Source organism: Spermophilus citellus, assembly GCF_964194105.1.
Source record: "Spermophilus citellus genome assembly, chromosome: 12".
Lineage (NCBI taxonomy): Eukaryota > Metazoa > Chordata > Mammalia > Rodentia > Sciuridae > Spermophilus > Spermophilus citellus.
In genome coordinates, this window is record NC_138198.1 from 94,438,763 (window position 1) to 94,727,120 (window position 288,358).

A 288,358-nucleotide genomic window follows, 5' to 3' on the forward strand; every position below is an offset into this window, starting at 1 on the left:
GGGCTTCGGTGCAAAATACAAAACTATTTTCCCCCTGCTGGTGTCTTTCTGGAACTGCACGTAACGGAACAGACCCAATAAGTTTCCCTTCCCCTAGATGCTCAGGTTGGGGTCCCCCCTCCCAGCATCAAAGATTTTGAAAACTTTTTTCTTAATGCATTTTAATTTAAGTGCCATATTAAGAAAGGAAAACTCATTTTTAGGCTTTAGACTCTTGAGAATTAAAGTTAAGACCTCCCACGCCACCGCTTTTTTCTTATTTCTTATCTCAGGGAAAATTGCAAACGTTTAGTAGGCAAAAGAGTACAAAGAGCATCCAGCATTTGGCAGTGATGGACTAATCCTTCTGCAAATAACAAGTCTAAAATATGATTAAAACCCATTCACAAATTATTTGAAGACATTAGGAATTAACCAAAAGAAAGTGGAAACTGGAGGGGACACTACTCTTAAACAATGGGCCAAAATTGTTGAGATTCGTGTGCTGTCTTTTACCGAAGAACAATGCCCAATCCATGAGCAGCTCCAGCTTCAGGGAGCCACAGCCTGAACGTGTAGAAGGGAACAAAACTGTGTCTGAGACTGGTAGAAGAATCAGAAAGCTGGGGCGGGGGGGGGGGTGGTATGAGGTAATTCTAGCAGGGAGGAATCTGGAGATTCTCAAAATATGTGTTGTATTAGTTTTCTGTTACAGCTTAACAAGTTAGCACAAACTTAGTGGCTTAAAACAATGTAAATATATCTTACAGTTCTGGAGTTCAGGAGTCCTGCATAGGTCTTACTGGTATTAACTGGCAGTATGGGCTTGTGTTTTGTTTATTTGTCTGTTTTGTTTTATTTTTCTGGAAAAAGGACCTGCAGGCCAAATCCTACAGATAAAGTTCCATTGGAAAACAGCCATCCCTGTTCATTTGTGTATTGTCTATGATCATCTGCTTTTGCAAAATTGAGTAGATGCAACAGAGTTCATATGAACTGAGCAGTCTAAAATTATTTACTGCCTGGCCCCTCACAGAAAAAAATGTGCTAATTCCTACTTCAGATCATTTTAACCTAATAGATATTTATAGAACACTACACTCAACAATTGCAGGATGCACACTCTCTTCAACTAACATAGAAAATTCACCATAATAGACCATATGATTGGCCATAAAATCTCTCTCAACACACAAATGCTCCTTGACTTAGGATGGGGTTACGTCCTGATGAATCCATTATAAGTTGAAAATATTAAAAGTAAAAAAATGCATTTATTATACTTAACCTACTAAATATCATAGCCTAGCAACACAGTATACTGTAGAGTGTTGACTATTTAAGCTGGTGTTCAAGTGGCTAACTGGGAGTTACAGCTCACTGCCACGGCCCTGCATCACAAAAGAATAGAATACCACTTATTAATAGGCCAAGAAAGTATTAAAATTCAAATTTTAGATAAATTGGGAAACATCTATACTTCAAAAGATTGAAACTTACATACAGTACAGTATATGTTATCTGACCATAATGGAATTAAATTAGAAATCAATAACTATATCCAGAAAAGTCCAAAATACTTGGAAATTAAATGACATATTTCTAAAGCGATATATGTGCCTGAGAAAACATTACATGGAAAATTAGAAAAGATTTCAAAGTGAATGATAATGAAAAGTAACATATTGTGATTTGTGTGTTGAAGCAATTGCAGTGTTTAGAGGGAAATTCACAGCCTTTAAAAAGTACATTGGAGGGCTGGGGTTGTGGCTCAGTGGTAGAGCCACAACCTAGCATAAGCAAGGCCCTGGGTTTTATCCTCAGCACCACATAAAAATAAATAAATAAAATAATGTCCAACTAAAAAATAAATATATATATTTTTTAAAGTACACTAGATGGCTGGGGATATAACCCAGTTGGTAGGGTGCTTGACTAGCATGCACAAGTCTCTGGGTTCAATCCCCAGTACCATAAAAAAAGTACATTAGAAAGGAAGAGAGGCTCACAACCAATAATTTAAATTTCACCTTAGGTGCCTAGCATGTGCAATGGTAAATGCCTATAATCCCAGTGACTTGGGAGGCTCAGGAAGGAGCCTGATGGAGCCTTGTCTTTATATTATCCAGCTTCAATATATAGACAAGTCTCCATCATACTATTGTTTTCATTGTGTACATGTTTGAAATTTCCATAATGGTTTTTTTTAAATGAAAAAGGATAAGTATAACAAACTCATTGCCAACAATTGCTTAGTTGTGGTCAATCTGGTTTATTCAAACCCCCTTTTTTTATTAGTTGTTGATGGACCTTTATTCACCTATTTGTTTATATGTGGTGCTGAGAATCGAGCCCAGTGCCTCACACATGCTAGGCAAGTGCTCTACCACTGAGCCACAACCCCAGCCCACAACCCCCCTTTTTTCCCTAAACTACATCTTCAGCCCCTCAGCTTTCTTTCTTTCCAATCTGATTTTTCAACAATGCCCAGGAATTTCTCATTTCAACTGTAAACATTCACTGTATATTTCTAATATATGTTTTTTAAATGACCATGATAATCCAAAAGTTAATAATAATTCTTCAATATTATCAAATATCCAGATGTCTCATAAATATCATGAAGGAGTAGGGGTTTTGATAGTTTGCATCAGAATCCAAGTGAGGTCCACACATTGCAAATGGGTAGACCTATTACGTCCCTTTTTATTAAGTTACTTCTCCATCTCTCTCACATTGTGATTTTTTTAATATTTATTTTTTGTTGTAGTTAGACACAATACCTTTATTTTATTTATTTATTTTTATGTGGTGCTGAAGATCAAACCCAGTCCTCGAGCGTGCTAGGCCAGCACTCTACAGCTGAGCCACAACCCCAACCCCTCACTTTGTGATTTTTGTAGTAAAGAAAATTAGTTACTGTTATGAGTTTCCCATGGTCTGGATTTTCCTAAATGATAGCCCTGTGGTGTATTTTAACAGATTTCTCTGTCCTCTGTATTTTCTGTCATTTTGCAGTGGGATACAGAGATTTTACCAGATTTGGGTTTGATTTTATTGAAAAGACTACCTCATAGATGGTGGTGTGCTCCTTCATCAGAGGACACAGGCTTGCCTGCTTGCCTCATTTGGTGATGTCAGCAACTGTTGATGCTTACTGCCCAATCACTCATTCACTCAGAAATGCAGAGAGGCAATATTTTAATTCTGTGATTCCTTCTTCATTTGTTATTGAAATGAGTAATAGTATTCTGTTTTATGAATACTTCTACAAAAACAAATGTCTCTTCATTTTCTGTGCACATGTCCCATTACAGTATAAGAAACACAGGATGAATGACTAATTATTTTCCTTCATTTTCAAATTTCAAAATAATGACTATCTTCCAATGGCAATGAGGTAGCTTTTGAGATATCATTATTAGTTCATGGATTTAAATCAATTCATTATAAAATGAAGAGAAGGAAGGTCATAAAATACACACTATTACTCTAACACAGGCACTTACCATTTATGCCCAGCTCACAGCACACACACAGAGCATCATAGGAAGAGCCAGGGCCATGTTCCAAAGACTCTAGGACAACGTCCCAGAGGAGTATGGCAACTGTGTCACCTAAGGAAAATGTGAAGAACTTGGAGGTGACAAGCCCACTGAGAAAAGTATCCAGGGGAAATATGACATGGGTCTTCATGATATTGGCCAAGAGATGATGAAGAGAGAGGAGAATGGTTCTGTCTCACCAGGATCAGGATAATGGAGATGTAGAAGTCAAGGTACGGGGAGGCATATTTGGGTTCTGCAGGAGAAGATTCTTGGGTGAGTCAGAGCTGTCCTATGGGGAAGCAGTCTGTCCCATGAAAGAGTGTATGTGCTGGAACTGCACAAACTCTGTAGGTCCCAGCATGGCCTCTATAGCTCTCCTGGATGCTACATCACCCTCGGTTTGATACTTTTATATATATATATGCGCCAGGGATTGAACTCAGGGGCACTCACCCACCCCTGGGCCACATTCCCAGCCCTTTTTTTGTATTTTACTTGGAGACAGGGTCTCACTGAGTTGCTTAAGGCCTCACTTTTGCTGAGAATGGCTGTGAACCAGATCCTCCTGCCTCATCCTCCTGAGCACTGGGATTATGGGCATGCACCATGGTGCCTGGCTTTGATACTTATCTTGTATTAATAGGCTCATTATATGCTGATTGTCTGATAATACATTTAAAAATATACCTCTGGTAAGATAGCCAGCTTGTTGAGTCCAAAAGGGCAGCAGAGGAAAACAGAAAGAAGCCAGACTAGATAGGAAGGTATATAAAGACATAGAGACAGGGCTGAGGAGAAAAGTAGCTCAGCAGTAGAGCACTTGCCTAGCATGCAGGAGGCACTGGGTTCGGTCCTCAGCCACCACATAAAAATAAATAAATAAAATAAAGATATTGTGTCCATCTACAACTAAAAATAATAAATAAATAAAAGACATAGAGACGTGCAAATGATGACCAGTCAGAGATTTGTACAGAGATTAGGAGAAAACTAGAGACAGAGGGGCACAGAGAGAAGCAGAGATTGATGGAAGGAGGGATGATATTGACCAGGGTCAAGAACAGATGGTCCGTGACTCTCAAAAATTTGACTTACAACATTTCAACTTTATGATGATGCAAAAGTTATATGCACTCAGTAGAAACCATATTTTGATTTATGACACTTTCCTGAGCAAATGATATGTGGTTCTAGAGCTCTTGTGGTGCTGGGCAGTGGCAGTGAGTCACAGCTCCCAGTCATCCCTGCAGTCAGGAGAGTAAACAATCCATACTCTGAAGTGTGCCGTGTGGCTAAGCTATGATGTTTTTGTAGGTGAAATGTGGGGGGCCACTCCTGAGCTATCTGAATAGCCTCTACTAGGCCTTGGAGCCAAGGAGATTTTTGGTCTGGTTTGCAAGTCATTTTGTGGTTTATTTCGCAAAGCACGTGGTCTTTAATCAGCTAGAGAGGCTGCTCTGTAGCTCTAGATTTGGGTGTTACCCATTGGGCTTGGACAGCCCTCCCTCTTACTTGGCAAAAGAACATTCCATTGAAATCTTTTGAAGCCCTCTTGTATAAATAAAGCAAACACAGGCTTTCTCTCTCTCTCTCTCTCTCTCTCTCTCTCTCTCTCTCGCCCTCCCTCCCTCCCTCCCTCCCTCTCTCACCTTCCAGTGTGCAGTGTGGAAGCAGGATCCCTAAGATCACAGAGCCAACCAGCCCTCACTTTCCAAAATTATTTCTTTGTCATGTGACATTTCGTTGTGTTTCTCACCAGCACATTTCACACAAGGGAAACCCAAATTTCATATCCCGAATGGGAAGCCAGACAGAAGTATAAGAATCAAGAAGTCTAAGAATAGAGTGAAATATAGACAATGCACTTTTGACTTATGATATTTTCGGGATGTAATCCCATCATAAATGGAGGACCATGGGTGATACAGAGGAGGAGGTGATACAAAATTGTTTGGTGACACAAGAATAGGACAGTGATGGGGCTGGAAGCAGAACTTCAGGAAGTAGAGGAGTGGACAGGAAGGGACAAGGAAGGCACTGAGTATGGACAGGTAGTTTGAGAAGCCAGGTGGTGGAGCAGATGAGACAGAACATCAAGAGGCAACTAGAGCCAGAAGCATACCTGTGATCCCAGCAGCTAGGAGGCTGAGGCAGGAAATCGCCAGTTCAAAGCCAGCCTCAGCAAAAGTGAGGGACTAAGAAACTCAGTGAGACCCTATCTCTAAATAAAATTTAAAAAATAGGGCAGGGGATGTGGCTCAGAGGTCAAGTACCCTGAGTTCAATCCCTGCTGCCAAAAACAAAAGAGACAACTACATGGCTGCTGTGTGTGTGCACTTATAAGCTGAGGAGAAAAGCAAGGGGAGAGAGAGAGAAAATATATGTATGGAGACAGAGACGGCAACTGAAGAATAAGGTTCCTGGGGATGCCAGAGAGGACACTGGAGCAACTTTGGCAGAGAGAACCCCCCCAAACACAGAGAGAGGAAAAAGGGATGATGATGGAGGGAGGGGCAGGACACTAAGGGAACCCCTTCATCCTACGTTCTTTGTTAACGGTTATCCCAAGTTCATCCCCAACTTTATTACAGAGGCTAACAAAGCAAAAACACTGTCTTTCATGGAGCCCCTTGAAGCTATGTAATTCAGATTTGGTTAAGGAATCAGAGGTTTTATTGTCTGAATTTAAAAACAAAAAGGTTTTTGGACTTCTCTATTTTATTTTATTTGTTGTTTTTAGATATACATGACTGTAGAGTTTATTTTGACATATTATGCACACATGGAGTACAAACCATTCCAGTCAGGATCTCTATCTTCTTCTTGTACATAATGTGAAGTTACATTGGTTATATTTTCATATATGAGCAAAGGAAAGCTATGTCTGATTCATTGCCCTCTATTTCCTATTCTCATTCCCCCTCCCTTCCCTTCATCCCCCTTTGTCTAATCCAATGAACTTCTATTCTTCCCCTCCCTCCCTTTGCCGTGAGTTAGCATCCATGTATCAGAGAGAACATTTGGCCTTTGGTTTTTTGGACTTTCTTCTTTCTGTCTGGAAAAAGGCACCATACCCAGAGGTGCAGCAGCCATCTTACAATCATGAGGATGAAGCCACGTGCTAAGGATGTTGGAGCAGGAAGACAGAGCAAGCCAGTGTCCCTGGTGATCTCCCTCAGTCTAGATCTCTATTGCCTCCCCACAGATTTCTCACTGATCCCTTCTGGTAGTTTGCTGATTCTTCCTAAATGACATATACATGGTGGACTCTAGTTTTCTGCAAAGCAAGAGGTGAGGCAGAAGATGATAAGGGCATGGGGAAGGACTGAAATGGCTTCAGGTGGATATTTAAAATTGGCAACCTGTATATTAACTGTGGGTTTTTTTTTCCAGCTGCACTCTGGTTGTCTGTACAAATCATTCAGCTCCTGCCATCCTGAAACCCCTACAGACATTTGCTTCAAAGCAATCTATCCAGTGGGAGAGAAAAGGGGTGGAGGAGCAGAGGGAATACAAACAAAATAAGATCAACCATTTATTGATACTTATTGAAGCTAGGTTGAAGTGGCACCCCCTTTCTCCACTAAAAAGTCTTAACTGGGCCTCTCCAGAAATCTTCACCCAGACTGATTTTAGGACTGCCAGCAAAAAAATCTCTGCAAAAGAGTTCAATGTAGATAAACTTCCTATTTTTGTGTTGCCCTGTTTTACTTGGCCACTGGCCGAGAAGATACCAGCACTCCAGGTTTTTTGGACTTCCTTCCTTCTGTCTGGAAAAAGGCACCATACCCAGAAATGCAGCAGCCATCTTGCAATCATGAGATGAAGCCACATCTCATGTGGCTTTACTAGTTTTTCACAAACATATCCAGTATAGTACTTTGAAGAAATGTGCAAACAAGTCCTCTGGCCTTGAGCTGGGACTTCACAGAAATGTCTACATTTTTAAGATAAGTTACAAACGGGCTCCATGGTAACAGCTGGCAGGGGAGCAAAGAAAGAGAAGATGCTCTCCCCTTCTCAGTTATTGTCCTTGAAGGGTTAACTTGCCCAAAAAAAAAAGTGAAAGAAAAAAAGCTGCTTTTATGTGAACTTCTGCAGACTGTGAACTTCTGAGCCCCTCCCCTTACATGCTGGGTATAAAACTCTGAAACTCCCTGAACTCAGGGTTCAAGGGGTTAATTGATTACAGCAAAACCTGTGCCCTCTGAACCTGGCTGCAGCCAAATAAAACTGTTTCCTGCTACCTTTGGTGCCTTGCCTCGTTCGTCCCTACAGCAGGGTGATGGGCTCATTTCATGTTCGCATTACTTTTGCACTTGAAAATTTCCAAGATAAAAATGTGTTTTTAAGGGGCAAAATGAATGAAATTGAAAAACAAAACTACTAACTACTATGGGTAGAACATGATTCATACATGTATTCTCACAAAGGAAAACCTTCCAGAAGCTGAAACAGGCAGTGAATAGAAGGTGAGTCTACACTGCTGGGTTGCCTATGTAGGCACTCACCCCACTCCTGAGTGTGAACTGAATCCCTGGCTCTGTTCAGGATCCTGAGCATCCTGAGCATCTCCCACTTCACCTCCCTCTGAGTCCACTGGACTGCTGGACAAGGCTTGAACTTGGGCCTGACAGAGTTGCTCTCCTTTGACTGGCTTTCACAAATTGAAGTTGCTAAATGTCATGTGAAACTGAAAGACTCAGCTAACTCGTGCATCAGACAAAGACAGGCTTAAGTCAATGTTACCACAAAATAATTCAACCATGTAGATCAAGAGCTCTGATTTCTCTGGGGTGTTAGAATGGACACTCAAAAAAGTACTGGCATCTTTCCAAATCATAAAATTATTGATGAGTAATTATTTTCTACTTTTCTCCAGGCCTTTCTTTTTTCCCAATCAACATCAATATTTGCTACAGTAATTCCCAACTAAATAATGAGTTCATGGTTTTGCATTTGTGCCTGTAATTATCTAAAGAGAGCCTCAAAGTTTTTTAAATCAAATTAGTAAAAAAAAAAAAATATATATATGTTTGTGGCAATGGTTCTGAGACATTTTTCTTACCTCTTGAGAGAAGTGGGGTGGTAAAGGCTGCTGGTGATGAGTGTGGGGGACTGGGTGGACATGTAGGGGACAGCCCTGGTCCTTGGGTCACTAGCCCTTCACTAGATTCGGGGGGCCTAAAGTTGAAAGGCAAGCTCCCATCCCTTTTGTACTCTGACCTTTACGTTCCAGGCACATGGTGAGTGAGTGCACAAATAATACTTAACTAGAGCCACATTTAGTTATAGTTTTAGCCTCTTCTTTTTCAAATAGCTAAACTGAGGTACAGTCAAGCTGAGGAAAATTGTTCACCATTACAAAGCCACTTAGTAACAGACCAGAGTCCAAATGTGCCAGCTGATCTTTACACTCATTCTGCCTTCTTATTGAAATGGAAAAATAATTTCTGGGCAGGAGATATTAGAGAAAGGAGACATGGCGCTGGTGAGTTATAAACAGAAAGCTTGATGTTTAGACTATGTTTAGTTAGATTCATATTTTTTTGGAAGCAGGGAAATGATGCAGAAGAGATTAATATGGTTGAAGCAACCTGGATTCAGAAAACACACCCTTCTATTAATGATTTGTGATGTGTTAGGAGATCAATAACGGGTGAATCAGGCAAGAAAAGATCCAACATGAAGATCGGGGACTTCAGAGTCAAAGAAGCTGGCTCAAGTGTAACATCAGTTGTGCAATTGAGTTACTTCTCTCTGAGCCTCAGTCTTACCAGTGGAGTAGGAATAACAACAGTGGCTGTAAGAACCTACTCATTTAGCAAATCTTTATTGAGTCCCTTCTCTGTGCCAGGCAACAGACAATATCCAGAACAGCAAATAGGACACACCAAGTTCTACTGCCCTTAGTTCACTCTGGAGAAGTACAGGTAAACAATGAATGAATAAGGTGATTTCAGATACTAAGGTTACTATGTGTTAAAAGAACTTTAGACAATATAAATTTAACAGGATTTAATCAAGCAAAGAATGACTCACAAACTAAGCATCCCTCAAAACCAGAACAGGTTCAGAGAGATTTGATTTGGAACGTGGGCAGGCAGCATTTATGGGCAGAAAATGCAAGTGAGGTACAGAGACAGCTTGACTAGTAACAGCTCCGGATTTTCCTCATCTGAACTTGGTTGATCAGTTGGCCACCTGTGATTTTTATGAGGCTCAGCTACCATGATTGGCTGAGATTCAGCTATTTATTAGAAAAGTATATCCATCTGTTAGATATTTAGTTAGCTTACATACTCATTAGGTTATAGCTCATTACATAAGGACTCAAGTACAAAGGCAACCTCAGGCCAGATTTAATTTCATTTAACATATGACACAAGTAAAAACAAGTAATGGAAGAAAATTACTTGATGGGAAGGGAGAAACTCTTTTATTCAGAGAGTCAAGGAAGGCCTTTGAAAAGGACAAGAAGCCATGAGAAGGATTCTCATTCAAAGCAGAGAACAGCAAAGACCTTGGAGGAGGTCTCAACAGGGTGTGTTTGAGAGACAAAAGAGAAGGCCATTGTGGCAAGAGCAGTGAGCAGATGAGACAAGATGAGGTCTGAGATGGAGGCAGTCACCTGCCCAGAGAGGGCCCTAGAAAGCATGACCAGGTGCTGGTGTTCCCAGTGTACTAAGGAGCCTTGAGAAGTCTCTGAGCAGGAACATTTTATATCCACAAAAATCATTTACTGTACATTTTAAGAAGGCTGTCTAGTCTGCTTTGTTGAGAATGAACTGGGGGAATAGGAAAGGAATCAGGAAAAGAATGGAGGGGACTGTGTTAGAGGCACAGGCAAGAGAACAGGATGGACATGATGGTGCAGAGAAGTGGACAGCGTAGTGGTTTGCTGTTGGTGGAGAGCCAACAGGACATGTACGCAGACCAACTGCAAGTCAGGAAAGAGGAAATGCAGTGAGGTTGGGTGTGCTAAGATGGAAGAAGACTGAGCAGCCAGGCAGGATGGTGGAAGAGACCAAAAGTGCTCTTTGGCCACATCTCGACTGAGAAAAGAAGTTACAATTTCAGTAGAGATGCTGAGGGGCATTTATGTATAGGAGTGTGATGCTCAGAGGAGAGAAGAGAGGACTGGCTGAAGGAAAGTGTGCTGGGCACCAGGCACAGTGTGTGCTTGTTTCCTCTTTTCTGCTTCATTGGTCAGTGAACAGAATAAAGAGTTTAGAAATAGATTCCACCACGTTGAAAAGGTTTTTCTACATGATGAAGTGAATTTCACCTGTGCTATGAGGTTGTCCTGAGGACTACATGAATTAATACTTATTAAGATGCTTTTAAGAAGTTCCTGGCACACCTTCAGTCCTCATTGCATTTTATTTCAATGCAGATGGAGAAGTCGTATGGGGTCTTTGCATAACCTGGTATCCACCTTGAAAAACACGTCAGCTGCTCAACTTTACGCGTAAGTGAAGATGCACTTGATGTCAATAAAAAATGTACAAGAATAAAAATCGAACTAGAAACGTGTGAGGAAAAAAAATGTGGATGACTAGCTAGTTGACTAATCTCATCATAAACCCTGCCTTTTCCCGCTACCCAGAAAAACTTGACCCTGACGGGATAACACAGCTGTCAAGGAACAAGCGAGCGGAAGAGGAAGACACTAAGTTCCAGACCTTGCCGCCCTTTCCTGGTCAAGAACCTCGCGGAGGGTTCAAGCGGACCAGGCAGAACAGAGGACGCTGATCCAGGACAGTGGTGAAGGCGAGCTCCCGGCTGGGCACGCCTGCGCGCCAAGCGGGACGCGAAGGAACCCGGAACCTTTAGCTGCGGGTGCCCGTTTCCGACAGGAACTTGAATCCTGAGGCCAACGCTGATGACGCTAGAAAGCCGACATCCGGCGTCTCTTTTTTTCGCTTGGTGTCGGCGTCTAGTGGTAGTGAAGATGAGGCAGAAGCACTATTTGGAGGCTGCGGCGCGAAAGCTAGTCGAGAGCTGCCCGGGCCAGGCCCGCTATCTCCTGTAGGAGAGGGACGGAGGGGAGCGGGAGCGGGCGGGGGGTGTTCCTTTGCTCCTAATGTGTCTCTTTCTCTTTTACAGCTGGGCCTACAGTTCGTCACACGGTAGGGAGGACCCCTGTCTGTTGGGGGGTTAGGTCCGGTTGTCTTGCTGTGCCCATTCCGCACAGCGCTCCGAGTGATCTAAAAGAGAAGGCTGATCGACTCACTTGTCTCGTTTTAAAAGCAAAACAAAGCGGAAGTTTCCCAGTTTTATGAGAAATCCACATTCCTGAGTGTGCCTTATCATGCTTGACATTGGACACATTTTTCAGTGTTTTCGAAATAGTTTCCATTTGGCCCCCAGGTCATCACATTTCATCTTTGACCTTTTCCAGCACTTGTTGATCTGCTTTGCTGATTCCTCCCAGTTCCTCAACTTCTAAATATTACAGTGGATCCAGACTCAGCCCTTGGACCATTTTTCGAGCTACACTCACTTGTCTGCTGATCGTTTTTCATCCAGTCTCATAGTATTTAAATACCAGGCCTACCAAGTTCTAGCCCCAACCCCCTCCGAATTGGAGACCCACGTCAGATGCCTTCTTGACAACCTCTTTTGAATGTCTAATATGCATTTCAAACTTAACTGTCTAAAACCTGAGCATAACCGCCAACAAATGCCTTGGTTGTTCCCGTCTCAGTAAGTGCTGACCCTGAGAGTTATTCAGCCCAAACTCTTGGAGCCACTCTTGACCCCCTAAAAACCCTCTTCTCCCCCATCAATATGCTTGCAAATTCTGTTTGCTTTAAGATTTCCCAATTGTAGCCAGCACAGTGGTGCACACCTGTAATCCTACTGGCTCGGATGCTGAGACAAGAGAAATACAAGTTCAAAGCTAGCCTCAGCAACTTAGTGGATCCTTAGCAATTTAGAGATTCCCTCTCTCGAAATAAAAAGTAAAAGGGCTGAGGGTGTGGCTCAGTGGTAAAGGGCCTCTGGGTTCAATCCCCTCTACAAAAACAAAACAAACATGAAAAACACCAAGTCTAGCCAATTTTTACCGCATCCACTGCCTTTCCTGGATTACTGCCAGCAGCTACCATGCCTTCATACAGTCTGTTCTCAAACCAGCAGCCAGAGTGACTGAGATTAAAAAACAAAACTAGATCATGACCCTTTCCTGCCATAAAAGGCTTCCCATGTCAGAGTAAAAGTCCTTTAGAAAGATTATTCAACCCTATAGGATAGGCCCACATAACTTCTCTGACCTGTTCTCATTTGTTCATTTGACTTCAGCCTTGTAGGTTGGCTTCCTTACTGTTTTTTTGTTTGTTTGTTTCAGAGCCTTTGGAGCTGCCCTGTCCCCTACCTAGAACTCTTGGCTCACAAACCTGCTTTGATTCCTACCTGTAAATGTCACTTAATGAAGCCTTCCCTAGACATCCTATTTAAAATTACAACACACTCTCTTCTTTCCTGTCTTACATTTTTTTTTTCCTGGCAGTACCTAAAAGGTGCCTCCTTAGATTGTGGTCCTTTGTTTAGGGCTGTATCTCTAACACCCACAACAATATCTAGCACTCAATAGTCACTCAGTAAATATAAATGAATCTTTTACATTTGGCAGAGGTAAGTTATAGACATGTCTGTCCTTTGATCATTTATAGTACTCTTGTTCTTGCATCTCTAGAACAATGCTCAACAATAGGTACTCAATAAGCATTGCTTGTGCTAATTGTTTATAAAAAGAAAATCATACTGTAATTTGTTTTTTAAAAAGTAGTGACAAGTAATGAGCCAGGTAGCAAATATTGGAGACCTAGCCTATCTGTTGAAAGGAGTGAATGGATGGAATTGTAGAATTTTGCAAAATAAATTGTTGCTAGTTCTGTGTTTTTGAAATTTTTGTATTTTAAATTTGCTTAAAGAATACATATTATCTGCTCATGCCAGTACCTTTTCTTCTTAATATTTTTAATGTCAACTGTTTGAGATAATAGAATAGTTCAGTTTACTGAATCGTTTCATTTGCATAATTTTAGATGACAAGAGCACTTTTGAAGAAACATGTCCATACTGTTTCCAGCTGTTGGTTCTGGATAACTCTAGAGTGCGTCTCAAACCCAAGGCCAAATTGACACCCAGAATACAGAAACTTCTTAATCGAGAAGGAAGGAATAATACGCTCAGTTTTAAAGAAGCAAAAATAGTCAAAAAGTATAAAGACTCCAAAAGTGTATTGGTAAGATTTCAGTTCCAGTATATATTAATAAGTTGTAATTCCTTTCTGTCACTTAGAATAATGTTAAGAATCAGCCTATAACTCAGAAATTTGTAGTAGTATATCTGGATTATTATATACATAAAATTTTTTTCTAGTGATTAATGTTTCATCAAGAGTACATTTGTTTAATTTCATAATTACCTCAAAACTAAACATTGTATGTTGTTAATTGTTCTCAGATCTCATTGGTGAACAGTTAAAATCACAGTTAAAATGTCAGGATTTCTTGGACACATCAGAATGACTCCATTTGAACTGTAATTACCAACCACTACACTGTTTTTTCAGTTAACGGTTCTTTTCTTCACACTGCTGTATTTTATGTATGTAGGTATTAGTGTCCTTTGTTCATTCATTTCCCCCATGTTAGTGTGTAAGTACTTGTTTGCCCGACAACAGGTGAGTGTCTTGCATTCATTCAGTATTCTGTTATATGCCACTCAGTGCTTAGTACTAAGGATATAAAATGTAATAAAACAAAATCAAATTACTTATGGTTTACTATGTGGAGGCCAAAGTCAGATGTATTTTGTATCCTTCATATTTCAAGTATCCAGATTCAAGTGGAAGACACTGCTGGATATTGGACATTATAACAGCTTAGGTTTGGCCCAAGACTATGATTAGTAATAACTTGAATTGAAAATTGCCATATTTAGGAGTTTACCAGTATTGGACAAGTAAGTGCATTTTGTTTTGTCATAAAATCAAATGTTCAAAGGGTAAGAGAGAAAATACTGGAGTAAGTAGAATTTACTCTTTCTCTTTGGAGAATTATATTTTTCAAAAAGTATCACTGCCACATATTTGTTAAATGTTACTAAATGGGAAGATAATAAGTGCTTCCTTGTTGTCTTCCAGTGTTTTAACTTCATGAAACTTAAATTCTGATGTATTTTAATTAAAGGTCAGCTAAAGGATGCTAGGGGTGTTCATTTTGCGGATTTATTTTGACCTCTTTTAAAGCCTCTTTTGGAAAAATATAAAGCCAAACAGTTCTGAAGATATCTCACCTAAACCAGTTTATATTGTGTTGAAGCATGGGCTGAATTCTGTGCATTTTGAGTGAGAGGTGTAGAAGAAAGGCATTAGCTAGACAATGGACCATTTCTTTAAAGATTAATCTTTTTAAAAATTTTTTATTAGTTATTGATGGGCCTTTATTTATTGATTAGTTTATATGTGGTGCTGAGAATCAAACCCAGTGCCTTACACATGCTAGGCAAGCACTCTACCACTGAGCCACAACCCCAGCCCTAAAAATTAATCTTGAAGAGAAAGTCAACCTCTAAAGCTAATGACAGGAATGAAGAGGTGTGAGAATATTGATAATTCATTTGTTTTTATAAATTATTGTATAACTATTTACAGAATTGCTAAGGATTTACAGGGGGCACTTAAATTTTCAGTGATATTCTACTGTGTTTTATTGGGAAAAGACTTGAAGTTCATCTGCAAAAAATATTAAATGCCTATTGATTTTACAAAGAACATTCAAATGTTAGAATGTTGTTCCTAGTCTCCTTCCTAATTCCCCCCAAACATGGTTTGTGTTGAGAAACTAGTGAGCTCATTATCTGTAAGGAAAAAAAAAACAAAAACAAAAAACTCTTTTAAAACCAATATGTTTAACCATTAATTTTTTGTTGAAAATTTTCTAATGTTAAATTTGTCTTTGTCTTATTCCTACTGCTAAATTGCCGTCTCCCAGAGGGCAGCCTATGTGTTATTTATTTCTGTAGCAACCAGATGTAAGAATCCAGGGAACATGTGGTTTATTGGATAAAATATAACCCATGTTTCTTCTTTTTTTGGTAGTTGATTACTTGTAAAACATGCAACAGAACGGTTAAACATCATGGTAAAAGCAGAAGCTTTCTATCCACATTGAAGAGCAGTCATACCACTCCTATAAGCAAACTCAGCAGTAAGAGACCAGAGAGACAGTCTCCAGGTTTTGCAAACTTGACTCCTAATATGCCTGGCTCCAAAGGCAAGAGCCCAGCATTGATTTTCAGGTATCCTAATTCATCTTTTATTTGAATTGTCAGTGTGAACTCAAGAATTTCTTCTGATTTCCTCTGTTTATACTTGTGAATATTATATGCAGATCAGGCCTTGGCCCCATTTCATCTCCATACCCTTTTCTTCTCTGATGTCACACATTTCTATATCTTCAACTCTCATTTTAGTACATATGAATTCTAAGTACAGTACTCTTTCAGTCTCTCCCTGGGTGTATTTTCAACTGCCTGTTAAATATATTCACTCTTATATGTCCAAAACAGCTTACCACTCAGAACTGCCCATCCTCATAGTTCCTTATTCTGTGAATGAACATGTCGTCTCCGATAGTCCTACCTTAAAAAAAGGCAGAATAACCGACAACTCCTGTTCCCGTGGTCCTTGTAATAAATTCTATCTATTCTCATTCCATACTATTTACATCTATTTTCCTTTTCCCCTCAACTACTGGTGTTCCTATTCACTTTTTATTAGGACTATTACTGTGATTTCCTAATGGGTCTTCTAGCTTCTAGTTTCAAGCCCTTCTAGTCTGATCATCTTCCTGAAGTACAGCTTTGATTAGCAGCCTCTAATACCTAATTGCAACATATGAATCAAATACTCCAGCATGGCTTTCCAGCCCTTATTATCCAGCACCAACTGACTGTCCATCTTACTTTGCCTTAGTTCATGTTATGTGCCAGGAAAACTGAATCACTCACAGTATACTTTCCTGCTTAAGCCTTTACTTTTGTTCTTTCCTCTATCAGAAATCCTATGGAAATTTGACTAAATAGGGATTTTTCAAATAAGTCTGAATACATGTTTTTATTTTAGTAATTCTTGATTCTTTAATCACTAAGTTTAAATTTAATTCCATAGAAACTATAAAAGGAATCTTGGGACATTTTGCTGCAACAGAGAAACTGAGTCTTGAATATTAATAATGAAATCTAGCAAGGACTGAATTATCTCTGTTTTTGTATTGAATTTTTTATATTGGGCTTGACGTTTATAAAATTAGGTTAAAAATTAAAATAAAATTTCAAGTCAATTTTCCCTACTTTTGATTTAATTATTTTGATATTTAGTGTAGTAAGAACTTAATAGCAATTTTCACTTTATTGCATAAATGTGGATGAGAGAAAGTTTGGCTTATTTAAAAGAATTAAGTTGCATTTACACAAGACTATAGTTGGCCTTCTGTATCTACTGTTCTGCATCTGTAGATTCAGCCAGTAGTAGATTGCATACTGGATTTTATTCAGAAAAATAAAATTATGTCTGTACTGAATATGTACAAACTCTTTGTTTTGTCACTATTCCCTAAATAATACAGTATAAAAACTCTCTAAAGCATTTACCTTGTATTAGGTATTATAAGTACTCTAGAGATGACTTAAACTCTTTAGGAAGGTATGCATAGGTTATATGCAAATACTGAGCCATTTTATGTAAGGGACCTGAGTATCTATGGATTTGGGTATCCATGGTGAGTCCTGGAATCAAGTACCCTGTTAGTACCAAGGAACCACTGTTCTTCTTAGATGAATAAATGCAAGAATGGTAGGTACTGTACATATACTGTATAGATAGGGAATCAAGAGAGAGAACTCAGACCCCAGGTAAGGATTCAAGGGGACAGAACACAGTTGGAGGAAATGAAATTAACTCATCCTAGATGGGGAATTATTTATTTAATGGACATTTCTAGATGCTTTCTATGTGCCTGACACTGTCAAAAAGTACTATAATGCGAAATTAGTAATATAATGTCTGCCCTACAGAGCTGACAATCTGGTGGGGAAGATACCGTGGAAAGGTACCTTTGTGTGTTGGTTGAGATCCTTCACTTTGGAGATCCTTCACGTTTGAGCTATGAAAAATGAATATGTTTTAAAGTCCTTGCTTAGAATTTTATGAATGTATAACTTCAGGCTCAAAGAGAACTCAGATCTGATAACACTGTACCTATAGGCCAACTGCCCTATATACCTCCTAAATGTTGTCCATAGCCTGATATTTCACGAGGAGATGTTTTAAAATAGGAATGACTTCTGAGTACAGCCACTGCCCATATATAGCCATAATACAAAAGACTAAGAAATTATTGTAGTAGCACTTATCTGAACAGGAAGACTATTTTGTCACTTGTCATTATAACTTAGTTTTTTAAATTTTTTTATCTTTTTTTTTTTTTTTTTCAGAACACCTACATCTGGACAATCAACACCCATTTGCTCCTCAAGGAGTGTGAAAAAAGGAAAGAAACACTTCTCTCAACTAAAAATGTTGCTTAGTCAAAATGAATCCCAAAAAAATTCAAAGGTAGACTTCAGAAATTTCTTATCCTCTCTATGAAGTCTTTTGGACTTTGAAAATAAGAAATTTTTCTAGTACAATTTCTAATTAATAATATGAAAATTTTTTTTTAATTTATTTATTCTTTGAATACATGGAAATTAGGCAGACTTTTCTTGGCATTCTTCAGTGTAATAGGGAAAACATCTCATTAGAGTGAATAACTAAAACATCACAGGTGGCCATTGAGAATCAAAAAATACATGAAAGTTCTTGTAAATAGTAAGGATATATGTGGACATTGAATGATAGTATTTTTTTCCTCCTTTAAACAGTTTTCATTATGTTATTTTCTTTCAAAATAAAATTGAGAACTTAATGAGAGGATCTGTCATTCATGCGGATTTCTTCTGCACCTGTGTAGCCTTATCAGAAAACGAATCCAGTGTGTACTATTTTCTCATTCATATACATAATTATATGAGTAAAATCTTAGCATTATTCGTATTTTGAATGCAAAAGTAAGTACCTTGTACATTCTTTTTTTTTTTTTTTTTTTTTTTTTTTAGCTCTTTTATTTATTTTTTAGGTGTAGATAGACACAACACAATGCCTTTATTTTTATGTGGTGCTGAGGATTGAACCCGGGTCCTGGCCGTGCTAGGCAAGCGCTGTACCACTGAGCCACAATCCCAGCCTCTCGAACATTCTTTTTTTAGTGGTGTTGGGGATTGAACCCAGGTCCTCATGCATGCTAGGCATGCTCACTAGCACTGAGCCATACTACCAGCCCAACACTTTTTTTTTTTTAATTTTTTTTTTTTTTTTAAGAGAGAGTGAGGGGGGGGGAGAGAGAGAGAATTTTTAATATTTATTTTTTAGTTCTCGGCGGACACAACATCTTGATATGTGGTGCTGAGGATCGAACCCGGGCCGCATGCATGCCAGGCGAGCGCGCTACCGCTTGAGCCACATCCCCAGCCCCCCAACACTCTTGATTTAGGTGATTTACAAGGTACAGAAATTTCCCTTTTGTAACTTTATATTGTTTCTATAGTAATATTTTAAATTTGCTCTAGAGATTACTCATTTCTAGGTCTCAGAACATAAACAGTAACAGTTTTGCTACCTTAAATCTTTCTGAAATTTATAAATGTATACACACATATTTTATTAAAATATAAATTAATTTTAATAAAAATTTATCAAAATTTTATTTTTTAATGATAAACTAAGATTGTACTCCACCTGTCTTAAGCTTTTCAGAAAAGGGAACCTTTACCTGGGCATGGCAGCATATGCTATAATCTCAGCTACTTGTGAGGCTGAGGCAGAAGGATTCTAAGTTCAAGTCCAGCCTCAGCAACTTAGTGAGACCCTATCTCCAAGTGAAAAATAAAAAGGACTGGGAATATAGCTCATTGGTAAAGCACCCCTGGGTTCAAGTCCAAGTACCACAAAAAGAAAACAAAGAGAACTATTATACACTACCAGTGGTAAGGGAAGTTGGTACAGCCATTTGGAAAAGACTGGGAATGTGGCTTAGTGGTAGACTGCTTGCTTAGGTTCAGTACCCAGCATTCAATCCCACTCTGGGTATATATCCAAAGGAACTGAAATCTATATGTTGCAGAGATGTCAGCTCTCCCATGTTTGTCGCAAGTGTTATTCACAGTAGTCAAAATATGGAAATGACCCAAGAGTCATCAGTGGACAAATGAATTTTTAAAAGATACCTTTATTTTATTATCTATCTATTTATTTATTTATTTATTTATTTTGGTACCAGGGATTGAACTCGGGCACTTGACCACTGAGCCACATCCTAGCCCTATTATTAGACAGGGTCTCACCTAGTTGCTTAGTGCCTTGCAGTTGCTGAGGCTGGCTTTGAACTCTCAATTCTCCTGTCTCAGCCTCCCAAGCCGCTGTGGTTACAGGCGTGTGCCACTGTGCCTGGCTATTTTTATGTGGTGCTGAGGATTGAACCCAGGGTCTCACACATATTACACAAGTACTCTACCACTGAGTTATATCCCCAGTCCAACAAATGGAGTTTTTGGGGGGTTGGGAGGTACTGGGGATTGAACTCAGGGGCACTCGACCACTGAGCCACATTCCCAGCCCTACTTTTATTTTATTTAGAGACAAGGTCTCTGAGTTGCTTAGCACCTCACCATTGCTGAGATTGGCTTTGAATTTGCCATCCTCCTGTCTCAGCCTCCCAAGCCGATGGGATAACTGCACCACCATGACCTAACAACAAATTGATTTTTAAAATATGAAATACATAGTGGAATACTATTCAGCCTTTTAAAAGCAGGAAATTCTATCATTTGCTACAACATGCATGAACTTGCAGGACATCCTGCTAAGCAAAATAAGCAGGGCACAGAGAGACAAATCTTGTATTTTCTCATGTGGATCCAAAGCAGTTGAACACAGAAGTAGAGAATAGAATGGTGGTTACCAGAGGCTGAGAGAGAGATTGTTCAAAGGATACAAGGTTTCAGTTAGGATTAAGTTAATGTGTACTTCAAAATAACTAAAAGATTTTAAATATAGTCACCACAAAGAAATGATAAATATTTGATATGATGCATGTCCATCAGCTTGATTTAATCCACAATGTACACATGTAATGAAACATCACATTGTACCCTGTGACCATATATAATTACTTGTAAGAATAAAATAATAAAATGGATGCACAAGAACGCCATGTTTGGTGAATCTCATAAGTTGTACTGAAAAAGAAAAGTAAAAAATACTTTGAATATTAATCTGGTTCCTCTCTGCTGCTTGAAAGTTTGAAACTTAAATTTTCATGTATTAGGGCCTGACAAACTGAAAGGCTAAGATTAACCAGTTGGAAATTATGCTAACAAGAACAAGCACCACAACAGTGGCAAACTGGGACAGGCTTTCCCTTTGTATCCACAAACATCTACCACTACCATTCTTAATTGGGCTTCTGACCACCTTAGGCTCATAAAACACTGAAAAGCTGAGGAAGGATTCTGCAATGGATAATCTTAGGAAACATGTGCCTCTTACTGGTCACTACTGACCAGTTGGCACTATTTTCAAAGCTGTGAGCAACCCATCAAACTCTTCATTAAGTCAGATAGCAGAGGCTGGAGTTGTTCAGTGGTACATGAGCACTTGCCTAGCATGTGTTAGTCACTGAGTTCGATTCTTGGCACCACATAAAAATAAATAAAATAAAGGTATTGTGTCCATCTACAACTAAAAAAAAAAAAGCAATGTTTTTCAATTCGTCTTCCAAGGGTCAAATAGTGATGACTTCCTGAAGTTCTTATTTTATTCATAAAAGATAGAAAAACATTCAGAAGGCATGTTTAAGGATATGGCATGAGTTGAGACATAATGAATACTCAAAGAGTTCTTTCCCCCACCCCCAGACAGGGTCTCACTAAATTGCCCAAGCTGTCCTCAGCCTCCAAGTCACAGGCATTATAGGTGTGTGTGTAAGCAACTTAGCAAGACCCTGTCTCAAAAAATACAAAGGGTGAGGGATATGGTTCAGTGGCTAAGCACCCCTTGGTTCAATTCCCAGCATTGGAAAAAGAAAAAAAATTATAACTTTAAAAATACCTATCTAACTATTTTTAGATGTATCTGAACAAGCCAATGGCTCTGAGTCACATCCCTTTATATTTTTTGAGACAGAGTCTCACTAAGTCGCTTAGGGCCTCGCTAAATTGCCAAGTCTGGCCTTGAATTTGCAATCCTCTTGTCTTAGCCAAATTGTTTTTTGAGTTAAGATATACATGGTGTATAGTATACATTTGGTAACTTTTAACTATAATCTGACAATTAAATACATTGACATTGTTGTGCATACATTGCCACCAATCATCTCTAGAACGTTTTTTAACTCCTGAAGGCTGGGGTTGGGGCTCAGCAGTGGAGCGCTTGTCTAGCATGTGCAAGGCACTGGATTCGATCCTCAGCACCACCTCAGCTCAATCCCTGAAACGAGGTGGGGGCGGGGGGAAACACCACAACAAAATACTTCGCATAACATCCTTCCACAAGCACCCATCTTTCAATGGTGCTTTTAGTTGTTTTTTTTAATTTGAATACTTGCATAATTTTAATTTCTTTAACCTGTTATGCAAAACGTAGACTTGGTGATAGTGGGGCTGCTACCCCATATATCAATATAAAAAGCAGCATCATGGTTACAGAGTATAGGATTGGAACTACACTCAGAACTGGGTTTGAATCTTTGTTCAACATTTGGCTTGTCATGAGTCCTGCTGAACTTACACTGTCTTAGTTACCCATATGTAAAATGGCATAATCAGTCTATCACAGAGCATATCACAGTACTTAGAACAGTTCCTGGTGCATAGAAAGCATTCTTACTTGTGTGAGCTGCTTTCTCAGTCAAGCTTTTTTGCCACTATGACCAAAAGACCGTGGAGAAGAACAATTTTAGGGGAGGAAACACTTATTTGGGGGCTCATTGTTTCAGAGGTCTAAGTCCATATAAGTCTGGCTCCATTCCTTGGGGTTTGAGGTGAGGCAGAACATCATGGTGAAAGAGTGTGGTGGAGGGAAACAGCTGGGAGCATGGCACAAAGAGAGACTCCACTTACCAGATACAAAATAGACACCCCAATGATCCACCTCTTCCAACCATACCCTATCTGCCTTCAGTTACCACTCAATCAATCCCTACCAGGGGATTAATTCACTGATTGGGTTAAGGCTCTCATAACCCAATTATTTCAACTCTTAAGTCTTCTTGCATTTTGGTGGGGGACACCTCACATCCAAACTATAAAAGCTGCCATTATTATATCAAGTATGCTTTGTAGGGCATTGTCTCTCAAAATACTGTCCATTAATTACATGTGTCAAAAGATTTGTATGACTTGTTTTAAAATCCAGATTTTTTTGATCTATTTCTAATCTTCAAAACATAATCTCTGAATAAAAACCTACTATTGCAGACAGGGAGAAATGGATAGGAATGAAAAGCACCTGAATTCAAGTAAAGTGACCAGATGTCATCTCAGAAAGGATTACCAGGGATATTATCCAGAGGACTACATCTCCAAACTTTCTAAAGTTAGAAGAATCAGAAAGTTTTGACTCTATAGATATAATCTTCCTTTTGCAAATTCCCCAAAGTTTAATAAAAGAAGTTTGGCAAACACTGCTCTAGAGAGTCCCATAGGTTGGTTTTTAGTATTCTCCAAATTTGCTTTGAATTCAAGATGTGACAAGAGAGCATGTGCACTAGGCAATTAAAGGTACCAAGTCAATCTGTTTACTTGAAAGCATGTAATAAGCACTAGTAAGCACCAGGTCACAAAAGGTCTTGTTCTCTGTCCCAAAGGAACCTGCTACAGTGAACTGTAAACCCATATTTTATTACCTGGAATTATTTAAATATTTTAAATCATGAAGCAAGTTGCAGATTTCAAACTTGGTTCAGAGCAGCAGTTATTCACATGTGGTCCCTAAACCCAACAGCATCAGCATGAAGTTGTTAGAAGTTGTTAGAAAAGTGAACTATTGGGGCTGGGGATGTGGCTCAAGCGGTAGCGCGCTCGCCTGGCATGCGTGCAGCCCGGGTTCGATCCTCAGCACCACATACCAACAAAGGTGTTGTGTCCGCCGAGAACTAAAAATAAATATTAAAAATTCTCTCTCTCTCCCCTCTCTCACTCTCTCTTAAAAAAAAAAAAAAAAAAAAAAAAAAGAAAAGTGAACTATTAGGTCTCACTCCAACTTACTGAATCAAAGCTGTGTATAGCTCCCAGCCTTCAACAGTTTTAATGCTCCAGGTGATTCTGATGTTTCCTCAAGTTTAGGACCACTGGCCAAGTCCAGCAATCTCCTCAGCATTTCTTTGCCATTATATTACTGAACACTTCCAGGACTTTGCTTCCCTCCTAGTCCATTATTTCCCTCCACCCCCACATCCAATAATTCAGATTCACAAAAACAACCTACACAATAAACCTTTGAAAAGAACATAAAACTTTATTAAGAACATCTTATACTGTAATCAGATACAGCCAAAGAAAAGGGGTAAACAAACAGGGAGAGTTCATCTTCCCATGTGCTACTGCCACCTCAGAACAGACTCATGTGGATGGCTGGAATTATAGTTGGCAACAAATGCTCTGTATAAATAAACTCATCAAGTAACACAATGTTCCCTTTCTATACAGAGAAGAACTGGGTTTACACTTTAAAAAGCTTTGATATAGTGCAACAGCTATGAAACAAGACTACATCTTTAGGAGCTATTTCTTAATAGAATACAAAGCAGTTTAGTAACTTTATGTTATTTCATATTATGTAAATTTTTAGAATGGAAAATTCAGAAAGGACCTTCTATCTTTCCCTAAAATAAGTTAATTTGTACTTTTGAGGTTTTTTTTTTTTCTTTCTCTCTAAAGAGTTCTCAGAACCAGTTCAGTAACTATACTGCAAAAGATGAGTTGCTCATCTACAGTGACAACTGACAACCTAAGTTTGTTCTTTTAATTTTGCAAATCAAGATGACTGGGTCACCCCAGCTTTTGCTGATTCTGAAGGATTTCTTATAGAAAACCCCTGATTCGGAGTGCATTTGAAAGAGGTACCAAAAAAGTTGCATTTGGAATGGTTTTCCTTAAGGGAGGGTGGCTGTTGAGCACAACTGACTTTCTCAGACTCCAGGTTCTCCCCTTATGGACTTTTACTTACTGTAGTGATGGAAGGAGCAGAGGGAGTGCCAGGGAATCTGTTCAGACTGCCACTCCAGCAACTCTCTGCACTGTTTGTGGAGAAAAGAGTGATGGTATCCATTCAAACCACAGTACCCCTACTGCAAGTATGGTGACATGCTTTTCTCTTGAGGGGCCAGGCCAAACTGCACTCAGATGCATGATTTGCCTCAGGTACACAGTGAAGAAAATGCTCATGATTTAGAATTTGGTATTACAGTATCCCACCTAACCCCATTTCTTGAAAAAATTTAGCCTTCTTTTTAGGAAGGAAGACTATTCACTGCTAAGGCTTACCACGTTAACTATGATAAGACGGAAAACATGACTAAAGCAGACTATTGTATGTGTTCAGTTAGTGGACTAACCAACAACTGAGGTTTGTGGAGGACTGGTCAAGGGGTGGGATTCAGGTTCTTGAGTACTATCACTTATCACAAATCTCATCAAGCTCTTTAAAAAAATAATGCATTTTTATCATAAATATTTAGAGCAGATACTGGCATCAAAATCAGTATCTAAGTTAGAAGTCTGTCTTAAATGGTGAAAATATTCCAACAAACTTCTAAAAGATTTCAAATCTTTCCAGGAGTACACAGTTTATAAATTAGTTTTAAATGGAAAAAATATATATTCTGAATGGATAAATCACCACTTTAGCAGATCATAAATAAGGTCAAGATATTGAAAATAAGTTAACATACAAGTTCTTGCTTTCACATTAACAACAACAAAAAATCTAACTTACTTGGTATACTTTCACAGCAGGTATAACCAGGTTTTGTAATTGTGCATTTGCTACCTCTCCCCCTTTGCTCTTTCCTTCTATTTCCTATACCTAGGGACAGAGGTACATAGCACAGGCAGATACCCCAATGTGCGGTTCTGGCTGCCGCACACCATTTCCTTGCTTAGAGTGATGTTATTACAAATGCTGGTCAGGACCTATGATTAGTAATTTATCAACCATATTACAAGTTAAGTACATTCATGGTTAAGTGGATTAGGTTCCCAGATGAGCTTTCAATAGTAATGTGCAAGGGAACCTAACTACTACTGTTTATGTGAGAAAATGTGTCCTGACTACCAAAGTTGTCTAAAACACTTTGGAATGTAAGACATTTATGGATGGGACTATTTTATATGCATCTGTTTTAGAAATAGGTCAAATTGTAAAAATCACTGTTTCCAGAACTACAGTCTATCAAAACTAAATTTTGCTTTCTCTTTCACATGTGAACTAATTTTAACTATAATCTCTAATACTGAGAAACAAAGTGAAGCCATTTAGAATAGTGAGACATAATTGGCTTGTGGGATTTAAAAGATGTTTTATTGACTATCTACTTTGAATTTGCCTACAATGAGAAATGTCTAATGTAAAGCAATGGATGAGAAAAATGTTTATCCTAAGTCATTATTGAATACAAATCCACAGCTTAACAATATGATTTAAAAAGAAAGCTGGAGAGCATGCAAATGCTCTTAACACACAGGGTTAGAAATAAAAGGTAAAAGTACATTTGTTTTGTATTTACATCTGTAAATATACAAATATAAAATTTACCAGATCTACCCTGTAGTGTAGCACTCTTAATTTCCAAATATACAGTCATTCAAAAACTTGAAGGGAACATTAAAAATGTCCCAGGCTACTTTACTGAACATTAATGAATATCGAGTTCTTGTACTATTAGAGCTAAAAATACTACTGTGTTTTAAGTTATACAGCTGAGGGAATAATAAAAGTATCATTTCATTTAATCCCATAGATAGCTTTTTTTATCAAAGGGATCAATTATGTTAAAAGGAGACTGATTTGACAAATAGAAATCAGTTCCAGAACCAAAGTTGTTCTCTTGGTAGAGTCTCAAAATTCATAGCATTTTCATATTAATCTATTCAAAAAATTCTAAACAGTATAATCAAAGGAGTCCCTATTTCACAATCTTTTTAGTCTATGATGGCAGTTGAAATGGAACTCCTACAATGCTATCTGAAAAGTTCTCTAGACTTCGATCTGACCCTACAAGTGGCATCCATGTTTAGTGTTAAATTACTGACCTCTAGAGAGTAAGGAATCAAAAGTAGGGAGAGGCACAGAACCGATATTTGGGTTGGGGAGAAGGATGAAGATTAAGTTGGAACATTTAGTCCCTTCTATAATCAAGTCCTAACTATACCATAATAAAGTCTCAACCAACTCCTGATTAGTTCTTCCCCTTTAGGAATTAGATAGTATACAGTGATTAGATACTGAAAAAAGAAAATAATGAAAAACAATTGAAAATACATGAAGAAATAGAAACATGGACTTTCTCACAAGGCCCTGGATCAAAGAAATTTACAAAAAGATTGTTTGAAAATAATCACTATGTGAGCTTATTAATACACAGAGATCATCACTTTGTTTAAACTAAGTCATGTTAACTTACTAATAAAATAGTAAACAAATCAACATTTTAAACAATTTTATAAATTACTTGTCACTTCTTTTGTTAGTATCACTCTCTCAACAATATACAAAAATAACACTACAGGACTATCCACCTAACCCGTCTCCATGTCTTGCAAAGTCCTGGGCCCTGGAAAGAAAAATGGTCGTCAATCTTCACTGTAGATGTCCCCCGCAAAGGGCAGGTGCATGTGGCTGCCAGTGACATTGGGCAATCGAGATAAGTCTGGCAGGCTCTGGATCCGGGACCTGAGTTCTTTGCGCACCAGGGAAACTCTGGCTAACTTGCGCTTGTATTCCTGTAACAGCAAATCATTTTTGTTAGTATTCAGGGACTCAAAGAGCTATCTAGCATATGCTCTGCATAAAATCTGATACTGTGCCAAATTTTAAAAAGACTACTCTTTGAGTTTTAGTATCCAAAGAGGGATACTACAATCTTTAACTGCTGTTTCACACATGTACAAAGAAAACTAACATTGACATGCTTAACATTAGCATATAAGATTCTCAGGTATTCTTGAGTTTGGACAAGAAAAATTACAGCTAGGCGTGGTGATGCACACCTGTAATCCCAGCAGCTCGGGAAGCTGAGGCAGGATTGCAAGTTCAAAGCCTGCCTCAGCAAAAGCGAGGTACTAAGCAACTCAATGAGACCCTGTTTCTAAAAAAAAAATAAAAATAGGGCTGGGGATGTGGCTCAGTGGTTAAGCACCCCTGGGTTCAATCCCTGGTACCAAAAAAACAAATAAAAATGAAAAAATACATGTTCATTTTCACAAACACAAGCTGAAATTTAGCACTGTTTTCAATTGTGAACATTGGCAACAAACTACAGTAGTTATTATCATACCAGTGACTTTGTCTCTAACAGAAACCAGTTGCTTCATATTACATTACAGCTACAGCTATCTTGAATTACTGTTTACATCTACCACTGAATGTTATTAATAAGAAAGCATATATTATTGGACAAATTTTATGTGTGATAGCTTTAATTCAATAACTTGTTTCCCTTATAATGCTCTGAATTTTATTTTATGCATTTATAAACGTTAACTTGAGAAGGTATTCTGGCTTCACCAGAATGGAAAACTAAAGGCCCAAAAACAGGTAAGGAGACTTCTGGTTCAGCAGCAGCCCACCTATCCCCTCCTTGATTTATACTCAAAGGAATTAAAATCAGCATAATACAGTGACACAGCCACACCAATGTTTATAGCAGCTAAATTCACCACAGCTAGACTATGGAACCAACCTAGGTGTCCCTCAATAGATGAATGAATCAAGAAAATGTGGTATATATACTCAATGGAATATTACTCAGCTTTAAAAAAGAGTAAAATTATGTCATTTTCCAGTAAATGGTTGGAGAATATCATGCTAAGCAAAATAAGCCAATCCCACAAAACCAAAGGCCAAATGTTTTCTGTAATATGTGGATGCACAATAAGGTGGGGGCACTAGGGAAGAATAGTGTTACCTAAGATTAGGTAGAAGGAAGTGATGAGAGGGGAAAGAAGGGATGGAATAGGAAAGATAGTAGAATGAAATAGACATTATTACTTTATGTATATGTGACTACATTACCAATATGATTCTGCAACATGTACACTCAGAAAAATGAGTAATTATATCCCATCTATGTATGATATATGAAAGTGCATAAATGCATTCTATTGTCATGGATAACAAATTTTTAAAAATTAAATTTAAAAAATAGGTAAGTACAGGAAAGCCTACAAACAAAACAGCCCAAGGAAGCAGAAGTCTATTGGTCCAGTTACGTCCACATGTCCCTACATTTCCAATTTATCCTGAAGGTCAAGATGCAGTAAAAGTTAATTTAACATCAATCTATAATCTCAAGGTATGATTTGTTTTCCTCTTGCTTTCTCCCCCTAACCAGTGATATACCCTGGAATACCAGGTAGGTATCAGTATGGTAGCTCAGAGTGACATACAAAAGATAAGCACCCAGGGTCAGTTCTGGTTGCATACTTCTCAATAGAACCTCCTGTTACATACCTACATGTCTGGTACATTTTTTGCTCACGGCAAGCTGCTACAGTGTAGCCATCTCTCTGAATCACATTAGTGAGCCTATATATATTATATACGACTTCAAATATAAAAGCATCCAGGTAGGCTACTCTTCAAAGTCTATCTTAAAAAGTCAAGTACAGTGGCATGTGCCCAGTAGTTCCAGCTATTTGGGAAGCTGAGGTAAGAAGATCCCTTGAGGCCAGGATCCAAGACCAACCTGGGCAACACAGCAAGACCCTGTCTCAAGAGAAAACATATATATTTTAATTCTTTGATTCAAATGATATGTGGCAATTAAAAGTCTTCAGTCAAATGGCTACACTACAGAAAAATTAGTAAAAATAAACAAAAGCTTCCATTTATTCCAAGTCCATTATATACCTAGCATTAAAATCTGAACACGTATCAGCATCCTTTCAATAATCTCATGAGAAATTATCCTTCATAAGCGTATGAAATAATCAACAAAATATGAATAAAAGTTGTAGTCAAAAGCTTTCTATCACTCTAACAAGCAAGATTTAAATACCTGCAGTAAACTTTTGGATATTAGCTTGAAGGACAAATGAAACTTTAAAAAAAATGTTTTATATTTTTAGTTGTAGATGGACATAATACCTTTATTTATTTGTGTGTTGTTGAGGATTGATCCCAAGGCTTCACACATGCTGGGCGAGCATTCAACCACTAAGCTACAGCCCCAGTCCCTCAGATAAAACCTAACAATTACCTGACTGTATTAATCAGGCAATAGTCCTGAAAGTTTTAAACTGATTCAGTGGTGGTCTAAAAAAAGATTCAGAGAGTTCAGCCTCGTTTCTCTAGCAATGATTCTTACAATAATATATATGTATTACTTTGGTTCTGATGTACACTTTATAATACTCCTCTTAGACCAGAACCATCACAAAACCATGCAGGTGTTGTTTTAGAACGCAAGGTGTTTCATGGCAGTCTGACAAGTAACAGGTGCATTTTTAAGCAGTGAAGATACACTGTTGAACAAAACAGGTGAAGTCTCCTGTCTTCATAAAACTAACACTTCAAGGGGAGGGGACATAAATATTATTTCAGATATAAACATGATGTCAAAATAAATAAATAAAACTAAGGCCAGGCACAGTGGCACATGGCTAGAATTCCACTGACTCAAGAGGCTGAAGCAGGAGGATCCCAAGTTCAGGGCCAGCCTCAGCAACTTAGTGAGGCCCCAAGCAATTCAGTGAGACACTGTCTCAAAATAAAAGGGGGGTGGGCTGAGGCTGTGGCTCAGTGGCAGAGCGCTTGCCTAGCATGTGTGAGGCAATGGGTTTGATCCTTAGCACCACATTAAAATAAATAAAGGCATTCTGTCCATCTTCTACAAAAAAAATAATAATAAATAAATAAAAATAAAAGGGGGGGGTGAGAATGTGTGCTGGGGATGTGGCTCAGTGGTTAAGCATCCCTACTTCAATACCTGGTACCATGAAGTATGTATTATTAAGTATATACTTCAACAAGTGTGTGTGTGTGTGTGTCCCAGTGTAGCTGACATCTAGAACATGATACAGACGTTTTAGAACCCCAGAAGTCTTTGTCATACTACTTTTCCCAACTTTTTCTTTTTTTTTTTCCAGTATTGGGGACTGAACCAAGGGCCTCGTGTTTGTTAGGCAACTGCTCTACCACTGAGCTACATCCCTAGCCCTTTTGTTTTGAGACAGTGTCTAAGTTGTTGAGGGTGTCCTTGAACTTTCGATCCTCCTGTCTCAGTCTCCCAATTTGCTCAGATTATAAGCATGTGTCACTGTACCAAGTTTACTTTTCCCAACTTTTAATCACTATTTTCCAAACTTAAATTGGGTTAAGGGCCATCCTTGATAATGTCTGTATAAGTCACCTGCACTCTTATTTAAGATTTTGTATCTAAGTCAACTCACTTTTCAAAAAAAAATTTTTTTTCTTTTTTAACATCTATGCAATCACAGTTTGTCCATCTTGGTTTTGACCCACATATTAAACATTGGCATTAAATGTTCTCAGGCAACACTACAGCATGGGAAACACTGCCAAACCCCATTCTTCTCAACTCTGACTGCTAACAAGTCACTCCACTTCTCCCTGCAATCTTCCTCAGTCAATAAGGCCTACATCTATCCTTCATTTACCAATTCACCCTATACTTGCCCATGTCATCACTACTACCCTAAAGCATGTGGTCTCTCACAATCCTCAAGTCCATGTTTTCAGTTTCACACCAAGGCTCACCTCCATTGGTAAAAACCCAAGTCTCTTCATTCTTCAATTTTTTACTCACATATTATAATTCTGGTATACTTTTCCACTTTGTCTAAAAGTCCTTCCCGTCTCTGCCACCTTCACTTCAGGCTCCCAAATAAAACTACCTCTGCATTGCCAAATGTTTGTCTGCTGTCCTTATCTTCTCAAAGGCAGGAGCCTTATTTATATTGACATCATACTTCAACACTAGTAAATTAGAAGGTGTTGATCTGCCTTGCTGGCACTGCAAGTGAGTCAGAGGTAGCTTGCAATCTGAACCATTAGAAAAACTTCTATACAGCTAATACTTAGTATATACCAAGTACACAAACCTTACATATTTTCTAAGACCTACATGAAGACTAAACACTGCCACAGAAACTTTTTCCACTCTAGCCTCAAACTATGATGTGCTATTACTTGATGTTTTTGTTTCTGTTGTTTTTCAGCCCAAGTTATTTCTGAACTTAACTGCTACCATTTTATAGTTTCATTTCATATCCATTAGAGGAAAATGTACTTTATATAAATCTGTTTCCTTCAGCATCCAGGAAAGAACTGAGGGTTAACAGCCCCTCCACCCACATCAATACTCCATCAAGTCAGGAGATCTGAATGAAGTACTGCCTCCTCAGTGTACTACCAAAGAAACTTGGGCAAGGACTACCTATAATCATCTTAGATGCACTTTTTTCCCCCTTTAGTTGTAGATGGACATAATACCTTTATTTTATTTATTTATTTTCATGTGGTGCTGAGGATCGAACCCAGTGCCTCATACTCACGAGGCAAGTGCTCTGCCACTGAGCCACAATCCCAGCCCTTACATGCTTTCTTTATACAAATAGGGGTATATTTTACAGAGTTGAGACTTAAATAAATTAATATGAAAGTTTTAAAATTATAAGGTGCTATACAATTGTGGTGCTATATAATTCTGGGATGGCATCAACAGGTATATACCCAGCTATGCTGCCATTTTCTTAAAGATGCTAATAATTTTGCTCTTCTCTTTCACATATAATTGTTTTAAAAGACATGGAGAATTTCAACTGCATCCACATGGGGATCTTTAGGACCCAATTAAAGGCTGTGACTAATTCCAAGCTACATGCTTACTGTATTTTAAACCTACTACTGCAGATCATTTGTTGCAGCACAAAGAGAAATGCACGAAATCAGAAAGCTGAATCCTGATTCTAGTGAGCTAGCTATGTGTATTTCACCGAGATTTCAGGAAACTGTAAAAAACAAGTTAGGTAAAGGTCAGAGTCTTTCCCTGTCTTCTCTTTCTCTCACTTCTTATTTGTAAAATCCACCCTATCCAACTATAACAACATGATTATGCTGGGCAATACCCAGTGTAAAAAAAAATTATATATATATATATATATATATATATATATATATATATATATATCCTAGAACTTTTTTTTCAGCAAACAGTTGACATCCTATCATGATCATTAAAGATTTTCCATCCCAAGGGTGGCACACACATGTAATCCCAGGTACTTAGGAAGCTGAGACAGGAGGATTGCAAATTCAAGGCCAGACTCAGCAACCTAGCAAAACACGGTCTCAAGAGGAGAAAGTAGGGGGAAAGCTAGGGAGGTAGTTCAGTGTTAGACTGCATTGGGGTTAAGTTCCCATTGCTGGGACAGAGGACATGACTGGGGACCAGACACTTTTTGCCCAACAGTATTTCTTAAAAATGGTGACAGTTATATATTTATCTCCACATAACACTTATTTCCACAGAATTCTGTAAGTTGCATCTATATAAACATCCAATCAATGTAACTTCTCCTGCAAATCTCAATAGATATCCTTACTTTTAAACCTAATCCCTCCAGTTCTGGCTACTTAAAATTTATTTCATCATTCTTCTGTTTCTGATTTAACTAAATATTTGGAGAATTAAAATAAGTGGGTTCTTGGATTTAAGAACAACAAATTGATGTTAAAGGTAAAACTAATCATCTTCCACTCAGACATAATCTTCAGAATGCATTATACATTATGGTAATCTTCACAATCCGGATTCCTTCTATCTGTTCTGTTGACCCCTTCATGGTTTTGTTCATATATTTCATCATGTCCTTTGCCTCTCTTAAAGAAGTTAAAATACAAGTCTTCCTTAAGCCAGTGCCTTTGACATAACTATTAAAAAGCTTTCTCATTTTTTTAAATCCACCAAACCTTACTTTTGCTTCATTTTGCTTGCCTTGGGATTGATTTTCCTTGCTGGGTTAGACAGGAAAAGTTAATTGGGGTATTGATCAAGACATACATACACACACACACACACACACACACACACACACACACACACACCACTTTTCAAAACAAGGCTAAGAGAGTTTCCAAGACTGTAAAGATTAGTCAATTCTGTTACCATCCCTAGGGGACAGAGTGCAAAGCACATGAAGATCTCAATGGTTTGCTCTTTACGAAACATGGCCAAACTTTGCATCTAATATTGGAATTCATGATTTTTAAAAATATAATCTAGCAAATACATTCTCATTTCTTTCATGTTACCCAGAACTTCCTGGATGAAATTTTCCTTTTCTTCCTGGATTGTGAGGAAAATATTACCTCTTATTAAAATTATTTGGTGCAAATGAGTGTCATCTACAAAACTGTACTGCTTCCTTTATTTCAGGACTTACTATCATTCTCTCAACAATTCATACACTGCAAGATTTCATTAACCTTCTAGATTGTTAACAAAAATGTTGAAAAAACATAATGTATCAGGTTTTCTGCAAGAAACTCAATGCCTCAATGGCTATTGACTGAGTTTTGAAAACCAATACACTATAGCTACTACATTCCCATGTGCTTTCTAAATGCCAACCATTGTTCTACACTCTCCATTTAATCCTCACTGGTAGAAATTACACTAACCATGTGTTACAGATGCCAAAGTGGAATCACAATAAACCACTGGTATCTTCACCCAAAGTCAATATTAAGAAAAAGGGCTCAAAATTATAGACAGGCTGGCTTCAGGATCCTCCTACTTTATACTATCCTGCTTCTCATATTCTGGAATTATTTTGGGAATGGGTAAATCTGTCATTATAACATCTCTGGCATTAATAATGAAGGAGAGTTGTAATTGTCTCACAAATAACAGCATATGGGCCTTGAGATTTTTTAAAAATGAGTATACTAGCAACAACAAACAGGGGAAAAGATGAGGGCCTAGGGCTAACCCAAACAGCAGTGGTGCACATTCCAGGAAAAATGAACCCACTGACAAAAAAATTTTTTGGAGGGGTGGCTACTGGGAATGGGTTCCAGAGGCACTTCACCACTGAGTTACATTCCCAGGCTTTTTTATTTTTTAAAAAGGATCTAAGTTGCTGAGACTGGCATTGAACTTGAGATCCTCCTGTCTCAGCCTCACCTGCTGCTAGGTTTACAGGGGTGCACACCACCATACCTTGCAACAATTACCATTTCTGATCTTGAGAGTAGTGGCAGTGGAGACGTGGATAAGCCAGGAGCTGACAGGCAGCATAAAAAGTTGGCTGTTTCTCTATTACCTAGGAAACTTTAAAATCAAGAGATGCAACTTTACGAAGTGGCATATAACATTTCCTCATTACTGAGACTTAAAGGAGGAAGCTGACTTAATTGTTACCTTTAGGTCTCCCTGTCTTAATCTATATTGCAGAGTTACTAAAGAATCACGCTGATCTCAGGGTTATGACATCTAAGCTGATGTTTCTCAAAATTGGATGTCCCGTGGAACAGTGTCCCACATGGTCTTAAAAGCAGGCCAAAATTCAGAGGTGGGGCTCTTGTTTGGGAGCAAAAATAAGAAACAGCTATCCTTGCTACTGTCCTGCTCAGATCCTCAATATGCTAATATCCAGAGTGAAGCTCCAAGAGTGGAATCTGGTTTGCAACATTACTCAAAATCACTGAAATGTTTTTGCTGCACACTATCACCATCTTCCAGAGCTAACAGTTAAACATCGAATGGGAAAGGATGGACCTCATTTTTTCTTCTAGTCATTCAACCACTTCTTCATCACCACTAGCAATAGCAAACTAACTACTTTATTCCTAACTTTCAAAGAATAATTACATTAGATACAGAACTCAGGTTGGTGGATTCTTCAAACCACTTTCAACGCTCTTCTTCCTTGCACGGCTTGCTGAGAAGTCTACTGTAATTTTATTTGTTCCTCTTAGATATATGTTTGGCCCTTGGTTCTTATATTTTTTTAAGTTTTAGGTTTCTGTACTTTGAATGTGACTTGCCTAAATGTAGTCTTAATAGGTTCTGAGTTTCCAGGATGAGTGGTTTGGTGTCTATCATTAATTTTGGAAATTCTTTTATATATATATACTTTATTTATTCATCTTATGTGGTGCTGAGGATCCAACCCAGTGCCTCACACATGTGAAGCAAGTGCTCTACCACTGGGCTACAACCCCAGCCCCTGAAGATTCTTAAGTCATTGATACTTCAAATGCTTCTGCTCCATTCTCTCCTTCTGGCATTTTAAGCACGTTTTTCACTCCTTTCTAAACTGACCCTCAATTCTTGCATGTTCTGTCGTGGACTTTGTATTTTCATATTCTTTTTCCACTTTGCATTTCAATTTGGCAAGTTTCCACTTATCTATGCTCAGCTTATCAACTGTTTTCCCTTAACAGAGTCCATCCAGTCCACTGTCACAGGCCCTTTTCATCTGTTAGTGATTTGTTTCCAGTATTTGCCTTTTATTTTTTCTGAGCATTTCCACTTTTCTACTTACATAACTATCTGTTTTCATGTCTGCTTTTTCCATCAGAACCTTTAACATTAAATCAATTATTTTAAATTCATGACCTCAGAATTCCAAAATTTTGCCACACAGATCTGGTTCTCATGCTCATTTTGTCCCTTCAGACTGTTTTTTGCCTTTTAGTATATCTTGTTAGCTTTTATCGAAACTCAAACATGTACTATCGGGTAACAGGGAGGTGAACCAAGTCTATGGTGTCAGGCTTTTGATAATCTGGCTAGGAGTGGAGCTGTTTAAGGTTTGCTGTAGATGTAGATACTAAAGATGGAAATTCACTACTTTATTAAATAGTTCTTTCACATTGGTGTCAAGTGGCAGAACAGTCTTGTCACTTGTAACAAATCCACTGAAACCAGTACATTCAATTCCTCTTTTCAGATAGCTTTTGAAGTATCTGAAGACAGATATTCACATAAATTTTAACTGGCCCTAACTCTGATCTTCCTAGATCTCTCAACTTTCTCCAAGGTATTTTATTTGCATTTCCTTGGCCACCCTGGCCCTGCCTCAGTATTAACTGTGGCAAGTTAACTTATTTTGTTAATGTAGAATCCAGGTTGAATAATGACATATGGTTGTGATTTAATCTGCTTCCAAAGCAAGAGAACTCTCCACATTCTAAACATTTAGTTTATTAGTGTAAGTTAACACTATACTAGCTGCATCACAATGCTAACACCTACATATCACCAGAGCTTTCTCTGATGAAGAGATGCTAAGCAGGGTCCTATTCTGACAGTTAACTTGGGAGAATCTAAATGTAGGAATTTATAATGAAAATATTCAGGCAAGGAACAGAAATGATGAGAAAATGCAGTGTTTGGCAGTGATTCTCGTTGAATTTACAATGGTTAAGGGCCAATGGTTGGACCTACCAAGAACATTAACCAATAAATACACCTTAGTGCTAGTTGTAGTGACACACGCTTTTAACCCCAGAAACTCAGGAGGTTGAGGCAGAAGAATCCCAGTCTCAGCAACTTAGCAAGACCCTATCTCAAATAAAAAGGCTGGGGATATTGCTCAGTGGTAGACAGACTAAGACCCAAGGTTCAATCCCTAGTACTGCTAGACTAATAATTATAACGATAATAATGCATCTTAATTGTAGGTAGTCAGTCAGTCATGGATGAGTTTCAGAGGCAACCCTAATCAACTTAAAATGTAAGAAAATTTGTGCCCTTTCCAAAGCTGCTGACAACTCACTTCCATGTTCTCTTATTCTATAATCTGCCTTTCTAATGTTTCCCCAGTAATTATTTAAATTTAAAAAATAATCCTCTATTTTAGGCAATTAAGCCTGACAAGAATTCGAAGAAATGTTAGTCTGAATGACAAAAGGCTCTCCTTAAATTTTTGATAAAACTGCTTAAGATATTCACATTTGGGTCTGGGGCGGTAGCTCAGTGGTAGAGTGCCTGCCTTGCACATATAAGGGCTGGGGATGTGGCTCAAGCGGTATCGTGCTCGCCTGGCGTGCGTGGGGCACTGGGTTCAATCCTCAGCACCACATAAAAATAAAGATGTTGTGTCCACCGAAAACTAAAAAATAAATTTTTTAAAAATGATGTTCACATTTCAATTAACAAATTTGATGTAAGCAATAATATCAAAAGACCAGCCAAGATAGATATCCAAATAGGATACAAATTTGTGCATAGAAGATGGCTACAACTGATGCTTTTTTAAAAATGTATTTATAATGATTTATTACTTTATTTATTTCAGTAATCAAACCCAGGGTCTTGTGCATGCTAGGAAAGCTCCTCTACCATGGAGCCACATCCCCAACATGGTTTTTGTTTTCATAAGACTAAAGGAAATACATCAAAATATTATAAGGAACTTAGTATATTCAAGGGAAATTTGAAAAATACTAACAATTTTGTGCTTCAGTGTTCTCATCATAAATAATTCATAAATCCTACCTCCTTTCCTATTTTATTGCAATATCAATAAAAATAGGAAAAGCACTTAGATCAGTTCCTTGGCACACAGTTAATTTTGAGTATTATTAAGATTAAATTGTAAAAAAAAAAAAAAAAAAAAAAAAAGATTAAATTGTAAAGAATTATCTCCTCTACAGTAGCATTTAAGTGCAACAGCAGAGTTTCAGACTAGGTATACAGACACTGGTGATTTTTCACCCACATAGTGTACAGAGGATCTCGTTTATGGAACATTATAGGAATTGTGTGAATCTTAATTCTAATAAGCTACTGGAAGCTTCAAGTGCAACTGCAATTCCTGATGAAAAGCAGCGGTTTTCATTTGTCAGTATGAGAACACATGCTAAAATGAAGGGAAAAGGCAATGATTAGTCAGAAAAAGGCAACAACGTTGGAGTACAGACCAAAGTAAATATAGCAGTCTAGTTCCCTAGTACTAGACACCTTGATGCTGCACTCCTTCCTGGAGATGTCAAATTCTAAGTGATCATCTGGCATATGTGAGACCAGCTGCTGGACAGGGAACACAATACCAGGCATGAAGAAAGCACATATAGTCATATCCACATTCTTTCCTCTTCCCAGTTTTCCTCTTGTCCTTGCTTCATCTTTCTATTTTCGGTTTTTGTCCCCTTGCCTCACCCTGTATTTACTATTAAAGGGAACTCTTTTAACAATTTTCATCATTTACAAAAGTATTGTGATATTTTCAGCAGTTCTGAATTACCTCCAATGCATCTCTAACTTTCAAAGTTCACTTTACTACAGTATATGCCAATAATCCTAAATGGCTTTAGTGATATCAAATTCAAGTTTTCACTAGCAAACATGTCAAAATTAACCCAAGATGAATCCATAGGCAGCATTTCAATTTTATACAGCTGAGTCTACAGATTAATGTGAGTGCTGATACTTGTGTTGAGAAACAAGAACAGAAATCAAACATGCTGAGTGACAAATACTTGGTCCACTCAGATGATCACTGGATTTCAGCTAATTGACTCTGACATTCTAAAGGAAAATAAGAATTTTATGCTTCAGAATTGGGACTCATCATCAAAAATTCAGTTATCCAGATGCAAAGAGAATTTCATAGATTCAAATTTCATGGGATCTTTAACACCTCATAAAAAATGAGATGACAATTGTCACACATCTTTTGACAGATTTAAAGATTACAAGATAACAATTAAAATCAGCATCAAAATCTCCAGTTCAATCCATTAAAAACAAAGCCTTTTGATTCTCAGTTTCTCCTGACTACTACATCTTATTATTATTTAGCTCAAAGGGCACATTATTTTAAAACTGCATTGTCTATATTTTACAACTTACCTATGATATTCCTAATTTTATACCTTCAATACTTGGGACTTATAACACCAATAACTATAGTAAGGAATTCTGTAATTAAAAGAACTCTCTGGGGAGTGGAGGTTGTGGCTCAGTGGTAAAGCACTCTCCTAGCACATGTGAGGCACTGGGTATGATCCTCAATGCAATAAATAAATGAATAAAGGTATTATGACCATCTATAACTAAAAAAAAAAATCTTGGGGAAGGAAAAAAATTAGCTCTCACAGTATTTCACTGATTTTGATATATTGAAATTTATAGAATTTATTTATATACATTTTTGAGGCAGCAGTATTTACCCAGGTAGAGAATCACCTTACTATATTAAGTTCAAATTTCATCAGCATTAAAGAGTTTTTTCCCTTAAGTTTGCTCTTTTATGTTTCCAAAACTGCTTGGTTAGTTTGTCTACAAGACTGCATGGTCTACCCCAACAACTAGTTTTCCATATACAAATGACTCCCACTGTTCTTGGCCCTCAACAACCTGGAGGGAACACTATTCCTTCTGTTCCAGGTCCAATACAGTTTCCTCACCACTGCTAGTTGACTAGAAAAGGACTGCATGAGGTTAACTCTTCTGAATATTTACAATACAGTGTCCTCAGTGACTCCGCTCTTCTGACCTCCTGGTTCCAGGTACCTCACTTGTGGCATGAAGAATCTTTATGAATGCTCTCATCTTTACAACAGTACACGCAAAGATGTGAATTATTCCTTCAATTCAATCCTGTCAGTGTTCCATCTTCTAGGAGATACTGCCTCCTCTGGGGTGCCCATAGCATTCCTTCTCTTTCTTATAGCAGAGACATTATACATTTCATATACTGTAAACTTAATATCATTTCCTATATATCTAATTCTTTATCTATACTTATATTAAATAAGGATGACGATCTTCATCAATGATTTGAATAGAATTTATAACAATGGAAATGTTCTTCTGTATCAGCACTACCCAAACTAGTAGTCAAAAGCCATAAGTAGCTATTGAGTATCACCTGAAATGTGGCTGCTTCTACTGAGAAACTGAATTTTATATCATATTTAATATTTTTTAAAAAAAATTTTTAGTTATTGATGGACCTTTATTTATATGTGGTGTTGAGAATTAAACCCAGTGCCTCTCGTGTGCTAGGCAAGCGCTCTATCACTGAACTACAACCCAGCCCCATATTTAATATTAATTAACTTAAATAGATTGTGGCTAGTGGCTACCTTTTGAGCACCACAGCCCTTTAACTCTATTAAATTCTTTATATTGCACCACTCCTATCCCTCCATCTCATCTGACTCTCTTTAATTTTATTTCTCTTCATTACACCTATCTTTACATTTTATACAATAGATATGTAACATAATGCACAAGATATATTTACATACATCTTTACTATTTACTTAATACAATAAAGAATATCCTAGGTCTTATGTTTATTATATTCTTACATTTTATTTTCTATTTGTTGTAGGAGAAAAAAAGCTGCTACTCAGTCTAATATCTTAAAAAGTCAAGAATATCTGCTTTTGTTTACAAAAGACAGTGAACATCTGAATCAGAAAAGGAAGTTAAGGTGAACACCATACTTTAATTGAATCCAGACCTGCTGCCCTAATCAATCACATTCTTAAACACTGGAGGAGAAGAACAGAAAACACTTTACCAACTGGACATATTAAACAACTACTTCCAAGAAATCACAACTACCACAAAATTGATTAACAGCAAATACTATACCTAATTTTGAAAAGAGGTAGATTCCACAATCAGCAGACAAGCAGGCTTGACTCAGATAAGACAGTATCTCAGAAAATGATTGGACGTGTTTAAAGGTACTCAGAAACCCAGTTGCAACCACTGAGATACTAAGACAGTAAACAGCAAAATAAATAATTTCTCTTTGAGGCAAAAGAAAAATATTACAGACATCTGACATTGAGAGAATTCCAGCTGTGTGCAGGTAGTCCCAGCTACTCAGAAAGCACAGGAAGGAGGATCACTTCAACAATTTTATTGATTAAATGATAAATATATACTAGCTAAAAAAAAATTTAAAACTCCCAAGGGTTTTTGTTTGTAGCTAGAACTTCTGAGATACTTACTCTATATGGGAACAAATTTAAGCACCTAACTTGTTCAAATTCTATAGTAACCACTTAAAGTAGATATGATTTTATGATTTTTATCCCTACTTTACAGACAAGGTAACTGATGTACAAAAAGATCAAATGCTTTGCCCAATGCCACAGGGTTAGTAAGCAGATAAACAGAATTACAACGGACAACCCTATTCCAGAGTCCCCACTCTTCATCACAAAGATGAACGGTTTACGGCTTCTCCAAGTGTTTACTGATTTAAGAAAGTCTAAAGTCAACCAAGGCAACTTTCAAACCACAGGCCCCTGTTCCTGGCCTTATCTCTTCATCATGTAAAATATGATTTTCGTTTTTATAAGTTAGAATATATCCACAAGAAATCTGTAGAAGAAACAAAGTGAGAGCACCAAAAAAAAAAAAAAATTGATAGATGTCAAGTTTAAAAAAAAAAAATTCGGGGCTGGAGCTCAGTGGTAGATTGTTTGCCTAGCACATAAAAGGCACTGGGTTTGAGCCTTGGCACCACATAAAAATAAAGATATTGTGCCCACCTATAACTAATAAATAAATATTTAAAAATGTACAGGCTGAAATACTGGCTCAACATGTTTTTTTTAAAGATACATATTTTAAAAGTTAATCACATAAGATGCTAATTAGAAATTCTAAGTTAACAATGGCAGATGCTTAAAAATGTTTAGAGATAGTTCCAAAAGTTACAAGCAAAAAAATGTCAATGTTACACTGACACAAAAATCTCACGCCTAAAAGTAAAAAGTTGTTTCTATGCAGAAAAAACAAATGCCATAAACCATCACAGTATAAAATTTATTTTCTGAAACTTATCTGAATATTCTTTAAAGAATAAAAATGTAAAGATTCATTATATATTTGACTATGATTGATTTACTTGGCTTACTGAAATTATCCTTAAACCTTTATTCAGAGGATACTGCTTCTATCAAATATATTTCTGAATATTCTTTAATTCTTAAACTGAGCTCACTGGTAGGAAATCAAAAGCACAAGAAACACCCCAACAAAGAAGCATACAATCATGTTTACAGAAAATAGATAGTAGCTACTTAAATAGTATTTTACAATTACATTAAAAAAGTCTGAATACTTCAGTGGACTTTGCCAAGCCCTGAAGGCACAAATATTTTACAATCATTACAAACATTAATTATACTTGCTGACTGTTCTCCACCTAAATTTTTTTTTTTTTTGGGGGGGGTGACTTTACTACTGAGCTAGATTCCTAGACCTTTTTACGATGGGGTCTCAAAAGTTGCTGAGGCTGTCTTTGAACTTGAAGTTCTTCTGTCCTTCCCAAATCGCTGGAATTACATGCATGAGACACTTTGCCCAGCTCTCTGAGTCATTTTTAAAAGGAAATCTTTGAAAGGCATGGTGGTGCATGCCTGTAATCCTGTAATAGAAGGTTCAGGAAGGAAGATCATAAGTGTCAGCAATTTAGTGAGCCTCTTAAAAAAAAAAAAAAAAAAAGCCATCTGGACCCTCTGTGGCTCCCAGAACCATGGGAAAGAGCCAGTGACTATGACTGAAGAGGCATTTGACAGTTTTGGCTGGTGTACTGGCAAGAATAAAAGCATGGTTCCAGTCAAGTGTGGGCAGTTTCCATAAACTTACCAAACACTGGCACTAAGATTTCCTGACTTTTGATACCTTTTCTACTAGTCCTGAGTAGATACTGTGAACTAGGTTAAGTAAATGTGAAAATAAATCACTTTCTTCAACCGAGACCTACAAAAATCTGACAAAATAATCTCTATTCCTAACCCTACTAACAATATTAGACAAGCAGAGACTTCATGCTATAATGAAAAATAAGAACAAAAATAGCATTAATAATGACAAATAAAATATTGAGGAAGTAAACGATAGTGGGGAAAAATAAAAAATTAGAAATGTGGGTAAAAACTTCAAACCATTCAATACACATACCAGGAATTTAATGAAAAATTATAAAAACAATTAAGTGGCAAAAATAAAAGGCAACTTAGGTCTAATGGAAGGGCACATCAAATATCAAGCAAAATTAATGAAAAACCAATACCCTGGATATGTGCTAGTCAAAGTTTTAAATACATAGGATAAAGAAAAAAACTATAAATAAAATAAAATTCACATAAATGTAATAATTTATGTAAACAATATGTAAGAGTTTCTATTTCCACATCCACTTGTCATTATGGAGGATGTCACTTTGGTTTCTTAATTCAGAGCCGACTCAAGCATAAAAACCATTTACCTCTTTATTGCTTTAAATTTGTTTCTTCCCCCTAGGAATTTACTTTCAAACTACCATAGATAAGCAAAAACTTAGCTAGAAAGTTATTTATAGTAGTGTTTTTCCTTTTCTTTTTTTTTTTTTTTTGGGGGGGGGGCGGGGGCAGGGGTGGGAAAGGTTGCTGGAGTTGAACTCAGGGACACTGAAACACTGAGCCACAGCCCCAGCTCTATTTTGTGTTTCATTTAGAGACAGGGACTCACTGAATTACTTAGTGCCTTGCTTTTGCTGAGGCTGGCTTTGAACTCACTATCCTCCTGCCTCAGCCTCGTAAGCCACTTAGATTACACGTGTGAGCCAGGATGCCCAGCCCAGAGCAGTGTTTTTCAATAACAAGAAACTGGAAGTAATATAAATGTCAAAATGTGATTTAAAGCAATGTTTTCAACATCAAGAAAGAGGAAGAAAAACAAATGTTATGTTAAATAACAGGTAAAAATACTATTTCTGTAAAACAGAATATAACTTGGGCATTAAAATGAGACCGATATGAGGGCTGGGATTTAGCTCAGTGGTACAGTGCTTGCCTAGCATTCACAAAGTCCTGGAGTTAATCCTCAGCATTATGAAAACAAAAAAAAAACCAGACTGATAACTGTGTGAAAATATTTACAGTAAATATGCAAAAAAAAACCCTGTAAAATAGTCATGTATATTATAATTCTATTCCTCTAAATGTTGTCAAAGATTGAGGTAGTATATGCATCCTTACCAAAGGGTAAACTTTTGATAAACACATATTATTCTTCTAGTTAAAAAAACTACAACATTTCACTGCTATTGCCTTCTATGGTTCAGGGCTTTACTGCCTGGCATATAAAGGTATTATTAAGCATTTCCATTCTATGAAAGTGAGCAGGCACAGAGGGCAATTGCAGCTTAAATTCCACTCTCTTATATACTACAATGTGAAAGAAAGAACACTGGCTTAAGGATTCAGATTTCATTTACAGCTCCAGTTCTTCCAGTGAGTGGCACTGTTTGTACAAATTCAGCACTTAAATATTGTTGAGTACTGTTCACTTATTGCTCATTTCTATATAATGTTAATGTGTTACTCTCTTTTTGAAGGGGAAAATGGGGATAAAATAGTAACATAATTTTAGCATTTCAAAATATCTATTTACTCCTTTCAAAATGCTCACCTGACATTCTAGATACTGCCTTGAACACACAGCACACTTTTTTTTTTTCCCTAAAAGTACAGTAGTTCCTTTATTCACAGCTAAATTTGTGCTTTCTGTGGTTTAGTTACCTTAGGTCACCGTGTTCCAACAATAGTATTATCACACAGTGAGGAATTAAGATTTTTATTTATTAATTTTTTGTGGTGCTGGGGATTGAACCCAACCAAGGCTTTGCGCATGAAAGCAAGCACTCTACCAACTGAGCTATATCCCCAGCTCAGGAATTAAGATATTTTGAGAGAAAAAGAAACCAATTCATATAACACTATTACTATATATTGTTATAATTATTGTTTTATTATTGTTGTTAATCCACTACTGTGCCTAATTTGTAAGTTAAACTTTATCCTAGCTATGTATGTTTAGAGGGAAAAAAAAGTATTTACAGAGGTTGGTACTATCAGCAAAATCAGACATATCTTGGTTAATATCAGCTATAGGTAAGGGGGAGACTACCGAACTGTACTATACTAAGACAACTTAAAAATCAATTAGACAGGGCTGGGATGTAGCTCAGTGATACTTTGCTTAGCATGATCAAGATCCTGAGTTTGAGCCCCAGTATTAAAAAAAAAAAAAAGGGTATGATTCTATCACAAAACCTCAAGTATTTCCAATCACTTTTACTCATTAAATTCCCAATAAACTACAAAATACGTTATAATTTAAAATATATATTTTATATATCCCTTACAGATTACATTTCTAGTATCATTCATTTATCTATCACTGGAAGGCCAAATTTTACTTATTCATTCAACATAAACTCTAAATGCCTACCAAGAAAAGGGCATTGCCCTAAGCATTGAGGATATGGGAATAAATACAAATAACAAAGAGGTTTTTCATCTCAGAGCTCATATGCTAATAACAGGTACACATGATAACCAAGTACACAAAGCTTTACATTTTCAAATAATGGTAAGTACCACAAAGAAAAAACAACGTAATTCAATGGGGGGGGGCAGAGTGGAAGCAAAAGAAAGGAACAGAAGACCCTCTGAAGAGGTTCATGTAACTGAATAAAGAAGGAATTAACTGGCTAAGAAAAAACTAAGAAAGCAAGAGCATTTCAGCCACGGTTAGAAATTAGTAAAGCAAAAACCCTGGTAAGACAACAGGCTTTACCAACTTTAAGAACAAAATATAAACCAGTAAGATGAAAATGAGGTTACAGGCTCATGACCAGTGATCTCATAGGCCATGCATGAATTCAAAACAAGATCCAAAAATGTGATGAGAAACATTGGAGAGTTTTAAACAGGTGTGCTGGGACCTAGTTTCTTCTTCTTTTTTAAACAGGTGTGCTGGGACCTAGTTTCTTCTTCTTTTTTAAAGGCGGGGGGGGAGGGAGGGAGGGAGGGAAGTTTTTTTTAATATTTATTTTTTAGTTTTCGGCAGACACAACAGCTTTGTTTGTATGTGGTGCTGAGGATCGAACCCGGGCCGCACACATGCCAGGCGAGCGCACTACCGCTTGAGCCACATTCCTAGCCCCATTTCTTCTTAAAAGATCCATCTGGCTGCAATCACACAGGGAAATTTCAGAGGGATCAGGATTATCAACTATTAACAATACAGGCAATATATGTATGACAACCACTTAGGGGTGGTGTGGCAGGAGGTATGAAATGTATATATTTGTGTTTACTAAAACATAAAAAGTTTTCCATTATATGACAGATGGAATTGTTCATCTGCTCCCTCTCAAAATGCCAACAAAATAGTAAAACAATTTATACAGGCAGAAATCACAAAGAAAGAAAGGGTACCACAGTAAATGAATGTCAAAAAAACTTTAAGACTGAAAAAAAATGCAACACAAAATAAACAAAAGTAATGCACTTCATCCAGAGGAACTCTGAACTAGCTCAGGATTTTGAACTTACGAATCCCCTAGAAATGTAATGGTGAGTTTTAAGGTTCACAATGAGGACCAACTGAAACTCTTTACGTAAATATGTTAAAACCTTTATCCCACAGAACTAAAAGATGAGAGACAAGAACCTGAGCAAAAGATCTGCATTCAGGGACTCAACTCAGAAGTTAAGAGGTAAAATACTATTCAGAAAATAGATGCCTTCTGTCATGTATCTGAGGCACTTCTCTCTAGAGAAAATGAATGGCCTAGGAAAGAAGAACTATAGATAATAAAACCAACTACAATCTTACTGAAAATCAGATTAGTAACAAATATCAAGTCTTTAACATGAATCAGTAATTTTAGAGATTTATCACAAGAAATAATCCTACATGGGCAAGCAAGTTAATTAAAGAGATGTTCCCTGAAATGCTGTTTATAATACCAAAGCAATAGAATCACAAAAAAGAAAAAGAGTAATTAAGTAAACTGTCATATATCTATACATTAAAAAGGAAACAATGACATAGTAAAAAAGCACATATTATATGAAAGGGATATAAAATAAATAGAGCCAATATCCAGGGCTGTCTTTTTGCTCATATAGCCTTTTCCCCTATAATTAAAATAGATTACTTGCCAGTCAATAAAAATGGCTAAAGATTACAGTTCCTGAAATACCTGTATAAATCCTGAAAAATTTTAGAAAGATTTCAAAAATATTTATTCAGAAATTAGTAACATTTCTTTCTTTTAAAAAATCCATAGCTCCATCTTACTTATAATATTATTTCTAAAACTACTCCATTATCAGTTCTCCATATCCTTACCACACTATTTTTGAATAACATATCATGTGATAAATAACCAAAAATGTGGTCTCTTAAAATATTAAGTATGAAGGCAAAACAGTGAATAAAGAGAAATTAGTCAAAATTATAAACATGAATATTAGAAATAAATATCAAAATCTGTGCAAGTACAAAAGGAACTATATTACTAAATGTGGGTATACATAAGAATTAAGTATGACAGTGACATTTAACAAAAATGGAAAGAAAGTTATCACTCAGTAAGATTTTGTAGGAAAAAATGCACCCATACTGTAAGTTTATACACTTATATGGCAAATTTAAAGAGACAGAACCTGGTTTTGCTCAGTGGTAGAGCACCTGCTTAGCATGCATGAGACCCTGAGTTTGATCCCTAGCACTGTGAGTGCACGCGAGCACGCGTACATGCATACACACATTCCCTTTGACCCACCTGTACAGTACTCTACTGAGAATGAGTCCTGCATATATACAGTTATATAAACCTGTATTACCAGTATGTTCTCTGCTATCCTACCTACAATACACAAAACAGTGTAATAATAAATGCAAATAACTTGGGGGCAATCTTACATCATTGGAAAAGGGGCAAGCTTAAACAATATTCGTGCAATGAGTACTGTGCAGATATTTTCTTCCATAACAAGTTAAATTATTTTATGTAACACTTTCAATGGTGAAATGATTTATATAGCAATCCATGAGGGGCAGGGGTTTTGGCTTAGTGGCAGAGCGCTTGCCTACAACGTGTGAAACACTAGGTTCAGCACCACATAAAAATGAACAAATAAAATAAATGTATGCTGTCTACTTATAATTACAAAAAAAAATATTTTTTAAGTTACCATATAGCAGTCCATGAAAAAGATCTTATAAATATAAATGAAATTTACTGGGTCCATTCTAACAGTTATCTGCTTACTTTTTATTTTTTACCAAAGTGTAAAGTTTCAAAAATCATGACTACTGATTTCCAAAAAATGTTTAAATTTCCAAATATTTTCATTCATTACAAATGCTTTAATAGTGAATTCCTTAAGAAATATTAAATAGCCAATTCATAAATGGATACTTTCAAATTTATGTACCTTTTCCAAAAAAAGAGAGAAAATGACACCCAGTCAATTGCACTTCATGTTCAAACGTGCATGAGAACTGTCAACTCTGTGGTATCACAGCTGATAGGAAAAATATAAATCTTCACCTCTGTCTCAACTTCAAAGCAATGTCAACTGCTTAGTACAAAGAATGTCTAAATTACCTCAAATCATTTTCAGGTCTCCTAACAACAGAATCCCTAATTTCTAAATAATGATTTACAAAAAGTTCTGCTGAATTAATTCCAAGTTTATGTAAGAAAGTTCATTTCTCTACTTGTAAAAACGAAGTTGAACATAATTGAGCTAGTTTCTTTATAATACAATAAAATCCAGTCATGCCAAATAACAAAAATTCCTACAACGCTTTCTTTCATGACAGTTATTACCTCTGAGGAGAATGGAATCAGAGTTAGAAAAATAGGGCTTTAGCTTTTGCTGTAGTCTTACACTGCAGCAAAATAGGAAGTAAAAAATTTCTTTTTGATTAAGTACAATGACTCCTGAGACAGATTCCCTGGATCCTAACAATTTACTTTCTGTGACAGTGAGTAAGCTACTTTATCTCCTTCTACCTCAGTTCCATGTTTATGAATTGTGGATAATATTCTATCCTGCTACATAGGAGTAAATGAGCTGACTATGTTAAATGGCTAGAACAGTATGCCTAACACATGGTAAATGTTATTGTTGTTATTATCAGTCTCACCATCTATGACTATTAACTATGCAATCTGGCTGGAATGAATTGAGCAAAGAGTGAGTTGTTGGGGGAGGTGGTATTTGCCATATTTTCTACACTTTAAGACATAAATTTCATTATTTATTTATTTGGTACCACGCATTGAGCCCAGGGATGCTTAACCACTGAACTACATATCCCAGCCCTTTTTCATATTTTATTTAGAGAAGGGTCTTTGTTAAGTTTTTAGGGCCTTGCTAAAAATTGCTGAGGCTGGCTTGAACTTATGATCCTCCTTCCTCAGCCTCCCAAGCAACTGCATAAATTCCATTTTGAAACCAGTGATAAATGGCCAACATCATAAGTGAGAAAGCAGTACAAAGGAGAACAATAACAAAGTTTTAGTCTTCCCTTCAATTTTCAAAAACATGAGACAATACAAGCTTTGGAGTTTGATATTTATTTTTAGCAGGAAGAATACGTTAATGGTGAAGACATCATTAGAAGATAACGCCCATGTCCAATATCTGCAACAGAAGCTCAATAGAAGTTAAAGAAATGTTACCAAAAGACTAAAGATAAAAACTGTATATTACTTACCCTTAATTCTGCAGACAATAAAACAAGTAACAATATATTTAAAATTGAATTTCTACCACAAATCAAAGACTGACAATTATCAAATTCATCATTTTCAAAATTCCATCTTTTCCTTTCCATGTAGAAGTGAGCAACTTTTTCAAGGGCAAATCATAGTGCTAATAATCCACTGTGTTTTATGTGAACAGAAGAGGAGCAAATTTGAAGAGACTGTGCTAAACTAAAAGCTAAGAGTTTTGGGTGGAAGCAATCAAGTAGCTTTCTCATGGGTAACAAAAGCCAGTCTAAGCACCTTTTGGGCCCAATTAGAGATTGCTGAACTAAGAAATAAATTAAAATAAGTAAAAGCAACCTAACAGAGGCAGTATCATGCCGTACCTATAAATTTACAGTAAATTACCTGCAAATAAGGGGACTCAACAAATTAGAAAATCTCTTACATATTAGCATAAGAAACTGGTACATCAGTAAACAATTTAACAACTAGTCAACTGGAGGATTTAAATTAAACTAAATCTAGCTCATCTACCCCTGACAATGCCTCAAAGGAAATATGAAAATATTTCTTTTTATCACCTTCTGCACCCCAAATCTTCTCATCAACAGTACCAATCACTACTTAAAAGAGCAATAACTTTCTAACTAACAGTGTTTGCGGGCCAGAAGAGTGTGAATATGTTAAGCATCAGAATCAGAGATGGAAAAAAGAGGTAATTTCTTTTTAAAATTTGAAATAGCTCATGTTGCCCAGTCTGGTCTTGAATTCTTGGCCTCAAAGAGATGGATTAATTTGAAGACTGTATGGTATAGCTGTATGTGCTCAGAATAGGGACTGAACAAATCTAATCCAGTTTATTGCAAATAAGGCTTCATGCCTACTGTTATTTTTCTATTGTTTTTGTGCTTGAAAATAAGGATTTAAGTTGATAAACTTCTACTACCGCAATGGAATTTCACAAAAATAATTTTTCAAGTGCAATCCTGCTAATTCTAAATTTCAAAGTTTACTTAAACAGGTTGATTTGGTTAAAGTAGAAGGAAATCCATTGATGTTGAGGAAGTTACTTGGGCCACTGCCTAAAAAGGTCTATTTCCCAAAAATGCATGGTGTGCAGGAACTGAGATATGTTAAAATTCCTACCCCAAAGTAAATGAAACAAATAAGCACTAAAAAGAAAAAAGTTACGCACTTCCAATTTATGCTCTTTCTCTGCAAGGGCTTCTTTTTGACAACGAAGAAAATCTGCTAACATTCGAGTGAGTTGCTTCCTATCATCTATTTCTGCCGCCAATCTGCCATTGTAATCTGCCAGCAACATACAAGCATCCTCTACCATTTTAGAAAGCCTTTCTCCAGATTCTTTATCTAAGAAAAGCACAGGATAATAAAATTATTATACAACAGAAACAATAACATATGTTGTTCCCAAACCCACCTCCTAAAAAAGTTCTGGATCACATCTTTTTCTTACCTGTTATTTTATCTAGCAGGGATACTTCTTGGACTTCGACAGGCAAAGAAGCTATCCTCTGATGAACTGCTGCATCACCTGAAGCTGCATTTTCTAGATCTTGTAAGGCTCTAACGAGATCTAGAGTCTAAAAAGTTGCATAACTTCAGAACCAAAATAAATAAAGCTTAATTTTGTTTTTGGTTTTTTTTTTTTTAGTTGTGGTTGGACACAATACCTTTTTTTTAAAATTTATTTTTATGTGGTACTGAGGATTGAACCCAGCATCTCACACATGCTAGGTGAGTGCTGTGCTGCTGAGCCACAACCCCAGCCCAAAGCTTAAATTAATAATGACTTGAATCTTTTTTTCATATCCCTAATCCTTATGAGTTACCTACTAACCCAAAGTTTCCAATACAAACTGCTTCCACAGACAATCCCATTTCTTTTATATACTAAGAAGCTACTGAAATGTAAATGAGATAACGCCCTAGACCTTGAGGAGCTCACACTCTAGTAGTGAAGGCAGATGGTATAAAAATATTTATGAGTATCAGACAAATGAGGTAAATGACTGATTTATATATATGGCAGATATCTATCTCACCGGTAAATGGGAAAGTAGGCTATAATTTCAGCCTAAAGAATACAAGTTTTATGTATAATATATGCATTATATTATCATTGCACATTATATTATCACTGTAAAATTACTGAATTTTAAATTACATTGGTTATTGGGGAAAGGGGGATACCAATCATCTAATACAATATAGAAGAGTTTCTCAAATTCTATTTCTAAATGCTGTAAGTAAAGCATAAAAGAAATGTAGTTTTGGTATTATGTTCAAATATGATATCTTTTTTAATATTTATTTTTTACTTATAGATGGACACATATCTTTATTTTATTTTTATGTGGTGCTGAGGATCGAACTCAGTGCCTCACGCATGCTATGTGAGCACTCTACTTCTGAGCCACAATCCCAGCCCCAAATATGATATCTTCAACTATCCTATGGTTTGTTAATCAGACTATTAAAGTATTAAAAAAAATTCCATGCATCTAATGACTAATATGTCTGTGCTGATTAGCCAGGAAACAAATGATTTTATCATCTTTAGTAATACTATTTTTATACAACTATAATCAGGAGAAAAGGACAATTAAAATATTTTCATACTAGTTAAAAATAGAAGGAAAGGGTGATTCTTTGTTATTGGAGTTACTATTCATAATATAACTTACTCCAAAGAAAAATAATTAAGTTTTATTTTTACTAGTCTCTATCCCCATCCCATCTTTTCTTATTTTTTTCTTTTTTAGTTTTTAAGACTAGATTCAGAGACACTAAGACATTACATATACTTTTAAAATACTGCCTTTACTTTTTTTTTTTGGTACTGAGGACTGAACTCAGGAGCACTCAACCACTGAGCCACATCCTCAGCTCTATTTTGTATTTTATTTAGAGACATGGTCTCACTGAGTTGCTTAGCACCTCGCTTTTGCTGAGGCTGGCTTTGAACTTGCAATCCTTCTACCTCAGCCTCCCAAGCTATTGGGATTACAGGCGTGTGCCACAGTGCCTCGCCTAATTCTGTCTTTATCAGGATCACATTTAGTCTCAGCTACTCAAAGAGACTGAGGAAGGAGGATTGCTTGAGCCTAGGAGTTCAGGATCAGTTTGAGCAACATAGAAAGACTCTTTACTTGAAAAAATAAAAATAAAAAATGACATTGACAGCAAGTTACTAATGTTTATTAGCTATTCTAATTTAAAAGCTATCACTGAGGTTTAGCACACAGAAAATAAAAATATTAAGAATGAATGGGGAGGCTGGCGCTTTGGCTCAGCAATAGCACACCTGCCTGAGATGTGTGAGGCACTGGGTTCGATTCTTAGCACCACGTATAAATAAATAAAAGATCTATCAACAACTAAAAAAAAAAAGAATGAATGTGGAGCCAGGGTTGTGGCTCAGAGGTAGAATGCTCCCCTAGCACGTGTGAGGCACTGGGTTCAATCCTCAGCACCACATAAAAATAAAGATATTGTACCCACATATAATTAAAAAATATATTTTTTTAAAAGGCATGTTAAAAAAATGATTTTCTGTCATAAATTATGAGCAAATAGGGAAAGATGCACATTTAGTGCTTGGTTGGTCCAAATGTCATGTTCTTACTACTTTTCTATTCCAATTCTGTTTCATGATTACCATGAGGAGTTCATTATTCCTCATTCCTGACTGAACCAAGAGGTAGCTTGGCTCTGATCCTGATCGAGAGCCTTGATTTTTCTTCCTCCTTAATTCCAAGACTGATATAAATCCATAGTCCTAGGCAATCATTTCTAAAAAAAAAAAAAAAAATTTGTTTTTTAGTTGTAATTGGACACAATACCTTTATTTTATTTATTTTTATGTGGTGCTGAGTAGGGAACCCAGGGCCTCACATGTGCTAGTGCTCAAGCGCTCTACCGCTGAGCCACAACCCCAGCTCCTAGGCAATCATTTTTATCTTTCTTTCAAGCTCCTTTCATGAGGGAAAAAGCCCTTCCCAGCTTCCAGTTTTCATACAGTAAGTTTGGGTTCAATCCTCTAACTTCCATAAAGTATTAACAGTTCTTGTTACCCTACAGGATACCAATTCTTGACACCTCATGTCTATCAGAGGAGAATGAAATGAGCTCAGGAGAAAACAGCCTCTGGCTCACACAATGAGTTGTACTTCTGTATTATTTCTAGCCCTTAAAGCTATTTGCCTTGGGCTGGGGTTGTGGCTCAGCGGTAGAGCGCTTGCCTAGCACAGGCAAGCCTCTGGGTTCGATCCCCAAAACCACATAAAAATAAATAAATAAAGATATTGTGTCCAACTACAATTAAAAAATAAATATTTTTTTTAAAAAGCTATTTACCTTGTTTTAAGGCTGTCTTCATTTTGTCTTTTGAAATTTTATCTGTCCTTCATACATATTTCAAACAAAAGAAGGAAATTTAAAGACTCAATGCCCACATTTAAGTTCAAAATGTCTTTCTAAAATTCATCTAATGGTTAAGAAGTGCTATGTTGTACCATCCTGGGAGGACTTAGGGTACGAAGATAATGATTTGAATTTATCTTACTTCTCCATAGACTTACATTGTGATATATAGTTTTAGTGAATGAATACATACTTACCACTCTAACACTCTTTTTTTTTTTTAATATTTACTTTTTAGTTTTCGGTGGACACAACATCTTTATTTTATTTTTATGTGGTGCTGAGGATCAAACCCAGCGCCCTGCGCATGCCAGGCGAGCATGCTACCACTTGAACCATATCCCCAGCCCCATTCTAACACTCTTATCTTTCAAAAGAGTTTTACACATTTGAAAGAAAAACACAAGAGCAGTGTCCATCTCTAAGAATGCAATTCTTAATAGTATTTAAATCCTACAACAAAATATGCTTATCACATAATGTTTTATCGTAAAATAAACTCTTTAAATGGTGGATATCTCACTGTATCTAATCATACTTAGCAACTAGAAATCCTCTTAAATTAAAAAAAATAATTTATCAGAAGAAAAAGAAATATTTCTATGCAAAATATGATTTCTATAAAAAATATACAATATACAACATCCTACAAACATAAGCAATTTGTTAAGCAGAAAATAAAAGATATTTGGGCTGGGGTTGTGGCTCAGTGGTAAAGCACTTGCCTAGCATGCGTGAGACACTGGATTCGATCCCCAGCACCACATAAATAAACAAAATAAAGGTATTGTGTCCACCTACAACTAAAAATATTAAAAAAAAAAGAAAGAAAAGATATTCGTGTAGTTTCTTTCTTGTACCCAAAAACAATGAAATAATAAGGCTTGGTAATCATGCAAAGTAAAATATAACTCTTATCGGTGAAAATTTTTTACCTGTGGTGGTTCACTTGGAGATCCTAGAGAGGAACAATTTTCATTTTCATCCACCTTTATTTGTTCATAAGTTCTCTTCCTAGGCTTCTTATCACCATCTATATTGAAAAAATATTTAAATTTTAATAAAAGAATATTTTAATGAAGAGATAATGATAAGAGATTAAGATTATAGGGCTGGGGATGTGGCTCAAGCGGTAGTGCGCTCGCCTGGCATGCGTGCGGCCCGGGTTCGATCCTCAGCACCACATACAAACAAAGATGTTGTGTCCGCCGAAAACTAAAAAATAAATATTAAAAAAATTCTCTCTCACTCTCTTTAAAAAAAAAAAAAAGGATTATATACTCACACAGAGCTTGCTTAAGTTGTTCTAATACATCATTTTCATATACAGATCTTTCTTCCCAAATAGATAACACTCTTCCAAGGTGCTTCTTACAACTTTCATCAGTTTCACTAAAGAAAAAAAAAAAATTAAAAATACGAACAATAATACATAGTGCAATGGAAAACACAATGATGATTTTAAATACAATCAAATATTCAACTCTTGAAAAAACTATCTAGATGTTTACTGAAAATCCTATGTGGCCAGCAATTCAGAATGATAAAGTCAAGACATATTGCTTAAGGAAAAAATTACAAAAACTAAACAAGTTTTAGGACTAGCTCCTATGAGTTTACAAAGAAGATGCCTGAACCTAAAGAGAGCTGAATGGGAGGCTACGGGAGATATTCAATAGGTGTCTTTAATTTACTCACCAAATAATTTTTGAGCAAGGAATTACCTTTGGCATGAAGATCAAACGGAGCTTTAGAGTAGCTATTATTTATAGGTGTTATGGAAGAGAACAAGGCACTAAAGACAGCAAAGAGATCTTGCCCAATTTAAGAGAGACAAGGAACAGTATTTGAGGAAATGAGATATGAAGACTGAATGTAGAGAGAAACGAGAAATAGATTACTTCTACCCATTTAGAAGTAATCCTTCATCACGACTATCACAGACTGAGCCCCTATTATCTCTTGCCTGAATTTCTGGAACATTCTCACTAATCTCCCAGCCTGTACTCCTTCACTCTACAAAATTTAAATCAGATAATACTGTTCTCAATCCTGTAAGTACAACCAACCATGCCAAGAATAAAATCAAAATTCTTGCACTGGGCCACAAGGCCCACATGCTCTGCTTCCTGACAACCGCATAGTCCACATTCCCCAATACTTATTTCTCCCATACAAATCTCCTTGCTGATCCTCAAACATGCCCAGCACATAGTTGTCTATTTCTGCCAAGTATTCTCTCTGCCTAGAATCCTTTCCTTCTAGACAAATGGCTTGTTTCACCCTCTTTTTAGTCTCTGTTCAAATAGCCATCTCTCCAAATTATCTTATACTATGACTGGATACCCTCATACTCTCTATTTCTTTTTTCCTGTTTTATGTCTCTTTAAAGCATTTGTCATCTGGCATTATAACAAATATTCATTTATATTCACTTATCCATGTAGCTACTACCTTTTGGGGCCTAGCACATAGTAGGCAATTAATAAAGATTTTATTAAACTCTAGGGAGAGGCAATATATACAAAAGCCTTGGAGGTAGACAGAACTTAGAAAAAGTTGAGTTAGCTAAAAGTGTACACTACAAGCTGTTTATCTGTTAGAAATAAGACATAAGTCTGAAGGTAGGAGGTGCCATGAAGGAAAATCTTAAGTGCTTAGGCTTGATCTCAAAGGCAAGAAAATGTAACACTAGCTCTACAATGCTGGCTACATGTTCCCATAGGAATTAAAAAATAATAAAGGCCATTATAAACATAGAAAAAAGACATTATAGCAACTAAAAGGAAAAGAAAGCAACTAAGGAAATGTGTATGATATGGAATATGGAGAGTGAAGGAGAAAGAAGAATTGAACATTTTAAGTTCAGTAATAAACAGTGTGAGATACTTAAGATGTACCCAAGTAGAAATGTAAAAAGACAACTGGACATACAGGTCAAGAACAGAAAAAAATTTGGACTGAAGAATAAGATTCTAAGTCATTAGGGTATAGATAATAATACACGCAATGTACAAATCACCAAGAGGCAAGTGAAGAACATGGCCCCAGAAGGCAGTGTAGGACTTAGCTCTAAGAAACACCAACATTTGAAAAGAAGGTAGAAGGCAGCATCTAAATTGGAAGGGAAATAATATCTATTTAGAAAGCAACATACAGCAGCATTTGACACTGTCATGTTTTAAAAATGTGTCTACTATGACTAAAACTGCATGGCCTGAGGTGAGCAGATTTTCACCCTTATATAAATCAACACAGACCACCACCACTCACCATTGAATTATATAATTTAGATGAAATTAATATTTATCCCAATGTTTGCCTGGTAATCTATCATACCTGCATATAATGTTCAGAAATAAGTCTTTAAAAGACTATAAGACAATATAGATTTCCTCCTTCAGAATTACCTTAGCAAAATTTTTCAACATTTTTTATTTTCCTAAATAAATATTCTTTATTTCCACAATATTTGGAAATGTTAAAACACACATCCAAATACCTAAAAAAATCTTAAAATCATTAAAAATGATATAAAGAAAAGGAGAACTAAGTGTATCCAGATCACCAGTTTATAGCACACAAATTTTCAATTCAATACCGTCAATCATTCTCAATGAAGTTCATTCCAATACAGCAGTACTTTTGGTCTATTAAAGAAAAGCTATCATTTAAGTACTCAAAATGTCTACCTTAGCAACAGTTGAAATTTCCTTCACAGTAAGCATTTAGTACATTTACAAATGCCAGTTAGAAGTCTTTCCAAATGAAAGCTTCAAAGAAATATGTTCTTCTTTATTATATGGCTTAAGACAAATCTTAGCAAAAGTAAATATTGTCCATATTTAAAACAGATCACCTAATACCCCCCAAATTGTCATACCTTGAAACATGCTTAAAAGCCTCCACTATAACTGGTGCAAAATCTTTTGTAAACTCCGGCCCCTTCCTTTTGCTGTTCTGAATGACATCATTGGCTAGGTAGAGAAAAGTAAGCTTCCTGTTGGGTTTTGCTGAAAAATTCAAAGAAAAAAAATTGATCTACTTAAAATATTCTCATTCAACTTAGACAAACTTTATCAATCCATAATTAAGCAGTTTGAGAACTACATAAGTCTACTAACCTTCAAGTATCATGTTCAACCCTAGCTTCTCATTTTACTACCAAATTTATCAAGTCACTGCTACTAACCTCACCAGGTTGACTACAGCTTCTAAAAGATAATCATTTGATGAAAAAAAAGAGAACCTAAGAAGCAAAGATAGATCAATGACAGATCTTTTCATCTCCTTGTAGTTTTACTAAGGCATCCAAACTACTTAACATATCTGATTCCTGGTCTTATCATCATTCCCAAACTAAACAGCTTTATACATTGAAATCCTTATGCCTATACATAAATGCATCTCTATAATTCCATCTTATATTTATTTAACTGTATTAAAACCATTACCAACACTGTGAAATAGAGCCGTTTAAAATAAGATGGTGACTATTCATGTTATTAAGATGGAACCCTAAATCTTACATTAAATTTAGAAGTGTTTTAATATCCATGTTGATTCAAAATCAATGTTAACTCATTGTGAAACAACAGAATACAAATGTAAAATAGGCTGAAAGAGGTACCGCTTCAATAAATTACATGTTTTTATTTATGCAATAAATATTTGCCAAGCTAACAGACTGAATGTTAGGGACACTATGCAAAGTTTAGATGTTTCCCTCTTTGGATTACATGACCTTAAATAAATGAACTTGTCTTGACAAAAATATTCCCCTACTCACTATATTACATGGCATAGTCACCTGAAGGAAACACAAAATTCAACAACTGTAGGTCATAGTACATTTTCACTAGGTACAACGTTAGTAAGAAGCAGAGTAATTCTGAAAATGACTCAAATAAGATCCATACACACATGGGCTAGGGTGTGTTTCACAGGTAAGAGCACTTGTCTAGCTTTGTGTGAGGCCCTTGGCACAATATATATATATACACACACACCAAAAAAAAAAAAAAAAAGACATATGCATAATAAGAAAAAGTCAATGCTTAATGTAAATTTATGGACTATTTTCATGTTAGAGTTTTACTAGAATTAAAGTTGAACCATTCATGGTAGTGCAATTATATTGAGAAGGAAAAGAGCTTGTGACAACCATAGTACAATGGTATAGAGAACCTATGATCAAGATCAATTATCCAGTGTTTATTCATGAGACTAGCTGATCAGGCTGCACTTACTAGATTTAAGTATTTAATTTATAAATTTAAGCCTTCAATGTATTAAAAAGTCACTTTAGAGTTTCACATCTTTCATGAGAGCAAACCAGAAGCCAAACTTTCCCACAATAAACAATACATTATAAGAGAGAACAAATCAGACTTTACAAACTCAAGTCATGCCACTGTATATATAAGTTGATCTGCCTGTCTATAAAGTTGTTGCTCACCTCTTTTCATGCTTTCAAAATTCACTGGTATGGAACAAAGGAAGAAATGGCTATAATAAAGAACAACTTCTGGTTCTTCTGGTCTCTAGTCTTGTTTATATAAACCACAAAGTCTAAATGGTTAAGAAGATATTCGGACCCTTTCCCATGAAAAGGATTATAAAGGCCAATGTCCCAGTACTCAACCCTGTCTCGTTTTTACCTACCCTAACCCTCTCAATCCCACTAAGAAAATGCTGGTATCATTCAAATCAGGTTTTCACCTTCTCAGCATCAAATCTGTTTAGAAACTCTAAATTTTCTTATTATCTAATTGAGAGACCACCTGCAGTACTTTTGAATGGGTACCTAAACCAATGGGCTCCTTTTCCTAGTAGTATAACATTTATCCAACTTCTGCTACAGGCCACAATACTCTAAGCAATTTACATGTATTATCTAATTTAATCTAAACAATGTAAGGAACCATTATTAACCCCGTTTTGCTTCAGTGCAAACAAACATGGAAAAGGTTATTTGCCAACAATAAAAGAGCCAGTAAAGAAAGAGCCAGGATTTGAATCTATAAAGTCAAACTGCAAAGGATTCCTTAATCAACTAAACTATTCCTTCTGTCATAAATGAAAGAAATTATCTCCTGAGATTATTACGTAGCAACTCAAATCAAAATGTTTTAGAATGTTAGCAGCATCACTCCCAATAGCCAAAAAAGGGAAGCAATTCAAGTTCTACAGATTAGCGAAATTTATTATATATACATTCATCAGAAATTATTCAGCCTTAAAAAGGAAATGCTGACGCATGCTACAACATGGATAAACCTTGAGGATGTTATGCCAAGTGAAATAACCTAGTCATGAAAAGATAAACACTGTCTGATTTACTTACATGAGGTACCTAGAGGAGTCAAATTCATAAGGATGGTTTCTGGGATTGGAAGGTGGAGGAAAATATTTTATTTAAATTGGGAATTTATTGTTTAATGGACAGAGCTTCAGTTTTGCAAAATGAAGAGCTCTGGAAACCCACTGCACAACGATATTAATGTGTTTCATACTAATGAACTGTTCATTTAAATTGCTAAGATGGTAAATTTATGTTATGCTATTCTACCATAAAATTTAGAATATTAAAAGATTCATGAATAATTAACCTCTCAAAAATAATTCAGAAGTGCCTCTATGATGCATACTAAAATAAAAATTTACAAGATTTCAAAATGTATTTCCCAACAAATCTCAAAGGACATTCTATACTAGAAGTATGGATTCAGTATAAGGTCCAAATAACAAGATTTTTTTTGTTTTATTCTTTGTAGAACTCAGGCTAAAAATGAGAAAACTCAAAAATTATGACCTTACTTGAATTTTCAAGGAGGGGGGGAAAAATAGAATACTTCCATTTAAAATTACACAGAGCGAATAATTAATGGAAATAATCACAATAAACAATGCTGTAAATGATAAAAAAATGATTTCTCAAACAAATTCTGGTTAATTTGTTATAAAAGAAAAGGCACAAAGTTAACAAAAAGGCAAAGATTCCTTAAAAAAACTCTCTGTTGGTAACAGAATATAAGGTCAAACAAGGGGTGTGAGCTAGTCATTTCCTGTGTTTCTGTTGTTCACAGGGTTTTTCCCAAAGATATCTATTTTGTAAATCTTCCGTTCAATTCAAATAACATTTATTCAATGTTTGTTATATGCCAGGACTATGCTAATCATAGATCAAAATTAATCTTTCCTAGTTAATCAGTAGTTTGCAAGTTCTAAACAAAGTGGCAGATGCTAGGTCTCATCACTAAAATGCTAGTTAGGGGCTGAGATACCTATAGTTCAGTAGTAGAGCACTTGCCTATCATGTGGCTTCAATTCTCAGCATCACATAAATAAGTCAAACAAAGGTCCACCAACAACTAAAAGAAAATTAGAAAATAATAAAACATTATTCCTTCTTTCTTCTTTTATTTCACCTCTCGACAAATAAATCACAACATGAAAGCAATTATAAATATTATATCCTGGGCTGGGGTTGTGGCTCAACAGTAGAATGCTTATCTAGCACGTGCGAGGCCTGGGTTGATCCTCAGCAACACAAAAAAACAAATAAATAAAAACAAAGGTATTGTGTACAACTAAAAAAATTAAATATTTTTAAAAATAAAATAAATAAATATTATGTCCCACTGCTGTATTTATATGAATAAAGTACAAGCCAAACTAGGAAGAGTGGCCCACATTTGTAATCCCAGCTACTCTGAGGTTTAGGCAGGAGGATCAAAAAATTCAAGGTCAACCTGGGCAAAACAGCAAGACCCTGTCACAAAATTAAAAAACAAAAACAAACAAAAAAACAACTAAAGTCTGAGGATGTATCTCAGTGATACAGCATGGCCCTGAGTTCAATTCCCCAAATCAGGGGGAAGTCAAATAAGTACCACTTAATATTTATATTACAAAGCACTATTTTCTTATAGCCCACCTCCCTGAACTAAATCTTAACACTTCCTCCTCTCACCCCAGGGCCTTTTATTTTTTATTTATTTTTTATTTTTTTTTAAAGAGAGAGAGAGAATTTTATTTTATTTTTTTAAGAGAGAGTGCGCGCGCGCGCGCGAGAGAGAGAGAGAGAGAGAGAATTTTTTTTAATATTTATTTTTTAGTTTTCGGCGGATACAACATCTTTGCTGGTATGTGGTGCTGAGGATCGAACCCGGGCCGCACACATGCCAGGCGAGCACGCTACTGATTGAGCCACATCTCCAGCCCACCCCAGGGCCTTTTATAACAACAGACACACAAATATACAAAATCTGTTCCACTAATATATGGTAACATAACATTACCTAAAAAGCTGACCATAGGGCTGGGGCTCAGAGGTGCGGTGCTTGCCTAGCATGTGTGAGGCACTGGGTTCGATCCTCAGCACCATGTACAAATATATAAAATAAAGATACATTGATAACAAAATATTAAAAAAAAAGCTGAGCATATTCCCCACAAGGGCCTAGTATCTTAAGTTCAGTTCATCATAAAAGTGGTTATATAATGTCTCACAAATATTTCAAATAAAAGATCAAACTATTAAGCTTTCAGAAGAAATCGGTATGCACTATTAGATAATATGAAACAAACTTGGGCAGTAAAAAAAATTAAAGAAATGTTATCTAGGTTCACTAACTCATAATCAGTTCATAATCTGATTTTATTTGGTAACACTGAGAAAGTGGGAGGAACATTACTTCTTTTTTTTTTTTTAAGAGAGAGTGAGAGAGGGGAGAGAGAGAGAGAGAGAGAGAGAGAGAGAGAGAGAGAGAGAGAGAATTTTTAATATTTATTTTTTAGTTCTCGGCGGACACAACATCTTTGTTGGTATGTGGTGCTGAGGATCGAACCCGGGCTGCACGCATGCCAGGCGAGCGCGCTACTGCTTGAGCCACATCCCCAGCCCACTTATTTTCTTAAATAGTAAAGACCACATGCCTACTCATTTTCTATGGTCTACAAGATCATAGTCTAAATTAACACCCATGCTTTTATGAAGATTAAATTTAAAACTACAGTAGGTGACAATGCTCATAAATACAAAAAATGGCTAAAAATATTACTGTTATCTATAAACAAAAGAACCACCTTTTAAAGAGAACCACCTTTTCTGTGTCTACACAGAAAACAGCAAGAAATGGAAGCAAATACACACACACACACACACACACACACACACACACACACACATAACCACTGGAAGGAATCAGTATTACTACAAGTCTTACAGAAGAAAATCAGGAGAAAAGTCATTATCTTAAAACAAAAATCCATTATGAGGTTTTACTAACAACTGTTAGGACTTGGGGGTGATAACTTGGTGGCAAAATAAGGCACTTACCTACTGTATGAACAGCCTCATTTATTTTCCTGGCACACAGAATTACTATAGACAAGAATGAAGTCACAGTAGGTACACAGTATGGCTTAGATATGAGGTATTCCCCAGAAGTTCATGTGTGAGACAATGCAAGAATGTACAGAGGTGAAAATGATTAGACTGTGAGAGGTACCTAATCAGTCCATTCTAGTGTGAATGGACTGACTGGGTGGTAACTATAGGCAGGTAGAACATGGTCGGAGGTGGTGGGTCACTGCGCACAGGTCTTGAAAAAATTGTTCTTCCTGTAGCCCCTCCACCCCACTCTGCTTCCCAAACCCACCATGAGCTAAGCATCTTTCCTCTTCTGGGCCCATCTTCAACGCCATGCTGCCTCAACCTGGGTCCAAAGCAATGGAGATGAAGGTCTAAGGACTCTGAAACTGTGAGCTCCAAGTAAACTTTTCCTCCTCTAAGCTTTTCTTGGATATTTTGATCACAGAGACAAAAAAGCTGACTAAAACAATACATATCAAATGCTCAAATGTTAAGCATAATTTAATCATATTCTCTGAGTTGGGTGGAACCATAAACACATTTAACCAAAGGATATTTATGAATGATCAAGATTTCATGCCACATATTCACTCACCAGATAATTATTTAATATATACCATATTCACCAACACTGCATCAGGTACTAAGTATAAAAGAAAGACAGGTTCACAAAAGTCTTTTTAAGCTCTAAGTGTAAAAATGCAACAGGATGTTCACAAAAGAATTATTCAAGGCAGAAGCTCTGGTACATGATCCTATCAGTACACTTGTTCATTATGTATGAGGGTAATGGAGTATGAAGCTAGGAAAAAAAAACTGAGGATTTTAAATGAAATACCAAATTAATAAGGCTAAATTTCATTTTGTAAACAAAAAGCAAAGTGCTGAAATTTTAGAAGTTTGCAGGAGGAAGGGGGGATGCAGACGGGACACCTTCAGGTACATTAGGAAAGCTCAAGAAGGTAAGTCTGAATACTGAGGAAGACCAGGAAAGAGAGAATTCAAAAGTAGAGTTGTAATAACAGAAAATTTGCCTTTTATATTCCTATATAGTCCCTCCTTGCCCATATCTAATCACTTGTTAAGGATTGCTGTGTAAGAAAGTGGAACTTATGGAAAAGAAAAGTTCTATTCACTGACAGCAAATTTCTATTCTACAAAATCTTGAATTGCAATTTCTCGTTTTTTTGCACCTCCATTCTAGTTCTCATTCAGAATGAATCAGAGATGTTACTCAATTTTAGGTGGGAAAAAAAGATTTGCATATTAGAGCTTAATGTAGAATGCTGCCACAAAAGCTGAGTGAAATTCAAGTGAGACATGAACAAAGGTTTTGTGCAAAATCTTCAATGTACTGAACAATTAATAAAAATAAATTAATTTTAAAAGCCTGTTCCAAACTCTGGATAATCTCCCACCTCTACCATTTCCATTTTTAACAATTTTTTAAAATTATTTTTTTCTTAATAATCCCCAGTTCTCTCTTTTGAGACCAAGGAAGGAGTCAGTTACACAGCCTACCTTCAATTTACTAGATTCTCTCCCAAGTAAACCCTGATTCTTTAGTTCAGGAAAACCTGGAGATAGATCTAATTCGGTCCTTTAACCCTTAAGAGATAACTTAATATTTAAGAATTCATAGAATTGTACTGTAACAAACTGAAAGTTAAAATAAATTTTCATAAATATGAAATTTTTATTTCTTGAATACTTTTTCTTTTTGGTACTAGGGATTGAACCCAGAGGAGTTTAACCACTGAGCCACATCCCCAGCAGTTGTTATTTCTTGAGAGAGGGACTTGCTAAATTGCATAGGGCCTTGCTAAGATGCTGACACTGGCTTTGAATTTGTGATCCTCTTGCCTCAGCTTCCGAAGACCTTGGTAGAAATGAGTACTTTCTGAGGCAAAAAAGAAAGGTCAGGAGACTGCAGTTGTAGTTCGGTGGTAGAGTGCTTGCCTAGCACATGTGAGGCACAGGTTCAATCCTAAGCACCATATTAAGAAAAAAAAAACCAAACGTGTAAATAAAATGAAGGTACTGTGTCCATCTACAATAAAAGAAAGAGAAAATAAATATCTCCACTGTGGAAAAGTACTTGGATCCTGAGAGTGTATTCTCTCAAACTGTTTCCAAGCCTATAAGTTCTAACAATTTCAGGACTTTTTCTTTCTGCCCTGTGGCATTATGAAGACATGTTCATCGTCATAGCTAGAGAGGTGGTTGGAAGGCAGAAACTGCTTTGACTGACTTTATTTTCTTTGCCATAGAAAGTACATAATCAACAGATGATTCCTGAATGAATTCCATCTGTACCACACAGGACAAAGGGTTCAAACAGACACAGCTGGCTGCTTTGCAATAGCTGAGCTGGGGTGAAAAATAGATAAAGCTAATGTACTCCTGTACTGCTGCCTACATTAACAAGATTTTAGGCACCCATCCCTCGGAAAAGATTATATATTAAGGACTCATTGTATCTCTTCTTGCTTAAAATCTTTCAAATTTTTTCTATTATTCTTCAGGTAACATTTTATATCCTTAACATGAGTCAAAGGTCCTACAACTTCTGTAGGATAACATTTTAAATCTTTAATGTGAGTCAACAGTCCTATGACTTCCATATTCAGAAATGTTATAATTTTATGTAGCTGAATCTATTTCCTACATAAATTCTGGCTTGTATCTTATTTAGGAAATCATTTGACAATCCGAGAAAAGAAGTAATTACATAATATTTCATGCTTTTCTTCATGCTTACACAATTGATATTTTTCAGTGTTGTATCTAATTCAACTAGAGTCAAATTTATATAAAGTATTATGTAGGAATCTAAGAATAACTTATTAATATTCTATTTCTTCTCCCATGGATTTGAAGTGCCTAATTTACCATAGAGTGATAAAGCGCATAAAACTGATAAGTAAAATTGCATTACAAAAAGGTCATAGGATTACATAAAATGAGTCTCCTCCAAAACTGTATTCTGCTCCATATATATGTGTGTATATGTGTGTGTGTATATATATATATATTCCTAATTCTGTACCAACATCATGCTATTATAATTAAAATGACTTTACAGTCTGCTTTAAACCCTAAAATGGCATACTACCTCCATTAATAGTTTTTCTTCAAAATCATCTTGACTCTTCTTCCAAGTTTACTTTTCCCAGTGATCTCTAGAATTAGCTTTACACTTCTGGCAAAAAAAAAAAAAAAAAACTGGGCGAGGTTGCTATACGCCTGTAAGGGGCTAAGGCAGAAGGATCACAAATTAGAGACCAAGCTCAGCAACTAAGCGAGACCCTAAGCAACTTACCAAGATCTTGTCTCAAATTAAAAAATAAAAAGGGTTGGGGGTATAGCTCAGTAGTTAAGCACCCCTGAGTTCAATCCCCAACATCAAAAAAAATTAATTAATTTAAAAATAAACTTATTAGGGCTGGGGATGTGGCTCAAGCGGTAGCTTGGCATGCGTGCGGCCCGGGTTCGATCCTCAGCACCACATACAAACAAAGATGTTGTGTCCGCCAAAAACTAAAAACTAAATATTAAAATTCTCATTCTCTCTCTCTCTCTCTCTCTCTCTCTCTCTCTCTCTCTCTCTCTCTCTCTCTTTAAAAAAATAAAATAAAATAAACTTATTAAAAATAGTAATACGAGCCAGGTATAGGTGGCACATGCCTATAAGTCCCAGCAACTCGGAAGGCTGAGGTGCTATAAGCAACTCAGTAAGATCCTGTCTCTAAATAAAATTAAAAAATGAGGCTGGGGATGTGGTTCAGTGCCCCTAAATAAAATCCCCAGCACTCCCCCCACCAAAAAATAGTAATATAACTTGCTAAGCAAGAATCCTACAACAGCAAAGAAAATACTAGTAAAAAGTACTAGTCTAAGAGTTCCAAATGAAGGCTCAACATAGTAAGGGTATCAATTCTCACTAAAATGATATATAGGATTAATGTAAATCTTACCAAAATCCCAGTAGAATGTTTTCTTACACATATAGACAAGATTACTCTATAATGAATATACAAAGGCAAAGGAACCAGAACATGTTTTTTTTTTACTGTTGTATTTGTTTTTGTTTGCGGGGGGGGGGGGGGGGGGAGTGTAACCAGGGATTGAACCCAGAGATGCTTAACCACTGAGCCACAACCTCCAGCCTTTTTTATTCTGTATTTTTAGATAGGGTCTCCCTATGTTGCTAAAGTTGGCCCTGAACTTGCTATCCTCCTGCCTCAGCCTCTGGAGTTGCTGGGATTACAGATGTGCACCACTGCACCCAGAAAGGAACTAGAATAGTTAAAACAAATTTTAAAAACAACACAGTGAGAGAAATCTGTCTGATTTCAGGACTTCTTATTATAGCTATAGTAATAAAGACTGTGTGATATTGGCAGGAGAGACACATAAATCAATAACAGAACAGAGAATCTAGAAAGAAAACTACACAAAAATGTTCAGGCTGTTTTTAACAAAGGTGCAAAAGCAATTCAATGAAGGGGGAAAAATAGTTTTTCAACAAACGGTGCTGGAGCAAATGAGCGTATAAAAAATAAATAAATAAACCTTAACCTAAATTTTACACTATTCAAAAAATAACTCATAATGGATCAAAGATCTGACCATTTGGAGCTAAAAGGATAAGATCCATAGGAAATATACAGAAAAAAGTTTCAAGATACTAGATCTGCTAATGACTTCTTGGCTAGGCCACCTAAAGCACAGGCAATAATAACAAAAAGATAAAAGCAGACTTTGAAAAAATCAAAAGCTTTAATATCAAAAACATTATTAAGCCGGGCATGGTGGGAGATGGTGGCGCACGCCTGTAATCCCAGCAGCTCAAGAGGCTGAGACAGGAGGATAACAAGTTCAAAGCCAGCCTCAGCAAAAGCAAGGAGCTAAGCAACTAAATGAAACCCTGTCTCTAAATAAAATACAAAATTGGGCTGGGGACATGGTTCAGTAGTTGAGTGCCCCTGAATTCGATCCCTGGTAAAGAAGGAAAGTAAGGAAAGAAAGAAAGGAAAGATAAAAAAGAAAGAAAACATTATCAACAAGTAGAAAGAAAATCCATAGAATGAGAGAAAACCATATATGATTTGCATCTGATATATCTCCTAAAAGATTAATAACCAGAATATATTTTTAAACTACAACTCAACAAAAAATTCAAAAACGGGCAAAGGACTTCTATAGACATTTCTCCAAAAAGATGTACAGATAGCCAATAAATACATGAAACAATGTTCAACATCACTAGTCATTAGGGAAATGCAAATTAAAACTAGAAACAGATACCACTTCATGTCCATTAGGATTTTTTTTTTTTTTAAGGATGGCTATTTCTATAGTTTGAATATGGTTTAAGTGTCACATGTTAAAATGTAATCCCCACTGTGAAATATCAAGAGGGTGAATATAAAGATGAGGTCTTTGAGAGGTAAGGTCATTAGGATGGAGCCCCCTTTACTGAATCTTGTAAAATGGCACAGCCACTATGGAAAACAGTATGGCAATTCCTTTTTTTTTTTTTTTTTTTTAAGAGAGAGTGAGAGAGGAGAGAGAGAGAGAGAGAAATTTTCAATATTTATTTTTAGTTCTCGGCGGACACAACATCTTTGTTGGTATGTGGTGTTGAGGATCGAACCCGGGCCGCACGCATGCGAGGCGAGCAAGCTACCGCATCCCCAGCCCCTGGCAATTCCTTTTTAAGGCTGAGTGTGCGTTTGTGTGTATGTATAAAAATTTCACTTATCACAAGTTCAAAGCTAGCCTCTGCAACTCAATATCTCAAAATAAAAAATAAAAAAGGCTAGGGATGTAGCTCAGTGGTAAAAGTGCCCCTAAGTTCAAATTCAAACCCCAGAACTTACTGCAAAAAAACAAAGAAAGAAAGAAATGACTAAAATGGTAAATCTGTTATGTATTTCTTGTAAGGAAAACAAACAAACCAAAAATAAGACATACTCAAGGGCCAGTATAAAACAAAATTAGTAATTTATGCTGCTTCAATGAGCTTAGTAAAACCTTTTTAAAAGTACAATGAAAACTACAATGACTACTTAGTACAGTTTGGCATGTTTGCCTTAACCAATGATTAGGACTACTGGGTTTTTACCTACCTTTGCTTCTGCATCATCAAGGTATGTGTCAACACAATGTATGGGGAAAAATCTCAGTAATATTATGAAAATAATTTTGACCTTGTGGACCTATTATACATCCCTAAAAGTGTCTTGTGATCCACAGGGCTCTGCTGACCACATTTTAAAGGCCATCTCTCTAAGAATGCTTATGCATGAAAAGAGTGGAATAACATGACATATTATAAAGGCTAGAAAATTTTCAGGTCTTTATCAATGAAGAAAACATTCATAACTGGATTTTACCATTTGACAGAAGAAGTCAGAAGTTCCTAAATCAAAAACTTTAAAAGGTTTTTAAATAAAAAATAAATTATTCTAAAATTTCTTTCAACTCCACAAGCCTCAGACTCCACATACTTTCCAATATTCATTCTCTTAACTCATTTAACACATATTTATTCAAATATCTATGTGTGCAAGGATCTGACAAAATAAAGTAATAGATTTAGCCCTCCAGTAATAAATTCAACACAGAACCGTTAAAAAACAATGTGATAAATTCTCTAATAACAGTAGTAAAAAGAACTAGGGAGAAGGGCATGGTAGTGCATTCCTGTATCTCAGCCACTCCGGAGGCTGAAGCAGGACAATTGCAAATTTGAGGCCAACCTCAGCAACTTACCGAGACCTTAAGAAACTTGGCAAGACCCTATCTCAAAAAAATAAAAAATAAAAATGGCCAGGGATATGGCTCAGTGGTTATGCACCCTTGGGTTCAAATCCCTAGTACCAAAAAAATAAGAAGCAGCAGAAAATATATTCTTTACTCTAAAAGAATACACAATCAAGGGGAAAGCAAAGAAAAAAGAAACAAAGTAAAAGAACTGGGAATATGAGATCTTTTTTTTTTTTTAATAAGGAAAGAAAAAAAATCATATACTGTGGTTGCTAAGATCGACAATAAGAACAAATCTTCCACACATTAAATTGTGAAGGAGGTCTGGGGATTTAGCTCAATCAGCAGAATGTTTGCCTCGCATGCACAAGGCCCTGGGTTCAATCCCCAACATCACCAAAAAGAAAAAAAAAAAAAAAGTGAAGAAGGAAAAAGAAACTCATGCAAAGTTTTGCTGTCAGACCTCAAACTGTAAATTTCCACCAGTGCATGACAAGTGCTTAGCTAAGATTAAAAAAAAAAAAAGTGTTAAATTTGTATATACTATATATAGGAAAAAATAGAATATATAGGTTTTAGCATTATCCATAGTTTCAGGCATCCATATAGGTTTTGGAAAGGACAAGAGGAGACTAATGTAATGGCTAAAAACTCCAAAACTTGAGGAAAGACATCCGTCTACAAATCTAAGATGATAAATGACTCAAAACAGGATAAACTCAAAAAGTCCCACACTGGATCACTTCCCCTATCTCTCCTATACTGGAGATTGAACCAAGGGGCACTCTACAACTGAATACATCCCCAGCCCTTTTTATTTTGTATTTTGGAATGGAGGTCTCACTAAGTTGCCTTGAACCTGGCAATCCTGCCTCAGACTCCTAAATCACTGGGATTACAGGCATACATGCACCACCAGACCCAGCTGCACAGTGAGACACACTATAATCAAACTATCAAAACAAAGACACAGAAAATCTTAAAAATAGTAAGAAAGAAGAGATTGCCAGATACAAGAGAGCATTGATAAAATTAAAAGCCATTTCTCAAAAACTACAGCACCTAAAAAACAGTGAGAGCATATTTAGAATACTGAAAGGAAAAACAAAACAAACTGTAAACAAAGAATTTCATATCTGGCAAAAACTACCCTTCAAATCTGAAATAAAATATTTCAAGAGAGACAAATATTTTAGTAAATTCATCACTAGCAGACCTGATTTACAAGAAATGCTTAAAGGTTTAGAGGCTAAGATGGAAAAAACACTAGATGGTAATTTATAGTAGTAAGAAATAATGAGTATCATATAAAAGTCAACATTATTGTGTTTCTGGTTTATAAAACCTCATTTTGTATATGATTTAAAAACCAAATGCATAAAGCAATTTACAAGTTTATTGATTAAATACAACATAAAAAGATGTAGGGGCTGGAATTGTGGCTCAGTGACAGAGTGCTTGCCTAGCATGTGTGAGGTCCTTGGTTTGGGTCTCAGCCCCGCATATAAATAAATAAATTAAAGGTCTATTGACAACTAGGGGAAAAAAAAGTAATTTGCAACAATAACGTAAAGGAGGGACAAAGCCATTCAGGAACACGAGTTTTTGTATGGTATTAAAAATAAATTGATATCAATTCAAATTAGGCTTTTATAAATTTTGGTTGTTAAGTAGAATTTTAAAAAGAACCCCTCTTCAAAAAACAGAACTAGGGACCATGGATGGGTAAACAATTCTTCCCAAGAGAGAATGCAAAATTGCAGAGGAGTTGTCACTACAGCCTGGAGACTAGGGGACAGAAAAGAAACAAGAAATCGGAGGAGTACATAAAAGCACACAGATACATTAAAGTGCAAGATTTTTTATATCATTCTTGATATTGAGTTGAAACTCACATAACATAAAATTAAACTTTAAAGTATACAATTCAGGGGCATTTAGTGGATATTTGTAAGGTTGTATAACCATCACCTCTATCTAGTTCTGGTACATGTGCAGCACCTCCAAAGATCACATGACATCCATTAACTAACTCCCCCACTTGTCTATCTATTCTAGTTATTTCATATAATGGAATCATACAACGTGATCTTTTGTGTCTACATTCTTTTGCTTTGCATGTTTTTAAGGTTCATCCACACTGCAGCATGTATCAGTACTTTGTTCCTTTTTGGGCTGAATAATATTTCACTGTATGGATATACCACCTTTGTTTATCCATTCATCTGTTTTTTAGTGGACATTCAGGTCCATAACAGAGAAAAGAATCATTAAGTCGTCAACAAACTGATGGTATAAAATAGAAATAATGACATCTAAACTTATAAACACATTTGATTTACTGACTAAATGTTAGTAAATGTTAAGAGCTCAGGTTACTTTTATTCAGATTTTACTCAGGGTTTTCCATTGAAACAGAGCCAATATGATGTCTGTACAGAGCCATAGATTTACTGAATTGGTTCATGGAACTATGGAGACTGAATTTCTGAATTGGTTCATGGAACTATGGAGACGAATCCCAAGATCTGCAGTTGACAAATTAGAGACCCAAGAGAGCCAACAGTGTAGGTCTAGTCCAACCCCAAAGACTTGAGAACCAGAAGTGTCAGCAGTATACTACCAGTCTGAAAGCTGCAATCTGGGGACCCCAGGTGAGCAGTTAATATTTCAGATCAAGTCCAAAGGCAGGAACAAAACAAAGCCCTGGCTTCAAGCCAGTTGGGCATGAGTTTTCTCTTATACATTAGAGAGTGAATCTTTGTGTTCTATTCAGGTCTTCAATTGACTGGATAAGCCCACTTACATTATGGAGGCAATCTACAATTCAAATGTGAAATTTCATCCAGAAATATCTTCAGACACATCCAAAATATCTAACCAAATGTCTGGGTACCTTGTTGCCCAGTCAAGATGCCACATATTAACCATTACAAGTTTTATAGTACTTCATAACACTCTACTAAGAAAACTACATTTCCTGCTGGTTTGGCAAAAATAGAATCCTTGGCTACCCAAACAAATGTAATTTGTTTTAAAGAATAATCTATAAAATAGAAAACAGTGTACCTTATGATTTGAGCAAATGATAAAGAGAAGCAGACAACTTTCGGGATTAAATGTCTAAGGTTTTTAAAATACATGTATGAAGATTTGAATTTGATGTCAACATATCTTATATACAAACAGATATATGATAAATTGTGGTATATATGTGTATTAAGAATTGTAATGCAAAAAAAGAGAGTACATGTATAATGGCATAATTTGGCATGAACATACTTTATATACAGAGTTACAAAAAATGCGCTGTAAATGGGTAATAAATGAGTGGAATGCATTCCACTATTGTCATGTATGTAATGAATGAATGAATGAATGAATGTCTAAGGTTTTTATAAGCCTATGCTTTGAAAAACAAATAATGTGCCTTGAATTGAACCAAAATATGCTGTCACAAATATCGACCTACTCATATTACTTTTCTAACTTACCAAAAAAAAAAATCATTTTCTTCGATTTTAAGTCTTTGGAATCCCATAACACTTTCATCTATTAGCCTGCACTACAATCAAATAAGATACTATCATGGTTTAGCTAGGAGGTGCCCCCAAAGGCTCATTAGTGAGACAATAAAGAACACTCTGAGGTAAAATGACTGGATCATGAGAGCCTTAATCTAATCAGTATATTGATTCACCAGAATGGATTAACTGGGTAGTGACTGAAGGCAGGTAGGTTGTGGTTAGGAGAAACAGATCACTAAGGGCATGCCTCTGGGGCTTATATTTTGTCCTTGCCAGTGAAGAGCTCTCTGCTTCCTGACTGTCAGTGTCCTGGGCTACTTTCCTCTGCCCCACCCCTTCACCACAATGCTCTGCCTCACCTTGGAACTAGAGCTATGGAGTTGACCATCTATGGATTAAGACCTCTGAAATCATGAGCACCAAATAAACTTTCCAGCCTCAAAATTTGTGCTTGTCAGGTTTCTTGGTCACAGTGGTGAAAAAACTAACAAAACAGATACATATAACACAAAGTTGGGCAATTATTTAAAACTTAAATGTGCATTCCATGATATTATTTACAGATCTTTATAAAAGCATCAAGAAAAGGATACCTGAACAAGTTTGAGAACCACTTCCATTTAAACAATACAATAAAGACACATTTAAAATAAGATTGCCCAGTTTCCTAAGATTTTTCATCATAAAGATGTGAATTCTCTTTAAACAATCAATCATATATATATGTTGCAAAATAACAAAATGTTTTTCTTGTAAATGACAAGTTGATTCTAGAGTTTATACAGAAAAACAAAAGAATACTCAATGAAACTCTGAAAAAGAACTATGGAGGGGGGCAATAATCTTTCACACATGAAAATAATAGAGTATACGCTGAAGCTGTAGCTCAGTGGCAGAGCTCTTGCCTAGCATGCATGAGGCACTAGGTTCGATCCTTGGTACCACATAAGAATAAACAAATTAAATAAAGGCATTGCATCCATCTACAACTACAAAACATTTTTTTAAATAAAGAAAAGAATAGAGTATTATAGTAGGACATAAGTACACATACACACAGAATAACAGTATAGAAAATACTTATATATATATGAAAAATTAATGTATGATAAGGCATTTCAAAAGGATAGAAATAAAAATGAACTTTTAAAGAATGATGTGATATTGGGCTGAGGATGTGGCCCAAGCGGTAGGGCGCTCACCTGGCATGAGTGCGGCCCAGGTTCGATCCTCAGCACCACATATAAACAAAGATGTTGTGTCCACCGAAAACTAAAAAATAAATATTATAATTCTCTCTCTCTCTCTCTTAAAAAAAAAAAAAAAAAAAAGAATGATATGATACACTAATGCCTATCATTTCTACTAAGGTCTCTTAAATCACCAGCTGAAACCATTAAGAAAACACTAGAATATTTAGTACCATATTTATAAATCATAATAGCAAAAACTGATATATCCTAAATGTGCATCAATAGAATGGTGATATGAATTTTGATGCATCCATAAGATGGAATACAATGCAATCATTTTTTAAATGAGGCAACACTTATAGGTATGCTGTAAATATGTAACAATTCAAAAGACATATTAAAGAGAAAATGCAAAGAATAAGGAAATCTGTAATACTCTACAAGAAAGAAAAACATTGAAAAAAAATTGCAACAAAATTCCCTCTCCCTCTTCCTCTCCTTCCCCTATCCCCTTCCTCTTTCTGGGGGTCAAACCCAGGGACCTCACACATGCTAGGCAGGCATTTTATCAAGGAGTTACATCCCTAGTTGCTTTCTTATTTCTAAGTTTTTGACAAGTTCTTGTTATGTTGCCCAGTTTGGTCTTGAACATGAGATCCCCCTGCCTCAGCCTCCCAAGTAGCTAGGATTATATATGATGTGCCGCCCCACCCTGTTTTGTCTTTTGAATTTCTCTATTATGTGCACATTATTACCTATCCAAACATGAGTACAGTTTAAAAACTATACCTGAAAAATCCAAGCATTTACAATATCATAATAATTTTTTTTCAATTTCTCAATTATTATAGATGGAAAGAACTAAAGAGAAGCTTTAAGAGAGAAAATAAGACTAACGGGCACCTGATAGCCCTGAATCATCCCACAACCCAAAACCCAAGGTGCAGGGGCACAAGCCTGTAATCCCAGTGGCTCAGGAGACAGAAGTTCAAAGCCAGCCCAGCAATTCAGCAAGCCCTAAACAACTTAAAAATAAAAAGAGGGGGTGGGGCTATAGCTCAGTGGCAGAGCACTTGCCTCTCACACGTGTGAAGCATTGGGTTCGATCCTCAGCACCAAATAAAGGCATGCTATCCATCTACAACTTCCAAAAAAGAAAAAAAGAAAAAGAAAAAGAACTGAGGATGATGCTCAGTGGTAGAATGCCCCTGAGTTCAACCCCCAGTACCAAAAACAAACAAAAAATGACCCCAAAAGTCTAATTCATCATTATAATCCCCTTAATACATTCTTACAAACAGATTAAAATGTATCCTAAACCATTTTAAGTCTTTCCATACATTAAAAACTAAAGGCTTATCTAAAATTCATATTACCCAACCTTGCTACAAAAAGGATTTCTGAACTGAAATGTTCTACATAAAATGTCAAATGTTCTAACTAAATCTATATTCAAATGATTAAAGCAACAGGAAACACTGCATTCTTTGTGTAGCTCCTAGCAAATTCTACTCATAGTTCAAAATTAAATAAAAGAAGCCTTCTGGGCTGGGGATGTGGCTTAAGCGGTAGCGCGCTCGCCTGGTGTGCGTGCGGCCCGGGTTCGATCCTCAGCACCACGTACCAACAAAGATGTTGTGTCCGCCGAGAACTAAAAAAAAAATAAATATTAAAAAAAAATCTCTCTCCTCTCTCACTCTCTTTATAAAAAATAAATAAATAAATAAATATTAAAAAAATTCTCTCATTCTCTCTCTCCCTCCCCTCTCTCACTCTCTCTTAAAAAAAAAAAAAAAAAAAGAAGCCTTCCGAGATTCTCTAAACTAAACTAAATGTCCAATTATATTTCTCCTTTGTATTTCTGTACTGTTAACTTATTTAATGGTCTACTTCCCTGGTTGGTATGTAAGCTCCAGGATGATAGCTATGTCTGTTTTATCTGCTGAATCATTATTAGTCCACGACAGAGGAAGGAGTTCAATAATTGTTTTCTGAATAAAGAAAAACAACAGGAGAGGTCTAGTTGTCCATTTCAACAAAAAATTTGTTTAAAAAAAAAAACCTATAAAATTAAACAGCCACATTATGTTTGTTTCATGCACAAATACACCCTTATTTTTATTAGAAATTCAAGGTAATTTGCTTAACCAATAGCAAAATAACATCAACTCATATTATTTTAAATTTATGTTATAGGAAAGAAAAGTTAAATAAAATTACTTTTTTTAGGTCAAGGAAAATTTGATAAATTCACTAAGTTTTCAGGGGAATCAATAGTTTAAAGGGAACATGGCTGCTCAAGGCAAAGCAAAATATTCTAGGTTCTTGATCTTACCACCAATTCACAGGAAATGATCTAGTTCTCAACAAATAGTCTGTGGATCTCTGAGGGTCCTCAAGACCATTTCACAATTATGCTAAGTTACCATTTGTCTTTTTTAACTCTTGTACTCTCATACACACGCAGTGGTGTTTTTCAAAGATCATGTGATGTGTGATACAGCAAGACTGAATTCAGAAACAAACTTGAGAATCCAAGTGCTTTCCATTAAGACATTATAGAGATTTGCAGGATCTAAGTATAGCTCAGTGGTAAAGTGCATGCTTACCATGCAGGAGGCCCTGGACCAACACCATAAACACAAAAAAGATTTGTAACCACTCTCTAATTTTTTTTTTTAGAAAATATAATTATTTTTCATTCATAATGTTATTTTGTTAACCTGATAAATTTAGTATTGTCATTTTTAATAAGTTAAATAATTAGTAACTATTTTAAATGTTTTAATTTCTAAAATAGCAATTACCAATAGATTTAATTCACATTAAAAAAAAAAAAAAGACGAAGTGCTCAATATTTTTTTTTCTCCCAGTGCTGGGAAATGAATCCAGGTTCTCATGCATGCTAGGCAAGCATTTTATCACTGAGCTACAGTCCTAGCCCTTCTTTATTTTGAGGCAGGATCCCCGTAAATTGCCCAGGCTCACCTTAAACTTGTGATCCTACCTCAGCCTCTCCAGTAGCTTAGATTACAAGTGTGTATCACCATGCCTAACTTCATAACAATTTTTAAAAGTAAAGGAATCCTCAAACCAGAAAGCCTCAGAAATTCCTAGTCTAGACTGGAAATTTCTATGAGATAACCAATTTGATCTTTTTTCAATGAATAAATTTAAAATGAAAAGGAGAAACCATAAATGTAAATAGATTTAAGGAATATGGAAATAAATTGCAATAAGGAAGCTATTTGGATCCTGAATCAAACAAATGGCTAAAAAAAAAAAAAGAAAAAGAATAAGATAATAAGGAAAAAAATGCTTTTTGAATATCTGATAATATTTTTAAAAACTAAATTTTTTCAGATGTTAAAGGTTAAAATCGTGAAAGCTAGGCAATGACTACAATGGGAATTTATACCTGTTTGACATCTTTTATAATAATTTGTTTTTTAATCAGCCTACTGGCTGATAATTTATACCTGCCATCAAAATGTTACAAAAATCACTTTATACTACAAATCTAATTATTGGAAGGGAATGTGAAAAACCTTTAAAAAGAAAGTAAAAAAAAAAATACAAACCAAAATATAATTTGACAATTATCTTCAAAGATGCAGAAAATATGATTAAGTTTATAAAGTCAGCTTGAAAACATAAAATCCTTTTAAGTATAAAAACTTAGAAAGAAAATATAAACATTGTCTACTTGTTCAATTCTAACTCTAAAAGAGAAAGAAGTAACAGTATCAGACAGTATAGAAGCCATGGAATTATCAATTCAGAATCTCCATTTCAATGATTTATATTGCTATATGTTTTTAAAGCAACTGACAAATATTCTTTAACTTTCTACTTTCTAAAACCAAATAAAATAAAGCAGTTAAAAATATACAGTACAGAGGTAGAGTGCTTGCCTAGCATGTGGGATGCCCTGTGTTGGATCTTTAGTACCACAGAAAAATAAATAAATAAAACAAAGGTATTGGGGCTGGGATTATGGCTCATCGGTAGAGCGCTTGCCTAGGACTTGTGAAGTCCAAGGTTCAATCCTCAGCACCACATAAAAATGAATAAATAAAATATTGTGTCCAGCTACAACTAAAAAACAAATATTTTATTAAATAAATAAATACACACACACACAGTACAGGGCTGGGTCAGTAGCTCGGTGGCAGAGCACTTGCCTCCCATGTGTGAGGCACTGGGTTCAATCCTTAGAACCACATAGAAATGAAACAAATAAAATAAAGGCATTTTGTTTATCTACAACTACAAAAAAAATTTTTTAGATATGTACAGTACATATAAATCAGCATCTAACCTATAACCTTATTAGTGAATATGAATTCAACAAATACCCAAAAACTTTCAACAAAAGTAGTCTGCTGGGGCTAAGAAAGCTAAAAATTGAAATAAGAAAACAACACAAAAAGCCCACTACCTTACTTCATAGGCAACATGACACACACCCCCAGTCTACAACATAATATAAAGTGGTAGTTTCCAAGTCCACAATCAGTATGTGATTGCCATTATCATTGTGCTACATGAGACTAGGATGTTGAAATTGAAAAACAAAACTGCAAGGAGGTGAGAGGACACAAAAAGTACCCTGCAAAGGTAGTCACTGTCAAGGAAAGGAAACTCTTGGTAGGCTAATTCAGACCAATATAAGAATTGCAGCAGCAGTATGTACACCACCACCACCACCACTACATTCACCATCATCGCTCTTCCTAAAGCATCTATTGATATGCCTTTTTTTTTCCTAATTATGAAGGATTTTTTTTAAAAAAATGGAAACATCCTTAAACTCAGTTAACAGCACATTTTATCATTTTCACATATTTGTACCTTTTTAAAACGTTCTGTGGTATTGGAATTGAATCCAGGACTTCACATATTAGGTAAGCACACTATCACTACAATGTAAATTCTTTTTCTTTTCTTTTTTTTTTTTTTTTTTTTTTTTTTGTGGTGCTGGGGATTGAACCCAGGGCTTTGTGCATGCAAGACAAGCACTCTACCAACTGAGCTATATCCCCAGTCCCAATACAATGCAAATTCTTGACTTTTCAAAGTTTACAGATACAATCCTTTTTATTTTTATTTTGAGACAGGGTCTTTAGTTGCCCAGATTAGCCTTGAACTCGTGATTCTCTTTTCTCAATCTCCCAAGTAACTGGAAGATGCAATACTGTGATGGGCTTGTTTTAAAACAAACATTAGATAGCACAAATCCCATTGCATTTCCTCTCTTCCTATGACAATTACTATCTTGGAATGTAGTGTTAAACACTGCTATTCATGATTTAACTATATCTACAGCTATATGTAAACAAAAAAGAGTATCATTCTTAAATGTTTCTAAACTTTACCAAATGGCATACTGGTCTATACCTAATGTTTTCTTAGCTCAAGATTTTGTTTGTTGTTTCTTAATTCAGTCATGTTCTTTCATGTAGCTCTAGTTCATTTATGAAAACTGTTGGACAGCATTATACTATATGAATATAAAAATATGGTTGCTCATTCTTTAATGGAATGTTCAAATTGTTTCCATTTTTGTTACAACGCTGCAATAAAACAATTCTGTAGCATGTACTCATTTCTAGGATATATTCCTAGAAGGAGAACTGCTAAGTTAAAGGGTATATACCTTCAATTTCATTAAAGGTTATTAAATTGACCTCCAGAATGATTTTACCTTTTTACATTTCCACCAAGCAGTGTTAAGCGTTACTGTTTCTCACTGGGTGCGGCGGCCCACAACTGTAATCCCAGCAACCTAAGAGGCTAAGACAGGAGGATCTGATGTTCATGTTTGGGGCCAGCCTCCACAACTAAAAGTGAGGTCCTGTCTCAAAATTAAAAGGACTGGGATGTGGCTCAATGGTAAAGCAACTCTTGGTTCAATGTCTAGTACCAAAAAAAAAAAAAAAAAAAAAGAGTTACTGTTTCTTTTCATCCTCAGCAGTTCTTGATACTGTCATTCATTTTAATTTTGCCAAACTGATGAACATAAAATGATACCTTGCTGGTTTATTTTTCCCTCATTACTAAGTATCATTTGTTGGCATTCAGATTTCCTCCTGAAAAGTTTAAAAACAGTACTGTCATTTTTCTATTAATTTTTAACAGTTCTTAAGGTAGTCTGGGTATTAATACTTTATTGGTTGTAGGTGTTTCTACATACTCTCCCCCAGCCCCCAAAAGGATAAACCAGGTGCTGATTTTGAAACCTAATAGTGCAGAAACAAAGTCAATTCCTGACTTCTCAAGTTCACAGTTACTTTGAAGACCTTTATATCAGTGTTTTGCAAACGTTTTTGTCCACTCATAGGTGAATTCCTCCTTCAAAGTCAATACACATACATGTCTACATAAACTGAAAAACAGGGCTGCAACTCAAATTTCTTCTAAGGGATGACATTTCCTTAACCACAGCAATATACAAGACAAGCACAGGCGGTCTCCATTCTACACAGTCACCACCATATTTTAGCTTTCATATGAGTCAGTTAGTAAGCATCTATTTTGATTAATGTTTGTTAAGACTCTTCACATTTTAATAATCATCATGTCCATCAGGATGTCTGAAACAATAAAGAAAAGTGCCCACTCAACCCAATGAATTAAGAATAAAGATACAAACTCAGACTAAGCAAGTGGAAAAGTGGAATTTTTTCTTTTCCGTTGGCACTAACATAAACTGTTTTTCACAAAGATGCTCTGCATAAGTGAAATGATTTTGGATATTTCAGCAAGACATCTGCTCAAAAAAGTTTACTACGTTTACAAGAACACTGTCAAATATTCTACAAAACAAAGACACTGCACTAGAAGCATATACTCATAAAGCAAAAACAGCCTTTAGATCATTAGCTCTAACTTTTTCACTTTCAGATGAATTATCTACAATAACAGAGGTTAAAATAAATTTACAACCCATATCCTCTAAAAAAATCTACAAAGTCAGGGTTCTTTTTACTGCATCACGCGTCTTCTTATTTTAGACTCCCAGTTCTAAAATTGATCTATTAATTTTACAAGACTTGGGTTCTAGAAATTATGGAACCAACTCCCAAGCTCACACCAATATTTTCCTTTCCATTTCCCTCCCCATCCTATATTATAACTTCAGGGGAGAAAAAAAAAAAAAAAGGAATACCGACTGCCTGAGTTTCTGGCCCCAGCTGGGTGCAGAGTCTCGAGCCCCTACTGCTGTACCTGCATTAAATTAGTCGAATTTTTTAAAAGTATCATTCCCTTCTTTATTCAATAAATAGGTACTAAGCGCGGACTTTGCAGGAAGCGCGATGCACGCTGCACCTACAAGCTCGCGGACCGCCGCGCGAGGGCACGAAGACAGATCTCCCGACGTCGGAGTCGGCGGGGCCCGACTAGGGGCCCTCTTGGGAGCCGGGCACCGGGGAAGGCGGATAGGGGATCCCCGGAGCGCCAGGGAAGCCAAGAGGCGCAGGAGACTCACCTTTCCGCAGCTCCCGCTCCCACACGGTGACGATGGGCCGCGAGTGCTTGCGGTGGTGGATGAGCCACAGGGACAAGGTCTGCACGCTCTGCTGCGAGTTGCTCAACTCCGACAGCTTCTTCTCCAGCGCCGCCTCAGAGAAGGCGGACATCCCTCCAAAACCGCGTTCACGCCGTCCCACGCGGTGGGGCCAAGGGGAGGAGAGTTTCGCCGCGCTCGTCGCGGCCTCGCCCCCTCACCCCACCCTTCCCCACGCCCTCACCACCGACGCCGCTACATCCAAGTCCCTCCGCAAACCAGCAAGATGGCGTCCGGCCGGCAGTGACGTCACGGCCGGCCACGCCCCTCCCGCTACTAGCCCTGGGAAAGGAGGTGCCGCCCAGAGGCGGGACCACCGGGCTGAACGGGTAGGGCCTAAGCTAGTGCCTGGGAAGTGGGCGGGGACAGGACTGGAGACATGGCTTATGTTTTGGGGCCTACAATCCTTTTGGGGAATACTGTCTCTGCAAAATAAGCAGTTATTACAGATAATTACACTGGTGAGCACATTGATTTAAATCGGTACAGCCACCTTGGAAGTCTATTTACATGATTCTTACTTTGATAACTACGCCATTATCTCAGCTATTCAGGAGGCTGAGGCAGGAGCATCGCAAACTCAAGACTAGTCTATGCTTCTTTGGGAGATCCTCTCTTAAAATAAATTTTTAAAGGCCTGATGATGTAACCCGGTGATAGATTGCTTGTCTAGCATGCCTGACACCCAGAGTTTAATCCCCACTGTTGAAAAACAAATAAACAAAAAAATAGTATAAACCACACTGGGGCAGGTGCCTATGGTCCCACTCAGGAGTTAAAGGCCAGCCTAGGAAACACAGCAAGGCCATGTGTTTAAAAGAACAAACGAAAAGAAAAAGAAAATACACCAATAAGGGGATGGGAGTGTAGCTCAGTTATACAGCATGGTTTCCTTGTGGGAGGCCCTGGAATCAATCCCCAGAAACAAAAAACAAAAATGGCCCTGGGATCAATCCCCAGAAACAAAAAATAAATAACAATCCACTTGTCTGTCTGTGGGAATTTGAGGTCTAAGCCAGATGCTGAGGACAATCTTCCCAAGGGGTCCACATGGTTTAAAACGGGTTTGGCTGGTTTTTCTTCTCCAGGCTCAGCACTTAGCCTATTCTCCTCATGTACATTATCCATCACACCTGTGATCTCTGCCTTCCATCACTACTACATTGCCCTGGGTGCCCTATCGTCAACACCAAGTTTCTTGAAATCCAGAAGCCAGGCAACATAAAGTCTGTGCCCTTGACTCTGCTCATCCCTACTTCTGGGACTACTTGCCCATCTCTACAGACTATTCCTGTTTCCAGGAGAGGCTACAAAATAACAAAGCCACTTTATACCTCCAGAAGCACATGGTCATGATTCTCCTGCCCATTTTCTTCTACTCTGAACATCTGCTGGAGTGTGTAGCCCCTGAATGTTTTAAGTTGCTGAGGCTGGCCTTGAACTTGCAGTCCTCCTGCCTCAGCTCCCAAGTCTCTGGAACTACAGGCTATATTTTCATTTTTTATGATAATAATATGTTCATGTAGGGGCTGGCTCAGTGGTAGAGTGTTTGCCTTGCACATGTGAAGCCCTGGGTTCGACCCTCAGCGCCATGTAAAGGTAAATAATAAAGATATTGTGTCCAGGGGCTGGGAATGTGGTCAAGTGGTAGTGCGCTCGCCTGGCATGCATTAGGCACTGGGTTCGATCCTCAGCCCCACATAAAAATGAAATGAAGATATTGTGTCCACCTAAAAAAACTAAAAAGATAAATACTTTTTGAAAAAAGATATTGTGTCCATCTATAACTAAAAAAATTTTTTTTAAATATGTTCATATATTACTTATATAGTTAAAAATAATTTCAGAGTGCTGGGAAGGTAACTCATGGGAGAGCAAGTGCTTTGAATGTACAAGGCCCTAAATCCAATCCCCAACAATGTAAAAAAATTAATTTTCAAAAATATCATCATTAATCCATCAAATTTTGACGTGGTATTTGCCTTAACTATGGTAATTCACAAAGGATACCAAAAAACTGAACATTATCACATTCTAAATATTAAGAAACTTCCAGAAAGATAATAAGAAACCACAGAAATTCCTAAACCAGATTGAACAGTACTTTGAGAAGTACTATTCAAGAACATTGCACCAAGTATTCATCAATATGTTTATTCATCTGTTTGGTCATAAGACAGGTTTATTCATCTGTTTCGTTATAAGTACAGTTTATCTTGCCCATTTTTCATGCAATAACTGGAGGTTCAAAGAGGAGAGATGAAGTAAGTCTCCTTTCGACTTTTCTCACTCCAATGTCCACTCCTGTGTCATCCTAAACTTTCCCCACTGAACATCCCTGTTGATCCAGTTCACTTAGCCTAGTTTTGAAAATTAACGCAGACTGAGGTTAACCTACCTATCTTCAGAGACATATAAATATATTTAACACTATTCCCTTCCATGAGCTCCGCAGCCACCAAAATTGCTACTTATCTTCTCCCAATTTGTGTCTTCACCTGTGATTTCAATTCTTCCCAATGTCTTTCTATTTCAACTGTACCTGAATTTTAAAAACCACCTTCCATTCCCACCCAATCCAATCCATGTAAGATTCTTTTCCTGTATTATCTACTGATTTGTATTCCTTCCTTTGCGATTAAACTACTAGTCTAAGTTATTTATAATTTAGTATATATTCTCCTCCCACCTCCAGCTAGATTTTACTCTCAGTGACTCAGTTGAAGCACCAACTCTTAAGTCTTCCTTGGTTTGCAATCTGACTTGGCTGTTTCTGATCGGAACTCCCACAGTATTCTGTACATGAATACCATGGCTATCTGCTTTGGCCTGTTAGAGCTATACTTACCAACATTGTTTCTGATTGCTGTGTTTTCAAAATGTCTATTATAACTGTTTTTGATACTTATGGCTAATTTTCATATCTTGTCTCCAAATTAAAACAAGACAAAATTATCTTTATTCACAGAAGACATGACCTTATTTCATATGTTTAGTATATAGAAATCTTCAGTGACTCAAGAGGCTGAGGCAGAAGGATCCCAAGTTTGAAGCCAGCCTTAGCAACTTAGGAAGACCCTGTCTCAAAATAAAATAAAAAGGACGTTGGGGGTGGGGAAGGATGTTGGATGTGACTCAATGATAAAGGTCTCTGGGTTCAAGTCCCAAAACTTCCCCCCACACACATACACAAAGATATAGAAATCTTAAACAATCCACAAAAAAATATTAGATCTAATAAACAAATCCAGCAAATTTGCATGATATAAGATCAACACACAATATACACTAGCAACAAAATTTGAAAATGTAAACACTTAAATGTACATATTTAAGTGTTCCACTTAGTATGATAGTCTCCAGATCCATCCATTTACCAGCAAATGCCATAATTTCATTCTTTTTTTTTTTAAAGAGAGAGTGAGAGAGGAGAGAGAGAGAGAAAATTTTTTAAATATTTATTTAGTTTTTTTTAGTTCTCGGCGGACACAACATCTTTGTTGGTATGTGGTGCTGAGGATCGAACCCGGGCCGCACGCATGCCAGGCGAGCGCGCTACCGCTTGAGCCACATCCCCAGCCCAATTTCATTCTTCTTTATGGCTGAGTAATAGTCCATTGTGTATATATACCACATTTTCCTTATCCATTCAGCTGTTGAAGGGCACCTAGGTTGGATCCATAGCTTAGCCAGTTTAGTTTTATCACCAATGAACCAACAGGTATGAACTGACACTGTCCTCACCAGCCACCTAATTAGGTTCTCCATGATCTTAGACAAGGAGTTTTTAAGTTCTGGAGAAAATTAAAGAATAACCTTAATGGAAAGGACTTTAGCAACTTCTGTTATAAACTTAAATGGCATAAACTTGTAGAGTGTGGATATAACATTAGTTTTTCAAGGTAGAACATACGCTGTCTTAAAAGAAAAATGTTATAATTACATCCTTACAGATTTCTCTGGGCTTTTAATACCATTAAAAAGATTCCAGGAAACAAATAAATGAGGATATTAAGTATTCATTGTTACATCTGATGATTTAATAGCTCATTTTCAACAAAAGGACTATGAAGTATTGACTTGAATTAAGCAACAGAGGGTATTCTCTCTAAACTTTCTTTTTTCTCTCTCTATTTTTTCTACATGCCCTTCTGATCAAGGAACTCTTGATAATGAAATGGAATTTCACAGAATATGTCTCACGGGCTGCTCTTTAGTAAAATGGGGAATTGCAAGTGAAAAGATAACCTAAGTTGCTGACAGCTAGGCGCTAATGTTCCTAACAAAAAATATTCTCAGGGGCTGGGGATGTGGCTCAAGCGGTAGCGCGCTCGCCTGGCATGCGTGCGGCCCGGGTTCGATCCTCAGCACCACATACCAACAAAGATGTTGTGTCCGCCGAGAACTAAAATAAATAAATAAATATTAAAAATTCTCTCTCTCTCCTCTCTCACTCTCTCTTTAAAAAAAAAAAAAATATTCTCAGAGGATAGAAAAAATAATTAGAGAAGCCTGTTCTGCAACTGCAATTGAGAAAGATAGTCAAGGCCACCCTAAAACCATAAAATTATTAATATAGTATAAATGACTGCAGTTCCTTTACCAATCACAAATCTCTAGACCCACCTTAACCCTATGGCCCTCTACATAAAAATTACCAAAGCTTTACTGAATCACCAAATTACCCTTGCTTCTGAACTGCATCAATCCAGGACTCATGCTATAATCTCCTTAGAGCCCTTCAACACAGGTTTCAATCTTATAATAAACACTTACCAATTAACTCTTTTTTTTTTTTTTTTTTGGTATCAGGGATTGAACCCAGGGGTACTTAACCTCACCCTCACATGCCCAGTCCTTGTAGATGAACACAATACCTTTATTTTATTTATTCATGTTTGTGGTGCTGAGGATCAAATGCAGGGCATGGGAGGCAAGTGCTCTGCCACTAAGCCACAACCCCAACCCCCTTCCCAGTTCTTTTATTTATTTGTTTGTTTGTTTATTTTTTGAGACAGGGTGTCACTAAATTGCTTAGGGCCTTGCTATTGTTGAGGCTGGTTTTGAACTTGAGATCCTCCTGCTTCAGCCTCCGAAGCCCCTGGGATTAGAGGTGTGTGCCACTGTGACTTTTTATTTTTTATTATGAGACAGGGTCTCACTAAATTGGGAAGGCTGGCCTTGAATTTACAAATCCTCCTGCCTTCAAAGTAGCTGAGATTATAGGGGTATGCCACCATACCCAGCTAGGTATTTCCTTTTACAAATTGGTTTAAATCAATAGATGAATGAATAAACAAAATGAAGCATATAGTATAATGAAAAATTATTCAGCCAATAGATGTTACCACATGGGTAAAAAAAAAGTGGTATTAAAAGTGAATCTTGAAAACATTATGGGAAGTGACATAAGCCAGCCTTAAAAGGACAAATATTGTAGGATTCCACTTATATAACGTACCTACAGTAGTCAAGTTCATTGGGACAGAAAGTGGATAGAGGTTACCAAGGGAAGGGAGGGAGGGAATAGTAAGTTATTTAATGGGTAGAGAGTTGCTGTTTGGGATGATGAAAAGTTCTGCAAATACATAGTGATACTGGTTGTGAATGCATTTTCTGCCACTGCATTGTACATATTTAAATAATTAAAATCACAAATTTTATGTTATTTATATTTTACTACCAAAAAAGAGAAAAACTGATTTCATTTTTTATTATAGAAAATTTCTAGAATATACAAAAGTTAAAAGTTCATGAAAGGCTGGGGGTGTAGCTCAGTGATAGAGTGTTTGCCCAGCATGCACAAGGCCGTGGGTTTGAGCCCAAGCTCTGGGGAAAAAATCAAAAAACAAAAAACAAAAATAAGCACATGCAAAAAATAAAAAATCACCAGTTCAATAATTATCAACTCCTGGCCAAACTTTCTACATGACTCTCCTACTGTGTTATTTTGCAGCAGATGTTGTATCATTCCATCTATCATTCAGAATTTCAAATCCATAATAAATTCAATTTTGTTTTGTTTTGTTTTGTTATTGGCACTAAGGGACTGAACCCAGGGGTGCTCTTCCACTGTGCTACATCCCCAGTCCCTTTTATTTTTTTATTTTGAGACAGTCTTGTTACCAGAAGCTTTGTCCTTATCCCCAATGTTAATCCAATAATGAGGACATGGTCTTGAGAAAAAGAAAAACACAAGTTTTACTGCTTTACTAGTAAAGGAGAAACACGGGGGACCCCTGTCCCAGAGTCTGTGATTCTGACCATCAGGGGGAACAGAGGCCTTCTAAAGAGGTGACTCAAAGGCTACATTCCAGGTGTCCCCTGTCAGGGGTCATAATTCACTTGTAGCCTTGAGAGAGCTATTTCTTAGGTCTTCTGGTGCCATCCCTGAAGTCTGAATTACTTCATTCCTGTGGTATGTGTGCTCAAGGACAGATAACTTGGCCTAGGACAGGAAGAAAGTAGGGTAATCTTGCTTCCCCTCAAGGTTAGGGAAGGGGAGAGGAAAAGGGGAAAGGAAAAAAAATATGTCAGATTTAAAAAGATGCGGTGGGGCTGGGGTTGTGGATCAGGGGTAGAATGCTTGCCTGGCATATATGAGGCACTGGGTTCAATTCTCAGCACCATTTATATAAATAAATAAATTAAATAAAAGTCCACCAACAGCTAAGAAAAAAGATTTAAAAAAAATAAATAAAATAAGCTGTAGTAACAAAGCAGCAAGATTAAGTCCAGAGCATGAAGTGAAGCCCTGTTACAGCCTCACTAAATTGCTCAGGGACTCACTAAATTGCCAAATCTGGCCTCAAACTTGCAATACTCCTGCCTCAGCCTCCCAAATCCCTGGGATTACACAAGTATGACACTCACTGTGCCTGGCTTTAAGCAAATTTTTACCAGGAATTTGTATTATTCATTTAAAACCCAGCTCAGATACTACCTCCTCTGTAAAACCTTTCCCCAGCTGGGCATGGCGGTACATGCCTATAATCCTAGTGGCTCAGGAGGCTAAGGCAGGAGGATCACAAATTCAGAGCCAACCTTGGCAATTTAGTGAGGCACTAAGCAACTTAGTGAGATCCTGTCTCACAATATAAATAAATAAATAAATAAATAAATAAATAAATAAATAAATAAATAAATAAAATACAAATAAAGTAAGGCTGGGAATGTGGCTCAGAGGTTAAGCACCCTTGGTTCAATCCTCTGTATCCCCCCAAAAAAAATCCCAATCACCCCCAGAGTCATCATGACCTACTCCTTCCTATGTATCTATAATTTTTCTCCTTGCTCTTAAACAGGGTCTCTCAAATATTGATTGGCATGATTGCTGTTTTGAGGAAGATATGTGATAGTTTGAGTAAGTCGTTCCCTCCCAAATGTTCTTGTGTTGGAAACTCAACCCCCAAATTCATATGTTAATGGCATTTAGAGGTGAGGCCTTTGGAAGGTAAGCAGTATTAGATGAGGTCATGAAATACCCCATCTTATTATTAGTCACTTTTTTTTTAAAGAGAGTGAGAGAGGAGAGAGAGAGAGAGAGAGAGAGAGAGAGAGAGAGAGAGAGAGAGAGAGAGAATTTTTAATATTTATTTTTTAGTTCTCGGCGGACACAACATCTTTGTTGGTATGTGGTGCTGAGGCTCGAACCCGGGCCGCACGCATGCCAGGCGAGCACACTACCGCTTGAGCCACATCCCCAGCCCATTATTAGTCACTTTTTAAGAAGAGAAAGTGAGACCTGGATATATGCTTGCTCTATTTTGCCATTGCATGCCCTCTGCCACACTATGATGCAGCAAGAAAGCCTTCCTTATATGCCAAGCAGATGGTGGCACAATGCTATTGAACTTCCCATCCTTCAGTACCTTGAGCCAAATAAACTTCTATTATTTGGGGGGTAGTGGGGATAGGTATCAGGGATTGAACTCAGGGGCACTCAAAACACTGAGCCACATCCCCAGCCCCATTTTGTATTTTATTTAGAGACAGAGTCTCACTCAGTTGCTTAGTGCCTTGCTTTTGCTGAGGTTGGCTTTGAACTTGGGATCCTCCTGTCTCAGCCTCCCAAGCTTCTGGGATTACAGGGGTGCACCATTGTGCCAGGATAACTTCTATTATTTATACAATACCAAATCTCAGGGGTTTTGTTGTAACAATGGAAAATGAATTGAATGGGAGGTTGTCCTCTGTATTACATGCTGCTTAGCACCATCCTGCCTTCTACTGACTATATGTAAGCAGCAAACTATGCGCCCTCCTTTGTGACAATCTAAAAATGTCTCCAGGCCTTGCCAAATGTTCCATGGTGGTGATGGTGGTGGGTCTATCACCCTTCATGAAAATTACTTAAAACCACCCTAACGAATTGTACTACGAGATGTTTTTTTCCACATTTCTAAGGTCTGAAAGAATTGGGATACCTATTCCTTCATCTTAGTGTAGCCAATGTCTGCTTCTTGCCGAGAACATCTTGGGAAGCAGATACAAGGCCAGTGAGCTTTGGCAGATCTTGACACAACGTCACAGAAATCTCTGACCAGCCTTTCATGCACTTAGACCCTTCTACGATATCATAACTATTATCCCTCCAACCTCTGTTAAAAAGTCAAGTCACTAAAACTCATCTCCCTACACCGGGAGCTTCCTTTTGTCACAGTTCTTTGGTGGTAAAGCTGCTCACTCTCTGAGTTTACACGATTGTCCCATCTTCACCCTCTGAATTCTTAGAAAATGAACCAGACTCCTTGGATGAGGATGTAGCTCAGTGGTAGTGTACTTACCTAGCATGCACAAGTCCCTGAGTTCAATCCCCAGGACTGCCCCTCTACCCAAATAAGGAGCCTAACTTTACTTCCCCAAAACAGCCTATAAATGTATGAAAACCACCATTATATTCAGCCATTTGGTCCTTCACCAAAGTTTTATTTGAAAAAGGGAAAAGTAACCTCTGACAAGGAGAACTGGCCGGGCTCCAACAGCTTGCCCTCTGTGACATTAGGGGGTGGTCTGGCATTCACATGTCTGGCCACAGTATTTTCCTGATGAAAATGCTTTCATAGAACACCTGCACTAGACAAGCCCACTGTGTGATCTTGAAAGTGTGTCATAAACAAAACAAAAACAAGACCACTTCCTAAGTCTTATCTAGGCACACACATACACAAAACAAGGTGGGTATGTAAATCACAGAATTACCTAAAATGGCCTTCTCCCCACTGATATGAGCGCTGCTTCTTTCTTCTTGCCTCCTTCTGAGACTGGCAAAGGACCTGTAGTCCTCCTAGATGTAGATAATAATCGATCAGGTCAGGTTTAAAAGATAAGGACTGATTATCAAAGTAAGGAAAAGGGTTTGCTAACACCTCTGGTTGTACTTTCCTGCTCAACCAGTTGCTAACGCCTCCTCAGATCCAAACTATCAACACAAGCAATTACCCCAGGGGCTGCTCCTTCCTGCCCTTAAGCACATTTTGTGGGAGGGAGGAAGGGGAAGGGGAAATCTGGGATCTACAAAAAGGCAAGACAAAGAGGGGTAAGATAAAAATAATACAAGTGAAGAAATGATTTACAGTAGAGGGGGTAGAGAGAGAAAAGGGGAGGGGAGGGGAGGGGAGGGAAAGGGGGATAATAGAGAATAAGATAAACAGCAGAATACATCAGTCACTAGAATGGCAATATGTAAATCAATGGAAGTGTAACTGATGTGATACAGCAATCGGTATACGGGGTAAAAATGGGAGTTCATAACCCACTTGAATCAAATTGTGAAATATGATATATTAAGAACTTTGTAATGTTTTGAACGACCAACAATAAAATAAAATTAAAAAAAAAGGCAAGACACACCCAGCTCTGCGCCCTGCTCTCTCCAGAGAAGTCTGCCATCTCTGTTCTCTTTTTCTTTTGTTCATTCTTGTTTTGGGGAGCATTAAAGTACTATTTTATTTAGTCTGTAAAACCTTAACTAAGATATTTTAGTCAGTTTTATATATTTTTAAAATTTTCTCTATTTAGTTATACATGACAGTAGAATACATTCTGACACTTAATACATAAATGGAGTATAACTTCTCATTCGGTTGTACATGATGTAGGATCACACTGACCATGTAGTCATATATGCGCAGAGAGTATTGATGTCCAATTCATGCTACTATTCTTCCTACCCCAATACCCCCCTCTCTTCACTTCACTCCCATCTGCTTAATCCAAAGTACCTCTATTCTTCCCTAGTCCCCCCACCCTTATTATGAATTAGCATCCACATATCAGAGAGAATATTCAGCCTTTGTTTTTTGGGGATTGGGTTATTTCACTTAGCATGATAGTCTCCAGCTCCATTTCATTTACTGGCAAATGCTCTAATTTATTTCATTCTTCTTTAAGGCTGAATAATATTCCATGGCATATATGTACCACTTTTTCTTTATCCATTTGTCTGTTGAAGGGCACCTAGTTTGGTTCTATAGTTTAGCTCTTGTGAGTTGAGCTGCTATAAACATTGATGTGGCTGCATCACAATAGTGTGCTGATTTTAAGTCTTTTGTGTATATATTGAGGAGTGGGATAGCTGGGTCAAATGATTCCATTCCAAGTTTTCTAAGAATCTCCATACTGCTTTCCAGAGTGGTTGCACCAATTTGCAGTCCCACCAGCAATGTATGAGAGTGTACCTTTCCCCCACATCCTCGCCAACACTTATTGTTACCTGTATTCTTGATAATTGCCATTCTGACTGGCATGAGATGAAATCTTAGAGTATTTTTGATTTGCTTTTCTCTAATTGCTAGAGATGTTGAACATTTTTTCATATATTTGTACATTAATTGTATTTCTTTTTCTGTGAAGTGTCTGTTTAGTTCCTTAGCCCATTTATCGATTGGGTTATATGTGTGTGTGTGTGTGTGTGTGTGTGTGTGTGTGTGTCTGTGTGTGTTAAGTTTTTTGAGCTGTTTATATTCTCTTTCTTAAGTAAAACTTGCTTTCTACACTTGCCTCAGCGTTTCTCAAGTGTTTAATCTTCAATCCGATCCTGATTTCCAGGACAGGTATCACTCCTAGATAAAATCCACTAAGAATTATCATGTTTCCTGAAAGCTTCCAATTCAGAGCAAGCCGCTTGAATCCTCCTCCAAATATCCCAAGTTAAACTCAGTACTCTTTATGCACACTTCCATTGAGATGCTCCATGATTCCCCCTGGTGTACATGCTCCTTCATTGCAACAAGCCCCAAACCCAGTGTGTTCCGCTATGAGTGTGTTTCTGGTGATCTGTGGCTGAGAGCGATGACGTACTCACATCTGAGCCAGGTACTGGGAAACAGAAATAAATAAAACAGACAACAATTTGTCAGAGCTTTCAGGGAGGCGAAGAATGAACCATGTATATGATAGAGGCTAGTGGTACGGAGAAAAGGAAAGCAGGGTAAGGAATTGAAATTTTCCAATTGGTTAGCCAAGGAAAGCTTTACTGAAGTGACACTCCAAGATCTGGAGGATGGGAGGCATGAGTCACATAGCTATTTTAGGATGTGCAAGCAAAGGAAAGTCCAATGTAGAGGTCCTAGGATGTAAGTGTGACTGGTGCTACTCGGGGACAGCAAGGAGCACTCATGCAGCTGGAGTGGGGTGGTCAGAGAAGAAAGAAACTGGGGGCAGTCAGTAAGATGGGTGGAGGGTGAGAGCAAAGTTCACACAAAGCCTCGTAAACTGCTGCAAGGATTTTGGCGTTTACACTGATCAAGGTGGGAAGTTATTGGAAAGTGTTGACCGAAAAGGGCATGGTTGGATTTATGTTTTAATTAAAAACAGAAATACTTTAGCTGGTGTATTAAAATAGTGGGAGTGTGGGGACAAAGATGGAAGAATGGAGAATTATTATTGGTAATACAGGAAGTGAGGAGCAGGCAGATTCTGGGTATACTTTGAAGATAGAACAAGTAGATGTATTGATATGGGGGCAGGGGTGAGAGAGAAAGTCAAAGACCATGCTAAAGTATTCAGCCCAAGCTAAAACTGCAAGGCTGAAACCACCATTAACTGAGACAGGGGAGACAGTGGGAAGGCATGGATTTGAGGAAAAAAAAAGAACAGGAATTTATATTAAATTTACATTAACCAGTGGATATGTTGAGTAAGCAAATTCAGAGAGTTCTGGACTGGAGTTGTAACTTTGGGGGTTTGGAGAGGACAGTAGCATCTAAAGTTATGAGACTGGATGAGATCACCAAGCAGGGACATGTAGACTGATGGAGGTCAAGGACTGCGTTCAGGGTTCTCCAGATGTTCAGAGGCTGAAGAAATGAGAAGAAATGAGCTTGTCTCCCTCCCCACCCCCCCGCCCCGCCAAAAAAAAAAAAAAAAAAAGTCAAAACAACCATTAACATGGGAAGAAACCAGTAGTGTGGAATTTTGAAACTGGCAAGAATGCATTTGATTTGCTAACAGATCAAATAAAATGAGGTCTGAGAACTGACAGTTGGATTCACAACATCTTTCTTGGACCTTTTCTTTTTGGGAGAAACATCTGGGCTCTTAATAATTTTTTAAAATAAAATTTTGCTTTCTTATATACCATGTAATTTACCTATTTATCTTATTTCCTGGATACCTATTTTTACTAGAATGAAAGCTTGATGAGAGTAGGGATTTGGGTCTATTTTACCAATTAACAGAACACTGCATAGAACAGTGTGTGGTCATAGTAGAAGCCCCATAAGGATTAGTTGAATCATGGCTTTCAGATCCATCACAATGTTGACTTCACATCTAGGAACATGTTCCTTTGGCAATGTTTCCCTAAAGTGATTAGAGCATGTTCTAGCCAAGTCTTGGAGTATTAGGATGACTCTCCTGAGTTTATAGCCTGGCATTTTATGGTGTGGTTAGCAAGCCCTGCTTGTTTGGCAGGCATATGCAGGCAGCTACCAAATACCTCCCTATCTGGAACCATACAGTTTTCCTATGAATTGAAGAAATAAAAATTCATGGCCAATCAGTTTGGGATGAGTACTACATCTCCAGTAGTGGAACCCCACTCCTCAAAGGGAATAGAGAAAAAGGACATCAGACCTCAGACTGGGACATCTCTTTTAAGATAGGGATGCCCAAAAGGGAGGGTAGGTAGGATGGGTGTATGGGGACAGGAAAGATGGTGGATTGAGATTGACATCATAACCTTGGGAACATGTATGACTGCATATGGTGTGATGCTACATCGTGTACAATTATAGAAATGTAAAGTTGTGCTGCAATTGTGTACAACAAATCAAAATGTCATATATACCTAGTTAAAATAAATTTAAAAATAATAGTACCTCATATTAAAAAAAAAAAAGATAGGGTTGCCCGGCCTGAGTTCCTTAATTTTTCAGCATTGAAGTCTGGAAAACAGGAGTTCAAGCCTTGGGCTGGGGATGCAGCTCAGTGGTAGAGTGCTTGCCTAGCATGCATGAGGCTCTGGGTTTGATCCCCAGCATCGGGGGTGGGGTGGGAGGGAAAGAAGTTCAAATCTCATATTGGCACAAAAGTCAAAAATCTCACTGAACTTTATTTTTTCATCTGTAATATCAACCTAATAAGATACATTGAGAGGCTGTTATCAGAATTAGAGAGAATTATGTTGTGGACTACAGTAGACCTTACTAAATGCCATTCATATATTTTAAATTCCATAACCCCTTCTAATTTTCCAAGTGTTTTATAATAAGATAAAGAGGGAGTAAAAAGGCTGGAATCTGCAATTATGTGTACATCTGTAATCCCAACGGTTGGGGAGGCTGAGACAGGAGGATCACGAATTCAAAGCCAGCCTCAGCAATTTATGGAGGCATTAATCAACTCAGTGAGACCCTGTCTCTAAATAAAATACAAAATGGGGCTGGGGATGTGGCTTAGTGGTTCAGTGCCTCTGAGTCCAATCCCCAGTACCAAAAAAAAAAAAAAAAAAAAAAAAAAAAAAAAAAAAAAAAAAGGAGTAAATAGTTTATTTTTAAGAAAAACTCCATAAAATAAAAAAAAGAACAACTACAATATTTGTCCTTTTATGTCTGGGTTATAACACTTAGCATAATATTTTCAAGACTCATCCATATTACAATTTTATTTTTAAATTGCATTTTTTCTCACAAGACTGAAATCCTGTGGGATTCACCATTTTATGTCACGAAAAGTTACCTGCATCTTTTTCCAAGAATAGGAAATATCTTTATATTTATTTAAACATTTGGATCCATCATTAGCACTTGAAGTTCTCGTCACATAGAGCTCCAATTAAATCTTCTTCTTGATTTGTAAAATTCAAAGTTGCATTGAAATTCCACAAGGAGGCAGGCTAGTTCCATTAAATTTGGCTTCCTGCAAGAATTTAAATCCATTCTAAATGTGATGTATACTCTTAATGGAATATTATTCAGCTTTAAAAAGGAATGGTTATTACAACATGTGCTAAAAAATGGATGAATTTCTTTCTTTTTCTTTTTTTGTACCAGGCATTGAACCCAGAGCCACATCCTTATTAACACTGAGCCACACCCTCAGACAGGTTCTCCCTGAGTGGCTTAGGGTCTTCACCAAATTGCTGAGGTTAGTTTTGAACCCCTGATCCTCCTGCCTCAGCCTCCTGAGTTGTTGGGATTACAAGCAAATGCCACCACACCTAGCAGGTGAATGTACCTTAATGAAATTACACCATTGTAATTTCATTACAATGAAATTGTAATGAGGCAGTGGCACAGGCCTGTAATACCAGAGTATTAGGAGGAATCATGAGTTCAAAGCCAGCCTCAGCAAATAGTGAGGGCCTAAGTAACTCAGCAAATCCTTGTCTCTAAATAAAAATATAAGCACCCTGGGTTCATTTTTTTTTTTTTTTACAAAATTGTAAAAAAAAAAATCACACTAAGTGAAACAACCCAGTCACAAAAAGACAGTATGTTCCATTTACCTGAGGTTTTTAAAGTAGCTAAATTCAGAGACAAATTAGAATGGTGTTTGCCAGGGTCTGTGGAAAGGGGGAATTATTGCTTAATGGGTATTGAGTTTCAATTTCAGAAGATGAAAAAGTTCTGGATATGAATATGGTGACAATTGTACAACAATGTGAATGCCACTGACTTTACTTTAAAAAATGGTTAACATAGTAAATTTTATGGTGCATATTTTGTCACAATAAAAAAGATTAAAAAATCAAAAACAAAAAGAAATTTACAAAGTCTCCCTCTTGACTGTATATCTTCCCAGAAATCTGAATACACACCACACATCCATGCATAAATTACTTGATGTGATAAATTATATACTTAAAAGAGAAAAATCTACTTGTTTTTTTTTCAGGAAATTTTTTTTTCTTTGCAGTAGAGTTCTATAAGCTTTACTTATGGATAAATTTGTGTAACCACCACTAAAATCAGGGTACGGAATGGTTCCATTACCCCATAAAGAACGCCTGTGTTACCACTTTGTAATGTTGTCCCCAACGTTAACTCTGGGAAACCACTTATCTGTTCTCCCCATCGTACTATCATTTCCAAAATCTCATACAAATGGAAATTTCCAGCATGTAACCTTTTGGGTCTGCCTTCTTTCACTTAGCAAAATGCCTGTGACAGGGACGTTGTTGCCTATACAGTAGTCCACTGTTGTTTTTTTATTTTAATTTTTATTTCTTTAGTTGTTGATGGACTTTTTATTCCTTTATTTATATGTGGTGCTGAGAATCAAACCCAGTGCCACACACATGCTAGGCAAGTGCTCTACCACTGAGCCACAACCCCAGCCCTAGTCCACTGTTTTTAATACATTGTAATGTTTCAGTATACAAACACGCTACAATATTGTTTTTCCATTCAACTGTTGAAGGACATTGGGTGCTTTCCAGCAGCTTGTGATTGTGAACAGAACTGTTGTACAGGTTTTTGTGTAAACTTAAGTTTTATTACTCTAGGGTAAATACAAGGGTCAAAACGCAGGCACGTGTTGACCTTTGTTAGAAATTTCCACATTGCTTTCCCACCAGCAATGTATGAAAGTTCAGTTGCTCCACATCCTTGCCAGAATCAGCTTGTCTATATCTAAAAAGATCCTACTAGAATTTTGATTGAAATGGAAACATTTATTATGTTGAGTTTTTTAATCAATAAATCTGATACATTACAATTTTTTAAAGTTTTCAGCATAAACATCCTGTACATATTTTGCTAAAATTACACACAAGGATCCAACCCAGAAACTTGAGCTTGCTGGGCAAACATATTATTTCCTCGCTACATCCCCAGCCCTGGAATTATTTATTTTTTAGAACTGGAAATTGAACCAGGGGTGCTTGCCAGGTTTCCAGCCCTTTTTATTTTTAATTTTGACACAGGAATCTCACTGAGTTGCTTAGAGCAAAACTAAGTTGCTGAGGCTGGTCTTGAACTTGTGATCCTCCTACCTCAGGCTCCTGAGTTGCTGGGATTAAGGTCTACGCCACCATGTCTGGCTGGAATTTTCGTTTTTAAAATTTAGTTCCTAATTGGTAATTGCTGACTTTTGTGTGTTGACTTGATATTCTGTACAATGCTAAACTCAGTAGTTTTAGGAAGGTTTTGTTTTTTTCCCCAGAATGGGGACAAAACCGGGCCTCATGTGTGCCAGGAAAGCATTTTACTAGAGTTATATCTGCAGCTCTCCTGGGGATTTTCAATATGTCATCATGAATAGCAACAACTTTATTCATTTATCCAGCTTACATGCATTTAAAAATTTTGGAGGGTGATTTATTGGGAATTGAACTTTATCACTGAGCTACATCCCCAGCCCTTTTAATTTTTTTGAGACAATGTCTCACCAAGTTGTTGAGGCTCACCTATAACTTGGGATCCTTGTATATCAGCCACCCAATTAATAATTTTTTGCCTTATTTTGATGGCTAGGATTTCCAGAACAATTATTGAAAATGATTGGTGGGGGGCTGGGGATGTGGCTCAAGTGGTAGCGCGCTCGCCTCGCATGCGTGCGGCCCGGGTTCGATCCTCAGCACCACATACCAACAAAGATGTTGTGTCTGCCGAGAACTAAAAAATAAATATTAAAAATTCTCTCTCTCTCTCCCCCCTCTCTCGCTCTCTCTTTAAAAAAAAAAAAAAGAAAAAGAAAATGATTGGTGGGAATAGACATCCTTACATCTGCTTTTAGAGGAAAAGCGGTTCTCTTTTGCTAGTCTGATGTTAGCTATAGTTTACTGAGTTTTATTTTTCTCAGTCATAATTGGTTACCTTTTATCAAATGTTTTTTCTGCATTGATACACTCATGAGTTTTTTCTTCTTAGTCTTCAGTTTTCTGGTCATTCTTGTCAGGTTTTTATATCAGGGTAATGTTGTCCTCATGAAAGGAGTTGGGAAGTGTTCTATTCTCTTTATAAAGATCTTTAATATTGGTGTCATTCTTTTTTACATATTTGGTAGAATTCAACAATGAAGTCAGAAATTTATTTTCCAGAGGCTCACTATAACTTGTTTCTTTTACTAGTTACAGTACTATTTATGTTGCTTATTCATCTTGGATGAGTTTTACTAACTTGTGGTTTTTGAAGAATTGGTACATATGATCTAAGTTGCCAAATTTATATAAAGTATGCCCTTATCCTTTTATTTTGAACTGAATAAAAATGAAAATGCAACATATCAGAATTTGTGGGATGTAGTTAAAGCATTGTTTAGAAGGAAATTTATAGTATTAAGATGCTTATTCTGCTGTCATGTACAACTAAGTAGAACAAATCAAAATTTTTAAAAAGATGCTTATATTAAATACTTCAAATCAATATTCTAAGCTTCCGGTTAAAAATGAAAAACAAATTCAAAATGTATGAAAGAAAATACAGAAATTGAAAACAGATCAGAGAAAATGAAACAGCTTATTTGAGAAAAATCACTTTGATATATTCTATAGTTGAACTAATGAAAATAAACCTATTTGTTCTTAAACATATGGCCTGCTTTTATGATTGTGACTCTATTTGTCTCATTTTTTTTTATTCAAGATATCTTTATTTGTGTCTTTCCAATCAGTTTCACAATCCCCTCTCTCCCGAAGATCAGTTTTTGGTCTGGATCCTATAGCTCCTTCATCTTCCTCTCATTTTTATTCTCCTACAGAGCTACAGGAAATACCTGCTTAAGTCTTCCACATATCCATTAATGGGTTCACACTGAAGTGGGAACCATGGTTCTATTCTTCTTGTTTTGGGGGACAGGTCCAGATACCCCCATCTTCAGAATCTCTGTGGACAACATACAAGTTTCTATGTTCTCCAAACTCCTAGATGAATATTTCCAGTTATTATAGGAACTTCCTTATCTTGCACTAATCTAGCAGTGGCACTACAGTAGGGTCTAGATGTTTCTGAAGCAGAGTAATCATTCAGCTAAAGGAGCAGATGTTTTATTTCATCCTTACAGGTACTCCCAACCAAGTAATTATTTTATTACTCATATTCCTTTTTTTAAAAGTTATAGTTGGACACAATACCTTTTTATTTTATCTATTTATTTATTTTTATATGGTGCTGAGGATTGAACCCAGGGCCTCACACGTGCTAGGCGAGCACTCTACCACTGAGCCACAATCCCTGCCCTTCCTTTACTCTTTGGGTAACAGAATGCTCGTCTCTTAGAAGGTCATAAGTAGGAGGTGGGACATTGTTCAATTGTTGTTGATTCTCATTAGAATTTAGACAAATAATACTTCTTGCCAGGTGTAGTGGTGCACACCTTTAATTGCAGTGACTTGGGAGGCTGGGGCAAAACGATCACAAGTTTCAGGTCAGGTCTGGTAATTCAGCCAGACCCTCAGCAACTTAATGAGACCCTGTCTCAAAGTAAAAAGTAAAAAAAAAAAAGGTCTGGGGACATGGCTTAGTGGTAAAGTGGCACTGGGTTCAATCCCAAGTACCGAAAAAAACCTTAAAAACCTATTTTTTCTCATCTTTTCGGGCTGGCTGTTAAAAAAAAAAAAAAAAAAAAAAGGACACCTGGGAAGAAACTGTGGACCAATAGTCTTTGAAATACCATTTATGATAAAGAATTTAGAACCAGAATAAGGTTACCCCTAAAATAATATATAAGTAATCCAGATACTATAATCTAGATTATAATTTAGAAAACCAGATTTATCAATTTTACAGAAACAGAAAGTAGAATGATAGTTACCAGGGTTGGGGTGGGAGGGTGAGGAATTATTGTTTGATGATGGGTATAGAGTATATTTTGCAAGATGAAAAAAATTCTGGAGGTCCAATGCACAACAATGTGAATAGATTCAACACTACTGAAATACACACTTAAAAATGGTTAAGATAGTAAAACAGAATAAAGAAAATGTGATATCTGATATTGAGTTGACAAGAAAAATTTATTTTGTAGGAAAGAAACATCTAGATATTGCCACAGATGGCCCTGGTATGTCCACAGTACCATATATAAAAGGACAATTGCTCACAATGACAACACTGAAGCACTGAACGATACCAAAGTACTTCTTGAAATCCAAGAAGTCAAATTACACTTAGAATGGGTTCTGATGTCCTCACATAGATCAAAGTTTAATACTCTGACATTGGGAAAACCAGATAACCAATCATTATTATAGCTTTTGGTGATATATAACTTGGTGATAAGCAAGTCTTTTGGTGATAAAATTACAATACTCATCTGGCATATCTCCACACAAATAGTTAAAAATCCAATTTATTGGTCAAGTGACATATTGCTTGAATTCATTAAATGTATTTGGACTTCATTTATACAAACCAATGTACAATAAGTTACCATATGAAAAGTGCTCACTGTTTTTACAGGATTGTTAATACTTTGGGAAAGATGTGTATGAATGAACTCTATACTACTTTTGCCTTTTAAAACTTGCTCAATATTACAACCAATTTTGTGATTTTTGTAGGAAATCAACAAGTCTTCAATTCTCAAATTCTTCTCTTTTCTTCCTCATCATAGCTTAAATTCAGTACAGATCAATAGGTATCTTAGGATTTGTGTACATTCTTACTCCTTAACACCAACAGTTCTTCAGAGGCCTGAAATCCAGTATAGGAATTACTGGTTACATTAAGTTCTACAAAAAGCATTAAAAACATTTTCCCTGAAATATACAGAACATGTCATGCCAAGTCTCTTTTTTATACACTAAACTGGAAGTATTGGTGATTTGCACACATTTCCAAAACAGAATAATTTAAACATTAAACCGTACCTTCTATTTTATTTTTATTTTTTCTTGGTACCAGGGATTGAACCCAGGGGGCTTAGCCATTGAGCCATATCCCCAGCCTTTTTTTTTTTTTTTTTTTTTTTTTTTGAGACAGGGTCTCTCTAAGTTGCTCAGGACTTTGCTAAGTTGCTGAGGCTGGCTTTGAACTTGCGATCCTCCTGCTTCAGCCTCCTGAGTTGCTAGGATTACAGGCGTGCGCCACCACGTCCAGCTAAACCATACCTTTATGTTATTAACATAACTGACCTTATAAGCATAACAAATGGCAATATTCAATACAAAAATCACAAAATCCACTAGCTTTAAATGCTGCATTTTGTAGCACAAACTCATCTTCCTATGACCTACTTAAACTATTGACAGCAATATTTTTTAAGCTACTCTAGCATTCATATCCTAATTAGAAATTTATACGAAACACAATTTTATGTTCAAATATGGAAATAAGTAACATAATTCCAAAACCCAAAAGTATCCCAGCATTCTGTAAAAAGAAATAGCCCCAACGGCTACATCCATGGTCACTAGCATCATTGTGCAGCATCTCAGGTACCTTAAAGAGAGGGGGGGAAAATAAGAGTCAACATTTAAATTTTTAGAACTACAGATTAATTTTCCAAAAATTTTTTAGGAGAGTATACCAACTTTTATTTGTAGTTGAATATACTATGGGCAATTCATGAAAATATACATACTAACTCTAGGTAATGTTAATAGCACTTCCTAGTAGTTTAATTACAATGATTATTGTGTTTTGAGCAAGTGAAAATTCTTATTAGTCCAGTTTGCTCCACTGTGAAATAGAAAACTATATTGATTGTCCTGCTTCAATTGATTGCCTACATATCTGAACTAAACACAATGCGTGGCTCACCTGAGTTCAGAGACAGGAAACCTTACACTACATAAAGTTTCAGCAATAAGATTGGCTGAGATTGTTTATTGTGAACTTTGGTGACAAAAGAATATATAACTCCTTTGACAATAAGGACACTTTCAGCATTCTGAAATACACACAGCATGCCAACAATGTGGCTTGTTCTAGGTTTCCTACAAATCTATAGACAATTCAGTGCCTAATATCAAGATTCTACTATAATAAGATATATCAGAAGGGGCGAGTATTTATATGTATCTGGATATACATTAGGTAGCATAAAAATGTGCCTGTAATTAATCAACAATCACTCAAAGGAATCTGTATTTTTATATCCCACTTTTAAAAATTTAGAATCTTTTATTACTGCTGCATTTAACATAAAACCTTTTTGTGAATGAACTTTTACTGAATATTTCTTTTATTTAAATACTCAATGTCTGACTTCTTAAAAACTTACCATATCAACCAGAGCGACATACATGAATAAGCCAGCAGTAAGTGCAAATATCCACATGGAAACATTTTCAGCATAATGACCAATGAAAATTCCTGTTGCCATCCCAAGATAGGCCAGCATGGCTGACAAAGCGTTGTAAAGCACAGCCTGCTTAACGGTCATGCCAGCCTTCAATAAAACAGCAAAGTCACCTTTAATAGAAAATAGGATGAAGTAAGTGCAAAGTCATTTTTAAGATACCTTCTCTGATTTAAGAAAATTCTCCAATTTAGAGAGAAAGAAAGAAATACCCAGCGTTAGAGCAGAGTTAATCACTAGAAATCATCCTAACAGTTCTATAAACTAAAAAAATCTTTAACCAAAGTTTTCTTGAGGCTTGTACTTTTGTCAGTGAATAAATACCATGAATCTACTGACTATTGAGCTTTTGCTCTGCTTCAGGGAGCTTAGAACTGGCAACAAAGGGGGAGGAGAGGGTGGAGAGTACACATGAAATCATCAGCAAAAGATAAAAGCACAATATAATTATGAGCTAATGAGTGTAATGTTACAATTTAAAAGGCAAAAAAGAGATGGAAATAGTTCAAAGAGGCCTCATGAGGCATGACGGATCTAGAATATGGAACACAAGTGAGATATTGAGGCTTATGAGTCGAATAGTTGAACACAGGCCAAGAAACAAAACAGAAAATGTTATCAGGGGTACGCGAATGAATGTGACCACAAGAAGAAAAACTAGAACACAAACTGGGATCCAAAATAACTATGAAGGTTTCAATTACCAATGACAAAGAATATTATTTAAAATACAACTCATTAGCCAAGCATGGTGGTGCAGGCCTATAATTCTAGCAACTTGGGAGGCTGAATTAGGAGGATCACAAGTTTAAGTCCAGTCTCAGAAACTTAGATCCTGTCTCAACACAAAACAAAACTAAAGCCCCCCACCAAATCTCATCAATTCCCTCTTTTTTCAGCTATAGTAAGATGCTCTTTCCCAACTTCCCTCGTTAATGGAAGATGATTCCTTTGTATGCTATAGTTTCATTCACAGTGTGTGTATGAAGACAGTTCACTGATGTCACCAGTACATGACATAGAAAAATATTTGGTAGAGGAAGAGGGTAATCAGGTACCTCTTTGGCATACCCACACAGGCAACTGTGTACCTGTAGGATTCAGCCTGAAAACAAACGTGGCCAAGGAAGAAAGGAAAGCTGACTGGGTTAGTAAACTTATGGGAAAGGATGGAAGTTAAGAAGAAGCCTGCTGGAAAGCTCATCAGCAAAATCCAGCAACACGAAGACATTTTACTCCTACGGCAAATAGAGTTTACATGGTCCTCTTCTTACCTAACTCATGAGGCAACTCATGACAAAACACAGCAACAGAAGTACTTAAACCACTTGACAAGCCTTCAGTGAAAGCAGCACCTGTATAAAAATCAACCAGAAGAAAATTGCCACATGGGTTTGTGTGTCTTTTAATACTGGCACCTAAAGTGGGGTAAAAGAAATAAATTATATTTTGGCTGTACAACCTTCCTACCCTACTATCTTCTTAATAAGAAATCTAAGATTACATTTCAGTGGGTCTAAAATACCCAGAGGAGCACAAACAAGTATGACAGAGAAGGGAAGGTTCAACTATGCCTTAGAAAGAGAGGATCTTTTAAACCTGAGAAGTAACTGCTACTACATAAAACACTCAGTCAGGAATATAAAATAAGCTGATCTAAAAGGTTTGGAAGAAAAACGCTATCAAGGGTGTAAATGTTTCACTGACATCACTCAGGAATTCACTATATAATTAGACTTGTTTATATTCATTATTTCATTATCTCACAAGGAGACTCAAATTGCTATCCCCCTTAACAAAGCCAACATATTATACAACTGATCAGTTATCAACCACGACTATGCATTTGGACATTAGTCCTTTGTCTGCTTACATCACATGCAACAGTTTGTTGAAGGAAGCACAACAGACTCCAGAGTATCCAGAGCCCAGGTTCCTCTTGGTCTGGCTATAAAACAGCACTGTCTCCTTGGGCAAGTGTCACCTATCCAGACTTCAGTGGTCTAATCTGTAATTACTTTTATTTTATTTTTTTTAAAGATAGAGTGAGAGAGAGAGAGGGAGAGAATTTTAATATTTATTTTTTAGTTTTTGGCGGACACAACATCTTTGTTTGTATGTGGTGCTGAGGATCAAACCCGGGCCGCACGCATGCCAGGCGAGCGCGCTACCGCTTGAGCCACATCCCCAGCCCTGTAATTACTTTTATGATTCCTTCTAGATTACGAACATTTATAAACATTTTATTATCTACCAATTGTGGTGTAACAGCTTAATACAAAAATTCTGCAATTCTTCTTTGGATATATTGGTAACTGGACTTATCAGATACATGAAGATTCCTTTAGCATAAAAGAAAAGATGGAAAAGATTTTACCTTAATAAGCATAGATTTTATTACTTATAAAGGAACTTCAATGTATGAGGGAGAAAAACATCCCACATGCTCCCTACAAGTTCTAGCCTGATGTTAAGACCTTTTTAGTGAAGAACTTTTGATGGTTCCAATTTATGCAACAGGCTAGGCACAGTTTCTAGCACTTAGTTCTGGCTAATATTTATTAAGTACTTCATTGTCAAAGTATCCAAAGGGGAGAAAATCTTTGATCATTTTGGAAACCATTAATATCCTCATCTAAACTAACCTATTTTTTTTTAAATGGCAAGATCTACTTTCTTTTAATTTTTTTTCTTAGATCTTTATTTTATTTATTTATATGTGGTGCTGAGAATCGAACCCAGTGCCTTACACATGCCAGGCAAGTGTGCTACCACTGAGCCACAGTCCCAGCCCAAAACTAAGCTATTTTTTTGTTCAATTTGTTTAATGTAACATTTTCTGAGTCAATCAACAAGGAACCAATATATAGTTGTATACCAATTGCTAGGCCATCGCTGAAGTTGTGCAGGCCATCCCCCATTATCACCATCCAAGCCAACGTGGCAATGCCAGCATCTTTCAGCTCCTCCCGAGAGTAGCGCTGACTGTGACTGTGGGGGTGATGGTTTTGGTGGTGATGGTGATGGAGAATATGATGATAGTCATGATGATGGTGAATGAGGTCATCTGACTGGCCCAGTGTATCATGGAAATGTGAATGGCATTTGTTTTTGCACCCTCTGGGTACATATTCATTGTAGACTTCCTGAGGATGAGCATGAGCTATCATGACCTCTTCTTCTTCCAAGATTGCTGGCTGCTGAGAATCAAAGTGGGAGGGCTCTTGTGAGTCCGCTCGTAAATAGCCTTCAGGTCCTAGGAATCAACACAAAGGATATTGGGACAAAGTCAGAAGATTTCATTAATGCACTTGATTACATTTCAGACATTACCACTGACAATTAAGGTCAACAAATGATCTTAAAACATGATAACTCTCCTACACCTACTGACCTAAGCATACGTATTTGTTGGTAAAAGAGATTAACAGATCTCAATGAATTTTAGAAACTGAATGATTTAACAAATTAATGTATTCAAACATTAACCTTCAACAGCTATTTCTTCATTGTCCTTTAATTTCTTCTGCCTCCCTAGAGGTTAAAAGATAAAATTTTTCTGATCATTTTGATCCGTAGCACCACATATAAATAAATAAAAGTTAAAAAAGATGAATTTTTCTGATTATAAAAGAATCACGTAATTATTTTTGAAAAATATATTGTAAGATATTTAAAATATATTTTATTTATTTATTTATTTATTTATTTATTTATTTATTTATTTATTTAAGTTTTCAGCAGACACAACATCTTTGTTTGTATATGGTGCTGAGGATCAAACCCGGGCTGCACGCATGCCAGGCGAGCGCGCTACCGCTTGAGCCACATCCCCAGCCCTTAAAATATATTTTAGAAAATTTTTTTTTAGAAAAATACTGTGAAATAAAAAAATATGCACAATCCTGTCATCTGACTTCTTTTTTAAATAATAAAATTCAAGGAAAAACAAAATAATCTGAATTATTTCACCATCACCAAGAAGCATTTATTATGTGGGCAAAGAAAAGCAAATACCAACAATAAAGTTGTTCTTTATTTATTCTAGAATCAGTTTTTCTTTATCCTATAATCAATTTTCTTGAAGGCATCCCTAACCCCTTGGTCCAATTCTTGAGTAGCTACTTCCTCCCATTATTATACATTTCACTGAACTCCATTCAAAAATTTGAGAGAATAGCTTCAGAAAGAAGAGTGAAAGCGTTTATCTTGATCTTTAGGAGAAAAAAACCCCAGCATGTTGGAAAATTTAGGGTGAACAGAAAGCCTTACAGACAGGCAGTAGTAACAACAGAAGTTTTTGATCCTGTAGTCAGTCAGTATCCACTGAGCACCTTGTCATGCTGAGCATTTTGGCCCTGGGGATAGATTGAAGATAACAGAAATACCTGCCTTCAAGAAACTTAAGTATTTGTGGGGAAAGAGCCACTTAGCTAGGAAGTACTTGTACAAACAAGTAATCTGAGGCACTGGTAAGTACAAATTAGTAAAGGGTAACATGAAAGAGAGTGATTGGAAGATCTGTATTTGAGCGATGAGGAAAGCCTTTGAGGTGGAGGCATCTGAGCTTTTAAAGGATAAGAGGAATTTATATGAAAATCTGGGAGAAGGGCATTCAAGCTGAAGGAACAGTGAGTGCAAGGCCCTGAGACAAACCTCCTGTGCTCACTGTAAGAAAAAAAGGACATGAGGCTGGAGCAGAGTTGAACAATGAGAGAGATGAAGGGCATGATAGGACTTCAAAGGAGTTTGATTTAAACTATGAATCTTGGGGCTGGGGTTATGGCTCGGTGAAGAGCGCTTGCCTAGCACATGTAAGGCACTGGGTTCGATCCTCAGCACCACATAAAAATAAATAAATAAATAAATAAAGGTATTGCGTCCAACTACAACTAAAAAATAAGTAAATAAATGAAAATAAAAAAAATTAAGGTACTATGTCCATTTACAATTTACATATGTATGAATCTTAACAGTGTCCAACAAAAATGCCAAACCAACAGTCATTACAGAAAAATAGTAACTTTACAGTAGAGAAAGATGGGAGACAGAACCTGAGCCAAGTGATCAAAATTAGCACCACCTATAAGTGACAGAGCTTCATATTGGGCAGCACATCATGTTACTAAAAAGGGTACAACACCCTTTGTGGAAGCGACAAAGCATCATATTGGGTGGCACATCATGTTACTACAAAGGGTACAACACCCTTAGTTGTACTTCCTGCCCAAACTCATCATTTAATCATTAAAAGACATTAGACAAACTCAAAATGAGAAGCAATTAAATGGAACATTTGATTCTGAATTGTATTCTGGACCATTTTTTTCCAGAAATTAAGATAACTGGAAAAAAAAAAAAAAAAAAAGAACAGAACAAGTTGTATAGACTATAGAATGACATTGCACCAACAGAAATCTACTGATTTTTTAAAAAAATATTTTCTTTTAGTTGTAGTTGGACACAATACCTTTATTTCTTATTTATTTTTATGTTGTGCTGAGGATTGAACCCAGGGCCTTGCACATGCTAGGCGTGTGCTCTACCACTGAGCCACAACCCCAACCCAGAAATCTCCTGATTTTGATAAGTGAATTGAACTGTGGTTATAAACAAAATGTCCTTTTTCATAGGAGACATACTCCGGAATATTTAGAGGCAAAGAAGTGTCACATCCACAACTTATTCTCAAAGTAGTTCAGGACAAAAAAATGTGTGTATGTGTATATAGACAGAAACAGAGTGAATGACAAATAAATTTAATAAATAAATAGGGCTGGGGATGGAGTGGCTCCTAGCATGTACTAGATTGGTCCTGGGTTCAATCCCTAGTGCAACAAACAACAAAAACCAAATATGTAATCAATAAGTAAACAAGGAATCTAAAATAGGGAAGGGGATATTAGAATTCTTTCTATTATTTTCAAATTGTTTCTTTTCTTTTTCTTTTTTTAAAGTATATATTTTTTAGTTGTTAATGGACCTTTATTTATATGTGGTGCTGAGAATCGAACCCAGTGCCTCACTCATGCTAGGCAAGTGCTCTACCACAGAGCCACAACCCTAGCCCTTAAATTGTTTCTATAAGTCTGAACTGATCTCAAAATAAAAACCTGTAGGGATTGGGGATGTAGCTAGGTGGTAAAATGTGTACTTAGCATGCATGAAGCCTTGGGTTCTATTCCCAACAAACCATCTCCCCACCAAAAAAATACAGAAAAAGAAATGTAAATATACACAGAAACAACTTACTAATTGAAAAATTTTAAAAGTATGAGATATTAAAAAAAAAAAAAAAAAAAAAAGAATATAATCACACCTCTTTCAAATAGTCTGAGTTGCCTACAAATCCCAGTGCAACCCACTCTGCCTTGTTCCTGGCCCTCAGATTCACTCATAGGGACTTACGATCATCTGTATCTACTTTCTCCTCATTTGTTGAAAGTTGAGATTCATACTTGGACAACTGCTTCTTAATCTCCACGTCATCGTCATTTTCAGGTTTTTTTTGATTCTAAAATAGTAAGGAAAAGCAATACTTTGAAATACTTGATTTGATATAGGAAAAGACAATACAATTAACACATTTCTACCAGAATGAAAGCCATCTAAGTACAGGGCCTGTAATGATTTGCATAGTACTTACTAGTGAATCTTAGGTACGGTAGCTGTCAGAAAATTAAAGAATGCCTCAGTAATATGAGATGTAGGAAAATCACACATTAATCCTCTTGAAACTAATACTGAATGCCTCCTAGATTATCTACTCTAGCTGTGGTCTTACACAAGCAGCACATCATCCCCTGGGAACGTGGCAGAAAGGCACACTCTTAGGCCACAGCCTAGAACTGATGAGTCAGAATTTGGATTCTAATTAGATCCCCAAGTGATTCATCCCCACATTAAAACAGAAACTCTACCTTAGGTTATTAATTTAGAACCAGTTAGAGGCATATCCCTCAGGTACTAGATGATCTGCTACCCAACTAGGCATGGAAACCCCATACTTCTCACAGTTTTCATAACTGAAAAACTATACTAAAATACTTTTCCTATCAAAACACCATTAACATGTTTTCTCTTTTTAAACAAGTCTTTGTCACAGCCTTGAAATTATCACTAGGCCTTTTTTTTTAACCACCCCAAATACTGTGTTTGAGAGATTGTCCTTGAGTCAAAGCAACATTTATATTATATAAAGGTCACACTGACAATGGTATCTGTGTATTACCTACTTATGCAGAATATTTAAAATGATGAAAATTATCATACAAATAGTGAATTTCTTTTTTGTACTACCTCTGAGTATGACTTAAACAATTGCCACCAAAACTGAGGTTATACTTTAGGTTTAACAGCATGTAAGATATCTATACATTCTTAGGTTACAAGAGTTTTTAAACAAACATAGACCAAACTTTATATTTATCCCTATCATGGTGCCTCAGAGAAAGTACTTAGATATTTGCGAAAATAAATGAAATCAAGATTTTTTTTTTTTTTTTTTTGGTGCTGGGGATTGAACCCAGGGCCTTATGCATGCGAGGCAAGCACTCTACTAACTAAGCTAAATCAAAGCCCAAATTCAGGATATTTGAAAAGAAATTTTTTTTTTTTTGTAGTTGTGGATGGATTTTTATTTATTTTTTTATGCATTGCTAAGGATCAAACCCAGTGTCTCACACATGCTAGGCAAGCACTCTGCTGCTGAGCTACAGCCCCAGACCAAATTCAAGACATTTTTTAAAGTTTGATTTAAAACTTTAAATCAAAGTTACTTTTTGATTGACAAATAGTAATTGCACATATTTATGGAGTGAATTAAGGGTATCTTAAATAATTTTTGTTGGTGCTTTATTTCTCATTGAACAATGACTTTAGAACTTAGAGCTTAACAAATTCTTTTATTCCTTAAGTATTAACAACTTATAAATATTTCTGTACTAAATAATGACAGCTCAACATAAAACAAGATAGTTTCTGTTGTCATGGGGCTTATCATCCATAGGGAGGGGATGTTACACAGATAATTATATAATTTTTTGCTTGCAATCTTTGTTACATTTTACAAAAGAAAAACAGGGTGTTATTAGAGGCTATCATAACAAGACCTACATAAGTTTCAGGACAAGCTTTTGAAAAAGTATGATGATTGCACTAAGACTTAGGGATAAGGAGTTTGCCAGGGAAGGGTGGAGTAGGCAGTATTCCATGCAAGGCGAAAAATGAGGAGAGGCTCTGAAGCATCAAGGGGCCAGCATCATCCTGGAACTAAAGGTACAAGGTGGCTGGGGCCTGGTAGGCCAGAGAGAGGGTGGCTAGGGACAAGGTTGAGGCAACAGAAGTAGTTCAGACGATGCAAACCATGTTAAAAGTGGTAGCCTGGGGCTGGGGTTGTGGCTCAGTGGTAGAGTGCTTGCTTAGAATGCATGAGGCCCTGGGTTTGATCCTCAGCACCACTTAAAAAAAAAAAGTAAATAAAAAAATAAAGATATTAAAAAAAAAAAAAGAAAAGAAAAAGAGTGGTGGCCTTTGTCCACAAGGAAATGGGAAGTCACAGAAGGATTTTAAATAGTGGTGTATAATCTCATCATCTTTTTTTTTTTTTGTGTGTGTGTGTGTGTGGGTACCGGGGATTGAACTCAGAGGCATTCAACCACTGAGCCACATCCCCAGCCCTATTTTGTATTTTATTTAGAGATAGGGTCTCACTGAGTTGCTTAGCACCTCGCTTTTGCCAAGGCTGGCTTTGAACTCATGATCCTCCTGTCTCAGCCTCCCAAGCCCCTTGGATTATAGGTGTGTGCCACGACACCCAGCTCTCATCATCTTTTCATTTAAACAAATCACTGCCAGCTCTGTGAAAACTGGATTGGGAGAGGAGGAAGTAAAAATCATGTGCACAGGTTAGTTAGGAGGTAATAGCTGTCACTAAGGTTAGAGATAATTAGGCCTAGATTAGAATGACTGCAAGGAAGAAGGGGAGAAATGGAAATACCATGAACTTATTTATTTAATAAAAACTGGCTGGGTATGGGGAAGAGAGGGATGTCACAAATGATTCCCTGGTAGCACGTAAGTTTAAAGATGAACTCTTATGAGGGTCCAACTATATAAATATATATCTAGTATGAGCTAGAGATTTCAGACTGACTTAAAATTATGCAATATAGAATCTCCCAGGAGCATAGCTTGGCTTTCTGAAGGAAAATTCCAAGTAAAATGCCCTATTATGGTACTGAAGAACTCTCAACATTCACCATTTAATGAGTTTTTTTTTTCTTTTTGAGGGAACAAGATTGGTATTAAGTATCAACCACTAACATTTGGATGTCCTTGACCAAAAATAAACTCAACATATTCTAACCAAGGAAGAGAATATATGTTTGTAAGACTCCCATGGAAAGACTGTGTCTAGAAATTACACTTACTTGCTGCCCCCGAATGCTTATATACTAGGAGATAGTAATTTTTGAAAAATATTTTTAGCTGTAGATAAGACACAATACCTTTCTTTCTTTATTTTTATGTGGTGCTGAGGACCAAACCCAGTGACTCTTATGAGTGAGGCAAAGGCTGAGCTACAACCCCAGCTTGGAGATAGTATATATTCAAGCCAGACTGGTAAAGAAACTGGGAAAGGGGAACATGGAAGATTACTTCCTAGATTAAAAATGAATAAATTGATGGGTATGGTGGTGCATACATGTAATCCCAGTGGTTCAGGAGGCTGAGACAGGAGGATCCCAAGTTCACGGCCAGCCTCAGCAAGTTAGCAAGGCTGTAAACAACTTGGTGAGACCCTGTCTCAAAATAAAAAACAAAAGTGCTGAGGATGTAGCTCAGTGGTAAAGTGCCCCTTGGTTAAATCCCCAGAAACAAGGTTGGGGGTGAGGGGCAGTGAGGAAGCAATTCACTTTTTTTTTTAAGTATTTTTTTTTAGTTGTATATTTCAGATGGAAACAATATCTTTATTTTATTTATTTATTTTTATGCTGTGCTAAGGATCAAACCCAGGGCCTCACTCATACAGGGCAAGTGCTCTATCACCGAGCTACCACCCCAGCCTGGAAGCTATTCTTATTAGTACTTCTTCCCTCCAAATTTAAGTCTACTAAAGAGAAGGTTTAAGGCTGGGTGCAGTGGCACACTCCTGTAATCCCAGTGGCTCAGAAGGCCAAGGCAGAAAGATTGTGATTCAAAGCCAGCCTCAGCAACTTAGTGAGGACCTAAGCAACTTAGCAAGACCCTATCTCTCAATAAAATTTAAAAAAGAGCTGGGGATGTGGCTCAGTGGTTAAGTGTCCCTGGGTTCAATACCTGGTACAAAAAGAAAAAAAAAAGTTCAAAAATTGCAATGTGAGATTTCACTAAATGCAAAATCCATAAGGGCAAATGTTCATGGGAGGGAGGAGGCTGCTCTCCTGTTCACACATGCACTTGATTCCCACAGTGAGCTCAATGCAAGAATCAACTGTGTTAGTTTTCAAACCTCTTCATGCCAGTTAAACTTGTTACTATAATTGCACAATTTAATTACATGTTGCTCAATCTATGACATGATGTGAGAATAGTTACTTCTATGAACATGTAAGTCGAATGCTTTTAAAAAACTCAAAGACAAGTTGCTAAAAACAAAACAAAACAAAAACTATTAAATCATGTAAGATAACCACTGTATAAAATATTTAAAATTTCCAAGATCTAGATTCTATATTTAGAATAGCTTTACAAGTTTGTAACCTCTTCTTCAATTTTACAGAAACTAAAATGGGAAATTGTACATGAAATGTTGCATGGTTATTTTAAAAACATATATGACATATAATACAAAACTTCAACTCAAAGAAAATCCTGATCAACATCAAATGAGTGTAGATATTTTGTTAAATTAATGTGTCTGGGATGTGCACTCATCACTTTAAGAGTCCCTTCCAATAATCTTTCAACTGACTTGCCTGACCACATCAGATAGAAAGGCAGATCACCTTAAAGGACTCAAAAGGTATTTTTGCCAGAAATAAAAAACTTAACTTGGCTTCATACTATTTCATGGTCTAATTTGCAAAGAGCAAGCCTGTGAAAGTCACATACCTTTTTAAAGAGAACAATCAGCTACTGGGTAAATAACTTAAAATTAAACACAATAGTTAATCATAAACACCTGTAAGTATTTGTAACACTTCTAGTCTTGAAAATCCAGCTTGTGCTTTGTGTTTGGTAATTTATGTGAATGCTTATCGTTGCCTTTCTTATTTTCCCATGAATTACAAGGAACAGTGAAGATAGAAAACTCCAGGATTATCAAGATACAGAACTGGGGCTAGGGTTGTGGCTCAGGGGTAGAGTTCTCGCCTAGCATGTGTGTGGCCCTCAGTACCACGTAAAAATAAAAAAATAAAGGCATTGTGTCCAACTACAACTAAAATATAAATTAAATAAAAAATACAGAACTGCTCTACAGGAATGTCCTCAGGAATAAAAAGTACCTTGAAGGTATAGAACCCCTCTTGAGCAATGATCATATACCCTTCATGAGATACTCTAACAATCTAGTTAGAGTGCTACTCTAACTGAATGTCTGATGCAGTGAGTACTCAGTATGCATTTTCTTACCTTTTTCTTCTTATCTTTAAATTGCTTAATCAATGTAAGTACGTGTTCAACAAGAAACATGAAATACAAGCCTCCTAGAGCCGTCAGACCTTTCCATGTAGAATCAAAATAGGTACTTTCTTCTATGTTTTGAGAAGACAGATGACTGAAAAGTGGACCTCTTTTCATTTCCATTGCTGGTTCTTCATGGCTATGACTATGATGGTGACTTGCATGAGACTAAAAGCAAAATGATATGTAATTTGTAAATTCATTAGTGTCATAAATGTCAGAAAAATTGGTTGGGTAGTAGGGTCAAATTTGAAATCATTTAGAATTAGGCAATTAATGGGGTACTTCATAGTTGAAGGGACAGTAAAAATGAAATGCCCAAGTATGTTATGTACCATGCATTTAATAGAGTAGTGGATCTGTTTAGTGTAAAGACAGATACATTCCCCAGAAATCCTCATAATATAGATAGGGAGTATTCTCAATGTTTGACAAGTTGCCATAAGCACAATTAACAGGGAAATGCTATATTTAATAAGTCATTGTATCTACTGCTTATACTTCCAACTGAGAGGTTCATAATGGGGTCACTAGAATGGCCTTGTAAGAATCTAGTCTGTGTGTAGTGATGGTCCTGGCAGATATCTGAGATTCAGGTTCACTGACCCAGGAGCCAAAGCTGAGTGGAGTAATAACAAGCTATTGCTACTACGTGTGAGGGAACCCGATGTGGAGCACACAACTGAGGCCACAGGGACACCCCATGCCAGGGCTACATCGTGTAGCATGTATTCCTGAACATCTGTCATCTGGTTGTCAGAGAGCCTGTCATAGCAAAATAGTTTTCTTTCACTATTGAATATAATATGAATTTTGTATGTTCTAGGAATGGAATGATTTCATTTTCCTATTTACCTGAAAAATCTCTAAGGGAAATTTAAAAAGTGAGATCCAAATATTTTTGGCCTGAAACTTATCCCAAATATTTAATGGACAAATAAACTCACTTTACCAAACTTGCTTTACTTAAGAATTCACTCATGTTATAAAGTGTGGAGTTCTAAAAATAAATAAATAAATAAATTCAATTCTGAAGAAAACCTCTAGGTTTCTTGGGAACATAAAGGTCATGTATTTTATTTGTGTGGCTATTACATAAACAGATTAATTCTCATCCATCATTACAGTCTGTCACAGTACTAATATCTGAGCAGAATTTTTTTAAAATTAAGTAGGTTCAAAAAATTAAGTCCATATTTAGCAGATTTCCTTATAAAGAAAAGAAAAAACAAGTATTAAAGTCTAGACAAAAATGTATATTTCAGTTACCAAATATATTTTAAAACTAAATTCTCTAAATCAAATTTCTAACATTTTATATGTAATGATACAAAGAATTCTAATATAAACCAAATATACACAAATATTTTCAATACTGAATAAAAACACATTGGTAGAACAAATTACTGTACTTACGTGTGGAAGAAGGTGTAATAAAGCATCGCCACTCAAAGTCCCAACGGCCAATGCCACAAGGAAACTTAGGAGAAATTTGAAAAACACTCGATTCATGAGAGGCACCAAGATAACCCCCAGCAAAGATAGGAAACTGATGATGGAAATGGCTATAAAGCCACCAACCCAGGCTGTTGTAACAGAGCAAAAGAAAAACATAGTCAATAAACTTCTAAATGGAGACCTTTGGAGAATGACATAAAGCAACACTGAAAAACAAAAGTTATAAAGATACAAAAATTCAGTGCAAAAAAGACTGTGGCAATAGCACCATAACCAAAAAAACACTGACTGCTCAAAGGAACAAGCTGGCTGGTAATTAAGAACCCTCCAGGTGAGGGGAATAAGCCTAGTGGAAACGCTTCAAGTGGGGATAGAAGGAGGAAAAAAGCATTACCAAGGATGAATGCTAGCTCAAGCTTTTGGATTCCCATTATCCATAACAGCTAAGTTAAGAAGGTTGGAGTTGGGCAGACAAAGAGAAGAAAACAGGGAACTCAGTGATTTCGCCAGTAAATAAGGCAATTATTTCTTCCCCATTATTGCTTTTGAACAATGTGAACCTACATTACAATATGGCTTATCTTAATTTTATTTACCAAGAACTAGGTTCCTAAGCAGAAGAGATAAACTGATTTCCCCCCTACATAGTAAATCATGATATTTAAAAAGCCCAAATTTGAGATGATCCTGATATCTCCTGTGGGATGATTTCCAAAAAATCATCATCTAAGTTTTCTTTCTTTCTTTTTTTTTAGAGGGAGATTAACATACTCGCTTTCTTCACATATAGGGGCAGAGAACAACTAAAATGATACAGGTAGAAATGTGTTAAAGAATGAATAGATGCAAATATAAGAACAACATAAATGTCTCTACTGGAAATTATTTTTTACATAAAAAATGCAATTCTACCTATTTGTAAAGAATAGGTCTTTGGAGGGATTTCAGCTTTCTTTTCACTTGTTGTATGAATCAGACAAGATCTAGCATCAATTTGATTGATGATGGCTGGGCAGAGATAGTTGAACTCAGTGGCATTCAGTGGAATTTGGATGCCCATGCCATGAGATGTAAGCAGCTTTGAAGCATTGAAACACTGAAAGAAACAAAGCAGTGAGTCACCAAAAGATACTACCTTTAGAGAATCTGAAAATTCATTCTGACAAAACATTACCTTTACCTTATTAAAGCTATTTCTTTATTTGTTTAAGTCAGTGCAAGTTAAAATCAACTTTTGTTTTCAGTACTTTGGAACTTGCCTCTAGGTGTGTGGAGATCCTGTGTCACATGGTGATATGCTACCCTCTTCTGCCTACTTGGGAGAAGCAGTTACATCACTAGTCACCTAGTGAGAAAGCCTCAAGTAGAACAAGCTTGGGGATAAATGGAGATTCACAAGCCTGTTAACTCATTGTATAAACCTATTAAGGAAATGAGCTTTAATTTCGAAATGGGGTTCATTAGAGATTGAGAAATATATTTTAGTACAAACGCTATCCTACTTGGTCCAAACAAGCCCAAGACATGTTGTTCTCCCAGCAATGACCCTACTTGCAAAAACTTAGCTCAGTTCTGTCTACATACCTGGCAAAATAATGCTCTACAATGAGAATATTAAATTATTCAGATTATGCTTGTGGAGGGCAATGCTGGTTAATAAATGAACTTGTACAGGCACGAAGATGTTTTGAACAATTTAACTGGATGACAAGCTCAGTTTGAAGAGAATCTCCTCTGAGCCATTTAATCTCTCCACCAAAGGAGTGGGGTGAGGTAGAGGGACTCAGAACTGGCTAAAGTACCCGTTTCTCATCTTCTATAAAGACATTTCAAACTCTCATAATTCTCGGCCAATCCTACTCAGAATGAACTTCATCACCAGCATTACTTTGGCAATAGTGAGATTCTCCCAAACACGGTAGAGTTATATGCTGGTTTGAATGAAGTACTTCTTTCTTTCTTTCTTTTTTGACATCTCTCAGCCAAGGCGAATTATGAAGAGTCTGAAAATCTATTTTAGAAAAATCATGTAAACTCAAAACCTTCTGATGAGATCTTTCACTTGCTCAGCCCAAGGACATTCTTGGTAACTACTTAATTTCATAAATCATTGTGATTCTTCTGTCAAGGAGGCACCATAGTTTCTCTCTGATGTTCTTAAACCCCTTTCAACAACACTTTTCCCTAAAACACAGATTGTAACTTGTACTTTTTCAACCCTCCATTTTCTTCTTCTTTTTTTAAATGGTGCTAGGAACTGAACCCAGGGCCTCAAACATGGTAGACACTCTATCACTAAACGACATCCCACTCCCTGCTATTTTTCATTAATAATATTCATCTTAAAAGACTCCACCCCAAAATATCTTTTTATAGATATCTGTTTTATTTTTACTTTACATTGCTTATAAATAAGACAGAATAGCAGCGACAATCAGATGAGCAGTTTTAATAATGAGTAGCATTTATCTTACCTCTTGGGTATTGTCATTTATGTTTCTAGAGTACACAGAGCCCTTTCTGGGCTCACTCACAGACTCATTGATTTTCCTACTAGCCAGCCGGCCCACCCAGGTCTTTTCTGTGATACTGGGTGGGGTGGAACTGCTTACATCTTTGGGGAGTTTTCCAGATTTCAGAGTCTCTACTGTCTCCAAAAAGTGAGTCCCTTCAGAGACAGTGTTATACACAGTTGAGGTCACTACACTGGCACTGACGCTCTCCTTGACATTTCTTCTACCATCGGTGTGTTCTGGTCGGTGAGATCCTTTTCCCTGGCTGTTTCGAGGATCTTTACTTGAAGCATCAGAGTCATGGTCTGGGCAAAGAGCTTTCCGATTATTTTTACTGGAAGCAGCATGATTCCTGTGAGAGTGACGGTCGTGGTCAGGATGATGCTCGTGGTCATGGTGTATATGGATTCTTTTAATCTTATCTATGCCTATATTCTGAAGCAATTTTCTGAACCCTTCAACTGATAAGGAATTGTTCTCCCCATAGCGGTAGAAGAGCTGTTGCACATGATGTTGCTGTGTGGTAAATGCCAAGTCAACATTAATGCCAGATTCCCAGTTTGGATTGATTTTCTCAGTGGTCTGAGAGAAAGCAGCTGCTGATTCTAGTTCTTGAAGGAGATTTGTGACGGAAAGGGCTAAGATCAGGACCAAGATCACAGATAAATTCTTTGCCATTGCACCTTCCTAGAAAAGAGAGAAAAGAAAAACTCTCTACCTCACTCCTGTAACAATTTGAAATTTCATGCTGAAAATGAATGTACAATGTATGGCCATACAACCTTAAACATGTCTGATCTCATTTGAAAATGAATGTCTAATCATATAAGGTTTACACAGAATCATTTAATATGATTAGTGTGGTGCAAGGTACTGTGAAGATATGGAGAACTAGAGTTCTAGGGTCTCCTCTTGCATTGTTAAAACACACAAAGCAAGTGGAGAACAGCTTAGTGCTAACAGGCAACTAATTCAGCAACTAATTCAGACATTCCTGTAGCCACAGCCATACTGGTAACTACTTATTGTGCTGGGAACAGTAATTCAAAACAAAACCATACTTAACTAACTCCACCAACACCACCATTTCATGAAAGACTCTTTTAACACACACACAAAGTAGAATAATCATCTCAGAATTCACATTTAAGGGCTGGGGTTGTGGATCAGTGGTAGAATGCTTGCTTAGCACATGTGAGGCACTGAGTTTGAACCCCAATACCACATTAAAAAAAAAAACTAAACTAAATAAACAAAATGAAGTTATTAAGAAAAAAAGAATTCACATTTAAAAATTTTCTTAAACTGATAATAGTCTCCTTACACATAAATTCATTTAAGGTCCCTTTCCCTATCCTACACCTCAAAGGTACTTAATTTTACCATTTTTTTGTGTGTTTTCATGATATTTTATAGCCATACTCAAATAAATGTGTACTTTAAACATACAAATGAAATCTTTCTCCCTACCACTCAACAATGAATTAGACATGTCATGTTAGTATACACAGATTACCCTGATTCTTTTAAATGACTGCATAAGAGCTCTTTAAATAAATTAAACTCCATGAAAAACTCACTATCTTATTCTTATATTGCTACAAACCAGTGAAAGTTTTATCATAAACTATTACTCATTCTCATAATAGTATTTAGAACACAAACACTATTCCCCCAAGAGGATTTAGAATGTGAGTTGGGGCTTAAAAAGCAGAGGAAGGTATCCTCAGTTCAGGACCCAGCAAATGTTCAGGACCAATGGAAAGTGGTGGCCAAACCCATGTCCCCGCAAAAGACCCAAAGAGGGAGTTTCACTAAACAAAAGCAAGGGGCAACCAGCTATTCTATTTTGGACCAACTCTCACATTCATGACCTCATCTGAAAAGCCTATGATACCTATTTTGCAAGCTGAATGAGGAAAACACAAATGAATGATGTGGCAGTACTTGTTAAACTCATGTGTTGCCCAAGTGCTGATTACCATCCTGGGAGCAGTGGTATAAGTAGGGTAGAACTATACTCCTGAAGCTTCAGGGGCAGAAATTTTGAGAATTCACCTAACAGGCAAAAGAGAACTATTAAGAAATCATTCCAACAAAACAGAGAGGGGTAGAGGGAGGCAAACCAGTGAGGGGCCAGGTGAGGGATGGGTGGGGACAAGAACAGAGGCAGCTCCAGGCAGCTTCTTGCTTTCCTCCAAGGAGAATGGGAGGGCAGCCTCAGACCCATCTCTGATCTTCTCCAGAGCAAGTTGCTTGTGTTGGAGGGAAAAAGAAAGCCAAAGGAAATGGCCTTGAAAAAAATGGTGAGTGGTGACAACAGAAAAAGAGGCACAATGCTTTGTTTCTTAGGGCTTTTATTTTTTAAAAAGTCAATACTTCTTATGGGACAGGGGTATGACAGAATAAAAAAATATATAGAAAGAAGACAAAAAAGGAAGGCTAAGAAAAATAAAATTGTAATTTAAAGTTTTGCATACCTTGCCAGGCCTATCACTCTCCCAACTCTGTCACTCCCAAATTTCTGGGAAATCTATAAATCTGAGAGTAATCATAAATTCACACGCTTATGAAAATCACTGTTAAATTAGCCTGTGCAATAAACAGGTTAATCAAAGAGGGGCATGATATTTTAAGGAACCTATAATTTGGGGGCTTTCCAACCAAATTATCTGACCAGAATAACTGATCAGATAATGGAGATCGCGACGGCCTAAGGATCCCGAAAACGACCGCACCATCGGAAGCTGGTCTTGTGATCACCAGCCTGATGTCATCCCTATATACCTTCTCAAGCTCACCCCTTACCAAGTTTCCTTTAAAAGAGGGGCAGGGAACCCCAAAACCGCGCCCCTCCCTCTCCAGACCGCCCGGCATTCTCCTTTGAATGTTTACCTGCTTTCTTAAACAAATTTGTGTCCCGGCGCGTGCTGAAATTCTTTTCCATCGAGAATGCCCAGGTCCCCAATTGTCCTGAGTCGAGGTTTCCCCCGCTCTCCGGGAGCTCCTCGAACGCACCTCCCGTGACAGAATGAAAAGTACAGACCATCTCCTCAGAAAGTCCTCCGCTGGACCCCGATGCCCATCTTCCCACCCTAAGCTGGGAAGACCCGCTCTCCAGGTGCTCCTGGCGGGCTCCCTCCAGCATCCCTTCTCTACGGTCCCGCTGCCTGGCCCCAGGACCCTGTCTTTGTTAATCCCCCGCCTGCAGGGCTCCCTTCCTGCCGCCTCACTCTAGAACTTGACGGACTCACCTCTCGGCGGCCTCGCAGTCCCACCGCCCGGGCCCTCGCGCCGGTTCGGTTCTACGCGGGCGGTTCGAAAAGATGGGAACCGACCCGTGCTTATCTCTCCCAGCACCTTTACAGGGCACAAAGAAGCGACAGTCTCATCGGCCCGGCGGCCCCTCGGTTTGCGGGTACCGCCGAGCAGCCACTGGGAAGCAGCGCCCCGCGCCCCTGCCTCCCCGGAGCAGGACAATCAGTAATTAACGCCGCGCGCAGCGCGAAGCCAGGGATCACCGCCTCCTGCGGCCAGTAGCACGGCGCACGCGCAGCGCGGCGCCGGATCCCGGTCTCCAAAGGCCGATCCGCTTTCCGCGTGTTTGCCAACGCCGCCGGGCTCTCAGGGGCAGAAGGGGCGGGGACGCGCGGGGTTGGAGGTGTTGGCGCGGTTCCCAAAGGACTGGGAGCAGTTGGCGGGTCCTTTTCTTGATCCCGTCTGCGTCCCAGCGCTTCTCTGAGGCCTGAGACTCGCTTGCCAGGGCTACCCGGGCCAGTCTCTTCTGCCGCAGGGAGCCGGACCGTAAGGGACCGCCCTGGCCCAGGAGCCCCGGTGCTTCTGGAGGGTCCCGAGGCACTCGGGTCGGACTTGGCTGGTGCACGGAGCCCAGGTCCTGGAGACGAGAGTAATAGTTCCCGGCCGCGCCAGGGTTGGGGCGTGCGCTGGAGAATCTGCCCGGCCAGACGGGGCGGGGCCTGCGGGGGCGCTGGTCGCTTTGGCGCCACCCCCGGCCGCCTCCGAAACGTGGACTGGCAGATGCCAGCGGGAGAGGCGGCCGCGCGAGTAGTTCCGCTCCCTGAGCGGAAGTGCGCGCAGCAGTCACGGCCGCTGACCAGCTGTCGTCATGGTGGCACCAGTGCTGGAGGCGTCTCACGTGTTTTGCTGCCCAAACCGGGTGCGGGGAGCCCTAAGCTGGAGCCCCGGGCCGGGAGGACTTCTGGCCTTCGGCACGTCCTGCTCTGTGGTTCTCTATGAGCCTCAGGTACGGAGGGTACTAGTCGCCCGATCGGCTGTGCTTCCAGTAGTGGAAGCCGAATTCTCTGTCGGGTCCGCCCGGGGTGGAGGCCTTGGCGAAGAGTTTCCTCTGGGTTTGCGGGACTCGCGGCTTTTTGCGCACTGTCAGTCTAGGGCCGTGGTGGCCCGTGCCCTGAAAGTGGCCTGTGAGCCCCTCCCTGAAGCCCTCCTTCCCAGGAACTATAGTACTGGTAAAAAATTCCTTTGGGTTTTACAAGAATTGAAATGTGGGTATGGGTTAAAGCCATCATTCCACAGATGCAATTTCAGTTCTGTATTTGCCTCACTATTGGTTACTAGACTTGCTGTATCAAATTTCACAGAAATATATGGATATTTTAGCTACGGAAATGCATATTTTACATAATGTGCCATTTGGGGAGAAAAGTCATAGGGAATGGGGATCCTCACCGCTGATTATAAGGCAGGACTTAATCCATTCCCTCAATTTAAAGTCATTTAATTTGTGGGGACTGGGGGAGGGGTGGGGGCTTCTTACCCTACCCAACTTTTCAAGTGAGTAGTTTTTGCATGCTACCCAGAGTTCATTGTGACCCCATTTCTTCTGGATAATTTAAGATTATACAGTGAGTGTTGCATCTGAACAGGAACCTCATAAAAGGTGCAATGCTGAACATTAAGATGTAGTGCAGGAAATGGCTGCGTGTATATCTTACCATACTGTCACTGGAAGAGGGTCCAAGGAATTCCCTGAGAGAGGGGTATAACTTGACTCAGTACAAGTGGGGCCTGGTGGGGTAAATGACCTACTCGATGGAAAAGATTTTCAGCATAGGCCAGCCAGAGACACAAATTATTTAAGCAAGAAGATGCACAATCAAGGGGGAGTGTGGGCTGTCATCTGAAGAGAGCAGACCATCTCAAGAGAGTTTTTGGGTTCTTTAAAAATATATATATACATATATATATATTTTAGTTGTAGATGGACACAATACCCATATTTAATTAATTTATTTTTATGTGATGCTGAGGATAGAACCCAGTGCTTCCTATGTGCTAGGCAAACACTCTACCACTGAGCTACAACTCCAGCCTTGAAAGAAAATTTGATGAGGGTTGGACTTAGGAAGGTATGTCCAGTCCAGGGAAGGATGACATCAGTCTAGTGATCACAAGAATGATTTCTGGTGGTGTGGTTGTTCTTAGGATCCTTAGGCTGATATAGTCTCCATTATCTGATCAGTTATTCTGATCAGTAGATAATGTTGGAAAGCCCTCAAGTTATAGTTTCTTAAAACATTGTATCTCTCTTTGTTTAGTCTATTTATTGCATGGGCGAATTGACAGTGCACAAGGTAATTTTCATGAGTGAGTGAATTTATGGTTGTTCTTAAGATTTACAGTTTTCCTGGAAATTTTTCCCGGTTGGGAGAAGAACTAAGATGGAAAATGACAGACTTGGAAAAATATGTGGAACTTTGATATTTCTTTGTCCTTCCTTTTTGTCTCCTTCTTAGCTATTTTATTTCTTCTAGCCTACCTCAGTACTCCTTACTAATTAGATTTAAAATTCTATTATCTTCATACCGTTTGTAGATTCAGATTTCTGGATGAAAGTTATTTTATTCACTTCTCAGTATCTTGAGTTTGTCCATCTCTTAGGGTTTTTGTTTCTTAGTTGCCACAAATTCTTTTTTCTTGGGGGGGGGGCGGGTACTGGGGATTGAACTCAGGGGCACTAGGCCACTGATCCACATCCTGAGCCCTATTTTTGTGTTTTATTTAGAGACAGGGTCTCACTGAGTTGCTTAGTGCTTCGCTTTTGCTGAGGCTGGTTTTGAACTCGACTTGATATCCTCCTGCCTCAGTCTCCAGAGCTTCTGGGTTACAGGTGTTCACCGCAGTGCCCAGCCTCTGCCATGCATTCTTAAGTAGCAAGAGAAAGAACATAAAACCAAAGATAACCTTTATAGTGACCATCAATCAAAGACTGACTCAGATGTGGAAGTCCATCTTCATGCAGGAGCTTAATGGATTTTTTTCCATGCATTCTGTGTTAGTCAACTTTTTGTTGCTCTGACCAAAATGCCTGACAGAAAAAACTTAAGAGGAGAAAAGATATATTTTGGCTTACAGTTTTAGTCCGTGGTAAGCTGGCTCCATTGCTTGGGGCCTGAAGTGAGGCAGAACTGCATAGTGGAAGAGTGTGGTGGAGCAAAGGTGTTCAGCTCAAGGCAGTCAGGAAGCAGAGAGGAAGGGGATAAGGACCCTTAGTGACCTATTTCTTCCAATCATGCCCCACCTGCCTACAGTTTACCTCCCAGTAATCGATTCAAATTATTAATCCATCAAATGGATTAATCCATTAATGAGATTAGAACCCTCATGATCTAAGCCCCACCTCTGGATGTTGCTGTATTGGGCACTAAGCCTTCAACACGTGAATTTTTCCAAATCATATAACACCTTCCATCACATTGTTTTTTAATATACATGTAAAATTTTGTATTTATTTACTTTTCAAATACATCAATATGTCTGATTAGAACATCCTCCATGATAGAAACTCTCACACACACATGAAATAATGCAATAATTTTATACCCCTGTACAAAGCACAAAATGTTTTCCACCATTATTGAAATAAACACTCTATAAAAGTGCTAATTAGCTCAATTCACTTTTTGCAAATTATCAGTTATGACAGTACACTGAATACATGCAAAAAAAATAAGCTGAGATATTGTACTCCTAAAATTCATGTTTTGTAACATTTGCTTTGGTTTGTGATTCAGGCTCTCAGACTTCCTTTTATTTTAAAATAAATTAATAAATTAATTAATTTTAATTAGATATATATGACAGCAGAATGCATTTTGATTCATTGTACACAATTGCAGCACAACTTTTCATTTCTTTGGTTGTACATGATGTAGTGTTGCACCATATGTGCAGTCGTACATGTACCTAGGGTAATGATGTCCATCTCATTCCACCATCTTTCCTGCTCCCATACCCCCTCCTCACTCCTCCCTCCCCTTTGCCCAATCAAAGTTCCTCCATTTTTCCCAAGCTCTCCTGTTTCCATCACATTTGTAAGGCTAACTTGTTGGCCATGTTAGGGGATTTTAATATATCAAAACAGAAGTATATTGAATTTAAGAAGTACTTGGTTTTATTAAGTATTTGCTGGTTGAATGTTTCATTAAATATGGGGGTGGAGCATGTGAAATGCTTAAATAAAGTTTTGGGAATGATGCTCAAGTAGCACTTTTTTCATATTTTTTTATTGATGCATTATAGTTGTATATATTGATGGGATTTATTGTTACATATTCACACACACATACAATATAATAATATAACTTGACCAGTATCACTCCCAGCATTTCCCGCTTCCTCCCTACCTCTCACCCCTTGATCCCTTTCCTCTGCAGATCTTTCTTTGATTTTTAGGAAATGCACCCCCACCTTTGATTTCCTTTTTCCTTTCTGGCTTCCACATATGAGAGAAAACATATGACCCTTAATTTTCTGAGTTTGACTTATTTCACGTAACATAATAGTCTCTAATTCCATCCATTTTCTTGAAAATGCCAGAATTTCATTTTTTTTTATGGCTGAATTAAAGCAGCATGTTTTTAAAATTAATTTTTTAATTTATATATGATAGTAGAATGCATTACAATTCTTATTACACATATAGAGCACAATTTTTCATATCTGGTTGTATACAAAGTATATTTACACCAATTCATGTCTTTATACATGTGCTTTGGATAATAATGTCCATCACATCCCACCATCATTTCTAACCCCATAACCCCTCCCTTCCTGTCCTACCTCTCTGCCCTATCCAGAGTTCATCTATTTCTCCCATGTTCCCCCTCCCTATCCCACTATGAATCAGCCTCCTTATATTAGAGAAAACATTTGGCATTTGGTTTTGGGGGGATTGGATAACTTCACTTAGCATTATCTTCTCTAACTCCATCCATTTACCTGCAAATGCCATGATTTTATTCTCTTTTATTGCTGAGTAGTATTCCATTGTGTATATATGCCACACTTTTTTTTTTTTATCCATTCATCTATTGAAGGACATCTAGGTTGATTCCACAGTATAGCTATTGTGAATTGTGCTGCTATAAACATTGATGTGGCTGTGTCCCTGTAGTATGCTGTTTTCAAGTCCTTTGGATATTGACTGAGGAGAGGAATAGCTGGGTCAAATGTTGGTTCCATTCCCAATTTTCCAAGAAATCTCCATACTGAAGCAGTACCTTTTTAGGGACCCTCTGGGCTAGCCTTAGGCTGGGTGGTGATTACATAGATAATGAGTAATTACTGCTTCCTTTCTTGAGGATTTTTCATTCCAGTGGGAGAGATGAAAAAACACAGTAAATTGTTTCCCAGCCTCAAACAACTCATGTTTAAGTAGATTAGTGCACATTTCCCTCTGTGTTCGTTTTTCCCAGCCATGAGATTCTGGTTGGCATACAGATAGGAAGCCTGTTCTAGATTGTTTAACCTGGAAGTCAGTGCTGTTGACAACGGAGAAAGGTGCTATAAAGAAGAAGGCACCAAAGAATTGAAAAGAAAAGAAAAAAGAGAGAAAAACTTAAAAAAAATCAAGAAGAAGAAATAGACACCGTAGTCATTTAAAATTTTCACTAGTGGATGAAGTAAGAACACTCAAGTGTGGGACCATTTGGTAAAAGCAACAGGGTGAGGATCAGCTGGGAATCTGGCAGGAGGCCTTGCAGGGATCTGATATATAAGTTCCTTAGTAGTTGTGGCCTCATGACTTTGTGTCATTGGGGTTAAAGAACCTACTTACTACCTGATCAACCATGGAATGGAGAGTGAGCCCTTAATTTTATACATTTATCATGAATTTCTCTGACAACAGATTCTGTTGTTAAGGAAACCCTGAAATTGGTGTAAGCATGGTAGAGATAGTCCCTGAGCCTGTGGTGCAAAAGAAAGAGATTGATTGTTTAACCTGGAAAGTTAGGACAGGTTCCCCAGAGGAGAAGGATACGGGCCCTATGGGAGGGTAAGCAGAACTAGGCCAATGAAAACCTGAGAGTGTAATGAAAGCACAGGACACTGGGAATGTGGAGAGTGTTGAGAAAGGCAAGAGTGATATGGAGTGAATGGATGACTTACCCATAAAGTTTATGAATTGCAGAAGGCAGCTCTGTTGCTGTAACTCTGATCTTTTTATTAGTATCAAAAACACTGAAATCTCATTTCTACTAATTTTTTAATTCCTCTGTAGGATAATTCTAATTTACTAACTGCTGTTTTCTTCTTTAAAGAAAAGGGTGGTTGTTACCAACCTGAATGGTCACACTGCTCGAGTTAATTGTGTACAATGGATTTGTAAACAGGATGGCTGTAAGTATTAATCTCATTGTTAAATCTCAGTTTAATGGTTTTCTGATGAGATATAGTTAGTCATTTTTCCTTCATTACTTCTCTTAATGTAGCATTACCTTATCTGATTAGTTCATTTGGAAAATAGAAGAAAAGTGGGATGCCCAGTGTAATATTTGACTTCTATTTTTACTTTATGGTGGTTGGAACATAGATGACACAGCAGTGATTAAGATGAGGGGCAAGACACCCCTCCTCTGTTGCCTACATCTTTTTAAAAAAATGTTTTGTAGTTGTGGATGGACAACGTTCTTTTATTTGTTTATTTTTATGTTTTAAGGATCAAAGCCAGTGCCTCACATGCTAGGCAAGCACTCACCACTGAGCGACAGCCCCAGCCCTGCCCATATCTTTGACTGAAAACCTGTAAGCAGGGCCTAGGCTGAGATTTTCATTCACATCCGGTCCCAAAGTACAGCTTTCCAGCAGCCATACATATATGATATTTCAATAGATTAAATACAGAAGTAATTGTGAAAATCCAGCTTCCCTCTAATAAAGTCAGACATTAAGAAATTTGTGGAAATGTAAAACATGCCTCTCTTATTATTTTCTTAAAAAACACTGGTATTTTCCAAACCCCATAAAATGTTATTTTTGTCAATACATAATGAGCTTCATTATCATTTTTAAGTAAACTATTAATCAAGTACCTTTCAAATTTCTCAGTCTTGATTTCATATGGCTCATATAATCAAAAGTCTTTTGGAATCCTCAAAAGTTCTAAGAGTGTGAAGGAGTCCTGAGACCAAAATATTTGAAAATTACCAGACTTCTGTGGGTTATTTTTTTTCATCCCCAAGATTCACTGGCTCCATATTCTTAGTTAACATATTGATTGCTTTTAAGTGGTACTTCCAAAATCCAGTGGAATATCTAAAAGTATCTTGAAATATATGTACTGTAATATTGTTGTAGAATCTGAATTAAGTTTATTTTTCATTCTGATCTAGGCACAAATGTAGAATTTCTTGAATTAATGAGACTTTGCTATGATTTTATCTATGACATTTAAAAATGTTTAATAAGCTACTTATTTCAATTGGTAAAACAGGATTGGTCATGTATTAGGTTAGTAAAAACCACTACATAGTACAAGGAATGGCTGTTAATGCAGATGTGAAGACCATTAAAATTATATTAGTTGCAACGATCAGGCATCAAAGACTACTTGATTCTCTGTATAGGAATTTGTTATGAAATGTTAATTTGGGCTTGTGTACTTGATCTCTTTTTAAAAGTGAGGTTACATGAAATGAATTGATTGTGTATCACTGTAATCTATAACTATTATGATTGATTTCCTCTAAGAACAGGGATCTGTCCCCAGATAATTCAGATATCCTTTCCAGCCACTGCATAGGGACATATAAAAATTTAATAATACTACTTCATATTCTTAAAATGTCTGATTTTATTATATTACTTTTGTGTACTTTATTATAATTATTTTCAAAGTCATGTAAATATATGGCTACATGACTTTGTGGTGCATGAAGAGATTGGAGTCCAAGATCCGAGTTGATCAGTAGCAGAGTTGGGACGTGAGTTTGCGACCTCTGGAGTATAAGTCTAACAGAGTTTGTTTACTTATTTATTTATTTATTAAATATTTTTTAGTTGTAGACAGACATAATATCTTTATTTTATTTACTTATTTTTATGTGGTGCTGAGATCGAACCCAGTGTCTCACATGTGCCAGGCAAGTGCTGTATCACTGAGCCCCAGCCCCAGCCCATACTTATTTATTTTTTATAGCTGAAAAGATTTTCTAATAATCTTTGGACTATCTCCCTGTTGCTTCCCTAAATATCTAGCACATAGGGCAGAGGACATAAATAAATGGAAAATGTAAACTAAGCCAAAATTATGCTATTTTCTGCTTTTCTGGAACTTCTATTTTTTTCTGTATCACCACGAAATTGTTAATGTTTAAAAGAGCTATTTTGAAGTATATGTCTAATCTAAAAAGTAAGTTGGATGTTTGATAGCAGCAGCTGATAGTAAAGTCTCATAAGTTATTCCTGCCAATAGTGTTTAGTGTGGATCAAATTATGAGGAAATAATCAGACAAATCCATATTGAGGGATACTACAAAGCGGTCAGTCTGCACTGTCATTGTCAGAAAAAAGAGGAACTGGGAGACTATTCTAGATTAAAGAAGATTATAAAAATGTTGTGATGAGATATGATCCTTAGTTAGATTCCAAATCTAAAACAAAAAGTTATGAAAAGTGTTACTGGAATAATTTGGAAAATTTTAATATGGACTGTATATTGTATTGTAATATTGTGTCAATGTTAAAATTCTCGAATGTGATAATTCTATTGTGTAAATTAGGAAAATGTTCTAGTTCTTAGGAGATACATGGAAAACTCTTTGCAGTCACAGAGTTTGCAAGTTATTTTTTCCATCTTTTTTGTTGGTGCTTTATAATTGTACATAATGATGGGATTTGCTGTTGTATATCTGTACTTATACACAGCATAACAATATAATGTAGCCAATATCACTCCCTAGCTCCCTCCCTGCCTCCCACCCCTTGATTGCTCTCCTTTTCTGATCTCCCTTTGATTTTCATGACATCCAGCCCCACCTTTGCTTTCCATTTTCTTCTCTATCTTCCGCATTTGAGAGAAAATATACAACCCTTGACCTTCTGAGTTTTGACTTGTTTTGCTTAACACAGTGGTCTCTAGTTCCATCCATTTTCCTGCAAATACCATAATTTTATTTTTATTTATGGCTGAATAAAACTCCATTATGCATATATATTTTTTCTTTATCCATTCATCCATTGATGGACATAGCCTGGTTCTATAGTTTGGCTATTACGAATTGTCTGCTATAAACATGAGTATGCATATATTGCCAGATGATGACATTGATTCTTGAGGGTAAATACCAAGAAGTGGTATAACTGGGTTATACGGTACTACCATGAGTACATGAGTCTAGCTTTTCGAGGAACTGCCACACTGATTTCTATAGTGGTTACACTAATTTACAGTCTTACCAAGAGTATAAAGGTGTTCCTTTTTCTCCACATCCTCTCCTTTATTTATTGTTATTTGTGCTCTTGATGACTGCCATTCTGACTGGTATGAGATGAAATCTCAGTGTAGTTTTAATTGCAGCTTAGTTTTTAATGGTTTGAAAAAAAATATGTACAAATTTAGAAAGTATAAGACATAAGGCAAAAGTTAATCTTGATGAATCCAGATAAGAAATGTAGGAGAGTTCTTATATGTTTTCCTTTCTTCTTTTTTTTTTTAAATTTATTTTTATTTTTTTATTTGTTCTTTTTAGATATACATGACAATAGAGTGTATTTTGACATATTATGTGTACATGGAATATAACTTATTCTAATTTGGATCTTATGTTTTGTATAACTGAATTAAAAAAATAACTGGGGTAATGAAATAAATAAAAATATTTACTAAGATATGATTTTCTTTTTTTCAGCTCCTTCTACTGAATTAGTTTCTGGAGGATCTGACAATCAAGTGATTCACTGGGAAATAGAGAATAATCAAGTGGGTAGACATTTATAAGGAAACATTTCTATTTGCAAACTTTCATTTTTCCTGTCTTTCCTTTATGAAGTTCCATCATTTTTGTTTATCTGTAATCCGGATGCTGTATTTTCTGTACTTCATAGGCCCTATATCTCTTCCCATATTCAGCTCTGTTCCTATAGTCATATGCTTGCTTTCTTTTTTTCCTCCCCATATTCATGTGCTTTCAATCATCTCTGTGAATTCCATGTCATTTTGGAATAATTTTCAAACTGTTCTTACATGGACTGTTCTGTTTTCGGTGGTAGTAAAAATTGTTACTGTGTTAACAGGGCAGGTACTACCACATGAATTTAGGCCTACGTAAATCCTGAGTGATATTATCTGTACTGCATGGTATGGGTGGTCCTCTACTGATGAACAATTAGATTGTTTAAATCTATTAGCAAAGATTAAAAGTGAAAAAAGTTGGTATATTAGATATCTGAACGTCTACCATGCAGAAGATACAGATAAGGCTGTGTCCTCCTTCTCATGAGTCATGTACATAGTTTTGAAGGCAAAATGAACTGGAATAATTACAGGTCAAGTGATTCCATGCATAGATATGCTAACTTGTTGCCCAACAACTTTAGTGCTATGGGAGTTCAGAAAATATTTAAGAGGTGGCCTTTGTGTTGAGTGTTAAAGTGCAATATGAGTTCCCTGGGGGAAATTAAAAGGGAAAGGATCCAGGTGGGGAAAAAATAGCAATTTTATTACATGTATGAATCTTTTCCCCATCTCTTAAATCTCGTAGCATCCTTTGAGGAACAGTTTTGGAAATGTTGCTAGATAATACATTGTGGACAGTAGTTTTAGTGAAATACAATAGAAGATCATGTCAGAATTTGAATACTAGCTCTAAGTGTTTGTTCTTTATTAGTATGCATTTGGAAGTCAGCAACAATTTTTAAGCCCAGGAATATGAGTATCAAAAGAAGATTAATTTGATACCAGAATGCCAAATTAGTATGGGAAAAAATATAAAGGGAAGGATATGGGATATATTTTTGAAGGAAAATGATTTTACTATTGACTGATTGGTTGTCAAAACAGTGTTGATCTGGGCCGGGGTTGTGGCTCAGTGGTAGAATGCTTGCCTAGCGTGTATGAGGCACTGGCTTCGATTCTTGGCACCACATAAAAATAAATAAAATAAGGGTATCGTGTCCACCTACAACTAAAAAAAAATTTAAAAAAAAGAGTGTTGATCTGATGGCAGGTAAATAAACAATGAAAAATGATGTGACTTCCTTTTAGGGCCCTGAGAGAAAGGTGTTTCTACAGAGAAAAATAGGGAAGTAGGAAGGACGATGTGGAATCAGTTGTAGACATGTTATTTGAACTGTAGGTTAGATAACCTGACTTATCCTCAAAAATAGAAGGCAGATATGGAGGTAGATTTTGGAGCTACCTGAACTTGAGTGGGGGAATGTAGCAAACTAGGCTCCTGTTTAGACCAATCTTGGCAGAAGAATCCAGAAAGGGGTATTTGAGCATTTGTTTTTGACACTTTGAGGGGAGACTTGGAAGACTCTTTCCTCAGTGCTGTCCCTCTTGTCTCCTGACAATAGAGGATTTCAGGTTAAGCAGTCGTATCTGATGGCCAGCAGATGTAGAAAGGGGGAGAATGTGAGGCCAAACTGGGAGGAAGAGGAGAAGAAGGGGGCTGAAAGGCATAAAAGAGGGATGAAAGAATAAGGATTCAGAGGAAGGAGCCATATACTCTAACCTCCTTATGGGCTTACATGTTCTTCCCCATATGCATTTCCTTGCACATGGGTGCTCAGTGCACTTTGACTGCTGATCAAAGGAAATCTAGAGCTGGGGATATAGCTCAGTTGGTAGAGTGCTTGCCTCACATTCACATGCACAAGGCCCTGGGTTCAATCCTCAGCACCACAAAAAAAAAAAAAAAAAAAGAAGAAGTTTAAGTTGGTGTAATAAGAGATTTGGGTCTTTGAACAGTGAGCATTGTTTCTTAACAAGCTAGTGAACTTGAGAGATTACTTCTGTTTTGTATGTGTGCACACGCATGCGTTTGCTTAAAATTTTCTGATGCTTGAACTATAACCCTGCTTAAATGTGTAAAATGAATATTTTCATTATATTTAATTTTTTAGAGGACAATGATATAGGCTCATGTAAATAAAATTTATAAATACAGAAAATTTTAAAGAAGGAAAAATACTATACAAAATCTGAGCATAGTTAACTTTCTGAATAACAACATTCCAGATCCTTAGTTCTCTGTGTGTAATTATGCATAAAACAGATTGTACTGTGTGTGAACCATTTGGAAATATTTTTTCAAAGAAGTCATAGGTTAATGATTAAAGTTAGTGTACAGATCTTAATGCATAAGTATTAGCTGCTTTGTTCAGTGGTAGATTTTTGCTTAAGTAATTGGGAAAACAACTGAGCAGACATTGAAGAAACACTTATTTCATCAGACAATTTAAAGAAAAGATCTTTCAAAGGAAGTAGTGGGATCTTACACATTTGAAAGAAACTCACAGACCTGGGCTTGGGAAGCACCTCAGTGTTAGAGCACTGTGTAGTATGCCAAGGTTCCAGGTTCAGTCCCTAGTACTCCCAAACAAACAAACAGGGAAAAAAAAAAAAAAAAAAAGCAGTGAAAAGGATACCAGAAGAAATGTTGCAGGGCAAGTAGATCTATTTGATGAGCAAATTCCCATTTCTGTGTTCCATTTTTCAGTTTTGCAGCCATACTTGGTATAAACATATTCACATATTATCACCAAAAACATTTTGACTTCACAGTGAAAAAAAACAAACAAACAAACAACTGAAAGAAACTACTAAGATAACAGGGTTAACATAACTAAAATTTTGACAAACCGATTTGTGCCTCTTGTTATGGTCCACTTGTATAGTAATGCTGTTAGAATATATATCCTGAATCTATTCAAAATGTATATTCTGAGTTTATTCATGAGGAAACATCAGATTAATCCTAAAAGAAGGACATTGCACAAAGTTGGACTATATTCTTCAAAAAATGTCAATGTCATGGACATATTTCCATGGCAGTAGGCATACAGTTATCTAAATTAGTAGGCATACATTTATCTATATTATCATTTTTATTGTATACATATAATGTATGTCTACTCTAATTTATTTCATCAGTTATCTATTGATAATTTTGGGTTGCTTGTGATTTTTTCACTATTATAAACAGCATGTGGTGAAGATCCTTGTTGTTCATTTGTCTTTTACTGTTACTTGCTATACTAGTACTATTCTTAGAGTCAATTCTTTAATGTGACATTGCTGAGTTAAAGGGTGTTTATTTTTGTGTGCTGTTAACATAGACTTCTTGAATGTATTCATTCTCTTCAACTTGGAGGACCTATTTCTGCGCCATACATTAATTGGCACCTTTAATCCTATGATCCCAGCTAAATAAAGGTGAAACTGGTAATTCCTTTTTTTTAATCATAATTCTTTTGTCTTTCATTCTGATTCAGCTTTTAAAAAAAGTTCATCTCCAAGGCCATGAAGGACCTGTTTATGCAGTGCATGCTGTTTACCAGAAGGGGTCATCAGGTGCTGCAGTACACACACTGATAGTTTCTGCTGCTTCAGATTCCACAGTTGGACTCTGGCTTAAAAAGGGTTCAGAAGGTAGGTCTGGAGGTATTATAATCCTGATGAATGAAATAGTAATTATCAAATGAAAGAAAACTAGAGGAGCATACCTACAACTTTTTCAAACATTCAGATAACTTTAAGAATGCTACAATTGTAATCTAAATGTTTTTCTTTTACAATCTTTTCAAAATTCCCCTACACCAAACTGACAATGTAAATTCCTTCTAAGCACTGAGTTATATCCCAGGCCCTTTTTATCTTATTTTTTAGTTTGAGACAGGATCTTACTAAGTTACTGAGTCTGGCTTGAACCTGCAATCCTCCTACCTTGGCTTCTTGTATTGCTGGGATTACAGATGTGCGCCATCATGTCTGGCCTTCTAAGCATTTTCATGAGTCATTTTGTTCTGTGTAACCTTGTTAGAATTTAGTCATTTAATGTCACCTGGTCAAGTAAGGGCTTAAGATTGACTTCTCTCATCTCTCAGCTGACAGCCAGGTCTGTGATGGTCAGAGATGGTTGTTTATGGTATGGTGTTTTTTAATTTTTTCTTAGTAACATGCCTTCAGACGTTGAACTTTGGAAATGGATTTGCTCTGGCTCTCTGTTTATCCTTTTTGCCTAATACTGATGGTGAGTATCCTTGTAAGTATATAATAAAAGATCAATATATTTATATATCTCCATACGACTAGAGCCTAAAAGACATGTATCTTAATTTTATATTTGTTTGTTTTGACTTTTTTGGGGGTGTTTTTTTGGTGGTACTGGTGGTCAGACCATGGGCTTCACACATTAGGCTGCATTCTGTCACTGAGCTATACCCTCAGCCTTTTTTTTTTTTAATATTTTTTTTTTTTTTAGTTGTAGATGGACACAACATCTTTATTTATTTTTATGTAGTGCTAAGGATTGAACCCATTGCCTCATGTGTGTGAGGCAAGTGCTCTACCACTGAGCCACGACCCCAGCCCCATACCCTCAGCCTTATATCTAAAAGTTTTCATGAAACAAATTGAGATGTGGATAAAACACTTTTGTTACAATATTCAAATGATCTAAGTTTAGAACATAAGGTTGCAGGAGGCTATTAGGAAATTTGTAGCTGTTGAAAATTTAAGTAACTTAATATATACTGAAGATTGATAAAGCTGCTTATGTTTTATGGTTCTAATTTGGGAAAAGTGTTTAATTCTTTAGAAGGTAAGGTCTGAGATAAGTTGAAAGTGTACAGAAGGTGAACCATGTGAGCCTTTCTCTCAAGATGACAGCCTCTTCAAATCTTGCATGGTGATAGTTTGTCGAGCCCTCTTAAAATCTCCAAATAGAAAAAATTTCCTTTTGCTATACAACTCAATTGTACCTATCTTTTCATTTTCCTCCACAAAAGTGATAGCCAACGTGAGGCAGTCATTCACTTTGCCACCTCTGTTACTAGGACAGGAATGATGAAGAAAGATAGGGCCTAGAAGTGCCAGTCTTTCTTGCACTCTGCAGCAGAAGTTGTGACTCTATAGTTTCATGTTATGTTCCCTGTTGTGCAAGGGTTCCTTGAGAGAAGGATCTGGAAGCATCTGGTTTTTAACATAGAATTTCATTTCTCTTCATTTATTGAGGCCAAGTGACTGGAGTTTTTGTTTTGATTTAAAGTGAGACGACCTTTGAAAACACATTTGGTAGCACAGTATTTCCTTAGAAATGAATCCAGGTTTTATCTTGCTCCTGAGTCATTAGGGCTGTCCTTAGATAGTGTGAATTTGTTTTTTATCTTATTAAAGATAGCTCATTTTAGTCACTCTTTTCAAAGCTTTTTAGCTGCGTATTTAATTACTTACTACTTGATCTTTTACTTTGTTTTAATATTGAATTCAGTCTTCAATAAAATGTCAAGTTCTTGAAGTTACAAACATATCTGTACATCTTTGCACTAATAGTGATGCTGTGCTCAGAGTAGCTATTTATTATTCAGTTGGACTAACAGCTTCTCATATTGGTCTTTTGGCTTAGATGGTAAAAATGTACCCTATTTGCTCTTTTTTTTTGGTATTGGGGATTTAACCCAGGGGTGCTTTACCACTGCATCACATTCCTGCTGCCGCCTCCCCCCCCCTTTTTTTTTTTTAATACAGCCAAGAATGTAGATTTTATTTATCTATTTATTTTTGGTGTTTATGTATTTATTTAATTTTTTAAATTGATTTTATTTTTTAAATACATGACAGTGGAATGCATTACAATTCTTATTTTATATATATATATATATATATATATATATATATATATATATACACACACCACAATTTTTCATATCTTTGTATATACAGTATGTTCATGCCAGTTCATTTCTTCATACATGTACTCTGTTTTTTTTTTTTTTTTGCATTACAATTCTTATTACACATATATACTACAATTTTTCATATCTCTGTTTGTATATAAAGTATGTTGACATCTAATTCGTGCCTTCATACCTGTACTTTGGATAATAATGTCCACCACATCATTCCTGCCCTTTTTATTTTTTATTTTGAGAGAGTGTCTCACTAACTTGCTTAGGGCCTTGCTAGATTGCTGAGTCTGACCTGGAACTTGTGATCCTCCTGCCTCAGCCTTCTGAGCCACTGGGAATATAGGCATACACCAGCACACCTGGCTCCCTACTTGCTCTTGGGCTTCTTTTACATTGTTCCTTCTATCATAAGTAACATAGATACTACTTGTCCGAGTTTATTGTTATTATTTGTTAAGTAACCATTGACTAATATGTTTTTGAGTATCACATTTTATTCCTGGAGATATTCATTGAACATTTTCAGTTTGTTCAGTGGTGTGGGAAATGGAAGTCAGGATACTTTACATAGAGTTTAGAATCCATGTAGGTGATCCTACTTGTGATGGGGTATTTACAGTCATGCCTTTTTTTTTCTTCTAGTACCAATATTAGCATGTGGTGATGATGACTGCAAAATTCATTTATTTGTTCAACAAAATGATCAGGTAAATAATGATATTTATTAAGAGACGAGAATTACTATCCACTTAGTCACATATCTTAATACGGACTACTTACAAATTATAATTCAGGAATGTTAAAATTCAAACCAAAATTGTCCAATAGGGGAATCTTTCCTTGACAATTCTTCTATTAGATAGTCTTTCTTTTTTTAAATTTGAACATCAAGTAACTTCAGCCTTAGCCACCAGGCCGAGTTGTTGGGGGAAACAGGTAATCAGGTAATTTGGTTCTGGAGAGAAGGAAGATGCCATGGTAGTGCTTTTTTTTTTTTTTTTTAAATTTCAAATGAGGTATAACATACCTATAGTAAAGCCAGTGTTTATTTATCCTTCTGAGTTTTACCTACACTTTGAGTGTCTAAACTAAGGGAAAGAAATTCCAGAAATTAGGTTGGTTAACTCTAGGCCCAGTTTCTGTTCTGTAGGATCCAGTGTTTTTATATACCGTATCCATAGCATGTCATTTTATCTTGTAAACATTTAAATTACTTGATATCTATAGATATTGTGTTATCAACTCAGTTAATGACTTAAGTATTACATGATGAGATTTTTTTTGTTCCCAAATGAGTACTTTATCCTGTGTTTAATCAGGTAGCATTCTTAGTAAAAGCAGTAGGACCGACTGAGATAAAATGAAGTCAATATATGTGAAAATGTTAAATTATCAAGCCCAATGATTTTCATTATCTTACTAGTTTCAGAAAGTGCTTTCTCTCAGTGGACACAAGGATTGGATCAGAGGCGTGGAGTGGGCAGCCTTTGGTCAGTATGAAATTTTGCTGATGTACAGCTGATGGGAACAAGTATGTGTAACTTCCAAAAAAGCAGTCTCCTGTGTTTTAGTTTGTTTTGTTTTGGTTATAGTTTATTTTTTAGTTACAGGTGGATGCAATATCTTTATTTTATTTTTCTGTGGTGCTGAGGATCGAACCCAGTGCCTCACACATGGTAGGCAAGCGCTCTACCTCTGAGCCACAACCCCAGCCCCTCCTGTGTTTTAATTTTAAAGTTTTCTTTATGTCTTACATATTTCTCTTGTCCCAATTAGTAAAGAGAATACGTATCTCTCTGTTAACTGTTAATTGGTGGTAGAAGATGAACCAGGTTGATGTTTCAAGATGATGCCAACTATATTGTCTACATGCAGGCATTCTTGAAAAGTTCTTGGTAGAACCATCTATGAATAACATTTATTATTGCATCTGTGTTTGTCAGTATTTATTAAAATGAATGTAGATCAAATGAATGAAGGGTTTTATATCTACATTTAAAAATTATACCATCTGTTTTTTAATTAGGTAAAGATCTTTTCCTAGCAAGCTGTTCACAAGATTGCCTGATAAGAATATGGAGGCTGTATGTAAAATCGACATCTTCAGAAACTCAGGATGATAATATAAGACTGAAGGAAAATACTTTTACTATTGAAAACGGAAGTGAGTAACTGAAAATATTTGCTGTACTTGAGTCTACTGGCTGAGTCATTTTATCTATTTCAACACACATCTATGTGAAGGTTCATTTTTTTAGAAGTGTCGGATTCCTATCTGAAACTGATATGGTTTTGGTTTTTATTCATATGTGAAATTGAGTTATTTTTCATATTTAAAAATTATTTTTCTTCTAAGCTATAATGTTTAATGTTTCCCAATAAATTAATTTGTAAAAGGTTTCTAAATTTGCAATTTTAGCATAGAAAGAAATAAGGTAATAGTGTGAATTACTCATACTTTTGTTGGAGTATATTCTTTTTGCATCAAGGATTAAACCCAAGGGCATTTAACCACTGAGCCATATCCCTCTCTCTTTTTATTTTTTATTTGAGACAGTCTCACTTGGTTGCTTTACAGCATCATTGAGGTTGCTGAGGCTGGTCTTGAACTTGTGATCCTCTTACCTCAGCCTCCCAAGCCACAGGGACACAGGTGTGTGCCACTGCACCCAGCCTGTTGGAGTGTATTTTTAAGAGACTAGCTAAATCTCTACATTGGATTAATTTTTTTTTAATATAGCCAAGAATGTAGATTTTATTTATCTATTTATTTTTGCGGTTTATGTATTTATTTAATTTTTTAAATTGATTTTATTTTGATTTTCTTACTGTCTAGCATTAGAATTTTACCCTTGCATGGTAGATACTGTTGAATTGTTGAATTTGAAAGAGATTTTTTTTTCACATGTGTATCTAGATTATAAAATTAGTTCTCAGTAAGCATTGTTCACCTAGGTATACGGTTATAAAGCCTATTAGAGTTGAAATTTGGGTATAGAGTTTTGTGAGGATAACAAATAAATGATATGACCAGAATATTATGAGTAGCTATACCCAAATGTAAAATTGTTCATTAATTATTTTGTTTTAAATTATCTTAAATTATTTTGTTTTAATTAATGTTCCTTGTTTCTGCATTTATTTTATTTTTTAAAAATGGTATTTTAGGTGGTATCTTGATAAGGAGTGTGGAAACAAGGAGGCTGGCCTTTCTTTGTTTGCTTTTAAAATATATATATGTAGGGACTGGGGTTGTGGCTCAGCAGTAGAGTGCTCGTCTACCATGTCCAAGGCCCTGAGTTCGATCCTCAGCACCACATAAAAATAAATAAAATAAAGGTATTGTTCAACCACTTCTAAAAAATAAATATTTTAAAAATATATTTGTATATGTAGATATTTAAATTTAAATTTATTTATTTTTTTGCTGTGTTGGGGATGGAACCCAGGTCCTTGCACATGCTAGGAAAGTGCTTTTAACATTGAGCTACACCCCTAACCCTGTTTTTTCATTTTGTTTTGTTTTGCTTTAGCAGTACTGGGTATTGAACCCAGCATACTCTATCACTGAACTACATACTAATCCCTTTTTTGAATATTTTTTATTTTGAGACAATGTGTTGCTAAGATTGGCCTCGAACTTGCAGTCCTCCTACTTTAGCTTCCCAAGGAGCTGGGATAACAAGCATGTACTACCGTGCCCTGCTCCCAGCCCTAATTTTTAAGTGGACACAAAAAAATCATAAAAATTGTGCATGTAATGTTTCAATACAATTATAGTGTGTATGTTTTTGCTTTATAATCACTGTATAACAGCTGTTTCAAAAAGTTTTTTTTTAGTAAAACATTCCTTAATATTTGACCAGATAGGGCCTGGGGATGTGGCTCAAGCGGTAGCGCGCTCGCCTGGCATGCGTGCGGCCCGGGTTCGATCCTCAGCACCACATACGAACAAAGATGTTGTGTCCGCCGAGAACTAAAAAATAAATATTAAAAATTCTCTCTCTCTCTCCTCTCTCACTCTCTCTTTAAAAAAAAAAAAAATATTTGACCAGATAGAGAAAAATTCATTTTTAAAACTTTATCTCTTATTATTTTGGAGAGTTGGTAAGGTTAATAAAATTTAGAATATTGGTTCTTTTTGTTGAATCTCATCTATTATGTTTTATTCTAATTTTTAAATGTAGTTGCACAACTGAATTGGTCATGCATATATTCTTTTTAGCAGATATTTGAGGGAAAAAAGACCTTCATTGCTTTTGTTGTAGGTAGTAAAATAACATTTGCAAATACTCTGGAGACTGTGTTGGCTGGTCATGAAAACTGGGTAAATGCAGTTCATTGGCAACCTTCATTTTACAAAGGTAAGAAGAAAAACATGCAGATCCCATTTCAGTTAACTCTTGCAGTATTTTAAGCTCGTCAGCTGACGTGGAGGATTTTTATGAGTGTGATTAGAAATCTTAAGATATAATACATTTTCAAGTTGGTGGAGTGTAAGACTGCATTCCTGGTGTGGTGAACACTGAGTTCCATTGACAATTGCTCTCTTAATTGGGTGAAGTATGATCTTTGTCGTGATGCTGAAACTACCACACCTCCATTAACTTTATTTCTTAAAAGTTTCTACCTAGTCATTAAGAGATTTTAAGGAAAATTGACTTTCAAGCTAATTTCACAGGAACCTTTTGCCTTGGTAATAAAGTTGATAATACTGAGATATAATACTTATGAAAAAGTAAGAACTTTTTCCCGTCTTTCTTTTGCTCATAAGTTCCATTTATGGAGTGGTGGTTTTATCATGCCCAAGCTGGTGCTGGGTATAGAGCTGAGCAAGGCCTGGCCTTATGGTTTATCCATCCCCTTCCCCAAGATAAGAATAATGGTAATTAATACTCAAGGAATCACCATTCAGCTCTTATTACATGCTATATTTCTCACTGTTTTTAAATTTTTTATTGTTCTCTCTCTTTGGGCCAACTCTGATGCATCCCATTTGGCCTTTGTTAGTGGCTTCTTTTATTTCCAGCTCATAATACCTCAATTTTTACTAGTCTAATAAGCCCCTCTATTGTCAGTTAATATAGGACTCTGCCAAGGGTTACTGCTTCACCTTTTCTGCACTATAGAACCAACTAGCTGTACTTTTAGGAACTCAAGCAAGGTTAATTTAAAAACAAAGTCCAGTCTTTTCTTTTATTAATAATTTGAAATTGCATTTTCACTGTTAAAACAAGAGTAAGCCATTATTTTGGACTCAGCTCTTATACCAGACCACAATTGACCAGACTAAAAATCAGAGTGAGTCACACATGTTAAAGTTCCACATCACCAAGCTGCAGCTAAGCTCTTTATCTTACTTTCTAAGATAATTCAGGATTAGAGAGATTTCGGCCAAATTTTCCATAGTGAAAAACAATGTTAGATATTATACATACCAATAATTCCTGTATGTTCTTTTAAACCTCCCCTTCCATCCTTCTGTAGAGGCAACTACAGTACTGAATTTAGTGCCTATCATTCCTATGCATATGTTTATTATTTTATTGCACATTTGTATACCAATAAATAATATTGTTTTTATTTATAATATATCAAAACTTGATACCTATATATTTTTATTCTTTTACAAGATATGTTTTTAATTTAAAATGTTTGGAAGTATATCCATGTTGATTCATGTGATTACTTATTTTTTTAAATTGCACTATAATATTCCATTGCTTGAATATACCATAGCTTGTTTATCTGTTCTTCTAATGGTTGGCCTTTATGCTATTTTCACATCTTTGCTATTATAAACAATGCTTCAGTGAATGTTCTTGCAGTATGCTTATTGTATTGTTTCTGATCATCTACAAGCACAGTGCTTGTTAATCACCTAAAGGAACTGGTTTTTATTCTTTAGATGGTGTTCTACAGCAGCCAGTGAGATTATTGTCTGCCTCAATGGACAAAACCATGATTCTCTGGGCTCCAGATGAAGAGTCAGGAGTTTGGCTAGAACAGGTAAAATGTGGATACTTAAGGAACAGAAATTTGGAATTTGTAAACTAAATATTTAAATCCTAAATCTGTATTGTTAGATATATAAATTTGTAGTTTTTGTATACATTAAATGAGTTAGAACTTGAAATCTGTAATCCGTTTCCATTGTAAAAAATGGTCCTATTATACTTGAGAATATATATTCTGCAGGGAATAGTAGTTCATATTTATTATGTAGATATAACTTGTTAATTGCTGTGCTCAATTCTATTTCCTTATTGATTTGTCTGATTTTCTGATGGAGCTATCAATTACACAGAGAGCATGTAAAAATAACTCATAATCCAATAGCGGATTTTACCTATTTCTCCTTATAGTTCTGTCAGTGAGGCAATGGTACTAGCTATGTCTAAATTAGAATTGTTATATTTTCTATGTGACTTGAAACTTTGATTAGTGTTATTTACTATCTTTACTTCTAAGAAAACTTTTTAATCTTAAAAAGAAATGGGACTATTAAGTGAAAATTGTTTTCTGTTATTGTGTAGGTTCGAGTAGGTGAAGTAGGTGGAAATACTCTGGGATTTTATGATTGCCAGTTCAATGAAGATGGTTCCATGATTATTGCTCATGCTTTCCACGGAGCACTGCACCTTTGGAAGCAGAATACAGTTAACCCAGTAAGAAAAGCACTTTTCAAGCAATTCTAATCACATCGAGTGAATATTCAACCTAGCTAAATAGTGTTTTACTTATAACACTGTACAGAAGCATAGAAGAGGCCTTTAAGTTGATATCACTTATTTCTGTAGACATTATACTGTGTTTATAGTAGGTAAGAAACTCATGCTTTTCTAAGAAGAGTACAGCAACATTGAAGAATTGAATGAATTCTGGGGTTGTGGCTCATTGGTAGAACATTTGCCTAGCATGTGCAAGGCCCTGTGTTCAATCCCCAGCATTGCCCCCATCAAATTTTTCTTGTTTTATAAATGAAAAATAGGGCTGCTATATATGGATACTATATAAGTATATTTTAAATTAAATAAACAAATAAGAACATTAAGCTAAATGTTACAGTGTATTCTGAATATGTATCTAATGGTTTCTTTTATAAAGTAGAAATTCATACATTTGTATAACTTTTAGTTTGTGGACTTGAAATAGTTGTGTCACCTATGAGGTTTTGATTTCTCAGTTTATAGGGAGAATCTACTCTTTTTCTTATATTCTCCTTTTGGAGTTGACCTTTAAGATTGATGAACAATTATGACACTATTAAGGTAGAAAATGTTTTTTAAGATAAATTTTATTTCCTTAACTCAGCTGGTCTTTGAGGGCTGTCAAAGAATTAAAAGCATTGGATGAGTAAGGAGAGACACAAGCCAGAAGATAGATTCTCACTGTACCTGTGCTTTACAGTTTGGCTCATCAAGTGTTAAGGGTGATTTGTTTTTCCAATGGGCTTCTTTTTTTTTTTTTTTTAATATTTTTTTTTAGGGCTGCGGATGTGGCTCAAGCGGTAGCATGCTCGCCTGGCATGTGTGCGGCCTGGGTTCGATCCTCAGCACCACATACAAATAAAGATGTTGTGTCCCCCGAAAACTAAAAAAATAAATAAATATTAAAAAATTCTCTCTCTCTCTCTTTAAAAAAAAAATTTTTTTTTTTTAGATGTTGATGGACCTTTATAATGTTCATTTCTTTATATGCAATGCTGAGAATTGAGCCCAGTACCTCACACATGCTAGGCAAATACTCTACCACTAAGCCACAACCCCACCCTGGAAATAGGCTTTGTTTTTTAGAGCAGTTTTAGGTTAGTAGCAAAATTGAACAGAAAATTCAGAGTTCTCTATATCTTCACCCCAGCACAGCTTCCCCCAATACCAATACCCCAAACCAGAGTTGTATATTTATTACAATCAAGGGTGTTTTTTATTGTTGTTTTTAGTACTAGGGATTGAATCGAGGAGTACTCTATACTGAGCTATATCCTTAACCCTTTTTATTTTTATCTTTGGCACTAGAGATTGAACCCAGGGGTGCCTAACTACTGGGCCACATCCCCACTCCCCACCCCCCCTTTTTTAATCTTTTTTTTAATTGTTAATGGACCTTTATTTTATTTTATTCATTTATTTATATATGGTGCTGAGAATTGAACCCAGTGCCTCACATACAAGGCAAGTGCTCTACCACTGAGCCACAACCCCAGCTCCACTTTTTATTTTTTGAGACAGAGTGTTGCTAGGTTGCTTAGGGCCTCATAGAATTGCTGAGACTGGCCTCAAACTTGGCAGCCCTCCTGCCACAGCCTCCTGAGTAGCTGAGATTCCAGGCATATACCTCTCTTGCTTAGGGCTTCACAAGTTGCTGAGGCTGGCCTCAAACTTGTGATCCTTTCTTAGTCCCTGGGATTACAGGCATGTGTCATCACATCCAGCTTGGTGGGTGATTTTTTTAAAAGCAAATAAATACTGCCCTTTAGGATTACTGTGGAAAACTATGCTATTAATCTAAAAGAGCTGTCCATTGCTCAGAACTTTTTTATTTTATTTTATTTTATTTTATTTTATTTAGTTGTAGATAGGCACAATATCTTTATTTATTTTCTTATTTATTTTTATGTGGTGCTGAGGATCGAACCCAGGGTCTCACACCTGAGAAGCAAGTGCTCTACCACTGAGCTACAGCCCCAGCCCCATCACTCAGAACTTTTAAACTCACATTAGTGTTAACATTAGAACCTGATTCTATGTCATAGAAGAAATTAATATTTTTTTCTTTCACTTTTTTAAATACCATATTACTGATTATATTCATCATATTTGGCTTTGAATGACCTGCCAGTTATTGATACAAATTTCATTTTCCTGTAACAGAAATTTTTTTTTGAGAGAGAGAGAGAGAGAGAGAGAGAATTTTTCATTATTTATTTATTTATTTATTTTAGTTATTGGCGGACACAACATCTTTGTTTGTATGTGGTGCTGAGGATCGAACCCGGGCCGCACGCATGCCAGGCGAGCGCGCTACCGCTTGAGCCACATCCCCAGCCCCACTAACAGAAATTTTTAACTAAACATTTTTTAGTTATAGATGGACACGATATCTTTATTTATTTATTTATTTATTTATTTTTATGTGGTCCTGAGGATCAGACCTAGTGCCTACACATGCTAGGCAAGTGCTCTACTACTGAGCTGCAACACCAGCCCCTAAAAATTTTAAATTTTTATAGTACCTTATAGTTATACGTAATAGTGGAGTTCATTTTAACATAATGATACATGTATGGAATATGATTTGCTCTATTTTAGTCCATAGTGCTTTCTCTTTCCCTTCTTTCTTTCCCTACCACTATTCCCCTTGCATCTATTCTGCTGGTCTCTTCTATTTTATTTATTATTATTATTATTATTATTTTTTAAAGAGAGAGTGAGAGAGGAGAGAGAGTGAGAGAGAGAGAGAGAGAATCTCTAATATTTATTTTTTTTTAGTTCTCGGCGGACACAACATCTCCGCTGGTATGTGGTACTGAGGATCGAACCCGGGCCGCATGCATGCCAGGCGAGCGCGCCACCGCTCGAGCCACATCCCCAGCCTTATTTATTATTATTTTAATTGATGCTTTATAGATATACCTACACGTGGAACTCAGTGTGGTATATTCATATTAGTGTGATTTTGTCACTTTCGTTCCACAACTCCTCCCTTTTCCTGTCCCCCCTCCCTCTTCCTGTCCCTCCTCCCTCTTCCTGTCCCTCCTCCCTCCCCTTCAGTCTCCTCCCTCGACGCCACTGATCTACCCTCTATGTTCATGGGATCCCCCTTATCTCTCTATACTTTGCTCTAGCTTCTACATATGAGAGAAAACATTTGACCCTTGATTTTCTGAGTCTGGCCTATTTAACTTAGCATAATGTTCTCCAGTTATGTTCATTTACCAGCAGATGCCATAATTTCATTATTTTTTTATGACTGAGTAAAATTCCATAGTGTACACATACCACATTTCCTTTATCTATTCATTGTTGATGGGCACCTGGGCTGGTTTCATAACTTAGCTGTTGTTGAATTGTCCTGCTATAAACATTGATGTGGCTATGTCACTGTAATATGCTTTTTTTTTTTTTTTTTTGTACCAGGGATTGAACCCAGGGGTAAATCATTGAGCCACATCCCCATCCTTTTTTATGTTTTATTTAAGACAGACAGGATGTTGTTGAGTTGCTTAGGTCCTCACTAAGTTGCTTAGGCTGACTTTGAACTCACGATCCTCTTGCCTCAGCCTTCTGAGTCGCTGGGATCACAGGTGTGCATTACCATGTCCTGATGTAATATGCTGGTTTTAGTTCTTTTGGGTAAATACCAAGGAGTCAGGTAGCTGGGTCATATGGTGGTTCTTTTCTTAGTCTCTTAGCAGTATTGAGTAATCTCAATACTGCTTTCCAAAGTGGTTATACTAATTTGCAGTCCCACCAACAATGTATGAATTTACCTTTTCCACATCTTTGCTTACATTTTTTATTTTTTTAAAAATTCTTGATGATTGCCATTTAATGGAATGAGGTGAAATCTTAATGTAGTTTTGATTTGCATTTCTCTGATTGCCAGAAATGTTGAACATTTTTCATACATTTGTTGGTTGTTTTGTATTTCTTATTTTGAGAAATGTTCTTTTGCCTGTTTATTAGTTGGGTTATTTGGGTTTCTTGGAGTTTCGTTTTTTGAATTCTTTATATATTCTGGATATTATTACTGTTCAAGGTTATGTAAAAAGAGACTCTGGACCATGCATATGACATTTTCTGTATTTTCCTATTGGTATTTATTACATGGTTGTTGCTCAGTAAGTGAATCAAATAGGTTTGATTCTGTCTATTTCTGTCCTTTAAATCTATAACTCCTTTTACTTTAAATCTATAACTCCTTTTACTTTATAAAGCAAGCCACACTCAGAATCTTATTTTATATAATATTTTTTCTTTCATTGTTAAGTTTAACAAAAGCAGAGTATCTGTACACGCAGCATTGTTTTGCATGGTTTACATTGTTCTACACATTTTGCTCATTTAATCAATCCTTTTTTAAAAAATTTTTTAGTTATAGATGGACACAATACCTTTATTATATTTATTTATTTTGTATGTGGTGCTAGGGATTGAACCCAGTGCCTCACGCATGCCAGGCATGCGCTCTACCACTGAGCCATAACCCCGGCCCCTTAATCAATGCCGTTGATGTTTCTATGAGATAGCTGCCATTTTTGTAATATCTTCAGGCACAGAAAGATGAAGTCAATTGTGTTGCTAGGACATTCAGTGAAAGATGAATGGAGAGAAATTTCCCAAGATAATTGCTTCAGAGGGTACAACACGTATTTGAATGTTTAATTAATATGGTTGATTAGAAAAGAGATGCTATTATTTTGTGTGGATTTTTTTTTTTTTTTTTTTTTGTGCTGGGGATTGAACCCAGGGCCTTGTGCATACCAAGCAAACACTCTACCAATGGAGCTATAGTCCCAGCCCCTGATGCTATTATTTTATGATCCTGTCTTATATATTTAGCTTTTCAATTTGTTAGGGGGTTTCCATTTTTCCTGTTGCCAGACATGAGCGCTTTACTTTGAGTGGTGGTGGCCTTTGATTATTTTGATATGTGTCATGAGTACCTTTATTGCAGAGAGAGTGGAGTCCAGAAATTGTCATTTCGGGACACTTTGATGGTGTCCAAGACCTAATGTGGGATCCAGAAGGAGAATTTATCATCACTGTTGGTACTGATCAGACAACTCGACTTTTTGCTCCATGGAAGAGAAAAGACCAATCACAGGTAAAATATCTTACTACTTGACTAACCACATTAAAAAACTTCCACAAGTAAGTGAAAAACAACATTGTTAGCTAATAGAAAAGTGCAAATTAAAACCATGATGAGATATCATTATATATTCTTAAGCTGAACTAAAAAAGAGTGACATTAACAGCTGCTTGTAAAAATGTAGAGTGACTATAACTTTCATACTTTGCTAATGGGAAAGCAAAATGATCCCGCCACTCTGGAAATTTGTTTGGCATATTCTTAAAAACTCATATTCGTCTCCTCTTTGTAATTCAAACAATAATTCAAGTGTTGGTTGTTAAAATGTTTTTTGCTTCAATTTCACATAAAAGTTCTATGTCTTATAAGTTTAACTCATTAGGAAGCATTGTTAAATCTATAGTAAAAAATAATTTCTGAAGTCATCTGGTGTTAGATAGTAGTGGTTGAGGTTGGGGGTAGCCTTTTTTTCTTTTACTTTGGCAATTCTGGGGGGATTGAATATAGGGTCTCACACATGCTAAGTAAATGCTGTACTACTGAGCTATATCCCTAGCCTGAGGGTAGCTCTTGTTCAAGAAAATTCTTCGTCTTGACCATAAGTTCAAACAGTCACAGGAAAATTTTACCACTAATAAACCCTGAACTTCTATGTGTGAAAGTTAGAATCTTCACCCTTTATTTCTTTTTTAAAAAAATTTTTATTTATTCTAATGTTTTATATATTACCTTCTGAGAAGTGTCTGTTCAGTTCCTTTGTCCATTATTGATTGGGTTATTTGTTTTTTTTTGGTTTTTAGCTTTTTGAGTTCTTTATATACCCTAGAGATTAGTGCTCTATCTGATGTGCAAGTGGTAAAAATTTGCTTTCATGCTGTAGGCTCTCTATTCACCTCACTGATTGTTTCTTTTGCTGAGAAGAAGCTTTTTTGGTTTGAATGCATTTCATTTATTTATTATTGATTTTAATTTTTGTGCTATAGGAGTCATATTAAGGAAGTTGGGACCTAATCCGACACGGTGGAGATTTGGGCCTACTTTTTCTTCTATTAGACACAAAGTCTCTGGTTTAATTCCTAGATCCTTAATCCACTTTGAGTTGAGTTTTGTGCATGTTGAGAGATAGTGGTTTAATTTCATTTTGTTTAATGGAGTTCCAGATTTCTTAGCGCCATTTGTTAAAGAAGCTGTCTTTTCTCCAATGCATGTTTTTGGCGATTTGTCTAATATAAGATAACTGAGATTATGTGGGTTAATTTCTGTGTCCTGTATTCTATACCATTGGTCTACCAGTCTATTTTGGTGCCAATATCATACTGTTTCTGTTACTATTGCTCTGTAGTATAGTTTAAGGTCTGGTATAGTGATGCCACCTGCTTCAGTCTTGTTGCTAAGGATTGCTTTAGCTATCTGGATCTCTTTACTTTTCTAAATGAATTTCATGACTGCTTTTTCTATTTCTATGAGGAATACCATTGGGATTTTGATTGGAATTCCATTAAATCTGTATAATGCTTTTGGTAGTATGGTCATTTTGACGAATATGAATTCTGCCTATCCAAGAGCAATGTAGATCTTTCCATCTTCTAAGGTCTTCTTTGATTTTCACCCTTTATTTCTGACAAAAATTCATGGTACTGAATAGGAGTCAGGTCATGAGAGCTAGTAAGGTTTGCCAGTGGTCTTGCTGCCACAGTAACACAATCGATCATTTGGAGCATCATCTGTAGTCAGTTGACAATACAAGTCAAATGATTGGGAATGCTTTACTGTGGCTCTTGTTGATGTGCTACTAGAACTGCTTAGTTGTTTATTTTTGCTTGAGTCTGCCCCATGGTCACATTTCTACAGTTTTGTATCTGATATTTTGCCTGTTGAAAAGAATAGATTTTTGAAACATATGGCCATTTTCATTTATTCTGTTTTAATACCCAGGTGACTTGGCATGAAATTGCAAGGCCTCAGATACATGGATATGACCTGAAATGTTTGGCAATGATTAATCGGTTTCAGTTTGTATCTGGAGCAGATGAAAAGGTTCTTCGAGTTTTTTCTGCACCTCGGAATTTTGTGGAAAATTTTTGTGCCATTTCAGGACATTCACTGAGTCATGTGCTTTGTGACGTGAGTATTCTTCTAAAGGTTTCGTTTAAACCTAGTCACTTAATTTTAAATTCTAAATATTTTTTGCTTTGGGCTGTAAATGGAGTATATAGAAAAGAAAAGAAGCCATATCACTTAATATTGGTTTGACATATGTTTGTGTGCACTGTGGTATAAATATTAAAACCAGAAAATTGTGTAACAAATGAGCTCAAAACCCTGTAAAGTGGCAATATGATGTTCATTTGAGACATGGATATTATGTATTGTCATGTGCTAGCTACTTATGATAAACTATACAAAATGAGAAATTATCATCTTGCTTGTAAGGTTGCAGTAAGGGGGCAGTCTAACTAACATAACATACCTGTAATTATTAGATGAGACCATTAACTGCTAAAGCTCATGGTATAAAAGTTAAGTTTCATAGAAGGAACAGGTCACTGCATTGGCGTAATGACAGCGTGTTTAATGAGACTTCATTTGGGTTTTGTAAGAATAAGTTTTTGTTTTGTTCATTTACACCCCTCTTACTAAAGATTTGATCTACTTATAAAAATACATGGGTTATAAAAATCACAAAGTAATTTTGAAGGAAGAGAAATTAAGTAGGAGATAGTTACATTACACAGAAATGTGGATCTTACAGTCCTTTTCCTAGAACTGGGTCCCAGGTTTGGTTCTGAGCTCAAAAGGGTAAGTACAGTTTTATAGGCAGAAGGAAAGAGAGAAAGAGGAGAGAGGTAGCCAGAGTTTTGGGGGTGTTTGTTGGAATGAAGAGGGAAATGCAAAAGTGGGAGAAGTCAGATCAGGGAGGATTTTGGGAGGCAGGCACACTTCAGACTGTGGAGTGCCATTGGAAGCCCCTTCACAAAGAATGTGGTGAACAAATATTTTGGAACAAGGAGAATTTTCTGGGAGCCCAGAGATTGAAGGCACAGAAACCAGCACTGAACCAGGTAAGACTGGAGAAGAAAGTGAGAATCATTTGAAATGAAATGCCCTGGAATACTCAGTGCATTGTGCCACAGCATTTCTTAATTATGTAAAGAGGTTTTATGATTTTGTTCTGCCCATTTCTAATAATAATGGTCGTCATGAATGAGATCCAAAGGGAGGCCTTGATTGTGATTCCTATGTAGTGCTAACATTTGGGGATAGAGGGATAGTTAGTTTTAGGATCTCTTTAGTTTCAGGGATTGAAACGGAGTTTCATGGAATTCCATGAAAGCCTTAGTCCTAGGTATACATTCAATTCCTAAAACTCAGGAATCCCTGACAGGCATGGTGGCAGATCTCAGCAGCCCAGGAGGCTGAGGAAGAAGGATTGCAAGTTCAAGCCAGACTCAGCAAGTTAGCAAGACCCTAAACAACTTGGAGAAACCCTGTCTCAAAATAAAAAAAGGGCTGAGGATGTGATTCAGTGGTTAAGCACCACCCCAGGGTTCAGTCCCAGATAACAAAATAAATAAATAAAATACAGGAATTGTGTAGATTGTAATGTCTCTTGATCTCTTTTAGGTTTTACTCCCATACTAAGTGTTGGGATAGGCATATGGGAAAGCTTGTTATTGTTCTTCCCATGCTATGCTATTTCTCTTGAGTTTTGAGTTAAGCATGCAGTTCCTCGTGTTCCATGTTTTTGACGGTGGTTTAAATTCATATCGCTCAAGTTTGTCTAGTTCCAGCTCCTGTATTAAAGTTTAAATTGTAAGAAACTCTTTAACATGGTCATGGGCCAGTTTTAATGATTAGTATATTTTTTCACATGTAATAACTTGATTGCTTTTAAATCGTGGAATCTAGGCAGAGTACTGCCTCGTCAAATGGCATTCTTATCAAGTTTTAAAGTAGTTTTCAATTACTTAAATATGTTTTTGAAAATACTGTGGGGGCTGGGGTTGTGGCTCAGTGGTAGAGCACTTGCCTAGCCTGTGCGAGGCCCTGGGTTCGATCCTCAGCACCACATAAAAATAAATAAATAAAACAAAAGTGTTGTGTCCAACTACAACTAAAAAATAAGTGTTAAAAGAAAGAAAGAAAATACTGTGACTGTCTCTTTCTAGGATTGGGTATCATCAAGGATGTGCCTTTGAGGCTTTCTTTGGAGGTGGAGCTCTGGCCGGCCGTCCATTTTTACCCTGCTGCATTTCTTGTCAGACCCTGAAACCCACTGAGCTGTAAGGGTTTTATGTGGAAGAGAAGAAGCTGGCTTTATGGATTGGGTTAGGGTGTGTGTTGAAGAGTTATTGCTTGAATTGCAATTCTTGGTTCAAGAAGTAGAAGAGTGGGCAGGCGTTCACACTAGCTGGTCTTGAAATGATTTCTCAGCCTTATGATCATGGTATTATTGTAATACCTGAGAAAACCAGTAGCTTTTAGTGTTTAAAACTTACATTATCCTATTTCTTATTCCAGCAAGACAGTGATCTTCCTGAAGGAGCTACTGTTCCTGCATTAGGATTATCAAATAAAGCTGTGTTCCAGGGTAAGGCTCTGGTCTCAAATTATTCAACCTCTAGTGGTACCTTAAACCTAGTTACACACTTGTGTGGAATGTACCTAATGACTGCTGCAGCTGATTTTTTTTTTTTAAATCACAGTCAACACATCTGTCTTCTCTCATCAGATTTTTGTGATAAGTGTATGAGTGAAGACCACTGAAAATAGGAATAGCTTTCGGTCTTTCACAGAGCTCTATAGTCACAAATAGGAACATAGGAAACTTGAGAATCTGTTGTGTAGTTCAAAAAGTTAACTAGGTCAAAGAAAATGGAAGGAATCTTAATGGAATCGACTAATGTTTTCAAGAGCTTATTTGGAAAAAAACTGGAGTGTACCTTTGGCTTTGGAATCACGTGGCCATAGCTTTGAAATACACCACCTTGAGGTGCCACTGCTTTCTTATGGGCAGCATTAGTATTGAGACAGTATAAGAGATATAAAGACAGTGACTCCATTCATGGTGCTGATGTATTTCTTTAACCTAGGAGACATGACTTCTCAGCCTTCTGATGAAGAGGAGCTGTTAACTAGCACTGGTTTTGAGTATCACCAGGTGGCCTTTCAACCCTCCCTACTTACTGGTAAGAAATGATGAGAAGATGATTTAATAGAGTCACTAGTACACATGTATGGTATCTGTTGCTGCTGACTTGAACAGGTGCTATAGAATTTAGTTTATTTGGTTAAAAATAGGAAAAAAAAATCATTGCAATACTACAAATTTATTGTAGAACCTCCCACTGAGGATCATCTTCTGCAGAACACTTTGTGGCCTGAAATTCAAAAACTGTAAGTTAAATTATAGTTACCTCTCTGGTTTGATTCTGTCATAATTTGGGGATTTTTTTCCCCCTACAATTTGATTTTCTCCTAACCTGCCCACATTCTCCTTCCTGCGCTACAGAACTTTCAGTAGCTCTTCAAACAAGTGAGAATCACGCTTACATTGATATTTATGATATTTAGTAGCTTTATTGGTCCTAAGTTTTAAAGTAGAGAAGCATAACTTTTTTTTCCTTTTTAAGTTTTGTTATGCTAACTGGTCTTTTTTGTTCTTGATAGTTCCCCATCATAACATTTCCTTGATTGTTTATTGTATTGTCTGAGGGCAGAAGGTGAAAACTTGAATCTTAATCTGATTATTTGAATGAGTTCTATTACTTTAGGGAGCTGTCATTTTTCTCCAGTCTTCCTGTTTTTTTCCCAAAGTATTTACCTAGACAAAAATGTAGTGTTTGTTAAAAGAAATGTGTGTTGCTTGGGAGAATGATGTTATTCTTTTAATTTTTAAAAATGTTGCAGCATGAGGTTAGGTATGTTTACTAATATAGAGGTTATTCATTTTGTCTTTAAATTTTAGATATGGACATGGTTATGAAATATTTTGTGTTGCTTGTAACAATTCAAAGACTCTGCTTGCTTCAGCTTGCAAGGTAGGAAGTTTTACTTTTGATTCGACTTGGTCACAGGTTATTTATGTCATTAGGCTTTTGCAAGTTTGGTAGAAATTTAGGCAGAACTCTACGTCAAATGCCACTGGTGCCTGCTTTTCCTGAATCTTACTTTCTCTAATTCTCTCTCCCTTCTGTCCCTTTAAAAACTTGCAGTTACCTTTTAAATCTATTTTAGCTACACATTTTTGTTCTTTAGAGTCTACCCTTGAAGAATGCAGGGACTAGGGTGCTAACTCCTGTGCACAATTGAAAATCTGCATATAATTTTGTGTATGTGCAGGGGATGGGTGTTGCCAGGGATTGAACCAAGGGCCTCATGCATGCTAGGCAGGTGCTTTACTGCTGAGCTATATCCCAGCTCCATCACATATGACTTAACTCCTTAGAGTAACAAAAGGACATGGCTATGAAGTTACTAGAGTAGTATAGTAATTATGTAATAGACGTGATATATTTTATGGTAGTAATGAATGATAAAATAATCCATTACCTACATATATTATGCATTTGTGGCATAACTTTTTTTTAACTTTAATTTTTTTTGTTCTTTTTAGTTATACATAACAGTAGAATGTATTTGACATATTATACACACATGGAGTATAACTTTCCATTCTTTTTTCTTTTAAATTGTTGATAGACCTTTATTGTATTCATATGTGGGGCTGAGAATTGAACCCAGTGCCTCACACGTGTGAGGCAAATGCTGTACCACAGAGCCACAACCCCAGCCCTAACTTCCCATTCTTGTGGTTGTACATGATGTCGTGTATTCATAAATGAACGTAGGAAAATTATGTATGATTCATTCTACTGTCTTTTTTTTGGTACCAGGGATTGAACTCGGGGCACTCAACCACTGAGCCACATCCCCAGCCCTATTTTGTATTTTATTTAGAGACAGGGTCTCACTGAGTTGCTTAGTGCCTCACCATTGCTGAGGCTGGCTTTGAACTGTTGATCCTCCTAACTCAGCTTCCCAAGCCACTGGGATTACAGGTGTGCACCACTGTGCCTGGCCTCATTCTACTGTCTTTCCCTTTCCCATTCCCTTTATTCCCCTTTGTCTAATTCATTGAACTTCTATTTCCTTGCCTTATTGTGTGCTAGCATCTGAATATCAGAGAGAATATTCGACCTTTGGTTTTAGGGGATTGGCTTATTTCACTTAGCATGGTAGTCTCCAGATCCATTCATTTTCCAACAAATGTCAGAGTCATTTTTTATGGTTGAGTGATATTCCATTGTGTAAATATATCACATTTTCTTTATTTGTTCATCTGTTCAAGGGCACCTAGGTTGGTTCCACAGCTTAGCTATTTGAATTGAGCTGCTATCAACATTGATGTGGCCATGTCACTGTAGTGTGCTGATTTTTTAAAAAAATATTTTTCTAGTTGTAGATGGACACAGTACTTTTATTTGTTTATTTTTTATTTTTTATGTGGTGCTAAGGATCAAACTCAGTGCCTCACACACACCAGGCAAGTGCTCAACCACTGAGCCACAACCCCAGCCCTAGTGTACTGATTTTAAGTCGTTTTGTGCTCTGATTTTAAGTCTTTTGAAAACATTCCAAGTTTTCTGAGAATTTCCTTACTGCTTTCCATAGTGGTTGTACCAATTTGCAGTCCCACCAGTAATGTATGAGTGTACCATTTCCCCCACATCCTTGCCAATATTTATAGTTGCTTGTATTTTTTTAATATTTATTTTTTAGTTGTAGTTGGACACAATATCTTTATTTTATTTATTTATTTTTATGTGGTGCTGAGGATCAAACCCAGGGCCTCACACGTGCTAGGCAAGTGCTCTACCGCCAAGTCACAATCTCAGTCCCATGTTACTTGTATTCTTGATAATGGCCATTCTGACTGGAGTGAGATGAAATCTTAATGTAGTTTTAATTTGCATTTCTCTAACTGCTAGAGATGTTGAACATTTTTTCATGTATTTGTTGATTGATTGTAGTTCTTCTATAAAGTGTCTAGTCAATTCCTTTGCCCATTTATTGATTTTTGATTTTTAAGACATGCCAAACCATTTTCCCAAGTGGTTTTACATTTTACAGTCCCACCAGCAGTGTATTGGCTTTCCTGTTCTTGGTACAGCCAATCCTTTTACCTTCAACCTTTCTAGTATATGTATAATAGTTCAGTGTGGCTGCAATTTGCATTTCTTTAATGACTGTTGATATTAATAATTTTTTCATGTGCTGATTTCCCATCCATATTATCTTCTTTGGCAAAATATCTCTTCATATTTTCTGCCTATTTCTTTGTTAGATTGTTTGTATTACTGAGTTTTAAAAGTTTTTTATATATGTTGGATATAACTTTATCAGATATGTACTATATTGGTAAGTTTTCCTAGTAGCTTTTCTTTTCATTTTCCTAATGGTGTCACTCAGAGAGCAGAAGAGCTTGTGTTTTCGTGAAGTCTAGTTTATCATTTTTTTTCTCTATTGGGTAATCTTTGTCATGTACTGAAAAAATCTTTGCCTAACCAAGCTCATAAAGATTTTCTGTTACATTTCGTTCTCAGAACTTTATTGTTTTTAAATTTACATTTAAATCTAATGAGACATTTTAAAATAATTCTTCAATTTGGCATGGAGCACAGATTAAAGTTGATTTTCTTTGTTGATATAATATCCAGTTGGTCCAGCATCATTTGCTAAGGAGACTGTCCCTTTGCCCCTGTACTGCTTTTTTCCCCTGTCCATTTACATATGAGGGCCTGTTTCTAGGCTTTGTTCAGTTCCATTGATCTGTGTTGTTGTGATGCCAATTCTCTCAGTGACTGTTGTTTTTTTTTATAGTACATCTTCTAACTCTTTTTGTACTCTATTTTGATTATTCTAGGGCCTTTACTTTCCATTTCAAAAACAGTTTGACAGTTTCTACAAAAAATGCAGGAATTTTGATGGGCATTGCATTGAATCTATTGGGAAGAATTTGGGGATAATTTTAACAATACTGAGTTATTTATTTATTTATTATACTGAAGATTGGATCAGGGATGCTTAATCATTGAGCCACATCCCCAGCATTTTTAATTTTTTATTTTGAGATAGGGTCTTGCTAAGTTGTTTAGGGCCTTATTAAGTTTCTGAGGCTGACTTTGAACATATGTTCCTCCTACCTTAGCCTCCTGAGCCATTGGAATTACAGGCATGCTCCACCATGCCCAGCTCAATATTTAGTATTTTAACATGTGAATGAAATAAGCCTCTTGTTTATTTAGGCCTTTATATTTCTCTTACCAAGTTTCCCCTGTTTCACCATCTTAATATCTTAAAAGGAATATTTGTAGTTTTCAGTGTTAGGTCTTGCACATATTTTGTTGATATATTCTTTTTTATATACTTTATATTATTACTGATAATATGTGGAAATATAGTTGCTTTTTGTATATTGCGCTTATGTCCTACAACTTTGTTGAACTCATTTATTTATTACTATTATTTATTACTATTTCTAGAAATTTTATTTTAGATAAGGTAGGATTTTCCACATAGATGCTTATGTTGCTTATGAATGAAAAAAGTTTTATTTCTTCCTTTTCTATATCAGTGTTTTAAAGTTTATAGAAACAGTGACCACAGAGATCATAATCTTGGTCTCCATATCAGGAACAAAACATTTAGTCTTGGTCCATTAAAAATGATGTTTGCTGTAGCTTTTTCATGGCTTTTATCTGGTTGCAGACATTCCCTGCAGTTCTGGTTTTCTGAAAGAGTTTATTAGAAATGGATGCTAGATTTTGTCAATTTTTTTTCTTCATCTATCTCTTTTTTTGTTTATCAATTACATTGAATGATTTATAAAATGATAAAATAATTTTGTATTCCTAGAATCAAACCCCACTTCCTCTTAATGTTTTGTCTTTTTATATGTTGTTGGATTAAATTTATTACAGTTGTTAAAAACTTTTAATAGTTCTTTTTTAAGTTTTTCAATATATATTTTTAGTTGTTGATGGATCTTTATTTAATTCATTTATTATTATGCAGTGCTGAGAATCGAACCCAGTGCCTCACACATGCTAGACAAGCACTCTACCATTGAGCCACAACCCCAGCCCAATAACTTTTAATAGTTCTTGAGGGGTATTGCTCTGTAGTTTTTGTTCATCATAATGGCCTCTTTAAGTTTTGGTCTTAGAGTAATGCTAGCCTCATGCAAGCGTCTCCTCTACACTTATCTTAAAATTGTTTTTGTAGAATTTCTGTTATACATTTTTTAAAAAATTTTTCATAGAATTCCCAGGTAAATCCAGCTGACTCTGGTTTTTTATGAAAAGGTTTTTAACTACATGTAATTCCTTTAATAGATATAAATAAGGCTATTTAGGTTTTCCGAGTTTTCTTGAGTTCATTTTTGTAGTATATGTCTTTCATAAAATATGTCCCTTCATCTGAGTTGTCAGATTTACTGACATGATTATTCATATTATTCCTTTATGATACATTTAATATCTGTAGTAATGTTACCTTTCTTATTTCTGCTATTGGTGATTTGTGTCTTTAAAATTCCTTTCCACACACCTCCCCCCAGCTTTTTGTGGTTGTTTTGTTTTGATTTTTTTAGTGTTCCTGCTGTCAGAAAAGTCTTGTTTCTCTTTTAGTATTCAGTGATAATAATGGTGGGTAAAGAATTCTTGGTTTACAGTTGTTTTTTTCTCTTCAATACAGTAAAGATGTTGCACCATTTTCTTTTGGCTTGTGTTGTTTCTGATGAGAAGTCTGCTTTATTTTTTCTTTGTTTTACAATGTTTTTTTCCCCTCCAGCTGTTTTTATAGTTTAATATTTGTTGCTAGTTTTAAATAATTTTATTATTGTTGGTATAATTTTCTTCATGTGTCTTATGCTTGGGTTTTATTGAACTTAATGGATCTGAAAGTTTGTTGTTTTCATCAAGTATGGGAAATTTTTAACCCTTATCTTTTCATGTGTTTTTTTGTTCTCGTACTTTTGGAAACTCCAGTTATATTTGGCTGATGTAGTTGTTGAATGATTCAATAATGCTCCTTGTTTTTTCCCCTCTCTGTGATCCATTTTCTCTCTCTGGGATAGTGTTCTTTGTTGCCAAATATTTATTATTTTAGAATGCTGTCATTTCCTGTATTTTGTCTAGCTTTTTATTTTTTTTCACCCAAGAGTAAATCTGCACTGTAATCCCAGTGGCTTAGGAGGCTGAGGCAGGAAAATCATGAGTTCAAAGCCAGCCTCAGCAACTTAGTGAGGGCCTAAGCAAGTCAGTGAGAACGTGTCTCAAAATAAGATATTATAAAAAAGGGCTGGGATGTGGCTCAGCGGTTAAGCACCCCTGTGATCACCCCTGTGATCAATTTTCAGTACAAAAAAAAAGTAAATCTAGTCCTTCTTACTCTATATTCATTAGAAGTGGAAGTCTCCAAACGGTTAATTACAAAGTTAATACATATATTTATTTTTCTTGTAACAAATTAAAACATGATTACAGCATTGGTTTAACATTTCTAATCCTAATTTTCCTCTCTTTCTAATTTCCCTCTCTTTCTAATCCTAATTTCCCTCTCTTTTCCCAGAGATTAGCCTTCATTGTTAACCTGCTAAGAGTTGTTTTTTTTTTTCCACATTTAACCAAGTACATAAAATATATTCATAAAAACAATATGTTACTTTAAAAAATGTTTTCTTTTTTGTTTATTTCTGCTTAAACAACTTCATTGTTTCATCTCTTTATAGGCAGCCAAGAAAGAACATGCAGCTATCATTCTTTGGAACACTACCTCTTGGAAGCAGGTTCAGAATTTAGTTTTCCACAGTTTGACTGTCACGCAGATGGCCTTCTCACCAAATGACAAGTTCTTATTAGCTGTTTCCAGAGATCGAACCTGGTCATTGTGGAAAAGACAGGATACAATCTCACCTGAGTTTGGTAAAACATGTTTTGATTGGGAATGTTACTAGTAAAACAGTTATGTCTATTTTATCCATGGTAAGCAGCTATTGGGTTAAGACAAGTAGATAACAGGGCAAAGACAGAGTCTAATGAATGTGAGTTCTCAGATGACTGAGGAAGACCTGGTCTTGCATGTCATATCTAAATTCTTACTTCTTTGGGACTTTGTAGTCAGATGGCAGGGTTCAGACATTGCAGTTAAAGAAACAAAATCTGTATGGAGAAAGTTAATTTTTGTAAGTGGTCATAGATTACTGCCACAAAACCAGGTAGATGACATTCTGAGCTTAGATTTTATTGAAATGAAATAATGAAGGTACTTCTAAGAAACTTGGAATTGAGTGGTTTCTGTTTTCTTTATGAACTGTCTTATGAATATAATAATATTTTAAATTATGAAACTTAGAGATACCATTATCTTTGGCCTTTTCCTGCCCTTCCCTGCCACTTTGATCATTAGGAGGGGTTTGGTAGGCATCTGTGAATTACATGACTCTGGGCAATGTCTTAACCCACCCACCCACAATTACTGTTAAGATTTGCATAGATTTTAAAAAGAAAAGGAATAATAATAATAATTAAAAAAAGCTTTGTGTCATTGCATCAGTGTCCTATAACTATTCCCTATTTTCTTTGGGGGGTTAATTTTAGAGGGTGTTTAAAGTATATTTGTATTTTTAATCGTATTATTTTCCATGGATATATGACTTGCATACAACTTGATTTTGTGATACTTCTAGTCTCTTAGTTTCTTATATCTCAGAGAATATCCAAGACATATAAGACATGCTTAAAGGATGGGTTAAAACAGCTAATTGGTACTTGACTTACCATGGTTCGATGTAGGGTTTTTTGATTTTACAATAGTGCACAAATGATTTATGTGATTTTTTTTTTACATTATGTGATTTCTACATTTTTTTTTAAAGAGAGAGTGAGAGAGGAGAGAGAGAGAGAGAATTTTTAATATTTATTTTTTAGTTCTCGAGGGACACAACATCTTTGTTGGTATGTGGTGCTGAGGATCGAACCCGGGCCGCACGCATGCCAGGCGAGCGCACTACCGCTTGAGCCACATCCCCAGCCCCTGATTTCTACATTTGATAGAACCCATACTTTTAATTTTGAGTTTTGATCTTTTCCTGTGCTAGCCATATGGAGTGTGATGCCAGGCAGTGGCAGCAAGCTGCAGCTCCCAGATAGCTGCATGATTACAAAGATGAACAGCTCACATTCTACACCATATTGTGTTGCTAAGATATAATGTTTGGTAGGTTGGGTGTATTAAATGCATTTTCAACTCAATCTTTTCAGTTTAAGGTAGCTTCATCAGGACATAATACATTTGTAAGTTGAGAAGCGTATATATTTTCTTTTGCCTCACTAGTGATTTATTTCCTCACATGCAGCATGTGTTTTTTTCTTAAAGTTAAAATGTTATTAATAATACACGTATTAATTTGTTGTATCTTTGTGGATTATGGATTAATAGAGCTACTCTCCTTCCCTCCTCCTGAGCAGTTACATGTTTTAGGTCTAGTCCATATAAGGGCTAATTTCATTAACATTTAAATGTTACATAGAAAGTGTTTTCTGTAGCTCTTCCTTTTTTAAGAACATTAATTCTTTTTTTTTTTTTTTTTTTTATTGCTGGGGTTCAACCCAGCCCCTTATGCATGTGAGGCAAGCACTCTACCAACTGAGCTATATCCCCAGCCAAGAACGTTAATCTTTTTTTTGCAAATCTGGCTACTTGCAGAGTAAGGATGCATTGCTTCTGGCTTCTTCCATGGGCATACATTGAACTTTTAGTTATTGTTTGGAAGAAGTTTGTTGTTAGTCACTAGAATACTAGTCAGTATAAAAGCATCTCCTGCTCGAAAAATAGCAGTATGCCACAGCCTTCTGCTGAGCTCTCAGTTGTCTGGCCTTAGTCTATTACAAAAGTGAGAATATGTAGATAGATTACTGAATTGCATGATATATTTGGTACGTAAACATGAACTTTCTAAAAGTTAAAAAAAAAAAAACAACAAAAACTGCTTTCTGTGTTTTGTGAGTGATGGTTACATATTTTTTTCAGACCCAATTTTCAGTCTCTTTGCATTCACCAACAAAATCACTTCTGTGCACAGTAGAATTATTTGGTCTTGTGACTGGAGTCCTGATAGCAAGTATTTCTTCACTGGGAGTCGGGACAAAAAGGTAATTTTTAAAAAATCTAATATTCTTTGAAGTGTAAAATAACATTTTTATAAGTATGTTTGAATTTTTAAAAAATCACATAATCTTGCCTTTCTGATACAACTTTTAAAAATCAGATTATTTTGTGTTTTTTATATACATACATGATAAAAGCTTTTTTTAAAAAAAACTTGTTGCATTCTGTAAATACTTGCTCTGAAATATCAAAAATAGGAAAAGAAGACCTTTCAGACAAATGACCTTCATCAAATATCTCCAGTGGGAGAAAAATAATAAATTGAACGGTTCAAGTCTAAGAAACTAGGAGCACAGGAGAGGGAAGGAGGGAACATAGGTGGAAAAAAGTTTTTAGTTTTTCTGATTCATACTTCCATGAACTTAAACATTTTTCTATAATGAATTATTATGGTCCTTTTATTCAGTGATAAAAGAGGGGCAGAATGTGACCCAAACTTGGAAAAATAACAAAAAACAAGCTATATGTTCTTTTTTTTTAATAATTTATTTTTTGGTTATAGGTGGACACAGTGTCTTTATTTTATTTTTATGTGTGCTGAGGATTGAACCCAGTGCTCACGCATGCTAGGCGAGCGCTCTACCTCTGAGCCACAATCCCAGCCCTGCTATATGTTCTTGAATGTGACCTTTACCTTTGTCTTCTGGAAAATGTCCACCTGGTCTCCATTCTTTCCCTTTTTTTTACTTTTTAAATTGTCCTCTCCTTTTTCTGCACTCCTACAGACTGGAAGTGGTGAAGCAGCTTAGTGCTTTCTTTCCTCTCCTGCCCTCTACAGTCATAGACATGAAACAAATTACTGAAGCAGAGAATTGGCACGGGCATGGTGTCACTGAGGTTAAACACTTCAGCATCATTCTCCAGATCACTACTTCTGTTCCTCTCTTCCCTGGTGTTTATTTGCTTGTGCTATGCTGGATGCTGAGGAAGCAGGGCTGCTTCTACCCTCCACAGACACACTTAGTAGATGATCCAGCCATGGCTCTCACATGTATCAGAGCTGGAAACAACCAAGCAGCATTCATGCACCTTCTCAGAAACATACTTCTGCTTTTGGTCAGAGCTTACTGCTCAGAATCTTGCTTTGGACCTGCAATTTGCAACTATTGTTCATTTCACTCCCCTTTCCTTTCTTCATGACTGTTCATATACCCTTAGGCATGAGCTTCCAGGGAGTCCCCATTTCTTGTAAGGGGTACCATTAAGGCTAAGTCCTCCTGATCTCTGAGTTCATTCTCAGATGCAGAATGAAGAGCTAGAGACTTGATAAGTCTTCATAAATTTTGTGGTTACTTCTCGAGGAAGCGTTTATGCCCCCTCAGTAACGACATGACTGGTGGAATTTCACTGGATCAGAACTGGTTTGTGAGTATAAAGACATATTAGACACCTCCATGATCCCTGGGCAGGACAGTCCATCTGTAGACTTAGTTGAAGTCTCAAAGACTGGGGTCTGCTGCACTGTGTCTGTGATTCTGGAAATGCTCTGAAGTTCTGGAATATCAAGCACAAATATAAATGCTGAGTTTTTTAAACACTAGAGGAAATGTGTTTCACTATTCATACCATCAGAATTCCAATACATTGCTAGAAGGCTTGCAAAAAGAAAGCTTTAACTAATGTGACCTGTCTGTTAGGTGGTTGTCTGGGGTGAATGTGACTGTGGTGATGACTGCATTGAACACAGCATTGGCCCCTGCTCCTCTGTCCTGGACGTGGGTGGGTCTGTGACAGCTGTCAGTGTCTGCCCTGTGCTTGACTCTTCTGGAAGGTTAGTCTCTGTGGTGGAGGGGCTTGGTTTTATATTTGCTTGAAGGGGATTTTTTTTCAATATCATTTCAATTCATGGGTTCTCTTTGCTTCTGAGTTGCTGTTATTTTTAAGATGCTTATGTTTCTCATAAAATTTTTAAATTGATAGAACTCAGTGATTGGTAAAATACACATTAGGACTGTGACTCTAAGGGTTTTTATTTCACTGATAACAGGACTGTAGTGCCTTCTCTGTAACAAGCATCTTCAGTAGAACATGGGTTCCTACACCCAGTTTGGGAAACACTGGCTCATGGGCTTTGCCATCTTGAAGCAGAGTTAAACCTGTGTGCTCTTTCTGTAGAAAAGGGCTCCTTGAGGACACAGTACAGCAACACATTGTATCTTGAGTGGGCACCTTTAAACAGAGTCCTTTATAAGCCAGGGACAGTTTGGGATACTGTGAAGAGCTGCTTTAGAGTGATGGTGGAGATAACAGGAATGGAATTCATGCCGAATTAAATCACTGTCATCCTCCTCCCTTAACAACAGATACGTGGTTGCAGTTGGATTAGAGTGTGGAAAGATTTGCTTATACACCTGGAAAAAGACTAATCAAGTTCCAGAAATAAATGACTGGATTCGTTGTATTGAAACAAGTCAAAGGTATTGTCTCATATTTGCTTCCATAAGATTTAGTAGAAATTACAGGGTTTTTAGTGGCAAATTTTATGCCACATTTCCATGGAGAGGAATAAAAACCTCTGTGGTGTTTACCACTGAGTGGTACCTCTGGAAATTAATGTTTGTTATTATATTGGACTTTTTTTTTTTTAAGTTTCCTTGATCAGATTGCCTGTTTACATGATATTGTGTTAACAAATAGCAACCATTTGAGATGAAAGTGGATTTAAAAAATTTTGTTTTGTTTTGTTTTTGGTGGTGCTAGGAGTAGAATCCAGGGTTTTGCACATGCTGGGCAAGTGGTTTACTGCTGAGCCACATACCTAGACCCCCAAATAGTTTTCCTAATAATGTCTTTTAGAATTTCACTATACAGATTTTTTAGTAAAATTTGATACAAAATGTTTGTGATGTTTAGAAATATTACAGATTGTGCTTTGGTAGTCATATATTTATAATTGAAACTATATTGCCTATTCCATAATGGAGCAACTGCAGGTGACCCACAGAATCCCATGACTTGCTTTCAACCACTGCAAGGGCTTCCTGAGCACAGGCCTTTACCAGCTGAGCACATGTAAACACCTGCTGTTTATAGCCACCTTCCTACACCCAGTCACCTAGATAGCAGAGAAAAATTTTAACTATTTAAACCCATATTAGCCCTTAAAAATGTCTATACTTTCAATAAGTTACTGTCATTTTGTATCACATTTTGGTAGGATTCTTCAACCTTCATATATTCATACTGTCCTAAATATAATATCAAATACAACTTCAAATGACAGTATTGTGTTGAGGGTAGATGGCTTAATGGAGAGAAATTGTGAGCCTGTCTTTTACAAGATATTATATCTGGTGGAGCTTGTCTCCATGTCAGCCAAACATGTTAGTGCTCCTTCTCAATTGTATTTGTTAAAATGAGATTATGCCTTTTTTATCATATTCCCTGGGCCTTCTCTCCCATCTCTCACGCTGACGTTAGCAGTTGACACAGTTCATGCTATTGGTTTGCTCAAGAGAGAAGAAATGCAGTGAAATTTGAAATTTTGAAATTTTCTCTTTTCCTAGGCTGCCCTCCCATCCCTTTTTCTTCTTTCGCCTTGCCTGTCCACTGCCTCTGACCTGGTATCCAGACCACTTCCAGGGCCCCAAGGTGGGACACTGGCAGGAAACTCCTTAGAAAGCATAGAAAGGGGATGTGTGTAGAATGTGGGTTTTTTTCCCCCCAAGATTTTTTTATTTATCAGTACAGTGACTTAAATTTGCAAGGTAGACTAATTCTTGACTTAATAGTCGTATTATTTGGATTGATATTCCAGTTACTAAATTTCAAGTTTTTGCTGGTAATGAGATTCAAAGTAATATAAGCAACATTATCTTTTTGTTTGATACTGGGAATTGAACCCAGGGGTGTTTAACTACTGAACCACATCCCCAGCCCTTTTTTGTCTCTTATTTAGAGACACGGTCTCACTGAGTTGCTTAGAGCCTTGCTAAGTTGCTGGAGCTGGCTTTGAACTTGCTGCCTCAGCCTCCCAATCCACTGGGATTATAGGCATGTGCCACCATACCTAGCAAGCCACATTGTCTGGTTTGGCTCTCCAGACTCCTTATCTTTTATTTTAAATTTTTTTTTTTTTGCGGTGCTTAGAATTAAACACAGGGCCTTAAGCATGTTGGGCAAGTGCTGTACCACTGAGCTTCTGCATCCCCAGCCTTCTATATCTTTTAAATGTGATATGTTAACATGTTAGGTTTAAAGGAAAATACCAAAAGAAAAAAGAAGTACATCATCTTATATATCCAAATAAGTATAGTCCATCAAAATAATTCTCCTGAGAAGAAATATGTATGTTTCTTTCAGTGATGACATTTTTTTCATTCTTTTAATGAAATGAGATTACTTTAATTGATCAATAATAAATGAGATTCCATTGATGTTGCTGTCACTTAAAATGGTTTTGAAATTGTATTCAGAACAAGAGAATCTGTGATACAAGTAAATCACTTATAACATTATACCTTATATATTTTTTTTACTATTAAATTTTTATAACTTTATTTCATTTATTAATTTTTATGTGGTGCCAAGAATCGAACCCAGGGCCTTACACGTGCAAGGCGAGTACTCTACCACTGAGCCATAATCCTAGCCTCTATACCTTTTATATTGTTACTTATTTAAATCTTTTACTTCTTTTTTAAGCTTGCCATTCATATTTATAAAGCTTGGTATTTGTATTTAAGCCTTCCATTCAGATTTATTTGTAAAACTCACCTCCCAGTGACTTAGCTGCTTTCAGTAATCAAATTCATCCTCAAAGGAAAATGAGCTTTCAGTGAGTACGCAGGTCAGTCTCCATATTATGAAGCATTTCTTCTAGAAGATCTCAGAAAGCACTGAGGTACAGTGGCATTATTAGACTAACCACTTGCAGAGCTCACAGTCATTTGGTTGCCTAAGTTCTGGTGGGCTTATATGAAAAAATGTCTTTCATTACTTTGAAGTTGTACTTCATTTTTACAGCATCTGAATGTGAATTTGTGTGCTCTTGTATTGTTTTCAATATTCACTGCCTTAAAACCTATTTAGGTTTTTCACTTTATTTCTTTTTGGTTTTAGGTTCTACTTTGTAGGTTAAATTTATCAAGGATATTTCATTTTCACAGTGATTTATTGCTAATCTATGTTTGATAACATTCTAGATCTGCCTTTTGAGGGACCCATATGGGATGGGTAGGGAGCATTAATATGATCATGACCAACTTCATGCAATTGGAGGGCATGTTGAAAACCATTTTATTATTATTTATTATTATGCAGGTCATTGTCTTTCTTTACCCAATAATAAAAATATGAGTAAAAGTCCCTCCATTTGTCAGGGATGTCAAAAGGATAATCTAGAATATATTGCAAAGTTGAAATTTAAAAAAAAATTACTTGTGGTAATGTTATTTGAAAGACTGACTTTAATAGTCCTTTCATGAATTTTACTAATCATTAAAACATTTGACAGAAATTCATTGTCTGCTTCTTATTCTTTTTGGTGATATCATTGGCCAGTAAGTAAGACTATGTTTTAATAATTTTAGTCTGACTGATTATTTATTTTTATGTGTTGCTGAGGATTGAACCCAGTGCCTCACACTTGCTGGGCAAGCACTCTGCCACTGAGCTACAGCCCTGGCCCTAGTCTGACTGATTTTTAATAATTTTTATTGGAAAACTATAACCATATATAATAACGGATTTGTTGTCACATATTTGTATGTGCACACAATATAATTTGGTCAATTTAATGTGACATGGTGGTTGAGTACTTATCTAGCATGTGCAAAGCTCTGGGTTTGATCCCCAGCACTGCAAAAAAAAGAGTAAGCAGATTAAGATATTTTTTAAGTTAAAAATAAAATTGCTAAAGTATTAGTGAGGATATTTAAAAACCTGTACATTTAATTTTCAAATTTTATTTTCATTTATGTAAGAGTATGCTAATTAAATTAACATGTGGGTGAGTACTCAGTTGTTTTAGTCAGCTGTTTTGCTGCTGTGACTAAAAGAGGAAAAGTTTAAGGGCTCACAGACAGAGGTCTTAATCCACAGAAGGCCGGCTCCATTCTTTGGGACTCCAAATGAGACAGACATCATGGTGGAAGAATCTGGCAGAGGGAAACAGGTCACATGTTGATCAGGAAGCAGAGAGAGAGATAGTCTCCACTTTCCAGATAAAACATATATACCCCAAAGCCACTCCCCCAAGTCCCACCTCCTCCATCCACAGCCTACCACTTCAGTTATCAGGCAGTTAATCTCTAACAGGGGATTAATTCACTGGTTGGGTTGAGATGTTTGTAATCCAATCTTTTCTCCTCTGAATCTTCTTGCATTGTCTCACATGTGAGCTTTGGGGGGATACTTCACATTCAAACCATAGCACCAGTAAAATATTTTGTAGTCATGGCATACATTAATTTTATGATTTCTTTATCTTGGTTTTAGCCAAAGTCATACCCTTGCTATCAGAAAACTGTGCTGGAAGAATTGCAATGGAAAAGCCCAGCAGAGTGAAGGAGAAGGTGCTGACTGGTTACACTTTGCGAGCTGTGGTGAAGACCACACTGTGAAGATATACAGAGTTAACAAATGTGCACTGTAATGGGCTTCATTATCACATGCTTACAGTCATTGGTGTCTTAAAATGTTTATCATGTAAATAGATCACCTTTCACCTTCACAACTGAATCAAGTTTCATTTTTAAGTCTGAAAGCAGTCCTTATTTAGGTCCTAGATCCTTTGAAATTGATGAAAGCTGTACATCCCTTTCCTTGTTATAGAATTTATATGTATATTTACACGTACCCAAGACCTTTATTCATACTTTCAGAGATTCTTGGATCTACTTTCCATAAGTCCCAGATTAAGAGCATCTAGGGCCTGAAGTTGTGGCTCAATGGTAGCGCGCTTGCCTAGCATGTGTGAGGAACTGGGTTCGATCCTAAACACATCCAAATAAGTAAAATAAAGATCCATCAACAACTAAAAAAAATATATTAAAAAAAAAAAAAGAACAACAGCTATACTTGATCACATTTGCCTGGTTTTGTGTTATTTTGGGGCCTTTTCATTTACCCCTCTGAATCTGTTTTGTGTTGCTGTAACAAAATGCCTGGTGCTGGGTACTTTAAAAGAGGCTTATTTAAATCAGAGTTCTGGGGTTCCAAGAACATGGTCCTGAGATCTGCTTGGCTCTGGTGAAAGCTTCATGGCAGATGGAATAATAATGGTGGGAGTGTATGTGGAAGAAAGAGGTCATTTGTTGAGGCAGACAGAAAGGGAGATTCAAGGAAGGTGCCAGACTTGCTTGTGCAACAACCCAATCTCATGAGAATACACTCCAGTGAGAATGTGCTCCTGTTAGAAAAGTATTATTCTCACCTGCCACTTGGCCCCACCTCATAAAGGTTTCAGCACCTCTCAACACCACCACCCTGGGGACCAAGCCCCCAGCACGTGAACCTGTGAGGAACACATTGGAATCATATCTAAACCATGCATCCTCTTTGGGATACATCATATTTATTACCTTCTTCAGAAGGTAGACATAGAAAATAAAAACAGAATAAATCCAGATTATTCAATTTTTAACATTTTTTTTGTAAATAAACATACCACACCCAGTGTGCTAACTTGGACTTGACCCTTTCTTCCTAGTATACACCAGTTATTCTAGGAATTTGGCAAGCAGTCATAAGTTTGAACTACAGCCAATCCTTTATTCTTTAAAGGTACGTAAGTTCTGCTTTTGTGGGTTTACTTAAAGTAGAATATTTGGACATTTAAACTTACAGATTTAGGTTTTGAAAAATAGAGTTCTGAATCATCTGAATGTATACAGTAGCTGAAGCCACGAGAGGGTAGAATATTTGTGCCCTGGGGAGGATGCTGAGGGAGGACAAGGGTGCCAGAAATGATCTTGGAGTGCCAGCTGAAGGTTAGAGGCAGGCCAGGACTGTGAGATATGAGGATGGGGGCTTGAGTCTAGCCCTGTTGGAACATAGAGTCATCAGGCAAATTCAGTATGTTGAAAAAAGGAAGGTGAGAATTTTGTGCCATTGTTTAATATGATATTTTGCTTTCAAAGGTGTTCAGTTGTGTTTTCTAGATGGAGATTTTTAGGCCTGTGCTATACAATATTTCTAGTTCAATAGTGAGCTACATATATAATTTTAAACACATATAGCCACATAATAAATGGAAACAGGTGAAGTTTATTTTAATATTAAATTTACTGTAATACAATATATACAAAACATACTGTTGACCCTCTGTATCCATGGGTTCCACATAACATGGATTCAACCAGCCATGGATTGAAAATAGTAGGAAAAATTGCATCTCTTCTATGCTTGTGCAGACTTGTCTTGTAGTTATTCCTTAAAAAATAAAGTGTAACAACTATTTACATAGCATTTGGTTGTGTTAGGCATTGTAGGTAATCTTCAAGTAATTTACAGTATGCAGGAGGTTATATTCAAATATAGTACCATTGTATATAAGGGACTTGAGCATCTTTGAATTTTGGTATCTGCTGAGGTTCTGGAACCAGTCCTCCACATATACTGAAGGGCAATTTTATTATCACATAAAAATTATTTATGAACTATTTTATACTAGGGGTCTGTCTCAGTGCAAACTAGCCACATTTCAGGTGCTCCATAGCCACATGTAACTAGAGGCCATCCATTCTTGGACAATGCAGTTCTAGTCTGTTTTCATCTCTACAAACTTGCCTTATATCCTCAGCTCTGAGTGTGTGTGTGTGTGTGTGTGTGTGTGTGTGTGAGAGAGAGAGAGAGAGAGAGAGAGAGAGAGAGAGAGACCAGAATGAGAGAGAGAGAGAGAGAGAGAGAGAGAGAGAGAGACCAGAATACCCTGCCCTGCAAGATGCCATTTCTGTTCTTGTTCACTGAAGAATTTTTATCTGCATTATCTCATAGGGTTTTGTTCTGACCTAAGTGCACACAGAATTCCAGAGCAGATTCAGTGAACTAACTTATGCTTTTAGAACCTTTAACAGCCCAGAACTCAACACCTTAAGGTTACCTGAAAGTAGGCCTTGCCTTCCAGAGACTTGAGTTTCAAAGCTGACAATTTTCCAAAGTTGTACTGAAGCATCTTCCTCAGTATTCACCTGTGTAATTCTAGTTAGTAAGCATTCAGAGGACTTGCTATGCACTGGGGCAGTCTGCATGATAATTCATGTGAATTCTACACACTCATGTCAATCTACTAATGACCACCTTTTGAATCATATTGCAGTAATTTGTAATATCTAAAGCAAAAAGTTTGGAAACTTCACTCTGGAGGAACTGAGGTGTATTCTAGAATCCCCAGCCTGTCCTTCCTCTTGTCTCTCTTTCCTTTCTTAGCTTAATTTACAGCATCAAATTTCAGATTAATGCCAAGCACCAGACTAAGCATTGCTGTTTTCTGACCTATGCAACTTTCCTAGATAGAGGAGAGGTGTTTGGATTGTTTTGAGTATCTGTTTGCTTTGGACAGCCAGCAACCAAATCACTTCTCAGTAATTTCAGAGGAAAGTAGAATTGATTATTAAGTCCAAATGGAGAATGTGGGAATTGGAAAAGGAAAAGCACAGAATCATTTTCACGTTAGAAATTGTGGCAGCATGAGCAAATCCTGGGTTGTCTGTAATAAGACCCTATTGCTAACCTGCTCTCAGTCCCTGCTGAGCTGTATTTTAAAGGTAGAAAGGGAGAGAGCTTCTGAATGAAATTTTCTTGGACAGCTCTTAAGCTTGATGCATAGAGTTACCTGGCAGGTCGGTTCAAAACTGATTGCAGCCAGTCTTGGTGGTGCATGCCTGTAATCCCAGCAACTCTCAGGAGGCTGAGGCAGGAGGAGGATCACAAGTTTGAGGCCAACTTCAGCAATTTAGTGAGGCCCTAAGCAATTTAGGAAGACTCTGACTCAAAATAAAAAAAATAAAAAGGGCTAGCCATATAGCTAAGTGATAAAGCACTCCTGGGTTCAATCCTCAGTACCAAAAAGCAACAAACAAAAAAAAAAAAAAAAAAGAAAAAGAATAAACTGATGGCTGGGCCCCAGCCCCAGGGTTCTGCATTCACTGTCAAAGAGAGGGCTTGAAGATTTCTATTTCTCTCTAGTTGCAAGTGTCAGCAGACTGGCAACTGGAATGTCAGGACAACCCCATAATTCTCAGGCCTCAAGCCAAACCTAGTAAATATTGATCTCCAGGGGTAGTGTCCAAGAATCTTTTTCAACAGACTTTCAGGCAACTGGATACACCCAAAAGCATGAGAAGCACAACTTGTAATCTGCTAGAACACACTACAACATCATGTTTTGACCACTGCCTCTCATCACTCCTCTGGATGGGGTCACTATCCTGGAATCTTTTCTGTTTGAGGCTCTTATTATTTTGGTATATACACATAACTGTGGCCCCAGAATCTACATGGCAGCCTCAAGGACATTTGCAGGTGAGTTGGAGCAGGGTGCTTTGTGCCTCTGTTGCTGGTGGTGCCCTGACTTCATGTGGTCCTTATTAATTGCTCAGGTTTTCTGTCTTAACAATGATGGAACACCTCAAGCTGCCAGCAAACTGAGGTGAATTTAGAGTTCTCCAGTCCCTGAAAAGCCTGTCTTCTTAGATGTGGTCCTTTCTACATAGACATCCATGTGCTATGTCTATGTAGAAAGGACCACATCTAAGAAGACAGGCTTTTCAGGGACAGGCTGGTTTTCTGGGAAGAGAAACTTGGTAGATGTGGGAACAGCTTCCAGGCTACTCCTGGAATTATTGAGTGAAGTATTCATATTAGTTGCAGGATTTCAACTCAACATTAAAACCAAAACAACAGAAAAGCAACTAGCAGACAAAAATGGGTTCCTTTAGGGTTAAGCTCAGTGAGGTGATTACAGGAAATCTAGGACCATGGTCAGTGGTTTCCAACAGAGGATTGCTGAAGACTCCAACCACCAGATCCTGGGTAGGCCTGGGCCTGCTGTGGGTAGAGTGACAAAACTAAATGTCTATTATGCAGCCCTTGTTAAACCAGGCTACTAAACGGTGATGGAGGTTGCCCTAACCAAAATAACATGACTAACAATGGGCCCTTTACTATCTATCTTTCAGAAACATTTTCTGTAGTGAACACATGTCCTGTGTATGGCTTTGTGGCCACATTTCTCATTTCTATGGCAGTTCAAAAATACCTTTGAAAAACCAAATATTGAACTTTAGTCATTGATGTGTTTACTGAAGTTCCTACAGCAATTTTACCAAGAGGTCTGCAACTTTGAAATATACGCAAAAAATCAGAATGATGGCTGGACAGAAAGACACATGGACATTTATGCAATGAAGCAAGTACCATAAAATATTAGAGGTAGTTTTTGTACATGCATATTCGTAGCAATATTATTCACAACAGCCAAGAGATGGAAGCAGCGTAAGTCTCCATCAGTGGATGAATGGATCAACAATATGTGGTATATATGTACTATGTTTGCATATCATCCTTTAAAAGGAGGGAAATTCTGACATGATGATGGATAAACCTTGAGGATGTTAAGTGAAATAAATCAGTCATGAAAGATAAATACTGTATGATTTCATTTATATGGTGCATCTAGGGTAATCAATGCATAAAAATAAAGTAGAACGGTAGTAGCCAGGGGCAAGGATGTGGCAGAGGAACCGGGGAGTTGACTGTAGTGTTTCATTTTTGCAAGATAAAAAAGTTGTAGAGAGTTCATCCATCGTCCTCCCTCAGTGAGCCTTCTGGGTCCTGCAGTGTGGCAGAGCCTGCAGAAACCGGAGCCTGGATCTGCGAGTTTCTGGAAACCTTCAGGAACACTTCAAATCTACAGAGTAGAAATTATCCTGCCTCAGATCCACATGGCTAGATGGGAAGACACACAAACAAAATGAAAAAACAAGGAAATAAAGGGCTCCAAACAAACCAAGCTGCTCCCATAAGAGAATCCATTGAAGAAATGTCAGAGAAGGAGTTCAGGATGTATTTAGTAAAACTGTTCTACAACTTAAAGAATTGTATAAGAGAGCAGCTACAGGAGTTAAGCAGTAAAATAACAGATTCACTTCAGGAGATGAAAGATCACTTCTGTAAAGATACATTAGAGGTCCTGAAAAGAAATAAAGAAGAAATTCTTGAAGTGAAGGAATCACTAAACCAACTTAAAAGTTCAATGGAAAGTATCACCAACAGACAAGACCATTTGGAAGACAGAACCTCAGGCAATGAAGACAAAATATATAATCTTGAAAATAAAGTTGACCCCACAGAGAAGATGATAAATTGCGTGACATTCCCTCACCCAGCAACTGCTAAAGCCAACCGAGTGGAGCTACTGTGACTACTTCTGGGCTGATAAGAAGGATCCCCAAGGCAATGGCACGGTGGCTGGGTTTGAATTGCTGCTCCAAAAGCAACTGAAAGGCAAACAAATGCAGAAAGAAATGTCTGAATTCTTCTGAGAGAGGATAAAGATTGAAGAAGAATGTGCCAAGAACTTGGCTAAGCTCTCTCAGAACTCCTTGGCTGCACAGGAGGAAGGCTCCTTGGGAGAAACCTGGGCCCAGGTGAAGAAGAGTCTGGCAGATGAAGCAGAGGTTCATCTCAAGTTCTCCCCCAAGCTTCACAGCGAGGTAGAGAAGCCCCTAATGAACTTTCGTGAGAACTTCAAGAAAGACATGAAAAAGTGTGACCATCATATCGCTGACTTCCGCAAGCAGCTCGCCAGCTGCTACGCATCGGTGGAGAAGGCTCGGAAAGCCCTCACAGAGCTGCAGAGAGACCTGGAGATGAAGACCCAGCAGCTGGAGATCAAGCTGAGCAACAAGACAGGGGAGGACATCAAGAAGGCACGGAGAAAGTCCACACAGGCTGGTGATGACCTCATGCGTTGTGTGGACCTCTACAACCAGGCGCAGTCCAAGTGGTTTGAAGAGATGGTGACCACCACTTTGGAGCTGGAGCGGCTGGAGGTGGAGAGGGTGGAGATGATTCGGCAACATCTGTGTCAGTACACACAGCTGCGGCATGAGACAGACATGTTCAACCAAAGCACAGTCGAGCCTGTGGACCAACTGCTTCAAAAAGTGGACCTGGCCAAAGACAGAGAGCTGTGGGTCAGAGAGCACAAAACGGGCAACATTTGCCCCGTGGACATGGAGATCTAGACACGCCTGTGCGGCCCCGGGGGTCCTGCCCAGGAGAGGGGCTGGGGGTCCCGTGGAGAGGGGGTGGTAGCTCCCGCTGGGTGAAGCTGCCCTCCTCCCCACTCTCCTGTCCACTGAGGAGAGAGGAGAGAGCTGGCAATTCCAGAAAGGGTGATCTGGATGGTTCAGCTGGGGAATCCCAAATATTCCCAGGCCAAGAAGACAGACCTGCAACCCTGCCCTTGTCTCCAAGACTGAAGCCCCCCCCCCAAACCCCGTGCCGTGCTCGTTGCTCTGAGAACAAACTGAGGCTGGAACTTTGTGGTCCCTGCTGAGTTCCATAGGGGTGGCCATCAAACACTTGTGCCCTTGGATGTCCCAAAGCCCATCCTCCAGCTGGTCCCTTTATCTCTGGGGCTTTGGAAGATCTGGGAAGGGCTGTCTCTGCCTCCAAGCCAATGAATGTCAGGATCAGAATCATGGATAGAAAGCACCGTCAGCTCAGCCTGCACCTAGAATCTTTTACGGCCTCTCTCTATTTTTCTCATTGCGTTCTGGGAGCCCAAATCTGGCTTTTCTTGGCCACTTTTCATCCCCATGGATCTTGGGAAGGCCTGTTTTCTGTCTTCCCTGACCAACCCTGCCCAGAGAGGTCAGGATGGAACTACCTCATTCGGCAAATTAGCCCCAAGTCAGAGCATTGATTCACGGTTCCTATCAGACCAGGCATCATCTCTGAAGTCTCTGGAAAATCCCGATCCCTCCATTCCTCAGCTGTTTTCTCAAGGCAGTCCCCACCCCCACCCTGCCACCCCTGCCCAGCCTCACTAGAGGGAGCTTTCCAAAGTTCTCCTCCAGGGAGACCTCCTTCAGCTGTGTGCATGTCCAAAAGCTTTGAGAGATGGAGATGAGCCAGAAACCACATGGGGTCTGTCTCCCATGGTGTCCTGTCCAATACTGGGCTACCCTGACCCGCGCTCTCCCAAGCTGCCCACCAAAGGCTTGATAGGGCTAGGTCAGTCCCACATGGGAGACAGGTTAGGGCAAGTCTTTGTCAACTCCATCTGCTTATGCATGATAGGGTTTGGACTGCTGTCCCTTGTATGGGCATTGCAGACTCTCTCTCATTTGCTATCCAGGTGTGTCCTGCCACCTGGGCCTCCAGCTCCTCTGAACTTTCCAGAGCCCTGCACCGAGCCCTCGCTTGGTGCCAGCACCTTCTTTCCCTCTGTCCATCTTCCCTGTAGAAGCCTGAGCCAAGCGTGACTCGGGAAGCTTTTCAGCACTACCCCTGGGTTCAGCCTGCCACTTTCTTTCTCGACTACAGCAAACACCATCTACCCCATCTTTCTCCTAAGAGTTCAGAGGAATGCAAACAGTCCCTGAGATTACATATTTTTTTGCATATAACCTTTAAACATCATGTCCCTAACTTTCCTCTGACTGGACTATCCCTATACCAATGACAGTGCAGGAGAAAGCCACACATTGAGTGTCTGGGGCCTGCATGTTGGATGTAATGAAACATGAGATGACCTATCCTGGAGCTGGAGGCATAGTCTGACCACATGGCTGCTGTGTTTGGGTGGCTTTCTAAAGCAAAACCAGGGGCAGTGGGTACTGGATGGGCAACCAATGCAAGCTCATTATAGAAGCCTACCAAAGTCTAAACATTGGGGCATTAGATGGTTTTCTTTTTGTCCACAGCATCTAGCACAGTGTATTATCACATCTTTGCTGAATCCACGGTAAACTTGAGTTAACTTGACCACACAGATAGTTGGGAGAGAAAGCATTTGCAAATATAAATAGAATACCTGGTATCCAATCCTTTCCTTGTCTTGGTGGCATAAAGAAGAGGCAAAGAGTAGGAGGTAGGTAAGGTATCAGCACAGAGTGGACTAAGAAGGGGCTGGCTGGTCCTGGCCCATGGACTTGCTCCTGAATGAACACAGGGAGAAGCCAAGCTCCCAGGGAAGCAACTTCAGGAAGATATTCTGGGTGTTCCTGCCCTCTCAGTCCTGTGGTCTGCCTAGTACTGGTGGGTTTTTGTTGTTTTGAACATTTTGAGTGTAGATATAATGGAGCCTTGTTCCCGACCATGCCATGATTTCAAGCTGCCCTTTTAGCTTCTATTCACAGCAAAGGTCTCATTTCACTCCAGGGGAGGGAGCTTCCTGGGGTTTCTGGTCCCTCTTTCCACTGCTCTCAAGTTGCTTCAACCAGGGCACACTGCCAGGCTTTAGCAGAAACCTGTCCCTCTGCTGTGCCAGCCTTCTTGTTTCCTAGCTACCTTAATATCTAGCTCTGCAGGATCTCTTCCTTAGGGAGGTGTATATTTCACTCTAACAGGAAATACTAAATTAATTTCATTATCCAAACCAAACTTGGCCTTCTTGGAAATACCCACCCCCACATCTTGACAAATTGGTAGAGGTTTGATCCATCCTAATTGTAGCCACACTACCATCTCCGTCCTTGCCACCAACTTCCTCCAAGACTGAGAGGCAAAGGTCTTCCAGGGCTGGCTTGTGAGACAACCTCTAAATCCTTCTCCTAATCGGCCTCTCAGCCTCAGAGATGTCCATGGCATTCGGCTCTGGTTCTCTCCCTCGACTCAACCATCTATGGCATGAGGCAAGCAACACTTAAGTGCCACTGATCCCATAGCTCCACCAGCTTCCTGAGCTTCTGGGGTGCTCTCTTCACAAGTCCTCCATATGACTATAGACACTGCATCCATCTTGAGCTCTGCACCTGAATTTCCACTTATAAGTCCTGATTGAAGCTCCAAATTGTCTCCCTGTGCCTGAGCCCCATCCTCCCTGCATTCACTTGATCTCCCCACGCCACAGCACCACATACTCCCAGCCCAGTCCTACTTAGGCTTCCTTTGTTTCTGAATTCAAAACTTCTATACCATCCGGGCCTCAGATCAGCACTCACTGCTCCTCACCAGGAGAAACACTCAGATCAGCACTCACTGCTCAACCTCTGACAGTCCTGTCTACAGCCTCCCTGAAATCAACCCCTCCTCAGTGCCACCAAAGATCCAGTCACTGTACTACAGTGAGACTCCCTAACATCTTCCTGTCTCTACCTGACCAAGGCCAGGTCCCTGCTCCACATTGCAATCTGACTCCACTCATTTCTCTTGCTCTCCATCCCACCCTTTATCCCCACCGAGCTCCAGAATGTCCCAGCCTCATTGAATGTCCTGCTTCTGGAATCTGCTGAGCCATTTGCTATCTCTAGGCTCTTGCACATGGAATATTGCCTTTCCTCCCCCTGCTTCCTCTTCTGGGACCCTCTGGGAAGGTATCTCTGCATTCTCCTAGTAGGGAAACTCTCTTCCAGTCGGCCTTGGCTTTCAGCAGAGAAGTCCTCTGCTCTCAGCCTTACTGACTATTGTCTTTCCAATGTCTACCATGTTCCTTGTAGGAAGCAGCTGTCCAAGAAGACCAAAGGAATGAATGCTCCTTTCCAAAGCCTCAGGCTTCATCTTCAGGGACTGGAGCCAGAACAGTTGCAAGAAGTTACAGCTGGTTTCCCTGTCCCCAGTTTTCACAGCTTCATCTAGTCTGGCCATGGTCATTAGACTGGTCTACTTAAATCACTTCTAGGGGCACTTTTGCTCCAAAGCCTTAAAAATGAAATTCTAGCTCCTCAGCATGAGCTTTCTTCCTCTACCACCACAGAGCCTAATTCTGAGAAGCACTCATTCACATTTGGCCAAGTGAATGAATGAAAGAAATTGTGAATGAAGGTCTTATATATAGAGGACATTCTTGCAAATGGATCCTATTGATAGGGGACCCTGTAAGTAGGGTCTGTTAACCTGAAATCAAGGGCATTTGGGGAGACATCATCATGAGGCAGGGAAGGGGGCCGTGGGAGCTAGATCAGTGACAAAACCTCGAGCAATGGGAGAGAGTGCATAATTGAGCCCTTCTCTCCTGTCTGCCCAAATGGGTAGGCAGAAAATTTTCAGGTTCTTGGTGAGAGAGGTCTCTAGGAGTGGAAAGAACTGTTTCTGCAGAACTGGCCTTCTGGGACCTCAGCATGAAACAGCTCAGATTCCTCTTAGGCTACAGGACCGACAGCGGACCAGTGAGGAGTTGGTGGCAGGCCTGCAGCATGACTGTAGGCACAGTACCTTCACACTTCCTTACCATTCGCCTCACTTGGATTCGAAGTCCTGGTCTCCTGATCTTTGGGTAGCCCACCACGTACTTGGGATCGCAGAAGTACCCCATACTCCTGGGGCCTACCTGGCCCACGATTCTGACACCTTCAGATCCCCAGCCTCACACTTCCCGCTCCTGGTTTTCCGGCCCCTCCCTGCTTGACAGACTAATGCCCCGGGACACTCTGCCGGGGCTCTCCGGGTGCGGCCCGAGGGCGGAGCAGAGGAGGCGCTCCCGTCCGGGTCGCACCCAAGCTTCCCGGTTCCAACCTTGCGCAGCCGCAGAGAGCTTTATCAACCAGCTTGTGGATTGCGTAGTGATTTTCCTATTCTACCCTTTGCTTAGCCACATTCTCAGAATCGCGGAGCACAAGTCCCACCGGGGAGCAACAACTGGAGAAATCCAAATCTCTTCGTAAACGCCCGCTGCGCAGAGGCCGGCTCACACTACGGTGGGTGAAGGTCCCCGGGGTCGCCGTGCGGAATAGAATCACGGTTTTCAGGATGGCCAGCAGGGAAAACCCTAGGTTGCTTCGTGCACCTGCATTTCCACGACAGACAGCTAAACAAGGATTTTGCATTCCAGGGTTCTGGGGAGCTCCGCGGGCTACACCGGAAATTCGTTCAAAGAGGCAGCAGAGCGGGCTCTCGCTCTCTCGGCTCCAGGTGTAAAAAAGGCGGACCGAAGTGAAACCCCTGAGTCAGCGCGTCCGGAGAGAGCGGGACAGTCCCTCGAGGCGCCGCCCCCGGGTCAAGGACCGGCGCTGCCCCAGAGACGCGGCCGGGGCGGAGTCACCGTGGATCGGTCTTATGTACCTCCCAGACCCTGCCGGCTTTGACAGCTTGGGCCATGGCTAGCGAAGCGACAGAATCCGGGGCCGAGCTGCTGGCTTTCACGCGGTTCCGCGACTCGAGCGCGGCGCGCCTCGCTTACGGGTACGGTCCGCGCAGCCTGCTCGACATGCGGGAGAGCGAGTTCGGCCGCCTGGCAGGTGAGGCGGGCGGGCGTGCGGGGCACGCGGCTCCTGTAACCCACAGGAAAGGCGCTCCAGCTCCAAGTGGTGGCGGCGCTGTCATTTAGGGCGCGTTTTGAATTGAAAAGAGTAGGAAGGATGTGTCCACGCGTCGGTTTCATGGGAAGTGGCTCCCTAGTCTATCGCTCCAGTGGGGCAGGACCAACCTAGATCCTTCCCACCTTTCCCCAGCCCTGGCGAAACCGGCTTAGGATTCTTCTTGCCCTCCCGTCCCCCGTATTCTAAAGGTCCAACTACACCACGGGCGTTGCAAAATGCAAGAGGTCCAGCGGCCTTGACTTCTCTGATGCACGCCCTGAGACAGGAGCGGTGCGTGGGCGGCCAGCCAGTGGAGTTGGGAGAGTGGCTCTGAGGGATCGCGAGCTGGGGACCCAGAGGCTGAGGTCGTGGGGCAGGGGTCTCCCAAAGCGGCGCCCCAGACTTCGCTGGCAGGGGTCAGGAGTGGCTTTTATTTCCCAAACCTCATTTTTCTCATTCCCGCAGTTAGAGCAATGCCTCCCAGGTCATCCTAGCTCTAGCTCTCTGGGGGATTAGAAAAATTAGCGAACCCTGCAATTTGAATTTTCAAGAACAGGACAAGCCAGTAAATTGGACACGAAGATCGGGATCGTGGCGTGCTTTTGTGGAACCTGCTGATTGAATTGGAAATCAAGATCGAGCTGGCGATGACTGACCCCAGCCCCACTGCTGTGGGTTCGGGACTCGCCCTTGTGCCAGGACCCTTAAGGGTAGGGGATTAGTCAAGCCTCAGAACCCTGTGCCCAAGGGTGGAAGGGGGCAGATGAAGTGGACAGGTCAGGGGCCAGGACACCTTGGTTTATTTGTTTCATGGTGATAAACTGGTGACTGCTCCTGTTTGTGGCAGGATAGCAATGATTTGAGTTGTTTTCTTTTCTTTCTTTCTTTCTTTCTTTTTCTTTTTCTTTCTCTCTCTCTCTTTTTTTTTTTTTTTGCAGTTGTAGATGGACTACATATCTTTATTTTATTTATTTTTATGTGGTGCTGAGGATGGAACCCAGCGCCTCACACATGCAAAACAAGTGCTCTGCCACTGAGCTACAGTCCCAGTCCTCCTTATGTTTTATAATGATAACTTTTCCCCCCTTTTGGTAGGCTTTGAGGACCCTGGCCTCCTCCTTGTGTTGTCCCCTCTATACTTAAGTAGAGAGAGTCAGGAGGGACAGGGTGTTCTTTGCCAACCTCTCAACTCCCTTCCTATTCTTCCATGTCACACTGTCACTTGCTGGACATATCCCTCCTCCCTCTTTCTCCTTCTATTACAAAAATTTCCTACCACACAGAAATAAAGTCTTATACTAAGAATACCCACAGGTGCAGAGGGAGGGAGGCCCTCTATTCTTTTGAAGCAAATCCCAGTCTGTGTCATTCAGTCCATAATGCTTCCAGGACTACACCTCCTTAATCTCTTAAATCTCCTCTAAACTTGGATCCCTGAATTGGCTGACCTCTCCCAACACTATCCTGAAAAGTAGAGGTATGTTCTGAGTTCCTCCTGGTTTCACTCTGGTTCCTCAGAGAATAGCACTCCCCCACCCCCAGAGACTTTTTAACATCAATTGTATTTGTGACAGTGTTGTGTGTGTTCTCTATTTACCTAGTGTTTGCAATTCCCAGTATTTCCCCTACATTTTGGTTGTGTGGGAGTCTCAGAACTGGTTCACCTTTTTCCCCCTTATGGAAATAAATTAACTGGAGAGAGGGCAGGAAAGATCTAACCATCCAAACAAACCAAACTAACATAACCTTCACCTTCTCTCCTTTCCTCTCCCTCCTTGAAGATTTTCTGTGGGTTTGAACATTTATCTGTCTAAGTGTAGGTCTGTATAATTAAATGCTGAACCTTTACAGCTGAAATGTTTTACCCAACCCGTTGGTTGGGAATTTCCTTGTCTTAGCGAAGGGAGCATATTGAATACATAGATTTAGTTCAAGTAGTTCATGAAGACTTAGGGAGCTGATTGATAACAACTCACTGAATACAACAGAGAATGGCAGAGGCATGGCTTGGAATAGACCTGGAATTCTTTTTCTTGGCTTTGAGTCATTTGCCTGCTTTTAATGTCAGCTAAAACTGTGGGGTGTTTACTCTGTCCCAGGCACTGGACTGGGTGTTGTCATATATCAACTCATTTAGTCCCATCTGCAGATGTAGAAACAGGATCCCAGAGTGGTTAGTGATGGAGCCAAAATTTAATCCAGATTGGTTCACTTGGGTTCTGCCCTGTTAACCACTCTGCTGCTCTACCTCCCCAAATCAGACCTTGGCTGATCTAACACAGTTGCTCCCCCCCACCCCAAATTAACTGTTGGACCAAAGGTCAGAGAAAGCTTTTTTAAAATGGTCCTGCAGAAGACTCTTATCAAGGGTCATGGAGCTTCACAGGAGTCACCTGGGCCTCAACTGTGTATTGGGGCTTCATGTGTGCACTGTTGGGTCTTGAAGCCTGGGTGAACAAAAACATTTCTTTTAATTTTAAAGTTATGTTTCTGAAGCTTTAATAAAAGAGAGCCTTATTTAAACAGTTTAGACTATGTAATACATTTTAATGGTATCAGATTCAAAAGGTGCCAAATGAAATTGAAGAATGGCCAAAGAACCTCCCCGTCGTCATTCTAGCTGCAGCCATTGTAACCACCCCAGAGTCAGTTGCTGTCAGTTGTGTCTTGTGTGCCTTTCTGGTGGTTGTCTATATTTGTATGTGTGTGCACTTTAAAGAAAATGTTTCTTAAGTGAGCCATAACATTTCTCACTACCTGCCATAGTTTGCATTTAGTTGTTTATGGTAATTCTCTGCCACTATCAGGCTAGCTTCTGTTTTGTTCATTGTTGTGTCTTCAGCTCTTATACAGTGCCTGGTATAAAGTAAGTGCTAAATAAATATTTGTTGAATGGAAACACCCTCAATAGACTAGAAATAAAAGAAAATTTAATGAACTTGATAAAGGTCATCATGAAAACCTCCACAGATAACATCATACTTAATGGAAAAAGCCTGAAAGCCTTCGTCCTGAGATAAGGAACAAGACGTTTGTTCTTACCACTTTTATTCAACATTGTACTAAAGGTTCTAGTTGGGGCAATTAGGCAAGAAAGTGGAATACAAGGCATCCAGATTAGAAAAGAAGAAATAAAAAAATGTATCTATTTGCTGATAACATAATCTTGGATGTAGAAAATCCTAAGGAATGCACACACCAAAGTAAGACAATTAAAAATCTAGTTCAGCAAGCTTGCAGGATACAAGATTAATGTGCAAAGATCAAGCCAATTTCTATACCCTAGCAATGGATATTATAAAAGTGAAACTAGGAAAATAATTCTTTATTCAACAAGAATAAAACATACAGGAAAAATTATCAAAATAAATAGAAGATAGGTGGGTTCCATATTACCTACCTTTAATCCCAGTGACTCGGGAGGCTAAGGCAGGAGGATTGCAAGTTAAAGGCTAGTCTCAGCAACTTAGTGAGATCCTGTCTCAAAATAAAAAATAAAAAGGACTGAGGATGTAACTTAGTGGGTCAATCAATGTAACCCCTGGGTCAATCCCCAGCACCAATAAAATAAGTAAATAAATAAGTGCAAGACATACAATGAAAACTGCAAAACATCATTGAAAGAAATTAAAGACCTAAATAAATGGAAAAACAACCTGTATTTGTGGATTGAAAGACTTAATGTTGTTAAGATGGCAATAATCCCTACACTGATGTACAGATTCAATTCAAATCTTATAAGAATACCAGCTTCCCTTCCCATTGGAACAGCTTTGATAAATTTATTTAAGTGTGTTTATCTAAGTACTTAAATGGAAAAATAATGTTAGTGCAAGAGGGAAAAAAAGTATTCATGAAACAGTGTGCTTCTTATGTTTTGTCTAACATAATATGATATTCTTATGATTTACATTAATACTCTATTTTTAAAATAAAGATTTTGCCAAATTTCACAGTTAATAAGAAAAGGAGTTAATGTTAAAATCTTTCTTTACCCAACACAGTATGTAGGCCAAATTTGCTCTACCTACTTCAGAATCATTCTAGCTAGCTGCATTTTTGCAGAAATTGATAAACAGATCGTAAGATTCATATAGAAATGTGAAGGACTCAGTAGAGCCAAAACAATCTTGAAAACAAAGTTAGAAGATCCACACTTCCTGGTTTCAGAACTTACTGCAAAGTTATAGTAATCAAGACAGTGAGGTATTGGCATATGGATAGACATAGAGACCAACAGAATAGATGGCATACGGATAGACCAACAGAACAGAATAGAATTGTAGGTCTAGAAACACATGCATCTGTGGCCAGTTGGTTTTCATCAGGGATGCTCAACTGTTTAATGGGGGAAAGAATGTGGTCTCTTCAACAAATGATGTTGGAACAACTGGATATCCACATGCCCTCTCCCTCACACTTTATTCAAAAATTAGTTCAAAATCAATAAAGACCTAACTGTAAGAGCAAAAAGTATAAAATTGTTAGAAGAAAGCACAAACATAGATCTTCAGGACATTGGATTAGGTAATGACTTATGACAACAAAAACTTAAGCAAAACATGACATCAAATAAAAGAGGTCAGATACAAAAGACCTCACATTGAATGGTTCCATTTATGTGAAATGTTCAGAATAGGCAAATCTTTGGAAACAGAAGATTAGACTAGTGACTGCCGGGGTGAGGCTGGGGGGGCTGGTATATGAATGATAATGGTTATGGGACTTCTTTTGGGGTGAATAAAAATGTTCTAAAATTAGTAGTGACAGTTGCGTAACAGTGTTAATATACCAAAAGCCACTAATTTCACAGCTTGTGGATTATATATCAATAAAGTTGTTGTAAAATAAAAATTCACCCTACCTGAATAAAAAAATATTGTTAAGTGAACAAAGGAACAAATGGATCTATTTACTTTGTAGGCTGTGGAAAGTGCATCTCAGAGTTTGTTCCATAACAGTGCTTATAATGTACTAGGGTATTCAATAATTGGGTTAGGTAATGACTTATGACAACAAAAACTTAAGCAACAATAATAACAAAAAGAGACAATTGGATACTAAAATTTATTTATTTAAACATTTATTTTTTAGTTGTAGTTGGACACAATACATTTATTTGATTTACTTGTTTTTGCGTGGTGCTGAGGATCGAACGTAGTGCCTCATGTAGGGTATTCAATAATTCTTTCTTTGAAGTACATGTTGATAGACGTTTGTCCTTATTCTTTTGCTATTACAGTAAATATTGCACTGAATACCCTCATATACAGTTCATTTCACAAAAGCTTGGGTCTTCATAAGATAAAATACCTAGAGGAGGAATTGCTGTGTCAAAGAGTATTTGCATTTTAAAGTGCTACTTATGCTGCCAAATGACTGATCCATTAAGCTGTACTGAAGAAAGAGAAAGAGAAATCACTGGAAAATTTGATTGCTCAAATTGTTATGTACGTGTACAAATATGGCATCGTGAATCCCACTAGTGTGTATGATTATAACACATTAATAAGAATTATAAAAAAAAAGAGTTGTACCAATTTCTAGCCAGTAGGGTGCTGCCTAGTCTTTGCCCCCATAGTTAGATATCCAACCTTTTGATCTCTGCCAAGCTAGTAGATAAACCATGGTATCTTATGTTCATTAAATTTGAATTTCTTTCTTCAGGAGAGAGACTAGAAGATTTGTTTCTTTCTCTCAAATTCTCTGCAGTTCTCATAGCTATTCTGGGTTTGAGGGTGAACCCAGGCTCACCTATCAGGGGAATGCACGGAACCTCCAGGGCAGCGCCTGAGTCACAGCTGTATTCATCCCCAGTGTCTTCGGGCACCTCCACTCTGTGGGACACTGGTCCAGCTTCATAAGAAAGCTGGTTAGTCAGGAAGGCTCTCTGAGGGTCTTAAATGTCACTCAACATTAGAAGGGCATTTTCTGCCATTGTTCATGCCTACACTTGGATTAAGAAGCTCTTATCAAGAGGTGCAGGGGGCATCAGTGTCCTGGTGTTAAAACATTGAAGTGCATTGAAGGGGCACTGGTCACACAAACCAGATGTAGATGACTGGAAGGTCTATGAGCAACAAACTGCAATATTTTTTTTCTTTCTTTTCAGGAACTGTCTACCTTGACCATGCAGGAGCCACCTTGTTCCCCCAGAGCCAGCTTACAAGCTTCACGAATGATCTCATGAAAAATATTTATGGTAAAGAAAAACACCCCCAAATTGACTTTAGCTAATTATATATGCAGATGATTAATCTATGTTTAATAATGTTGGATTAATAGATGGAGAACATGTTGTGCACACAAAGCTGACTAAGCCCCGTATCAGATGGGAAGTCAGACAAGCACCCAGGATGATTCTGTACCAAACACATGCTTGGGATGGAAGGTTCTCGATCAGGGATAAATAGGTTACATCCAGAAGAAGGGGTCCGTGTCTGGAAGGCACAGAAGTTCAAAGGTGCTGTGTTTGGTGTTGTGAGTGACTCTACAGTGTAGAGGGTGGAACAGCAGGAGGGACACACTTCATTCATTCATTCATTCATTCCATACTTATTAAACCACCATGGTACATGGGCTTGGTGCTATAGTGGGAGAAAAATAAACACAGACCCTTTCTCCATGGAGACTATCATCTAGTCTTGGTAGACAAGACTATAATTAAGTAATCTCCAAATAAATGCAATTAACAAGTGCGTGAAGGGCTTTGAAAAGGTGGCTGGCGCCATGGGAGTCTACATCTGCTGAGAGACAGTGGGGTTAGCAGCGTGTACGCCAAGGAAAGCTTTCTTGGGAGTGGAGTGGATGCTGAAGGATGAGCTGAATTTCACTTGGACAAGAGGAGGAGAAAGCCTGCAGGTAGTGGACACAGCAAGAACCAAGATCTGGTAGGGGATTCAGGAAGTAGCCCAGGAACACAGAGGGTAGGAGAGTGGTAGAGGTCTATGTAGAGAAGGAGGTGAGGGCAGGGCATTGGAGATGCTCTGAAGAGCTTGATGGTTCCTCTAAGAACAACGGGCAGTCACTGAGGGTATTAATCAGCAGCACAACATGATCAGAAGATAACCTTGGATGGAAAGGAAATTTGTAATACTAGCCACAGTAGCAGTTATAATATTTGTAATGATAAAAGTGATCATTACACCCACCTAGGGCTCAGGTATTTCTCAAATGCTTACATGTGTTAACTTTTGTTCATCCTCACAATAACTAAAGAGCTATAGGTTCTGTTATTACCCTTGAGTTATCTGTGAGCAAATAGGGGCCCAGAGAGGGTTAGTAACTAACTTGAGGCTACACAGTCAGGAAGTATTGGAGCTGAGAGAGCTGAGTTCTGAATCCTGGCATTTTAACTCCAGAACCCAACCCCACACTCCCACAGCTGTCTCAGTTCATGACAGTCCTGTTATGCCATGGTAAGGGCTTTGAATCATGGCTCTGAGAAGACAGCAGATCTTTAAATCTGGTGAAGCCTTCAGGGAAGGTGCCAGTGAGTGACTTTATCTTGGTGCTATAATGGGAGAAAAATAAACACAGACCCTTTCTCCATGGAGACTATCATCTATGATTTTCAAAGAGACCCACAGTGTTTCTGCTGTAACCTTTACAAGAGCCACCACTATGGGAAACATGTTAAGCCTACGAGATGGCTGCAGAGAGATTCAGGGTGTCCTAATGATGCAGGGCTAAAACCAAGGTGAGTCTGATTGCTTCAGTAGCCATAAATCCAGTGTGACCCTTCAATGTGGTCTAGGGGAAAAACAAACGAAACACAAACTAAGGCTGTGCACACACTGTCCTGCACCTTCTGAGTTGCTGGTCCCCAACCCCTATTTGTCAGGCCTTTCAGACATCTGGATTCATGTCTGAGAACCAAGATTTGAGGGAGATTCCAATACTCTGGGACACACAAGGAGGATACAAAGAGGGGGGAAAAGACTAGAATCCATCAAAGAGAAGGGTGAATTTGGGAGAGCCTTAAGTTTTGGGAGTGGGAGGATGAGGGGACATGTGCTGGCCCTTTTATGTATCCAGGGTGGTGCACTTATGCAAGGACAGTACCAGCAGCAGGGGTGGGAATGGCAGGGCACCAGATGGGGACTAATAAATGGTGTCATGGTGTGATCATGCTTGGAGGAGAGGGCAGGCTCCTGAGGTTGTGCCTCTGGCCACCTCTCGTGGAACCCGGCCAGCTACCTCTGAGCTGACTGCTAGCTCCCAAACCCTCTTCCTGGGTCCCAACTTATTTTACAAGTAAGAGGAAGGTTTTGTTTTATTTGTTTAAATGACTTTATTGAGTAATATTTTACATAACCCAAACTTCATCTATTTCATCCATACAAGTCAACGAATTTTAGCATTTTGATTGAGTGATTGCAACCATTGCGCATCAGCTGGAACATTTTCTTCCCACCCCACCCTGAGATTCTCCATACCCATTTACAGTTAATCTTTGTTGCCACTCCTAGCCCAGGCAACCCATAATCTAAATACTTTTAGTATCTCTATACAGTTGTTTTGCTAGATCTTTCATGTGCTCTGTGGAATCATGGTCCATGGAATCATACAACAAGTGGGCTCTCATGTCTGGAACCTTTCACTTAGCATGCTTTTGAAGTTCATTCATGACATAGTAGTTTGTTCCTTTTTATTGCCAAAGAATTGTCCTTTGTGGGGAGGTAATGTATTTTGTCTGTCTGTTCATTCGTTATTGAACATTTATGTTATTTCCAGAACTTGGCCTTATGCCTAGAGCTGCTATGAACATCCATGTGCAAGTCTGTGTGTGAACATAAGTTTTTATTTCTTTTGGGTAGATTCCTAGGAGTGGAATTGCTGGGTCATATGGCTCTTTTATGCTTAGACCTTTAAGAAGTAGAGGGTCAGGGTTTTGAAGGGACATAAAAGGAGAGATCATGGTAGTAACTCTAAGGCTTTGTCTTTGTAACCTGCCAGGTAATCCTCACAGCCAGAATACCATCAGCAAGCTCACCCATGACACTGTGGAGCATGTGCGCTACAGGTGAGCAACAGGGACACCAGCCTGAGCTGACCACCTTGGTGGACACACTTCCTTCCTAGCACCTGCCTTAATCCCAAAAAAGCTCTGAATGGGTTTCAGGAAGATCACACTTAGCTAAGAAGCAATGCAATCATGACAATATACTCCGGGGTCAGAGGACAGGAAAGCGAGAATGTATTAAATGTAGAATGGGGCAGACGAAACACAGGTATGTGGCTCTGAGGTCACATAGCTGTTTGATGTGCCTCTGAGCATGTGTCAGAGTGCCAAGGAGTGAACCGGGTTCTGAGGTCTTGTTCTCAGAAAGAAGAAAAGCACTTCTCCACTTTTCATGTTTTATTAGGCATCTGTTTTATTCCTATGGTACCCCACCATAGGAATAGTATTAGCATATTAAACAGCTAATTGTACTAGTATTTGCATATTAAACAGCGCATTGTACTTTTCCACATAATTGGTTTCTGGAAAATAATTTCCAGGTGGTCCCTCAAGTTACTTGGATTGACACAATTTCTTGTTATTTCAAATTTGAAACTGATACAGTTTTGCAATCAGGTTGTCAGTATTAAAAGCTATGTGAAATAAGCTGATGACTTAAAACTTGTGACAGAACTAGGGAGGAAGTGTCAAGTAGAAGGTCTTTTCAACCAACATTTAGGTCATTGTTGATTTTTATCATTCAGGTTGAAGATGGGATTTGTGATTGTGGATTTGAGCCTGATCTCTCCCATGGCTTTCTCAGCCCCAACCCTAATTTCACAATGTGGCTAAACCTATCGGGATTTTTTTCTCTAGCTTTTCAAGTAGAGATGTCCTTTCAGCAGAAAGAAAACAACATAGTCAGGTCTGGTGGTACGCCCCTGTAATCTTAGCAGCTCGGGAGCCTGAGGCAGGAGGATCAGGAGTTCAAAGCCAGCCTCAGCAACTCAGCGAGGCCTTGTCTCTAAATAAAACACATATACACACATACACACACAGAGGGGTGGGGAGTGTGACTCAGTGGTTGAGTGCCCCTGGGTTCAATCCCCTGGTGCCAAAAAAGAAAGAAAACAACCTTCAATCATTCAGTGCTGGAGCTGAGACCAAGGCTCTGCATGATGCTCTTTCTCGCAGGATCCTGGCCCACTTCCACACCACGCCAGAGGAGTACAGCGTGATCTTCACTGCTGGCAGCACAGCTGCTCTCAAACTGGTGGCCGAGGCCTTTCCATGGGTGTCTCAGAGCCCAAACAGCAGCGGAAGTCAGTTCTGTTACCTCACCGACAGTCACACCTCCGTAGTAGGAATAAGGAATGTGGTCATGGCCATGAATGCCACATCCACTGCGGTCAGTCCAGAGGATATGTGGTCAGCCAAGGAACAGGGTGCTGTGGCCTGTGATCCAAACTGCCAGCTTTTGCATCTCTTTTGTTACCCAGCTCAGAGTAACTATTCAGGAACCAGATACCCGCTGTCCTGGATAGGAGAGGTCAAGTCTGGGCGGATGAGCCCCGTGAGCGTGCCTGGGAAGTGGTTTGTGCTGCTGGATGCAGCCTCCTATGTGACCACCTCGCCTTTGGACCTGTCGGCTCATCAGGCCGACTTTGTCCCCATCTCCTTTTATAAGATCTTTGGATTCCCCACTGGTCTGGGTGCTCTGCTGGTCAATAATCGTGTGGCTCCTCTCCTGAGGAAGAACTACTTTGGAGGAGGGACTGCCGCTGCCTACCTTGCAGGAGAGGACTTCTACATCCCAAGGCAGTCGGTGACTGAAAGGTAACTTTGCCATGGGGGTGGCTGGTGGAGTCTCCAAGGCAGGTCTGGCATATGCAGCCTTAGGATTGTTCAAGCTACAGGGTCAGAGGAATTAGACATTGCTGGAAGGGATCCGCTGGTGGCAAGGCTCAGATCTGGGAGGCAGAGGTCACTGGAGTGTGCCACAGGCTTCATGGTGACCTCTGCCCCTGTGTGTAGGCTTCTTCATAGTACTAACCATAGTACTAACCTTTCATAGAGGTGAACAGGCCCACAGGGAAGTGAAGAGGTCATGGGCCAGATTGTGATTCTGTAGCACCCACAAAGGGTGGCAGCAAATTGCAACAATGATCTTGACAGAAAACACCCTAAGGAACAAGAGTGCACCCAGTCAACAGCAGCTTGGGTCAGATCTGGTTAGCAGGAAAAATGAACTGAGCCAGAGGTCCCCAGGCCTGCACTGCAGTGGTTGGGGCCTCCATGAGCCCCACAAAGAGTGAGTCACTGAGAGAGTTTGAGGGCTGGCTGTCACTGATCCTCAGAGGACAAGGCCTTGCCTAGCTTTGTTGGTTTGTGCTTCTTCTTCAGGCGTCAAGGCAGGAGGTATGGGTCATAGCCAGGATTCTCCCAGATGGTGATGGCCAAATGTGTAAGAGGTGAAAATGTCCCCTGACCCAAGGTTCTGCTGGTCTAGCAGCAGGGGACACCATGGAGTTGGGATAGGGAACTAACCACCCTGCTAGTTGAGGTTGCCACTAGATGCTAACAAAACCTTCTGTCTGCTGGGCATGGTGGCTCACTCCTGTAAGTCAGTGGCTTGGGAGGATGAGGCAGGAGGATCTCAAATTGAAAGCCAGCCTCAGCAACTTAGTAGGATCCTAAGCAACCTAGTGAGACCTTGTCTCTAAATAAAATATAAAAAAGGGCTGGGAATGTAGCTCAGTAGTTGAGCATCCCGGGTTCAGTCCCCCATATAAAACACAATAAAGACAAACAAACAAAAACCAAAATTGAGTTCTTTCCCTTGCTCCTGACTTCACTTGGTCTCTGATTAAATGAGCTTCCTCAGATAGGACTTACCTGGAGACCTGGATGAAAGTAGCCACCAGCCCTTCTGCTTATGCATCTTCATGGCACTTACCACCCCCTGCCATGTTCTGTGTGTATTTGCTGGGTTTTATTCCTTGTTTCATAGAATGTGAGGCTGGAATGGCAGGGATCTCACCTACATTGTTCACTGCTGTATCCTTAGCAGCTAGAACAGGGCCTAATACACAGTAGGAGACTATAAAGATTCAATGAAAATTCTGATGAAATTAATAATTATGAAATTCAAACATAACAAATAATTTGGTTACCAGGTGAATTATGAATATACTGTATAAATAAAAGCTTTGCAATTTTTAACCCAAACCTGTGGTTCATATGCTTTGGAACCATAGGCTCCTAAAGAATCTCTCAGCTGCTTCGCTGATCATTCTGAATTGGCATCTTGTCAGTGGTGCCCTCTTGTGGTCAGATGGCATTATTTCAAGATATTTCAAGGGCAGTATTTCAAATTCAAAGTCAAGTCCAAATTCTTCTTGGGGGCAGCAAAGCATCTTTTGTCTCCTTAGCATCTCAAGATGGTGAATATCTTTTAGGGACTTTTATCACCACTGCCAGCCTGCCCTAGGAAGTTTGAAGTAGTTGGAGAAAGCTGAAGAGCCAATCAGGGCTAGAGACAGCTTGGCTCTTGGTGAGCAAAGCCCCTCTTCAGATGGGAAAAGTAGTGTCAAAGGCAGCAGAGGGAAGCTATTAATAGATATCACTCTGGCCAAAGTCAAACCCTGGCTACATACCTCCCAATACACATGGAGTGTGTTGGCCACAGCTGGATCTTCTCCCCCTCACCCCATTGTTGTAGGTTTGAAGATGGCACCATCTCATACCTTGACATCATAGCACTAAATCATGGATTTGATGCCCTGGGGCGCCTCACAGGTCAGTGAACATTTTATCTGTATGGAATTGCCTGTGGTCTTGAGGGAGCCCTGGCATGGGTGTGGTTCCAACAAAGGAGACAATATCAGTTGGAAGTAAGTAATACATAGTAGCTGGACATTGAATGCAGTTAAATCTGACTCTAAATAACTTCAAAGCAACTTCTGAAAGAAAGGGAATGAGAAGGGTTTTGGGGGGGGGTTGTTTTGCTTTGCCAGCTAAAAGAACATTTTAGCAGGTGGGAGACATTTCAAATCAGAAGATTAATAGCTGCACAGAAATGGAGGTACTGTCCTCATTCTCTGAACTGGAAATGGTTATAGATCCTGAGGTTTCATTCAGTTGTTGTCCTGCTGGATCCTCTCCATAGCCACCCCCTCCCCACCCCAGGAGCTGATGACAAAGCTGTCTCGTCCACAGAAGAGTGGAGGGTCAGAAAGGTTAACCGTCTTCCCAGGCTGGGGAGCTGGGAACTGGGAGGATAGGATTTAAACGCAGGTCTTACATAACTCCAAATCCCAATCACTGTCTGTGTCACCAGCTTTTGTACAATGTACATCTTGTTTCCTGACAAGTACTCAGGGGTGTGGACAGGTGAGGCTGCTCACCAGAGGCTGATACACAGACAGATGTCTTTTTCCATCTCACAGGGATGACACAAAGGTCCACGCCCGGAAGAAGCCTTGTCAGCATGGCTCACTCATGGTGCTGTGCTCCTGGCCACTCCTTGAGAGGCTGAGCATCCAGAATTGGACGTACTGCCTGTACCGTCCATTCAGAGTGGGACTGTGACTTAGCAGTTAGGCAGCCCTTCCTCCCTCTGTCCTGTCACACTACTAGGACTCTCCAGGTCCTCAGCCTCAGCCCAACCCTGGGGCAGGTGGGATTCTTGGAAGGGAGGGCTGCCCTGATGGAGGTGTAAGGAGTAAGTGGGCCTCATCCAGGACCAAGAGAGGAGCTGGTAAAGACGGGCTTTAGAAAAACCACTTTCCAAGGAAAGGTATCAACAGGACACTGAAATCACAGGTGGCAGGGGTGCCTTTAAATTCAAAAGTTTGATAATATCAGTCCCTAATATGGCAAACTTTGCTTTTTTATTTTCCTACTCAATTGCTTTTTCAAACAATGGTGGTGAAATATACATAAAATAAAAATTTCCATTTAGGCCATTTTAAGCATGTAACTCAGCAGTTTTAAGGACCTTCACATTGCTGTACATTAATTGCCACTACCCACATCCAGAATCTTTTCACTACCCCAGACTGAAACTACCCCTGAATCAATAGCTGCTCATCCCTTTCTCTTCCCAGCCCCTGGTGACCCCTGATGGCCTTTCTGTCTTGCCTTGTGTCTAGCTTATTCCACTTAGCATGTTTTCAAGGTCTGTTCGTGTTGAAGCATGTACTCTTCATTGCTTTGCATAATTAAAATGATTTAAACATTAGCAGGCACAAACAACAAAAAATGATATTTAAAGAAAACATACATTTTCCCAATCTGTTACCAAAGAATATAAATTATCTACATGTTGAAGTTCCATTAAGTATGCATATATATGTATACATGTGTGTATATGTACACGTACATACATATTTAAAATACATATGTATTTAAATAAGAGTACAGCAGAATTCCTGTGGAAAAATTCTACAGAAACAGCAATGTCAAACTAATTTTTAGTCCCAAAGACCTAAAACTTTGTTATAAAGGCAATACCCTACCATACTTACAAGTACTTAAAATCATTACTATGAGGACCAGGTTGATCAGTTGTAAGGATCTTGTTTTCCTAAAAATGAGAGGGCCTTTCACGTAGAATTCCTGACACTCGGCATTTCACCTTTGTTTTGAGGTGGCATGGAGAACATCAGGCAGCACACCTTCACGTTGGCTCAGTACACCTATACGGCCCTGTCCTCTCTCCACTACCCCAATGGAGCCCCTGTGGTGTGGATTTACAGAGACTCGGATTTCAGCAGCCCTGACGTTCAGGGTCCCATCATCAATTTTAATGTACTGGATGACAATGGGAACGTCATTGGTTACTCCCAGGTGAGTTCTCTTTTCATCCTGCTGACCCTCTTCCAACAGAATTGCTCTTCCTGGAACTTGGGAGCCTTTCTGAGCCCTGGAATTTGCAGTCAAAACCTCTGTGCCCTGGAAGCACGGTGACAAAATTCAGGTGCTGTTGCAAGGGCCACCTGGCTCTCATTCAGAGGCTTCTTAATGCTCACTTACACTCAGAACAAGCTTGGCTATGTATTTTTTCAGCCCTCTTTACTCAGGCATGGTTGAAAGTTTCAAATTGGAAAGAGAGAGGCTGATTATTCTGATAGCAATGGCAGGGTACAGGTGACAGCTTGGCAGCAAGGGAAGCCACCCTAAAGTAATCTAGACAGAAAAGTACTAGGAACAAATTACCCCAGCTGAGGTTATTTCATGCACAGACTGATTGGTACTCCATGATACATGAGACCCAACAGCATTTATTGGTGTGTTATTTGAAATTCAGAGTTTTTTTTTATGAGACATAAAAATGATTCACTTTTTTTTTAAACTCACAAAAGCCCTTATTTCTGTCTATTTTTTTCATATGATGAGTTCAAAGGTTTGGTGATTTGGCTTAAGATTTTCTGCATATATATATATATACTCTGCATGTATGTTTTCATTAAAAAAATGGAAACTGTGCTTAGCAGGTTGGGAAGTACTTGAGTTGGGGTCCATTTGATCATAAGTTTAGAAGGAGGTATTTTTCTTTCCCTGAAAGCCACAATCCCTAGGCAACCTTGATAAATTTCAAATATCCATTTCCCAGCCAACCAGTGTGGTGCATGCCTGTATTCCCAGCTACTCAAGAGGCTGAGGCAGGAGAATCCCTTGAACTCAGGAGTTTGGGATCTGCCTAGCTAATATAAGGAGGCCCTGTCTCAGAAACAAAAACATAAAAGTCCATTTCCAAAGGAACCTCTGCCCCTGCTCTTCTAAAGAGCCACAAACTTTGTAAAGAACACATAGGGAACGATTCTTCTGGGGGATGCTGCTCTCCATTGGCATTTAGAGAAGACACTCTACAACCCCAGGTGTCTCTTGAGTAAGTTGACAGTGCAAACTCCCCACTCCCATGGCCCTCTGCTCTCTCACCTGCCACAAAACCAGCCCAGCACCGCCGTGAAGCATGCAATTTTAAATGCTTTGCCTGTGTATGTTGGGGTAGAATATGCATCAAGAAAATGCATATTTTAAATATGTTATTCTAGGTAATTGGTAAAATAAATTTTACTCTTGAATCTAAAGTAAATTTGTTTCCTGAGGGAGTGAGAGAGGGCAATGGGTGACCATGAAGTGTCCCATGGCAGGTGTCACTGGAGGAGAAGATTCAAAGAGGAGGAGTCACCAGACTGAGTGAGGACTATGGTGCTCCTTCCCTGAGGTTGGGCGCAGGGCCAGTCTTTTCCTTTGAGCATTGATAGGGGAAAGCACCCCGTGAACTTCACCACTGGGGTGTAGCCAGCTGCAGTGGTTCAGGAAACTCCAGTTATGGTTACCCTGGGCTAAGAAAGCTTCACAGTATGGGAATTCCACAGGGATTTTGATAGCCTTCAGAAAGATCAGATGGCATCATGGTTGGGTTTGGTTATCTCTTTTTCTGGGGCTAAGTAAAAGAATTTAACCTTCTATGTGAAGTCTCTGAGTTCTTGTTTTCAATTTCCAGGTCTCCTAATTTTGTTCTCCCCACTGTTGGGGGTCCTTACTGTGTATGGTTACTAAGACATGGGATCAGATTCTGACCACTTCTTGCTAGCTCTGTGATCTTGGGTAAATTGTCTTAAGCTTTCTAAGACTCTAAGAAACGAGGATGACAATATGCCTTGCTCATATTGTGGTTATGAGGGTGAAATGAGATGTAATATACACATCACTTACTACAGGATCTGGGATAAAGTAAGGGCTCAGTGAACATTGAACACCAAGCCTCCTGGCTGGGATGCTTCTGTGCATTGCACTTGGGCTTATTCCCACCCCTCCCTATACTCATCCTGTCTCTGTGATCAGCCTCCTACACCTGGCTGGGCCTGGGTGAAATTCCCTAGGGATGAAGGCAGGAGGAGACTGACTCATAAGTGGGAAATTGGGACATGGTTCACATTTCTCAAGCATGGTTGCAGTAATGTCTTCCCCCCACATCCTTCTGCCAGGTGACCTTGACACTCCTTCCATGGAAGGCTGGGGCCAATATTTCTTCTCTTGTATCTGAGCCAGTTTGTGAATCACTTGTAACTAATAGAATATGACTCAGGGGACCCTGTGTGGCTTTTAAGGCTAGGTCAGAAAAGGTGATGGCATGTTTTGTTGCCTGGAACACTCAGTTATGGAGCTCTGAGTTACCATGTAAGCTGCCATCTTGTCCCCTGAGGTTGCCATGCTGGAGGGAGGTAAACCAAATGGAGAGGCCACGCCCAGCCACTATGGTTGTCCACCCTAAATTTTGATCCCTCCCAGCATTGTAATCAGACACCCAAATGAGTAAATAAATGGGTCTTCAGATCATGTCAAGACACTTTGAGTCGTCCCAGTTAGGACTTGAGATATCATGGAACAGAGAGAAGCCTCCTCTGTGAGCAATCTGAATTCCTGACCCACTGTCGCTGTGAGCACAATACAGTGGTTTTTGTCTCATTCTACAACGTTTGAGTGGCTTGTTTTACAGCAATGCTAACCAGGACAGTGAATATGGGAGAGGAGGGATGGCCACTGGGGGCTTCTACTGTCCTTTCTGATACAGCTGGTCTGGGAGAGGGGTGGGGCTTCCCAAGATGCTGTTCTGTGAATGGAGACTGGACACTTAAGAAGGAGCTGGCTGGACCCAGAAGTTCTGCCAAGTCTCACCTCACAGTGCAGAGACCTCTAGGACGTCACTAGTAGTCAAGGGTGAAGGGACAGAGTTGTTCTCCAAGGACCTTCAGGTTCAATCCAGAAAATGAGATGGCTTCTTCTCACTCTGACAGACCAGGGGAGATGGCAGAGCCAACACATCATGAGCTTGACAAGGGACTATGGGAGGCATGGTTGCTCAGCCAAGAGCCAGTCTGACTGTGGTGACTGGTGGTCTGCCGGGGACACTATGTTCCTTGTGGCTGCCTCTGGACACTTGGTATGTGACGTTCAAAGGCTTACCCATGTGGGTAAGATGTGTTTGTTTCCTTGAATGTGGTTAGATGACTTTCTCCCTGAATTCAGCCTGACCTACCTGGGCTGAGGACCCACACAGGGTGCCCCAAGGGAGTGGAGTCCTTGACTCACAGCCAAAGAGTCGGCACAAACATTCCTGTGGGCTCAAGTGAATGTGAACCACCTTCCAGAGTCTTCAGAGATCAGAAGAGACTTGGGAGCTTCTGAGTTCCCAGCTCAGACTGAGCGACTATTCCGGTTGAACCCAAAGTTTGAGAAACATGAAAAGGATATGGATATGACACAATGATTTCCAGATTGATTGAGAGCCGAGGTGGTGCTACTGGGGATGGCATCTTGCTGGGGCTGGCTCTGTGACCAAACCCTGGGGCAGCTGATGCCAAGGAGCTGCCCAGTGGCGCCAAAGTGTGAACTTTGCTGGAAACATCTGGGCTCATGGAATTTCACCTGAATTTGATATTTTCACTTTCCTCAAGCATATTTCTGTAATTTGACTGGCTGAACCTTTATTTCCAAACATTTATCAAATCTTTGATAAACCTGTCATAGATCATGCCATTTTAGAGCAAACTTCCAGTCTCAGACTATTACTGAATCCAGGTCCAGGGGCTCATCCCACTGAAAAATCAATGTCTGAGAGAGAAGTGTTGGGGAGAAAGAAAGGTTTTATTCAGTAGCCGAAAATGGAGAAGAGGGAGTTTTACTCATAAGTCAGCGTCTCAGCACCAAGGGATTGGGGGTTCTGGGTATAGAATAGGAGCCATGAGGAAGAGGGAGGCTAACTGAGGGAGGAATAGTCATGTCTTTTCTGGGGATAGGTGGAGAGCTTCCAGGAACCTGAGGGCTGCCTCTTCACTACCTTCATAGTCTGGTGTTTCAGGTCATGGCAGCTAATAGGTGTCTTTAGCTATAAGAGGGGAGAGACCAGGCAGGTCTGGGTCAAGTTATAACCCTCTGTTGTATTTTGGGACAAGACATTTCTGAAATGTTCAACAATGTTCTATGTGCAGAGCTACATAGAATCTGACCTAAAAATGAAGGCGCAAAGGAGACAGATACAATCTGAAGACAGAGAGGTTGAGCCTTTTCATTTCATTCCAGTCACTTCTCAGACACGTGTAGGCCCAAGTAAGAGTCAGTGTTTTCAACAAAAGTAGCCATCAGGTCCCTGAAGAGTAATGCAGGCAACTGTTGGTCATCAGAACCCACATGTGAGAGGAGGGTCCACAGCAAAGCTAGTGGGAGACTCATAAGTATTGCCCTTGCCCAGTCATGTGACCTCAAAAATCAGTGATTTTTAAGTCAACTAACAAAGCTAGAGGGTTTATTTAGGTTTTTTCCTTAGTAACAAGATCATTGTTTTATTACTGGGAAAGGCCCAAACACTGACCTGAAACTCTCCCAGGCAATTAGAGTACCACTGGACATCTGTAACACCTGCTGTGTGTCATGTTTAATCCACAGGTAGACAAAATGGCCAGCCTGTACAACATCCACCTGCGAACCGGCTGCTTCTGCAATACCGGGGCCTGCCAGAGGCACCTGGGGATAAGCAATGAGAAGTTCAAGAAGCATCTTCAGGTCAGTGCCGTGGCCCAAGTACTGTGACTCAGATCACCAAGACCACGCGGTGGGCAGGGGTCAGCTACACTTTTTTTTTTTGACTGGTCATGTGTCTGGTGGGGCTAGTTCTTTGGCTTGATTTCTTGGGGACCTATTCTGAGACTATACAAAGGAAAAGGAGGTGAATGAGTAGACAATGAAAGATATTATCTTGATGGCAGTAGTTTCTGATTCACTTTTTACTTTGAGGGCAGAAATTTAAAGGCAGAGAGAGCTGTTAAGGAGGCATGCGCAAGGACACACCCTTAACTAGTTCAGTGTTCCTTGGGGACAGTCCCCTAGCTAGAGTGAGCCTCTCTACAAATCGTGAACTCTTCCCTGGCTCTAGGGATTCTTTGTTTCTCTGAATCCCTGCCTTCCCTTCTCTCCTGGGCCAAGGTTTTCCACTTCAGGGTGCAGTCTGTTTTGAACCATTTCATAAGAGTAGAATTGTTTGAGTGGTAAAGAGCCCTTATTTATTTTGGAGGTTTCTAATTTTGAGTTTCTTTTGATTGCTGCTGAATTTGTTTGTACTAGAGTCCAACTAACCACAAATTGGATTTTATTTAAAAGGAGTGATAGGGAAAGAGATGGAGAGAAAGAGGGTGGGGTGGGGAGAGAGGGAGAGAGAGGCTTAGAATAAATGCAGTTCTAGATGCAACATTTGATTGTGTGGAACGGCATAGTCCCATCTCTTTGGCTGACTAGACTGGAATTAGCACTGGGGAGGTGAAGAGCCTTATATGCTACATTGACCAGCAACCAGTACCAGGCAGCCGGGCTTAGAGACGGACATCTTTCTGCTTCTTTCCTCCCTCCCAGAGGGGACCTTCAGGTTGACTTGGGCCTACACAGTGGCTTCCAGTTGGTCATTTAGGGACAGCACCTCTGTCTTTCGTTCATGTCAAGGGGCATCTCTCAGGGATGTAGGCTTTTCTTTGGTTCTCATAGGGACTGAGGGGCGGGCCAGCAGGTATTTCTTTGGCTTCAGCCTTGGTTTTACGGGAAGCCAACCCTCAGGGCTTGTGAAACTCTGGTCTGTTCTTTGACCCCTCTGTGGCCAGCACTGTGCCAGCTCTGGGTTCAACACTTCACAAGAGGTATTTCCGCTAAGCTCTTTCACGGCCTTTGGAGATTGGTATTGGTTCACAGCTAAACAAAATGGGGTCCAGGAAGCTGGCCCCTGAGCATTCAGAGCTGAACCCCGTGTCTCATACATGCAGCGCATGTTGGTGTAGTAGGTCTGTTTTCCTGGGTTAATTTTAAAATCGACAAAATTTGTTTTACAAAACTGTTTCCAACTGATCCAGAAGGCGTGAGTCCCTCTGGCTGATTTACCTCCCTTGTACTCCAGGCTGGTCATGTCTGTGGAGACGACGTCGACCTCATAGATGGGCAGCCTACAGGATCTGTGAGGGTTTCGTTTGGATACATGTCTACACTTGAGGACGCCCAGGCCTTTCTCAGGTTCATCATAGCCACCCGCCTGCGCTCACCAAGTGATCAGCTTCCGGCTGGTCCCAGGGAAGCTGGAGTCCCATCAGCAGAGGGCAAGGCCCAGGACATGCCTGCTGTCACAGACAGACATGTCCTGCCTCAGAATGACATCGGCACAGGCTCTGGGGTTTGCCCTGACTCTCATCCAGGTTCCAATGCCATCTGTTTGCATCCACCACAAAGTGAGGCCACCAGAAGCCAGCAGCTGTCTTTGGAAAAAGCTGCAGGTGCCCTGCATGGGGACCATGGGCCACGCGTTGTCACCAACCTTTACCTCTACCCCATCAAATCCTGTGCTGCCTTTGAGGTAAGAGCTTTCATTGCAGCACAGAAACTGCTTCTCATTGCTTCCTCTATGGGATTTTTTTTTTTTTGAGGGGGATAAATTGAAGAAAAGATGTAGCAGGTGAAGAAAAGCATGCAGAAATCAAAGTACTATGTCAGAGTTGTTGTATGAAAAGCTGTTCTCATTCTCATTCTGCCTCTCTACATATAGGCTGACTTCTGAACATGATTCTGCTCATGGGGACCCTGGGATGACCCTGTTTCTGAGTGGCACACACCTGTTAGTCATTATAGCTGTCACTTTCCTTGAATGTACGTGCTAGCTCCTTGCTGAAGCACTTAACATGCGTCATTTTATTTGATCCTTAAAGCAGCCACACGAGGTGAAGGGTGACATTATCCCTATTCCATAGATGTAGTTCATGAATGGATTAAGGTTCAGCACTCTGTTCAGGTCACCTGTAAACAAATGACAGAGCAAGGATTTGAACATGGGTCTGCTGACCTTTGGGTCCATGCTCTGAGATTTGTTCTGCTCAGAGCTTCCTACAGGAAAACTGTACCAGCCTTCTGTATCTATGGTTCTGCATCTGTTGATTCAATCAACTGCAAATCAAAACAAATTATTTTAAATGCATCTGTCTTTAGCATATACAGACTTTCTTTTTCCTTGTCATCATTCCCTAAACAACACCACATAACAACTATATTGTGCTAGGTAGTATCAATAACCTAGAGTGGGAAAGTGCATGGGAGAATTGTGCAGGCTATCTGCAAATACTCTCCCACTAATACAAGGGATTCGAGCGTCCACAGATTTTGTGTCTATGTGGGGGAGTCATGGAACCAATCCCCCACAGATATTGAAGGACAACATACATTATATCTGCAAACATATTGGCTGGGCCCTCTTTGCACCTGGGGGACAGGAGTCTTCCCTTGTCTGGCAACTAGCCCTGGTTTCCAAGAAGCCATTTCTCCTGGTATGGCCAACCTGAGGCTCTCTTTCTATAATCTCCATGTGTGTCCCAAGTTCCAGGCAAATATTCCTAAGCCTCTGGGATGACAGGCTCTCTGGCTCCTCATTTGACATACCAAGGTCAGGGCTGTTTGTTGGCCTGTGTTTCAGATTGGTCCCATTAAGGGCCTGGCCTCCAGGCTGAGATCATAAACCAGCAAATTCACTTCTTCCTGAATGAACGCAGGTGAGGACTCTGTGTTCCCCTTACCAATGAGGGATCTGCTTTCATAGATGAGTTTTGTTCTCTAGGATAAGCAAAAAGATGGCCACCAGGCAGGCATTGGTGTCCCATTTTACAGACGAGGATATGGAGACTCAGTAGAAATTTATTTTTTCATGAACCAATAGGCCTATAAGACTAGAATTACAGAATGAGTCTTAACATCTCATTCCTCCAAACTGACCTGACCTACTCCTAGAATGACCATTTCTTCACCCAGTTCTCTCTGTTGGAGAATAGTATTAGACACCAAGATCTGGGCAGTAGGTATAATTTGTATTCTGAAGGGAATCTGGCTCCTTGCTGCCTCCATTTGCCTTGTTCTCTTCCTCCACTTTCTCCTCCTCCTCTCTTTCTTCCTTTGAGAATATGTGCTGAATTGGTGAAGTCCATCTGGATTTGCGCAGCCCCTGTTCAATAATGTGAAGATCAGTTTTGCCTTGGTCTAAAAGACTCCTACCTTTTGTTTAGGTGACCAAGTGGCCTGTAGGCAACCACGGGCTGCTGTATGACCGGAGCTGGATGGTTGTGAATCAAAACGGCATTTGCCTGAGTCAGAAGCAGGAGCCCCGCCTCTGCCTGATCCAGCCCTTCATTGACCTGCAGCAAAGGATCATGGTCATCAAAGCACAAGGTCTGAAAGGGCTCCTTCCCACAGGACGGCTTTCCTACTTGTGTGATGGGAATAGAATGGCTTTTTTTTAAAAATTTTTTTTCTACTTAGTTGTACATGACAGCAAAATGCATTTCAATTCATTGTACACAAATGGAGCGCAACATTTCAATTCTCTGATTGTACACGGTGCAGAGACGCACCATTTGTGCAATCATACATGTACCTAGGGTAATGATGTTCGTCTCATTCCACCGTCTTTCCTACCCTCATAACCCCCTCCACCCTCCCCTTTACCCAATCCGAAGTTGGAATGGCTTTTCTTTTATTACATATTAAAATTATTCTAGACTAAGTGAAATGGTACCCTGCAAAATTTCCTTTTGTTTTGGAAAATTTCTCGGGAGAGGTGACAACCTGACCATTCAATCAGTAAGTAACTAGGTATAAACTTTGAAATTATATGATGCCCTTTTTACCTATATTCTTTAAAATTTTTTTTAGTTGTTGATAGACCTTTATTTTTTTTATTAATTTATATGCAATGCTGAGAATTGAACTCAGTGCCTCACACATGCCAGGCAAGTGGTTACCGCTGAGTCACAGCCTCAGCCCTTTACCTATATTCTTAATTCCTTCTCTTGTTATAATATGTACTGCAGGAATTAACTCTTCCGTTTTCAGTGTGTGGTGCTGGGACTTCAATCCAGGGTTTTGTGTATGCTCAGCAAGTGCTCTACCATTGAGCTATGCCCCCAGTACTAATTTTTATTGTGAACTAACATATAGAAACTTATAGACCAGCTCTGTTCATAACTTTCTGTGATGATGGGAATGTTCACTATTTAATCCAATTGTTAACAATCAGTCACAAGTGGCTAGTGGGACACTGGAACTGACTTTTAAATTTTATTCAACTAATTTAATTCAATTAATTTAAGTAGTTAAAAATGTATAGTGGTTACAGTGTTGGACAGCAGAGGAGAATAACACAATAGACAATTATATCATCCGCTTCTAAAAAATCTTAACTCTTGGTCACATTTCCTTCAGATCTTTCTTTCCTTCTTTAAAAAAAAATAAAAAATAATAATAAATATAGCAAATAAAGTTGAATTTTTTATTTGTTCTTTTTAGATATGCATGACAATAGAGTGTATTTTGACATATTGTACATACATGGAGTATAGTATATCCTAATTAGGATCCCATTCTTGTGGTCGTACATGATGTGGAGTTTCACTATGGTCAATTCATACACATATATAAGAAAGTTATGTCTGATTTATTCCACTGTCTTTCCTATTCCCATCCCTTCGCCCTTCCCTTCATTCCCCTTTGTCTAATCCACTGAACTTCTATTCTTCTCTTCTCCTCCCCCTGTTGTGTGTTAGCATCTGCATATCAGAGAGAATATTTGACCTTTAGTTTTTGGAATTGGCTTATTTCACTTAGCATGGTAGTCTCCAGATCCATTCATTTTCCAGCAAATGTCATAAAGTCATTTTTATGGTTGAGTAATATTCCATTGTGTAAATATACCACATTTTCTTTATTTGTTCATCTGTTCAAGGGCACCTAGGTTGGTTCCACAGCTTAGCTATTGTGAATTGAGCTGCTATCAACATTGATGTGGCTGTGTCACTGTAGTATGCTGATTTAAGTTCTTTGGGTATAAACAGGAGTAGAATAGCTGGGTCAAATTACAAATTTTTTGAGGAATCTCCATTCTGTAGAGCTGAATTATTCTATGTACCTCTCCTGGGTCTTTTTCCTCCTCCTTCCTCACCCTACCTACCATTTACAGAGTATTAAAATTTCTCTCCTAACTTGTATCTGATCTTTTGTGATATTACATTTTCATATATATATATATATATATACATATATATATATATATATACACACACACACACACACACACATATTTAAAATTTTATTTATTTTTACATAGTGCTGAGGATCAAACCCAGTGCCTTACACATGCTAGGCAAGTGCTGTACCACTGAGCTACCACTGCAGCCCCACATTGTTATATATGTATGATTGTTTTCTTGGCTGTATGTTCTTCTGTTCCAGGGTTTTTTTCCCCTTGAGCCAATAGGCCAATATTACTAGAGTTACAGAAGAAGTCTGGTGAGCTCATTCTTCCAAACTGGTGGACAAATCTTGGCCTTCTGTTCTCCCATATGCATGCAGCCAACTCCATAATCCACATACAGAACAACTCCATCACCTCCAAAGAATTCCCTTATGCTAGTTCTCTGTAGTCTCCCCTTTCCTGCTCTTAACACTTGGCAACCAGTGTTCTCTATCACTGTAGTTTTATCTTTTTGAGAATGTTCTATCCAGAGAATCATACAGTATGTGACCTTTCCAGGTTACCTTCTTTCACTCAGCATGATGCCTTTGAAATCCATCCCAGTTACTGAATGTAACAGTAGTTCATTCTTCTTCTTCTTTTTTTTAAATGTATTTTTTTTGAGAGAGAGAGAGAGAGAGAGAGAGAGAGAGAGAGAGAGAGAGAATTTTTTTAATATTTATTTTTTAGTTTTCAGCGGAGACAACATCTTTGTTTGTATGTGGTGCTGAGGATCGAACCCCGGCGGCATGCATGCCAGGGGAGCATGCTACCGCTTGAGCCACATTCTTCTTGATTGCAGAGTAGTATTCCAAGGCATGGAAGTAGCAGAGTGTATTTATCCATTTATTCATTGAAGAATATTTGAATTGTTTCCAGTTTTAAGTAATTATTTTTATTTTTGCTTGTTCACTATTTTTGAGTAGACAAATGGTATTTTATTTAAAAATTGAGTTTCTTTTGTTCCAACCTCTGTCTCCAGTGTCTTGGGTACCCTTCCTGAGACATCTCAGTATGTATAAGCCATTATGTACAAATAGCCTCCAATCAGGTCTGCAAACACCAATGGACTGACCAGCCCTGGGGGCTTGTGGCTGGTCACCAGCTTCCTGGAAACTAGGCATTGTGCCACACATAAGCCACATATTGTGTTGCCCCTGACTCTGGCTTTTGGACACAGGATTATAGAAATTGGAGATGTGGTTCATTTTCCCCTCCCCTGGAGCCATTGGAGATAGTACTGTCCAGTTTTGAGCAATTATGAATAGAACCAAAGTGAACATTCATGTGCAGATATTTGGGTAATAAGAAGTTTTTATTTCTCTAAAAAAATAACTAGGAGTGAGTTGCTGAGGAATACAACAAGAATATGTTTATCTTGAAAAGAAACTGCCCAACTATTTCTTAGAGTTGTACCATCTTGCATTCCCAGCAAAATTGGGATTGTCCGAATATTTTTTTAAATTTTTAAACATTTATTTTTATTTTTAAAATTTGTTCTTTTTAGTTATACATGACAGCAGAGTGTATTTTGACATATTTATACAAATATGGAGTACATTCTCATTCTAATTAGGATCCCAGTCTTATGGAGGCACATGATGTAGAGATTCACTATGGTGCATTTATATATGTACAGAAGAAAGTGAAGTCAGATTTATTCCACTGTCTTTCCAATTTCCTGTCCCCCCCTCTTCCCTTCATTTTCTTTTGTCTAATCTACTGAACTTTTATTTTTCCCCTACCCCTCTTGTGTGTTCACATCCACATATCAGAGAGTACATTTGACCTTTGTTTTTTTGGGGGGGGGGATTGGCTTATTTCACTTAGCATGGTAGTCTCCAGATCCATCCATTTTCCAGCAAATGTCACAGAGTCATTATTTTTTATGGCTGAGTGATATTCCATTACATATATAGGTCACCTAAGTTGGTTCCATAGCTTAGCTATTGTGAATTGAGCTGCTATCAACATTGATGTGACTGTGTCACTGTAGTATGCTGATTTTAAGTCTTTTGTGTATATACCGAGGCATGTGTTAACTGGGTCAAACGTTGGTTCATTTTAATGAAAGTGGAATAGTATTACTTCATGGTTTAGTTTTCATTTACTTATGTCTAATGATGTCAAGTATCTTTTGGGGGGTATTATGTATGCCCTTTACATCCTTTTGACCCATGAATTACCTAGAAGTGTTGTTTAAGTTCTAAATGTTTGGAGATTTTCTTCTTATCTATTATTGATTTGAATTCCATTAAACTCTCCAAAAGAGAAACATACTCTGTATGATTTTAATTCATTAAAGTTTGTAAAGGTTTGGTTTATTATCCAGGATATCTTCTATTTCTATGAACATCTCATGTGTGTTCTGCTGTTATTGGGTGGAATTTTCTATAAATGTCAGTTAGATCCAGTTGGTTGATGGTATTGTCCAGTGTTTCTACATAGTTGCTGATTTTTCTCCTATTAGCTCTATTTCATAACTGAGAGGAGTGTAATTATGGCTTTGTCTAATTTTCCTGAATATTTCTGTTAGTTTTGCTTTACTCAGTATTATATCTTCTTGGTGGATTGTCCCTGTTTAAGTAATCTCCCTCTTTGTACATGGTAATCTTCCTTGTTCCAAACTGTGAAGTATGAAATTATCTACCTGATATTACAAGTGACCCCAGCTGTCTCTTGATTTGTTGGCCTGGTATATCATTTTCTATCCTTTTATTTTTTCTAACGTTGTTGCTATTTACTTAACATACCTTGAAATTCATCTATTTAATAAAGTTTACAGTCAGTGTTTTCTTTAGTGTACTCTCAAGGCTGTATAAAACCTTCACCACAACCAATTTTAGAACATTTTCATCAACCCCAAGAAGAACTCCATGCCCATTTGCAGTCATTTCCCATTCCCAGGCTCATTCCCAGTCTTTGGCAACCACTAACCTACTTTCTGTTTCTATGGATTTTCACATTGTAAATATTTCACATGGATTGAATCATACAATATGTGATCAGCTTGTTCACTTGGCATAGTGTTTTCCAGAGCCATTCATGTTGTAGCATGATGAGTACTTCATTTTTATTGTGGAATAATGTCCCATTGTATGGTGTGCCATATCCACTCATCACTTGGTGGTTATTATATTGTTTCCTAAATTATTGTCTATTTGTATATCTTTTTCAAAAGAACAGCTTCGATTTTTTTTGCCTGTTTTAAAGTGGATGATTTGTCCTTTTTATTATTGACATGCGAGACTATATGTTCTGGATACAAGTCCAGAACTTTACAATTCTTTCAAAAGTATTTGATTTTTTACTTAATTTTTTTTGTACCAGGGATTGAATCCAAGGGCACTAAACCACTGACCTATATCCCCAGCCCTTTTTATTTTATTCTTAATTTTAAGATAGGGTATTCCTAAATTGCTTAGGGCCTCTTTAAGTTGATGAAGTTGTTTTTGAATTTGTGCTCCTCCTGCCTCAGTCTCCTGAGCCTTTGGGATTACAGGTGTGCACTACCACACCTGGCCAATTTTTGACAATTTGATTATTTGTGTCATAGTGTGCATGTCTTTAGGTAAATTTTATTTAGTGTTTTGGGAGCTTCTCAGATCTGGATGTCCATTTGTTTCCCTGTATTTGGGAAGGTTTCAGCCATTATATCTTTGAATAAACTTTTTGTTCTTTTCTTCTCTTTGGACTCCCATAACGGGTATACTGGTCTACTTGATGATGTCTCATAATTCTCTTAATTTTTTCTTTCTTTCTTTTTTCCTCCTCTGAATCAATTTTTTTTTCCAGGACACATGCTTAGGTTTACTCATCCATTCTTTTGCTTATCTAGTTTGCAGTTGAAATTTTTTAGTTCAGTTACTTTGTTCTTTAGCTCTATAATTTTGGTCTGGTACTTTTTAATTTTTTTACCTCTTTGTTAATATATTCACTTTGTTCATGAATTGTGTTCTCTCTCTCTCTCTCTCTCTCTCTCTCTCTTTCTTTCTCTTTCTCTCTTGTAGATGGATACACAATACCTTTATTTATTTATATGTGGTGCTGAGGATTGAACCCAGTGCCTCACATGTGCAAGGCAAGTGCTCTACCACTGAGCCACAACCCGAGCCCATGAATTTCTCTCTTTATCTTGGTATCTTTTTATAAGGTTTGAGAAATATTCTTTATCAGGTAAATCATATAGCTCCATTTCATTAGGGCCCATTTCTGGAAATTTCTCTTATTCCTTTGTTTGGAACATCTCCTGATTTTTCATTTTCCTCAGCTCTCTATGTTGGTGTCTGTGTATTAGACAAAGAAGAAACCTCTCACAGTCTTCATAGACAAGCCTCATATGGGAGAAGACCCTCACCAATGAGCCCAGCTAGAGATTCAGGGTCACTACTAACTCTTTCTGTCCCTTAACAGAAGCTGGCAGCTGTGGATTTTGTCTGTGCTATGAGAATAGGGGAGGATCAATGGCATCTTCCCGCTCACACTTCTACCTCCCTTCTCCCCTTGGTGGCTTAACTATGTCAAACTCATGCATAGCTCCAAGCCTCAAGATGTGAAGGCAGAAGCCAATCCTCTGGGGAGCTCCTTTGGAAAAGTTGGGTACTGACTATGTAAACCAACCCTTTCCTTCTCCTAGGTGAAGCTGAGAGATAGGGGGTTCTTTTCCTAATTATATGGTGTTGCATTAGGAACAGGGTCTCTGGGAAGTAGGTGTAGCAAATCTCTCTGCTGGCTTCAATGTTTTCCCAGGGTAAAGAAGTCTTTTATTTAATTTCTGATTTCCTATTTCTTCTAATAATTGTGGTTTTGTTATATTCCTTTCCAATTTTTCTTTCTATTTTTCTTACATGAGCACATTTTTTTCTAAGCTTTCTTTGGTAATGTTGAATGGAGCAGTAGTGGGACTGACTTGAATGGAATGTTTCCAACATTTCAAAAATATGAATGATCATTACTTTGGAGTTTTAAAAGATTTTTTTTCAGGCTAAAGTAGTTCTTATTTTATAAAACTTTTATCAAGATTAATTGTCCATTCACAGGAAGATAATCTGTTGGTTATCTTATTTTTCTCCCATAGTCTATTAATGAGATATTTTACATTTGTAGATTTTTTATATTGAGTATCCCTGATATCCTGAGAAAGAAAAATACTACTTGGCAGTAATTTTTTTTTTCTTTTCTTGTGGTACTAAGGATTGAACCCAGGGTCTTATGCATGTTAGGCAACTTCTATACCATGGAGCTACATCCCCAGTTATTGGCAGTAATTTTTAAATACATTCCTGGGTTTCATATTTTTGTATCTATTTTTATCACTGAGACTGTTATATAATGTTCTCTTATTGGACCCTTTTTGTTCAAGTTCAGGTACCCAGGATATTAACATGTTAATTATTATTATTTTTCCAATGCATGTATGTTACACACTCTTTTATAAAGAAGAAAGTATAGCTTTTCAACCCTGCTGACATAGTAAGTTTTATTATTATCATTATTAGTTTTTTTGCAATAATGATGATTGATGCAAGGATACAATTTGATGCTGATTCCTAGGAATTGAGAATTTTGTCACTCTAATGCTGATGTCTTTATAGATAGCAACTTCATGCCTGACTGCTTATTTCTAAAGAATTTAATGTACCTTAGGGCTGGGGTTGTAGCTCAGTGGAAGAGTGCATGCCTAGCTTGTGTGAAGCACTGGGTACGATTCTCAGCACCGCACACAAATAAATAAAATAAAAGTCCATCAACAACTAAAAGCTATTTTTAAAATATTGAAAAAACAAAGAATTTAAGGTGGCTTAGAGAACAATGATCATAGGATGTGGGGTAAAATGGAATAGGGAAATCTTTCAAAGTAATTTACAGATTATGGATGCAGTTGTCCCAACATAGAATCTTTCATGAGAAAATTGCTTAAAGCACATGCTGTTGATGGCACTGATAATGCTGAAGAAAATCTTTGTGCTAGTAAAAGATTTCCAGGACCCAGACCCTTTCTTGATGCAACCAAATTCCAGTGTCATTGAAATTCCTGTGTATTTCAGGGCAACGGGCTTTTCTTGCATAGCTGTTCTTTGTACGTAATAATAAGTTTGTCTTCATCTTTGTTCACTAGGGATGGAACCTATAGAGGTGCCTCTTGAGGAAGACAGTGAACAGGCTCAGATTTGCCAGAGCAAGGTCTGTGCTGACAGGTGAGACTCTGAAGCAGGTAAAATCCTGACTGTGTTGGCAGAGTGGCACGGAGGGGGACAAGGGCATTACCCTGAGAAGCCCCTCGTTGGCCACACCCTCCATCCACTCTGCTGCATGCTGCACCCTGATCACATGGGCTCCATGGTATTCTTTTTAAAAAAATATTTATTTTTTAGGTGTAGATGGACACAACACAATGCCTTTTATTTTTATGTGGTGCTGAGGATTGAACCCGGGTCCCACCCGTGCTAGGCGAGTGCTCCATCGCTGAGCCACAATCCCAGCCCCTCCATGGTATTCTTCACACCTACCAATCATGCTCCTTTATCAAGTCTTTGTGCTCACTGTCCCTTCTGTTTGGAATGTTCTTCCACTGCTTAGAACTCTACAGGTCTCATTCTCTCCCTCCCTCAGGGCTCTGCTCCAAAGTCTCCTTCTCAGATGAACACCTGACCACCCACAGAAGTTGGCTCCACCTCTCCATTTGCCCTGCTGTATTTGTGTCCTTCTCATTTATTGTTTCCCACATATTGTGTGTGTTTATTTGTTTTGAGTTTCTCCCACTAGAATGCCTGTGTTCTCCCTGCAGAGCGTGGATCACTGCTAGGTAGAGGGCCTGAATAGTTTGGAGGCTACTGCAATAGTCCAGAGCAATCCGATGGGGAGGGAAGCAGCTTGGCTCACATTTTGCAAAGACTGGCTGGTGGGTGGAGAATAGGTAGAAGAGAGAGAGGTGTAGGCAGGAAGGCCAGCTGAGCACCTATGCTAGCAACACAGGTAAGATGAGGGGGAGGACGAGGGTCAGAGAGAAAATCAGGTAGGCATCAGAGGTATTCTACAAACAGAAGCACCATAACCTGGACTAGCTGATGGGTTGGGTGAGAAGACTGAAGGCAAAGGGGGTGTCAGGATGTCCCCAGGTTTCTAAAGTAGAGTGTTCGGGTGGTGACTCATATATATACCATATAATTGTGAAGTATTACTTAATCTGGGTTGTTGATGATAAATCATCTGCTAAAGTCTAGGAAATGTAGAGTGGGATTCAATGTGACAGCACTTCTTTTTTATTTCTTTTCTTTAAAAAAATTTTTTTAGTTGTAGATGGACACAATACCTTTCATTTTATTTTTATGTGGTGCTGAGGATCAAACTTAGTGCCTCACACATGCTAGGCAAGCGCTCTACCACTGAGCCACACCCCCAGCCCTCTTTTTTGTTTCTTGATGGTACATGTTTGTTTATAAATCTCTTTACTGAGTACATCAAATGTCTGCACCCCTTGTGATCTTAATTGAAAATGTGAAATAGCTTTCCAATCTTATGGAAAACCTATGCCATCTAATACCAACCAATTCTACGCCTGCCCCCACAATAACAGCTGACTATGTAACAGTTCAGTAAATAATGAAAAGTTTTCAAATGTTAATTACCTACTAGCTAGCACAAGGAACTTGATAGTGGGCAAGTCTAGTAGGTGGTGATACTGCATGGATATCAAACCAGATTACATTTCTATCTGCACTGCCGTGAACATACACAATCATACAAATCATGATGTAATATGTTAAATACTAAAGTTACATTCAAATAAGATTCAAGTCATTGGTGCTCCTGGGTGAGGGACTCTGAGGGGCCACACCCCCAGGAAAAGTGCTTGAGGGAGCTTGTGAGATGACTGTCAGTACAGTTTAGCATCTTGGGCCCAGTCTCCACCCTGGAGGCTGAGGAGTGGAGCAGCTCTGCCTTTTCTTCCTGGCACTTTGCACCAACTTAACTATTTTGGCCAATGTAGACATTCATTCTAGCGCATTTTCAGTTAGGACAATGATTTTTGGGCAAAGATTTTTTTTTTTTTTTTACATGTTGCTACACCAAATCTTCTGATAGAAATCTAGCCATCTAAGAACATGCTCAGTTATTTATCAGGCTCATTCCTGATTGTACATTTCGCTTGGCTGCATTGTGAGGAATGCAGTGTTTTGGTTAATAAAGCTTTCTGGATAACTAAAGGTTAGATGTATTTACCGTTGGAACATCGGTACTCAAATAAGGAACATGGACTTGGGTTTCAAAGCATAGGAGAGAGAGCAGTAAAGAGGTTTCCTGCTCTCTTGCCACCTGATACTTCAGGATGTCTTCTCCTTAGGGGCTTATGCAATATTCTATTTTTAATCTGACTATATAAAAATTCATCTTTTTCTTTACTTTTTTTTTCTTGACAGAGTAAACACTTACGACTGTGGAGAAAAAGTTGCGAGCTGGTTGTCAAAGTTTTTTGGCCGTCCATGTCACTTAATCAAACAAAGTTCAAGCTTCCAGCGAAATGCAAAGAAGAAACTTGGAAAAGGTATTACATTTTGGATGGATTCTTAGAGAACAGACCCTTTCCTCTGGCTTACTCTGCATGTGTCAAAATCAGCTGATGAAATGGATTTATAGGGCCACTTTCACACATGCAGAAAGCAGGGGTGGTCCCCCCTTAGCAGAAGGCTGCTGTGGTGACCCCAGATCAGTGGAAGAGTGGATGCCATGATCCCCCAAGGAGGTCAAGGAGGGCTTAGCACCAACTTCCCGATCCCTGCTCACGCCTTCAGCCCTCGTCCCATATGCTTAGAAGCACAATTCAGTTGTGGCTTGCTGTGTCCTCAGACCAGATCTGGAAACAAAGAAAACTGGGTTTTTAGTTATGTCACCAAAGAGACATGAAACCTTGACAAATCCTAGAACCCCCCTGGTGCCTCAGCTTCTGTAAATCTTAACCACTCAACTTTTAAGCATTTTGAAATTTCCCCCACTGTGAGCCATTGTTATAATGAAGTGAAACAGTACAGAAGAAAGTTCTTGGAAAGTCCACTGGTCCTTGTGTGCAGAAAAGATCCTTTTCAGGTGTCACTCAAATGTCGCCTTCTCAGGGAACCCTTGCAGCCCACCCCCTGCAGAATTGCAGTCTGTGCTTGAACCTCCTCAGTGGCCTTCCCTGTTAGATTTTGTAAATGGGCTTTTCTCATTTTGTTCATCCTGTGTGATTTTCACTATTCTTTGTTCTGTTTTCCTTACATTTTTTTTCCTTTTTCTTACATTTCCTAGAATGTAAACTCTGTGAGAACAGGGATTGTTGTCTGTTCCCTTTGGTGCTGTATCTTGGAGCAGAACCTAGCATGTAATAGTTGCTCAGTAAGTGCCAGATGAATGAATGAATGGATCATAGTTACATTGCCAGTTGATTTAGAGATGAGCTGGCCTAATGACCAGTTCCCAGAGAGACTGGCTTGTAAATATGAACAGTATTTTGACTATTAATGATCAATTACCAGTTCTAGGGGCCTTCCTAGGTTAATCTATGAAACCTTGAAAATTTCTGATGTAGAGAGGAGTCAAAGGGTATAATCTATTTAGACTTTTAAAAGTTTTGGAAGGAATTTGACTTGCTGTGTGATGGGGAAGGGACAATTTCATGCTCATTTCATTGACGAGATTAATTGGTAGCATTTGGATGTGGGTAAACTTCAAGACATGATTAAAGGGGAGAAAGAAATGCAAGTGTGGGATTTTTCAGGATCCGTACCTCTTTTATGAATTATCTGGAGAATGAGCAGCAGTGAAATCTCTAATTTCCAATCATTCAAAGCTCCTGCTGCAGAGCTGGGTTTGGCTGGGTCCTGGGAGGCTGGCTGAGAGTATGGGGCCTTGTTCCTGGTCCTGTGAGATGACTTCTCTGTAGACAGCCACACTACAACATAAAGGATGTCACGTCACGAAGGTCCACATGAAGGGCACAGGGGTGTGGGAGAATCCTCTGCACTTAAAATGAACCAGAGGGCTTCAGAGGAGTGTTGAGTTACATTTTAACAGGAAGCAGGGGTTTTCCAGAGGTGGGAAGGTTGCTCTGGAGCAGTGGGAGCAGGTGGTAGAGTTTAGGAGGGTCTGATGTGGGCAGGGGAGTGCAGCAGGAGAGCTGGAGAGAAGGAATGTGTGCCACGGGGGGGGGGGGGGGGTCAGTGCTTTATCTTGTGGCTGCAGGACTCATTAGTGAATTTTTAATGGGGGCATTTCATGACCCCACTTGTGTTAGAAAGATACTTCTGGCTTGGCATGGGGGTAGCATCAGCGCAGGAGACTTGGAAATCAAAAGATTCAGTGGGAGTTCGGGGCCTAGGTGAGGTAAAGGTGTTAGGTTCAGACACAAGCCTGTCACCTGCACCTCAGGTCTTTACACATTTTTGCATTGGTACATCTTAGGAGACTTTTTAAAAGCCACATTCCCCTCTTGTATATTTTTACATCCTTTAAATTTTTAAAATATTCTAAACAGTTGAAAAGGATGTTATTTCTAACACATTATAAATATTATCATTTTAAGATAAAAGTTGTTTGGGGCTTTTTTCAACATAACCAGTGAAATCTTAATTCTATACAATTTGAATCTCCTGAATATTCTTTTTAATATGTATTTTAATGAGCAGAAATTTTCTTTCTTTTCTTTTTCTTTCTTTCTTTTTTTCTTTTTTGGTGGAGGGGTGGGTACCAGGGATTGAACTCAGGGGCACTCCACCACTGAGCCACATCTCCAGCCCTATTTTGTATTGTATTTAGAGACAGGGTCTCCCTGAGTTGCTTAGCGCCTCGCTTTTGCTGAGGCTGGGTTTGAACTTGTGATCCTCTTGCCTCAGCCTCCTAAGCTGCTGGGATTATAGGTGTGCGCCACCGCATCCGATTCCTTTTCCTTCTTCAACTTTTATTTCCTTCCCACTTCTTCTACAGAATTTTATCTTAGTGTTTTATATTTTATGCTTGAAGTCTTTTATTGATCACCATATCACATTTGTATAAAACTAAAATTAAATTGAAATGTATTAAATTTATTTTGGAGTTTTCTGTGATCATAAAACTCTATGTGTGTTAGGAAACTATTTTTTTGGGGGGGGCTGAGTTTTTATTATAATTTAAACAGTATCCTGTTGATGAAAGCAATATAAGTATATTATATATTTTGAAAACCACTTATTAAACATAATAAGTAAAAACTGCTGAAAATTAATCCTTTACAGAGCCAGCTGGGTTCCCAGTCACTGGTTCCCACATCTGTGAATGAGTCACTTATGGCCAGACCTGTTTATGCTCAGCCTGGCTCTCTTCTGAGAAACCTCATTTCAGTAATAATGAGGGGTTGGGGGGGGCAGGAAGGAGGTTTTGGTTACCATACTGTCACTCAAACCTTTCTTCTGAACTTCGCGACTGAAGCACAGGGATCTAACATTAAAATGCCTTTAATTATCTGTCACTTGAAAACTTACTTAGGTTCTTTAGTTTTGTGTTTCAGTGAAGAATTAGAGTCCATTGGATTTACCGGGAGGGTCATTTGCCCAAAACTTTGGAGACATTTTCTCAGCTCTGGCTCCAGGGTTTTGAATGGGGCTTTTGTTTGCCATTCTGGAGATTTTCAGCCCCCAGGGCCAGTGGGTCTTAGGAGACCTGTGGCCTTTCCTCTGTGAAGTGGGAGAAGGGCCTTTTGTGGAGGGGCTGGGATTGGACCTCCCTTTTCTGGTAGAGTCTTTTTTTTTTTTTTTTTTTTTTTTTTTTTATCAGTGAGGGTGAATGGAAGTAAAGGAACTGCACATCTCATGTACTCTGGGATTCACAATCCCAGTTTGGAGATATTCCCTAGGCCCTGACCTAGCCAACCCTTTTTATCAACAGGTAGGGTAAAAATAGTGAGGGCGGGTCCATCAAACAAAGCTGATAGAATGCCAGCGGATTTGAGGTTTCTTTTTAATAGTTTTATTTTCCTTTCAGCAATTAAAAATCTTTCATTATTTGTAAAGTCAATATCTTTTCCCTGATTAGACTCAGAAGTTCTTCCTGGGCCTGCCGCCTTATCAAGTCCTCTGCTTTGTCCTGTCTCAGGGAGAGCTGCACCCACTCCACCCCTCTACGGTCTCTCCTGCTCTAAGAATCGCCTCCAGGTCTTCATTGTTGAAATGCTTTCACTTTCGTATTTTATTATTGTTATTTTCTCCATATTATTTTATTTTATTTTTTTTGTTATCAGGGGTTAAACCCAGGGGTGCTTACCCACTGAGCCATATCCCCAGCCTTTTTAATTTTTATTTTTTTTTATTTTGAGAGAGTTTTGCTAAGTTGCTTAGAGCCTCATTAAATTGCTGAGCTGGCATTGAACTTGGGATCCTTCTGCCTCAGCCTCCCAAACTGCTAGGATTACAGGTGTGAACCACTGCACCTGGTTCCTCCAGATTATTTTAAACTGAGTATTCTAGAAATTCATTTTTCCTGCTTTTTGGGAGGTCTGGTCCCATGCTTAAAACATTTTTGCTTTTGCCAGGGTGTGATTTTCTTTCCCCTTATAGAAATTGTGTCTACCTTTTGAAAATACATGTTCATGCAAACAAAATTCATTAGCCTTCCAAGAAAGCAAGCTCTTCTTTTTCAATGCTCCATCATTTTCAGATCTGCCTCCTGATACAGCGGCTACCCTTTCCCTGGTGAATGAGGCACAGTATCTGCTGATAAACACATCGAGTATTCTGGAACTTCAGCAGCAATTATGCACCAGGTAAGATCCCTTCCTTGGAACTAGCAAACCAGTTAACCAACTGTCCCTGGGAGTGAGGCCCAGCTCCTACCTGCAGAGGAAGGCTCTGAGGGTCAGTGAGTTCAGACTTCATTTATATATGAGCCTGCAAGGCTCAGAGAAGTTAGCAAGCCCCATTGACCAGTTCCATTAATCTGCCTGAGGGTTCTCTTTTCCACACTTTATTAGTCAGCTTACTGTTACTATAATAAGTACCTCAGATAAAAAGTTTTATTTTGGCTCAAAGTTTTAGATGTTCCAGTCCAGGTTGGCCCTGTTGCTTTGGGCCTGTTGTGGCACTTTATGGTTGGAGCAAAAGTGCTGACCTTAGGATGGGCCAATGAAAAAAAGAGAAAGAGACCAAGGTCCCACAATCCCTTTCAAAGTTCCCTCCCTGCTCTGCCAGTGACCCTTCTACTAGACATTACCTCTTAAAGTCTCTACCACCTTCCAATACTGCCACAGTGGGGACCAAACCTTGCCACATGGATCTTTGGGGAACACTTAAGATCCAGACTATAGTATAGCATCTTCCAATGCTCCTTCTTGACACCCTCAGGATCTTAGTGGAGAACCCTCAGCTCTCATTTCATTGTTCCATTTCTTTCTTTTTTTTTAATATATATATTTTTAGTTGTAGTTGGACACATACCTTTATTTTATTTTTTTATTTTTATGGGGTGCTAAGGATCGAACCCAGGGCCTCGCATGTGCTAGGGGATCACTCTACCGCTGAGCCACAATCCCAGCCCCTCATTGTTCCATTTCTTAACTTTTGTTTTAATTGAGTTGCCATCAATTTGACCCAGTTTCATTGCCCACCTCCCATTGTTTCCTGTCCCCTAGGATCCCTGCCCTACTTCATGCAGGACTGAGAAGGAGTGGCTGTAAAGATTTTAAAATTTTGAGGACTGAGAAGGAGTGGCTGTAAAGCTTTTAAAATTGTAATTTCAGGGGGTTGGGGTTGTGGCTCAGTGGTAGAGCGCTTGCCTAGCACGTGTGAGGCACTGGGTTCCATCCTCAGTACCACATAAAATATAAATAAATAAAATGAAGGCATTGTGTCCATCTACAACTCAAAAAAATATTGAAAAAAATTGTAATTTTAGGCATGCTTTATTTGTCAGTTGCACCATCAGACAGGGCTAGCACCCCTGCCTACTCATTCCCACCCAGGACTCTTCTGAGGGTCCTGACAGTGTTAGGAGGTCACCTCAGGTCTAGAAAGGGTCTTGGTTGGGCCATCCCTCACTATTCTTTAGAGGAAACTGAAATCCCAAGATAGCCAGGCTGTTAGGGAAAAACCCATTTTGCCAGAGCTGTGATGGGCACACTCCTCATTCCTCTCCACAGGCCAGGGAGACGTGTGCACACACCAGGAGGAATGGAGCTGGGCCTCCTGTGACGCTCATGTACCACGTGGTCATGTGCATGCATGTGCACACTCAAAAACACGTACAACTTAATGAAAACAGCCAAGGGCCCCTCCAGGATCTCTTAAAAGATAGGTGTGTAGAAATTAAATACAACAGTCCTCCTTTGCCATAGGCCAGCTTGTCCTCCTTCTGAACAGAATTGTGACAAAGTTTCAGGGTCTTGTGTGTTCTCTGAGTTTTCTTGGCCTGAGGGACCCTTCTTCACAAGCACTCCAATCAGGAGAGAGTGGGTCTGCTGTGGTGTGGGATTCTTGGTGTGCAAAACTAGGAGGTGGGGATAGACTTGCTGCAACTCTGGTTTCTACCAGGAGGAGGCGACATTTCCCATCATCTGATTTAGAGCAATGCTGATGAATGGCATAGGCAGTCAAAGGTGGGCCCTGACAGTGTTAGGAGATCACCTCAGCAGTACTGAACCCATGACTAGTACAAAGTGAGGGTTTCTGGGGCCCCTGCATGGTATTTTTCTGTGCTGAATCTGAAAATTCAGTGGATTTTCTCATGCACAGTGGCTTTCAGACTTATAACTTCCTCTTTTACAAAACACAAAGAAAGTGTGTACATCCCAGAATGCAAATTCAGAATCATAGGACTTTAGAACTGCAAAGTGCTAACCCTCTCATTCAGCTGAGGAAGCTGCTGTTCTCAGGGTGTGGGAGCTGCACATGGCTTACGGTGAATCTAAACTGGTCCCTGGCTTTTCACATGCCCTTCACCATCCAGAAGGAATTGGTATAACCTTGACAGCCCTTCTCCCCCAATCCTATAGCTTTTCAGTTCTGTTTCCAGGGCAAATTCCACCATGTTCAAGGACCCCTGCCTGTGACTTAAAAAAAAAAAGAAGAAGTACACAGAGTGCAAACCCAAAAATACAGAGCTCAATGGATTTTTACAAATGGCTGCATCCATATAATCCATGCCCAGATCAAATAGAGGACATACCCTAGAAACTTCCCTTTTGTTCCTCTTACTCAACCCCACTGAAGGTCACCTCTTTTTTAAAACTTTTTTACTCTAGATAGTTTTACTTGCTTTTAGACTTAATGTAATGGGATCATACTGATATGTTCTTTTGCCGGGGAGATGTTAAGACTTATTTTCAGTGCATTTCTCTGCGTGGGGGTGAGGGATGCATAGAGGTTCAGAGCACCATTTTGTGGTAATAAACAAAAATTCAAAACAAGAATGAAAAAATAGCAAAGGCTGGTTAAAATTGCATATTGGGTGAAAGTTAAGAAACTCCCTCTATGTTTCTTTATGATGTTTTAATATCCAAAAGAGTGTGTGGTCTTGGTGCTTTTGTCAATCCCATTGACAGCTGTTTGAATATCTTGTCCCACTTTGTAGAATTGGTATTTTCTTAACCAGTTTATTAATTGGAACTTTGTTCATCTGATTTCCAAAGTCCTTCATCTCTTAACTAGGTCTGCCTTTGTGGGCTGCTCCCTGGAGGTGAAACCATATCTCAAAGGGGCTGCTGATGTGTCCTTAGCACATGAGTGTCTCTTGGCCTTATTCTCTCAGGCTGGAGTAGAGTTGATAAAGTCAGGCATTGGGTGGCAGACACACTGAATTATTACAACAGTGCAATCATCTGCCACCCTCCCTCCACTCACCCTTTTTGGTATGTCTAAAACAGTGATGAGAATGGAAAGGAGGAATTATTCCCGATGAAAGATCTCATCTCACGTTTCCGTGCCAATATCATTACCAATGGAACAAGGGCTTTTGAAGAAGAGAAATGGGGTGAGATCTCAATTGGTCCCTTGCGTTTCCAGGTAAGTTCCAGGAAGTTCTAACATCCTTCCTCAAGGGTTGCCAGTGGCGATTGACCTCAACCCCATACCTGGGGACTCAAAGAATCTCAGCAGAAGGACCTCAGCATTTTGGGATGCCTCTTAGAATGGTCTAACCTTTACTTCTTACGTGTGTGGCAGTGGTCAGTTTCAGATAAGGAACAGAGAATGTGCCCCTTCTAGACCATCAGAGGGCTTGGTGCTGCCTCTGCATCATCATCACATCTAGGCTTAAACTCTGTTTTCTTAGAATGTTTGTCTGTAAGAACTCATGCTCCTGAAACTTGGGTTTCGGCCGTCTGGAGCACGTGGAGGGGGACCCAGAAACTTGGTGATCCCTCCATGACCATGTTCACTCCATCTCCTCCATGTGCTCTGACTCTGTCCTCTCTGGCAGCTGGGGAGGAGATTGCATGCAGAGGGAAAGCCACTGATGCTATCTCTCCCCAGGCTCTGAGCTCCTCAAAACTTTGGGTTTCAAAAACTTGAGAAAGAGAAGAAAAGTCTTAGGTTAAAATCTGTACTCCACAGGCTGATAAGGCCCTATGAAATCTGACCCTGCTGTCCTCTGAGCCCATCACCCCTTCTTCTCTGTGTCTCTGATATTAAACCTCTTCCTCCATCCCCTAAACAAACCAACCCACCTGCCTCTGCACCGTGTCTTTGCTGTCCCTTCTGCCTGGCTTGTGGGTCCATGGTCCCAGGTCAGAGAGTACCTCCTTGGAAAGGATGGCCCTGATCCACATACTCTGCACGGTACCTGCTCATTTCATCCTTCCAGAGCATATGAAGGTGGGGACCAAGACTGTTTTGTTTCCTGCTGTACCTCTTAGGCCTAGAACGGCCCTGGCCCGATTAGCACCCAAGACGTAATTGTTGATGGAATGGACAAGATAAGAAATAACCAGGGACAGAAGGATATTGCATCTGCAGAGAATGCGCTCTGCTCTGCAGAGGGGAAGGAAATTGTTTTAATAATAGTAGTGTATTAGCCAGTGGCATAAACTGTCTTGAATATGGCTCCCTTGCATTCAGGCTCTGCATTGAAAGGGACCATCACCTGTCCATCCAGAAAAGCACTAAATGTTTAGTCTTCATTAAAGAATTTCAGATCTGGGGCAGGGGTGAGGGTAAATTACATGATATAACAAAAGGTCCCAGGGATCTCGTTTATTCACTTAACTCTCAATCTTCCTCTTGTCTTGGCAGCTGTCCCTTCACCATTTATAAAGCTATCTTTTTTCTTTCTCAGATTCTGTCCTACAGACCTGTCTCTGGCTCTGGCCCTCCTGCCGTTTCTCCTCGTCCCTCCATCCTGACCTCCTCTTCTCTTCCTTGTTTCCCATCATGGGGTCTCTGCTGTTTTAAAGATGCCTGCTCTTGAATACTCTGCCTGGCACAAAGTAGGCACTAAATATTTCTTATTGGCTCTATGGAGAGAGGGAGGGAGGATGAAAGGAAGAAAAGAAAGAAGAAGAAGAAGAGAGAAAACTAAACTAGAGTGGAGCACTATCAGGAACTCACCTGGAACAGGTACCTGAGACATAAATACAAGGAAAACTCATTCGTCAAGGAACCTTTCTGAGATGACCTTTCATCATGCTTTGTTGTCTGTAGGTCACTGTTCTGAATAAACAGCAACTAATAAGGCTAAGATTTGCCTGCCCTTTGGCTCAATGATGTTACTGGTAGAAATTATTAAAAAAATACTCATACAAGTGTGCAAAGACATATTACCATATTACTTATTGAAGTGATATTGATTATGAAAAATTTGGGAATATTCTAAGTATCCATAAGGAAGTTGGTTAAGTCAATTATGACAGATCCATAAATGGAATCATGGGAAATCATGAAATAATATAAGATATAGTTAACACTGTGTCTTTTAGAAGGTCTTTGGAAGTTTTTTGTTTGTTTATTGTTTTAGTTTTCGATGGACACAATACCTTTATTTATTTATCTATGTGTAGTGCTGAGGATTGAACCCAGGGCTTCACACATGCTAGGTAAGCGCTCTGCCACTGAGCCACAACCCCAGCCCATGGAAGATGTTTATTGATGATAATACTCTGTGTTGAAGCAGTTGCTGTGAGACTGGCACGTCTCTTTTAGAAAGCAATTTTTTTTTTTTACCAGATATCATTAGTCATAAATACTTTTATACCATTGACCTTATCATCTTTTTTGGGAAAGCTGATCCTTAAACAAATCCCAATAAAAAAGAGAATTTTGTGAATTAAAACCTCTGCTGCAAAATTATTGAGAACAGCAAAGCATTAGAAAGTATTTATGTGGCTCCAAAGGAGAAGAGCTAAGTATATCAGCTCACGGGAATGCCAGGTCAACCATGGTGAAAATTGCAAAACCTGAGGATGAGGTGGTTCTCCCTGCACTGGTGTGGAAGGATGTCCATCTTGCATTGTGGAATAATTGGAATGAGACCTAAGTGGCTTCTCAGGTGTCAGGGTGTGTCCACACACTGCAGATGTGTGGTTGTGTACAGTTCTGTGCCAGGATCTTGGATGAGCCATAGTCCCTAAACAGTGTTTGTCCCTGAGGATGGGAAGGGGAGACCCTGAGACGTGTTTTATTTCCTTCAAGCTTCTGGATTCTTTGACTTAATTTCAATGAGTTTATATGCACAAGTTTTAAAAATACCAATTGAGTACCAGAGAAAAGACCAAAGAGGACAACATCCTAAGGAAATTATTTTCTTTGGATCTATACTTGAAGAGTGAAAGTTTTCCTCCTTCTGCCAGCTTGAGACACTGCTTCAAGAGGGTCTTTAGAACAAAGTGACAGGGTTTGTACCCAGGATATTGTCTATTGGGGGGTAGCTGAGGTCTAGATCTGGGGATGGTGGGTTCTACTGGGCCTTGGTGTCCCTTCCCCAGGTGCCAGGCCCAGGGAGTCTGACATTTCCTAGCTGAGGGCAGTTCTGGCTCCTGTTCCATCTCAGGGATCCTCGTCTATAGCTGTGATAGTTTGCACTGTTGAGCATGATCGAGTGCCAGGTGTGGGCTTGGCATCCCAGAAACAGCGTCCGGAATCTTTGTCAAAGCCAGCTAAGCTGCTGGATGTGGAGATGAAGTTTGGAGAGATGGTGGGTCTGCTGAGCACCAAGGGCAAGCCGTGGGACAGAGGTCCAGTAGAGTACACTTTGTTTGAGTGGCCTGGGCATCTTGACTTTGGTACCACAGAGAAGTTATTTCTCCACTAGTTTAATGCCCACTGACCAGAATGTGATTGATAGGAACAGGCCAAGACACTTCCAGAGTAGGCAAGTGCTTCTAATTTTAGTGCCCATGAGCGAGCAGAGGAGAAATGGTTATAAGTAAATCCAGTAGCTGGGCTGGGTGATGTGCTTCTGTGGTCCCAGCTACCTGGGAGGCTGAGACAGGAGGATCATTTGAACTCAGGTGTTCATGGTCCATCTGGGCAGCATAGCAACATCCTGTCTCAAAAAACATAAACAAACACAAACAAGCAGAAAATGAGTACCTTTTCATCTTTTATGTGTGCAATCAAAGAACTATCTCACAAAAATTAAATTTTAAACTTCCTTTTTAAATATTAACATTTGTGGGGGATTTTCTTGCTATCAAAGCAGCAAAAGATCATGGCAGGCCACCGAATGTAGATGTTCTACTACAGTATGATCTGTGTTAGGCAGTGTGGTATTACGTTTCATGTGTTTTTGGGTGATGTATGGATGTATGTACATATGTATACACACACACTTTAAAAAATTCACTCTAAGCTGGGCGTGGTGGCACATGCCTGTAATCCCAATGGCTTGGGAGGCTGAGGCAGGAGGATTGCAAGTTCAAAGCTAGCCTCAGCAATTTAGTGAAGCTCTAAGCAACTTAATGAGACTTTGTCTCTAAATAAAATATAAAAAGGGCTGGGGATGTGGCTCAGTGGTTAAGCACCCCTGGGTTCTGGGTTCAATCTCCGGTATCAACCAACCAATGAACAAACAAACAAAAAACCAAAACAAACAAACAAACAAACAAACAAAAAACAGCCCACAAAATACTTTAATAAAAATAATAATAAATGAATAATAAATGAACAAAGTGACAGGATTTTTACCCAAGATGTTGTCTATTGAGTGGTAGCTGAAGCCTGGGCCTGGGGCTGGTGGGCTCTACTGGGCCTTGGCATCCCTTCCCCAGGTTCCAGGCCCAGGGAGGCTGGCCAGGCCCAGGCTCCATCTTATTTTCCTTTACATTTCCTGTTTACTTATAAAACAAATATTTCCCCATTTTACTTAAAAAACTTTATACATTAATTTTAATACAGGTCACATCTCTGCAGCATGGTCTGCTTCACCATTCTTCTCTACTATGGCCATTTACGATGTTACCAAGTTTTCCCTACTATCAATGATATAAGGCTAAATCCTCGCATTTAACTCTGTGTTTTCACTTCCAGTTCCTTTCTTAGGTCAAATTCCTAGACATGAAGTTTCTGGGTGAAGGACATAAGCACATGAAGGTTCTTTCTGATGGCTTTCCCTCAGTGGCCCAATGCTTACCCTCTGGGGGTTTCTCTTCTCCCAATTTGTTTTTCTCATCACTGAGTGCTTTCCTTCTTTCCTTCCTGATCTCCCAGATCAGGCATTCTTCTTTAAGTCCTTGCTTTTTGTTTTTGTTTTTGTTTTTTCCTCTCCCACAGTCCTGGGATTTGGACCCAGGGCCTCCTGCATGCTAGGCAAGTGCTTTACCACTGGGCTACACCCCCGCCCCTACACTGGTCTTTTTCTTTTCAGTGCTAAAGAAGTAGCTTTTGGGTTAACAAGCAGGCATTTGGAGGAAGTGCCACTTTGGGGCTCTGTACTTAGGCAGGAGGATTGCAAGTTCAATCTGTATGATTTCTCCTTGCAAAGTGTGATGGTCTGGTTACTTTCATGGCAACTCTGTCTTTCCCCATCTCACCTGGCAGGTTCTGGGGCCTTGTCACAGATGCCAGATGATTTGCATTGACCAGAAAACTGGGCAACGAAATCAAGACGTTTTCCAAAAACTTTCTGAGAGTCGTGAGAGAAAGGTAGGCATGACTGCAAAATATAATACCCTGTTTAAAAATCTTGGCGTATGATTGACACCAGAACTATATTTATAATAATGCCAAGTTACTTTTACCAGTGGAGAATTTGCTGCACATTCCAAGGCTGGTGTGCTAGTTTTAAGGTCCTGACCTTGTCTGTGGCTCCGTCTTATTTTCCTTTACATTGGTTCCTCTTTTTTTAAAAAAAATTATTTTACGTATTTTTATGTTTGCAAATTTTGTCGAGGACATAGAGAGCATCAAAATAAATAAGGTTATTTCTTTTGTCCCAATTATTCTTTTCTTCACTGCAGTGATCTCATGGAGAGTCAAATGCCTTACTGTGAATAGAGTAATACATGGATTCAGTAAAGTTTATTATATATATATTCCTGCCAGTTTATCTTCTTGAAGGTTAAAATGGTTAAATGTTGTTGTTACAGATTCCAGGTTATAAAAGTTGAGCTAACATGTTGATTCTTAGGAACACTTGTTTTCAGTCTCATATTTTCTTTTGGGACTCTTTCTTGGTGAAGAATTCCAGGGAGCCAAGGAAGCAGTCATGAAGCATAAAAGAATTCGAAAAAATTAACGGAAATAATGCAAACATTTAATCAATTTCTAACACTAAGGTGGTGGGGTAGTTTATTGTTAAATGTTCTGTACTGTGTTCCTTCAAAAGCAGGGTTTTAGGGCTGGGGATGCAGCTTAGTGGTGGAGCACTTGCTTAGCAGATGTGAAGCCCTGGGTTCAATCTCTAATACTGGGAAGCAATAGAAATTAAAAAAGCAGGGTTATGTTCCACAGTTTTTGCCTTATACAAGTGTCTATATAGATGTGGTCTGCAGAGGTGTTGCACTTGAGTGCTATACCAAGACATCTGCCCAGTTGATGAAGGCTACATCCACTGCGGATATAGTGCACACAGAGTGCCTACAGGTGCCTACAGAAGGGATGGGTGGGCCCAAAGTCTCTGGTGCACAGGAGTACTGTTTCTCAGCATTGTTGCACAAATCTTTTATTTTTTAAATTTTAGAATACTTTAAGGTAGAAAGTTGCCAAGAGAGTACAGAGGGGATTGTGTACTCTTTACCCACATAAGCATAAGTCTTAAGGAATGAACTTGAGATTTAGTTAATTCCCAAGCCTGGCCTGAGAACAAAAGCATCCACAGAGGTTATGCAGGAATTAACAGATCTGGGGGTATATCATGTTCTCCTAAGGGTTCTTACTGGCTCACTTTCATTGATGGTGAACCTTAGGCATATTTACATAATTTTTCATTTTGGACCTTCCATCTATATCTTGAGGGAACTCAGAGAGCTTAATTTATAATTTTTAATTCTCAAGGAAAAGTGCAGAATTGGCCATTTTGATTCCCAAATGACTTTTGCATTAGGGAACAGAGGAAATCAGCCTGGCAGAGGTCAGAGGCTAAGGGCAGATAAAAGATGCTTCTGCAGGAAGCATAGGATGTATGAGAAATGCAAAAAGAATCACCCAGCTAGAAAGCCATGTGGGGTGACTGTAGGTAAAGGACACCTTGGAAAGAGAACCTTTGATGTCTGGAATTAGGATTCTCCTCATGTTCATTGTATTCTATTATGTAACAGGTAGAACCTACCAAGTAACTTGGCCCAGTGTGTTACTAGAGATCTAATTTTATTGTAAGGATTACTATTTATAAAGTTAATTTAACCACTAAAATAACCTAGCCTTTCTTGTCCCTGTTTTGTTCACAGGTGAACTTTGGTGTATACCTGATGCATGAATCTTTGGATTTATCTTCTCCATGTTTCCTGTCTGTGGGATCTCAGGTGCTCCCTGTGTCTAAAGAGAATGTGGAATTCCACAACTTACCTGCTCTGAAGAAACACCAGGATGTTAGCTCCTAAAATTTGTGTGCATTAATTTCCTTTCTTACAATGATTTCTGCTATTCTTAAGGTTTGGTTTAGTAGAACTTGGTCTTTAAATAAGGACAGTTCTTTTCTTTGGAGGTAAGCGCATGCTGTCTTCTGCTTTCTCTGACTTCTCACTCTGCACATCTGCAGAGGCTGCACCCAGAAGAGCAGTTCCAAGGCCTCAGGACTGAATACTGTGCCTATACCTGGTGAGGCTTTCATATATATTTGAAGTATGATCTGTTGTGGTCAAAGGAAAAATTCTGTTTTAAAAGATGGGGTCTCCTTATGTTGCTCAGGTTGGCTTTGAACTCCTAGGCTCAAGCCTGCCTCCTCAGCCTCCCCAATAGCTAGAATCATAGGCACGCACAGGCTCCAGATAAAGTTTTTATGAAGCAAACTAGGACTCTTGAACCTACTACCAGACTTTATTTCACCATTTTCTTAGGAAGAATCTTCAGCCTCTTTCCAACTTCTCTGTGCTGATGAAGGGTGTCTATGCCCACTGATCTTGAGGACATGAGATGTCCCTGTCCTCCTGTGTACATGGTGGCAGTGGGCCCAGATTAATGACCACATTCCTTGAGGGGAGTTTTGACCAGAATATTTATATGATGATCCAGGAACCTCCTGTTTCTCTTACTTCCTGTCCTTGACCACCATCCTTGTCCCCTTTTTAGTTGACACATTGAGCATAGTTCACAAGTTTGAAGTTAATCAGATTAGTGCAGGGGCCAGACTGGATTTTGTCTTTTTTTAACGAATTCTTTCTTCTGTACAAGATAACAGGAGCTAAGTGTAACATTTAGGTAGGATAGAGTACTGGGGGAAAAATGAGGCATTTGGGAGGGCTCTTCACATTTATGGTGTTCCTATTCCTATTTATCTCAGATAGTCTGTGTAAACACTGAGAATCATGTTTTTAGCTCCATTTTTCTAGAGGAGAAGCCAAGGTTCAAAGTAATTTGCACAAATCCACCTAGTTGGTAAGAACAGAATGGTGCTCCTGACAGCCTGTGCATAAAAAGTAATAAAGCCTATGTTTAAATCTTCATTGTTGTTGTATAGAAATAGGACTTACTTTCATGGGTCGACTCATATCTTGTGACCTTTTGAAACTTGACAATTTAGTTTTTCAAAAAAGATGTCTTTTAGAATTTGTTCATGAAAAATCATCTTACTTTGAATATGAATATATTATGAAAATATGAAATATAAATTTGAATATGAAAATATAAATTTTATTGCCTTTTAACTTATTGCCCCAGCTAGAATTTCCAAAAATATTGAATGAGCGTCTTAAGAGTGGATATACTGCTGGGTACAGTAGCACATACCTGTAATCCCAGTGGCTCTGAGGTTGGAGGATTGTGAGTTCAAAGCCAGCCTTTGCAACTTAGAGAGGACTTAAGAAATTCAGTGAGACCCTATAGAATATAAAAAATAAAATATAAAAAAGGGCTGGGGATGTGGTTTAGTAGCTAAGAACTTGTGTTCAATTCTCAGTACACTCCCCCATCCCCCCAAATAGTAGTTATACTTGTCTTTTCCCAATTTTGGGATAAAGTATTCAACCTTTCATTCACTGTATGATTTATCTATAGAAATATCATAGATCAGCTCTATCATACTGAGAAGATTTTTTTTTATTCCTAGGCTGCTGGAAATTTTTATTGTGAATGGATTTGAATTTGGTTAAAATTCAGAATGATTTAACTGCCTTGTGATATGATCACTTGCCTTTCCTTCTGTGGGCATTATCATGGAGGGTATTGATTTCCAAATATTGAAACAGCCTTGCTTTCCCAGGTAACCCTGTGGGTTTGCTTTGCTACTATTTTGTTGACAATCTGTGTTCATGAGGGATACTAGACTATAATTTTCTTTCCTTGTATCGTGTGTCTTGTTGCTAAAATGTCTAACTACAAAGTGGATTTGTCTCTTTCTCTTTTCTGCTCTATCCATTTTTGATTTACATATTTTTGAAGTTACATTTTTTTGGTGCATTCACACTTAAGCTTGTTGTTTTCTCAATGAACTGCTTCTTTTATGGACACATAAACTCTTTTAATTAGTAATTTTCTTTGCTCAGGAGTTCGATATATGTAATGTTGATATAGCCATTACTGAGAATTATGGGCCCCCTCTCACTAACGAACATAAGTTCTGAAATTCTTTAAAAAGTGGCAAACTTAGTCCAGAAATCTCTAAAATGATTATACATTATGACTCTGTAGGGTTTACTTCAAGTATACTATATGTTGATTTATTTTAGAAAATTAAACAATAAGAGATTAAAAAAGCAAGTCTAATTGTCTTAATAAATAAAGAAAGCAATTTTGATAAAGCATCAACATTTATAATCTAGTAATTTTTTTAGTAAGTGGAAGGAATATTCTGGCAAACAACACTAAATGCTGTAAAAAGTAAGTAAAAATCCCTATGGCTTGATGGTGGCAGTTTGGGTGGCAGTAGGCATGGTGGTGATTTGCGGTGCTGTGCCTGGCACAGTCTGCAGGAGTCTACCCTGTCCAGCCTCCATGGCTGGTTTTTAGTCTTCTGGGGGAACCTATGAGCTACACAATATCCTTTAATCCACTTGTTTCCGCTTAATCTTGCAGGTGTTAATTTTATTGTTTCTAAGAATTATGATGGATACAGAACCTGGTATCTGATTGTACCTTACTAAAATACCACCCCCCAAGCCCATTATTGGCTGAACATAGGAGGAGGGATAGCAGATAGAAGGTTCTAAATATTTCAATTTGGAAAGTAGATAACTTTGTTACACCATGGTAAAATATTTGATCAAACTGTTGTCTATTGTCTTCAGAGACACTAACCTCATGCCAACAAAATGACTTGTTAGAGGAAACAATAGGAAAAAAATATCACAATATTGGGGTTCCTTTTTGCAGCTTCAGCAAAGTTCTGAAGGAGAGAGATAAACTTGGGCTGGAGAGAACCACATCAAGGCCACAGCCATCATGCTGTTAGATAAGAACTCTGAAATAATTAAGGTAGACTGGGCTTCCAGAAAGCTTTGAATGTGTAGTACCATAAAAACCCAATATAGCCAAAGAACTCAAAGTTCTTGATTAAACATTGTCACAGGGGCTAGGGTTGTGGCTCAGTGGTAGAGTACCTGCCTAGCATGTGTGAGGCACTGGATTCAATCCTCAGCACCACATAAGTAAATAAAATAAAGTTAAAAAAATTGTCACAAAACTTTTAATATAGAGAGTTGACCAAAATAAGACCCCTCAATTTTCCCCAAGAGCTTTGTATTAGCAAAAGTACCACCATCCTGGACTAAAAGGACTGAAGCTATTGGAAATGTAGAAACAGAATTCTAGACCTCTTTCTTTTGGGAAGAAAGAGGGACAACAAAGCTACTCAATTGCAGAAATTGTGTATTCTGCAGAGCACAACCTTTTTCAGAAGTGGCCAATGCAGGTTATGGAAAGGAAAAAATCTTTCAGAGGTTGGATCCCAGCTCACAGAGAACAATAAATTGATACAGAAATAATATGCCCCGTGTGGGAAAAGTAGAAAATACAGCTGGGCAAAAAGAGAAATAACCTCTCAAACTGCCACCCTATCAGAGGAACATAAGACCCTGAATGCTTTGTGCCTAGGATTCTAGACATTTTTCTGTGCAAATACTAACTCCTGTCTTTTATCGTGTCTTTTGCTAATGCTCATTTTCCTCTGTTCTTTATTTTTGACGGTCTCTCCAGGATTCTTGCAATAAGCTCAGTTCTTGTGGACTTTCTGGGCAGCTCTTTAGGAGATAAGTGCCTGGTTTAATCATCCCTTTGAAATCTCGTCTTGCTGTTGTTCTGGGCTCCATGAATGTACCTGTCATCTCCTCCTAGTCGTCTCACTAGCTATAGTCAATGAGTATTTATTGATTGTTGTGATGATCACCATGCTTGGTGCTGGGGACAAAAAGATGCATTTGATACCTACAGCTCCTACAGGACATCTGAGGAGCTGTCAGATGACAGTTGAGCAGAAACCAATAAAATAATTAGTCGTAAAAAAATAAAATAAAATAATTAGCGTTTATTACAACATTGTTCTCATGAGGAAAACCACCTTTTCTGTGACTTGCTTTGCTGTTTGTAAATTAGAGTGAAACATTTAAAACACACTGTTTAATTGTTCATTCCAAAATGTATCATATGGCACACAGTAATGGATTTGTTTTATTTTTTGTTAACACTTTTTATTTTGCAAATAAAAATTCTGTCATCAGAAAAAACAAACAACCCACCCCCCTGCCCCCACTGTTTGGTCCCTAATTTATGAAAGAACATATAAACCTGTTGAAATATGGTTTCTGCTAAGACGTCCCAACTGAATAAAAATGCTTATGTTGAATTCATAATAGTTGGACTCTTTTAACATGTTTTGCTTGTGGTTCAAATTAGCTGGTTCAAAAATAAAGTTGCTAAATGATGTGAGTCATTAATTCATTCAGCAATGTTTAATTCTGTGGAAGATGATAGCTTCCCACTTGGTTATAAAATGCGGAAGAAAACAGATCATTTGGTGATGTGGCAGAGCAGTGTATTGGAATTTTGACTGTAGTAATTAAAATTGATACATACAAAAAAGTATTCTTCTCTATATATTAAAATGTGCTTATTTCCTTAACAGAGCTTGTTAATTTCAATATTTGTGAATGAAAACTGATAATGCCTTACGGAACTTGAATTCTTGCAACTCTATGGGATAGGTATTCAATCTTTACATTTTGTAAATGAGGAAACTGAGTCTTAGGTTAAGTGACCCACTTAAGATCAGGGAATTTGTACATAGCAGGGGTGAGATTTGGGCCCAGGTTGTTCTCTTCACTGTTGTGCTAAACTGGCTATATCTTTGTAAGTGTGGGCCTGTTCTAAGCCCTACAAGTGCGTTAGATCACTTGATCTTTTTTAACACATGTATGAGAAGGTACTACTGCTATCAATCATCTCATTTAGAGATGAGGAAACTGAGGCACAGAAAGGGTAAGTCACTTGTCCCTGGTTCCTGAGCTGGTAAGTAGTCAGGCTGGGATTTGAACTGGAGCCTCTAATTCAGGTGTCCATGCTCTGTTCACCTCACTCATGGAAAACTGCTATTGTTTAATGAATGAACAAATTGCTTTCCTTTTTACATACCTCAAAAACATGATAAAAAGCATGGGTAAGAGATATGATCGGGAGCTGAAAAGGCCCCTGTACCTCCCATTTTCCTGCATTGTGAGAAAAGGAAAAGCCATGTTTCTTGCATTCAGGGAGCTTGGTGGTTCATATAGGCCAGCAGAGGGCTGGACATCTAGCTTTAGCAGATGTCCAGGGGCAGGGCTTGTGTTAATCGGGTTTTCATCTCTGTGATCAAAATACCTGACAAGAACAACACAGAGCAGGAAAAGTTTATTTCCTGGTTATAGAGGTTCAGTCCATGGTTGACCAACACCACTGCTTGAGGCCTTAAGTGAGGCAGAACATCATGGTGGAAGGGTATGGTACAGGAAACCTGCTTAGCTTGTGGTAGCTGGAAAGTGGAGGTGCGGGAGGGACTGGGGACAAGATAAATCCATCTACGATTTGCCTCAGTGGCCTACTTCTTCCAAATAGGTCCCACCTCCCCATAATCCATTCAGCCAGAATTGGGTCAATTCATGGATGAGGTCAAGGCCCCTGTGATCTAATCACCCCCTAACAGCTCCACCTCTGAACCTTGGTGCATTGGGGATCATGCTTTCAACACAAGACTTTGGGGGACATTCCAAATACAAACCATAATAGTTTTGGGGGAAGGCTAAGAAATTCACACTATGATAGAGCAGTGTCATCTGCGGGGGAAGCAGGAAGCTAAGTTTGAGCTTTCCTGTACACTTCCATCCATAAGTATCTGGCCTTCAGGGTCCTTGGCAGGGGAGATGAAGTGTAATTTTGGAGCATGCCCCAAACTTTCTGCAGTGGTGAGGGAAGTTAGGTGCTGGAAAACTGGCTCCAGTGAGTGGCATTTGCTCTTTAGTGACCTTGCCTTGATTAGAAGAAGACTTCAGGACCAATTATTTCCCATCTTTATCAACTTTCCTTTATCTAAAACAAGGGTGGCAAGTTGCTGAGGAGAGCACCAGCTACAGGATCTAGTGTGTAGAGATCCTCTGTTGGAACCAAACACTGGCTGGTACCTGAAGAGGGTCCTAATACAAAAGTCCTGCCATGCACCCTAGTAGCAGCAAAATCCTTCACTGGGCACAGGGTATTCTGAGCACCCCAGATTGCTGAGAAAGGCTGGGGCTCTTTCTTCCACAGGGAAAGGTTTCAGGTGCCCTTGGAAGCAGAAGGAAAGCAAGGATGCACCTGGCAGCATTTTGCAATCTGTCCTTCTCCAATCTCTTCTCATGCTGATGAAATTAACTTCTACATATTTCACTGTGTAGATCCCCAAATTAATATCATGGCAAATACTACCCTTTAGAAGTGAGTTACTAAGTCTCACCTGAAAAGTGAGGAAAACCACAGTACTTATCTTATAAAATTGTTTAAGAATTAAAGGAGACATTTGTGTTTGGCACAATGTCTTAAAATTATTAAGTCATAAGAAGCCAGGTCTACCACCCAGTGGCAGCATTAGGTAAGTGCAGATTTTTGTGTCTTCAGGAGATTTGAAAACTAGTTCAAATGGGATCAGTAAATCTGAACAGAAGACTGGCACACAGTATGGCATTTTGGACTCTGCCTGGCTTCCTGAAGGGACCAGATCTGAGAAAATTTTCGTTACTGAAGTTGCCATCCTTTAAAAGTTAGTTCCTGAGTTATTTCTCAGATTATTTTTCAACCTACTTTGCATCCATCATTCTTTTGGGGTCTCCTATTTTCCTTAGGATTTTTTTAAAATGCTACTTTTAATTGGGTATTTTGCCAGGTCTGTCTGTTTCTTTCTTGTATGTATGACTGTGCTCACACACAAAGATATATACAGAGAATGGTTAGTATGTAACAAACTTATATCTAGCATAATGTAAGGTAGTATAACATAAGCATATGTAACTCCTTGGCGCTCTGCACAGGAACATGAAGACCCAGAGAGAGCTGGCCCAGCCTCTGGTTGCCAGCTATGGCCTACATCTTTACTCTTTCAATCTCTGAGCCATGAACCTCAGAAGTGTAGAAACCTGAGCCTATACACCCAAATGTCATCACTCTTCTGTAATCAGCTACCTTCTCAGGTTAGGGGTGAAGTGGGGTCTACCCTTAAAAGGATAATTTGGGGAATAGGCATATAGAAGCCTTGGACACATGTTCAGAGCCATTTGGGTAAGAAATTATTTTGTTTCAGGTACCCAGAGAACAGTCTAGAGGGAGCAGCTTGGTTCAGACATAATATCTCAGTCTTATTGATATTGAGAGCCAGAATGAGGCCTCTAAGGCATGGAGACCAAGGCTGGGGCCCTTCTTGCTCTGAGCTAGAGGTAATACTGGTAAGAATTTTTCTGGATAAAGCAAACCTCCCGGAGAGGGGACAAAGACACTCAAGGAGAAATCTGTTTCCCTAGTGGCTGTGTCTGTAGTGAAGCCCACCAGGTGAAGCACCTCAATATACCTGAGAGCTTCTAGTCAGCTTCCAGAATCAGAGAGTCATCCACAGAGCATAGGAGCAGTGCAGCCAAAAGATGAAAACCTGAAAGAAAATGCAATTATTGATAGCAAGATATTTTAAAAACAAAACCCAAGAAACTTTAAAAATTAAAAATGCAAGTGCAATAAAATTCAGGATAAGAGAAGGAAAAAAATACTTGGTAAATTCCTCTAGAAAGTAGAACAAAATAATCAAAGAGACTAGCAAGACAGAGAAGTTAGAAAAAATGAGAGAATTTGTATAGTGGTCCAACATGCCAAAAAAAAAAGAAAGAAAGAAAGAAAGAAAGAAAGAAAGAAAGAAAGAAAGAAAGAAAGAAAGAAAAATTCTAGATAGGGCTGGGGGTATAGCTCAGTGGTAGAACACTTGCTTAGCACACGTGAGGCCTTGAGTTCAATCCCCAGTAGGGGGGAGAGGGAAACAAGCAGAGAACACTGTGGAGAGGACATTATCAAAGATATGATACAGGACATTCCAACAATGAAGGACAGAATCTCAAGATAAGAAAAAAAAATTAACAATGCACTGATAATCTGGAAAAAGAGCACAGATCAGCATAGCTCATCATAAATTGTCAGTATATTGGAAATCATAAGAAGGTTCTAAAAGAAGAAAGGAGGGAGGGGAAGGAGAGGGATGATGAGGAGAGAGAGAGAAAAAGAGAGAGAGAGGGTGATCCTCACAATTCTGAGTGAAAATCACTTTTGGCCTAGAATCATTGTTAGGAAGCTGACCGCAACAGTTTCTCCTACTCAGTGACTTTCCAACAATGTGTTTTACTTTCTTACCATCAGGGGGGACAATGTATCTTCTCATTCCTGTAATATCCTGGTGGCCTTGGCTTACTTCACATCCCTTTCTGTACTCCAAAGTAGAGGGGGGAAAAAAAAGACAATGCATAAAATCTAAGCCCAGGACTCAAGAGGCCCTACAACTTTTGCTGTTGACCTCTGAGAATGGTACCCTGAAGACCACCAGTGTGCAGAGGCCAAGCCTAGCCTGCTGGATGAGAAGCCACCTGGAGACAAGATGAGCAGTCCTAACAGAAGTCTCCTAGACCAGTCAACTGACAGCCAGCATATATAACCAGACTCAGAGGGAGGCTATTTTAGTCCATCCAGCTCTAGTCAAGCGTTCAGGTGACCCCAACTGCATGAGTTCCCCCAGATGTGCCCTCTCAGATTGCTGGTCCATAGAATCGAGAGCAAATAAAATGATTACTTTAAGCTAGTACATTTTGGGGGTGGTTTGTTTTGCAACAAAGACAAATAAAATAGAAATTGGCCTTAGCAAAAATTTGAACTGATTAACATAGATTTAGAATCAGGCATGGGGCACAGGCTGGGAAAGTGGCAAGGAAGCTTCTGTTTGTGTGCACAGATGAGAACTTTCATGAGTAACTCCTCAGATACAACTCCTTTGATCCCTAGACATTGATCTCAAAAGACAAGATACATGCCTCTCATTCACCCAATGTACAATGGCGAGACTGGGGCAGAATAACTTCAACGGGCACTCCTATTTATAAATGGAGAGATCGGGAGACACGTAACAATTGAAAACTCTGGCCAGGTACATGTTACCAGCTCCTATTCCAGGAGAGCAGGACCCAGTTCTGCTCCCAGGGATAGTCCCCAAGTCCACTATTCTCCTGGTTCTTACACCATGCTATGATAAAAGATTCCATTTCCTAAAGAAATGGCACCATGCCTTCACCTGAATACTTCTCATAGCCTGCTTCTTACCTATTGCAAGTTGGAGTTACAGAGGCCTCTCTTTTCTTTCCCTTTTTCCACATTTTTTTTTTACTTGATGCATTATAGTTGTAAATATTGATGGGATTTATTGTTACATATTCATACTTGCACACAATATAACAATATAATTTGACCAATATCACTCTCTAGCATTTCCTCTTTTCCTCTCCTCCTCTCCTCCCTCAGTCCCTTTCCTCTCCCTTTGATTTTTAGATCCTCCCCTACATTTGTTTTCCTTTCTAGCTTCTGTATATGAGAAAAAACATATCACCCTTAACCTTCTGAGTTTGACATATATTGCTTAACATAAAGGCATCTAATTTCATCCATTTTTTCCTGAAAATGCCATAATTTCATTTTTCTTTATAGCTGAATAAAACTTCACTATGTATATATACCACCCTGGGATGGATATATATATATATATATATATATATATATATATATATATATATATATATATATATCATTCATCCATTAATGGACACCTAGGCTGGCCCCATAGTTTGGCTATTGTGAATTGTGCTGCCATAAACATGGGTCTGCATGTATCACTGTAGTAAGATGACTTTAATTCTGCAGGGTAAATACTGAGAAGTGGGATAGCTGGGTCATATGGTGGTTCCATGCCTAGTTCTTTGAAGAGCAAAGGCTTTTTTTTTTTTTTTAAATTTTGAACAATCTTAGTCTCTTTGGCTCAAGGTGGCAGTGCTTTTAGCAGTACAACTATCTTAAAAACTTTGTAGATTTTTTATGAATCATATTATGGTTTATTTCATGTGTCAAATGCTATATTCAGAATTCTTTCTTCTTTGGCCTGTCAGGTTGCTAGGGAACACAACTCTTAGGGCCTTAGAAGTCCCTTTGTCTACATAAGAGGATCAACTAGGCATTGCCTTAAAAATCTCTGAGATTTTTAACAAAAAGATTTTATATACACATTTTAAAATTGATCTTTATTAAGGTAATTTCTTACTTTGGTAATCTTTTGCTATCTGGACAGGCTGGGGCTGAGAAATTGTTTTATTTTACAAACCAGGAAATCTTAGGCACTTTATAATTTCTCTAAATTCTGCTTCCAGAGAGAATTTATTATAATATACAGCTAGAAGAAGGCAACAAATACTTTCAACATTCTGCTTAGACATCTCCTTTATCAACTCTCTAAATTCATTACATTCCTTTTGTATCTTCCACATTATTGTAGGCAATTTCACGTTGCCAATTGTTCATTGTTATATAACCCAGTAACCATTTTCCCCCTAGTCATTAGCAATTTTCTTAGCACTTTTCCTAAGCTAGACCTGGCATCTTGGAATGGTAGTCTTTGGACAGTATTCCAAGAGGGAGAGAGAAGATGCCATAAGGTCTCTGGAGACCTAGCTTCAGAAGCCACACAATGTCATTTGTACCATATTGTTTTGGTCATCTCAATTTACAAAGCCAGTTCTATTAAAGGGATGAGGGAATAGGCTCTACCCTTTAATGACAGAAGTGGCAAAGTCATATTGCAAAATAGTGGGGATATAAGGGGTATGAGGACATTTTTATTGTTGTCATTTTTGCCACCAAAACTACTATACCAAGGCAAGTATGAGGACAGTGAATAAAGGTGCTCTAGGGCATGATAATTCCCAAAGACTTACCTTTCTCAGAAGGGTATATGTATACTTCAGGGGCTTCTACAAAGGAATCTGCAGCATAGTCTGAGAGAACCACAAAGTCCAATTTGGAACAAGAAATTGAAAGACTTGATGAACTGTTTCCATCAGGGGAAAATCGGAATTGAGAGATTTTGACAATATTTCCAGAGGCATTTTGTTTCCAAATCTTTATTGGTGCATTATAATTATATATAATGTGGGATTCATTGTTATATATTTGTACACACACATACCCAAACAATATGATTTGGTCAAAGACAGGCATTTTCTGAGCTATTGAAAGGATATGAGAAGACTTAGTTGTTCAAGAAAAAAATAATTAAAAAATTGAGCTGTGTGTGGTGATACATGCCTGAAATCCTAGTGACTTGGGAGACTGAGGCAGGAAGATTGCAAGTTTGAGATCAACCTGAGAAACTTAGTGAGGTCAGTCTCAAAATAAAAATAAAAAGGGCTGGGGATGTAGCTCAGTGGTAGAGTGCCCCTGGGTTCAATTCCAAGTTGGGGAATTGAATAAGGAGGGACCAGGGGGGGTAGGAAAGATGGTGGAATGAGATGGACATCATTACCCTAAGTACATGTATGAAGACACGAATGGTGTGACTCTACTTTGTGTACAACCAGAGACCTGAAAAAATGTTCTCTATATGTAAACTATGAATTGAAATGCATTCTGCTGTCATATATAACAAATTAGAATAAATTAAAAAATTATAGAATAAACAAATTAATTAAAAATTTTTATTTTTATAAATAATAGAATGAAGAGCCTTCTTAAAAAATAAGTTAAATATTTCATCTTAAGTGCCCATCACTGAAGTTGTAAGATTAAAAATAACACAAATTCCAATCCTGAAAATATTCTAGTTTAGTGGGGTAGGCATATGATAAAATATGGTAAACATGTGTTTACAATGCAACCTGGAAAGTGCTACAGTTGAGACATAGTTAAAGTTATTTGAAACTATAGAGGAAAGGGAGACAATCCTTGTTTCAGGTGGAGTTGGAGATAGCTCTCCAGAGTTGGTGTTAGAAATGAGTGTTGAAGGACAGGTGGGTTCACCTGTTTACTAGACAGTAAGAGCATTCTAGGTACCATAAATAAGCTCAGCCTGTTTTGCAAAGGGTGATACATTCATTGTGACTGAAGGCAGAATGTTAAGTGGAGGAAAGACCAAGAGATGAGCCTAGAGAGGTAGACAGGGGCAGGACTTAGAGACCCTCCTGAGTCATGCCAAAGAGTTTGGAATGTAAAGACTTTAAGGTGTGGCACATCAAATGTATATCTTAGAATGATTGCTAGTTCTGGGGCAGTCAGTGGAAGACTACATGCAGGATGTAAGACTGGAAAAAGGAGACACTTTAGAAGACAGGCATAGGAAATATCCATTCATTCATCAGAAATTTATTGTGTGACTTCTCTTTGCTAGCCATAGAACTAAAAGTGGTATGGCCCCTTCCCAGAGTTTTCCATTTGTTGGTGGCATAGAGAGTAAATTAACAGTAATAATTACTGCAATGCCCAACACTGCAAGGGCTTGGAAGGCATTGTAATCAATGGACAAGCAGGTAAAGCAGTCTTTTACAACCTTGCAGAGGAGGTCCTTGATGGGCAGCTGGGTTGAGGTGTTGGGTTGAGGGTGTCATTTAGTGTGGTGTGATAACCAGGGTAAGATGTTGAATTGCCTCATGAAAATTGGGCCCTAGAAGTAAGATGAATGGGCTCCTTCATGAGTATAAAGTTATATGTCATATACACACAGATTGAGGTGTATGGGAGCCAAGGAATTTCAGGAAGAATGTGAAGAGGGCCAAGAAGAGCACAGAGCCAAGGACTCCAAAAGGAGCCGAGAAAGAGGGAAAGCGAGAATCTAAATTGGGTAGATCACTGAGGCTGAAGGAAATAGTTTGGGAAAGGAATGGGCCATGGTGACATATCCCACCAAGAAAGGCGAAGGCAGGATTGAAGTCCTGCTCCTGGATGAGGCAATTAAGCTGGCATTGGTGATCTTAGAATGGCAGAGATGTTGCCCTCTGGTGCCACTAAATTGGGCAGAAGAGGTGATGAGGATGCTGAGAGGTGAGTGAGTGTCTTTCTCTTTTGGAAGCTGGTTAGGAAGTGAGGGAGAAGAGTCAGTTTTCATAAAGATATAGCTTTTAAGGTGGAGAACACTTGAGTCTTTATTCTCATCAGGCCTGGCTACATACTTTGTGGGCTCTATGCACACAATGAAAATGCAGGGCCTATTGCTAAAACATTCAGAAGAATTTCAAGACACCAATGGCAGAGCATTAAATCAGTTTGGGGGTTCTTTTGAGAGCAGGGTCCTTTGTAGCTGCATAGGTTGCACATCAGGAATCCAGTCCTGATTCTCAGGAGGAAGGAGCCCAGGGAGAAAAGGGGCTGTAACTATATCAGGGCATGATCCAAATGGGAGAGGCAGAGTCTCTAGAGTCTAGGTGGAGGCAGACCCTTGAGCAGAGAAAATCATCTGGTCATCTTCTGAGAGGGGCAGATGGGGAGTGGCCAGGAGTGGGTACTAGAAGTTCATGTTTGCTAAGCTTCATCAGTACCTGCTGGAGAGATTGATTTCTTACTGAATAATCCATGATTGGAGAAAAGTGGCAGAAGTTTGCAGCAGCATGAGGGGAGGGGGATGCCCACTGAGGGAATTTAGGGTGATAATGGATCACAGAGAGGCCCTGCGGTCAGTAGGCACTTGGCAGATAGGGCAGAAGTAAACCAGGGACTTAAAGGACAAGTGGGGCTGAAGGAAGGGCATGCAAGGAGTCATGAAATGATGGGTTGGGATCCAAGGTAGCCCAAATTCAAGAAATAAGTGGCCAAAAGTTCTGGTTTGACTTTCAGGAAGGAGGGAGGTGGATGACAAAAGTGGGAGCCTGAAAAACTGGTGTTAAAGGTGTCGGGTTTATGGGTTTATTTATTCTGGCCTTGAGGAGATGGAGAAGTTGGTGTAGGGCCTGTCTAGAGGACTCAAAGAGATCAGGAGCAAAAGTACTGAGAGCCAGAAGCTCAACTGGAAGGGGCAGGAGTACCATGGGATGATGATGATTATTTTAAGACCAGGCAAAATATACATTTATGGGGGGAAGGAGGCCACGCCGAGGGAAAGGTTAAAGCGTGAGGCTTCTAAGTATGAGATAAGGGTTTCTTATGGAGCTGTTTCACAGAGACGTAGGTGTTAATAGTGATTGGATGTCGGGGCGACCTACAACTTCCAATTGAGCTAGAGCCTGGGAATGCAGAGAGCGGTTAATTCTCACTGGAAACAAAGGGGGTCGCCCATGAGCAGCGAGGAGAGCAGAGCAAGGCAGCGCCTCCTCGCTGGAGGAGGTTTCCCTCTAAATCCCTAGATTGCGAGGGGATCCCGGGTTCTCCGCCACCGTCCGCAATCCCGAGACCTCACCGGAAGCTCACGCCTTTCCCAGTCTCCAAAAGGCCCAGTTAAGGCTTTCAGAGACCTAACTGGGGAGGGATGCGGTGCTGATGCACAGCCCAATTAGCGTACCCTGGCCAGGCCCTGCGCCTATCCTCTCAGCCCTCCAGACCTCTCTCCTTGTGCCCCTGGGTTTCCCCTAAGCTTGTCGTCTGAGAAGAGCTGCCTGGGGTCCCCGGCTCTTCCCTCTCCTCTAGCCTTCCTTCTCCCCAAGAATAACCTCCCGGAAGCCCACATCTGGGCTCCCGGTGCTGGGAGGCGATTCCCTTATCCCCTGGTGCCCAGCTGGGCTTTTACGAATCCGGGCAGCAAGAAGCCGGCCGCTGCCACTTTCATCTGTTAAGGGTTACCCCCCCCCCCCCAGGTGGGGAAAAGGCCTGAGGGCGGCCCTGTCTCCCAAACCCTGTTCTCAGGGATCCAAGGGGCTGTAGCTGGGGCCAAAACTGCGGGGCCACGTGCAGAGCAGTCTGCGGGTTGTGCGTTCCGGCCTGCCGTTGCGGCCCGGCTTAGCGCTGGGCTGCGGAAGCGGAGAGAATCCTCCTCCCTTTACTTGTCGGAGCTCTAAGGGTCGGGTGGCTCTGGGTTGTCAGGTCCCGCGCAGGGTGCAGCAGGGAACGCAGGAGGGGAGGAGCCGGAGCAAGAGGGGAAAGGAGGGGGCGCGCCGGCCCCGCCCCCGCCCCGCCCCCCGCGGCCGGAGCCCGGGCTGCAGCCGGGCGCGCCGGAGCCTGAGAGCCCGCGAGCCAGCGAGCGGCGGCTGCGGCCTCCCCTACGCCGAGCGATCGGGTGTGCCGGCCCGCGGCCCCGCTGACCCCGGGGCCCGTGCCCCCCGCGGCAGGGATGCATCATGGCCACGCTGGCTTGCCGGGTGCAGTTCTTGGACGACACCGACCCTTTCAACAGTACCAACTTCCCCGAGCCCAGCCGGCCGCCGCTGTTCACGTTCCGCGAGGACCTCGCGCTCGGCACCCAGCTGGCTGGGGTCCATCGGCTGCTAAGGGCGCCGCACAAGGTACGACCCGGTGGGGCAAGCCAGGTCCCCTGGACTCAGCCCCTGCCGCGGTGCGCGCGGGGGTGTGGGCGCTGCAGGCGGGCTTGACTGGGCGCGGCCCCCAGGGACAAGCGTCCTAGCGCGGATCCCTCTCCACTTTAAGCAGAGGGGCTCTGGGTACCCGCGGACTGGAGCGGAATCCTCCTGGGCGGGCGGGAAGGACAGCCCCACGCTCTGGCTCAAAGCTGGGGGCCGGTGCGGCCGAGCAGGTGCGGTGATGGCCGGAGGCGGGATGGAGAAGGTTCCCAGTTGCGGGCCGTTAGATCGGTGGGGTGGGCGGGGTGGGGTTCGGATGCCTGTGTTTGGCCCTGGAGAAGGCGCGGAAAGAACCTAGGGAAGAGCTCTGGGCGACGCCGGAGACAAAACCTCTCTTGGGCCTCTGGGGAGCTGCGGGCGGCCTCGCGACCCTCGCGACCCTCGCGACAAAGCATGCTTCCCGGGGACACCTCCCCTTCTTTGCCTGGGGGGCAGCGGCGAGGACGCCCACCGCGCACTGCGGTAGCGCACACAGTATCCCCTTTTCTCTTCTGAGAAGCAGGTGGCCTTGGAAACCTTGGAGGAGCGGTCTCTGTGGGAGGAGGGGTGGGGGTGCGGTGTGGGGGGTGGCGCGCGCACAAAGCCTTAGCCTCGGAGCCCCAAATGAGTGTCCCCTGGGAAGAATGGCTTCTCAGTCCACCCGTTAGAGAGTTTTCTTTCATTCTTTTTAAAACTCTTTGAAGGAAGACAGCGTCTTGTGAAGTGATTGTTCTAAAGAGTAGGGTATTGAAAGCTAATCATTTAGTTACCCAGAGAAACCCTCCCAGTTAAATAGATTTACTGCACCTTGAAGAATTACCACTTCGTTATATTTTCTGCGTAGGGTTCATGTCAAAGCTTGGAGATGATTTGTTCCTTGAAGATCAACATTGACAAATATGTGGCAAGATAACCCTTGATGCCAAGAAGAACAAAAGTGATTTTGAAAAATTCTTCATATTTTCTGTATGGTGTTCACCTGCTTTGGAAGTACAAGAGGAGGTTGTTTCTGGAAATCAATGGACTTTGACAGTGATGTTTACCCCTTCTATTAGTATACCAGTGCTTCCTCTACCCCACTTAACTAGCAATCCCTTTTCAGGAATGAGAACTGGGGCAGTTCCATCTCATTCTCTTATTGGTGCAGGATGGTTATACTTATTGTACATGAAAACCTTTCTGGCCATTAAAAACACCCTGGATTGGGGAGACAGAGGGACAGAATGCTGTATTATGGGTTCAGCTTATCAGAATCATTTTAGTAAATTCTTTGGTTTTTCTCAATCTGTGGATTCAGTTAAAAGTTTTCAGTTTCTTCTACATCATGATTATTCCATTCATTATGGTCTCTGATTACAGTGATCTTTTGTTGAAACCACAGAAGACTCATAATTGTGGCCTTGTGACCTTGAAGTGGTTTCCTTGGATTTCATACCCTATATACATGGGTTGACCTTTCAAGCTGCAAACTGAAGTATATTTTTATGTTTCCATGGAAGAGCCCCAGTCTTGATCCAGTGTTCTTGGCATGGTAGGAGGAAATCCTGGTGTACCCCTCCTCCCCACCCCCCACCAGAAGCCACAGGATAGGAGTTGCACTGGCTCACAGCATTTTCTAAGTTGTCCATTGTGGGACAAACAGAACCAGAAGATATCTTACAGAGAACCTTAACTCTTGTCTTGAAGACCTGCCAGCCTCAATCTCAGAATCTTTTGAGCAAAAACTCCTGGAGCATATTCATATGATTTGTATTTTTTTTCCCCATTCAAGAGCAGAATTTAGGGCATTTATGTAGCTAAGTGCACATTCTTATCTTTAGTTTCCAGGAAATAAATTTATTTATTTATTTATTTGTATTGAGGATTTAACCCAGAGGCACTTTTTAACACTGAGCTACATCTACAGCCCTTTCTATTCTATTTTATTTTTTTAAAATATTTATTTTTAAATTATAGGTGGACACAATAACTTTATTTTTATTTTATGTGGTGCTGAGGATCGAACCCAGTGCCTCACGCATGCCAGGCGAGCGCTCTGCCTCTGAGCCCCAGCCCCAGCCCCTCTATTTTATTTTTTATTTTTTGATACAGGGGATTAAACTCAGAGGTGCTTTACCACTGAGCCACATCCCCAGCCCTTTTTATTTTTTACTTTGAGACTGGGTCTTACTAAGTTGCTGAGGCTGGCTTTGAATTTGCAATCCTCTTGTCTCAGACTCCCAAGTTGCTGGGATATAGGCGTGCACCACTGTCCCTGGCTCCAGCAGAAATCTTAAAATTGGATGATCCACCTATGGTACAAAGAGATAGTGAGTTTTAAGCACTTGTCATCCCTGCATGTGCTCCACTGGGGCTCTCAGTGCATGATCTCATTTAATACTACACAGCTCCAAGAAGTAGGGACTTTTGTTTTCTCTACCTTAGAGATGAGGAAATTCACTTAAATGACCTAGTTTCTCTGCTTAGAGCAGGGAGCTAAAGAGTCTAACCAGGCAAACCCTTGTTAGACTCTGCACTCCCAGGACCAGCTGTCTGGCCGTAGGCAGAAACTGTACCTTCTGGGTCTTCAGATCCATTACCTTGGGCTGTTCACCCAATCACCTTTGTGTGCCTGGTACCTTTTGGCCTGAGGGCAGGTGAATGTTAGAAGCATGAGTAAGAGCTTGAAGAATTCCTGGTCTGGTAGAGTTCATAGTCAGAGGTGGGAACTTATATTACCAGCACTTCTGTGAATTAGCTTATGATGAGAGTGGACTAGCTGTTATTCCAGGGGCCTGCCACAAGTAAGCTCTCTGGGGCTACAGAGAACACTTCTCCCAGATCTACCGACTTTGACCTTGGCAAGATGGGGAGTTGCTTTGGGCGGGGGGAGGGCACTCTGGGTGGTGGAAAGGGGACAGCATGAGCATGGAACTTGCACACACTCCCAGTGTTCTCAGCTGTCCTGCATGTTCAAGTCTCTGAGGGAGTAACTTATGATTGAAGTAGATTCCCCCAATCCTCACAGAAAAGTGCAGTGCATTAGTGTGTGGCTGGATGAGTTTTCACACACACAGGTAACCAACCTGGAAAAAGCTACCCCAGAGAAACTCAATTTTTAAAGCTGGTATAGGGATTCTCTTGTCCTGGGAGCGGTTGAACTGGACAACCTCTAAGACCTTTCTGGCTGAAGCTTGAGCCTGGACATCTTAACTAATGATCTATTAATTTTACTGATCTCTGCTGATTTCATTAGAAGTTATTCATTAAACAAAACTATTGTCTTGGACAAAAACAATATATTATACTTATTATGCTTCATCTCCTTCCTACCCCCCACCCTGGCCCCACCAGCTGACAGAGCTGGGGTAACAAACAGAATCAAACCAACCAAAGAACAAAAAATCCCTACCAGCTTTTCATAGTAGTTCCAGGCAAGATGATTAAATAAATCATTAGTTTGGTAATAAAAATGGTCAAAACAGGAGAGATGTTCATTTTGGTGGTTATGTTTTGGCTGCAGTTAGTGAAGCCTTTTGTTTTTGTCTTCAAATGATGCATAATTAGGTGTTTATTTCTGTCTTAATGATTTTAAAGAAAAGTTGTAATTATAGGACTTCTAATTTAAAAAAAAACATTGCAGCAGAATTAATAGCATAATGGGCATTTTAAAGCATAAAATGTGTTTTGGATTGTCTGATGCTAAAGGAATTTAAGGATCCAAGGATCCAAAGATTATCTTTTTTCCTCTTTGATGGACAAAACTGGAATTGTAGAATTGTAGATTTTTTTTTTTTTTTACAAAGTGATGACTATTAGCATACATGTCAAAACAGTACGTTTTAAAAATGATGTTGTAATTTAATTCAGAAAAATGTTTTATTGCCTGCTGTAGGTTAGAGAGACTAGTTATAATAGCTACTGTGTCCTAGGCATTTGTCTGAGTCAGGGACTATTCTAGACATGTGTCTACTCACCAATCCCATAACCATCCCTGGGCCAGGTACTGGTGATATTGCATGTCATACCAAGAGAGACCAAGACTGGAAGGAAGCCACTTGGTCACACAGTTTGAAGTTGCAGAGTTGGCTTCTGACATCAGATCTAAGCTCTTAATGACTCTACTTTTGTGTCTTAAATGTTCTTCTTCCAGGCAGCTGTCCACATTCCAGCATGCATCCTCATTGGATAAGACTTGAATTTTCCCTGATTGTTCCTTTCTCACTACCTTTGTTTTGGTGGTTGCCTTGTTGCCTCCGCTATCCCATCTGTAAACTAACCCATGACAGTGAGGATTAGATCTTCCTGCTATATGGAGTGTGGGTTGGGCATCATCTGGGCCTTTATTAGAACTGCACACTCTCTGACCTCCCTTGACCTGCTGAATCAGAACATGCATTTTACCAAGATGCTTTGGTGATACCTGTGCACGCTACAGTCTGAGCAGCATCTATTACAGGTGATGTAGCTAAGTCACTCAGTTCAGGGTTTCTCACTGTTTCTTATGTTTGCAGATAGCTTCCTTGAGGACGAAGACCCAGCTGCCCCATTCTCTATGTTGCCTCTAGAAGCTAAGTAGTGCTAAGACAGGGTGTGCACTAAGTTGATTGATTGGTGTTAGTTTTAGAACACAAATCCACTGGTATTATTGCACTAATGAATTTCCACCTTAATCCTCTTAAGGGACACATCTGTTTGCTACATTACATTAAGATTTTTAAAAGATGAGATCATTAGTAAACTTGGCAAGTGTGTCGTGTCATAGCATCTTAGGACAATGCTGTTTAAGAATGTTGTATGAATTGCTAAGGGTATCTTGGTATAAGTAGAGTCGAATTTGACTCCACTGTAATTAGCTCAGTTGGTTGGAGCCTTGCTATTGAGATCAGGATCATGGGATTGAACCCTTTATGGGTCAGTTGGCTTTGTTTCATGCATGGCCACAGATCTTGTTGGTAACCCAGCCAGACACCCAGCAGGTGCTGTCATGGCTCCTTGCAAGGATCTGGATTGGAACCGACTGGTAGCAATCTTTGTGGGGGTCAGGGATAGCATTTAATGAGCTTGTTCTGGGGACTGTACTGTAGGCCCCCCTATGAAACTTCATGTATCCCCATAACAACTCTAGCAGGCAGACAGAAGAGAAATCCTCAGTTAACAGATGAGGAAACTGAGGAACAGCTAGGATAAGCAGGTTGTTTAAGGTCACACTGCTTTAAGTGAAAGAGCTGGGACTTAAGGTCAAGTCTTTTTTTTTTTCTCCTTCCAAAGCCTGTAGCCAACTGTGTCCCATTATTAGAAAACCAGCAGAGCACATGCTGTCTGTGAGGGTGGGGGTGGGGTGAGGGTGGCTGCCTGTCACAGGGCTATGATTTAAATGGCTCTGCTCTGTTAAGTCCTTCCAGGGTTGAAGCTCTGTGTCTGTGCCCTTTGTCTTAAGAGTCCAACCTGAGTCCCTCTGGAAAACAAGGGGACTGTCTTTGCCCTCCCCCGCCAGACTGAAATGCTAGTTCTTACTGGTGGCAGCTTTAAAACTGATTAACATGCTGAGGCTAACCCAGGAACCCCCTCCCCCACGCTCCTTTCTTCTCGTGGTTTATTTCTTTCTAATGATGAGACTTCTGAACACTTGGGAACTTTTCTTTCTTAAGACAGACGACAGTCACTGCTTCTCACAACCTCCACATCTTATCTTGAGGTCTACTCCTGTTGGCTGTGGCTGACTTGGCAAGGTCCCCTGACTGAAAACTGCCTTTCTAATCAGCATAGCTGGGTCCACCTCTGCAGGTCATTTGCAGAGACTCTGTCAGCATTTGTTCCTTTACAGAGACATTCAGTCTTTTCTGGGGTTGGGAAAAGAGGGAGGTGGGGGAATGTTTCTAGGGCTTTTTCTGAACTGATGAAGAAAGAAATAGGGACAATTAAGTCATAGTGAATATCAAGCCTTATCATAGGGATGTAATCAGCAAACTCTCAATTATGGGAAATAACATTTCTCCAACAAATAAACTGCAAAGGAAAAAAAAAAAAAGAGGGGCTTGGGATGTGGCTCAACTGGTAGTGTGCTCACCTAGCATGCATGAGGCACTGGGTTCGATCCTCGACATCACATAAAAATAAGATAAAGATATTGTGTCCACATAAAACTGAAAAATAAATATTAAAAGAAGTTTTTAAAAAAGAACAGAAGGAAACAGCAGATGAAAAGAGATTTGAAGCTGGGCATGCATGCTTGTAGTCCCAGCTAAAGGAGAGGCTGAGGTAGGACGATCTTGAGTTCAAGTCCAGCCTGGACAAAAGGCCAAGACCAGGTCCAAGAAAAGAGATTTGATTTGAGACATATCAACCAATATGTCATTGTCACTTAAATGACAATGCGTGGTTCTCATTGAATACTGATACTGATTCAAACACACACATTGAATGTATGTATTTAATAAATATATGAGTTGATTGGGAAACTTTGAAACAGTGATTAGCATTTTATATTAAAATTAATTTTAAAGTTGTGATAGTAGTATTGTGGTTGTGTTTAACTCAGTATGTCCCAGTATCCTATGTATAAAAACTTAAATTGATTTATTAACTAGAGTACAATATTTGTGTAAAATTCTTGTCTTGGTAATCTTATAATATCCAGTCAAAATGCTATTTTCCATGGTGGTTTATGTCTATTGCTTTCCCCCTACTTCCTTAAATGAGGTCAAGTAAAAACAAAACTTCTAAAACAAAAACAAAAACAAAACCAAAAATACAACACAACAAAATAACAAAAACAAAAACGCTTAAACTGAGCAACAATTGATATTCTTACCTCTTTCCCTAAGTACTCATAGAACAAAGTAGATCATTACTTAAAGCTGTAATGTGGGTATATGGGGAGGGGTCAATCTTATAATATTTTCTATGCTTTTGCATATGTTGAAAAACTTTTTTTTTTTTAAATAAAAGAGCTAAAATATTAGTTTGAGTTTCAGTGTTCCCTTTTCCATTAAGCATCACTGAGCATGGTATGGCTAACCATCATTGAGTTTTTTGTCCTTTCTCTATGGACATTTTTTCTTCCCACCCTGGTGATCATGTTCTCCTTAGGATCTTAGAAAGACAAGTGTAGGCATCAGACTGTTTATGGTCAGATTGTCTTTCCAGGCTCAGTCATCTCCCAGGATGAAGTCAGTGACTACCAGTTACATAAACTGTTAGGTTAGTGAAGGACATGCTAAGGTAGAACTATACCTGTAGTTTTAGTGTAGACATCTGCATTTTTAAAATCTCTATATCAAGATGTGACTAAGATACAATAAATTATACCAATCTAATGGCATTGAGTTTCTCAGTGGCTATTAGAGCCCATGACTTGCCTGGCATGGCCACAGCAGGCTCTCTTTTTTTTCTTTCTTTTAATATTTTTTTAGTTAGACATGATACCTTTATTTCACTTATTTATTTTTTATATGGTGCCGAGGATCGAACCAGTGCCTTGTACATGCTAGGCGAGTGTTTTACCACTGAGTCACAACCCCAGCCCTACCACAGGAGGCTCTTACCTCTTTCCTAGTAAGCCAGCTTCACCTTCATCTTCGGTATCCCTCTAAAGAGCATCCCAGGAGACAGTGAACAGCAGGCATGCTGTAATGTATATGAAAATATAAGGCTATATGAAAATATAGCCCTTACTATTGCAGTCAACTTTTGATTTTTTTATGTTCAGATGAACCCATTTGTGTGTTAACTATTGAGGAGGATAAAGATGGACCATTTTTGAAAGCAAAAATTTTAAATTACTATGAATCAACAAGAATACCTACCTAGTAGTTTTTTCTAGTTTTAGAGACACAGAGTAACAAATGGAATCTACATTGTATCCATTTGCAACTTGGGAACATAACTTCTCCTTACTAATTAGTTTGTAACTTAGATGTTAAAATTTAGATTCCAAGGAAAAATGTTTAGAACTGAATGTTGGGGGGGGGGGAACTTAACATTTTTGAATAAGTTGAAAAGGAACAATGTTAATAATGCAATTTAATGTAGAAAACTATCCTTGGATTTGGAAAAGAGGAATCAAATAAATTTCTTGAGCACTCTATCAGATATTTTTTAGCATTATTAGAAAATAAATGAGAAGAAAGCTTCTTTAGCATTGATAGACTAGTCTGCTTCTTCATGCCTGATTTTTATGGTAGGGAATGAAGTGCCAGAGTCTTAACCAAGATTATATGAGACAAACCCAAGATTTTGAAAAGTTCTCAGAATGGAAAATAAGCAAGGCATCTTCTGACTGGTCCCTTAAATCTGAAGGGGATTTGGACTTTATAGCAAATAAATTGATGGGCAAGTGCCCTGGAGCTTGAATGACTAGAACTAGCATACTTAAAGCAGGTGGGTGACTCTGAGAGAGTGTCCTTGGAGGAGAGAATGGGGACAAGGTTCATTCCTCTGTACCAATTGTAGCCATTCACTGGCTACAATTTTGAATAAAGATGTTTATAACAGTTACATTTTATATCACTTATGTGCCTGTTTTATCTATGATTCAAGGTCACCTTCTCCAACCTTCCCCTCATTACAATTTTAGCACAGAATCAGTGGAAACAGTCCTCATGACTAGGTGGTGATACTAGGATTGAGACAACTGGTTTAAACAATGTTCTGTCTCCTATTTCTGTAATTTCATTAAATAACAGCAAAATGTAATATCATTAAAGGTGCTATACCCTGAAAACCTAGCTTTCAACCCTTGTGAATAATTAGGAGGAGATCTCTTTTTGAGAGTCATTGTTGCTATTTCTCTAGGCACGCTGTGTGCGGTTGGAAGGGCTTAGGGTAGACTCCCTGGGAAGCAGTCAAGGTTAGGAGGTTGGGGGGGGGTATCCAAGATGTGGGGAGTACAGTACACTGTTCAGAGCTCTCTCTGTATCATTTATACAGACAGGGTATGTTTCTGGGCTCTCTGCTCCATTGTCTGTCTATAGTTATTGTGCTAACACTACACTGTCTAGCTGCCATTTATGGTTAAGTCTTGATGTCTAAGGACGTGCAGGCTTCCTCTTTACCTTAACATAGGCATTAGCAGGGAAATAGGAAAAGGTTAAAGAACTAGACATGGTTCCTTCAGTGGATTTTAACATGAAACAGCAGCTTGGCAACAGGTTTGTGTGGTTAGCTACAGAGCAAAAAGTTACTTTAAAATGAGGGTCAGATCATGTCACTCATCTGTACCAAACCTTCATTAGGCACCTGGTCATTCAGACCAAACTCCAAAGTCTTCTACTAGTTAGTGGCTGGTTCACTGATCTGGGAGAGCAAAAAGAATTTTTTTTTTTTTTTTTTTTTTGGCTATTTTGTTACTGGTGTAGCTCCAGATTGTAGAACAATGCCTGGCACATAGTAAATGTGCAGAAATATTTGTATGGCTTTTTTTTTTGAGGAGGGGGGCACTGAATTATCGTAATTTAGAATTAGAGGGAAGACTGGTCTCCTCATCCCAGCTGTTTCCATACAGAAGTCCCGACTGTAGAGTGTCTAATGAAAGTACCTTCTATCTTCTTCCTGTGACTGATTGCCTCCAAGGGTAGGCTCTCCCATTTCTGAGCTGCATTTATCAGATGACCATTCCTCCCTGATTTTTACTTGGAGAGGTAGACTCTCATCTCCCAACAGATGGGGACAATTAATTGGTTGGTTTTGTCTGAAAGGGTAGAAGTAGGATGGATGAGCTGGAAGAACTATGAACCCAGGGTTTGGTAACATGACCTGTAGGTAGTGCCTGAACCAGGTAGCTGGAAATATTAAACCTGTTACCTTTCTTTGTGATGGCAGAAGTAAAAAGCTTCTTTTTTCCTTGTGACAGATGACTAGTATAGGCTATTTCTAGCACTCAAGTTAATATATGTTTCTTGGCATTTGCATGCCATACCCTAAAGCATCTTCATATAGCAACTGTGAACTGTATGTGGAATCAGGTGATGCTGTTGGCAAGAGATTACACTGACAAAGCTAGATTCCATGAGGGAAGGACCAAGGCAAAGTTTAACCTTAAATGATAAACGACATCTGATCCCATTACCAAATGAGCATGTGTATAAGTTTTTAGATTACAGAAAAGCACATGGAAAAAATACAAATTCCTTTTCTCATCACCCAAGGGAACGCCTCCTAACACTTTTATGTCTTACCAGAATTTTAGTATATGAATATTAAAATATTTCATCTGAGTACTTTCCCAAGTCATTAAATGTGCATAGGGCACATCATTTTTAATGATAGCATGGTAATTGAGACTGTGTGTGGACCACAATCCATGTGACCATTGCCCCCACATTTCATGAGGGAAAGTGCTTCGTCTCCTTTAATGTTTAATTTGTTCCATGCTTGGTATCTAATAAATATTCATTAGATGCATGCATGCATGCATAAACGAACCATTGAATATTTAGGTAGTTGCCAAAAAACAAAGCAAAACAAAACAACAACAACAAAACCCAGATAATGCTGTAATATGTATACTTGCAGAAAAAAATCTTCATGCTTGTATCTGATGATTTCCTTAAGATAAATTCCTTAAGATGTTTAATTGCTGAGTTGAAGGGTAAAGGTTTCATCTTGGATGGGAGAAGTTTTCCCCATTTTAAGTATTGGAGTTGCTTGGAGAGCTAGTCTCTAAATCAGGGTAGCTGGTTGAGAGCTGGGTGAGCCATGAAGCCCAGGGCCAGCCTGACTTTTTCCTTTATAATAAGCTGGAGTTATTGCCAAGAGTGACATAGAGATGACAGTTGAAACCCTGAATAAATTATGTATGCATATCCCATTTCCTTTCCCTTTTTGGAAGGACACAGTCATGCTGGGCTCTCCCCCAGGCCTCCCCAGTTGTGCACTGTGCTCCCCCTACCATGACCCCCTGGTTCTTATTTTATTCTGTGGCTATATCTCCTGGACAAGTGAAAAAATCTCCAGGAGCAGGGAGGGTGTCTTAGTGCCTCTTTTCCTTCAAAGTTCCTAAGATAATCCCTGATACATAAAAAATTCTCTCTCTCTCTCTCTCTCTCTCTCTCTATATATATATATATATATATATATATATATATATATATATATATATATTTTTTTTTTTTTTTTTTTCAAAGAATGTTAAAAGGGAAAAGTATAGTATACATGCATATATGTGATGTTTGCAATAATGGAAACATGTTTGTAGGGTGGGCCTTTAACCTTCAAGAGCTATGTCCTCAGACCTTTGCCACATCCCTGATCTGTCCATGTGATACTTATGAATTGTAACTTCACAAACTGCAGATGAGTCTTGGGGAGGGAGAGGAGAGTTGTAAACTGTGCTGGATGCAAGGTGCCTGAGGCCAGGGCAGCTGTGGCAGCATTAGCAGCTGTGATTAATGGATCTGGAGAGACAGGAATGGTGAATGCAGAGTCTGACTCTCCACATGTGGAAATGCTGCCTTTTGACACTCATGGAGATGCTAGGTGGGATTTGTTTCAGGTGACAGCACTTGGAAGAATCTATTACCCCTTGGAAGGATCTATTACCCCTTCCTTTCTGTTGGATAATAGCCATGGCCATAGGTGCTCAGGCTGGCTTCTGATTGACGCTTCCATAAACCACCAGGACTCAGCAGTACCTGAGTGGCTAGTGTCTGGGTGGCCAGCGTCAGGAGGTGGGTGAGGCTATCCAGTCTTCCTCCGGGTCTTCCATTCAGGCTCAAGAGCACATGTGTCTGGAAGTAGGGAGAGAAGAGCTGTGGGGCAGTCTGTCCAGAACAATAGTCAGTGATGTGAGTGGTTTTTTTGTTCCCAGAATTGGGTGCATTTTTGTGGACAGTGATTCATCACTGAATAGGCCAGTATTAGAATCATGGCGTGTCTGTGCAATTTACAAGGCATTGGGATGTAGGTTAGCCTGGCTGATCCTCACACAACCCTAAAAGGGGGTGAGATGGACATCCAGGCGCCCATCTCAAAGACGAGAAAGATGCAGTCAGGTTGGTGTGTCACCGATGCAGCCTCTCACAGGGCGACAAGACTGGAACTTGGTGCACAGTTTTGGTCCTTCATGCCTGACTCTCTGATGTGGGCTCCATAGCTTGGTCTGTTGGAGATAAGTGAACAATTTTGACATCCAAGTGGAGAAAATCAGGGAAAAATCTAAACTGAGTTCGGATGGTGTTCTGCATAACCAGTCAGTGACGGTTTTTACATGGGCTGGGGGTTAGAACTGGCTCAGTGGAAAGCTTCACTTCTATTGAGACTGATGATTCCAGGAATGTGAAAATTATCCCTTTTCTTGTTAGGATTTTTTTGGAGAAATAAGTCATAAACACAATAAAAAGCAAAGTAACAACTGAATACATCATATGACTCACGTCAACATGTGATATAGAGCACCAAAGCTATAGAAACGTCAGGCTTGGGAGAATTCCTTGTGAATTGCATGGTCCTGCAGGCCTCCTGGGGAAAGGGTGTTAAACCCCACCTGAGATGAAAAGGCAGGTGGAGGGTGCTCCATGCAGGTGAGAGGCAGGCAGGTCTTGGGAGTCAGGATCAGCCTTGATAGCTCTGGGTGAGTGAGGATGGCTTGCATTGGGTGGGTTCTTGGGGCTTAACTGGGGAACTGGGCATGTCATCAGTGAGCATAAAACCATTTCAAAAGTTACTTCCACTCTCCCTAATAGAAACATGATGGGAAAGGAAGAGAATAGATGGGAAGAAAACAATTATAAAGAACAGGTGAGGGAAAGAGGAATGGGGAAAGAATGGAGATGAATGGATAGGGAGTCACTGAAAGAGTCACCTACCAAGATATCCTGGGAAGGAGGAGAGAGAGGCAGTACCTCAGAGGGTGTGCTGGCTGGGCAGAGAGGGCAGGGACTCCTGTTGTCTGTGGGTCTGGCCACTGCTAATTCCTGGTGAGCTGATTATTCTGGGTGTTGGCCAATGAGGGCTTAGGACTTGACCCTTTACAGGGGCCCTTTCTCCTTCCTCCCTTTCACAAACATCTGTGGGTGTCTGCCTGGTGTCAGACTCTGACCTGGAAAAGTAACTAAAAGAACCAACACTGAGCGTTGGCCAAGCGGCGGTGGCTCTGCCTCTGACAGGTCCTTTCCACTTTACCCTGGACCTCCATCTGGATCCTTCCTTTAGTATTTAGACAATCTAAAGTCTTCTCCATCCAGAAAAATTCTCTTCCCTGGCTTCTCATCCAGTGTTGTTTCTTCCCCCCTTCCCTCTCTGCATCTTGGGACTGTCTTCCCACCCTGTCTCTTTTGTTCCCTCCAGTTCCCATCCCTACCACCACAATGAATCTCCTCTTGCTAAAGTACTTGTTTTTGAATTCAGTAGATACTTTCCTGTTTTTATCTTAACATCTTAGCAGCGCTTGCCATTTCTGCTCTTTCCTTCTGAGGAATGCTCACAGTTCTAAGTTTAGTGGTAGAGGTTCTAGCCTCTCTGTTCCTTTAGAACCCTTGTCCCAAGACCACATCTTCTCTGCACAGTCAATCTGCTTTTCTTCAACGACTTTCTGATGACGTTATAGTTCATATCTCTGGTCCAGGTCTCTCTCTGGACCCTGAGGCCAAACATACAGCTGCCTCCTGGACAGCTCAGGATCATTTAGGAGGCTGTATCTCTCTTTATCTCTCTGTTGTCTCTCCACAATGCCTCATGGTAGCTTCCAGGTATTTGGATGTCCATGACAGCTTAGGACTCCAAAATGATAGGGACAGGAAGATGCCATCTTACCATTACTAATTAAAAGGAAATCACTATGGTTGGCCCTCATTCAAAACAATATTAGTGTTTTGTAGGAGAAATGCCAAAGAATTTGTGAAGTTAAAAAAATCATATACAGTAAAATAAACTTTTATTTTTGGTGTGCAGTCCTATGAGTTGTAACATATTCTAGGTCCTTATAATTGCTACCACCAATAAGATACAGGACAATTCCAGAAGTCTAAGTTATTCCCAGGTTCTCCCTCTGCAGGCAGATAGAGTTTTGCTTTTTCCAGAAAGCCACATGAGCAAAATTATTTATTGTGTAATCATTTTGATTTCTTTTTATGATGCTGGGGATCAAATTCAGGGCCTTACACATGCTAGGCCAGCACTCTACTACTAACTACATCCTATGTTGTTTATGTTTTTATTTGGAGACAGGATCTTGCTAGGTTGCCCAGGCTGGCCTTGAACTTGTGGTTCTTTTGCCTAACCCTGTTAAGTTGCTGGGATTACAGGTAGATGCTACGGTGTCTGGCTAGTGTATAATCATTTGAAACTGGTTTCTTCACTCTGCATAATACCCTTGAGATCCATCTAAGTTGTCAGGTGCATCAACTGTCCATTGCTTTTTATTGTTGAGTTGTAGTTCACAGTATGGATATACCATAGTTTGTATTTCTTCATCATTAAAGGACATTTGGGTTGTTTATGATTTCTGATGATTTTTAATAAAAGCAGCTATAAACACTTGTGTGCAGATTTTGTGTGAACATAAGTTTTCCTTTTTCTGTGGTGAATTCCTAGAAGAGGGATTGATTGCTTTGGGTAGAGTATTATCTGGCTCTCTCCTAAGCAGTATTGTCAGGAGGTTTTTTTAAAAATTATTATTGTAATGACAAATACCCTTTGTCACAAGAATTTAGACTTAGAGTCTAAATACTTTTTTAAAGAACTGCCTACAGAAAGGACCCATCATTTTGATTTTCATTTAGCTATTCACTTATTGTTTACTCCTCAGCCTGCTAAGGCCCTGTTGTGAGTGGATCGAGACATCCTTGTGTAGCTTTGTCACTCTGGGCTCTGATTTCAGCCAGCACTTGCTGTGCACCTTCATTCCACTGCTTTTGCAAAGCGATGATACCTGTGGCAGGGTTTTGAGGGAGTCATTTCTCAAACCCCACAGAGCACATATGGATCACCAGAAATTCTATCAATTGTCAAGATACAGTTGGCACTCTGCATTTGCAGGTTTTGCCCCTGTAAAGTCAACCAGCTGCAGGTGCAAAATATTAGAAAAACATTGCATATAAATTGAACAAATACTTTTATTTGTTGTCATTATTTTCTAAACAATATAGTATAACAACTTTCTATGTAACAGTTACACTGTATTAGGTATTATAAGCATTCTAGAGATGACTTAAACTCTATGAGAGGATACTTAAAGTTTTTTTTTTTAATATCTTTTATTTTATTTATTTATTTGTACATGGTGCTGAGGTTTGAACTCAGCACCTCGCACGTGCTAGGTGAGTGCTCTACCACTCAGCCACAACCCCAGCCCATACTTAAAGTTTATATGGAAATACTATGCCATTTTACATAAGGGAGTAGCGCATTTGCAGATTTCATTATCTGTGGGGTCTTGGAGCCAATTCCCCATAGATACCAAGGGGCAACTGTGCCATCAATAAGTGAAGCAGACAGCAGCACTGGAGAATATTAGAGAGTGAAAAATGTACTGTGACCATTGTGCACTGAGAAGAAATGAGAAGTGATGGAGCCTTGTGGCCCAGTGGATGTGGCTCTTAGCCTACTTCCTTAGCCACCTAAGACCTCAGATTCCAGACCTGCCACCTGCAACCAGTCTTTCCCCTCCCATGTGTCACCCTAAGTGTGCAGAAGCCTTGGCCAGGTTCCCTTATGAATGAAAATGGGAGGCTTTTGCAGAGGGGTTCTGGGGGTTCAGGTGGAACTTGGGGGAACCTGGTGCAGCCTAAGACTTTGAACTTTGCTTATAACATTAGTTGGTGAACAGCCCTTTGGTTGAAAGCCAGCCTCAGATCAGCTGTCAGGGAGGACTTCGATGAAGCCCAGAGTTTGTATTCACAGCCTGCTCCATCAGTTCCTCCAGCCTGGGGACTGGAGAAAAGTCCCCAATCTGTGATGTCCCATTGAATCCCAGCAGAGCTCAGTGCTCAGTCTGCAGGTTCCCTGTCACATCTGCCAACAGTCTGACTTTTGAAAACATGATTTGGTGTCCTGATGGGTGTGTGTCTCCCCTTGGTAACCTGCCCCAGGGCTGCGATCTGCCAGGCCCTGAGGTGGCTGTTGTGTGGCTGCCGTTGCTGCTGCAGCATGTGCCGCTGTGTGCTGAGACAGCCATGAGTAAGACCAGAGCTAATCCTCAGGCGAGAAGCGGGAAGGGGAAAGGAGGGGCCGTGCCCTGGGCCTGAGGTTTCTTTGTGTCTCAGGGCTTTGGTATCTTTAAGCCTCTTTTCTTCCCCCACCCTCTTGGAGAGCCATAGCTCTCGTTAAAAAAAAAAAAAAAAAAAAAAAAAGTTTCTTGGCTTGCCTGGTCTGTAAAGCAGAAAACCCCGGCCTCCTTAGATTAACGTATGCAGCTCGGCAAAGTCTAAACAGTTTAAATTTCATTATTCTGCACGTGTTTGTCGAGGGACTAGAGTTTGCCAAAGCAGGAGGAACCTGTGGGGGGCAAGAGAGGCTTTGCCCCTTGTACACTTGGGACTGTGTTTTGCCTCTGTCCTCTTGGGCAGGTAGGGAGAAACCTGGAGCCCCTTGCCATAGCTATCCCAACCTGCAGCTGCCCAGAAACAAAACGGAGTGTCCCCCATCTGCTTGCATGAGCCACTGGGGCTACAAGCCCCTCAGATGGGAAGAGGGGTCTGCTCTTTGGCTTTATGAAGCTGTGTATATGTATTTCAGAGTGTATTTTGATCATATTGAGCAGTCATTTGTGATGGAAGGGCCTCAGATATCCTTAGTGTTTCAAAAGTTTCCAATCACTTTACATAAGGCTCAAAATAATCAGTGGCTTGAGGCACAGCTGTTAAGACCAGTTACACCACCCACCTAATGCCCTGTCATTCTGTAGCACTGTTCCTCTTATTGTGTGTGGTTGTGTGTATTTGGTACTCAGTATTGAACCCAGGTTACTCTACCACTGAACTACACCCCCAGCCCTTTTTAATTTTAAGACAGGGTCTCATTAAGTTGCCCAGGCTGGCCTTGAACTTGTGATCCTCTTGCCTCAGCCTCCTGAATAGCTGAGATTACAGGTGTGCACCACTGTGCCTGGCTGGGCTTCACTTTTTCAGGATAGGGTCTTGGTTTGTCCTTCTGGGATCAATAACTGGTAGTGTGTTGAGAAGCAGTGTGATGTTCTCAAAGCACATTGCTCCTGAACCTAGGTAATTAGTTGTGTTATTAATTTATATGTTCACTCAACACTTTTATTGAGCCCTGGCTATGTGCTAGACTCTTGTGAGCTCTGAAGAAATAGTAGCAAACAAGCAGACAGAGATCCTGACTTCTGTGGGTCTCACATCTGTGGGAGATGCAGATGAGAGGGTAAATAGAACAAATTAGCAAGTTATATGGTATGTTGGGAGGTGACCAACCCCTCTTCCTTGATCTTAGGTCCTTCATCTTCAGAATGAGAAAAACATTTCCTAATTTCCACTCCTCTCTGTATTTCCTTGTGAATTTTTTTTTTTGCCGCATTTCATAAGGATATCTAATATTCTTTTTCACCTGCAGATATCTTAATGAGAACACAGAAGTGTTTCCAACAGTGTGGTTCTGCAGTATTCTTTTGGTGGCAGTGTTTGTGTCTCCTCAGGTATGCAGTGGGATGTGGTTTCACTTGGTGGTCTATCTAGGAAGAGGCCAGAGCTGACCCATGCTCTGGGGGTTTGGTTAGCCCAGTACTCCCAGAGTGGGCTGTAGGAAGGTGGTCAGGCATATTCTAAAAACTGGTGCCTCCTCTCTGTGTGTATGTCCAGGGGCTGGGAGGTCAGGAAGGATGGAGGGACCCAGTTCTTCTCAGGACATAGCTCAGCCTCCAAGGCTTCTGGATCATGGGGCTGTGGAGTGATTTTCTTATTTTCTCTCCTGACTCAGGACTTATAGCAATCTTTGTTAATATGTATTGCAGTTATAGAATCAATGGAACTCTTGCTTTCCCCTTAGTTTAAATCAGACCACATGTACCCACCAAACACCAGTCACTAGTCAAGCTTCAGGGGTTGTGGGGAGGAGGAGGTAGCAGATGCCCTTTTGGAGAGTTTGAAGTTGGCTGGGGATGCCTAGTGCCTGGGAGCAGCAATGGGGCTGTCAGCCCTTCATGTGAGGTGCTGTCTACAGTAGCTGGAGAACCAAGAGGTGAGTCCATAGGGAGGGACAGCTGCCCTTCCACGGAGAAGAGGAGTTGGTTTTCTGCTATTGCCTATGTCAACTCTGCCATTTCCCCTGAGCCACAAGGCAGGGTGTGGAGCTGCAGGTGACATGCATGCTCTTGGATGCTGTGCTCTCTCTGCTGCATCCTCCAGCTGGAGTGTGAGAGAGACCGCAAAGCCTTGCAGGTAGTAAAGCCAGTGGCAGAACCTACTGCCTCAAGAACACTATCTCTGGATGGCTTCTGAGAGTGAATTTGTCAGCTTTCTGGATGTGAGTTGGTATGGTTGGTAGACAGGACCCAATGTTAGTATGGCTCCTCCCACTTCCCTTTTTTTCAGAGGAGCTGGGTGCTAGACTATTGTGTGCTGGGGGAAGGGTGGGATATCTAGAATGTTGGCAGACATTGGATGAAGGGAAGAATGTGAACAGGTGCCAAGATCAGGTATGAGGTCAGGTGTGAGCAGGTGTCCCGAGGTTAAGTATGAGGAGGGATGGCTGAGCGTGATGCCATGGTCCTTGAAAGCAAGAGAGCAGCCTGGCTAGGGTGGAGGGCAGGAGGGGAGGGAACCGCCTCAGTGGTGAGAATCATGAAGCAGGGACTGAAGCTGGTGGAGAGGGAATGGTCCCTGTTTCTGGAATCAAGTGCTTCACTTCATTTGACCACAGGGTAACTCTGGGGGTAGGGAAGAGGTGTGTGAAAAGGGTATGTGGGGGTGTTCTGATGCACTTGGGCCTGTGACCTTCAAACCATCATGGGTGGCTGTGGAGTCCCACAAAGAGTGTCTGCATTTTTGAGTACAACATGCTATTTGAGGCCTCCGCCTTCTCTGCAATCTTGCCTCACAGAACTTCCCAAGCTGGATGGGAATTTTAAGGAAGTCTTTTCAGGCAGTCTTTTAAGGAAAAGTATCTCCTTTGCCATGACGTTAAGTGGAAGAGTTCGAGGGTGTGCCCTGTTGCTTGTCTTCGTGTCCCACATTTTCCTTACCATCTACTTTGCTTCTGTTAACAAATCCTTTTGCAGCCTGGGCAGATTGCCCCCAGGAGAGAACTGTTGAGCTGAGTCCAAAGCAGAAATGTGGTCTGGTGAAAAAGAGCTTTGCTTTCTCTGGGTCTGTTTTGTGCTGTGGTAGCAGAAGACCACAGGCTGGGTAATTGATAATAAACAGAGACTTTTTGGCCCACAGTTCTGGAGGCTGGCAAGTCCAACATTGAGGGCCTTTTTGTTGTGCCACCCTGTGGTGGGAGGGCAAAAGGAGGAGAGATGGCCAAACTCATTCTTTTATAAGAAACTCACTCTCCAGTAATGCCACCGGTCCAATTCACTAGGGTAGAACCCTGTGACCTAATCACCCTTAAAGGTCCCACCTCCCAATACCACTAATTGGGGAAAGTTTCCAACACATGCACTTTGGGAACATATTAAAACTGGAGCACTTTGGATCATGTGGCCAAAGACCTAGGAATTTGACATTCTTTTTTTTTTTTTTTTCTTTTTGGTACTAGGGATAAAACCCAGGGGCACTTTACCACTGGGCTACATCCCCAGTCTTTTTTATTTTTTTATTTTGAGACAAGGTCTTCTTGCTAAGTGGCTGAGGGCGTCACTAAGTTGCTTTGAACTTGTGATCCTCTTGCCCAATTTTCTGGCATTATTGGTGTGTTCCCCCTCAACCCTGCCAGAATTTGATAAATATTTTCAGCTCAGCTGCAGAGGTTGAAAGTGAATGTGGGAATGATGGGCATGACCAGATCTGTCTGCTCCCTACTCTCAAGAATAGCAACCTGCAGAACCAAAAGAATGATCTTTCATACCACAAAGAAAACAAATTTGAAAAAGATTCACTTGTCCTTGAAAATCAAAGGAATAAAGAACATATGGAACATTTTGGGATGATGAAAATATTCTATACATGACGATTCACATGGGTGAATACATCTGTCAAAACTGATCAAACTCTATAATCAAAACCCATGCATTTAATTGAATGTGAAGTATACTTTCCTAAAGATGACGAGAGGACTTTTGCTTCCTGCTAGCTTATAGTACTCCAATCCTCTCTCTGCAAACAATGACAAGAAGCTGAGTAAACTATAAATATGTGAGAAGACATGTAAGTAACCAGGATTTCTGGGGTCAAGATATTGGAAAAAAGAAAAATTAACTGAGGTGAGTCCAACATTCTCTGAGGAATTTGTTGAGTATTAAGTAGCACAGGCTGCTTTAAAGTTACAGTGACAAGATGCTTTTGGTGTTGGTGCAAGGGTAGATAAACACACACATTGGGCCAATGTAGACTCTTTTTTGTGTGTGTGTGTGTGTGTGGGGTACCAGGTGGCACTAGGCCACTGAGCCACATCCTAGCCCTATTTTGTATTTTATTCAGAGACAGGGTCTCACTAAGTTGCTGAGCGCCTCACCATTGCTGAGGCTGGCTTTGAACTTGCGATCCTCCTGTCTCAGCCTCTGGAGCTCCTGGGATTACAGGCCTGTGTCACCATGCCTGGCTCAGTGTAGACTCTCGAAACATACCCTCAGACATATTGATGATGATGGACATAGGCAGTTAGATGATTAATTGAATTTTTTAGCAACCGATGCTAAATCAATAGATAACCACATGGAAACAAATGAATCTTGACCCTTATCTTGCACAGTATACAAAATTCAATTCCAGATGGATCTAAAGGTAAGGTAAAACAATAAAGATAAAAAAGGAAAATATATTCATAACTTTGGGTAGGCAAAGATTTTTAAACAGGATACAACAGTACTAGCTATAAAGAAATAAGTGGGGTAATTTCGTTTTTTCCTTTCTTCATTTGTGCACTATAATTATACACAATAATGGAATTTGTTGTTATATATTTATACATGAACACAATATAATAATACAATTTGGTCAATTTCATTCCCTAGTTCCTTTCCTAAATGGAATGATTTGGAACACTTTGAAATTAAGATCCTCTCTTCATCAAAAGTTCCTAATATGAGCAAAAAGGGAAGTCACATAATGGGAAAAGATATTTATGTGTTCTCTATCTGTGAGTATGTCATTCTTGAACGAAGGACTCATATCCAAAATATACAAGAGTTCCTACCAAATAAATAAGAAAAAGACAATTCAATAGGAAAATGGCAAAAGACTTGAACAGGCACTTTATTTATATGATACACAAATAGCCAATAAACTTTATTCATTGAGAAGTACAAATTAAAATCATAGAGATACTGCTGCAACCACCAGAATGGTTACAATTTAAAAGCCTGATAAAACTAAGGGTTGGCAAAGATGTGGAACAAAGGAACATCCACACATTCACTTTTTAAAACTCTTCAACAGCTATGTTGCTGAACCTTTATATGCATGCTCAGTGACCTAACAATTCCACAGTTAAATATAGACCCCAAAGACATCTACAAAAGTGTTCATGGTAATGATCTGTGAGATAGCAAAAAACTGAATGCAATATCCATCAACAATGGTAAATTACATTCACATAATAGAATACTACACAGTGCTGAAAATGAATGTACTCTTATATTCATGTAACAACATGGATTTCACAGACCAGTAAAAGAAGCCAGACAGATGAGTATATACTGTACATTTATATCAAGTTCAACTAATTTATGATTCCATATAAGTTAATAGTTGTTTGTAGTGGGAAGGGGCATTAGCGACTGGGGAGAGGGGCCTCTGCAGCGCTGGCAATGTTGTTTTCTTTTCTGAGTGACAGTCAACACAGAAGTGTTCACTGAAAATTCATCGATAGTTACACTTTTCTAAATGTGCTATGCTTAATAAACTTTTCTTAAAAATATGGAGGGTGGAAGCTGTTGGCCTTCAATCTCTTGGATTTTGCCTTTTTGGAATTGGAAATATGGAAAAGGGGGAAGTGATGATGAAATCCAAGACTCTTTTCAGATGATCTAACTTCAAGATCATACGGATTAATCCTGGTGTGCCAAGTGCCAAGTCAACAATGGTCTCTGAAGAGCCCGAGGACCAGGAAGCAGTGAGATGCCCATTTCTGTGGCCCCTTCTGTCCTCAGGAGACACTAGGGCTCTGTGATCTCTGCTCTATCCCTAAGATATGGTGCTGGGTGCCTGCCCCCCTCCCCATTCCCCATCTTACCCCTCCTCTTTACTTATTCTGCTGCAAAAAGTCAGAATTCTTGCTAGAGAGCCCACATTCACAGACTAAGAAGACAGAAGGACATTTATTAAAGGACAGATGTGAATAAATTAGTATTTTGTGGACTGAGATATGTGCTGAGATTGAGCGTGTAGTCAAACTTAGACCCAGTGCGCACTGTAGAAGGCTGCTTTGAGTGGGCAAGAAGCTGAACGAAAAGCTGTTTCAAAAAATTGATGAATGGATCAAGAAAATGTGGTATATAAACTCAGTGGAATATTACTCAGCTTTCAAGAAGTGTAAAATTATGGCGTTTGCCAGTAAATGGTTGGAATTGGAAAATATCATGCTAAGCGAAATAAACCAATCCCACCAAACCAAAGTCCCAGTGTTTTCTCTAAGATGCGGATGCTAATTCACAATAGGGTGGTGGTGGGGCACTAGGAAAGATTAATGTTACCTTAGATTAGGTAGAGGGAAGTGACGGGAGGGGAGGGAGGGGATGTGGGGATAGGAAAGATAGTAGAATGGAACAGACATTACTGTTGTATATTTGTGACTACATGACCAATGTGATTCTGCAACATGCACACTCAGAAAAATAAATAATTATATCCCATCTATGTACGATATATCAAAGTGCATAAATGCATTTTATTGTCATGTATAACTAATTAAACAAGTTAAAAAGTTAAAAAAACTTGGAAAAATAAAACTTTATTTTTATTTCAATAACACTGATTCCTGCACGCAGGTGCAGGTGCGTCGTCTCTGAGGGGTTTATCCATGCATGTGGCGTGGTCAGTCAAGCCATGTCCATTTTTTTGTGAGCATCGTGGTCAAGTCAAAATAAGAAATGACCTTTGCAAGTGCCAGGGTTTTCAATCTGGCTCCATCTTGGTTAATAGGGAAACTCACAATGAGTCCAGGAAAGAAAAACAAGAAACTTTGAACAGAAAGATTCAAATATGCCTGTCCTGGGCATAATTGAGTTGACTTCAAATCCTGCTTGTTTTTTAACCTGACTAGATAAGTTAGAAAAACTCATTAACTCCTTAAAAAAAAAGTGTCCATAAAAGAATCTGTTCTTGGTTCCTAATTAGTACTGTTTCTCATACCACTCAGAGTTGAAAATTCTGTTCACTGATTTAATGGACACTATGTTTAAACACTGTAACCTTTTCCCACGTCTTTAATGCTAACATAGCATTTCAAATTGTCATGCTTTTTGAGAAAATATCTGAATTATCTGGTTTGTGGAAAAGTCAAGAACATCATTGGCTCAGGAAGGAGAGACCTGATGAGAACTAATGCCCTGGCCAGCTGGCCTTGGCTGCATGTGCCCTTTCTGGGCTCTGACTCTGGCATTGTTCATCCAACGATTCAAGAGTTTTGCCCTTGCAGGGACCAGCTATCTTCCAACGGGCCAAAAATAGGCATGAAATCAGTTGCTTTCAATGGTATCGCTGCGAAGTCTGTCACGAGGTTTCTTTGAATTGGGAGAATCTCCTGCTAATTTGGGAAGCAGTTCAGGAGGCTCTCCAAGGCGGCCCCGATGTTTCCCTGATTCCCCAAGAGTCAGCCCTTTCTCCACCAATGCTGACAACACTGACTGCGTCTCCTTTATTTCTATTTTTAAAAATTGTCTTCATCTCAGGTAAAGAAAACCCACTGGAGGGCTGGCAGAGCCCTGTGAGAATATTCACGGGGACTGGATACATTAGTGTCATATAGTTTCTTTTTTTGGTTTGGAAGAAAGTCATTGTCACAATAATATACAGCAAAACAAGCAGTAGGAACAGGGAGACTTCCCTTTTTCTGAAAAGTGTCACCTGTACTCCATTAATATACATTCTTTTTTCCTGCATTAAAAAAATTTTATTCTTTTTTAGTTATACGTGACAGTAGACTGTATTTTGACATATCATACGTAATGGAGTATAACTTCCCATTTTTGTGGTTGTCGATGATGTGAAGCTACACTGGTCGTGTATTCATATATAAACATAGGAAAGTTATGTCCTCTTCATTCTACCATCTCTCCTATTCCCATTCCCCCTTCCTTCCCTTTGTCTAATCCAAAGAACTTCCATTATCCACTTCCCCTCTCCCCTTATTGTGTATTAGCATCTACATAATAGTACATTTAACCTTTGGTTTTGGGGGATTGGCTTATTTTTCACTTAGCATGATATTCTCCAGCTCCACCCATTTACCATCAAATGCCATCATTTCATTCTTCTTTAAGGCTGAGTAACATTCCATTGTGTATATATACCACATTTCATAGCAGCTTCTTGGGGGGGACTTGAAAGGAAGCAAATCCTCAAAAATATATTGCAGTGTGAGCTAGCGGCTGTCAGATGCTTTACCTGTAAAATCTTGCCTCTTCACAATATTTCTGTGAGGTGGTTGATAATATTCTCCCCTGGTAAGGAAGAAGTTGCAGAGAAGTTCAGTAATTTGTGTAAGGTCCCATAGTTGGTGAATGGCAGCTCTGGGGACTGACCCAAGCCTTCCCTCTGTACCACCACTATGTTCGCTCCTGCAACTATTTTTCAACAGGTATTTGAGTCTCCTGGAAGGTCTCTGGGTCTTGGTGGAAGTGGGGGTGGTCCATGAGTTTTGCAGTTGGGAAAGTACTGTCTTCTGTCAGGGATTGACAAACGTTTTCTATAAAAGGCTGAGGCTAAGTACTTGGGGCTTGGTAGGCCATCCAGTCTCTGTTGCAGTGACTCAGTGCTGCCCTTGTAGCATGGAACACCACAGCCAATACTTCACTATCTCTGTGTGTGTCTATGTTCACCCAACACTTTATTTATAGAGAGAGATGACAGGTCAGATTTGGCCCATGAGCCACAGTGTGCTGACTCCTGTTGAGTCCATGCTGTCTTCTGTCCTCAGGCCCCACACCCTTAGGTACTCCTACCTTCCTGGTAAAGACTTCACTCTGTCCTCTAGGGAGCTTTCCCCTTTATCCATTCATTGTCAAAGTCACACATTCTACTCATGTTTGAGCAGATGCCACATGCTAAGTGCTTCGGATAAAGCAGTGGCCAGAGTAAAATTCCTGACCTCATGGAACTAGCATTCTAGTGGGAGATGGATGGGTGTATGTCAGGTAGTGAGGGGTAAGAAGAATGTGACAAAGAGGTGCTTTTCTACATGGGGTGGTGGAGGAGGAACTCTAAGGAGGGCACTGGAATAGTGTCTACAGGCAGGAGGAGAGTAAACCTCTGCCCATCAGAGTGAAGTACATTCCTGGGAAGAGACCATTGATGCCAAGGTCCTGAGGTAGAAGTGTGCTTGGCAGGGTTGAGGATCAGGCAGGAGTCCAGAGTGACTGGAGTAAAGGGTAGAGTGGAGGGGGAGAAGCAGACTGAGAAGGGGAGGTTCATGTAGGGCCTTGTAGTCACTGCAGGGCTTTACAGTGGCAGCCACTGGAGGGGTTTTGAGCAGCGGTGTTATGTTGGCATATAACACAGGATTCCTCCGGTTTCCAGGTGGGGAGAGCCTGAGTCTGCATAGGGTTGGATGCCAGGAACCTCAGGAGTAAGATGCTAGTGGAGAAGCCCAGAGTTTCTGACTATATTATGATGTCAGATTCCTCTGCTTCCCCAGAGGCTCTCAGTAGGATGGAGGAAGAAGAGAGTGGTCAAAGATGACTTGAGGTTTTGGCCAGGGGAACTGGAAGGAAGGGTAGACTGCCCTTTGCTGGAGGGCATACAGTGGGGCGGCAGGTCGATGAGGAGCTCAGTTTGAACATTGAAATTGTTATGTTGGTTGAACATCCTAGTGCAGATGTCCAGCAGGCCATGGATGGTCAGTTAGGAGTCCAGGGAGGGCTATACCGGGGGAGTCGACAACATGTAGATGGTTTTTATACCCAGTGGAATTGACAGGGAGTGAGACAGGTTGGAGAAGTTTGGAGATTGCTGTCTTCTCTTGCCCCCTGGTCCTCTGCCCCTGTTGACTTCACACATTAAGGTGCTTCCCTGAAACCACTTTAGTAGCTTCATTCCTAGTCTGTTACCTATGGGGCCACCAGGGAATCCAGGGCCCAGTTCCAGCTGCATTGCTCCCCTCTGCCGTGCCTGCACAGCCTGTAGCAGAGTTTGCAGGCACCTCTGTCTCATGCATGCCGCCCTCTCTGCCCTACCAAGCGACTGCTCACTGTTCACCCTCTCTCGGCCTGTGAGCACAACAGCGGAGTGCAGTAGTTCTCATTACTTGTCCTGGGTCTTCGTGGTTCTTCCACTTGGAATCCACTCCCTTCCCCAACATTATGCAATAATATGCAGCCACCGTGCTGAAGATTTAGACGGATTCTAGAGTGAGACCAATCATTGTATTGCAGACTCACCTCTTTCTATAATTTTCCCTCAAGATGATGACAATGTGTTGGAGATGTGATCTCAGCCATGCTGTGGCCCTCGGTAGTGGGTGGCTTGTGTGATGGGTGTGGGTAGTGCGGTGCATGGTGGTACTGGGGAGATGAAGAAAGAGGGAGCAGATGGATCTTTTTACCTTTTGATGGAGGAAAATTGTATTAAAGAAAGGATGCAGTGTGGTCCTGCCCAGGAGTGAGCAGCCTCCCATGCTATGTACAGATGTCTTGGAGATGCCTTGCTGTCCCAACAGGAGAGGGATTTCCAGGGAAGAACTTAAGCAGGGGCTCAAGGGTACTGCTGGGCCACCACTGACAGCCTGGGACTTAGGAAGGGTCAATAGTTTTTACTTGCATATACCAAGTCTGATCAACTGATAATACCTGCCTTCAGGTCAGGTCTCTGAAGAAAGAAAGACTTGACTGATTACTCACATCTGCCAGGGAGTACATGGGGCCAAGTATTTGCAATTCTTGTCTAGGAGGGTGTTTCCAACTACTGAGAGCTGCCCCTACTGAGTTCAGAAGTTCTTGGCACTCCTTCTATACCCATAGGTAATTATGCTGTGTGAACCACACACCCACCAAGTTAGATCTGGCTTGAAATTTACCAACTCAACTGCAAACTAGCCAAATCTTTAAAAAATGGGGTTAGGCAAAAGCCATAGTTTATTTTTATTTTTTGATGTGTGTGTGTGTGAGTGTGTGTGTGTGTGTGATTTTGTGTGTGTGTGTGAGTGTGTGTGTGTGATTTTTTGTGTGTGTGCTTTTGTGCTTTCTGAACATTTTTGTTTCTGTGTTCTGCATCATGAAGTGAATTACACAGAAGCTTCTAGAGAAGTAAAAACAAAACATCTGCGAGAAAAAATATCCAAAGTAGCATGAGGTTTTCTTCATCAAAAGGAAAACGATGTCTGTGAATGTATTTTGAGCATTGTCAGTGCTCTATAAATGTAAGGACTTATTATTGTGCTTCACTTGAGGAAAACCAGCTTGGCCATAATGTTAACAATTACAGAACAGACTTGCCTTCTTACTGTTCCTTCCTACAATTAAGTTCCTCCTCTTGGAAAGTAAAGAGAAACACTGGGATGGGCTTTGCCTGTCCTGGGTGAGTCCTGGCTGGGGAGGGCAGGCTGAAGACCTGGAAACGTGGCTTGATGGGCGGAACCACCATTGATTTGGTTGCCGGCTCATCCAAGTAGGGATCCAGCCTCTGAAAAGTTGGCTGTTGCTTCCTGTGCTTGACATGGATGAATTGACATCTGGACACACACGTGGGGAAGCCAAACTAGTAACTGAAAATGACTTCGCCTGCTGGGCAGCCTGCTGTTTATGGGCACCCTCTCTTCCAGCTGCAAGGCCTCTTATGGATACCACATCAAGGTCAGGGGTGTCTTGCTCAAGGAAGCTTCGGAGCCATATCTCTTTCCATTCCAGCCAGAGGGTGCTCAGTACCCAGCTGACAATGACATGAGTGAATGAGAATGGAATCAGTGAGGTGGCACAGGGCATCACAGGCCAGGGACTGAGCATGCTCACTCAAAAGTGGCCACCTCTGCCCTCCCCCCCAGCTTTTTTTGAGAGGAGACGTTCCTACTGTTTCCTGACCTCTTCTTCTGACCCATCAGTTCTGATGACATCCACACATGATTCTGGGCACTAATCTCATTGTATGGTTTTGCTTTTTCTTATTTCATCCAAAGAGGTGTATACCCCAATATTTCCCATTTTCTTTTGCCAATAGGTGAAACATCATAAACAATGAGGTGTAATTCCCCCAGCTGGTGTTCATTGGAAACAGACTAGGAAATATTCATTGTTAGTAAGTGTTCAAAAAAAATATTCAAAAATATTCAAGAGGAGGGCTTACATTACTGTACTTGGCTTCTCTATCCTTTAAATGACAAAGGGACTGGATTGATGACCTCAAATTACATTAGAAGTTAGTTACTACGATTTATATGGACCCCTTGTTCTTTGGAGAACAGAGCTTGCTGGTTGGAATACTCCATAACTGCAGGGCTTCTGTGGAGTGAGAGTTGGGGCTGTTCTGCTTTAGTAGTCTGGATCCCACCAGGGGAGAGAAACCATGCAGTGATTTAAACAGGCGGAGTTTAACATGAAGAATCATTAAATTATGATAAAGGAGTAATTATAGGATCAAAGAAAAATCTTTACGTTTCTGCGGGGTAGGGCTGAGGGTACCTAAGGAAGGAAACTTGGAAAAGGTTCAGGTTTGCTGGAGAAGGAACAGTGGAGCACTCTGGATGGCAGAAGAGTTTGCTGGTTCAGCCAATCTGTAGTCAAGGTGCAAATAGGAAGCAACCTCCAGATTTTAGATGGGGTGGGGAGTGCACTGGTGCTGGTGTGGTTGTTCAGGGGGTGGGTCACTGACGTAGGCAGGAGGTTGGGCAGGAGGCCTGGATGTACTGTGATGTCTGTGGGAAGCCAGGTGTGCATACCTTGAGGGCGGTGGGAAGGTGGTTGCTGTGCAGTGCAGGGGTGGTGAGTTTGCTGGAGATGGCATGTTCTGGACGTCCTCCCACTCTCTCCCCACCAGCTCCTCTCTCCTGCACTGTGCTCTCCAGCCAGCACTTTCTGCTGAGGCTTAACATTATGCTTATTGTGAAGGAGAAATGCCTGAATGACCTCTTTCCAGTATTACAGAGCATGTATTGAAGGGTGAATTTGGAGCTGAGAGGCAATCTGTTGCTAACTGGCATACCCGAGTTGTCCTTCCTTGCAGCATGCAGGGCCCCAGATGTCTGTGAGGAAGTAGACTGCCCCCCACAGCTTTGCCGTGGGCAGCTGGGTCAGCTAAGGACAGAGGCCTAGATGGGGGATCAGGATCCTCTTTCACAGTCCTGCCAACAGCTCAGGGAGGAAGGAACCGAGCTGGAGCAGAGCAGTACTCCTGCTGGAGATGTGTGTGACCTCAGGACTTAAACTTGACCGATGGTGTTTTGGGCAGTGGAAATTCTGATGGCTCACTGAATGTGCCTCTCTCTCCCACGCTCTTCAAGTCATCTGTAGGCACAAAATACTTGGAAGTGTGTGTCTCCACAGTCTTGGACTGCTGCTCTGTCCAGCTCAGGAGTGCCTGGGAAGAATGTTTCCTTATCAGTGCACATCAGGCAAGAGAGCAGCTTCTGGACCATTGCTGTGACCTCTGTGGCCCAGGTTGGGGTGGGTTGGCATGACCATAGAGCTAAGGTGGCTGCCAGGTTTTATTTCCTTAGTATCCTTCTGCATGGTTCCTAGCCTTGGAGACTCTGACTTAATTGATCTGGAGCAGAGATCTGACGTCATTTTTCTTTAATATTTTTTGGGGGTAGGTGGATACCAGAGATTGAACTCATCAGGAGCACTCAGCCACTAAGCCACATCCCCAGGCCTATTTTGTATTTTTATTTAGAGACAGGGTCTCACTGAGTTGCTTGGTACCTCACTTTTGCTGAGGCTGGCATTGAACTAACAGTTCCTGCCTCAGCATCCCGAGACACTGGGATTACTGGCACGTGCCACCACGCCTAGTGTCATTACTCTTTACTAGCATTCTAGCCCCTGACATGTGGTTTTAAAGTGAAGCCAAGGTCAAGAAGCTTGGTTTGAGCCCATCTCTGTCCCTGGAGTGGGTCACTTAGTGCATTCCTCTGTTTGTTTGTATTGCTCATTGATGGTGGCTATGAACATTTTGAAAGCAGAGATTGTTTTCTTCTATTTGCACATCAGTGCCCCCACCATCCTTGGTGAATAGCAGCTGCTCCATAACTTCCACCATTCTGATCAGGGAGGGTTTCCTCGAGCAGTGGAGGTGACTGTGCTGCCAGGTGTATCCCAGAATCAGCTCGGACTGTCATCAAACTGTCATCAAACATCCCTCTCTCTTATTTATCCAGAAAGTCTGGGATGGGACTTGTCTCCACCGGGAGGTCTAACTTGCTAGACTTTATCAGGGATTCTCACTTGGCAAGGGAGGGAGGGAGAAAAATGAGTCTTGGGTAAGATGGCTCTGGGGCCAAGACAATTGACCTGGCTGCCTTGGTCCTGGAATTTGGACCTACTGACATGTAGGGTTGGCTGTCTGTCAATTCTGATTGAGGAGTTTGTTTACAAACAGAAAACATTTCTTGTAGTTCTCACTTAATTCTGTGGGAAGGATTCAGCTACCTTTGAGCCAGTCCAGAGGATGTGCAGTTCTGTCTCTTCATCTTTGCTGGGCGGGATCTAACACGAGTTATCAGGGCCACTTTCAAACGTGAATGATGCAATCCATTTGTTCTCCCTGTAGTGTGATGGGGTGGAGGTGGGGGAAGTCCTCTGTCTGACCACAATTCTCAAAGTATGGTCCCTGGACTAGCAGCTTCAGCATCACCTGGGCAAAATGAAAAAAATTTTTTTTTAACACTTTTCTCTCTTATTTATCCAGAAAGTGTGGGATGGGACTTGGGACTGTTTTGTATGAATGTCTTCAGAAAATTATCCAGGCTTAAATTTGAGAACTACTGTGCAGTCCAGTCATCAAACTGAATGGACACAGTGCATCGCAGCCTAGTTGTACTTTCTTTTTCTTTTTCTAACCTCCTAGGCTTTTCCTTATCCTTCTTTCTTCATGTGTACTTTAAAATAATTTTTTAGTTATAGTTGGACATAATATCTTTATTTAATTAATTATTATTTTTTTTAGTGTGGTGCTGAGGATCGAACCCAGTGCCTCACATGTTCTAAGCAAGCACTCTACCACTGAGCCATGAACCCAGCCCATCCATGTGTACTTTAAACAAATTTTTCATTTGTTCTTTTTAGTTATATAGGTTAGTGGAGTCTATTGTGACATATTTATCCAAACATGGAGTATATCTTATTCTTTTTTAAAAAATATTTATTTTTTTTGTTTTAGGCAGACACAATATCTTTATTTTACTTTTACGTGGTGCTGAGAATCAAACCCAGGGCCTCACCCATGCTAGGTGAGCGTGCTACCACTTGAGCCACATCCCGAGCCTAGTATATTTTATTCTAATTAGGATCCCAGGATCCCAGTTCCATGTGTACTTTTTGTATGCTCCAGTGCTGGTGATCTTGCTCTATGACCTCCGCCACATGTGTCCTCAAACATCAGCATCACTCGGGGCTTCTAAGAAATATGAAATCCTGATCCTGCTCTACCTGCTGAATCAGAATCTCCATTCCATTGTAGATAATTACTACAGATAACCAGGAGGCACTGGTTAAACCACTCTGATTTAAAAAAAGAAAGTTTTAATAAAACTTATCTATCAGGGAATACAGAAAAAGCCCAGAGAAGCTAAGGCACTCAAGTTCAGGAGCAGTAGCTTGTGCCTTAGCCTCTCCTGGGAGCAGGCTCTCTGGTGTCACCATCGATGTACCTAGCCCACCTTTGTCCTAGTAGGAGCCATATTCAGATGACCTGCTTTTGAGACAGAAACCATGCTTCTATCTTGCATGTGTCTTGCATACAGCGGGTATTTAATAACTGTGCAAGGATTTCAAGGATTCTGTATTATGTAAGGTTATCGTTGCCTTTCTGGAAGTTGGAGTCCCCAGTATGGAAATGAGGCAAGTCAAGGATGTTTTTGGCTGAACTTTTCATGGCCATCAATCTTAGTGCAGTTACCAGAGTGTCTCAGCCTGGAACCTCTGAGTGACAGTGAAGCTCAGGGAAAGACGATTCCATGCAGCTCTCATTCATAGACAAGATTGCTCTGTACCAGGAAACCTACTTTCTGACCTACTGCAAAAAACTCTAATTAATGGATTTAGGTTTTACTAGAATGAGAATGTGAATGAGAGAGGGTGCGAGAGAGAAGGAATTGTCCTGGATGCCATTTTGGCTCAGAGATAAGGGACTAATTTAATTAATCCCGTGGAGTGCCCTGGCAGCTGGTGAGAGCGTTCTGACGCGTTCCAGAAGCCACCTTCAGTCCAGCACCCCTGGCTCCATGCCTGTCTTTCAGTAGGTGTGCCTGAGGCCTGTCTCCATTCTCCCTGGCCCTGGGAGCAACTGCAGATCATCAGGGCCTGGTCTGGGCTTGTGGATGCACATGGGAGTCTCCTAGAATAGTTGTCACCGTGGAGTCATAAACTCAAGGTTTTAGACCTGTCCAGCATTTCTCAGCTCTGCCTCCATAATCCAGCTTTGTAAGAGAGATTTCCTAATTAATAAGGGTCAGAGTCAGCTCCTTGAGGACCCTGATATGGATGCTGCTGTCACACCCCTGTTAGATTCTACAGCAATCTGAGGCTGAAAGTTATCAAAGGTCAGATTCTCCAGACTCTTAAATAGCTGTTCCTGGACGAGAAGGGTGCAGAAACTTGGATATTCTTGTGCTTCTGCCAGTCTCTGTTACTAGACAGCAAATGTTCTGAGCAGTAGGTACAGGGGAACTAAAGTGTGAACAGTTCTAGCCCATTTGAGCATTACCTTCACTCAGGGTGCATGAGGACATGTGGGGATGCTGGGTGCTGGTGTTATGGGGAACCTTGCGGGGAGGACAGGATTTAGGACATGTGCCCCCATCAGACATATCTGGAACTACAGCATTGGCCAGAGCATTTCTCATTAACATCTGGGAATGATTACCCTCTGCCTAAAACCCAACCATCCAGCAGCTGTAAGAAGCTCCAAGTTTAGCTCACATGCGCTCCTCCTTAGAGATGGCAGGTGCAAACTGCTTTCCAGAAACACCCCCAACAAATCCCTTCACTTTGGGTGCTGAACCGGAAAGGCACCAAGTCCAGTCCTGTCACAAACATGCAGTGCCCTGTCTGTGATTGAAGCCACTTGCACAGTTTCTGGGACCTGAAGAAAATTTTGATTTTGGCTTAAGTCAACATCGTAGCATGTGTTTTAGCTGCAAAGAGTCTCTTGATTTTAATAAGATCCTGCCTGAGAGTGGATCTGAATCTCACAGAGGATGGTTGAGAAATTCAAAATTTCACAGCAGATTCTCATTCACCAGAAAACAGGCTGTGTTTAAAATGGTCATTGATTCCAAAAACTTAATCCTCAGCAATCTTAGATTGAAAGTTATTTTTTGTGTCAAAGGTCAGATTCTCCAGACTCTCAAATGAGCTAACTCAGAACATTCCTAGGGTCATAGATTGATAATTTTTACTTGGCTACAGAAGTGCATCTCATGCTCAGTGAATGTGACCTCTAAGTGCTCCAGACCTGCTTATGGTGTTAGCCCTGCTCACAGTGGCTTTGTAACACGGATGACCCCACAAGAGGCATTCACTTTTTCTCTCCAAATATGTCTCAGGAATGAATCAAAGATGGCAATTTTTTAAGGGGAATATTTATTTGAGATGTATGGCATTACAAATGGGAGTGTTTCACTTTTGCTGTCCCACAGGTGTGGCAGGGTATCAGGCATCCCACGATGGGGCTGTTTGCTGTGGATTGAGACACATGGAAAGGAGGGGAGGCAGCAGATGCTGATGTAGGTATCTGGGGCTCTGAGGATCTTAAGACTGCAGGAATCTCAGTGAGCCACTACAAGTAGAGGTGTTTTGTTGAGAGATTCCCACTGATCACCAAACTAGGGCTGTCTGGTCAGATAGTTAATGAATGACTAAGGAAATAGAGTAAAAGACGCTGCTGGCTTTGAAATTATTTGGTTATTCAAAAGGTGTTAGGTAGAGTGATTCTTGTTGTGTATAGCTGAAAATAAATGAAGAGATTGCACAATCATGCATGGTTGAAGGAAAAACGGCTTTTGAGTCCCCTGAGCCAGTGTCATAGCACACGAGCCAGTGGGCAGGTGGCCAGGAGACTTGGATAGTGTGCGTTCAGATGGAAGGGTGGGTGCCACTCAGCCTGGCCTCTCTGGGCCTGGAAAACAAGGCCTAGGGTTTCTGGATCTTCCCACTCTTCAAGAGAAGCTTGCAACCTGGATTTTTATGTACAGTCTTTCTAGTTTTAACTATTAACAATTAACCATACAGGCCAAACTGGGCATGGCAGGGAACTTCCCGTTTGTACCAGATGTCTGCCAGTCTCCTCCGTTTTACAGCTGGGATGAGCTGGCATGGGGTCCTGCCTCTGGCTTGGCTCTGTGGCTTGTTTTCTTTTCTTCTTCCAGGGCTGTTTTCTGGGGATGCTCTGAATGACTCCTGTTCTCAGGGTTTTCCTGGCTAGCAGGCAGCTCACCCTTTGGAATTCTTGAAAGCTTTCCCTAGAAGTCCACAGTGGCAGCCAGCTGGACTTCCTCTGAGGTGTGGCTTCTGCTCCTGGGCCCTTGGGCTCCACCTGGCATCTTGGCCTGTTTGTGTTTTTTCCTAGGATCTCAGGGCATCTTTGCTGGGTTTTTCGGCTAAGACCCCGAGATGTACTTACTCAGCATGAAGAATCCCACCTGGAGATCTGGGGACTAGGGGAAGAGGGACAAGTTCTGAAGAGATGAGGGCCCTTGAGGTTCTGCTCTTGCTTTTCTTCTTTCTCTCCCCTGGGGAAGTTAAAGTGGTATCTCTGGCCTCCTCTCTCAGAGTAAGGGCTTCAAGTTCCTGTGTCATATCACCTTGGAGTGATGGGAAGTATGTGGCATCCTGGGAGCCACTTGCATAGACCCACAGAATTGGGATATTGGGGTGTGGCCCAGGAATCTGCATTTTAAGCATACCCCAGGAGGCCACTGTGCACACAGAAGTTTGAGAACCACTGATGAGGGATGGCAGAGGTCCTGGCATCAGGGTCTTGTGATTTCAAGTCATGTTCCACAAGCCTGCCCTGCAGGAATATGAGTGGATCCCAGGAACCCACATCAACTGGTTGGCTCTGGCCCACAGCCCCAAACCCAGCAGCCAGTGTTAAGTGGTAGCCTATGACCAATGTCCTGGGTATGTAACCAGAGCAGTTGCACAGGGCCCCACACTCAGAAGGGAACCTACACTTGGGGTTTAGTACTCTATGGCCACAGTCTCAAAATTCCTTTTATTTTAAATTTGTGTCTTTTAAGCCATTGAGGTTTGATGAGACAATAGAACCGTTATTGACACTTGGCACCTATGCTCATGTGCAGCTGGGCCTCTGGGCCTGTCTCTGCTTTCTACCTCCCTGTGATGCCCTACCATGCCTTCTGCCCCATGGGAGTTTGAGTGCAGGCATAGAGAAGGTTAGGGTTGGGCATGTATTCTGTGTGTTGAGTGGTGGGGTTGGGGCCGTAGGCATTGTGATTCTCTATGTACACTTACTGAGTGCCCCTGTGCCTCACAAACTGCAGTAGTAAATAGCAGATTTAAAAAAAAATCCAGCAGTACTGGTAGAAGGAGAGACTGCTGATGAAAGGAGAAAGGTTTTTTTTTTTTTTTTCCTTTTTGAACACGAAGTCCCATATTTTCAGTTGACATTACAAATGATGTAGCTGGTCTGAGTGATGCTGTATATAAATCCTGTTCTTGCTGGGTCTTTCTTACTGGTGGCTCACATCCATGAAATAATGTCACCCTTACTTAGGTCTTTTTCTTATTTCAGCAGGTCTTTGATCTAATGATAATATGCAAAGTGTTCCATGTGTTTTCAAGTTTCTTTATGGTATACAATTTAGTATGTTTCTTCTGATGAATATGAATAATAGGAATTTAATAATGCCATAAAATATTAAAAGTTCCTGGTGAATTTTATACAAGAGTTTTAGGATTTAAAAACTGGGGGAAATCAGTGAGGGCCCTCATATTTGCACGGTTTCTTGAACCACAAAGCGTTCTGTGTACAGTGCAATTTGGTTATGCAGTCTATCTGTGAGTGGTTCACGTTGCCTCACCTTGTCAATCAAAGCAAGCAGGGTACACTGGGGACTCAGTGTGTGCTCAGTCAATGTCTGCAGAAGAGCAGGGTGTGAGGATTGGAGTGTGCGTGTCTTGGCAAAGCTTTTTATTGTTTAAAGGGATAAGCAGCTGACAGCACTAGGCCTACTTATTTCCTTGTGGAAATCTCCATAGTCTGTGTCTCACTTCACCTCTCAGCAGCGTTTTCAGTTGTCCATGTTCTAGTGGAAAGACTCTCTTCCTTGGCTTGGAGGACAGGCTTCTCTTGGTTGCTCTGTGGTCCCCCTGGCTGCTGCTTCTCTTTGACCTCATCTTTCAATGCTGGAATTGCTGGGGGCTTGCTCCTCTGCCTTTCTTTCTTCTTCTTTTTTTTTTTTTAAAGAGAGAGTGAGAGAGAGAGAGAGAGAGAGAGAGAGAGAGAGAGAGAGAGAGAGAGAATTTTTAATATTTATTTTTTAGTTCTCGGCGGACACAACATCTTTGTTGGTATGTGGTGCTGAGGATCGAACCCGGGCCGCACGCTTGCCAGATGAGCGCGCTACCGCTTGAGCCACATCCCCAGCCCCCTTTCTTTCTTCTTCATTCTGTGTTTTGTTGCCCAGTAGCTAAGAACATGGTCAAAGGAGTCTTTGTTGTTTGCTACTAATTGTGATGATCTTAGGTAAGTCATTGTGTCTAGATATAGGTTTCTGTGAGTTTATGCTCCACAGTTTTATACGAATTGAAGAGGAAAATAATCAATGGACATTCCTCATGAGCTTGTACAACCATTCATGTTAATTTGTGTAAGTAAATAGTGTTTGTGGCTATTGCAAGGTAGATGTTTGGGCATCTGCTTCTGGCTATCGTGAACTAGCTCATGGAAGATGAATCCTCTTTACCCAGGACAACAGAAAAGCTAGCTAGAGGTCGAAAAAATAGGATTGAAGACTCGGAAAGCTACCAAAACAGCCAAGAATGATCACGCCAGGAAGTCAGAGAGAGAGGAGACTCAGTGAGGTCACTCTCCCTGGGTGGGACACACTCAATTCACTTTCACCTCCCATTTACCAGTTCACCAGTGACAGATGCAATCATAAAGAGGCTGAGAAATTAAGCAATGCTAACAGCAGTTTCATAGTACTGGGGAGAAGAAAATGGAGATCAGGACTCATTAAGGTAGAAGGATTCTAGGCATTCAGTTGGGACCCCGAGAGGTTACATCCAGGAAGTAAGGACTAGTGAACAAAGACTAGGCTGTACAAAGACTGAACCCCAGTTTTAAATGAGTTCAGGTCTTGATTTGGGTTCAGATAATCTACTTCTGTGGCTTCCCAGAAGATAAGGAAAATACTCACTGGAGGAAGACTTCATCCAGTGTCTTTAAACATTTCCATAAATCACGATTAAGTTTAACAAAACTTTACTTAGTATGTCTAGAAATGTGACCAAGAGAAAGAGCAAGATAGAGATGAGAGAGAGAGAGAGAGAGAGAGAGAGAGAGAGAGAGAGAGAGAGAGAGAGAGAGGGGGAAAGGGGTGGTGGTGGGAGATGCTGTATTTTATACTTGAAGAAACTGTCAGACTGTCTTCCAAAGTGGCCGCATCATTTTATCATTTTACATTCCCATCAGGATGTGTGGTGGTTCCAGTTTCTCCAGAGCCTTGCCAACTCCTGTTGTTTGCCTTTTTTGAAATGTCCATTCTAATGAATGTGAAGTTGTATTTCATTGCCTGATTTGCATTTCCCTGATAGCTCTTGACTTTGAGCATATTTTTATGCAGTTATTGGTCATGTGTTTTTCCCCCCCTTTGGAGAAATGGCTATTCAAATCTTTGCCCAGTTTTAAATTGGGGTATTTGCCTTTTTGTTGTTCCTTTGTAAGCATTTCTTGTATATTCTAGTTTAAGTCCCTTATCAGATATGAAATTTATAGAAATCTCCCACTGAATGGGTTGTGTTTCTTTTTCTTTTTTTGATGGTACCTTTTTTATGAAGCACAGAAGTTTTTAATCTCGATGAAGTAAAATTTACCTATTTTATTTTGTTGTGTACTTTTGGTGTCATATCACCTTTACTTTGAAAGACATTTTTTTGCTGGTGGATACAGAATTAGAGATGAGCAGCTATTTTTCTGGGAGTATTCTTAAACTACTATTCCACTATCTTTTAGCGAACATCATTTCAGTAGAAACATCAACTGCCAGTCTTACTATATTGCTCTTTGAAGATAATCTATTTTTCTCTGGCTGCATTTTCTCTGTTTTCTTTATCTTTAATTTTTATTAGTTTTGCTATAATGCAAACACATGTGGTTTACTGTGTATTTGTCCTGCCTAGCACTTCTTGAACTTATTAATTGATATTATTTGTTGGCTTTAGAATATTTTGACCATTACCTTTTCAAATATTGCTTCCATCCATTCTCTTTCTTCTCTCATTGTTGTACTTCAATTCATGTATTTTAGACCCATGGCCAATATGCTTCTTAGGCTCTCTACTACATTTCACATTTTCTGCTCCTCATGAGTTGGTCTTATTATCTTCTTCTGATCTATATTTCATATCATCAGTTCTCCCTTCACCTGTGTCTATTTTTCTGTTGAGCCATTTATTCCATTCTTAATTTTCATATTTCTAATCTCCACAATTTTTCTTGAATATTATATATTTGTGTTTTGCTTTGTTAAATTTCCCTGTCTTGCTTTTTTCTTGAATGCATTTTGTTAAAGTTGTTTCATAGATTATATCCTATAACTTTAGTATCTGAACCACCTATAGTGAATTAAATATCAGTAGTGATATGACACTAATGAGCCTGAAAGATATAATTCTAAGTGAGAGAAGCCAGTCATGGAAGAACATACACTGTATGATTCCATTTATATGAAATGTGCTAGAATAAGTGAATCTATAGACACTGAAAGTAGAATAGGATTTCCAGGGGCCATAGTGTATGTGTGTGTGAGAGAGGGTGGGGGGAGAGAAGGAGGGAGAGGAAAAGAGCAGGGAGTAGGGTAAATAAATGAATGAATATGATAATACCTGCTAATGTACATGTAGTTTCTTTTTCAAGTAGTGAAAATATTCTAAAGTTGACCATGGTCACAGATGAACAACTCTCTGAATATAAGCCAGAGAATTATATACTTTATGTAGGTAAACTATGTTATGAATATTATATCTTAGTAAAGCTGTTACCCCCTAAATGGAGGGTAAATAAAGATGCTTCTAGAAAACAGACACTGAGAAATTTTGTTTTCAGCAGACTCTGAAAGTTAGAGAGTTCTTGAGGTGGAAGGAAATTTTTATAGATAGAGGCACACAAGTGCAGGAAAGAATGAAATGCAATGATTAATGTTGTGTATAAATTTTCATGAATATTGGTGGCTCAGGGTATATGATTTCATGGGGTTTAAAATACATTTCTTAATATCTCAAAAGGTATCAACCATATCAAAGTAGTGTAGTGCCCTTAAATTGTTTTGGTAGTCATAACACTAATTTATAATAGGTTTTGCTGAGTCAGGAATGCATGCTATTATCTATAGGCTGAGTTACTAAAAGAATTAATAGAGAGAATGGGTAACTAGGAAAAAATAGAATAATATAAAGGAATCATAGAATAATAAGGAATAGTAGATTAAACAAAATGTGGCAATAAAAAAGGAAACTAGAACATTCAGATTAAATGTGAAACATATACATTTGAACCCAAACATCAGCAATCATTTACATTAACAGACTTTTATGACATGCTTTTATTAAAAAAAACCAGATTGAGTTAAAAAAAGAAAAACTTATATTCTACTAATAAGAGACATCTTAAATATATGGCCAATGATGTAAGTAAAAACTAGAAGATAAACCATGCAACACTAAACAAAAGAAAGTGGTATGGTCTTATTAGTAGCAGATAATGTAATGTAGTGATTAAGGAGGAAATTTCATAGTGCTAAAAAAGAGCCAGGGCACTAGGAAATATTTGTCTGCAGTTAATAAATAGCCAAAATAAACAAATCAGATATTGAAAGAATTAGGAGGAAAACCAGAAAAAACTCACTTATA

General features: G+C 39.1%; 6 protein-coding genes and 1 pseudogene across 25 annotated transcripts in view; 5 read left to right on the forward strand and 2 right to left on the reverse strand.

Moving 5' to 3' along the window:
• The first annotated feature begins 11,411 nt into the window (after positions 1–11,411).
• RMP24 (ribonuclease MRP subunit p24) lies at positions 11,412–18,513 on the forward strand. 2 transcript variants are annotated; one of them, XM_081263181.1, is made up of 5 exons: positions 11,415–11,558; positions 11,637–11,659; positions 13,580–13,779; positions 15,640–15,839; positions 18,036–18,513. In XM_081263181.1, the coding sequence occupies exons 1-5, from the start codon at positions 11,482–11,484 to the stop codon at positions 18,187–18,189; spliced, it is 654 nt and encodes a 217-aa protein (XP_081119307.1). In that variant the 5' UTR covers positions 11,415–11,481; the 3' UTR covers positions 18,190–18,513. The 2 variants fall into 2 exon arrangements, with proteins under 2 accessions (XP_081119308.1, XP_081119307.1); XM_081263182.1 differs by lacking the exon at positions 15,640–15,839 and having other exon boundaries at positions 11,412–11,558.
• A 5,622-nt stretch (positions 18,514–24,135) lies between these two features.
• Positions 24,136–83,558, reverse strand: RPRD1A (regulation of nuclear pre-mRNA domain containing 1A). 2 transcript variants are annotated; one of them, XM_081263264.1, is made up of 7 exons: positions 83,238–83,558; positions 58,756–58,885; positions 56,158–56,264; positions 55,808–55,905; positions 51,904–52,030; positions 51,622–51,797; positions 24,136–27,638 (listed from the first exon to the last, which is right to left on the reverse strand). In XM_081263264.1, the coding sequence occupies exons 1-7, from the start codon at positions 83,386–83,388 to the stop codon at positions 27,489–27,491; spliced, it is 939 nt and encodes a 312-aa protein (XP_081119390.1). In that variant the 5' UTR covers positions 83,389–83,558; the 3' UTR covers positions 24,136–27,488. The 2 variants fall into 2 exon arrangements, with proteins under 2 accessions (XP_081119390.1, XP_081119391.1); XM_081263265.1 differs by lacking the exon at positions 24,136–27,638 and adding an exon at positions 50,276–50,358.
• Positions 83,559–102,701: 19,143 nt separating this feature from the next.
• On the reverse strand, positions 102,702–124,037 carry SLC39A6 (solute carrier family 39 member 6). Its single transcript, XM_081262625.1, has 10 exons — positions 123,895–124,037; positions 120,602–121,327; positions 119,040–119,223; positions 118,086–118,255; positions 116,619–116,837; positions 111,411–111,516; positions 107,881–108,258; positions 106,277–106,357; positions 104,925–105,115; positions 102,702–104,140 (listed from the first exon to the last, which is right to left on the reverse strand). Exons 2-10 carry the CDS (start codon positions 121,316–121,318, stop codon positions 103,988–103,990), a joined length of 2,199 nt encoding a protein of 732 aa, XP_081118751.1. The 5' UTR covers positions 121,319–121,327; positions 123,895–124,037; the 3' UTR covers positions 102,702–103,987.
• Positions 124,038–124,626: 589 nt separating this feature from the next.
• On the forward strand, positions 124,627–172,886 carry ELP2 (elongator acetyltransferase complex subunit 2). 3 transcript variants are annotated; one of them, XM_081262624.1, is made up of 23 exons: positions 124,627–124,904; positions 130,222–130,300; positions 133,810–133,880; positions 137,399–137,555; positions 138,079–138,156; positions 140,456–140,520; positions 141,237–141,303; positions 141,840–141,977; positions 144,082–144,177; positions 145,722–145,822; positions 146,350–146,481; positions 151,490–151,642; positions 153,566–153,754; positions 156,152–156,221; positions 156,724–156,819; positions 156,970–157,027; positions 157,599–157,671; positions 163,425–163,617; positions 165,725–165,846; positions 167,500–167,633; positions 168,166–168,279; positions 169,369–169,453; positions 170,393–170,455. In XM_081262624.1, exons 1-23 carry the CDS (start codon positions 124,767–124,769, stop codon positions 170,438–170,440), a joined length of 2,457 nt encoding a protein of 818 aa, XP_081118750.1. In that variant the 5' UTR covers positions 124,627–124,766; the 3' UTR covers positions 170,441–170,455. The 3 variants fall into 3 exon arrangements, with proteins under 3 accessions (XP_081118750.1, XP_081118748.1, XP_081118749.1); XM_081262622.1 differs by lacking the exons at positions 169,369–169,453; positions 170,393–170,455 and adding an exon at positions 172,301–172,886; XM_081262623.1 differs by lacking the exons at positions 169,369–169,453; positions 170,393–170,455 and adding an exon at positions 172,301–172,886 and having other exon boundaries at positions 151,493–151,642.
• A 5,274-nt stretch (positions 172,887–178,160) lies between these two features.
• On the forward strand, positions 178,161–179,371 carry LOC308631663 (growth arrest-specific protein 7-like; annotated as a pseudogene). The gene has a single exon. The product of its transcript is annotated as a growth arrest-specific protein 7-like (transcript).
• A 4,696-nt stretch (positions 179,372–184,067) lies between these two features.
• MOCOS (molybdenum cofactor sulfurase) lies at positions 184,068–236,838 on the forward strand (the record flags this gene model as incomplete). 2 transcript variants are annotated; one of them, XR_014018191.1, is made up of 16 exons in its annotated part: positions 184,068–184,209; positions 190,382–190,471; positions 193,228–193,294; positions 194,408–195,049; positions 196,935–197,011; positions 198,864–199,063; positions 203,669–203,785; positions 205,161–205,610; positions 207,301–207,463; positions 215,422–215,500; positions 217,724–217,848; positions 221,967–222,072; positions 225,166–225,304; positions 226,575–226,855; positions 230,273–230,377; positions 232,120–232,146. XR_014018191.1 is itself a non-coding variant. In XM_081262621.1 (15 exons), 15 exons carry the CDS (start codon positions 184,068–184,070, stop codon positions 232,270–232,272), a joined length of 2,655 nt encoding a protein of 884 aa, XP_081118747.1. In that variant the 3' UTR covers positions 232,273–236,838. The 2 variants fall into 2 exon arrangements, 1 of the variants encoding a protein (XP_081118747.1); XM_081262621.1 differs by lacking the exon at positions 226,575–226,855 and having other exon boundaries at positions 232,120–236,838.
• Positions 236,839–247,458: 10,620 nt separating this feature from the next.
• FHOD3 (formin homology 2 domain containing 3) overlaps positions 247,459–288,358 on the forward strand; it is a 435,723-nt gene continuing 394,823 nt past the window's right edge. For 2 of the 14 annotated variants that reach the window (XM_081263644.1, XM_081263648.1), the window contains exon 1: positions 247,467–247,812. In XM_081263644.1, coding sequence (XP_081119770.1) covers positions 247,648–247,812 — 165 coding nt within the window. In that variant the 5' untranslated portion in view covers positions 247,467–247,647. Of the gene's footprint in view, positions 247,813–288,358 lie in introns of all 14 variants that reach the window. The other 12 variants (XM_081263650.1, XM_081263638.1, XM_081263639.1 and 9 more) reach the window with 11 other exon arrangements.

Coding starts and splice junctions, on each gene's coding strand:
- SLC39A6 (XM_081262625.1), bottom strand. CDS start 121,318: ATGGCAAAGAATTTATCTGTGATCTTGGTCCTGATCTTAGCCCTTTCC. Junction 111,517..116,618: donor TTAAAGATAAGAAGAAAAAG/GTAAGAAAATGC, acceptor TTACTATTTTAG/AATCAAAAAAAACCTGAAAA. Junction 105,116..106,276: donor TGAGTTGCCTCATGAGTTAG/GTAAGAAGAGGA, acceptor TTTCTATTAAAG/GTGACTTTGCTGTTTTATTG.
- RMP24 (XM_081263181.1), top strand. CDS start 11,482: ATGAGGCAGAAGCACTATTTGGAGGCTGCGGCGCGAAAGCTAGTCGAG. Junction 11,559..11,636: donor GGCCAGGCCCGCTATCTCCT/GTAGGAGAGGGA, acceptor TCTCTTTTACAG/CTGGGCCTACAGTTCGTCAC. Junction 15,840..18,035: donor AGCCCAGCATTGATTTTCAG/GTATCCTAATTC, acceptor TTTTTTTTTCAG/AACACCTACATCTGGACAAT.
- RPRD1A (XM_081263264.1), bottom strand. CDS start 83,388: ATGTCCGCCTTCTCTGAGGCGGCGCTGGAGAAGAAGCTGTCGGAGTTG. Junction 52,031..55,807: donor CTCCAAGTGAACCACCACAG/GTAAAAAATTTT, acceptor GCAACTTTTTAG/ACTCTAGATCTCGTTAGAGC. Junction 27,639..51,621: donor AGAAAGAGCATAAATTGGAA/GTGCGTAACTTT, acceptor TTGCTGTTACAG/GAATACAAGCGCAAGTTAGC.
- ELP2 (XM_081262622.1), top strand. CDS start 124,767: ATGGTGGCACCAGTGCTGGAGGCGTCTCACGTGTTTTGCTGCCCAAAC. Junction 146,482..151,489: donor AGCAGAATACAGTTAACCCA/GTAAGAAAAGCA, acceptor GTACCTTTATTG/CAGAGAGAGTGGAGTCCAGA. Junction 151,643..153,565: donor AGAGAAAAGACCAATCACAG/GTAAAATATCTT, acceptor TTTAATACCCAG/GTGACTTGGCATGAAATTGC.